Below are 244,904 nucleotides of genomic sequence, written 5' to 3' on the forward strand. Positions count from 1 at the left end.
ACAGAATGATGAAAACAAAGAGACATTGCCTTAATGTTGTGGATTATATCCCAGATGAATTTGGAATATATGGCTGTGCAACATTCACAAACCAATCAAAATAAAAGAATCTAGACCCAGTCTTCATATGACTTAATAGAACCCATAACTACAGCGCAAATATTGCTGTATGCAAATTAGATGGAAGCACAAACAATACAATTTTTTGGCTGCATTTAACAAATATCTCCTCAGGCAGCCAGTTGTTGATTTGGGCAGGATTTGCAGGGATAGGCGCACAGCCGCGCTGATAAATATTTGGTCATGTTGACTGCTGTTTATTGAGCTGACGGAGAGGAGGGAGAGGCTGGAGACGCCGACATGGGAAGAGGAAATGGAGGAACAAGCCTATAAGCAATGCTTGAGTGAATGTGAGTTAGAATTTGTGGCATAAATTGATTGGAAGTGAGGGTTTGTCAGAATAACATGATGTTCTACCAATCAGGGTCCTATAAAGAGATCTGTTTATCACAGCTCGAGTGAGGCACCTTCCACCTCACAACTCACACGAATTCATGCGTTCGCCAAACACAGCGACAATCACCACCTCGGCAGCAGTGCATTACCTCAGCACCTGACAGCGCGGGTTATAGATAACAGGATCATCTCTGTGCATCAAATGTACAATTATGTACATCGTTTCCGCAGACACCTGGATCGGCTCTCATTCTTTATGCACATGTATACTGACAGCCGAGTGGATTTTTTAACTTTAGATATGAATTCCTATCAGCATATCAAACCACCTTCAGAATGGCTTTATTCTATATTTGGCTGAGAGTGAGCTTTTCTGTATCAAGCATTGACAGTATTTGTCAGAGGGGACAAGGGTCAGCCAGGCAGCATTAACCTCTGGGAGGCCATCTCAGTGCAGTGCATTAGTCACAGAGGGGAGGGGGGGGGTGTCCTGTAATAGATTATTGACCAGCGGGCAGCGGCCTGCACCGCACCATGTGGTCCTAGAGCCGCTGACCTCTTCATCACAGATGGAGAAGCCCACCTGCAGTCCAGAGCAAGGCTAGAGGACACACACGCAGTCACTCACACAGAACACACACACTCCTACAGTAGCATAACCCCAGTGACTAATGACAAACACACAAGTAATATTCTCCGTTGGGTTACAAGACAGTTAGCAGGACAAGGGAACCTGAAGGGTATGAAACCATATTCATTCATAGCTATAAAATGGGAGTCTTTGGCTCATCAAATCGAAAGCGCTGGGGAAACAACAATTGCTTCCATGAACTTAGACTACCTAATTAAAGGCAGGCAATTTCTCTCCGAGAGTCACACTCAGGATCTTTAATTGAAATCAAAATGAACATCGGTGGAATACAGTGGCACACGGAGCAGGGTGGGGCTGTGGATGTGGAGCGGATGGATGGAGGGTTGAGGGGAGGGAGGGTTCCTGTGCCATTTCAACAGAGGGAAGTCACTGGTCTGAGGTCATCTGTAGTATCAGCTCATGTGACTTTGCATTTGATGTCTTGATTGGGTGAGGAGATTTTGAAATGCATCCGCTGTGAAACCACAAATCCTTGCACATTTCTACCAAACTACTCAACATGCTGCATTAAAACAGCTCCCGCCAATAAGAAGAAAATAGAACAAATCAGAAGGCAAACTGACTTAACCCAAAAAGACAACAGCATCTAGAAACCATTGCCAATATCATCTGTGCTCTGTTTCCCTTTGGCTCAGCCTGGGTTTTTTAATTGTTTGATAATTCATCTCCGAGCTCTAATTTACCCCCCATCGTCAGCCCTGTATGTTCGACCACTGCGTGAGACATTCCGCTGAATTTCAAATGAGCTTGAAGCATATAAACTCTTTCTTCCAGGGAAAGCACCTATTTATGGACATGTTTTGTTTGTTTTTCATCAACATTAACCCTTTGGGCGAGGAATGTCCGTATGCCGTTTTTTCCAGAGCGGTCCTGTGAACGTCCTTGGGCGGTGAGTCACACTGTTCCAGTCACTCTCTGTTTTCTCAATGACTCTTATGATTAAAATATCATAAGATAATTAATATAGTCAGCTTAATTCTCTAGGCTACTACAAAGTCACTGATATCATGTTTATGTCAGGGATTGAACCTGTAACCTATTGGACGATTATGGCCCTCTGCAAAAATTAGCTTGAGCCAACTTAACTTTGTGGTTTAATCTCTATGATAATAAGATGAAACATTTTGCAATATCTACCCTCGCTGTGGCATCCAAAGAGGCCAAGTGCAGTATGGGAAAAACATCCATCTTGAGCATTACAAAACATGTTTTGAGTGTGCACTTGAAAGCAAAGGCACACATGCACGTAAAAACACACACACTCACAAAAAGGATTGAGAATGTGGGGCTATCAGAGCTGTGCACATTATATTGACTGGTGGAGGTCTTCACTGTTTAAGTGGAGCTGCCTGCTGAGGTTTTCCTCCCCGGCAGCAGGCCTATAAGAGTGGTAAGTGGCGGTGATGAGACACTGTCCCCTGTGCCTCCTTCAGCTGCCATTCCCTTTAAATTGAAACAGAGTCCTGCAAATAAATGCCACATTCTGAGCAGGGAAAATGCTGGAAAGTTGCATTTCATATAAGCACCCATTGGGGAATTGGCCCCGGCGCAGTCTGCTTTATTCGCTCTGCTTTTTGTTATTTATATGGTGAAGGAACAGGGCTACGTCAGGGTCATTCAGTGTTCATTTATCTTTCCATGTTGTGCTGCTGAAGCAGGCTACTAGAGTGGAGACTTCAGCTGCCTATTAAGCTACAAAGCAGTGAATTTTGCAATAATGCAGCCATACGAACACATAACGCACCTCTGCTTTAGAATATCACAGGCAATAGTATTCCGATGTTATTACCTCATGGTATCAATGTGCACTGGTTTTTACCCCCTGTTCATTAGGTTTAAATGGTATCTCTCTTTAAGATTAATTGAAGCTGGGATAAAAGAAGATGGCTCCCAAGGGTGGCCCACTGTTTGTTATTCATGTTGGTCTGAAAACGGCAACAGTAAATCCTCTAAGTTGTTGTTAAGCTGGCTGTATTACCATATGTGTGCCATTTCCATGGAGTGACAGACCCCCTGGATCAAATGGGGACTATTGATCCTGCAGCACTCCATTTCAAGTTAATTGTGCTTGAAATGAGGTGCACACACTCAAGCATACCTGCATTGGGAAGGCTTTATTTATTTATATTTGTCAGGGAACCAGTGTCAGATAAACAGAAAATATTCAATTCACGTCTTATTCAATTTTGCTCAAAAGCGAGTTGTGCTGAAGTATGCTGTGAAAGTGGCTGAAACAGATTGAATCAGACTTTGATCCTCAATAAGACATGAGACACAGACTACAACAGAACATTTGCCCATGTTTAGGTGATTAGGTGATTGACTGAAATTACATTTGCACGGCAATGATTTAACCACATCAGTGGAAAAACCCTCATCAATTTCTTACACTGAGTAGCCGGCAAAATTCTCAGTAGCCTCCTCCTCCCTCCTTTCAGGACTTAACAGCATTTTTTTTTTTTTTCAGCGTTAGAAGTGCTTTTTCTAGTTGGAGAGGTAAGTAAACCTGGCTGTAATATTTCAGGAGGGGTCGGGTGAAACCTGGCCTCTCCCTGACCTCTATTCCCTCCGACACTAACAAAGCAGGCTCCAAGGTAACCAGGCATGAAGAGCCTGGCAGAACCAAAGAGGCTGGAAGCGCCAGAGTTCCTCAGCAGACATCCCACTCAGCCTTCAGCGTGATCATGTGCCAGATTATGACTCCGAATACACTACTCAGCCTACAAATCATTTATCTCCCCGCAGCATGCCGGGCTAAAGTGGTGAATCTGAAGTGAAAAGAGGCACAGAAGATTAAATATTTCAGCCTTGATATTACAACATAATCAAATCGGAATCAGATCAAATCCCACGGGTATTTCCCCTAAACATATTCTCATGACACTGATGCAGTATATAACCTTACTAAAAAGCTCCATGGCCAGCAAGGTACAACAGGACATTTTCCAGAGCGCAGGAAAATTATGATGTATAGAATAAGCTCGCAATAAAAAAATATTAGTATTGTGAAATAAAAATAAAGCAATGGGAAAGGGGAGAATGCATACTCAGCTGCTTAATTCCATATTTTCTGCAACAGAGGTGGCCCCAGTGTCAGGGACTGGCAGGGAACAACAGTGAATATCACTGCTCCCTCCACTGGCCCTGAGGCCACTGCACAAGGAAAGAGGCCAGCAAAGCACCATTTACAGAATAATCTCCTCCCTCAGTTTGTTTATAAGCCTACTCTTTTATAATAGTATATATAAATAAGTGAAAGTGTGTAATGGATTGCATTAAGCAGGCAGGCATATTGAGGCAGGATTTAATTTGCATGCCAGATTAGCTTGCTATTGGTTGGGGCAGTGCCGTAGGGCACCCTATTCATTAATAGGATCTAGTCTCTTCAAATCCATTAAGTCAATTGAACCCATACATAATCTGATTTTAGAGGCACCATGTAAATGGTGAACTGGTATGCCTGTGCTGGGACAGCCCTTTGCACTCCCTTCAGTGATCTCTCTAGGATGCATTTCACAAGGCTACAAGAGCCACATTATTGATCATACTGTGCAAGATATCGTGAATAAAAAATTACTTTGGTTATGCTATGCTAGTATAGGCCCTCATGCCAAGCTGGGGTATAGAAATTAATATGAAACCACACAAAATCTGTTTTCAGCCATCTCTTGTAAACAACTTGGACTCCACAAATCGTGAGGGCCACTGAATCCCATTCATGTTAACAAACTCACGGGTGGTGTGAATGTGTGTGTGTGTGTGTGAGTGAGTGAGTGGGGGGGTCAAGATGACCTAAATCCTTGTTTGTGAGGCTGGCTGGTCAGGGCTAAGGAGGGGAGCACTGCTGGAGGCGCTCTAAACACAAGGCCTGACATAGTTGGGGTCATGCCTGAGTGACCCGACTAGCCCCAGATTTACACACTGTACACACCCCGCATCTGGGCCAACGGAGAGTCGCACAGGCATATACACACACAACTCACAGATAGACAAAAGTGCACACAATACCACGCACATGCATGCACGCACCCGCACGCACCTCCAAACTGTAGATTTGAAGAGAGGACGGGGACTTGCCATGGGGAAATCTATACAGTTTATAATTGGAAGAGTCTACAGAAAGAAGAAGAGAACCATAACAAATCTACACAAGGGTAGATGAGGCTAAAACAAACCCCAATCTCTAAAAGGAGATTCAAAAAGTGGCAAGGTTTGAAGAGGAGAGGTAAGACAAATACTTTTTGCTTTGTGCAGAAGTATCTGTGAATAGATCACAAGACTAAATTCATTACTAGCCAACATGTTGCAGTTAAAATCTAAATATAATAATTCATCAATTGCTCCTGTTCAGGCACTCTTATTCTGCAGTGTGTCTACTTCTAATTACAGGTCCACGTTTGCATGAATAAAGTTGCACTTGCACTTGCCACTGCTGCTTTCATTTTCCATAGTCATGCTTATCACAGCACGTAGAGACGAAAAGCTGTGCTACCCCTGTTTTAGTGGAAACTAATATAATTTGCTTGTTAAACATAAATATATATAAATAAATAATCATCACAGTGGGAGGCAATTAGCCGCACCTCTCCTTCCAGACTTGAAGACTTCACTTAGTCCCTAAACTGTACCACAATGATTTCTATGTCAGAGGATTTGTCACCTCTGCTGTGAGGTCTTCCCTGCTTTTGGAAATACACAATAGGGGGGAAAAATTAAATCCTTAGAGGAGGATTTAGACACTTATATAACTCCCCAATTATAAAGTTTTTTTTTTTCCTTCAAGAAGCCTCAGTGCCCTCCCTTCTGTTTATATGACTCACAAATATCTAATACTGAACTGTGTATAATGCCAGTATGCCCACATGACTGCAGAAAAGGCTCTTTTGCTTTCTGCCCGACTGAGTCAGGCATAATGGGAGGCTTGAAAAGCTGCGAGCTTAAACCAGCACAGTCTTAACAAAGCCTTGGTGGCTTGCTGGGAGACTGTGCATCCTAGGAAGTTGCCAAAAAACTAATTTTCAAGAGCACTCAGCATGGTCTTAAACCTATCTGATGGAACCACAACCAGACCGGACGTTTAATACCTCACTCCTGGGCAATTTGCTGACAATGAAAGGAGGAAATGACTGCATATGGCCAGCATAATCACCATTAACATTCACGTGTATAAAAAAAATGCAGCCTGTGAATGTTTCAATGAATCACACTATCATCAAACCAAAAGAAGAGCACACATTACAAGACACAACAAATACATTTGCTACCAGCCATTTCAAGCAGGTTAGATTAGGGATGAATCTGATACAGCTGAGAGTAGCTTGTAAAGAATGCCCGGTATTTGCTTAACCCTACAACCTTGTTCTTTCACAAGAGCAGTCAGACATATTTTATGATAAACCACGATGACGCCAAGTCATTGAAAGGGCTTGATCCATCATGACCTCCTACCTGGCCTTGGACCTCCTCCTTCCCTTTCTTATATTTCACTCCACCTTGATGTACCTGTGTACTCGGCGGTGGGTGGTCCGACCCATACTAGGGCAAATTCCCTCCCCCCCTCCGGCAGATCCAGGCGCAGAGTACCTGTTTATCCGATTTCAGGAAACGGCTAAAGCTGCCCACTAGTTTTTGCAGTTTATGTCCGCACTGTGGTGGGGGTATGAAAGAGGTGGAAAAGGATCGAGGGTGGGCACATGGGAGGAGGGGATCATTCAGCAAAAGTCCCTTGGCCAGGCCTCAGGACCACCTAACCTGTGGCTTCTATTGCTGACCCCGTAATGTGTGTGTAGAGGAGGGTGGGTATTACCTTTTCACCGACTGTGCTTCCCCATATACCCTGACCCCACAGAGACATTACAGTGGGCAAATATAAAGCAGGGTTTCATGAAGCCTGAGCTTATCTGGGCTCTGAAAGTATGTGAGACATGCCTGGGAACAAAAGGCCGTCTCTCAGCCTGGGAGCAGGCCAAGGGGATCTCTTTCAGCAGCCACAGATTGCCCTGTGTTTTCTTAATTGACAGACCCTGGCCAGATTTGATAGAAATGACATGCAGCTGGTGTGGGGCCTCGGCCTTCCAGGTAGACCACCTTTCAGCAGGAAAATTGTCCTCAATCCATTTCATAAAGCAGTCTGATGGGGGTCTCAGCGTCTTCTACACATTGTCCCGTGGAAAGTTCATCTCGCCGGGGTGTACACCTGCATGGGAAAAGTTCAATATTCCATAGTGCAGGGTCAGCCTTCCAAAATCCCCGGGCAGCCCTAGATGTAGTTATTTCACAATAACTACACTAAAGAAATAAAAGTCTACATAGCCATATTTTGGAAGTGTTGGCGTTCATAAATAGGTGCTTGCCTAACAACAAGTAAGTACCTAATGCTATGATACAGTGAATGAGATCTCAGGCGAGTCTACATAAACCTATACATTGCTTTTCCCAGTCTGAGGAAAGCATGTCCTCAGCTGGCCAGATACAGTAGTGCACCCTTTCCTTTTTAAAGGGGCCCTGTCAATCAAGCCTGACTGAGGTGAACCTTGCTTTGCCTTTGTTTATAAATTTAAGCCCAAAAATTAATCTTAGCTAAATTTAGCAGTAATTTCAAGCAGAAAACTGGGGGCGTGAAAAGACCGTAGCACCACAGAGTCGGCATGCTTTTGGTGCAGTTGCTTAAAACGAGGGCATGTATGTCAATGATAGCATGAATCAAGAGATATACTGAGAATTATTATTAGTTATTACCAGATAAATTAAAGCAATTTAAAGCATCTGCATTCGACATGTACAAAAAGAAAAAAAAGATATCTCTAATTAGGAAAATGCAAATGAATTTTGGTGTTGTGCTGATAACAACAAACTACAACAAAAACTGCCAAAATGCCTTGGTCACAGTCCATATTGTCAAAATCTCACATGTACATTTAGATGCCGGGCATCCTAAAGGCTCAAATTCCTTAGAGAATAAAAAGGGCCATATGGCATGCATGTCTACAGCTCCCATGATCCACAGAGGCTGATTTCTCATCCGGCCTATAGGAAAACGGATTTCAGGGTGCCAAACAGTGTTGCTCCCCAGTGGATAATAGTGGGCCATGGAAGATAAGAAACTAGCCATCCTAGACAGCCAGTTCCATGAGCAGATAAGAGCAGAAAACGCCCCTCTTCCTCCTCCTGAGCCTCCACAGAGCCTCCTCCAGCCTCCTCAGTACTGTTGTGCTGGTTGCTGACCTTCTTAATCTTGCAGTCCTCATTCAACAGCATATTTTTAGGATTTTTGCTTCATTTTATATGCAATACCACCATAATTAATGCTTACTAATCAATCTAATAATCTTTACTTTTTAACATTCGCAAGTTTCAATGCTGACAATCAATGACGAGGAGCTTCATGTCAGGGTTTGTTATAGGAGTTATATTTTCAAAGGCTAAATTAGTCCTTATGCTTACCCTGAGAATAACATTATTTCCTATCACTGTATGATGTCACTGCTATTTTGTGGCAAGTTTGACATTTTGCAAAAAAATTCGGTGGAGAATATAAAGCACACAATTATCCACTCCCTTGTAGGTGGCTTACTGACTTGCCTTCTATTGCATCAGGCAATGCTTTCAGCTGAAACTCTAAGCAATAGCTATGAACATCAGTGTGCGTATCTTACATTTTTCTTTTAACTGAGTACTCACAGATAAATACACTCACAGATTCATAAAAATAACACAAATATGTCCTCTCATCAGTAAAAAGATTATTTTTCTCTGCATGTCTCTAGCGCAGGCCAATAAAAATAACTTCTGCAAGGCACTTTTTTTTTCTTTTTTTTTTTTTTGTTTGAATTATTAGTGCATTAGTCTTTACTGGTGTGTGGGCTGTAACCAAACTGACTGAAACTGTATACTTAAAAATAGTTATCAGCACAGTGCCTGATGAGTGGGGTTGTAAGCAACAAGGACTGTATTATATTTGCAACCCTCTAAAATGCACAGTGATATGAAAACGTAAGGTCATCTGATAACCTTGGAATAAGTCAAGAAACAATGGATCGCTCACAAAAAAAATATCAGCCTTAGGATTATGTAACAAATCGTCAGGCTGGGAGGAAAATAACTAGAAAGAAAAAAAATTACACACTATTTTTCCTTCCCTTGGCTGAATGAAAAACCTCAGCTCTCTCTCTGCGTCCACACTGACGTGCTCCAGACTCTTTGACAACAGGGATTCCCAACCAGATGACCATCACTGAACTTTAGCTTGTGAACAATACTGTCTGATGGAGCTCTTGTCACCTTGGTTTTGTGCCAGATCAATGCTCTCCCCGGCCACCTGTCTGCACCGGGAACTTTTTCGGAAGGCCGGTATGAAGGCAGACTGGGGAATTTAGGCAAAAGATGGGTCACAACCTCCCTCCCCTACTTCACAGAAGCTGGTCCGTTAATGAAGTAAACAAATTGGGCCGCGGGCTAATTTGGAGTGGCGTTTCCTTGCCCCTCTTGGCCCATAGAGATGTGTTTCATTTTCTCTTATCAGTGATTCAGTCATGTGGCTTTACGCATGGACGCCTCTGTCTCCCCCCATCGCTGTGCTAATGGAAACTTCGTTAATGTCATTAATCTACAGAGCAAGACATGTACTAAACACATATTTGCCTGTTTGTGCTCCTTTTGAAAAACAATGCCAAGAGCTTCCTTCACACCAGAGCTTAGACAAACTGAAACATCACATTCAAAAAGCAGAAATGAGGCAGAATAGGCACATTTTAACAATTCTTGACTATTTAACTTGAAACTTGCAGAGCCAAAATGTGTATGTATGTATGTATGTATATTCCACTTCAAATACTATGACTCTGAATTTCTTTCTTCAGCACAGGCAGAAACAAAGGACAAGAAGCAGACACTTTATTGTATTCTGTGTGCAATCACATTTGAATCATAAAAGTCTTATAATAGGTATCATTTGAAGCATAGTCTCGATATTGATGGCCTATCTTTCAAATAATGCAGTCAAGTGAAGAAGCACAAAGTATGCTTCCATTCACCATGTAGATCATTTGGAGTTAAATGCCTTGCTTTGTCTGTAATCAAATCCACGTCCACCTAAAAAGTAAACAATCAGACCACCACAACCAAGATTTTTCACTATCCACAAAGCATAACAAGATGTGATCTGTGATTAAGGCAGAATGCTGAACTCTGATCTCTGCTTGCTGGAGGACACAAGTTCAACGCAGTTACTTACGATTTAGCAGCCCAGATTAGTTAGAGGGCAAAATGCTGCTGCCAGAATGAATCCTCGTCACTCTTACGGTATACTTCTTCTCTATTAAGTAAATCGTGGTGTTTATATTGCAGGCAAATTGAGCGTAGCTACAGAACTTGGGGAGGAGCTCCGGCCTGGGGGTGGCAGGAGTCTTGAGGTCACAGCTCGCAGTGGGAAGGTCACCGCTGCAATGCCAGGACTAAAACCTCAGAGACTGGAGGAATGCACTGGATTTTATAGGACTAACTGAATGTCAGGTCCATGAAGGGGATCAGAACCAGCTGTGGGCTGATCCCTGAAGAAACCAACTGGTCAGGAAGTACCAGAATGAGGGCTTCTGACACCCAGAGAGATAACACAACACTGACGTATACCATTTAACAAGCACCTACTACCTCCAGCAGAGCTTGTTTACAGCGACTACTGTGCTGCTATCAACCCAGCATGTGGCTGAATAGTGCTGTATGCACTGAAACTGGTCAAATGTCGGAAAACACAAATTCCCAGTGGTTGACAAAGTGGAGAAACAAAGACAATAATATATCACACCCAGTGAATTGTGTCCCATTGCATTAGCAGCACAGCATCATGTTTACACCAACAGGCAGTTGCAGTAGGACTCCTAGGGCCCTATCTTGTGCCAGACTCCCTAAACCCGCTATTTGCGGATTTAGGATTTAGGAAGAGGCGTTCCCCCGTAAAATTGCTATCTTGTGCACCTCCCGCTATCCGCAAAACACCTGCGCTACCCGCTATATTATGTATAGGCGTGTTTTGGGCGTTACGCCAGTTAAACCAATCAGTGTGCCAGGTGCCATTGCCTTTAAGGGCAGGATGCGCTATCCTAAATCCTAAATCCTAAACCCGCGATGGAGAGAGGGAGGTAGATTTTCTCAGGGCTTCTACTGAGGCTAAAGCAAGGTGGCTATATACATATTATATATTATATTATAGGCGAGTTAATTCGGGAGATGGAGCTATGCGTCACAAGGTTGTACTGATTGAGTAAAATCCCCGGGTCACACACCACACACAAGAGGCAGAGGGGGAACTATGTGTAAACTAATTTATTGACAAGGTAGATTGGGCAAATAAAATATTAAAATAATAATAAAAATATAGCACAGCTGCTGGCTTATGATAAAACAATAAAACGTGCTGGGGTAAGTGTCCAATTAAAACAGTCTTTCCTCTAAACAGTCTATATGAGTAATATACTCAGTCCATTCCGGCGGCGTCCCGGTATCAGTCCGACCGTGTGCGTGGCGAGGCTCCGTCGGGGCGCGCATTGAAGCCGCCTGGGCGCGCTCTCGTAACAGCCCAGGGATAGCGGATAGCGGGTGGTCAGGACCACCCGCTACCCGCTATCCCTAAAGTGTGTGCACAAGATAGCAACTTTAGGGATAGCGCATGAAACACACCCACAGACACACCTCCAGGCGCAAATGACGGAGTCGGCATAAGGATAGCGGGTAGCGGGTGGCGAAAGATACCGTTTAGGGATAGCGGAAGCTCCTAAATCCGCAATTTGCGGGTAGCGGGTAGTGGCAGCGGATAGCGGGTGGCACAAGATAGGGCCCTTAGTCCTATAATACTGCGGTAGAATAAAAGTGCCAAAACGGGACAGTAAAGTCCTGCAGTAAAGAACATTTTCATAATATATTTTGGTAATTAGGAAATTCATAAATTGTTTGAGTCTAATTCCATGTGCAACAGCATAAAAAAACAGTTGCAATTGAACATAAACATTAGCTCAAACAAAGACTACAGCCCTTAATCTATGGAACATATGGGTCTCTTCCTGAGCCAAAACTGGGCCAACACATTCTTCATCCCAGCAGCAAATAGTTGTCAGTCAGGCTTGTCATGAAGCTCCATTCATTAAAAGCAAATGAGAGAAAGCTTTTAATGAAAAGAGAAGGGTGTGCTTTTATGTGGGCGCTTGCAAGTGGGGCCTAATGCCAGTGGGCTAAACCCAGAGCTAGCTGTCCATGTGTTTCCTGTCCAGTCTGGGGGTTAGGAGTACAGTAATTAGGGAGATGCTAATGAGTCTGACAGTTATGAGTGTCTTAGTAAAGCTTCAAATGTCATTTAAATTAGATGGCATCCTGAGGATGTCATGTGTGGCACAGCTATTTACCCCACTAGAGCCTTGGATTAAAAAAAAAAAAAAAAAAAAAAAAAAAAAAAACGTGCCTGACTGGTATTTATACAAAACTCTAGCTTTTCAGTAAAGCTCTGAGTCTAACATCCATTACACACACACACACACACAGGTAGTTAGTACATTACTATCTCATGCAAGTACATTAACTCTTCACTTTCAGATTCTTCCTAAATTGAGACCCTCGCAGTGTAGTTCAGCTGATTCTAAACATAAATGTTTATTCATGCAGATTTCAAAATCCAACATTATTTCTTGCTTGGATGATCGACATTTGATGGCCACGCTCGCAAAGCCACTCTAATGTCGTCATTAGTTATGCTTCTCTGGTGGCCAAAAGATTGATCCTTAAGTCCCAGAATCCACTAAGGTTGTATATGAATGGTTGGAGGAGATAAAGTACATCAAATAAATGAAAAAAAAAAGACTCATTCACTGGTGGAACACGGTAGAGAAAGTTAATTAAAAATATGAAAATGAACAAAAATCTCAAACACAGTTTTGGGCCCATCTCTTAAACCTATCCGAACAGCTAGAGTTTAATTTTCTCCACGCGTTGGAATGCATATGAACTTCACTGAACTGACAAGAAGACAAGGTGAAGTAAGTAAGACAATTTCTGATTTATTTTTTACAAAAGATCTGATTTTTCCATATGTTGAAAATGGGGGAGGGGGATCACTGAAAGCCATCTAAGAAAAAAGAAAGCTGTATTCCTATTTATAGACCAAAATTCATATATTTAAGTTAATGCTTAATTAATTAGTCAGTTGGTTAATGTTGGATGAAAAGTGTCACCAAGTGTATTTATATGTCATGGTCTTATTTATAGGTTGCCTGAAGTGAAATTGACATTCAGCTCTCTCGTTTGACTGGATGCTAATGTCTTTTGTAGATGAAGAATTACACTCAGATGCTTTGTGACAGAAGACAAATGGCAGTTGACCTGTAGACACAAAAAGGTGAACAGCTTTTTTTTGGAAATGGAAAAAAAAGTTGCTGCTTGAAACATTATATATCCATAAAATGAATAAAAACCCAAAGCATAACTTTTAATTAGTACAATAACCCTAATTTATCATATATTTTTAGCCACGTCATACTGTTTTGCAATAACCCTTTTTTAAGATTTGGCTCTGGCTTAAAAAAGGCATACCATAAAGACCTTATCCCCACATGATAGTTAATTTTTTTGTACAGCCCTTGAGAAAATATTTACAAATATTTGCAATTGTGAAAAAAATGACATATCTGTAATATGCATACCAATAAGTCTTACTTTTGCTTTCTTAACTGTCTGGATGCATGATATCATATAGATGTAAATGGGCTGCAACTGCTGTGTGCATCCCTGTGGGATATATGAAATCTTTAGCTTGACTTTCATGAACATTTTTTTTTCTTTTTTTTTTTTTTTTTTTTAAGGGAAACATTTGCCTTTAACAGTAAAATCAATAAATGTTCTATTTTACAGGTGGGAAAGTAAATCCAGTAAATGTGTGCCTCTTGTTAATGTGGGTGAAAACATGTTGAAAACAATTAACAATTAATTTTTTTTTTTAATCATGTTAATCAACTTAAGCCCGGAAGTACATGCCATCTCAAATTGGCTCACACTGGACTGGCATAAGAGCTGGCTCCTGGTTGGATTAGGTTGGGATGAATGTAGTGAATTTGGTTTATTAACAAAAAAAAAACAAAAAAAAAAACAAATATATCCTGGTGTGATGAAACTTGTGACGCAGTCTGGCATTTTAAACCACTTCAAACCCACCAAAATTAGAGTTTTGCCATTTTTGTCATGGATAATTTGCACATTGGTGCTGGAAGGTATGCATTCACAGGTAAATATATACAATTTCAACACTCTGGAAAAGAAAGGTATATATTTGATTTGATAGATGTTGTTTAAATGTACCAGCCCATAGTTATAAATGGTTTAAAGAAGAGGCCAATGAATTTTTAAGAATAAAACTACCACTTGAGCAGTTTAAACTAATGACATGCCAACGGAATTGAGGTTTCTTTTCACGGTTTATCCCATTCCCAAACCATGCAGACCAACTAAATTAACAAATGACAGCCTTTCAAAGTCAGACAAAACAGCCCACAGAGATGAGAGCAACACGGCCTTACAGTCACAGCAGGGTTAGTATTTTTTTTATTTTTTTCCTAGGATAGTAGTCTATGTCTGCTATGTGGAGCAACGGCCACCACACACATGAATGAACCTCAAGATCCTCAAAAAAACATCAAGTTGCTCTGCTAGAAAGGCTTTTGAAAGCAGTCGTTGAGATTCATTCCTTTACATTGCATCCAGCCGAGTTTTACTAAGTATATTATATGATGCCAGGGGCAAACACTGCATAGTAAATAAAATGGGCCAACTTCATTGTGCCTTAGCATAAAATGATCAGTTGCTATTGATCCATAATTTGGACAAGTGCCAGATTATTGACAGGAAGACAAAATGTTAGGCCAGCTATGTTTCAGAAATCCCCCTATACACTCAATCACTGGAACAGAAATTGCTCCATGGTATATAATAACGCAGCCATGTTTCTTTCCCCCCTCTAGATCAATGCTAATTGAGGTCCTAGATGATGGATGTGATCTGAAATGCTTTTAACCCGCTGCCTGCTGAGAAACACATCAAGGATGGGCTACTGTACAGTTTACACTGACCACACAGAGCTCCGCGGCTGACTTTTGCTGTCTGATTATTATAGTTAGAGATGACACTGAATTATGGGGTCTTTTGTTTCAGCATGAACAGTCAATTGCTCAACAGCTTGCAAGTAATGCTGGGGCACAAATAGATGATCTGTTTTGAGGATGTGAGGGAAATTACAGATGCATTCATTTCTCTGTGAAAAAAAGAAATAGTTGCATTACACTCACTCTTGGAGGAAAAACCCATGCCTGTGCATGTTTATAAAATTAATTGATAAATATGGGTAGCTAATTACTGTATATGATATGCTGTGTCAAATAAAATTAAATTTCAGGATTTATTGACAATGTGATATCTCCATGGAGGAGCGGTAGCACAATATCCTGATCAGTGCTAACAGGATGTCAGTCCCTGAAGCCCCTCCAAACACAACTCTGTGCTGCTGCAGCCTCAGGTTGTGGACAGCACAGAGCAGATGGGGTAAACCATGCCATCAAGTGGAAAATAGACCTCTTGTGTTGTCAAAGACAAGTTACAATATAGTCTGCCAATCTTACCACCACAGGAAACAAGGAGGGTGATATTTTCAAAGTACACAGGTGTAACATCACAGGAAAGTCTTGATTCCTTCTGCTACCAGAGGCGCTGCTTGAAACTGTGAACACTCACTCCCACGCTCGACAAGATGTGACACTGGATCTTGATACATCTGACTTAGTACAATATCACCTCTCCTCTGTGAAAGGCCTCTGAAAGTCCTCCTGGTGCTCTCCTGCATGTAGCTCAGTAGGCTTCTGAAGTAACATTTCAGGTGACAAATAGTCCAACTCACTGCTGCCACCTTGTGTCACTTCAGGTCATTAAACAAGCATGAGTTGTATGAAGAAGGCTTTACCACCAGCCAAACTAATGCAGTGCTTTGAAAATGGGCTCTTACCTTTACATTTAAGGGATGGCATACAGGGGTCTAGCTGGCTGGTTCCCAGCAGTTTACAAATATGGGCCAACCTATGCTCCTCTCCATTAACTGAGACCCACTCTGTTGGCTGGAAGAGAAAGCAGGCCAGGGTCACTACTTTGAATCTGCTTACATGTGAATTCTCTCTTTCTTTGGTAATAAAATCATCAGGGACACTGATTCAGCTAAAATTGTTTGTATTCAGTAACTCAGAGCATTATTTTTTTTTTTTTGCCTCAAGTTACATACTCTACCTTGAGTTGTACATCAAGTAGGCAGTTCATTAAAAAGCAACCCAAACATCCTTACAGTTGAGCATTCATGTCAGAAAATGACTCAAGAAAGATTAATCAGATTCATTCTGCTCCATACATCAGAAAGGTTTGCCAACCACTGCAGCATGCAAGTCAAGAAGACAGCTGTGACGATAAAAGACTACTGCAAATACTTTATAATTACATACAGCAATTTGTGTATTATATACAGTACAACAATATAATAAAGTGTGGGATACATTGAATGTTTCAACAAAGGTAAAAGTGGCTGTTCTAATACATATTTTGTGGATTCTGCAAAAAGCCTATCTAACTGAATTAGGTTGATGGAACTGATATTATGAGTCTTTTCTGATGTAATTTCACTTTCCACTTTGTTGTTCTCAAATCCATAAAGTACTGTCCAGGACTATGTTTTCAAGATTTAATGCTACATTACAAAATCCTAAAATTATTTAAAATTATGTATAGGCTATACCTATCTATTAAACAGATATCTATACTATGGATCAAGTTAGCATATGCATGCAAAATAACATGTTTAATTGAACTCAAACATTTCAAAATGTTTCTAAATGAAACATAAGAGTTAATGTTTCTTACAATGCAACAAGCTTAACAATATATACAAAGTAAAACATGTACTTTGTTTAAAGAGAAAACACCCTACTCCCCTCCAAAAAAAGAAAAAACAAAACAAAACAAAAAAAAAAAAAAAACAATACACGGTACTTTGGTTAAGTTTGCCCTTCTTAAAAAGCCACAAGTTACAACACTGAGTAAATAAGAATAGTGCAGTGATAGTATCTTTTGGACATGGGGCAGCGATTCTGAAAAGTGCATGGCTTTCTTCAGTCATAGAATTATTTTCAATGGCATCTGAGATAGGAATGTTTCATCACACCCCAACAAAGTTTCTTTCCACAACACATTTCCCCACAAACTGTACAAATCCATGTCTTCTTGTCTTGAAATCGCTTTTCATAACTGATACACCTAGAAGATGCAGCTGAAAGGGATCAACTGCTTTGACGACGAAACCTACAGCCAGGGATGGAAAATGTTGATTATTTGCCAATAGCATGATCTGTTGCAGTCTATCAAAAACAAAAAACAACAAAAACAAAGCAAACAAAAAGGAAACAGCATTGCACTATGTAGTGCTGAGCAATATCTCAATATTGAGATACAGCATTAGTGTTGTCTTTCCTGGCTTTTAAGGGCTGCATCACAGTAAAGGGATACTTTTTTTTTTTTTTTAATTTATTAGACTGTGCTAGCTTTTTATTATTTTTCTGTACCTGCTTAATCATCATATACACATTAGTGATGATTATTTAGCAAAAATCTCTTGTGTGTAAATATCTTATGAAAGCACCATCAGTCATCCCTACAATATCTTCACAATATTGATATTGAGGTGTTTGGTCAAAGATATTGTGATATTTGATACTGTCCACATCGCCCAGCCCTAGTACTCTGTATATAATCACCCAGTTGAGCTCAGGTCCTGTTTGGATATGTGCCTGCCAGCCTTGGCTATCAAGCATGCCAAAAGCTACAGTGTGTCAGTGTTACCTACCTGTTTACACTCGCTGGATGGATAGATGGCTCTTTGGCTATATCTGAAGATTGATAAACGGGGCAAAGCCCACCACATCTTGCAGAAGTACCAGGGCCCTCTGTAAGGGCGGCTCAACATCAATCTCTACATTCCTCTTCCGTAGGAGATCGAGGCTGGACTCGGTCACATTGTGACAGTGATTCACCTTCAGGGACTGCAGCTTCGGGCAGTACTCTGCAACAGTCCTGTGAGCATGGCATGCAGAGGATTCTTATGAATGGGTGTGCAGGAAAAGCAATTACAGGTCTATGTCAAACGGTGGGGTGGCATAAAGTGTGAATCTCTGAACTTGGAGTTAGTTGGATTACTCCAGATAAAGTGTGATATCAAGTGTTATGAAATGGTACCTGATGGACTGGTTCCTAACCCGCAGGCAGCCTGTCAGGTCCAGCTGCTCCAGGCCCCTGCAGTTTTTGGCCACTTCTTCCACAGACTCATCAGTGACGTTGGCGTTGACTGCCACAGACAGAGACCTCAGCTCGTGACATTTCTTAGCCAGGTAGCAGATGGCATCGTCCTTGAGCTGGCGGCAGGCGGTGAGGTCGATAGACTGCAGCCCCCCGCAGTGGTCAGCCAGGCTGCGCAGGGACAGGCTGTCCACCCACTCGCAGTGCGCCAGGCCCAGGTGCTGTAGGTGCCTGCAGCTCAAGGACACAGCCACCAGGGAGTGGCGGGTAAGCCGAACGCACCCCTTCATGTCCACTCTCAGCAGGTGCTGGTTCTGGCTAATAACTGGCAGCAGCTCCTTGTCTGTCACCCAATCTGAGCAGTTCTGTAGTGACAGGGTTTGGAGAACTTTGTTGTCCTTTAACATGGAGCAAAATGCCTCCTTGGGAATGCAAGGACCAATCTGTGAATACCAGAAACAGAGCAGAAGATCGACTCTTTCAAGAACTGATACAGCATCTACCAATTTCTCTCTTTGTATCAGGCTTTAGACAAAAGAAGCCACACTGAAATGTCTTCAACCCTCACTCAGCAGCACCTACCTGGGACAGATCAAAAGTCCGACATTTGGCTAGATACACCTGGATGAGGCTGTGAAACTGCTTGCTCACTCTCTGGAGGCTGACCAGGTGTCGCAATGGCAAATAACACAAAATATGTTGAACTAGTACATCCTCCCATGGCAAGTCCAGAAGATGACATCTGCAAAAAAAACGGATATATTGTTTCACGGCTAAAATCTTATGTATACAGCATCATTAGACACTAACGCATTGAGGAGCTGTGACAGTTACATTGGCCTTCACTAAATAACATCAGAAACTATAGTAACAGCCAAGGTGTGGTATTAATTTATTCCATATATCACTAAATAAGCCGTTAGCTGGGTAAAGTAAACGGTGGCAGCAGCTACTACACCTCTCATTCACCTGGAGCTGCTCGCAGGCTATCATTAGCCGCCTAGCAAGCTAGCTCACCGGCTACCGGGCCAGCTGTTTGTTTTTTTGCTGGTACAAAACCCAAAGTTGACAAAACGCACGTACTTTCGCACTTCCGCATCTTCGTCCATTCTGAGCCGGCAACGTTATATAGTTTTACTAATGAAATGCTGTTCTTCATGTAGCTAAAATGCCGTATAACCCCTTGGCATCTTGCAAGCGTTTCGAGGCGTAAACCGGTGCTGTATTCAAGTACAGTGGGAAAAATGAAAACATTAGGCACATGAACGACGGAACAAAATGTTAATTATGACAGGGTGAGCCGGAATTTGCTGTAGTAGTTTGTCTGTCTGTCAGTGTGAACAGTTTGTCGTACGAAGTGCTATGTAACGTATGCATCAAGTGCTTTCTCTATTTTTTAAAACGTCAATTGCACGATAGATAGGTGTACTCCTTCAGCTAATTACGCCGCCGTTGCAGGACAAAGTTCATGTGTGCCTCTTGAGCCAAATCCCGACTTTATGGCCGGATCCTTTTGGTTATTACTATCAAGGCTATCAATAGCACTTTGTCTTATAATTTCAGAGAGGGAAGCTTTACGAGGAGTAAGTGAAAGCAGCATGTGTTCAGATTTCCGGGTTTACAAATTCGCCGGCATTGGTTGGTTGAGCAGATTTTGCCCTCTCTGCATAGCCAATCAGTGATGAAACCAAATACTGGCCATGCATTGGCTATGTGATGTTATATACTACACACCATGTCAAAACTATAAATATCATTGTCTTTTACTAGACCTCAGGGTATATTGTCTATTATGATCAGTCTCAAAGAGAAAAAAAACAAACAAACCAAAAAAAAAAAAAACATGTTGAATGATATAAATCAGTTCAAATCAGTACAGCCCACTGTTTTTGGCATCAGTATGCCTTTTCAGCTTTAAATGGAGGTGGCCATCAAATATATTTGTCACTGATTCAATATCAAATGTGATTCTTTTGACGTTCAGTGTGCACTATTTCAGATCTCAGTGTGATGTTGGACTCCTTTCGGTGCCTGTCAGTCGAAACTAAGAGGAAAGGATCCAACCTCATGAGTATGTTCTGCAGACCCATGTATGTGTTGAACAAATGACCATCCTGCCAATTCACCTCTAGGCAGAGCAACAATGGAGTCAGTCATGCTGAACAATTGCTGACCCAAGAGTTATGTTTCACTGAATGAGGTAAGCCAACGGGATAGCTGAGTGAATACCCACTCTTGAGCGACTACAAGCCGGTATACAAGCTGAAGCCCAAGTATGGCGGATAAATCAATCTATGATTTCTGTGCTGAGACCCTGGATGGGGAATTTGTCCCACTCAGTAACTACAGGGGTAAGGTGCTCCTGATCGTCAACCTTGCCACTTTCTGAGGGTCAACAATAGAAGAGGTAATATTTTGCAAGCATGTTCATGAATAACGGCCGTAGCACATGATCTCACAATACATCGCCTGTGTATTCTTGTTTTGCTTTTGTTAATTTATTTATTGTAAAGAGATTTGAGTCGGTGTCTTGCTCCGTCTTGCTCAGTACCACCGGCTGAATGCACTGATGGAAATGTTTGGTGACCTCAACTTCACCGTCCTTGGGTTCTCCTGTAATCAGTTTGGTCTTCAGTCACCAGGTGAGCACTAGGAAGCTTTGGAAATGGAAAGGAAAGACAGGATTCTGAGATTATTTGTTTTAAAATCATTGTTTTCATCTGTCAGTCTTATATAGTGTTTTCTACAACCTGATGTACATGCTCAGATGAGTTAGATGTATGATAAACTGTTGTGGAGATGAAAAATTCATGAAAGTAAAGTATTAACATATTATATTCCAGCCATGCTAAGACACTGTGCCACCGTGTTTTTTTTGTTTGTTTGTTTGTTTGTTTTCATTCAGAGGTAAACCATGAAACCCTTAATGTTCTGAAGTATGTGAGACCCGGCGGAGGGTTTGTTCCCAAATTCCCTGTGTTTGGCAAAGTGGAGGTGAACGGACTGAATGAAGAACCTCTTTTCACCTTTCTCAAGGTAGTGCACTTATCACGACTCAGCGCTTTGAATTTACACTTCATCATGCAGTATCTTACATTTGTCAGTGCTGTGGCTGCTTTGCCCCGAGGATGATGCTCATTTACCACTCTGTCTCTTTTACCACAGGAATCTTTGCCATTTGTGAACGCTGTTATTGGAGATATAAAGAAATTCTACTGGTCCCCAATCAAAGTCAATGATATCCGGTGGAACTTTGAGAAGTTCCTCATCAGTGCAGACGGCACGCCTTTCAGACGGTGAGTTCATAGACTTGGATGGATGTTCATTTTACCGTCAAGTCAGAAGTACAGTACATCCATCGGTCTAATGCACATTTCTTTGTTTCAGCTTTGAACTCCACTGTCCCATTCAGTCGGTGGAGAAATCCATCGCCGAACTTCTGTAGAAGCAGCTCCTCAAGCCGACATCAGTGGCAGAGTGACGATCCCTCAGTAAATGCAAGTTTGCACCTGGGCTGGATCTGATGGGAAAGGGAACAGGACTCAGAGGTTCAGTGCATTCACTCTGAGAGCAGCTTCCCTTCAGCCGCTGGTGTCATTTCAGGGTCACTGTCACCTGGTCTCAATGCCTCGGTGTCTTTTATTAGACAGAACATGTCAAATAAAGGCAAATGTTTCAGCAAAGTAGTTCTGGTTGTCTGTTGTGTTCCTTGGGCTCAAGTAGTGCAGATCTTTTCACAGGAACCCCAGGAGTTCTTAAGGGCCTCAGCATGATGACAAACAACTTAATTTCAATATAATTGAATTCACCAGAAATTGTATGGGGATTGGTCTAGCAGCAGTACTGTCTTCAAATTGCTTCAGGTGTAACCTCACAAAACATTTAAGACAATTTTGGACTACCAAAAATCACCTGGTTGTCGAATACTTGGCTTCAGTGGCCACTTAAGCACTTAAATGTTTCAGTTTACATCACATAATTGATTTATTTTCATTTACAGGTATAATATAGCTCTTTTAACAGCATGATATACGTATGTTTTAATAGCCTGGCTCCACACCGAGGAATCACACGTTTAGTTTCAAGTTTCAAGCGATTCTGCTAACCTGGAGGTCTTGTTTGCTTGTTTGTAAGTGTCACACAACAAAGCTTGTTCTTCTTCATTACTGAAATTTCTGGAAGAAAACAGGTCAAGGCAAATAATATTCTGGAATATTTTGTGTGCATGAGAGTGTGTGTGTGTGTCAGTGTGTTGACCTCTCTTAGAATACCTATAAGCAAGTTTTGGCATCAGAAGAGATATGTAATTCTAAAGTACAGAGTAAAACTGATTAACTGACTGTAATTAGTTGTCCTGTTGGCAGTGATTGATAAGTCAGTCAACTCAGCAAAGGTATGATTTATTTTAACCTGTTGACACCAATGAATAGAAGCTATAATTGTGCTATTTACTAATCTCAGAGTGTAATTATTTATCAATCTCAGGGTGTAAAATTTATCTGTCTATCCAATTAGCTAGTAATTTAATAAAATATTGAGTTTTGGCATATTTATCTCACAACAAGAGGGGAGACAATCCACTTGTCAGGTGAGATTATTTCACTTGTTTACAATGCAAATTAACATTTTTTTCTTGAAACTTTCTCTTTACGGCAGTTTTTTATACTAATGGTCTGAATTGCCTTGTTTTGGGAAACTGTTTGACCTTGTCTTCAAAATAACATGTCTTAAGACTGAATAGGAAACTATCTACTCATACTAATGTATGTTGAAGCACTGGAGAATTTTTTGTGCCAGCTTCACCACTTTCAGAAAAGAAAGAAAGAAAGAAGGAAAGAAAGAAAGAAAGAAAGAAAGAAAGAAAGAAAGAAAGAAAGAAAGAAAGAAAGAAAGAGAAAACGGTCTATTTGTATCTATCTATATCTGTATCTATTTATCTATACTCAGTGGCCACTTTATTAACAATCTAATCTAATACAATCTAATCCAACTGTTCTGCCATAAAGTTTACTGTTAGAGTGCCTATAATGCTTGGAGTTTCTTTTTGTCACAGTTATAGAGGTGTTCATTCAGTTCTATGCTTGCCATTGAACTCATAGTTAGTGGTGCTGTTGTAGTGGACTGCGTTTTATTGAGAGCTGTTTGAAAATCCACATTCTCTACAATGTCAACAAATCATCATCAACATAATTTCATATTGACAGGGCCACTATATATGTACAATGAAGCCCTAGGGTTGTATGGTTAAGGTTAGGATTTTCCGTGCGCGTAATTGGCCCGTCTGTGACCCCGTAGTTCCTGCGCTTGCGTACTTCACCGTGGGTCAGACCGCAGCAGCAGCAGCCTGTAAACATGGCTGGAGTCGGTTTTCGACGCTGGGCCCAACTGCTCTCCAAACGGAAAGCGTCTGGCATTCCAGCGCTCATTTCGGGATGTAGAGCAGGTCGGTGGTGTTACAAATCTCGGGCCGTAATTTTTGATTATTATCTCCAAGTTTATGTGTCGAATTCAATGGTTTCCGTTCCTGAATGGATATAACCTTGACATGCTACGTTAGCATACACTAGCTAAGCGGCCGCCGCTGTCCTTAGGCAGATTAACATGAGAGTAACATTTCGATTACAGTCTGTCGCTGATTAATTTGTTAGCCAGAAGTTTAACGTTACATTTGACCCTGTAAATACGTTTCTGTGTAATAATCCAAGGATTCATGTTTCAGCCTCTGGTGTTTCGAAGGATATTCTCCCTGGTCCTTACCCTAAGACTCCCGAGGAGAGAGCCGCTGCAGCCAAGAAATACAACTTGAGGGTCGATGACTATCATCCATATCCCGACAATGGCGAGGGGTGAGACTGGTGTTAAATAGACATAAATAAAGGATTTCTTTGTTAACATGTTGCAGGTAAATGTGCGGTGTCGTAAATGCACGGAGTCAGCTGTCACCCATCACCACTTGGCAGATCTACAATTGCAAAAAGTAAATAAACCCATAAATTTGTTGCACATAATTGCTTTATGTACTTATGTGTCTTGCAGCTATGGTGATTACCCGATGCTAGCAGACAGATCTCAGCATGAGAGAGACCCCTGGTACCAGTGGGACCACCCTGACCTGAGGAGGAACTGGGGAGAGCCGGTAATATGGGGATACCATTGATTGCATACAGTTTAACTTTTGGCATCACTTATATCAAGAAGCATAAATGCCTGCCTAAGAGGATTCTGTACTCCAGTTAGATATTTAGGCAGTGTTCAGATCATCTCGATTTCACAGAGGCACTGCTCTCCTTGCAGGAACATTGATCGATTTAGATAGCAAATAAATGTGTGTTATCAGTATTAGATTGCCCCTGATAATCAGCATTTGTTCTCTGGTCTTTCTTCAAGATGCACTGGCATTTCGACATGTTCATCAGAAACCGTGTGGATACCTCTCCCAGCCCAGTTTCCTGGTCCTCAATGTGCAAACAGCTGTTTGGTTACATCGGATTCATGTTGTTCATGTTCTACGTCGGTGGGGTATACGCATCATACCAGCCTGTTGTAAGTACAGACCAAAGTCAGGGCACGTTATGCATATGACGTAAAAGTATTTTAACAGGTGTTAAATGTGCCTACTCATCACTTTTGTCTTGTGCACATGGGTGCCGCTTTGACCAGGTTTTTTAAATGATTATTATTCTCAAATCATTTATCCACATCTTCAGGGTAATGGACAGGGTAAGCTACCGCTGTTAGGATTTCAGTGCCCTGCATCATCTGTTTCTGTACTTATCCAGATCAGTGTCTGATTTACTTTTTCATATTTTTCCTTTGCATATATGGCTCAAATTTTCGAATTTGCAACTGTATTGCGTCCTCTTGACTTTACAAAATGCTGATCATAATACAGGTCTGCCTACTGCAGGAAGCGCTCTGCTTTGTATTGAATAAATTAACCAGGTTTTATTAAGAAAGCAGACTTGTGATCATGTTTGAAGCAACCCTTTGTGCCACTGTTCAAAATGAAACGCCTTACCAACCTGCTGGGACTCGCCACAAATAGCTGTAATTACTAGCCCCTCTGTGAAAGAAAAATGTGTCTGATTCATCAGTAAAGTCAAGGAGCTACAGATATCTGACCATTGGCTGGAGGTTTCAGTCCTGCAAATTTCACTTGTTGCTTTATAAATAACAGACATTATAAGGGTGTTGCTGTCCAGTGGTAGTACTCAGCATGTGGACACCTTAGTAACAGCAATAGTCCATAGAACTGGTAAATCTATATAATCTGTAATTGTTTCCTTCTAATCTAGTGAGTAATGCATTCTGTGTGAATATTGTTGTGGTGTTGGAGCTTCCCACAAAGAAATGCTGCAAAATGTTACTCAACTTTAAAAGGCAGCCAAGTGGCCATAGTATAATGCAGGTGATTATTTACAAGTGGTAATGATGACTTAGTGCTTGTATCACATGAAATGGAAAACTATCCTGATTATGCTGGCTTTTTTCTGGGTGTGTCCCCTCTTCATTATTTGGAATGAATTTTTATCTGCATATATGCACTCATGCAGGCAGTATCATACTAAGTTTTACTAAGATCAGATTTTGTCTCTGTCCTAGGCACCCAAACAGTACCCCTACAACAACCTGCACCTGGAGAGAGGAGGAGATCCTGAAAAACAACCCGAGGAAGTCAAACATTATGAAATCTAATGTGTAAACCTGACTGCTGTTCTGTGTATATACTATACTTCTGTCATGAATAAAGACTTATGTAAACAGTTGTGTTCCTCTCTCTCTGTTTATATTGTTCTTTTGTTTGTGGAAAATATCTTAACCCATAGGCTCACAGTGTAATACCACTGGATGTTATCTGGTGATTTTAAACATAGTTTGGTATCCTATTGAACATTACATGAGAGAAGGCATATACTTGATCCCCACATGAGCAAAACAGTGACGTGACACGGTCAGCTGGTAGTGGAGTGGGTCACGCTTGAAAAACCTGTTGGTCACATCATAGCAGGATCGGGTTCCTGTTGTCCTCACCGGCCACCGTACAGAAGTGACAACAGCGAAGTACTTTAGTCGGAGCTTAGCTGCTAGCTTGGCAGTAGCTCTACTGTTGTAAGGACAGTACGAGTGTGATAAACAACTGACGTGAGTACACCGGATTATCCAAATCACGTTTATAGTACTGATTGAGACTGTACATGTTCGATAAATACTGTAACTTAACTGTTACCTGTAAAACTAGGCCAACAGTGATGTAGTTAGCTCAGTAGCTTACATTAGATAGCATTGGCTCTAACTATTCACTGAACCTGAAACGGCGGAAATTGAGAAGGTTGAATTTTAGCCAGCTTGTGTGAGTTTCTGATGTCTTGGCATGAGCAGAAATTCAAATGTTGCTTCAAAGACATTTAACGTCGTAGGGAAGAGTTTTGTCAAGATGTTGTGTGTGTAGCCAAGCTAACGTTAAGTCGGTGATAGCTGTGTGTCGGGAACGGAACTGCTGTTAGCCAATCGCATAAAGCTAGCAGGTGTGAAATGTCACATTTTTGGACTATTTCCTGAACCACGTAGCGTTAATATTATGTACCGTGGCTCATTTACTGACAATGGAAGTTATGCTGGCAAATTTCAACCATTTCCTAACGTGGTCGCAGTTATATGAATAAAATGGATAGCTGACGTTAGCTAGAAATTCCAGGGAATAGTCGGAGTCAGCTGTGTTAATATGGGTGGCTCCCTGTCTTGATGCTAATGCAGAGGACTGGCATGGATTTGAATTGGCAGTCAAAAAATTGTGCTAATCACATTTCATCTCACTTAATTGAGAGCTATTGATTACAATTTTGTCATTCACATTGGTATCACGATATTAGCTGTGTGAGGGAATTCGTTAATAATGCATTGGAGTCTGTGACCCAAAATCCAGGACTCTGACAGCACAGCTTACACCAATAGCGGAAGATGAGGCTGAAGGAGATCCAGAGGACAGCCCACCAGGCGTGGAGCCCTGCCATGCACCACCCTGTCTACCTGGCCTTAGGTATTTTCATGCTCCAATCCATGTGTTCAGCTTCAAAACACATTAAGCTGTATTTTACACAGCACTTCATACATTTAACTTGTTCTTCTTCCAATTGTTTTGGACAATAAACAGGCACATCTGCACAGCAGCTCGATGCATCTTTCAACACCACTGCAGCTCTCGAGATATTCGAGATGGATTTTTCTGATCCCTCCATGGACATGCAGCTCAAGGGGACACTACCCACCTCAAACAGGTGACGTAGTACAGATGCCAGGATATATTTTTTTGGCAATATTGTATCAATTTATACTAGACTTGCGTCCATGTCAACCACTGCAAAGAAGTGATATTTGCATTTTTGCAATGTGCTTTGATGTTATTTTTTCATGGTTAGCTGCAACTTGCAAATTCACAATTGGACTGTACTGAAGCTGTACTTGTTATGCACTGAAAACAAGGCTAAGACACATGTAGTGTAGGGGAGACAAAGGACGGCGCTTTGCTGTAAAATTTGACCCTAGGCCAAAGGCGGTACATGTAATTATAAACAACTACAGCAGAGGCTTGGGGTATGTCACTTGAAACAAATACTTGGGCTCACAGTGTCGTCACCTTTATTCTCCTTAGATTGCACAGTATCATATGGGTGAACTTTGGCATGGGAGCAGACGGTACAGGAGGCAGACTGGTTGGTGGCAGTGAAAATGGCACATTGACAGTGTATAGCCCAGAAGCCATAATAACGTCTGGAGCAGAGGCAGTCGTGGGACAGTCTGATAAACACACAGGCCCTGTCCGAGCACTGGATTTCAACCCATTTCAGGTAAAGTGTGTCGTCAAAAGAGTGTATGTATGCGAGATGATTTATGAAGAAGGCCATCACATCCCAGTAATTTCTCTTAGCGGTTCTGTAACCCATCCAATTTATCTGTTTCAACTGATTTCCCCTCTAGAGCAATTTACTTGCATCAGGAGCAAATGACTCAGAGATATACATCTGGGATTTGAACAACTTTAGCAATCCAATGACGCCAGGAGCAAAGACACAGGTGAGGGCATTTTTATATTTAAACTATAAAATGTTCAGTCAGATATGATTGAAAGATAATCCATTTTATGAGGTTGACAATTGAGGTTGGGTGTGTTGATTTCTTCTTATTTTAATGCTGACCCACATTTGTGCTCCAAGTCAAAACATAAAATTGACAACACACTCCCCAATGATTGTTTCTCCGTTTCCTTATTTTTGTAGCCATGCGAGGTAAGAAAGTAAGCCACAAGAAAGTTTTGTTTGTGATTTCCACTTGATGTGTGGTGTGTTTGTCTAACTGCCTGGGGATAATGGGAATGATTATGCTTTGTCACCTGGAAATTTACTTCATAAAGTTAGGATGCCCCAAATAAGAATTTGCAAAAAGGTAATAAACATAAACAACATTTATGAACAAAATGGTCTCATGGGTGGCCTCTTTGATATAGCAGGAATGATTGGCGGGTGTGTGTGTGCGTGTTAATAGCACTGCCTTCTATATTTTTGTAATGAGAATACCACTTTTCTTACAATACTTACAATAAGCAACAGGTATGTGCACTTAATTCAGTTTGGCACACATGTATCTGATCCTGACCCAGTATCAGTGCCAGCAGTTGGCTCTTCACAGCAATTTACATAGTCAGCACTAACAGTATTTGCATGTCACATTAACTGTAGTTGCACTTTTGAATATCAGGCCAGTATTTGTTGCAGACTCACTGACGGCCTTGTTTTGTCAGTAAGGCTCTCCTTCTCCTCTTTCAGCCTGCTGAAGATATCAGTGTCGTGTCCTGGAACCGGCAGGTTCAGCACATCCTGGCCTCGGCCAACCCCAGTGGGAAAGCAGTTGTGTGGGACCTGAGAAAGAACGAGCCCATCATCAAGATCAGTGACCACAGCAACAGGGTTGGTGGTTTTTAAACAGGGTCCAAAATTGCCACCCACCAAATGCCAGTACAGTTTGTCCGTGGTAGATAAATTAGTCGTTGCCTGTTGGCAGGCTTTGTCCTTGCTGACCACTAAAAAGTTATTAAAAAGAAAAAAAATGAAGTGTGAAAACTAAATCAGCCCACACAGTACCTGATTCTGTACATGATGTACCACTTAATATGAGCAATATGACATTTCTATGAAAAGTGTTTCTTAATTTCACCAGTAAAAATAATTCTTGGTAGTTGAGAATTATTTTTTGACTGGCTTGCCAAGGCCAAATTTTGCACTTTGCTTAAAAAGGGCTATTGTTCCATACTCGATAGCCATCATTCCATAGAAGATCCCTTTCATCATGTGAAGTTTATTTTTTTATATGCTTTCTAGATGCACTGTTCAGGAATGCTGTGGCACCCTGATGTGGCCACCCAGTTGGTGTTGGCCTCTGAAGATGACCGCCTTCCAGTCATCCAGATGTGGGACCTGCGTTTTGCCACATCGCCCCTCAAAGTCCTTGAGAACCACACAAGGTAAGGTTTTGCATTTCTTTCCATGTATATCACGCTCATCTGTGTTTGTAGCTCAATTTGAAGTACCAGTGTTCTGTTGTTCATTTTATCCCATTTTCTTATTAGGGGAATTCTGTCCATTTCCTGGAGCCAAGCTGACTCGGAGCTCCTGCTGAGTAGCGCTAAAGACAACCGTATCCTCTGTTGGAATCCAAACACTGCAGAGGTTTGTCCCATTAGGAGCAGCTTCATCATTACCCCTACACTCATACATTCTCTATGTATGAATGTATGTTGAGATGGCTGCTGCAACAATGTAATTTCCTGTGAAGGATTAATAAAGTACTCATCATATTTCCTCAAATGACTACTGTGCTAACATGCTTTGTTCATTTCTCATTCTAGGTAATATATGAGCTGCCAACAACCAACCAGTGGTGTTTTGATGTCCAGTGGTGCCCCAGGAATCCAGCCCTGCTGTCAGCAGCCTCATTCGACGGGAGGATCAGTGTCTACTCGGTGATGGGAGGCAGCTTGGAGGCTCAGCAGCAAAGCACTGCTGATAAGGTAGTCGCTCTTCTATCTTAATCCTTACAACATTCGCTGAAAAACATGTTGGGTCTCCCTGAGATCATGCTTGTATGAGTGGATTAATATAGACAGACATTAACTCTGCTTAATCAACGTTTTGTCATGGACATGTCTATGATTCATAATCCTGAAGGTAGCAAATTGACTTCCTGGGATGTCGGAAATAATCGTCTGAATAAATGTGTTTGTTTTCTTAACATTGTCTTTTTAATTCAACAGATATCCTCCTCATTTGACACAATGGATCCCTTTGGCACAGGGCAGGTGCTCCCTCCCTTGCAAGTGCCCCAACCAACAGCACCAGCCACCATAGTTCCCCCTCTGAAGAAGCCACCTAAATGGGTTCGCAGACCAGTGGGAGCTTCCTTTGCTGTGAGTGCAACACATTTTAAAATGTTTTATGGCCTTGTTAATGAAAGAGCATTTCTAGACTATAACTTTTTAAAATGTTTTTCAACTTTGTATCTCCTGCTGGCTTCTTGTGTTTCAGTTTGGTGGGAAGCTGATCACCTTTGAGAACCCTAAGGTTCCTCCTGTGCAGAGCCCCCAGCCCATCCCCAGACAGGTGCTTGTGAGCCAGGTGACGACAGAAACCGAGTTTCTTCAGCGCTCCAGGGAGCTCCAGGCAGCTCTGCAGTCAGGCTCCTTCACCAACTACTGCCAGGCCAAGATTCAAAACGCCCCCTCTGATGCTGAGCAGGACATATGGAAGTTCCTTCTGGTGGGGCTTACATAACTCCACATTTTGAAACATATCACTGTCTGTAAACCGGTGACTCAGTCAGTGTATAACTGTTGATTTTCTAAGCTAATATACACTTTAATTTTGCAGGTCAACTTTGAAGATGAAGCCCGTGTTAAATTCCTCAGACTTCTGGGTTTTAGCAAAGATGAATTGGAGAAAAAGGTATTGTGTCTCTGGTTTATATTTAGCAATGTCACTAATTACTATCTAATGTTTGTAAGCATGTGTATAGTAAATGACACTCTCATCTCTTTGTTGTAACAAATTGTCTCAATTCAGATTTCAAAGTGCTTGGGGAAGAATTTGCAGCCTAATGGACATGGAGTAGATGCCAAAGATTTGGCAGAAAAGATGCAGCTGCTCTCCACAGAGGTCAGAAATCCTACACACCGCCAGTTTATTCTTTATATGCTCATTATTTTTGTTGTCCAAAATTTTCTGCTCTTATTTATAAAATATTATTTTTTAATTTCCAGAGGTCTGAAGAAGCAAGCGCTGCAGCGGACTCCAAGTCTTCAGGTTCTGCTTCACCATCAGACTTCTTCAGCCACATCCGAAAGGAAAATCCCAACTTCCAGATCCCTGTTTCATCTGGTAATATTTCCTCCGTCTATGACACACTTAATTAGATGATTATGCTTGTTAGCTCTCGTTTTTTTTTTTTTTTAATCTGAAACTCACCTTCTCCACTCTTTTTGTTGTGTTGAAGATACTGATGGTTTAATAAGCCAGGCATTGCTGGTGGGTAACTTTGAGGGAGCTGTGGATCTCTGTTTGAATGACGGCCGCTATGCTGAAGCTATCCTGCTGTCGATCAGTGGAGGAGAGGAATTACTGAAGAAGACTCAGCAGAGATACCTGGACAAGCAGAAGAACAGCATCTCAATGGCAAGGAATTCATGTCTTGTCTATAGATATCCTAAAATTTCTTGTTACAGTAAATTTGCATTAATTGTGGGTCCATTGGTACAATCAGATGGGAATATGTGCCTCAGAGGTGTATTGATTCAGTCTGCTCCCTCCACCAGCTTATATCATCAGTGGTCACCCAGAATTGGAGAGACATAGTGCAGAGCTGTGAGCTGGACAATTGGAAGGAGGCTCTCGCTGCTCTGCTGACCTATGCTCACCCTGAAGAGTTTGCTCGTCTGTGCGGTAAGTTACTCAAGAGTGCAGCGGCACATTAATCATTCTGTGACTTGTTTTGCCTCCAGGAGAGTTGGACCATTTCAGCAATACTTGTTTCACTTGCTTACCAACATGTCTACATCTGTGCCTAGCCTCCCTGTTTTCTGATTCATCCTCACCGTTTTTGTTGTCCTTACTTGCTCTCCCTCCCTCTCCAACCTGGTAGACACCCTGGGGGCTCGATTGGAGGGTGAAGGGACAGAGAAGCGATGCCTGCAGGCCTGTCTCTGTTATATCTGCTCTGGGAATATTGAGAAATTGGTGGAGTGCTGGGCTTTGCAGAGGGACTGCTCCTCTCCTCTTGTTTTAGAGGTATAACATTTTGCAACATTTAATCTAGGCTGGGCTCCTGTCCATTTTGACCCCCAGCAGATTCATTTCAAATGAAGTTCTGCTTTGTTTATACTTGTAAAGTTCGTACATTCGTTTGTACTTGTAAACTGTAAGGCCACTGAGAGACTTATCTGCAGTGACATTTTATGTCTGTGTTTGTGGGTTTGAAAGGATCTGGTGGAGAAAGTGATGATTTTGCGCAAGTCAATTGAACGCCTTCGCAACAGTGAGGTGGCAGTCCAGAGCCCTATCCTGGCAGAGAAGCTAAGTCGCTACGCTGGCATCCTCGCTGCAGAGGGCAGCCTGGCTGCTGCCATGACCTACCTTCCTGAGAACTCAGACCAAGTAAGAGGCATTGCATCTGTCCTCACTCAGTGATATTCAAGAAATTGTGATTTTGCTTTCTTTTATGGAAGTATATATAATAATTTTGCGTTTGTATATGTGTGCTGTTTTGTTTCTCCAGCCTGGTATCATGATGCTGAGAGACAGGCTATTCCACGCTCAGGGAGAGGCCACTGTTGGACAGCAGCCTCAACGCCCCAACAACACAGTAAACGCATCTACAGCCAAGCCCACTCCTGCTGCTCAGACACCAGCACAAAAATCACAAATTATGGTATTCATTCCTTAGTGATTGAAAGCAATCATTTGTGAACCCGTTTTTGAAAATTAAGTATTGTACAGTTTATGCCCTTTCTTTTGTCATTATGGATGCTAGACTTTTCTCTAAGACTTGAAATTAGTGACAGTGAGACCCTGTGTTATTCTCTCACCACAGAGTCAGTACCAACCTTCCCCTCCTGCCCAGATGGCTCAGGTTGGGCAGCCTCCTATGCCGTCAGTTTTTACCCCACATGCTGCTCCTACCAACACTGGGCCTGGCCTGCCGCCCTCCTCTCATGTACTGCCACCCAGTGCCCCCCGCCCTGCCATACGGCCTTCTTACCACCAACATCCTGCTCCTGCTCCAGGTTTGACCTTGTCCAGTTGAATATTCAGGTTTTACACATTGATTTGATTCAAAATTATAGCACTTACTTGTGTTGTTCCTCAGGCTTCCCTTCTCCTCAGCCATTCCAGCCACAGCCTATGCCTGTGGGCGGACCGTCAGCCTTCCCTCCTCCAGGTCCTACTATGCCAGCTGCTAGTTTATCAGGACCCCCGCTGCCATCTTCGTCATCCGCCCCCGGGGGCCTGCCCCCCATGCCCAGCCCCGGGGTTCCACCAACAGGCTTCATGCCCTCCACCTCTTTACCTTCAGGCCCCATGGCCGGCAGTCCACAGCCCGGAGCCCCAGTGCCCATGTACCCAGGGGGCTCACACAACCAAGGACCTGCACCTCCCATGGGACCTGGCCCGTATACCCCTCTGGGGTCAGGGTATCCACAAGGAGGCCCTGGCGCTCCTGCAGTGAAGCCCTTCCCAACCTCTGCTGCTCCTCCTCCTCCTCCTACAGGTAGATCACATATTAGTCAATTTTTAGCCCAAAGAATATCATGATCAGTCATGTTCAGTCCTCTTATTATGTTATTCATGGTTAACATAGAATGTCCAGGAAAATGTTTGTTTTGACATTTCTTAGAGACACATCTGCTCAGTGTTGTGGATGGAATATGTTGCTAATGGTCAGCTGTCCCCCTCATTTGACTTGCAGGATACTTTCCTTGGCTGAGTTCCCAGGGTGATGATCAAGGTGACAGGGTTAGGGTTGGATATGGCATAAGAGTGCACAGAAAACATGTATGGTAGTGTTCGCTTGTGCAGCCACACGCTTGAGGGAAATGTAGTGAGTCAATAACTGATATGGATGCATGTGATCTATAACCACATAGTAAAAAAAACAAAAAACAAAGTCCAAGCTTCAACCAAGCTAGGGTTTATTTGGACCATATAGCTCCAGCTCCTAATGAAGATAACATATAATTATCACACATTGTCAACAATGTAAAAGAACATTCGGGATTTTATGTATTTATACATAAAAGTGTATTTATAAATTGTATTTGAGATTCAAATAGGTGTATTGCATATTAACAAATGACGATTCAACAGCGGTGTACTGTAAACTTACATCTGTTGAATAATTACGAGGATGCTGCCTGAACATTGCCATATTTGCTGTTTTGTTTCTCTGTTCATGTAATTGCTGGACTTTTGGGCAAATGTATGTATTTGTCTTTGTTTTACGTGCTTGTGCCATGTAGACTAACCTTGGCTCAAAGAGACTGTCTGATAAAGGCTGATCTTTGGCTGCTAGAGTTTGATATGAGTGGGGGAAAAGCCTGGTGGCTGAGTTTGTTTGTAATTCCTGCTCTTTTCTGATTCAGGATCTCAAGATGGCTGGAATGACCCACCAGCAGTGCGAGGTGGACCCAGGAAGAAGAAGGTAGACCTGGATCTGTTGCTATTCCAAATCTGTCTACCTCAGTTTGGAGATTTTCTCCTCTTTTTAAGGTCATCACAGCCCAGTAAAAGGCTACAGTGCTAGTAAACATGGGAACCTAATGTGATGTAAGCACATCTGACAATTAGTTACAGTACACAGACTCTAATGGGCGTTAATGTATTAGACAGCTAAACAAATGAAATCTTTTTTATCTCCCCAAGATACATGGTAATCATGTCAGTGTTATGAGGTATACATACCTCAGTTCACAAACTTAACCTGTCATTGATTCTTATTAATATACTAATCCTAAATTGTTTATACAATGTAGTAAACTTAGTGTAGCATGAGGCAAGCATTATTTGTTCATTTGTTATTTTTGAAATGACAACAGGCAGGGAAAACCCCTCTGTTAATATGGTATGAAAGTGTGTATTCCCTGAAGTCTGCTCATCATCTCAGGAGCTTCAGTGTTTTGAAACAATGTTCCTCTCACTGAGCGAGTGTTGCATTGTCATCTGTACGCAGGTTCCTGATAACTACACTCCACCAGCCCCCATCACTGCTCCTGTAATGGGATTTCCAGTGGAAGCCCCGCAGCCCCACGACCACGCCCAAGTCGCCCCTGGGGCCCCTCAGGAGCCCAATGTGCAGGTTGGTGTCTGGCACAGGCTGATGCTGAATGCTCAACAATCAACTAAGCATTTTTTTTTTCAGTGCATTGTTGTTCAGAGTTGAATGCACATAGAGAAGCATCTCAACAGCAGGTGTTTCTGTACTGTTTTTCTTCAGCTGCTTCAGCAGCTGCCAGCAGAGAGGGTGGAGCAGAGAGAGATCCCTGCGGAACACATGATCCTCAAGTCTACCTTTGACAGCCTGGTGCAGCGCTGTCAGCTAGCAGCAGGAGATCCAGTAAGTCCCAGAGCTCCTTAAACATGTGGCATCATCCAGCCTGCACAGTGTTAGTCATAAAGCCTGTACTCACTGAAGGAAAAAATGGTGCATTGATTGCTTATAAAATGAAATGTAAACATTTCTTCCCTAGCAAACAAAAAGGAAACTTGACGATGCAGCCAAACGCCTGGGATACCTGTATGACAAGCTGAGAGACCAGTCGGTAAGGAAATGTCAAATGCAAAGCAGATTATCAACATGCGGCAAAAATAAGAGGCCAGGCATTCACAGATGGCCGGGTTGGTAAACATGAGCGAGCGATTTCTGGATATTGAAATTCAAACAGCGTCACACTTATCTTTCTCTGCCATGTGGAGCCACTAATGTGAAGTCAGCTAGTGTAGAAAATTCAGCTACAGTGATACAAAACAGTCAGTGGCTATAGAGCACCGTATAGGCCAAACAGCTTGCCATCTGTATATCACATAAATTCCCCTTATGTTCTAACAAAACTAGATGATAGAAATCTGCCTTTACCTGAAAAAGTGCCCTGTGGTAACATTTGATTGCCTCTCTCTTTGCACAACTGGTAGCTTTCTCACCACATCCTGGGGGGGCTGCATGAGATCAGCCGCTGTGTGGCAAGCCAGAACTACCAGCGGGGCCTGGAGGTCCACACCCAGGTGGTCAGCAGCAGCAACTTTAGCGAGATCTCCGCCTTCATGCCCATCCTCAAAGTGGTCATGACCATCGCCAACAAGCTGGGCGTCTGACCCAGGGGCTGACACACACACACACACCAGACTTCAGTGTTATGGATCATTTTGTTATATATGTATTTATTCTTTTTTTTTTTTTTTTTGAGCTAATGACATGCTTTGATAATAATTACCAGTAATATTGCAGATTGTGGTCTTCACTATGTATGTACTCCTTGCTAAGGACTCAGCTTAATTGGCTGATGAGGTGGAATTTCCCAGAGGAGGATTGTTGTTGTCGTGGTAATTTTCGATAAGATGAATGTTTTTTGAAAACAAAAAAAAGTTGTGATTCTGTGTAATTTCAAGAGTGGGAAATGTTGGTGTAAAATATAAATCAGTTATGCTGCAATGTTTGAATCAAGGCTGTGGCCACACAAGTGGGTGCGCTTACTTTGTCAGGAGCACACCATATACACAGTTTCATATGATTTTCCTCTCACTTTGGCTGTGGGTAATCCCATTTGATAAATTTTTGATTTCATAAATGCAGTATCACCGCTGCTGCACAAACAAGCATCTTTATCAAACGGGACTAACTACTACACCCAAGGTAAAGATGGAAAATTATGTATGGATAAAATTTGCGGTGCACTTTATATCATACATCGGTCGGTGTACTTTGTACGGGACAAAAACAAAGTATGCGTCTGTGTCCTGAGAGTCATGTCAACATGCAAGTTTCAGGAGACTTAGATCAAGAAAGAACCTTTTAAACACATACTGTATGTACCATAGCACTGACTTGATTTCTCCATAGAACAGTTTATGTCCAATTAAATGTGCCATCAGGTTCTTTGGGCCAAAGCACTGCAACAGAATGTAAATCGGTGATCTTTATTGAGCTGCTGGATTTTTTTCCCCCTCTATTTTGTTCAGTTAAACCTATCCTCACAGTGCTATTGCCTGGTGGCTCGCGTGATCAAATACTTTTCCTCCGTTACCCTCCGACCTGTAGTGTGCATGCTTGCAATGTTAACTCCAACTCCTGTGTTATTGACTGCTGAATTCACATGGCAGCTCATGGAAAAAAATAGTAACTACTGTTGAATTTCAAAAGATTTTACACTGCCTCCGCAACCCTTCACCCTTGTTAACTCAGCCGTTCCCATCGTTAACATGATTTTAGTCATTTCTCTACCCAGACTACATCCTTTTTTCTTTTTTTTTTTTTTTTTTTGTAAATTCCAAATGACTTGTCAATCCTTTCTGATCATACTTGTTTTTAGTTTAGAAAACATAATGAAATCAACTTAAAATAAATGTGGACGAGGAATGTGTTGAGGAAAATATGTGTGCTCTAGAAGCTGAGATTTGTCAGTAGTTTGTGGCTGGACATTAGTGGGAGAGTCTGGGTTTAAGCATATATCATACAGCAGCAGAAGGCAGTGAAGTGCCTCAGTGCTCATTTTGGTTGCACAGATATTTATACAATCCATGTTGCTTTCTTTATCCATTTTCTGTACCTTTTTCAAATAAAAAATGCTTCAGAATTTCTCAGGCTTCACTCAGTTGTTCTGTGTTGATATATATAGACTATCAGACGTTGGAACTACAAAGAGCATATTTAGTGCACTTGGCAGCAAGCTTGTTGACTCCATACTGCATGTATTTCACAAATTCTGTTTAAAGACAACCTGAAGTTATCACTCACATCTCTATGTTGTGGGCAGTTCCCAGTTATACACAGTAGATGGCGTAATTACACAATAAATCACATCTAAAAAGTTTTTTGCAAGTGTTGCGTTCAAATGCTCATTGTGTGTAATTTACGAGCTCGAGCATCGTAAAAAGGCTTGTCGTGTAATTTTTGTTTGGTTTACGACGGGCATAACCATAAAATGGCCTCTGCAATGTAAGTATATTTTATTAATTGGGTTAAAGGTGAAGCCGAGATATACAAGAACACATGCACGGGGTGATAAACGACAACACATCAATTTCACCATCAGCTGTTAAACGGAGTTTCCGCGCTCTGCGGCCGTAAACGTTACAAATCACGGTGCTGCTTCCAAGTCATGTGGGGATTTCCGGCTCAGTGATCTCAAGGCTCAAAGCACCGACTCGGAAATGTTGACACATCTCAGCCCATTTCAAACTGTTATACGCCACTACTTTAGTTTTCCACGGGCCTACATTTTAATTACTCTTGGTATTAATTGGTCACGGCTTTTTCTACATATAACATGCACAGTGAAGGCGGCACACCGGAGTTTATGTTGTACAACAAACCCATGCCAGTGTATTTCTCTTGCTATGGGCACAACATTCTTTTTTCTTTTTCTTTCTTTCTTTTCTTTTCTTTTCTTTCTTTCTTTCTTTTTCTTTTTTTTTTTTTTTTTAAGTGCCACACCATGGACATACCAGACAACAGCTGCACATACTTTTGGGACTAGGCTTTAGCCCTGTTGCTGCAAATGTAACAAAGACCTACTAGCTGCACCAGTGGCACCCAGGCAAATCTAGCCACAACTTTTGGAAAAAAAAAAAAAAAAAGGAAGAAAAAGATGAAACACTACACCCCAGTGTGCATCCTGTATTCTTAACTTTGCCACTACACCACAAAGTACATAGTAGGCTACACAGTATCCCTGTGTATATAACATATGCTTAATGTCTTACTTCTGTATTTATTACAGAAGTAATTGTTATATATGTATTTATTCTTTTTTTTTTTTGGGGGGGGGGGGGGGGGGGGGGTAATAAAGTGTTTTGATAATAATTAGAAGTAAAATTGCAGATTGTGGTCTTCACTATGTATGTACTCCTTGCTAAGGACTCAGCTTAATTGGCTGATGAGGTGCAATTTCCCAGAGGATTGTTGTTGTTGTGGTAATTTTCGATAAGATGAATGTTTTTTGAAAACAAACAAAAAAAAGTTGTGATTCTGTGTAATTTCAAGAGTGGGAAATGTAATATTACTTCTGTGTTATTTTGCAGGAATAATGCACACATTCTGATATAATGCGCATATTTTTTTTATTGCACAAGTAGGATTGATGCACATATGTGGATCAAGAAAGTACTGCACTTTCTGCTGCAGGCTTGATTTTGCACTTGAATGCGCGACACTGTGTTCATGCTGGGGAAGTTGGTTGGTGTAAGTTTCGAAAGTGATGAATGCAGCTTCTCTTACCACGCTGCTGGCTCGTTCACATGCCCTCTGTGGTAACTCTAGTGTCTGACGCATAATTTAAGGGCGAGCGTTTGGCGGGCATGACAATAGGCAACAGGTCGCTCGCTCGCCTGTGCGCCGGTTACCTCACGATTGGTGCAGCGGGATCACAAGTCAGGGCCCCGCCGCTGATTGGCTGGGTTCAATCGCACGCTCCGAGCAGCATGATGTGAACAGTGTGGCTCTGAACTGGAGTAACCCGGCACAAGCCGAGCCTCAGGTGATGGTGATATCATGAAACCTTAGCGCACATCATCGGAGAGGAGTGTCCCGGCTCCCCCCAATTTGGCTCCGCTTTTAAGGAGGCTGCTCCCTGCCCTGACACGGCTACCTGCTGGAATCACCGAGTTTTCAATTCGCAAACACTGACATAAAAACCCTTCCAGATTTGGGCCAAACATGCAGTGTGATGACCAAATCAGAAAGTCATGTTGACAGAATATAGGTACTTTTGTACGTGGAAGCGAGACAGCTTGCAACAAAAAAAGAAAATACTTATCTAAAGGAATGAGTCATCCAAAAGTCCCATAACCTCTGCAACCCCCCTGCACTACTGATGGGATACCAAATGGCCTGATCAAACACACCCGTTATAAATTCCTCACACCCCTAACACACTTCTGAGTGTGTTAGGGCTGTGAGGATGGCCAGATGTGTGGAGTAAGACCTAATGACTCAGATATTTAACCCTCCTATTATCTTTGGAGTCAATTTGACCCCATTCAGTGTTTAACGTCTACAAATGCATGATTCGCTTTTTTTATTCATATCTCATGATTTTTCCTAATTCATTGGGGACAAGTGGGTAACATAAAATTCACATCATATTTTTTCAATGCCCTGGGCACATTTTGTACTCATTTGTGCTTCTCTGGAATCAGTTTGACCACAGGCTTTTTAGCTGTATAAAACATATGAGAAATATCAAAATCTTACACAAATTGGTTTTAGTTGATTTGGGTGACACTGAGGAGCTATAACATGATATTTATAATATTCAAAAAACTTCTCTCTGCTTTAGGGCCCTCACCAAACATAACCACGCCTGTAGAGGTGTGAGAACCCGTGCAGTTCGTATGACATCTTTGATGTATATTTGATGGATACTCAGATGTACACTACCAGTCAAAAGTTTGGACACACCTTCTCATTCAATGTTTTTTCTTTATTTTTGCTACTTTCCACATTGTAGATACATATGGGAGACATCAAATATATGAAGCAAGATATATGGAATTATGTGGCAAAGAAAAAATTGTTAAATAACTCTAAATATGTTTTATATTTTAGATTCCTCAAAGTAGCCACCCTTTGCTTTGTTGACAGCGCTGCAAACCCTTGGCCTTCTCTCAATGAGCTTCATGATGTAGTCACCTGAAATGGATTTCACTTCACAGGTGTGCCTTGTCAGGGTTCATTTGTGGAATTTCTTGCCTTCTTAATGGGGTTGGGACCATCAGTTGTGTTGTGAAGAAGCCAGGTTGGTACACAGCTGACAGCCCTATTTGACAACTGTAAGAATTCATATTATGGCAAGAACCAATCAGCTAAGTAAAGACAAACGACAGTCCATCATTACTTTAAGAAATGAAGGTCAGTCAGTCTGGAAAATTGCAAAACGTTTGAATGTGTCCCCAAGTGCAGTCGCAAAAACCATAAAGCTCTACGACGAAACTGGCTCACATGAGGGCCACCCCAGGAAAGGAAGACCAAGAGTCACCTCTGCTGCTGAGGATAAGTTCATCCGAGTCACCAGCCTCAGAAATCGCAAGTTAACAGCAGGTCAGATCAGAGACCAGATAAATGCCACACAGAGTTCTAGTGGCAGACACATCTCTACATCAACTGTTAAGAGGAGACTGCACCAATCAGGCCTTCATGGTCAAATAGCTGCTAAGAAACCACTACTAAGGAAAAGCAACAAGCAGGCGAGATTTGTTTGGGCCAAGAAACACAAGGAATGGACATTAGACCAGTGGAAATCTGTGCTTTGGTCTGATGTCCAAATCTGAGATCTTTGGTTCCACCCGTCATGTCTTTGTGCGATGCAGAAAACGTGAATGGATGGTCTCAACATGCATGGTTCCCACCATGAAGCATGGAGGAGGAGGTGTGATGGTGTGGGGGTGCTTTGCTGGTGACACTGTTAGGGATTTATTCAAAATTGAAGGCACACTGAACCAGCATGGCTACCACAGCATCCTGCAGAGATATGCCATCCCAACCGGTTTGCGTTTAGTTGGACCATCAATTATTTTTCAACAGGACAATGACCCCAGATGACCTGGCCTCCACAGTCACCGGACCTAAACCCAGTCAAGATGGTTAGAGATGAGATGGACCGCAGAGTGAAGGCAAAAGGGCCAACAAGTACTTAGCATCTCTGGGAATTCCTTCAAGACTGTTGGAAAACAATTTCAGGTGACTACCTCATGAAGCTCATCGAGAGAATGCCAAGAGTGTGCAAAGCAGTAATCAAAGCAAAGGGTGGCTATTTTGAAGAATCTATAATATAAAACATGTTTTGATTTATTTCACACTTTTTTGTTTACTACATTCCTTCCATATGTGTTCATTCATAGTTTTGATGCCTTAAGTGAGAATCTACAATGTAAATAGTCATGAAAATAAAGAAAAAACATTAAATGAGAAACTTTTGACTGGTAGTGTATACTCGAATGACAACTTTGATGTGTAAGGGCAGGTGAGTCAGCGAGGTTATGTTTTATTTAAAGGGCTATTTCAGTAGTCAACAACACACATAAACTTGGGTAACAGTTTTTGTTATAATACATTTCTGCTAATAGAAGATTACGTGTCCGCATAATCTGAGGATGATGTGGTCAGCCACAAACAACAGGCTGTAAAACCTCATGATGGAACGGCTGAACTTCCTGTACAACATGGAAGGCTGGCGTTTTACCCAAATATTGCACATCATTGCACTTGTGTCAGACCTGAGCCCTAAGCCTTATATTTTATTTAAAGGGCTATTTAGGTAATCAACAAAGAAACATAAAGTACTTGACACATAAACTTTGATAACAATTTTAGTTATAATAATTTTGTGAAAGTTTAAACTGCAGAGGTCAAATTGACCCCAAACATAAAAGATGTTCAAAAATGTGAACATAACAGGAGGGTTAAGTAATTGCCTTATATGGTGGTGAGTGTTTTTTTTTTTTCACCCCTCAAACTTTGATTTCCCCTTATATTTTCACTTGAATAGCTTTAAAGTTGCAAACGCTGGTTGCAACTAGTTTTGTGCATCATTTATTTATATTTTATATATCATTTAATATTTTTTCATCTATAATTCAGCAGGATATATTTGGTGTCTCCACTGGAGTTTCTAATGAACAAGACACATAAACTTGGATAACAGTTTTTATTATAACACATTTCTGGAGGTTTAAATTGCTGGGGTCAGATTCAAACCATAAAAAAATGTTAGTAATTTGAAGGTAACAGAAGGGTTAAAAAAATACTCACAAATGATTACAGAAGAATACGTGTCCGCATAATCTGAGGATGATGTGTCCAGCCACAAACAACAGGCTGTAAAACCTCATAATGGTACAGCTGAACTTCCTGTACAACATGGAAGGCTGGCGTTTTACCCAAATATTGCACACCATGGCACTTGTGTTAGACCTGAGCCCTGATAGACAGTATAATAAAAACAAACCCAAAACATGATGCGTGATATTATAGGAGGGAGTTTCGACATGACCATGACCAAGGGAAAAGACAAGAGGAGCTACTTTTTATGCAATACATAATTTAACCCTCCTATTATGTTTGGGGTCAATTTGACCCCAGCCAGTGTTTAACGTCTCTAAATAAATGATTAACATCATTTTTTTTTTTTTGCTTCATATTTAATGAGTGTTCCTAATGTAATGGGCACTACCGGGTAAAGATGAAATTGACATGATGATATGTTTTAAATGTCCTGTACACACTTTGTAACACATTGGTTATAAACAGTATAATAAAAACAAACACAAAACATGATGTGTGATATTATAGGAGGGAGTTTCAACATGACCATGACCAAGGGAAAAGATAAGAGGAGATACTTTTTATGCAATACATAATATAAGTAATTGCCTTATATGGTGGTGAATGGTTGTTTTTTTTCACCCCTCAAACTTTGATTTCCCCTTATATTTTCACTTAAACAGCTTTTAAGTTGCAAATGCTGGTTGCAACTAGTTTGCATCTAGATATTTTGTGCATCATTAGTGGGCAAGCTGGAAGCTTGTTAGTGGGCAAGCTGGAAGCTTGCACACACTTCTTCCTACTATTTCTTTCTTTATTATTCTGTACGTTTTTTGGCATGTAACTACTTCCACATACTTAGTGCTAAAAATTTCATTCAAACTTTAAAAATTTCAGCTTCTTTGTGTGATGTTTGCTTATATTCAACGTTTTGAAAAATTTAAAAATTTTTGAATTATTAAGCTTTATTTACACTTTTTTCCCCATAGGAAAGAATGGGACAGCTGCTCCAAAATTCAGCAATATTCAAAAATTTGCTACTCTGTCATACTTTGAGCTAGAAACTTCATTCAAATTTTAATCTGTTCAGCTTGTGACTTAGAATTTTTCAATTCTTCAACCTTCTCAGAGCTTTTACAACTTTTTTTTATTTATTGATAATTGTTTTCAGCGTCTTCCAGCTTGCCCACACAGTTTCCCCAGAAACTGCACTTTTCTAGTTTATTTATATTTTATCTATCATTTCATATTTTTTCCTCTATAATTCAGCAGGATATATTTGGTGTCTCCACTAGAGTTTGTAATGAACAAGACACATAAACTTGGATAATAGTTTTTATTATAATACATTTCTGGAGGTTTAAATTGCTTGAATTTAAATTGGGGTCAGATTCAAACCATAAAAAAATGTTGGTAAATTTGAAGGTAACAGAAGGATTAAAAAAAAAAAAATACTCACAAATGATTACAGAAGAATAAGTGTTCACATAACCTGAGGATGATGTGTTCAGCCAAAAACAACAAGCTGTAAAACCTCATGAGGGAATGGCTGAACTTCCTGAACAACAGGCAGGCTGGCGTTTTACCCAAATATTGCACATCAGATCTATTTCCAGCTCCTGTACCCTCCTAGAAAAAACCTTCAGTTTGGCATGGTCTTCTCCAAATAGTATAGAGGTGTGGTGTGGAGGGTGGAACCTATTACATAACCCGCCCAGTGTTGTCCCTCAGGCAAACTTGTCTATGAAAGAACAGACTTCCCCTCCCATCATGGGGTGATGCAGCCCCACAGCCTGAGCCAACATGATCCAGCCTTAACATTCATGAAACAGCTGAAACCCTCGTCTCGACAGCCTCTGGTTTCTCTCCACACGCTTACAACAATCAAATATGTTGTTTCTATTAGACAGTATAATAGAAACAAACACAAAACATGATGTGTGATATTATAGGAGGGAGTTTCAACATGACCATGACCGAGGTAAAGACAGGAGGAGCTACTTTTTGTGCAATACATAATTTAAGTAATTGCCTTATATGGTGGTGAGTGTTTTTTTTTTTTCATCCCTCAAACTTTGATTTCCCCTTATATTATCACTTAAATTGCTTTAAAGTTGCAAGTGCTTGCAACTAGTTTGCATCTAGATATTTTGTGCATCATTTATTTATATTTTATATTTTATACATCATTTCATATTTTTTCCTCTATAATTCAGCAGGATATATTTGGTGTCTCCACTAGTTTCTAATGAAGTTTTGTGGCTATGAACAAAGCAGCATGCATTTCTAATAATCAACCACCCATTGGAATTAGCAAGGTTGAATAGGTTAAGCCAATCAGGCATTTTCTCATTGGGACAAAAATTATTTCAAGCTCAACATACTGAGCTGAAAGTACAAACAAAAGGCCCAGAATCTGTACATGGAGCAGAATTCCCGTCACTGTGACAGTTTCCTATTCTAATTAGTGTGCAGGGAAGAGCTATCAGATTTTATGAACATTGAACAGAGTATCTCCCACCGCCATCACAAGCCAGTATCAATTATAATGCTATTTGGCCCTAAACAGAGTTCACAGTGGCAGCAAATTATGAGAACATAAAAACACTACATTAAAATAGTAATCTATTTCAGCATGATTAGCATTCATTGCATGGCGCACCCCTCTTCTTTTCTTGATTGATTGCCAAAACCAAAGTGTATTATTTCTTGTGTGTTATACATGCGCGCGCGCACACACACACACACACACACACACACACACACACACACACACACAAAAGGGATATACATACATACATAAGTACATCTATCTATCTATATATATCGATATAGATAGATACAGATAGATACAGAGATATATGAAAACAGAGGGGCTTATGTACATATATGTTTTAGTGACAGAGAAGAGACATTGCATCTGAACAAAGAGTAACGACTATTAACTGAATTCCAAGTGTACTGAAAATACCTGTGAATTTTATTTCAGAATATATTTCATTTTTTACATACCATTCAGAAGACTGACAACCTTTTAATCCCCTTATCATTCAACAAACAATTAATTTTGGTGCTCTGTAAAGCCAGAGTGTGTGCATGGCTTGAGACAATTGTTATTAGGAGTGCTTGTTGATGCTCTAACATTGCCCACAATAGCTACAAGGACCATTGTCACACTGAAATGCCATGTATTCAGACTAGCTGGCACATCCATCAGGGCCCAATTAAATTTTAAAACTTAAGTTAAACCTCTCTTGCCAAAGACGATTAAACGTTTGTACAGTACCAGGTATAAAGTATCTGACTCGTCTTAGTTTACTTTGCTATTGTACAGCTGTGTGGCATGTAAGAATAAACACAATGTTCAACAGTATATTAGACTATAAAACTGGACCTCAGATTTGTTTTGCAGTACTTGCACTTATTTGCTGTAAATGACAATATGTGGAGAAGATCAGGAATGGATGTAAGTTATAAGGCATTAAGTCGTATCCTGACTCCTGGAAAAAAAAAAAAAAATAAACCAATGCTCAAATTCTGTATACTTTAGGAGACTATCTATGAATTTGGAAATGTTGAAAATCCATATAAAAAAATCAACAAAAACATCTTTGTCAAAGACATTTTCTTTAGTAAATAAGATAATAAATTAATTAATAATACATAAGCATTCCAGCACGCAACCAGAACTGACGATGAATATAAAAAGCAATGCACCTTAAATTATTTCAGTGACAATCAATTTTTAAGGACATCAAGGGGGAAACCAGACCATTTGTTACAAAACACAGTTAACAGTTCTGATGATCCAAAAGCTATGCTACTTCACAGTACACTACAAAAACAGATGCAGTTCAGTAGTTCTGCCATTAGGATTACCAAAGAAAGAGCTCACGACAACACCTATACCATGCATGGCATTTTGTTTTGTAACACAAGAACTGTTGGCTGCTACATCAACCAAAGACAGCCTCTTGTGGCTGCTCTGGTGGTCTCGTCTCCCTGCTGTCAATATTTCAGGACAAGAGAAGGACATGGAGAATGTGTCATGAAAAGCATAGCAACTGATGTTACCACTTTTTAATAATTGTCCACTGTTGAGAGAAGCCATACGGAGCTACAGTGTGCTATAGAGGGCCACCTCCACTGGGCCATGTATACATGGTTAGAAAAATGTCAAAAGTTGGCACATTCTTGGTACTCTGACATATTCATTTGAAATAACACAAATAAGTCAATTCAACATTGCATGGTACAAAGTTAAAGTAACATTTAACAGATTATTAAATGGCAGTTTAAATTTTGTGACAATGTGTCCCTTTAAGTTGTCCTGAGAAAATGCTATCCAATCATTTCGCAGAACAAATTTGTGTTCATATTGCATCATTGCATGTGTTTCTAACTGCTCTACAGATTTGATTCAGTTTTCTGTTGATGATCTGGAAACATACTATTCCACTATTTCTCAGCAGTTTTGGTATACTGTTTGCAAGTATATTCAGATAATGGAAAAAAAATTAAGGTCTGGGTTCCCTCACTCTTTCAGTATGATTCATAATCATCTGTAATTGTGTAAATAGCCAGCATCTTTCAACAGGATGAGTAATTCATGCTGTTATCTCAATTGTTTTGTTTTCTATTTCTCTCCCAGATTTTAGGGCGCTCAAAATTTTCATTTAAATCACTGTAAAAATTCCTGTAAACTGCAAAATCAGACAAAGGCAACAGTCTCCAAATCAGCATCACACCCTATCAAATGACAGTTATTCTAGATTGCAGTACTCTAGTCCTTCCTAAATTTTGAGTAATGATTGAGTAATAATACTAAAAAAATTAGCTACATGACCCACATTGCATGAAAACTATGCACACCAAAGATGAAAATTACTTGAAATGAAGCTACTTCAGTCCTAGAACATCTCTGACAATTCTGGTTGATTGCCTATGCGACAATTTGTATCATTCCAACAACTGGGCTGTCTAGGTCGGATTAAGGAGCAAAGGCTATGCCGGGAGCTTTGCGAAACATTGATTGGTCCATCATTAATGCTTTCTTTTGTTGCAGCTACAAACCATTAAACAGGTGATATGACCTAAAGACCCTCATGCAGCTGACTTGTATCTTCAGGATACTAGAAAAGTATAGCTGTAAAAGGAAATGTGAGGGTATGGTTGTAGCTACACAAAAGAAAAGAGCTCCCCCAAAAATTACACTATTTACTTGTTAGCTTCTTCTTGAAGTCTTGAAGCTGAACAGGTGGAACGGATCTTAGCCACTTCTATGGCTTCCATCTCCCGTGCGCTGTATTCGGGCCAGGACTACTTCATGGGACACTCTCTTACAGTCCTTTGCCAGGCCCAAGAAGCACATGAAGTCGATGAAACAAGTGGTAAGGTTCAACTTGCAGCCAAACTCACTTGTTGCATAGTCATAGGGAAACGTGTGGTGATAATTGTGAAATCCCTCACCTGAAAAGCACAAGAAACACTAGTCAGCAATTGATAATAAAATGTAATATGTACTCATATTCTTCTGGGTTGAAAGAGGAAAGTTGATGGAACAAGACCTGTTAGGGTTAGGGTTACAGTAATGCACAAAAGTGGTTGTTTTTAACCAGTGATCATTACAGCTTATGATTGTTTTGTTTAATTACCTCTGCAAGGTGGTAACCTGAAAGGGATCATGCATTTCGTTGTGTGTGTGTCTGTCTGTCCGCAGTAAATCCCTCAAACTACTGGGCATGTTTTTGTGCACAGTTATGACTGTGTGATGAAGAATGTCTCACGGTTGCAGCCATTCAAAACTTGTAAAAAAACATTTGCTCTTGCTACTTCCACTTTCGCTCTTCATTCACTGTCTAGCTCACTAGACCACCACTGCTCTCTCTCACTCTCTCTCCTCACATACTACTGGGCCAGTTTTTATACTACTGTGACCATGTTCACTCCAATTGTCAGTGAAAAAATTCAGGATGTGCATTGTGTTGTTTGGGCAAGCTAATAAAACACAGAGCAGACAAATATAGGGACAGAGACAGAGAGAAGTAGGGCCTGGCAGTGTGTGCAGACTGACCGAGCAATGAGTGTGTGTGTGAATCAGCGAGCGAGAGAATGAGAGACATTAGTAGTAATTTTGAATTTTGTTATTATATTTAGCATTGCTTTTGAAACATGGTTTCTGTCAAAAGTCATACAACTTTTGGCAAAGAGCCAGAAATTGCTGGCAATCTGTAGGTTCTTGTCCACTGGAATAATGTGTGTAATAAAATGAAACACATACAGAGAGAACAACAAGCTAAACTCGCGAGGCTTTGGGAGTTTTATGGTATATTTTACAGGACTTGACTTTACGCCTTGTCCACTTGTCCAGAACAAGTGGATTTTTTTGTAGGGCAAGCGAAAGAGAACCTTACTTGCCCCACCAGACAAGTTAAAAGTCATAAACAAAAAACAAATGTGTGTCTTCATATGTTGGGTGCCACTCATTATTCAACTATTTAGTAAAATGAATACACTCTGTACACAGAGTACCGATTTGAAACAAATACACTTTCTCCCCACAATACGTCCAACCAGCGTCCAACAAAGAATACCTTGAGTGACCAATCTCACACACACACACACAGTCCCGGCTCTGCCTATGTTGGCGCTCTAGGCAAAATGACCCCTTTGCGCCCTTCTGTGCATTCTGCATTTGCAAACAAAATGAGAAAAGTAAATCATTGTCATTTTTACCCCTAAAAAGTGACTTCTGTGCCTGGACAAGTGCCTCAAAAAGTTAATGTCAAGTCCTGTTTTGCATAGTGTACTGTATTATATCTGAATACAAAAATTTAACAGAAATCTGACAGTAAAATTAGCTGCTGAGTCTCTCCTGAGTTCTGCTCAGGAGGGGAGATACAACTGGCAGAAATCTGAACTCTGCACATGGTGGCACATTTTAGCTTGTATTTCATACCTATGGCACTGAACGTGACAAACTTGTTCTCCCTGGGGTTGATGTTCTGGTCATAGGGCCGGTTGCCCCACATGTGAGCCGCACTGTTGACCAGCCAGGTGGCATTCAGGACCAATGTGTACCTCAGCAGAGCTGGGACGAAGTAGGCCACCCACAGGGACTCCCCCCACAGGTACCAAGGCACAAACATGGGGAACAAGAAGCACATGAGCAGCACGGACGGCTTGTAATACCTGTAGTGCAAAACACAATGGACAGAGAGCAGAGAAATACATTGACTCAATATTATATGACTATCAAATATTTTCTTTGTCCACCAGAGTGAACACTGACTTGTCAGTGATGACATAATAAAATGATGAAGTGTACAATCAATCATTGACTCAAACTACTTACTTCCTCTGAAACATTACAACCTTATCGGCCTTCAAGTCAGTGAGCTCCAGCTTGCGCCCTTTTTCGATGACGTCAGGGTGTTTGCGCACCAGGAGCCAGCCAATGTGGGAAAAAAAGAAGCCCCGAACAGCATTGTGAGGGTCAGCATCTGTCTCTGAATATTTGTGATGAACCCTATGGTCTCGAGCCCATTCATAGATATCATTCTGTGGGTTGGAGTAAAGCCAAAGATTGCATACATTGTAAACTCAACATGGTATTTATGCTATAATGAAAACTGCCATTATCATGACTCCAAGTCTCAATGTGTGTGTGTTCTCTGTCATCTAGTTGATACCTGAAAGGCCATGGAATTAGCAGTGGCAAGAAAGATTCTGAGAGGTAATGAGGCCTTGTAGGACCTGTGACTCCACAGGCGATGAGCTCCAGCAGTCACTCCTAAAGCACTTAGCAAAAAGCATAACAGAGCTGTGGAGACACAAAGAAATGCATCAACAAATTAGTTTGACCACATCCATACTGCCTATCATAAATATTTTATTGCATTAATACTGCACAGTGTGTGCATATTGCCATTGCTCCCAAAATAGCTACAAAACTCTAACTCAATAGTCTGTATAATCCAATTTCTGCCCATATGTACAGTCAGCAACTGTGTCACACATTGTCACTGATAATGTATAATTATCTTCTATTTTTTCTTATCAGTCTGGGGATGACAAACATCTCCATACATCAGCTGCTCTGTTATACTATAAATGTGTTCTTCAGTATCTGTAATGGAGAAACACGGCAGTGGAGTTACATTTCACCTAGTTGATACTTTTTAGTGAAAGCAGGTGTGCAAATTTTCTTTACAATATAGGTCACACTGGCTTCCCAGTACTAGATTTTTATGACACAAGTAGTTTAAAATAAAACTTTTATTGTGATGGGCAACTTGTTTAATGCTAAAATTGTGCTGCTACCATCAGTAGTATGCCACACAAGGGTGTTCTTTGGCATGCTACTGGAGATACACCAGTTGATTAATTTCAGTCAGATCTTGACAATAAGCTTATAACATTATCAGTCAAGGCAGGGCAAGCAGTATAAATTGATGTAAGAGAAATATACACCCCACTGGGGGATATTCAATAAATAAATTGTGCAAAGTGAAGGTGAAAATGCAATTATTACATAGTTTATGCAATTATACAGATTCTCTATCAAGGACTGAAGTTCACTGTAATAGGCCATATAATGTCATGGTATTACAATTCTACAGTAGCAATGTGCTACTATACAGCATCTTCTTTCCTGTTTTTATGGGCCATTATCTTTGAGTAAAACCTGTTTTTCCTGAGAGCCAGTCCCTGAACATTTCTCAGTAGCCTGTTGCAGGCTGTGGGTTACAGTATAAGCTGTGCTCATGAGGATGCCTACCCTCCAGCCCATTATATACTCTATATGGCAGACTGGGAGGCTCTGAGGATCTGGCATGATAATGGGTGATCATGGGTGGCAAAGTGGACTGGCTGGCTCACGGCACACTAATGCCACTGAAGTCTCAAGCAGAGCTGCAGGACTTCCATTGAGTCTTACTGTTAGCACCAGGCTTAATACTCCAGCGATTACCTGCCATTACAACTGCACTGTCAGCAGCCAGCCTACATGTTATGAAATAACAGGTTGATAAAATGTACTTACACCAAAGCAAGGTCAAAGGAGATGCTGAAGGGACAAGGAATACGCCGTAGAGAGCACCTATATGTAATAATGTCATCAGTATGACATTTTTCCATACAATTATCCGTGGAGGTTTGGGGCCTTCTTTCTCTTTGTACGTATGATCAAAAGCGTCGTCTGTTGTGTTGGCCGTCGCTTCTGGAGGAACATTCCCGTTCCTGGAGTTTAGCTTGCCCGCCGCCTCCGTCTCCGTCATTGTGGCTGTGGGTTGGTGATGTACCGGCTGGCAAAGAGGAGATACGCACTCGTTACCTCCGTCATTTCGTAATTGCACGGGTAAAGCACATTAGCAGCCTACCTGTTTATCATTTCTACGCTAGCTTGTGAGGTAGCTAGCCGCCGCTGGCTTGCGCTTTACGGCCGTGAAGAATGAGAGGATGGTACTGATTAGTTCTAACTGACAAACGACACGCGCCGCGTTGCATAATACCGCTACCACAGCTGCAAAAAAATGACACGACAAGCACACAACTCACCTGATGGAGCCTGGCGAGTCGAAGAGAAGAATGCCTGTGGGTGTAAAACAGCGAGAAAACTGGCTCAACTCAAAGCCGCGGCAACCAAATATAGGAAAACTGACAGCTGGATGTACGCAGTTCAGCACGCATTTGTAGGAGATGCAGCTCGCGATGCCACTGCCGAGATGGACCAATCAAGGCTTTGATGCCGTCTCATGCCCGCTCTCTGATTGGCTGTCTGTTTATCTGCTGTTCACCTTTTATTCGTTTCCTGCCATATATATATTTTTTTTATATATGTATGTGTTTTTTTTTTTTTTTTTTTTTTTTTTTTTTTTACCTCCCTCAGCGAGTAGGGGCTGTCCAGACATGCACTGAATTAATCACACGCATTTTTTTATTCACCGTGGATTACACTGAATGAATGATCAAACAGTAGAATAATAACGTGCAACCTCAAAATGAACAAAAATAAAGCAGCTACTGCTACACAATAATCCCATGTATAATATGAGGGTTATGGGGCGTGCATTATCTGTCCGATTCCCACAGGATTATTACAGTAGTGGATATAATGAGGGGATTATAGAATATTCCACTTTACAAGACACTACACGCACCTTTTCGAATAGATTGATGTCTTGTTTTGATGGGCTTCCATAGGCTTGTTAAAATCACGTTATGTAAAGGTTGTGAGGCGATGGCCAGAATGAAGGGACATAGTAAGGTAGTGATGAACTGAGGGGCCCTTGTGATGCACTTCCAGGCCCGGGCCGTTTGTCCCAGTGAGCATGTAGGCCTACAGATGTGTCATCACCTGCACGTAGCTCTCACAGCACAGCATGTGTCTCCATCTAGTGGACAGACTGTGCGGTGCAGGGAGCTGATACTGCTGTTTACTTAGCAGCGTTAGCAGGCCCACGCTGCTGTCTCCTCGGAGGGGCTACAATGACCAGCAGCCTCTGACAGATGCACACATTTGCTCTGTAGTTTCAGCAGCTGCCACTCTTCTTTTTTTTATTAGCTTGCGGCATCGGCGTGACGTCATCACCGCGCGACTTTATTTACTTCTGGTCCAGTAGCCGCAATGGAGGTAAACAGGGATGAAGCGGAGCGCTGCATTGACATCGCAACTGCGGCGTTGACCAACAACGAGCCGGAGAAGGCTTACAGGTTTCTAGCGAAGGCACAGAGACTCTTCCCGACAGATAAAGCCAAAGGTAAGGCGGCCGAGCAGCTCGCCGTAGCTCCGAGGGCATGCAGCATCATCTGCAGCATCACCTGCATCCCGGATGAGCAGGGCAATGCATTTAGTCGGGGCCTTGATAGCAAACCAAGTCCTACAGTCATTAAACGCTTTTATATGACAAGGCAAAAACAGTGTGTTTGTTGGTTATTTGTCATTAAATATTAAGTTGCGCGGTTCAACATGATAAGTGTGCAGTGCTCAATGCATTGTCCATTCTACTCTGATTTCACATAAATCAGCTTCTGTTTGTGTCTCCTCTACCCTTGACTTGCCCCGTCTCTGTATGCAATTGTAATCCATGTTGAATGCTACTGTAAATATATTTTAATGCTCATAACACTTTTATTATATGTCATCTAGCCCTGCTGGAGTTAATAGCAAGGAATGGGTTTACACCCAGACAAGGCAGCCACTCACAGTTTACAGGGGACTCAGGGACTGGACAGCAGCAGACCAGCTCTGAGGATGTGAGACGTGAAGAAAAGCCCTCAGACACTGCCAAGCCATACACCCTAGACCAGTTAGATGCTGTAAAAAGGTACCAGTATGATGTTCATGCTGAGCTGGTTATGATAAGCAATAATGTAGCCTGAGGGTTTGATGGGGACAGAGTGGATATGCATGCATTTTTCAGTCTTCATATTGAGAATCATCTGTTCCCCTCACAGGATAAAACAATGTAAAGACTTCTATGAAATTCTTGGGGTCCAGAAAGACGCCTCAGAAGATGAACTCAAAAGGTCATACAGAAAACTTGCTTTGAAATTCCATCCGGACAAGAATCACGCTCCAGGTGCAACGGAGGCATTTAAAGGTAACCTGCACAGATCATGCCAACCTATGCTGACTATTGTTGACATCACGTCGAAATAGGGCTTCACAATATGAACCACATTTCACACCTCAATATTTATGCCAAATATTCACAATAACAATATGATATGGCTATGGGTTCAGACATATTTGAAAGTTTAAGTGTAGCAACAGTGAAAATTAAGCATTCCTCAAAAAGGAGCATAATACCAAATGGATGTAAAAATACAGTTACTTCACAAAGAACTTTATTGATCAGAACAGACCAATCTTAGGCTAACCCTAACCCTAAATTTGATAGCATCCATATTATTGCCTTTTGACATATTAATATCTCACATGTTCATATTTAGATAATAATATGATAATGAAATATTGTTCAGCAGTACATCAAAACCAGAAAACCTGTTTCAGGGCTATTTTGACCCACTAATATGACACCTAAACTTTTTTCTCTATTTACATATTTATCTAAAATATTTATCACTAATTTCTGGTGCTTCTAAGTCATTTTATATCTACTGTTATTTCCGACAGCCATAGGGAATGCGTATGCTGTCCTGAGTAACACTGATAAGAGGAGGCAGTATGACCAGTATGGGGAGGAGAGGAGACACCCATCAAGACACAGCCCAGAGAACGGGAACTTCGAGGCAGATATCTCACCTGAAGACCTCTTCAACATGTTCTTTGGAGGAGGCTACCCAACCAGTTAGTTTCGACATTTTGTTTTCATATTTCCGTTGCTTCGCCCTTCACGTCCTGCTGATTCTGATCTGTGTATGAATTCCTGTGTGTGGTCTACTCTAGGTAACGCTCACGTGTACACCAACGGGAGAATGCGTTACCAGAGACACGAGAGACGAGAACGGCAGAGAGATGTAAGCCTTATAATAATATGTTCATCATTTGGGCTGTGTGGATTTGCAAATCATGCATTTTGCTTTGTTCAACAGCAGGGGGAATCATTGAGTCAGAAACGTTACCAGCTGACTCAGGAGGTGTATTCAGCAGTATCTCCATTTTAATCGTCTGTTTTATAGGCAGAATAAGAATAGGCTGCTGATTGAAATGTGTTGTGTTGCAGGGGGGCCTCACCCTCTTCGTCCAGGTCATGCCCATCCTCATCCTGGTTATTGTGTCCGCCCTTAGTCAGATGATGGTCAACAACCCTCCCTACAGCCTCAGCTTCAGGCCGTGAGTGTGACCCCCGATCACAAATACATGCCTAAGAAGGATGTGAAATAACAGTGCTTATAAGATTGGCAAATCATCGCATGACATAAATGTATGAGCAGTGAACAATTTTTCCCACAATTGTTATTTTCATGCATTTTTGCTATAGAGTCAGAGGGCAAACAATCATCACTGGGCTTGAATTTTTATAAGTTTATCACTGATTTATTGATTTACCTCATCAAAGATCCTTTTTTTGTGAATGCATGATAATTAGCAGAAATAGATGTGCTTGTCTTATATTTGCAGACTAATTGTGTGCTGAGAGCAATCCATTTTATTGACCTGCTAATCTGTTGTGTGATAAAAAGAAATCATTGTGATGGAGCCCAATTAGTTACAAATACTCAAAGATCTCCTCTCTGGCTGTACATGTCTGGTTTTATCGCATGTATCTTTGTGTCACTATCAGTCCTGATTCCTGCTAAGGAGGTCGGAGTGTGCCAGATGTCTGTCATGCCTTCAGCTGTGTGAAGTCCAGTCCTCTCTAATGCTGTGTCCTACATTCATGCAGATCAGCAGGTCACACTCACAAGAGGCTGACTGAGAACCTCAAGGTGCCATACTATGTGGGTGACCAGTTCGCCAAGGAGTACACTGGCATGAATCTGAAGACTCTAGAGCGGACAGTGGAGGACGATTATATTTCCAACCTTCGCAATAACTGCTGGAAGGAGAAGCAGCAAAGTATGCTTGCCTGGAAAACAATTTTTACCTGCTATCAGAAACCTGGGTTGTGATCTATTTATCACTCTAGTGGCTGATTGAAGATTAAAAAGGTTTTGAATTTAGGAGTGCATGGTCCAATGTGGGATTTATGACTGCCAACATGTCTTTAGTGTGGCTAAACAATTAATTGAGATATAAAAATTCTTATAAGGCCAAGTAAAAAAGCATATTCCTCAGACATAAGAAAGTATTTGTGCAGCACAGACCCCAGCAACCTTCATCCTCATTTTCAATCATCATTTTGATATATATAAATTTTGTTTTGTTTGTGAAAATGAAAATTACAAAATGTATTCAATGCTAAAATCATGAATCATAATGCAATCACAAAATAATTGCAAGAAGAGTTTTTTTTTTTTTTTTTTTTTTTTTACCATATTTTTCAGCCCTAGTCCCTAAGCAAGACACTGAACCCCTGGCAGCAGCTACAATGGGGATCATTAACCTGTCACATCATTATTATTATTATTATTATATTGTCAGGAATTGTTTAAGCCTATGCTAATCCTCCATCAAAGTGGCTGCTGCCTGTTGTGTTCAAGTGCTGCTATGTAAAGTTGATAAAGAAGTAAGAGAGAGTAATTAACCAGTAAACGGTTGAGACCTAGACAAAGGCATGCAGCAGTACCCTGAGTAACGTACGATTATGCTGTTTTTTTGTCAATTTATTCATTGTGTTGACAGAGTTTCATATAATTTATTTGTAATCAAGAGTTTATGCTGTTTCTTGCAGAGGAGGGTATGCTGTACAGAGCTCGCTATTTTGGGGACAGTGATCTTTACCAGAGAGCACAGAAGGCTCGCACACCCAGTTGTGCCAAGTTATCCGAGATCACGGCTTCAATACACGGTTGAGGCTACCTTCATACTTGTAAGCAAGATTTTGTTTCTCAGCACATTTAGAAGTGACTGTTTGCATGTGGAAATTCACAGCTTTAATGCATGCTTTTTGCCTTGTGTCCAGGTTTCCTGAATCAAGAGAAAGGATCATTTATTTGCTGTAAATAGATAAGCTTTAACAATCAGGAGACACAGCAAGCTACACTGCAAACGAACCAGCATCTGTCCCCTGGAGAATATGGGATATTCAAGATGACCACGGGATTGCTTAAAACCATTTCTTGGAAATATTGGGATACGGAGTCAACATGAACATAATGTTTCGAGATAGCAAAACAATCTAAAAATAACTTGTCCCCCTGAGGTGGCATGGACTTGGAGAACCTCCAAGCCCCAATTTTTTTATGTGCCATGAAGCTGACACTGTTCACTCTCACGTCATGGTTTTAGCAAGAATGCAGTATGAAACCTAAAAATAGCAAGGTAAGATGTAGTCCTACAGATGTCCTTTATGTAGCAGTTGATTAGACACCACGGTGAATGCTTCCTCCTAAGTTTTATGCAGTCAAATCGGTGAAGGCGACAGGCTTGAGAGCTTATTTTGTGATTTGACCTCACATGCACATTCTGAACTTCCGAAACTATGCAGGAATAACATGAAACCTCTGATGAATATGCTCCTAAGTCTAGAGTTTGTCAGACACTTGAACATGTTACCTTTGTCTCCTTTGCTGTAGTGTGTGAAAACAATCAGGACACAGCCCTGTACACCACTTTTCTGAACTGTAGTAAGGTAGAGTTACATAGCCTGATGGCTCTCCACTTTAAATGCCATACAAGTGAGAGATGCACTGTACCTGCCCACAAAGTGGGATTGTGTCTGACAGCTTCCAGTGTTGGAGTGTAATGTCTCTGACAAACACCTATCATGGGTTAAAAAAAAACATTTTTTTTGTCACACTGTACCTTTATAGTATGCTATTTATTGTTGAATTCTTTGTATTATTTATTTTCAAAAGAGGATTAGGAAAACAATAAAGGTCTTGCTCACATTTTCCACCTTGTTTTTACTCCCAAATGATAAAATAAACATGGATGGCTTAACATGTTGGATCTGAGTCATCATTCTGGGTATGTGAAGTAGAGAATGGGGTGGAGATAAAGGCCCAGTCAGCACATTACTCATGTAAAGTTGGCCGGCCAGCTGACTGTGACTGGAAGCCGTCAGTGGAAACATGGCTTTGTGCACGTTCACAGTTCAACTGACTTCGTGCTCGTCCACACAATTGGTACAGGCTGCTTACCCTGCGGGATAGGTTTTTTTTTTTTTTTTTTTTTTGTAAAATGATACAAAGCAGATGATTAAGCTCTGTTTTCAGGTTTGTGGACTTAGCAAAAGACTACCACATGCTGACCACTTCATTTACAGTCAGAGAAATTTAATAACATTTTGGTACAGAGCTTGATCAGGATATTTAACCTGATGAAGATGAAGGTGTTTAACCTGACAAACTGCATGATGAAGGTCTCTGTACTAAAAAGTTGTTAAAAACATCTCTGACTCCAGGTGAAGTACACAAGTGGGAGTCTTTTCCTATGTCTTTATCGACCTGTGGTCTTTTCCTACACACCTGTCGATCCATAGGTGTGCAAAAGTACTGCTCTTTTAAGGTTTTTATTTATTTAATTTTCAAAATCCATTTTTGTTCTTCGACCGGATTTCTTCTGGCACTCACAATGCCAATTTATACAGGTAGTAGCTGGGTATTGCACGTCAGGTAGTTTATCTCATTTGGGTAGCTGAAAGCTGTTACTCACTACAAGTGGTGCCTTAATAATTAAAGCTGCATATTACATGAAGCCGGTATTGGATAACTTGGACCTGACAGTATTCGTGAAATGAGACAGAGGAAAAGAGCAAGTTGTTTAAAAATAATTTATTCTGCAATCATGAAAGTACAAAAACAGTGCAATATTGTGAATATTTGAATATCAAATAAATAACGTTGAATGCAGGACATGGACAGGTCTACATTGAAAAAGAACCAAGTTACATTTGACTTTGCTGAGCTGTAGCTTGCACATATATGAAGCAAGCACCGGTAGGCCTTTGTGCTTAAATACAAGCAGTCACTAAGGCCCCTAATGGTCCTCTTGGTGTGTAATTCAATTAACTGCCATGTCAAAAAAAAAAAAAAAAAGAAAAATGGTCTCAAAATGACTGTTACCATATAAGCTAGCTGCCATTGTACGGTTTCAACAGAAACTGAGGTACGCAGTTTAATACTTGCAAATGCCTATTGATCAGATATAGTGGTAATTTGCAAAACTGCATGCCATTGAGAAGCACAAATGGTTCTGCACCGTTTGCTCCAAGTACCATGAATTGTGGCTCCCTTACAGTAGGAACAATAGGCTACATCATTACAAAATACATCCTTACCGTTAAGAAGGCAACAAATACATTGAATTACAATAAGGCTCTTATGTGAGCTTTAACTGGGCATTTTAAAAAGGTTGACGATAAAACACTAAAGCCAGTCCCTTGATGCAAGTCAGTTTTCAGCATTCCTCAATGAGCATTTCTTCTGAACTGTACAGTTTCTTCTTGATCACTCGGAAACCAGTGCTAAGTTTAATAGCTTGCCTCACTACTGGAGTGGAAGGAGACTTGGTGCTAAAAAGTCCCTGGATTTTAGGCCACAGCCCGCTAGACTCTATCCTCAACACCAGCGTCAGTTGAAAGGTAGGGACGAGGTATGGGTCCACTGATATCTGTCCCACGCTCTCGCAGACGAGCCCTTGCTCCACACAAAGGTCAATGAGAGCCCCCCTCAAGCCGCAGGGCTCACTAGCTGCCAGGTGAAGGAGCTCGCGCCCGATGTGCTCCAGAAGTTTCTCTGGGATTAGGAGTTTAGTACACCTTAAGGCGCAGTCAGAGTCTTTGGCTTCCTTCAAACTTCGGGCGATGAGGTCCACTACGTCTTTTAGTATGGTCTCCTCCATCGGATCATAGAAGAGATCATCAATGGAAGGTGAGAGGTCACTGGAGAAATCTGACCCTGTGGAATAAACACCGACATAGTGATTAGTGGTGCATATCATGCATCAAGTACAAAATCTCAGTCACTTCTTGCAATGGGTGTTAGATGTCCCATCAAAACAAAGCTGTTTACCTGAGTCAGAGAGATCACTCCTGCTGCCATTGTTGGACCTGGACTCAATGCTGCTGCTGCTGCCTCCTGCACTGAAATCAGCCAGTCTCTGCACCAGTTTCCCCCAGGACAACCTCCTGGGACTGCTGTCCACTGGAGAAGGGGGTAGAGAGGAGCTAATATCGCTGGGTGCAGACAGAGCAGGCATGGTTGTCTTCTTGCAGTGTTCAAGCCTTTATCAGCTGCTCTTTGTGGTCACTTCTGTTCATGGGGAGACAACAAAAGATAAGGACTCAAACTCAAGCTCATGACAAAACAACAGCAACACAGTACGCAGCAAAAAAAGGTAGCCATTAGCAACAGCAAAAGACATTTGAAAAACAGTTAAATAGTAAATACGCAGGGTAACTTTGTAAAGCTAAAAACCTCTTTGTTCAGAAAGAGCAGCAGCTGTTCAATTACTCAAATTAAGCTAACAAACTCAGTAATTATGAAGGGGGAGAAGTACTTACAGTCTTTCTAGGAGCGTTAACCCGTCGCCGCCGTTAAACACGATTAATTAAACGCTTACTGCCGTGGAAAAACAGGCTGTTTCACTCAAGTTGTTTTCCCTACACGTCCTCTGCCCCTCATCAGCTGCCCAGCTCTGCAGCTTGTCCTGCAACAATGTTTTTATATGGCTCTCTCAGGCCACGCCCACTCCTCCGCGGTTGGCCAATCAAAATGAGAGGCACGCCATCGGAGCTGTATCTTGCCTGGTAACATGCCAGCAGAGAAGAAAGACAAATAGCAGAAAAAGGGGGGTGGGGAGTGGGGGGGTGAATAATAGACCCCAGTGTTATGGAAATCTACAAGAACTTGCCTGGTCTTGTCGGATCCATATTGTATTTTTATGCAACATCCTCCATAAAAAATATAAATACGTGGCTCCGTGGCCATCCAGCGCTGACAGCAGAGAGCTCCCTGTATGCAAGGCTCAGTTGTTTGTTGCAGTGCACATTACGTCATCTGTTTTCCTCTACCATTACATCAGATTTTTCAGCTATAAGTCAGTGTGTGATTGCAGTGCAAATACTGGATGATCAATGGCAGCATACAGCACTGAACAAATCATATAAATGAGCACTGGTAAATAAAATAAAATAAAAATAATAACAAGTATAATCATGTATGCAGTCATGTTTGTGTATCGGTATGTGATAACTCCTCAGGGGAGGCAGTATGATATGCATTTTATGAATGTCAATTAAATCTATGATATAGATGACTGTCTTTTATGTTAACTGCATGGATTTATAACCTGCAAACTTGCAACTTTATGAAAAGCAATGCAGTGATACATGAACTGCATGATACATTTTTAAGATTTACCTAATACACTGCTATTTAGTTCATACAGTGTCTTGCATTATTACAAAAACACCATTAAATATTGTGGTCTTGTGATATAAAATTGCTTAGAGGCATTAAAACACTTGAAGGAGAATAAGATTTAAAGAGATACAGGTAGTGAATTCAGTATGTTATAGTGAGTCGCTTAGTGTATCTGACACAAACAACTGAACTGCCAGAAAACAATGGAACATTCTGGAGCAAAGAAGAAACTCCTTATATGTTTTTATCTGATAGGACAGTATAAGTCAAGTTTGCTTAAAAAAAAAAAAAAAAGTTTTGGATTGGTGCCAGATATTAAGCTGTGCAGTTACACGTGAGGGGGCGTGGGATGAACTGTACGTGACGCGAAGGAGGAACTGAAAGAAACAAACACGTGTAGGCACAGAATGTTCTGGGGTGGGATGTTATGATTTTTGGAGGCAATACCGTCATACACTTTAGACAAGCGAAAAAGCACAAGTTAATTTTTAAATGCTGACAGTGTGAGCTAAGCTAAAAGGCCGTGTAGCTCATGTGAGACAGAACACAAACAGTTTTAAATGTTCAAAAACCATGACCAAAAACAACTTTAAAAAAGTGAATTCCTAAAAGATTTTTGAAGCTTTCATGCGAAAAAAAAAAAAAGCCCGTGAACGCTTCAAAGCAGGGGCTTTAGGATCCAGCCTCGTAATGTCCAGGGACGTCCTAAGACAATCACGCCCAGAACAGTACATTCTGTGCATGTACCCACCCCTCCCTCTTTTGTATGAAAACATTCATTCACTGACCAAGACATCTAGGACAGTACTTTTCCTCATTGTCAAAACAGCAGAAAACTGAGAAGTTCCAAGTTTCAGACCTGAGTCTATGCTTTAGCCCAGTCAAGTAACTGCACAACTCCTCAACAATCATACTTTGTCCAAGTATGACTGTATTTACAAGCTGTCTTTGTTGCACTGGGTGTTGTTCAAATGAGCAGGGATGAGGAACTTGCGAAGGGGGAGGAGTGACTGTGCAGGCAGCAGGTTTTTAGATTTATGAGTGGTGGTGCATCCGTGTGGAAAAACAATGCCTCACTGCAAGGGATGTATGAAGTCACCCAAGATAGTTTCTGCCCTCGCACTGAGACTAACAGGACACCGAACAATACTGTCTGTCAGAACACATCTATTAACCTAGTTCCACTGAGGGAAACTCAATGATTATCTATCAGAAATTGAAAGTGCAAAGATTTTGTTGACATGGTTTTATTTCAGTATGTCAGAATAGGGTCAAAGGTGACAATTTGATTTAAAAAAAAAAAAAAGAAAGAAAAAAGAAAAAAACCATGCTCATACAATAGTAAATCAGTGACAAAATAACATCTCACATTCAGATATTATTTTACACTTGTGGAGTTAGAGTAAAAGTATAAATACTAAAACAATCTCTGAATTGGATTAATCCATCTCCGTCCTTTGTTCTCCTTGTTATGCAGTCTATTTGGCAACTAGAACCCCTCATTTATGATGGCGTAAATCCCAATAACTGTTCGATTGGTTTGTACCGCCACTCATCTGCTTCCAGCTCCTCAACCAGACTTGCAAGTTTCTCCATTCGAGACACCTGTTGATCTGGAGGAATACAAAAGTAGTTAGGGAATCATTTTTCAAGACACACACAAAACAAACCGAAAACAATCCCTGTATAAACAGACACTTCAGGTCCTGGACAAAAGACCTGACCATCATCGCAGTCACATACCTCATCCACAAGTACAATTTACTGAGTCGGGAAAATACTGAATTATGAAATACAATAATGTCTGTGTCATTTATAGAAACACAGTTGGTTCATGGTTTGTGCACACACACTCTGATTATGTATCTTTAAGCAGCAATAGACAGCAATAGGGACTGCATAATACCCATGAGGAAAACTGCGTTCATTCAGTCAGCATTCTCCTTTAGGGGAGCACAGCACTGGAACTGAATCCCTTCACAAATATGTGATCATGGACTATATGCTTCTTTCAAATATCATGTCAAGAAATGGTTTGCTGATAACCAATTGTGCCAGCACTGAGTTACTACGACCCTGTGCACTGTGTAATTGTTTAACTCAATGTACTTTCTTAGCCTATTTGTATTTTATTTCTTATGTCTGATGTTTTTCATGTATTTTCTATGTCTTCTATGTTTATTATTAAATAACCCAACTTTAAACTTACACTTAATAATGATAATAATAATAATAATAATAATAATAATAATAATAATAATCATTAAAAAAAAACTGTTGGCTTACCATGTTTCACTTGTTTTAGTGTTGATGCAACTTGGTAGCTGAATACAGACTCACATAAAAATCTGTCAGAGCCATCTGAAAGACACAAACACATATTTCTCTCAATGAATAAAATGCTGGTGAGGCATTCATAAAAATGCATATGTCACTTCTTTAGATTACTTTGAAGCGTCAGGTTAAACATTATGCAATTTTCAAATTATGCAAAGGGGCCAATCAGGGTGCTGAGATGGTGAAAATACACACAACACAAAAACAACAAAACAACTTAAGGCTTTCAGCCTCACTGCAGTCCTATTCAGCAATATGCTCTTTGTCTTTGACCCTGCAACACTCAGTGCTTTTGTGCCCAATCCAAACTAAGCACAGTAATTAGTGCATTTTGAGCTAGACAGGCAACAAAGCAGAGGCGTAGGGCCAGATGGGCCTCCTGGGGATAAGTTTGGTAGGGTAGGAAATGACATTACAAAAGAATTTGGACTGTTTGATCTGAATATAAGCCCTTCAGGAGTTTATCTGGTGGTGGTTCCATGGATGCTTGTATGGCCTGATACAGACTTGTATTTGTTAGAGGTAAAAAGGAAAGAAAAATATAAAACTGATTTGCCAAGTGACTGGATTTGGCATGGCAATACCAGCAAAAGGAATTGGAATCAACAGAAGAACATTAGAGGTTTACACAGTGGAGATGTTGGCAGAATTGACTGCATTACAATGGGTGGAAAAAACAAGACAAGATAAGGTGTTGATATGCTCAGATTCAGCCTCAGCCCAAGGTCCTTCTATTCAAACAGCTGTTAGATGTACTATATGAGGTCCTTTAATCACTCATGAGAATTGCAAATCAGGGAGACAAGGTAAACATTTTCTGGGTTCCTGCACATGTAGGGGTGAAGGGAAATGAGAGTGCAATGAAGCCAAGAGGGCTTTAAAGAAAGGAAATATAGAAATGCAAAGCAGTATCAGTAAAGCAGAGGTTAAATTCATAATCTGTAGGGAAAAAACAACCAAATGTGGAAAGAAAGGTGGGACAGAGAGGGGAAAGGGAGGCAGTGGACACAGGCAAGAGGAAACTGTGTTGATAAGGTAAAGGTTGGGGCACTGTGCACTAAACAAAACACTGAAAATGGCAGGGAAACACCAGATAGGCTTGTGTGATGGATGTCAGGAAGAGGAGTCAGAGGAGCACTTAGTTATGAGTTGTAGGAGGTACAGGACAAACAGAGATTATGACAAATAGTGTGCGGGAATTAGGGGTGCATAGGTCAGGGTGCTGTTAGCTTTCTTAAGGGATACAGTATTTCTTTAATAGGATATGGTGGGTAATCAGGGAAAGGGTGCTAGGATGGTTGACAGGGATAGGGATTTTACAGCATGAAGGATAAAAAATGTAGCTTAGGGTGAAGGGATTCTGAGTTTAAGTCTATTGTCTGATCCACACCCTGGAGCAGAAGGTGACAGTAATGCACCAATAAGCTGGGTGCCAACTACTGTAAAACAAGAAGAAGAAGATGGGCCTCGTTCTCCCATCAACAAATCCTCTCGTGGAATGGTAATGAAGCTGAGCTGTGTGTTGAATAGTGCAAGAAGGTCGATCAGCACCCGGCTACCAACTTAAGCACACAATTGGCCCTGGGTTAAGTTAAAAAAAGAAGATATCATGGGGAAAGTGTTAACTACAGTTCCATTTAATAAAGTGCACAATGGATGTTTCAGAGTAGAGGATGGGAGCACAAAGGGGGCAGAAGCCTCATGATGACAGCTACTTTGTTTTTTTAAAAAACAAAAATATAAAGGATTTCAGTGTCACTATTTGGCAACAACAGTTTGACCTACTGCTTTTCATGAAATTGTTCCTACCAAGACTATTTTTGTAAAAAAGACCAAACTGTGATGCAAATTTTTTTCTCAGAGAGAGCGAGAGAGAGGAGTGTGCACCCACTTCACACTGCAAGAGGTGGAAACCCAGCTGCACTTTCTAACCACCTGCCAAGTGTACCAGGACATTAGAGACATATACCACCCACAGATCACAGCCACCCACAAAGACTTTGAAAACAACAACAAAAAAAACTGCCCTATCTGCTGGGTGAAACCAGCAATGTGCAAACACAGCAGCAAGATTTGTGAGATGCTATGAGCGGAAAAGTTCATCCAAAGTAGGACAACCACCATGAAAACTGTCAGTCACCTGGCACTGACCATTTGCACTGATCTCTGCACAAAGACATAATTACTGTTCATACACACAGAGCAAGCATCTTTAAAAACATCCATTAAAAAAATAATAAAAGGTTGCAGTGTCTGTATAGTTCCATTTTATTTGTATTTACATACATTTTTTTAAAGTTGGAAGTTCTTTTCTATTTTTGAGCCAAGAGAGGGAGAGGGAGAGAGAGGCATAAGAACTGTGTGTGACTGCATATTTTCGATCATATACAAGGCATCACATGCATTGGCATTACACACGTTGTAATCAGTAGTGTTTGGTGCTACCTGTACATGATGTGATGCTAGACTCTGTAATACCTATATGTACTGATTTCTTGTATATGACAGTGTATATAAATATGAATACTGGTATTAGAACTGATTCCTTGCATGTGCCAATGTACACTACTCACAAAAAGTTAGGGATATTCGGCTTTCGGGTGAAATTTCAGGATGAACCTAAAATGCATTATAATCTTTACAGGTGAACTTAATGTGACCTTCTGTAAACTTTTGAATGCACATGTCCAACTGTTCAATGTTTCAGTACTTTTTACACAAGTTGCTGTTTTCTAACAAGGAGTTTAACGGCAAAATTCACATCAGGTGTTTGATGCTCCAGCTCATCGAGGTCATATCATTAGGGAACGGTTGCTGGAGACTGGGTTACCTCAGATGGAGTGGCCTGCACTTTCTCCAGACCTGCATCCCATAGAAAACCTATGGGATCAGCTGAGTCGCCGTGCAGAGGCTCGGAGCTCTGTACCCCTGAACCTCAATGTCCTGAGGGCCGCCCTTCAAGAAGAGTGGGATGCCATGCCTCAGCAGACAATAAGTCGACTTGTGAACAGCATGAGACGTCACTGTCAAGCTGTAATTGATGCTCAAGGGCACATGACAAGTTATTGACACTGACATTTTTTGTTGTGGTATATCCACCACTGTTGTTGGCTTTTGTTTCAAGAAATTGTTTGAGATGAGGAAATCACCAGTGTATGCTTCTACTTAAATGCCCTACTTTCATGATATAATATCACTGTAGCGTGAACTTTTTACATTTTCCATAAATTTCACCCAAAAGCCAAATATCCCTAACTTTTTGTGAGTAGTGTATATGGATGATTATGTATTTGGTATGTGTGCTGATTCGCTGTCTTGCATGTTTAAGATTACATGCAACATTTGAATTTGAATTTAGCGAGAGAGAGAGAGTGAGAGAGAGAGAGAGAGAGAGAGAGAGAGAGAGAGAGAGAGAGAGAGAGAGAGAGAGATACCCGTTAGTCCAAAAATGCTTTGGCAATATTGTATATAGTACAGTCATGCCAATAAAGCTTATTGAATTGAATTGAAAAACTGAATTGAGAGAGAGAGAGAGAGAGAGAGAGAGAGAGAGAGAGAGAGAGAGAGAGATGGATGGATGGATGACAGTCTTCTCGTACCTTCCATCATTTCCCCGGCACCTTTCGGGTATGTGTAGAGGACTTTCCTAGGGGGGATGAGCTCGGAGGCGCTGAACCCGGAGCCGGTCACGGAGCTGCCACTCACACCTCCCGCAGAGGAGGACGAGGAGGACGCTGCCATTGTGTTAGCTAGCAAACACACACAGAAAACAGCTTTACCACAACTGCTTATTAGTTAATATCTGTTCAGTGTGGGTGACTAATGTTAGCGCTGCGGGGAAGTTTTATGGTTATTAAGTTAGAGGTTTAGCAAGCAAACACAGGCTAACGTTTCCTTTAGCCAGCTAGCTCATATTTAAATAACAACTACTGGGTGGCTAGCAGGAAGGCTAACGTTAGACTTCTAACTGGCATAAATCTACGCAATAACCGGCGAACGCCAATGATAACGCTACCATCCACAATAATGACATAAACTGATGTATTTTATAGTATTACAACCTACCGCCAAAGCCCAAGCGACTCTACAACGACTTTATTCCGCGCACTTGATATTGTTGTTTAGATATTGCTATCGATTTACGACTGTGGCGGCGATTTACGTGAAACGCAACAGCTTACCTACTAGATGACCGTTGGAGCGGGTCGTTATTCACGCGCTGGTCGTTCCGTGTAGTTTACAGATCTGTTGCTGCATTACGGCACGAGGACACAGTGTGCCGTGAAGGCAGGAAGTGGATAACTGACAGCCGACTGAACAACAGCTGTAACTTTCCAGTTGTCGGTGTAATTTGTTCACGGTGACATTATGGAAGTCTTACGCCCAGCTCTTATAAATATAAATGGGAGAATATATCGACGAAATTTCATAAAGGAGGAGCATTATGAAGAGGAAGAAGATGATTTTTCTTACGCGGGAGCAGCAGGTAGCTAACGTTAACGTTAAACACTGTCAGTTGTAGCCGGTTGAGTTTGGAGCCATGGAGCTTGTCACGGCAGTAAAAGTCCTCTGCCCCATCCCAATACACAAACACACCATTTGTTTATTTATGTATTCATTTATATAGTACCTGCCATGATAACATGCAGCCCACACAGTGTGTACTTCACATGCTAGACTATATGTGACAACAATAAAAAGTGTAAAATGAGAAAAAAAACTCATTAAAAGTCAATAAAATACAACTCAAAACATAAGAAGTTAAACACATGGAAAAAATTAAATATGCAAAATAATGAACTGAAAAACTGGAGCTGTAACATTACTCCAAAATAAAAGCCACATTAAAAAGATAGGTTTTTAGTTTCTCTGTAAAATACCAAGCAGGTTTGCCATTCTGCTGTCCAGCCTGTGCCACACAGGAGATCCAGGCCGGAGGAGAGAGTGAAAGAGAGAGAGGAGATAATGTTGATAGCAGTATGTTTTTGATGTGCTATGTGCAGAGAGTGAAGAGCTCGCAGCCGACGATGCCTGCGACAGCCACGGCATCGAGCAGACACCTAAAGGCTTCCGCTGTGCCATCGACGTCCCGAGTGTGCTTTACAAGTGAGTTATGATCAAATTAGCAAAGGTGATATGTGACAGGTTGTACATCTTATCAACAAAACTTGTGATGTTTGCTTGTTATTGTTTCTTCTGCAGGTACGTCATTGGGAAGAAAGGGGAGACACGCAGACGTCTCGAGGCAGACACCAAGACATCTATCAGCATTCCTAAACCAGGAGTGGAGGGACAGATCGGTGAGGATAAAGTGCAAAGCTCGAGATCAAACCGGAGGATGTGCAATTAGAGCTCTCACTCCTTCAAACACACATTTCTTGTCTACATCAAATAGTGCGGCAACAAAGATTTACACTGAAATCTCCCTCCTTCTGATAGTTATCACAGGGTCCCACAGGGCTGCAGTCTCCTCTGCAGTCACGCGGCTTGAAGTCCTAGTTGAGGGCTTCCGGAGAAAGCAGCCTTTCACCCACTTTCTGTCGTTCCCTCTGAATGACCCCCAAGTTCAGGAAGGCTTCCTCAGCTTTAAAGATAAGGTCCTGGAGCAGTGCTCACAGGTATACAGAAAGAGAATCATCCGTGGTAACATGAGGCTAGCAAGCCACATTATTTGAAGCCGATACAGTATATCCACAAGTTCAACACTGCTTTCACAAATCAATGTGTTATTTCTTGGACAGGATCATGGCGTAGAGGCGAGCATCTTTCAAAACCCTGCCAAGCTTCACCTGACAGTTGGCACCTTGGCTCTGTTAAATGAAATGGAAGTGACAAAAGCATGTGAACACCTCCGGGAGTGTCAAAACGTCATCAAGTAGGTGTCAAACACAGATATTAATACAACGAGCTGAAAACCACTTTTGTAAAGTGAAATAAATAATTAAACTTAGCATTTCTGGACAAAACAAAGTGTCTTGTCCATAACACTGACTAAAAGAAAATAGAAATAGTATGTGAGTTTGTTTTTGTTTTTGTCTTTTTGTTTATAAGGAAGATAAAGTAAGTCAGTATTGGACAGAGAGTGAAAAAAGTGAAAAAAAAAAAAAAAAAAATCATGTAAATTAAGTTCTGATATTTTGGAGTGAAACCATCCATAACGATATATTGGCAGATAATTTCGTTATGCATAAAGCCACACATTTGGAGCAAGGAATCCCCTAATTTTGTTCAAATAGCTGTAATAAAGCTATGTACTGAACACTCGATGTTTTATAGTTGAACAATAAACCTTTGAACACAATCTTCATCACCATCTGCTCAGTTGTGATGCGCTACTCTGCAGCTCACCACTGCACAAAGTCATGTACACAGTGGAGTCTCCTGGACAAACAATTTAATTTTCCTACCTTTTTTGCATATTGACCAACATGCAGTATATACTGATATCAGTAAATTGTAATAAGCTGATAACAGCCAGCCGAGACGTTGGTCAGGCTCTAATTGCTGTTCTGAACTTTTATTATTATATTATTATTATTTTAGAATGCTTTGCTTTCCAAAAATATTAAGGCTAGTACTGAAACTAAATTAAAGATTAAATTAAAGATTAACATTTGTGGAAAGTAAGAAAAATAAATTTGAACTATTGAACTCACACTGAAAACCAATGTGCCTTGCATCTTTAGTTTGTCACAAGACTGTCATCAACATGTGCTTTGTACTGTTTGCCCCTAGAGACATCACAGAAGGAAAACCTCTGCCCTTGGAGGTGACAGGTATTGAATACATGAATGACGACCCGGCCATGGTGGACGTCTTGTACGCCAAGGTCAGCGTAAAAGACCGCTCTGACAAGTAGGTGGAACAAAGAAAAAGTTTGCAATGTTGGTACCTCACCATTATTAGATTTGCTAAAATCATCATCCTGCTTATTGTGTGTGTGTGTTTTTGTGGTTTAATCTTATCTGACAGTGCATTGAAATCCCAATGTCGTGCTGTAGGCTGCAGGTGATTGCGGACCGGCTGGTGGAGCATTTTGTCTCAGCAGGGCTGATGGTCAGGGAATGGGACAAAGTGAAGCTGCACGGCACCGTGATGAACACACTGTTCAGGAAGGATTCCTCAGGTAAAGACAACACATTGTGATAACATTCATTGCATTCTGGGTAACCAGCACTAATGCATGTATCATCTCTGCCTGTCACTTTTGACAAAACAAAGTTGTTGATATGCTCTTAATTGCCAGCATCCCCTTGTATGTTGGCTCGGATTACAACTGCAGTGACGGAAAAGCTGAATTCTGAACAATTGAAACAACAAATTCTAGAAGGGAGGCATCAGGCAGCTAACTCCCTATTTGGCCACCACTCTGTTTACGTGCACCAGACAGTGTGTTTTCCAAGTACTCTGACAATGGCTTCATTCATGTTGGCCATGGATCAAATCCAGCCCCAGTTCTCAAACATGAGTTTATACTGGGCTGCCCAACAACACAGCACAAGGGAGGGGCAGTTCACTGCTGACCATGTTTACCAGTATGTCAACCATGCCTGTTCAAATTCAGTGGTTGTTTTTGTTCTACTGACTCAGTCTCTACTGACTCCATGCAAATAAATTGTGCCCTGAATTTCACAAATTAAATTAGCCTGACTGTCACTTTGGTTCTAACTCTCTAAATAGCTGCAAGTAAACATGTTTTTAAAACAAGAGATAAGGTATCGTATCATTCCTGGTTGGGCCACTTTCTCAAGCTCCAGCAGAGATAAAGCCTCAATTATTTTATTGCGTGAAATTGCTCAGCTTGTCTTTTACTCTCTGTTGTGTTCTGTTGTTTTCCAGTTGAAGACACGGGCGGTCCAGGAAGACAAACCATAAAAGAGAGAGAGGCTTTTGATGCCAGAAACATATTAAAGGTCAGAGGCAATATATCCCTGCTCATCCCCTCACACACAAACATCCAAACATCTGCTCTCTCCTTGACACTTCTGTTAATACTAGATGCCAAAAACATTAGCAGAGAATATTTTGTTGTGTTTTTTGGCCACAAACCAGGTGAAAATGTTTTTCTAACTGTGCAGACAGTTTTTCACAGAAATATGTGACCTGCTTTGAAAATCTGCTAATGTAATGCAGTAAGAGTGAGTACGCAGTGTTTAACAGTGTGTTGATTATTAAACCAGTTAGTTTGGGTAGTGGCCGACCAATATGGGATTTTAGAGACCAATACCAATTTTAGAGAGAAAAAATTCACTGATTACTGATGTGGTAGCCGATCCAATGAATTTTGAGCTGGAATGAAAATAGACCTTTTCCGCTCATATCAGTCAACATATATGCTGATACCGATATATCTGACCAATATCGGCCAACCGTTATGTTGGTCGGGCACTAACTTTGGCTCAGTCTGCCCTCTTGTGCACATCCACCAAAAGCTGAAGACAGAGTTGGAAAAGGAAGGACTAAATTTTGCTGAGAATGTGCCAAGAAAAGCTTATTTTCTGTACGAGTCATTAGACCTTGCTTGCTTTCTCAGACCTGATACTGTGAAATCTTCAGAATGTGATCACTTGATGAATGAGGACTGAAATGTGACACCACCGTCACACTGCAGATGAGGCACTGAAATTCACCTTTTTTTTCTGCTCTGATGCTGAGCATGGCTCAAATGACAGAAATCATCCTTGATTATTTCCATAGAAAATGACACAAGCGCACCAACCAAATGTTCAGTTGTTTGTAACCATGGCAACAGCATGTTTGTGAGCGACAGCTTGTCATTTTGTGTTTTTTTTTTTCTCTTTACATAGTCACACCCATGTTTGTGTGCTTAGAATAGCAAGTAGAGCCTACTCTTAAATCGCAGTGCTGACTTTTCCAAAGCATACAGTGGTTTTCATGATTTTGTTTGCTGTGTGGGAGAATGTCCAGTCTAATACACCATGCAGTAAAGTGAGCGAGATCATCAAAACTTTTCTAGTCACGTTTGGGAGCTACTCTGACATGTGCCTTCACAGCCCTTTTTTTTCTCTTTGCTCTGTCATTACAGAACTTTGGTGCTTATCATTTTGGAGAGTTTGAACTGAATACTGTCCAGCTGTCTCAGAGATATGCCACAGACTGCACCGGTTACTACACTTCTGCTGGGAGCATCAGCTTCTCCTGACGATCTACAGCCATGAGTGTTTACCGAGGTGGGAAATTAGAAAATGTCCATCAAAGAGTCCAGCTAAGCACACTGTAGAAGCAGTCATGATGCTGTGGTCCAGTAGGTGGCAGCATAACTTTTTCATTGCAAAGGTGTCAGTGCAATATTGGAATCTTTTTTTTTCTTTCAATCCTCTGTAACCCATTGGGAGCAGGCGGTGAGGGAAAATAAAATGATCAGAGTACTGAATGATTGAAATTTCAGACGAAACGCTCATTTATACGATTGAACTTGCATGTACACACACTCTGAAACGCTCTAGGCAGCTGAATTCCTGTTTTTACATTGTAGTCTCCAGAGGATTTGTTCTTACAGGGACCCTGAGCCAAGCAACATCAAAGTGAATGGCACCAAACAAAACGCATTTAAGAATAAGCAATCAAAGGAAAACAAACAAAACAAGCCTCAAGCAAGAATTTCTGGTAAAAGGCACAAACACCTCACTATCTTCACTGAAAACGCTATTGATCATCTTAATGTTAAAAATGGAATGAGTGTGTTTTCAAAATTTTGTTTTTGCTAAACTGCACATTCACCCCAAGATTCTGTAGCTGCTCTCTTGTAGCAAGAGATGATCAGCCATCTCACACCCTATTTGCATTGAGGCATGTGAAATACATCACCAGTGTAAATGAAAAGTCAAGAGCACCTGCATGCATATAGATTATGCTTTCCCCTGTGAAACAAGGACATTCTAATAATTAGGTGTAATGATTAGCATATAGATTGGGTGAATAGGAAGTTTGAAGCTGGCCTATTTTGAGGTTGTTTTTTTTTTTTTTTTTTTTTTTTTTTTTTTAGCTCATGTGGTAGCAACAAGCTGGGTTCCTGGCATCTACGAAAAAGCTAAATCACTAAGCCAGACATTAAAGAGAGAATAGCAGTAAAAATGAAGTATTCAAGGCAACCAAACACAACTCATCCAGTTGATGAGGTTGTAACCTTCAGTATGTGTTCAGCCTCAGGTACATTCTTATTTCTCTTTTGAAAGTATATTTTCTAGATAATTTGTTGTTGAGATTCCAAAGTGTTCAAACAAGTTTCCTTTTAAGTAACTGGATCTTGGGCAAAGCAGTGTTACTTGCCTGCCTCTTTTTTTCGTGGTTTGGGTGGCACATCTCGTGTAGGTTTAGCCTGGTCATACAAGCACTCTGAGCATTACCAGCATTTTCTGAATAATTCAAGGAGGCTACCTCTACCTGAAGGCTTCTTCCTCTGCTGTCAACCATGACAGCTGAGAATTCTTCTGATCAAAATTTCCTCACCGTTCCTCAGCCAAGTGCAAGTCTGGCTGCCCTATTTTGAGTGAGTCAAAATGTTACTGGCAGATGGCAATACTAAGGATTTCACAGCATGGACCAGCAAATATAGAGTTCACATGAAAGCATCTTATCAGCACTAAAAAAAAAAAAAAAATCACATTGTTTACAGCTCTTGAAACAATCTGGTTGACATTTTCAGATTGCTCCTAGTCCTTTCTACACACGACTGGATTAACAACTATTACCCATTTCCTATTTTCTTACTGCCTCATGAATGTGTTAATACCTCAGTGGCATGATTTATTATGCCAGTGTTTTTTTTTTCTCCCATCTTTATTATCAGTGCCCTTCTACAGTGTCCGCAACCTTGCTCCCACCCCCGTCTGTCAAATCTGCCAGTGAATACAGTTGCTCAGCGCCAAGACTGGCCTTTCGGTCTTGCCGTCACAGCTCTCTTTGCTCAGCTCCTCTCGCTGCCCTGCCTCACCCTCCCTCAGCGGGTGATGCCCGCTGCTTGGCATGCAGAAGGGTGATCACCGGGTGGCCCAAAGTTACGCTGATGGAAGCTGAGGGCACTTTTTGCCTGTCAGCTCTGCCATCCCGGCCTGCTCGCCCTCCTATTTCCGTGATTTGTTTTCCTTTTTTTCCCCCGTTCCGATGTTCCTGGAGCCTTGTCGACAGAGGCCATTAGACAGGCATATGCAAATGGAGTCATCAGAAAACAGCCAGCCAGCCATCCATGCATTGATTGTGGCACTGTCTCTGACTGTTGAATTTATCTTCCAGACCTGCAGCCTAATCAGCACTCGCTGGCTCCTGAGAGCACGCTTGTTAGTGTGTCAGGACTACACATAAAACATCACACTCAGGTAACGGATACAATGAGCACTCCGCGAAATGCCAATACTCCTATTCGTAAGCGCACAGAGAGAGGGAGAGGATCATTTGCAAGTTAATGAAATTCAATGAGATGGTGCATTCCTGTTCCTTTTGGCAGGGACATGATTAAGGATGCATTGGGCAGATGTCTCCAATAATGAATGAGCTCAAAACACATGTGACGGAACATAAGTTAGACACAGACATGGAGGGACACTGGAGCCAGATTTCACTTGTCACAAGATTTCCAAGGAGGAGTTACATGTTTATTGAGACAGCCATGTGCTTGTGTTTTTTGTTGCAAAATTAGCAGATTTTTTTTTCTTGTAGTGAAAGGCTGTGCTGTTTATCATATTTTTCATAAAAATGACCCCACTTGTAATCCAGATATTTTTAGTGAAACTCCCGGCACAGACATTTTGTGTTTACACAGATTTTTCTGTATGATAAAACGATTCATATTGACTCAGGACAACATTATGTCCCTGTGTGTGGCTTGTGCACAGCTCACCATTCATCTTTTTCAGTCCCTGCTGCATCTTGCCGCCTAATTAGTCTGCTCTTTGCTTCCTGCTGTTGCAAGTTCCCACCTGACCCTTGAGGTTTTGAGATGTGCATATGACCCTTTCAATAAAGGCTGATAAATGAGAGCTCCCTGCCAGTTTGTGCTGCTACAGATCTGTTTCTAGAACGGCTTTTTTTGTTTCGCTGTGAATCCATTCCCATTTCTGCTGATTTAACAAGAGGCTGTAGCTACACGTTAATTAAAAAGATGTGCTTTATCTTGGAGTTATCAGTGCAGTTATCATTACAGGTATTTCAGAGTGAGCATACATATGTGCCCGTGTGACTCATAGGCTAGATGTTGAAGTGTGATTTAGGTTTCATGCCTCCACCGAGAATGTTCACTTCCTGCTGATTATGTTTACAAGGATAAATGTAAAGATTCGTTGAGAGAGAGAGAGAGAGAGAGAGAGCGCAGGCTTATACAGTGTATGATCAGTTGCTAGGATTTTTTTCTCAGTTCATTAACTTCTCTTTCTGTGTCAAAAGAGCAAAGGGAAACCACTGATTTTGAAAGAAATGAATGGCAAAGCAATCACTTAGATTAGTCTGTGTCACTCCAGAAAGTGGAGAATAGAAAAGATGAAGCTTTCATCACAGCTTATATTAAACCTTCAATAATAAGAATTCATATCAATTTGGCGAACTGGAGCTTGTTCATCTTGAAAGTCATATGTGCTATCTCAACCAAATATTGTTTAGGCCCATACCCAATTTGCATATTTAATTTCATGCCAGTTTTTAAAACTGGCCTTTTATCCAAAGACTGTTTGAAATAGGTCTCACTTTATCAATGTCAAACTTTTCAAAACATGTTGGATATTGATATTCAAAACCATGCCGTGCTGTTTTTCATAGTATAATTAGAAATTAGGCTTTCATTGAGAATGAGTGTACAAACCTAGTGCCATCTCTGTGGAAAAAGACGATGCTTGACAGACATGTGACCTTTAACACAGTAGATATGTTTGATTTACATGCCTGGAGTGATTAAGGCACACATGAAATCGATTAGGAAGTTAATTACTTTTTAAGGTCAGGGTAACTTTTTTCCTACCATGTGTCCTTTAAACTACTTATGGTGAGTGGGTTCATTTAACAGAAAGCTGCATAGAATATTTTAAACCAAGCCCGATTAACCAGTGGACTGAAAGGATTGAGGAAACACTGAGCTGACATTTTATTAGGTGTATTTAATACGTTCATTGCTGTGTTGTCACCTTAAGCTGGAATAGTAAAATTGTTTTCCGGGTACGTGTTTGGATTGCTCAAAAGCATCCGTCCATGAGGAGCTGGAAAGCTGCTCTTCAAACAGTCCTGCTTGACAGCCAGCAGATCTTTCAAAGTGGATATCGTTAGCAGTGAACTATGACAGCGCACCTTCCTTTCCCTCAGCTTTGTTCCGTTAATGTTTGATGCGACTCTCCAGTTGAGTGTCATTGGCGTTTGCATTTTACACTAATCACTGTGTCACTAATAGGCATGAAAGGCCTTGAAGGACAGCCAAGCCGAGAGTATTTGAAAAGTCTAATCTGTGCTCCAGTGAGAGGGCAGGTGATCCCTGCAGCAGCTTTTTATCATTCACAGTGCTCAGCTTGGAGCCTACCTGCAGCTGTCTGCGTCTGTTTACCGCTGGATCCATTCACACAGGGAAGACAAGCACAAGCCATGTGTGTGTTTGAACAGCAGTTAGCCACTCAGAGCTGCTGTTGCCTTTGTGTACTGTTTGCAGAACTGGAGTTGAAAAGGTGGAGGGCACTCACATGCTTCACTCAGCTGATACAGGTGTAAGGTGCAGTCGTGGGAATCCATTGCTGTGACATTTGTTGACTCTGTGGGAACTTTTTCATTAGGTAAACAATTAATTTTTTCATTTGTTGCCATCACCCACTCGAGGCCAGATCAGTTGTCTTGGGCCCTGGGTCAAGGGAAGGCTGAAAACAGCCCTCTAACCTTTGAATAATCTGCTGGGGACGGGGGTTTGGAGATCATCTTGTCCTGGGACACACAGCGGCCCTGCAAACTCGTGCAGTGTCAAATCCCCTCATTCAGTACTTACTGTAGCTAATCTTATTGGTAGGGTGTAGGATGAAGCTGATGGGAATTTTTGTCAGTTACAGTAGGTTTCAGCTTGATAATAGAGACTCTTAAAATAAGCCATCCACTGAGACTGAGCATGTCAGAGCTTGGAACATTAGTCAGCCTCTGTCTATTGTGCACTTTTAATTGAAAAGGTGCTGCACCTTCTCCCGTCCCCGCTGTGGCTGCCCGCGCTGCAAAAAAGCAGCTACTTACTAGGCAAGAAGAGCGAAATGCTGTCAGACTGCTCCCAACTAACTTTGCACTTTTAATAGCTGTGTGACCCAGTTTGAATCCAATTGAATTAAATCTATACACATTTATAGCAACTCCACTTACAGCTGTAAGTCAGTTGAGATTAGTTATTAAATGCCTCCCAGTGAGGTTTATTCTCCCCTAACTATCAAAATAACTTCTTTTGATGGTGTTCCCATCCCCATCCAGGAACTTGCTTTCAGGCTGCATAGTTTTTCATTCACACTGTACAGGAGCATCAGCAACCAAAGCTAATGTTTAATGAGCAAGCATCAATAGGTATGTAGCAGTCATTACTGAACAGATAGCTGAGAGGAGCCTTCTTGTGTATAGATATGAACATAGGATCACAAAGCATAAAACAAGCATTTGTTTATGTCTGTTTTCATTATATTATGGTTATCACTAGAAGTTACACTGTGATCTGACTAAATGAAGCTAGAATACGTACACAGTCTATCATCCAACCTTGGCTGCCCCTTGTGTGAGGATTGCCAAATAAACTGCTCATAGTGCGCCAAGATTAATAATTGACGCAGCTGCTGATTATGTGTTGCAGGTGCAGATGAACATGGCAGCGCGGTGGAAAGTGTTCAGCATGGCCGGCTGTTGAAGGAAGTCCATGCCGTCTCGATGTGTCAGATGAACCGCATCCATATGACCTACTGTGCATTGCCAACACCGTGAAGGACACTCCTCACCTCAATGGAGTGAACAAGCAGCGTGAGAGACAAGGTTCCATGAAGCTGTTCATCTGATCTTGATTTCAAAAGGCTGACAACAAAAGGCTGTAGTAGCATTGCTGAATGTTTTTGTTGAAATCAAATTAAACAGACAGTTGCATATGCCTGGGCTGTGTTTTTGTACCGTTTTTAGGCATAAGGTGCCACATTTGCCTGGTTGCCTGAGTTGAAGTCTTGCAAGAATAAATAAATTTGCAAAGCAGCCACCCTTGGTCTGTTACAATTAATTGTTGTATACTAGGAATTTCTGAGGCAATCCTTGCGGAGTTGTTCTGTCGTGACAATATGCATAGCCATGATAAGGAACAAAGCCCGTGTTTGGCATTATGAGCCGCGCTGTGCATATTTGTAAGACAGAAAGGGATGCGCTGTATTTATATTTGTAGATAGCAAATATTTACAGATAAGCAATCCTGTAAATTTTTCTGCACATGGTTTTGTCAGCCTGGCGTTATTCAAATGAAATATTTCGCCCCTCAACTCCTTTTGTGTAAACTGATTATGCTTAGTGAACAGGATAGATAAATTTTATCAACCTGTGCCTATGGAGGAGCAACGGGAGCTGGATGACATCAGTTAATCCCCTTACAATTAAAGGCACTCTTCCAAAGCCCAACTCTCGAAACTGATATGTCTAAGTGTGAGTGTGTATGTGTGTGTGTGTGTGTGTGTGTGTGTGTGGATGTGCTGATTCCCTATTGAAGATGTTAGTGTTACCTCTTCATCACTTTAATATTTTATTCTTTCTTCAGAATCAGATTATTGCCAAAAACTTATGAGGAATTTGTCTTGGTATGTTGATGCAAGAGGGAAAACTTAACAGTAAATAGCTAAGTTTAAGTTAAAAAGAATAATAGAATATGTAAATATAATATGTATAACAATTAAAATAAGGTGCAATAATGGGGAAACAAATAACACAATACAAAATATGTTGATGTTCCCATCTCTTGGTAAAACACAAATGAACACTACAATTTTTTCCCAACACAGGGGAAATTTGTGTTCGATTGTGGCATTCTTACCCACACACAGGAGCTGATGTGACTGTTCTTTGTCCCACTTAGGACGGGCATCATTTTGGAACTTTGTTTGGATGTTGGGGCAGAGCAGGATTAAGTGAGAGTGGTTAAGGCGCTGCAGTTCTCCATCACAGCTGTTGGGTGGAATTATGCCCAAATGGCTTGAAACGGACCACTCAGTTTGGAATTCAAAATCTACTCATTGCAAATAAACTTGTGTATGTGAAACAACTGCAGGATTACCCATTTCTCCTGACACCATATTAACTCCGGTTATAGTCATGAGCTGGATTTCCATATTTTTGACCCTAAGTGGTGTCCTCTCTTTGCAGCCACAGGCAATAACTGCTCTTTTTGGCTGCTTCAAAAGCTGAATTTGTAGCCTGCGGTCATGTTATTTTTATTATCCTCCTTATTTTTTTTTAAGCATTTTTGCTTTATTCAATACAGTAGAGAGAGGCAGAGACAGACAGGGATGTGATAAAGCTCCAATGCCGGATTTGAACCCAGGACATCACAGGTACATGATATTCGCCTCAGGCAGCTGAGCCACATATGTACCTGCTGTAATTTTAATCACAAATGTCAGCCAGGTAATCATCTTTATTCCTTTATTCCATAGGCGGAGTGGAATCTGCCAGAAAGACAACACCTCTATCAGCACGGCACAAATGGCTGCAAAATGTTGTGAAAAGGATGACAGTGTTATCGTTGATTTGTCTTGGCTTCCCCCATAACCGCATCGAGCTCCAGTTGAACATTTATGAGAGCTTTTGAAATGGCATCTGAGGCTGTTGTTTACTGCTGTCATAAAAACGGGAGCGCCGTGATGATTAGTGAGCTGCAAATGATCGCTCAGTGTTTTGAAAATGACGACGCTGACGACATCTATTTGTTAATGCCGCCTCGAAATCCAGATAAGAACCAAGTGGAGCATTTCTGAAATGGCATTTTGTTTTTTTGCTCCTTTTTTATTTGCTCCTGTTATAAAGATGTAGGGGCCAGTTTACAGTGGAAATCATTATACTGGTCAAGACTGGTATTGATCTGTGAGAGCTCAATCAGAAAAGTCAACCTAAACCAGGCCAGAAAATGGAGTTTTACCTGTCCTTAAAAAAAAAAAAAAAAAACGGCTTATTGTGATAGTTTCCAAGTGTGCCAATATCTGGTCTTCAAATATTGATGGATTAAAAGAGGCAGTCTCAGCCTCATAAGAGCTTTTTCTCAGTTACAAAGGATTTTTTTTTAAAGATCTATTAGTCTAGTAGTCTAGTCTTGTTCTGACCCCAAAAAAACCCTTTTCAAACCCACAATCTGACATCAAGATGAACCATCCAAAGCGATGAGAATTTAATCTGAAAAGTAAACAAAAACCATGACAGAAAATGGATTTTTTCCCTCACCTCAAGAAAATCACAAAAAATAGGCTTATTGTGATTGCTAGCTTGAGTTCCTAGGAGGCCCCATCTGGTCTACCTTGCCACCACTTCAAATATTGATGGATTAAAGGAGGCACTCTCAGACTCATAAGAACCTTCCTTTACAAAGGGTTTTTTTAATCTATTATTCTAGTAGGCTGGTTCTCAAACTGAAAAGCACTGTCAAACCCAATTGGGCAACACAGTGAACCATCCAAAGCTTCTGATCAACACTTATGTTCTCCACTCCCTCTTGCTGCTCTTACACATGTAAGGCGTCCCTCAGGAGACTGCCTCCGCTGCTGTAGGGATGGATTTCCCAATAGCATCTTTTCGCTCAAACAAGCTTTAAAAACCACTGGAGCAAACACGACCACAGCGTTGCAAATCTTCCGAGCGACCCAGGCCAACTGTGTGGCCACCAGACTGCAGCACAGTCACCCTGATCATGGCATGACAGATGAGGACCCCCTTAATAAACACATCATGCACACGGCCGCACGGCGTTGATGTGGCACAGCTGGCCGTCGCTGCAGGACGTTTCTCCCTCTGCCCTTCCCAGTTCCTGGAGAAAGTCTGCATCTGCCACATCGACTGTTTCTGAGGCCGGTGTCAAGAGTTAGTTTGGCCAGCTAAGCAGCATCACAGGAACGTGATCCTACCCCCTGGCTCCTCAGCCCTGGCCAATATTGGTAACCTTAAACCAAATTGAATCTGAGCAGAGTGCTGGATTATGTTTATCTCCATGAGGGTGAAATAGAGAGGAGAGGCAGCAGGAGAGGGAGGAAGCAGAGTTTCGAGAGCAGCAGCAGTAGGGTGGCTAAAATTATAAGGAAAAGTGGATATAGCAAACGTCTGTAGGTCACGGCTTCTTTAATGAAAAATAGCATCAGAGCAGCAGCTATTAAATGTCACCTATTTTAATGCCTGTTATGCATAAGCTCTATAAAGTGAGAGTTATTGGCAAGGGCGCCCAGTGAGCCCCACATAGGTGCAGCTGAGACTACGACGCATAATAAAGGTCTGTCTCTACTCAAGGAGAGGAGGCGACAGAAACCTCTGAGCAGAATCGCCACTCTTCTACATTCCCGCCCAACGCAGAACTCCGATGAATTATTTATCAGTGAAATTCAACTAATTTGAGCTAGAGTGAGCCTAATTTGCCCATGTAGCCTCTGGGACCTCTTCAGTGACCTCTGGTAGCCCGTGGAGCCCAGTTTGGCAACCACTTGGTTACAGCATGGAGTCATTTTCCTCCCATCTCTGCTGTCTTTATTAAGGGTCGCACAATGCCTTTCTCACTCCCACTCTCTCCCTCCATTCAAGTCACTGTGCCTTATTGGCATTAATATTAGATGAACAGTATTGCCAAATACAATTGAATGAAGGCTCGATCATTAGCACATAACAATAAACATCTGTTCCACTATGACTGAGTGTGTTGCATCTCGTTAATCTGCGGATCTGTGGTTGCACTGTGCTCAGTCAGGATTCCTGTGTGTTTGTTCACAAATAGGGAGAGAAAAAGCGAGGCAAAAACACTGAAATAATGAATCCAAGCAGGCAAAAATAAATGATTAGTGCAGGCTGCAATCTCTTTAAACTCTCTCTCTCTCTCTCACTCTCCCTCTCTCACCACCCCTCCTCCTCCTCCTCCTCCTCCTCTACTCCTCCTCCTCTCTCCTCTCTCTCATTCCCATTCAGTGTGTTGTGGCAGCGGCAGCAGCAGCCTTGGATCTGGACCTAGAGGACAGCAGGATACAGCCAGTGACCGACTGAACAACATGGTCGTTGTGAGAAACCTCGCCTGCCTCTTCCTGCTGCTCGGCTTCTCGCTGCAGGCAGATGTGAAAAGTGGCAAAGAAGGAGAAAAATCAGGAAATTTTATGGAAGATGAGCAATGGCTGTCAACCATCTCTCAGTACAGCCGTAAGATCAAACACTGGAATCGCTTCAGAGACGTGAGTGATTTATTTGGTTATCTTTTTTTTTTCTTTTTTCTTTTTTTTCAGCATCACATATTTATCTTGCCGTTACTTTCATAAGGCGCTGCTGGGGCTTCGCTGTTGAAATGCTGCCTGCAAAGGTAGCGCGGCTTGTTTTCTCAGGTAATTTTGCGCACAGTTAACTGACGCTCTGAAGTGCACACACACATGCAGGAGAAATCATCTGTGCCAAGGAAACATTTCAAAAAGAAGGAAATAACACAGTAGAATCGTTTTTTTTTTTTTTTTTTTTTTTTTTTTTTTTTGATAGTATGCGAGTGGGAATAAATTGGTGCTGGTCCGCGTGCGCGTTTTGATAACAGTAAGATGATTGATAATAGTAAGAAAAACAGCTTACAATATTTTCTTTCTTTCTTTCATTTTTGCAGGATGCCTTTATCCTTATTCTGTTCTACTCTGTGTTCACGCCTTCCACACATTAATTGCCTCATGTTTACCAGTTTTACTACCTAAAGTCTGAATTTTAAGCCAGTTTTTATGATTAAGTTGCCACTTAATTTATGAAATGGGAACTGAGCCTACCAACAAAAATCTATGACATTAGTAAGGATTAGTTCAAGTCTCAAAAGCACCTTGTGGGTAAGTTTGATATTCTGAGCTGTGTTCATATTCACTGATCAATCCTAATTGATCTCTTGCTTTGCCATCGCATATAAAATGTAAGATCACAGTGGTGGATCGGTCAGGAGGCTCAAGGTTTTTGGAATGAAAAACCGCATAACCGAGCAAGGCATCAGCTCTCACTTCTCTAAATCCGTAATATTAAGTAGGCTATGGGAACAAACTCCTCTCACTCCCGTGTGGATTTGCTATCCAGGCAGGCCTCTGGGCTGTAAAAGAACAGCTTTGTTTATTCTTTTCTGCCATGCGAGCAGCTCCATTCACTCTCTGCTGGCATGGTCCAAAACACAAACAAGCAGAGGACAGGTGGAGGGAGGACAGTGAGCGTGGTTATGGTGATGAGGAGTTTGGGACGCTGGGTGTGGCTCTGTTACAGTTTTAGTGATGGCTCCCCTGTACCCAAGGACGGAACGCATGGCATCAAACACGACGGTACAGATCTCAGAGGGGGAGTTGGTTAGCAACGGCACTAATCCCAGCCTCCACCTTGACAACCGGACAGTCATTTGATCCCCTTGCCAAGAAATGCCACCTCAGACAGTCTTTTCAGCATTGTCTGGTGAGCAACAGTATTGGAGCTTGCCATACTTGGATTACGAGGGCATGCAGGGACGTGCCCTAAGCCTCAGGCCACCAATGGCCCCAAAAGCCTCATGATTAAACTGTAAATTTACACGCTTATACAAATTTGAGCTCCATCCTGCTATGTGTACTCCTCATCGCATCCTTGTACCCTGTTTTTGGTGCAGTTTGCCTGGCAGATCTGATTGGATAGGTGCTAAGTTGACAGGGCAGATGCACAGCGCACAGGGTGGAACGGTGATCGCTGGCGGTGCAGATGGGCCCTTACACGCTTTGCCCCGGGGCCTGTAGCAGGATAATCAGGGCATGGAGATGACACATTGAGCATGACCACTACACACCCACACCGCTCACCAGAAAGCTCTGTTTTGAGAAGAACTGCATGACATTCCTAAAGGCGGGCACACATTAGATGTCGCTGCAGTCTGTTTATATTTACTTGTATCCGGAGTTTGAGCGCCACCGAGGTACAATCTCGGAGGGAATTTTGAGTTCTTGAGTCAAACAAACCTCTCCAAACTAAATGAATACGTGACACAATGCACAGTACAGCAATCTGACCTTGTGGATGAGGATTTGCATGCTTGGTCTGTGTGTGACCTTTACTTTGGAATTTGGCTTTGATGGGCTAGGCTACAGCTCTGATATGTTAAAAATCAGTTTTTATAGTAAAGTCAAACATTTGGATGTCTATTTTTAACATATATCTTTCGCGTATGTTAGTTAGTCTCTAAGGTTTTGCATTGGTGGCTTTGAGACATCAGATGCATCTAAATGCAAATGAATTGATGCAACATTTTGAGGCCAGGTACACATGGACCAGGGGGTGTGGTACTCCACAAAGCAGCAGTGGCCAGAATTGAGAAGGAATGAAGAAATCACAGAGCAAGTGGAGTTTTTCAGCCACTAGTAGTGCTCCTGAGCAATGTGGGCTCCTGTAAAACAACAAAAACACACTTGCAAGGACATCCTAAAAGCACAGAAGGGAAGCCACACACAGTATTATGTGCAAAAGGAGAGACTTTCATTTCATTTTTTTCCCCCTCTCTGCTCACTCGACAACCATGTCAGCAGAAGAAAGAACCACAGCTGACTTTGAGAGAGCCAAGCAAAGAAATCCTGATTGAAATGTTGAGTGGAGAACTCAAGGGTAAAATGACACTTTTGATTGGTCGAGAAAAGTGAAGTTTCAGGATTGAAGCAGATGTGGTAATATTCTTATTGGGATACTATGTCAGGGTGCTTGCTCTAGCTCTATTCTACTTATGTTACAATTCAGTATTGAGCTGGAAATGCTCAAATAACGTGCTGATGGGTGAAGCAGCAGGTATGGTTATCTGAAACACTCGCAAATGAGGTTGTCAATCAAATGAAGGGGCGGGGCTCCCTGTTCAAGCCACTGCTCTGAGATCCAAATGTAATCATTAAAAATGAAGACTATTCACACATCTTTGAAGGTCATGAATAGTCACTGGATCACACAACATATTCCATTAAATTATGAATGTAAAAAAAACAAACAAGCATCCATATTATGTACATGAAAAAAGCTCATGAAACACAGGCTTCCTGTCTGCTGATTGGCCAGGAAATTGGTGTTAGGCAGCCATGTTGTCCCGTCCTGACCCATGCTGGTTTGTTTACAATTTTTGGTCCATTGCTCCTAGAGCCAATATTTGGCTCGGGACTAGACTGAGCAATACGAGATGGCAATAATTCCATCATATTTTGTGGAAGACATTCATAAAAAGTCACCCACGATATGCTTTTGACTTTGCCGAGACCACATGATGTCCTAACACCTCCTTCTCTCCAGTCGGCAGCGAGAGTGCCTCTACCTGTCCTTCCCACTTCTCGAAAGGTTAAAGTGTTTTGTGACTGCAGTCAGGCTGCGTGATTTATTGATTCATTTTGGGAAATGTGGTTGTGTTCTGTGTTTTGGTTTTTATTGTGTTAAGTTCTTTTTTTTTTTTCCTAGGTATTTGCAGAGTGTAGGCCTAGCTATAGCTGGTGATAATTGCTGTTACTCTTGATGTTTATACCATCTGTATATTTCACATCTCACATCTCTTTTCCATAGGTTAGCCCTTATTGTATATTTTAGTTTTTAGTCTTTATTGTATATATTTAGCCTTTATTTTTTTTTTATTTAACTTTATTGTATGTTTCTACTGTTGCTGCTGGAACACCAGAATTTCCCTGGTTGGGATCAATAAAGTAGATCTATCTATCTATCTATCTATCTATCTATGTATAACCATTTTACAATCCTCTGACCAAAGAAACATTGCTGCTACTGGTTAATAAATAGATACAGTAGATATTACAATTTGCTGTACCATCAGACTAAAATAATATGATTTTTTATGGGAATTTACACACACACACACACACACACACACACACACACACACACACCACACTCACACACATTTGCCCTCCACCAGCTCAGTGGGCAGCATCAGCTTTTGTTTGGTACTGTAGGCATATCTTGCTTTCGCTCGCTTGCATGTGCCATGTTTTCATGTTGATTCTGGGCAGAGTGGCTTCAGAAACGTCCTCAGTAATTCTCCACTTAAATAATCTAATTAATAACGCAACTGCCAGTTCTAAAAGGATTTAAAACTGTATTATTTTATATTTTCCATTCCATATTCCTATATATTCCTAGTGCATCGTTTTTAGGAGACTGTGCTTTGTTTTATTGTCACATTGCAATGCCCAGTAACTAACGTTATAAAGAAGAAATTACTCTTCGACTCCAGGTCTACGGTTGATGATTTGACTCCTCGACTTCATGTGTTTTTTCTGCTCAGCCCTGTCTCTCCATGCTCACCTACCCACATCTGATCAAAACATCCAGAGGATTGTGAGTCAAATGCATAATGCGATGTGATAGCTTAGCAGAGAGTCAGCAGCTACCTTTAATCAGCTAGCTCGATGCACCTCAGATGAGTCTATTCTCAGAAGCATAGGGCAGTGAGATCCAGCATCTGAAATGTGAAGGGGTCATATTTGTTTACTAGCTGTCTTGGCAAACAGGTGGTGTGAGACTGAAAGCAAGAGAATTCAAAGCGTACTGCATCTAGGAGAAAAAAAAGCAGTACGTGGGCTTCACAAACACAGAGACGCCGGTGTGACTGATCTGAGTGGTAGTTAAATTGGACTTGAGTACGTGTGATTATCCAACATGGAGACATAATGAGGAAATGTTGAAGGGAAGAACAGTAAGACCAACAGCTGCTGAGGCAGGAGGTGTCAGTATAATCCACAGCAGGTTACAGGGTGTTATACAAGCCCCATTACGACTGGCATTACTGTTGAAGCTGTCATCAGAGCACATTGCAAATGTCAAGACATCAAATCTCACATTGAAGAATCCCCCGCATTTGCACTGACACAAAGCGGTGATAAGAATGCACTCCTGTTTCCCTCTGCTACCAAAGACAAAGCTGTGAACAGGTTACAAATGCGCAGTCCGCCAATTAAGCTCGCTTCCCTTGCCAGTAATTAGTTGATTGCATCCTCCTGAATGATAATACACTCATTAGTTAAGAACTCAGCATGCATCCTGCTTGAAGGTGTGCCTCTGTTTTGGGCCCAAGATCCCCTCTTTATTCTGGTGTGCTTGGACGGATGCAGTGGTCTGCGCAGTGAGGGCTCGGGCCGGCGCTGAGATCAACAATACTGCGCTGTTCATTCATGGCCAGATTTTGTCATCTCTCTTAGCCGTGCAAAGAAGGAGCTCATTAAAGAGCAGTGCAGCCTTTCAACCAACCACAGAGGGCTGCTAAGGTTTGCACCTGCTATACCGCCAGCTACATTTTTAATGAGGGAAAATTGCTACATCCTTTTCAGGCAAATGGCAGCTCGGTTTCTTTGGCTGTTCGGATTAGTGCAGAGTGAGGCAAAAATGGGAGTGATGATCAGCATCAGTGGCTGGGAATTAATTTGATTTAGTACAGTGATAAATAGAGGAATGAGATAAAAAACGAGTGGCTCGTTAAATTTTGTTCAAGTGTTTCCTTGTGGGTACTCAGTTGCTAAAATCCACATCTTAAATATCTAAGAAAGAATATTTGAGCAAAGAAAGCAAGAGAGGACAAAGAGAAGCCTTAAACATATTACAGAGTATGCAAATATATGCATGTATTAGTTGCCATTAAGCAACCTAATGCATCATCCAAATATGCGTCAGAGTCAGTATTTATCTGCCCTGTTGTGAATGAGATGGAAAAAAATGGCCCCGTCACTGATTCCAGGTCAGTGTTACTACTCAGTGAGAAGTAAATTTGATAAATTTCAAGTTAGGGTTCATTCTTTTTCTCTGTAGTTGAACGATGAACAGGATGCAGGAGCAAAGTAAGTGACACTGAGCTCCCTTACTTAGCTCAAAGCCAAACTGCCTGCTGTGGGTTTTTTTGCTCCTGTCATTGGGCTCAGCCATTTATTAGCCTCCCACGGGATTTATGCTTCATTGCTAACAGCCAGAGTAATTAGGGATGTGAAAAATTAGCAAAATTAGAGGAAGAGGACAGTTCGCAATTGTAGAAAATATGATAATAAAGCCCTTTTCCAATTAAATGCAAACGTCTGCGTGGTGGAGGTTGAAAATACAGTTTGGAGAAACCATAAGAATTAAATGAGCTGATAGTTATCTATTTCCTCGACTTTTTAATCTGAAGATCAGCCTATCAAATCAGCCATCTGTGGATTTCTGTACATTGCACACTAATGAGATCAAAACGGCAAAGCTGGTGGGAAGTAGTATTTTCTTGCTTTCTTGTCATTACGTGGACTTTTTTTTTTTTTTTTTTTAAGACAGAATACCTTCTCTGGAGGTGAATGTCAGGGGGATTTACTGTGAGTGTTTGGACTCTTCAGATACGATTCACAGAGGAAACAGAGAAGAAAGGGGATCCTGCCGGCTTCCCTGGCTTCCCAACACAAGCGTGGGTGACTCTTAATTGACTGGAGAGGTTGTTTTATGCTGCTGTTCCCGTGGAATCGCTTTGCTTGCTGGATAGCAATTTATGCTTTGCAGAAAGCAAAGGAACTCATCATGAACAGCTCAAAGCCTTCCTTGAACAGCCTGTGAACACTGGGAAAGCTTATTATAACCAGAGCCATGTTTCACAGCCCATAAATTTATTATTTTCCAAATACTCAAAAGCTCATTCCTTTTTTTGACCATGGCTGAGATAGACGTGGCTAATTGTTGTGATTGGACAGTACACACAGAGCCATTTATTTAGAAACAGAGGTTGTCTACACCTGCTACATCACAACAAGTGTATTACAGCGCGGACGGGCGACAATGATAGCTTGAATTCCATCTTTTTTCAGCCCTGAACTTCTCTGTGAGTAGCTGAAATGTCGGGCTGAATAATTAGCTGTTCCAAGGTTCTTCTGGCTCCATTGTTCATGCATTATTTATAGTGACATCTGCCTGAAAGTTGTCTCTGTACTGTTGAAGCTGCTCCATGCCTTCCTGCAGGCAGCGTGATAAATGCTGCCACTCTGTGTGCTTGTTTCTCTGTCTTCATTCCATCTCTGGCATGGCGGCACACCCAAGACTCAATCGATAATCCACCTCTCTAATGAACAAACTGACCTAGATCAGCACTCATTATGACTTTATGATGTAAATTGATTGAACTTGGGGTGTAGATTTGTGAAAACCGGTTGAGGCCAAAGGATCGGCCACAGATATAAGGGACAGAGAAAGACATGCATTGTTTAATTTTGTAAAAAGACTGCAATGGGACTCTATCAGAAATCCAGCGTTGCCTATTGACACCTGGCAGTTCATACGCCACTACACTGCAATCCCTGTTTATCTGCAGTGACCTTTGCTGTTATCACTGAGAGACACAAGGCTAAAATCTCATTTTCCCCATCCCTGGGTAAACACTTTAGAATAGGCTTCACCTGGCGAAATCATTGTCCAGCATCTCTGCAAACCGTATAGTCATGAGACCTGTTATTTCAGCAGAAATCATCACACCTGCCAAAACATCTTTGTAAACATTGCTATGTCCACATTTGCCATTTTTCAGTCCATCCAGGCTGCAGAAAGGGCTGTTCCTACCCTCGATCACCGGTCTATTCAGGCATCGCCTCTGGTGTCTTTATACGTTTGATAGATGTGTGTTTTGAGGCCACCATTATTGTTATGAATTCTCTCTGACCCAGCTGCACTAAGCACATGGTCTGGGCAAATACAGGCACTTACGCCCTCCCTTATATATCTCCTATGTTCAGCAATAACAGGTATAATAAAGCAAGGTGCTCAGGTTCAAATTGGCATTGATAAATTCTTCGCTGTAGGCCATAAACCATTCATTCTTGAAACAGCAGGTCAAGTCCTGTACAATTAGGCCAGGGACCAACAAAAAACTTTTAGGACATGCTCTTGCCTGGGGGAAACTGGCCTTTTTCACCATCTCGTGTAAGTTTGATTCTCATTTTTGGATGTGGTGGGCGCCTGTTCCTCTTTAACCCTGCGGTCCCAGAGCGCGGCGCGAGAACCGCTGTGCTTTCACGCCTCCTTTCAATATTAACCGTCAGAGTAAGCGGAAGCGCCAAGGACACGCATGGAAGGGACCATGACCCTGTCTGTATTGAAGCCGTATTTAGTATGTGTGGCATGTGGCAGATATTCTTGTTGGTTTGTGCACTGAGTGTGTGTGTGTGTGTGCAAGAGAGGAAGAGAGAGAAAGCCAGAGAGAGACTGTTAATTTGTCGACTTGGCAGAGTAATGGATACACACTACAAAGTCATATTGAAATGACCTTAATCAAGCAAATCGTACAGCAGGAATAGAGCAGACAGCTAAAGCGCTAATAGCTCTTTTCTCAGTTGAAAGAACCCAGCAGAATCTCATTTATGTCTGATATAGTCCTTCCTAAAGCCATAACATGACATCCCAATGTGGCTCCCTGTTTTACTATAATATCCCAGTGCCACTGCGGGAGATTAGCATTATCAGGAGCCACAGCGATGCAATTTGTTCTCATTGCCATGGCAGACAGGGGGAATTAAATGTAATCAGCCAGCTAGCATATTTAACTTAGCTATCCCTGCGAGCTTTCTCATGGAGATCCCTGCAGCATTCAGCTTGGATGGTTATCATCATTATCTTCTCTTAACCATCCCACTAGTTTCTAAACTCACATGTTTTGAAAGGACGCCGTGGCTTCAAGTAGACTTGTCAGTTGAGGCGAATTAATTTAGACAGCAGGCAGAGCTTTCAAAAACTGGGAAAATGGCAGAAAATTAATCAAATGCGCTGATTCGCGGTGCAAAAATGATATTATAATTGTGGTTTTTGACCTTTATTTGGGCATGACAGGCTTGCAGAGTAGCTATAGACTATTTGCTGTTTTTCAGCAGTGCACTGCGAAACAGGTGATATAATGAAAATCAAACCTTTGATTAAAATAAGCCTTTTTTTCTGGGAAAGCACCACATCAAGTGTACATTTTTGTAATGTGGCTGCTGCTACAGCTAGTATTATTGCTACTATTACTATTACTATTATTACAATTACCACTATTATTATGAATACTACCCATATTAATACAAATACTAATGTTCATATTAAGAATAGCATTCCACAAAACTATGTACTTTGCAAACACATCTAAAAAGTCAGTAAGATGATTTGAAAAAACTTTGACATTAACAGCTGAGTTACGTAGGAATAAAACAGGAAATGCAAAGAGAGTAAAAGAGGTAAAGCAAATGCTGTTTGTAGAAAGCACTGTCAAGCTGGTGTGGCAATTATTTGAATTCTGTTTTGCTTGTTTTCCACAGATTAAATTAGGATTTCTGCGAGGAGTGGAGCCTCGGCCAAAAATGTTGAATCGCTGCATATTTCACAATCAATCACACCTATGTAATAACAAATTGAAGAGGATGCCCCCAGATAGCTTGCATTTCTTTGTGGGAAAACCTGCAAAACAGGTGAAACAGGGGAAACAAAGTCAATTTGTTAGAGCGCATTGGATTGGAATTTATTTTCCTAGCCTCAGCCGTATTCAATATTGATTGAAGTTTCTCAGGTTAGATATAATGTATGCAAACACTTCACAACCACATAGTCTAAGATTTATGCTCATTCATTTATTTATGAATTTTGATAACTTTTTGTGTTTGCAGATCAATACTAATGTATCTAGCCATCCTCACTATGAAGTAAAAATATCATATTGGCACCAAGTATCTTTGTGTCTGCACAGCCACTGCTCCAGTTGGTCTGATTATGCTTTGTTTCTGCTAATATTGTATGCAGAGGCAGCGTGGCTCAGCACAGTAAAGATGGTCCTGCATAAGCTCTGAGCTCCCTGGGGCATCTGTGTGGAGCTCAACCTGAAGGCTCCCCTCTTCTCTCTCTCCTTCCACATCTTTGTTTTGCAAATGGAGGAGGGAGAGATAAGATGCTGCAGAGACTCTGCCGCTCTGGGGTTCTGCTTGGCTCAGCAGCGAGGTCCAACCGAATCCATTTTTCTGCATCCGTGCCATCGTCCTCTCCAATTACTGCATCTCTCAGAGCATGCGATGCCTTGATTCCACAACTATGGAGTCTCCTCACACACAGTGACGTGGGCCCCGGCCGCTGTTTGATGTGTCACTTCAGCAGTGATCGAGAATGGAGGAGGTTCATTTCCGTGATGTAACTTCCTGAAATGTGGTCTTATTAACCGATGGCAACAACTGCAAAGAATTGCTTCTTGCCAGATGGTTGTGATGTTTTCTGACTTGCTTTTGAGGTTGAAAAGAGTCTCCCGTAGTGGAAGAAGCCTTTCATGTGTGTCGCCTGCAGCTTTGTGTTCATAATGATCATGAGCCGGGCTTCAAAAGTGTATTTTATCTCACTACCTAAAAAACAGCCAGTGACTTTTTAGAAAGCATCATACCCAGTTAGTTAAATCATCTGCATTTTTAGGCAAGAGCAAAACCAAATTATTTCAACATTATGAACACTGTGCAAATGTCTCAGATGCATGTCTGCTTGACAACTGGCTGGTTTGCGGTTCAGGAGAGGAGATGTGCTCTTCACTGAGCAGAGACGGCTGCAGATTGTGCTTGGTACTGTACTGCAGTGCAGGCAGGCGTCTTACCTTGTGAAACAACATGCGTCCTCACCCTGCAGGCCCCAGCGCACTCCAGCTCAGATGATCAATTTGATCCAGCTCCGTGTTGCTTGGCTGCGTCTTAATCCCATAATGCTCTGGTGTACTCTTTCAATTGAGATGCTTCAATATTTTTTCTGCGGAGTCTTTTTTTTTCTCCTTGCTATTTGGAACATAATCAAAAATCTCATCCTTTTCATGCCTGTTTCATATATGTGGTATGCAATAACATTGAACAATCTTGCTATACAATCTAAATGTGCTTTTTATTAAATATGGTGCATAAATGCTAGACCTGTCTCGGTTCAGTAAAAGAAATACAGGGAGCTGTTTCTCTGTCCGGGTGCAGTGACCCTATGACTTGGATGGGAAAATAAGTCCTTAGTTGTTACTCTGTGATTTCATGTTCAAGTGAAAATGCAATGCTTTACTATCCTAAAGTCAATGGGTTTGGGCCCAACAGATACAGAGCACCGCTTCGAAACCCTCTAATGCATTTCTGAGTGGTTCAAACTGTGGTAGGTCTGCGCCATTAGTGCCTCTCCCCTTTTCTCTCCCCCTCTCCCTCATTTCAAAAACGGCGGGATATAAACACAGGGAAACAGAGCAAGACATTACCTCCACTATTCAGGCCCCAGCATGGTGAACTGGGGCGCCATAATGACACAGCAAAGACAAGATGCACCCCTGCTGCTCCTTGGTAACTACAGAGAGATAGAGGGTGGAACGGGCTGCTGTGTGGATTCCCGGCAGCCTCTCGGTCCGTGCGCCCTTCACCAGCTGCAGCGGTTGCAAGTAGGCAGGGAGAGGTTTCTAATTTACCTACGTTAATCAGGGACTCCGAAAGCAAAGCCCATTACTGTGCAAATGACTGCCGTGGGATGATGTGCTGACAATGCCCTGCCAGTCAGAGGGGGAGACACACCTCAGTGATCTGATGGGATGACATGGCTTCTGCCCAGAGCTAAGCAATCTGCTGAGGAGTGCCTCTCGCAGGTTTCCTTTCATTACAGACATGACCTGGATCACCAGTCCATCCATCAGCCGGTGTTTATCCAATCACTGCCAGAGTAAATGACTTCATGAAGCTGGATAAATGACAAATAGAGGAAATGTAAGACGTCTGGATCATTATTTAAACTCTAACTCATACCCCGCTGCTTAAGTGATATCTTCACTGTAAATATTGCCTACAGAATATCAAGAAGGGATGCTGCTGAGAATGAAGCAGAAGTAATTATTGTCCTGAGAGAGGGAGATGTTTTCGAAAAGGCACAGCCCTCAGATTGTGTTTTCAGAGACACAGAATGTGCGTATGCATTCGAGGGTACAGTCGATACAGGTGCTTGGGTGCTTGGACACTTTTGTTTTGAAGCTTCCCCTTATCGAATATTTTTGCTGATTTGAAATGATCTCTTTTTTTCCATTTGCATGCCAAAACAAACAAAAAAAATGTGTTAAAGGTTTCACACATTTTTTTTTTTCTCGTCAGGTTGGGAAAGTCTCTGAAAGAGCATGTAGACCATGGTGGGCCACTTAAACTCAGGCTAATGGAATTTTATTTAGGTCAGCAGCTCTAAATATCAAGGGAAATCTTTAACTTTAAAGACATGAATTTCCAGAGAAATATTATTGAACAGTTAAATGAGGAAATAATGAAAATGCAGGTTTTTCTGGCTATTTTTATGTCACTGTGTCAGAGAGGAAGCTGCATTGTTTTGTCAGTGGATGAGCCAATATCGGCCTGATATATTGGTCCATCCCTCACATGTGTGTATGTACAGTATGCGTGACTGTGTGTGCATATGGGTGTGTGTGGACTGTAAAATATTGCCAGTCGTTCTTAGAATCTCTTGATGTACACCTTGGTTTGATTTCAAATGATGTTTCCACCATTTCCAGCGCATTTGTCAAGATGCAGCAGACAAATGTTGAATGTTTGAGCGTGTGCGTGCGTGCGTGTGTGTGTGTGTGTGTGTGTGTGTGTGTGTGTGTGTCCTTTAGAACCCAGACTGTACCGACCCTGTCACATTACAGGAATAGATGAGCCTCAGTGACAGAGCGACCAGGCTATATATGCACTTGATGGATCATTGCAGCAAGGCAAGGAGATGCAGATTTTCGCTGTGACATTTCTTTTACTCTGTGTGGATTTCTCTGGCAAGCTGAAGAGGGGTCATGCTCCGGCAGCTCTCAGCACAAACACCCCGAGCCCGAAAAGCCTCTTTTCCATATTTCTGCTGGGTAGTTTTTGACTCATCTTTTTTTGGAGAGGAAACCATAAAGGGAAAAAAACATGGGTATTCAGTTTATTTCACAAAACCCTCTGCTCCGTTTTAGAGGTGTCAAGGGTGCAGAGTGTTGCCTGCAAAAAGTGCATGACCTCGCAAACACACACACACGCACACACACACGCACACATGCACAGTCTCCTTGCTCATAAATGGACAGCCAAAAACCCCTCTGCCCCCTACCATAGACAGGACAGTGTCGTAGACCTGCTGTGACAGAGGTGTGTGTGAATATTTTGTGCTTGGGATGGGTATGTGTGTGCTGTGAGGGGGTGGTGAAGAGGGTCAGGTTGGGGGAGGGGGCATGGGGGGGGATCAGCGGTATATATGTCACCAGCAGACTAGGGCTCAGTCGAGGTGAGATAGACGTTAACTCGGAAGAGCTCAGTCAGGCTTGCGGCCAAACGCTGTCAGCCTAATACCGGCAAGCGGTCCGGGAGGAGCAGTCGCAGCATCTGGATAGTCAAGCTCCATTAGCCTCCCAGCTCTGTTTTACACCGGCTGCATTACAGCCTTGTTGACAAATGGCAGAAGAGGTGGTGTCCGTGATATGAATCACATAACTCAGGGGACCTCCACCATGAATATCATACCCCCTTGCTCCGTGATCTCTCTCTCCCTCTCACATCCTCTCTCTCTCGCCCCGTGGCTGCCCTGCCTCCTGTCTGGGCTTGCTGTGAACTGTGGCAAGGGGGCTGGATGGAATACAGTGGGGACAGCATTAGCTTTCAACCTTGCTGAAGGACTAAATGCAGCCTCGGCCTCGTGTCCTTGCTGTCACACTGCTGCTGGGAGGAGATAAGCACTCTGACTCCAGCCATTAGGATACTTTTTTTTTTCTTTCTTTCTTTTTTTTTTGGGAGGGGGTGGGGTTGAGGGTGGCGGTCGTTTCAACAGGGGCTGGTCAATCCCTGCAGCACTGCCAGTGAGTAATTATAGCAGCACTCTGCCAACGAGTAATCAAGCAATTGTTATTTGTGACACATGACATATTTCAGCAGTCGCATCTTTGATGAGGAGGGCGGTTGTTTTGTGGTATTTTATGACGCTTCGCATTTGTTCCAGTATTTTTGAAATTAGATTAAAGGGCTTAGTAATTATTTTTGCACGGTGCATCGCAGAGCATCACCCCGAAATGTTGAGTGTCACTGCAGAAACGTTTTAAATGTCATGTTATGATTGAGATAGCAATAAAGGTTTAATGCTATTAAGCCGTACTCTGCAGGTTTAAAGATTTCCTTTGAGGCGCTGGTAAGTTCTCTTTTCTTGTGCATTTGACAGAAATCCAGATTTGGAAGCTTTTTTGTAGGATAACAAACTGCAATATTGCCTCTCATGTGTACATCCGGGGCAGTTTCACTGCAACAGAGAAAATATTTACTTCTAAGAAATGGTCTCCAAAGTCCTGCTGCAGCTCCATGATGAATACTCGCTCCTGCCTTTATAGCCTTCTGCTGCCTTTTTGGCTGTCCTTGTGTAAGCTGTAAATTGATCATAGTGATATATTTAACACGCTGTCACAGCACTGTTAACTAGACAGGTAGGCCTGTGTGTGTATGAGAATTAGGTTTATTTACAGGTTTGAGTTACTGAAATAAACCACGGGGTGCTGTATTTCTCTCGAACAGACCAGAGCTCTGAATGATGAAACGCATAGGGAGAGTCTGCGGTGGGTATTGATGTGCTGTGCCCTTGGATTGAAGCCAAAACGGTGAAATGGAATGAAAGGAAAGCAGTCACACCCCTGTTAACTCAAGGTTGTATTTTATAGGGGCTATATCTGTCTGCTTTGTCAATGCTATGCTTAGTAAATGTGTGCTTTGTGTCTGCCGCAACTTTAAGGACGGCTAAATCACATCTGGCCGTTGACTTTGAGGATCCTCACAAGTGCGCGTGTTTCTCAAGGCCGGCGTGGTATGTCATGGCTTATCCACGACTATTTCCACGGCAGGATGATGTTGTTTGGCAGGCGCTCGTAAACACAACCAGAGAATGAGCCCCAGTGATTGGGACCCCTGCCAGCTCATAGAAGTGGCAGCCGATCATCCTCGGTTAATAGGCCTTCATAATCCTCTGTGAATGTCTTATGCTGTCCCCTGAGAGGAGCTGGAGTAAGGCCTGTGTTTGCCATCAGTGTGCATTAAGAGCTGACAGTTTAACTGCAGCTGTAAGTGTAAATAAACCAACCCGTTGTTTTGTGCTCTGAATGGAAGCAAAATGGAAACTGTATTGTTAAAGTGTTTTTGTCTCTAACAATTACTCTCTCTCTCTCTCTCTCTCTCTCTCTCTCTCTCTCTCCCTCCCTCTCTCCCACCACCGCATGCCACTGCCACAGGAAGTAGAGGTTAGTGACTGCTTTGTAGGTCTGTCCCGCATGCTTTTTTGTCTTTCCTCTGACATCTCTCTTTTCACACTATCAGAGGCCCTTTCAAGGTCTGGGAGAATGTAATTTCTTTTGGTGATGAGTTCATTTAACACATATTTGCATCCACAATTGGCCTTGAAGAAATTTGAAAATTAGTCTTACTACAAAATATAGGAAATCCTTGGAGAGACGATCTGGCTTTCCCTTCCGTCTAAAGATCAGGATTTGATTGGGCAGGCACTGATAGATATAACTTAGCCCCCAAACCTAAAATAATTTCCACCTAAATAAACTGATCACAGCCCCTCAAATGTTAAGGCTAACCCGTCCCGGCACAGCAACAAGACATTTTCTATTGGCATCATTTGACACTCGCAGGATGAACACCTAAACTGGAAATAATACAAGCTGACAGATGTAAGTGAGGCATTGACTGCACTAGTGCCACCGACGCTTTAAGGAGAAGCTTGCTGAAGTTGGTTTACAGTTCACGCTGCAGCTGATCGTGCATAAAAACTAACTTGTAACTTGCTCACCATTCAGAAACCTGTTGGCCAGAGCGTTGACTGAAATGCGGCAAGTCCTCATGTCCTGCTGTCTCAGGCTTCTGAGGCTCAAACATAAAGTCGATTTCAAATAGAAGAGGTTGTGGGGGGGGCTATGTTCTGTATGCAGGCCACATGTCGCCACCTGCCATTTTTAGCATTATCCAGCGTAGCTATAGCGACTACTGCTATGAGGAAACACTTGCGACATGTTAGGGGTAATATATGAACACTAATGAGTGCAGAGTGCATGACTAGTGAGCATTAATAGCTTACGATAATACAAACACGTTTATTTATCGCAAGTGGTGATAATTGTCTTAAAAAAAAACGGACACATTAATGATGCATTCATTTATCACATCTGAGATATCTCTATTTGTGTGAACTTTCCCAGACCTTTAGGGATAGATAAGAACGACACTCCAAATCCTGCGTGTGAACGGTTGTAAATGGAAACACAGTCTCCTTGTTAGACTCAGAGCAACTATTTCACTCCTGTAAAAACACAAATATGAATACGAGAACTACCCCTTTAATGCCTTACTCCACTTACAATATTTAAAGTGCCTTTGGCTATGGCTGTTCAGCTTGACTTGCGAACTTAGTCTTATGTATCCCCAGAGTAGAGTAAGACCAAGCTAAACTTAACAGACTTGATCCTTGGGGTCCTCACTGGGCCTCTTGCCGAGTAGTAACCGCTTTATAGTTGATCTCCTCTGTCCTGACACAGAGAGAAATGGGTCAGAATGGATACAGCCGGGGATGTTGAATTTTTATTATAATTCCAGCCAACATCACAAGGGACGCAATCTAAAAACCAGAGTTAGTTTGCAAATATTCCCTCTGCAACAGTGCGGGAGCTAAGATAGTCCAAATCTCTTTAAGAGATACATTTAAGCTCTCAGCTTCATGCCTTGGCCATTTACTTTCAGCATTAGAAATGAAAATATCTCTGTTGGATAAAAATGGAAGAACAGTATGACTGGCACTAAAATTTCATGGAGGATTTTTTGTTACAGGACTTTGCTTCTTGTGATCATTGCACGTCCCGCAACCTATGAAATGACTGTATTTGGATTGGCAAAGTCGTATTCAAATTTTAATTGTCATTCATGGGATGCAGAAAAGTTGCTCTGTAATTTTGCATTTCTGTCATCTTGCTTCATGATTTATGCTCATCTGAATTCTTATTAGGTGCACGTGCAACAGCACTCCGTTTGAAATGTGTTGTTTACAGCCTCCAGACTGTCTGTTTGTTTGCAGAATGCAGCAATGCTCTTCTTTTGTTAACAATAACCATGACTTTTCAAGGTCACTGATGCAAATGTACTTTCTCTCCAGGACGACTACATCAAAAATGTGGAGGAGAACACGGGATCTGATGAAAGTAAGTTAAAGTAATGATTCTTTCTGGTCACATTTGTCCATTTTTTTCCCCCTCCTGGAACTCAGTCCTGCACATGAAGGTCATTTAAGAAAGGACCCATTCTACATAGTTTCAGTCTTGTAATGTGTGTATTTTCTGCTCATAATCTGTGCATACAGTATTGCACTATATGCTGAGAATGAGCTCAGATGTTTGCAAAGACCTTCACAGCTCAATACTCTCAATATTTAAATGGCCTTAGTTAAGCGACCGGCTCTAACATCCCTCTGACAAAAGCCTGCCTCGGTTGAGATGCTACCAGCATAATCAATGCTAAGTGCTTTCTGTCTTTATACATCGGCTCTAGCCAATGAAATTCCCCCTGTCATAAGGACGGTGTGTGCTATTGAAGTGCTCGCTTCCTTTAATTGCAGCCGGTGGCTGAAGTCATGCAGCATCTTGTGAGCATTGGTCCAGGCTGTCAGAGCTATTTGGGAGAGGGGGCAGGCTGTTGTGATTCAGGAAGGAGAGAGTGAGCCTTCAGTCTGATCCATTAGTGGCTATCCCAGGTTGAGGAGCCGACTATAATTGCCTCTGTTGCTGAGGGCTCAGCTCAGTACTCCCACCAGGCTGCATTTACCTCCATGGGGTCTGTTCCTGAGAAAAGAGAAAACACCAGTCTTCTCACTTTTAAGAAATCAACTGTGGAGAAGGCACATAGAGTATATGAATACACTCTAGCAGTTTAGTGCTGTGTTTTTTTTTTCTGTTGTACCAAGATGAAAAGATATTATATAATGTGAAGTGTGAATCATTTACTAGGTTAGGCTATAAACTACTATTCGAACGTGTGGTAGCCAATTTACCAGGCCCTTCGGGTTACCAGTGGGTTCCTGATGAGAGGTGAGAGTGGGAGGTCTGGTGTAGCACCACACCCACACAGCCGCACTTTAAAGACATCCAAGACTTGCCTCAAAGGAGTGAGATGAGAGAGGTTCCAGCTCCCAGTATTATCCCAGTCATCTGTTCTTACAACAGGGGGAATAACTAATGTAATCTCAAGAAAACGCCTCGCTTGCTGTAGAGTGGGCGATGTTCATTTGAATACCATTGATTTCATCCCTATCCCAACTCCCAATGGGACTAATTCCGCAGACCTAATTGATCAGGGCCCTCTTCATTGCAAATTCAACACGACAGCAAAAACTCCTGCGAGGTGTACCTGCAAGCCCTGTATAGTACAAAAGACCTCACACGAGACTTTAGAGACCTCCTTTGCCTTTTTAAGTGAGCTGATTGAGATGTCAGCGCCGCCACATAGCTGGCAGTGTGTTTGAGGGTCATTACGATGTCTTGTCACAAAGGAGCAAAGAGCCCACAGCGCTAAATAGAAAGAGGAGCTGTCACTTCTGACCTTGACACCCTCACTTTGAACCGATGAATCATAGCTCTTTAGCGCCTTGAGAAAAATATTGCTAATTGGATCAAGCGAAAACGTGACTGCGCATTTGTCGATGTTTGTAGCACACCTTCAGAGGAACTACAAAGACGTCAGGTGGTGTCAAATGAATTAGATCTGATTGCATTAACTTGTTTGTTTGTTGCATCCTTCATAATTAAGGAAATGAAATCAGTTTTTAGCTTCACTGGAGTTAAACAAAGAGGTGTGGGCTGCTTTTTAACTCAGGGCCCACCAATTAAACCTAATGATATGAAACAGTCTTCTAACATGTCAGTAATTGCATATCCAGTTGAAACTAATTCACATAGAGATGTTAAATGGTCCTGTCTTTTGTTCAGCGCTTTAAACATATCTGTCAGAGTAAAGTCAAAATCTCATTTGGTGCAGTGTGTAGCCATCTCTCTGCGGTGAAATAATAGGTCTTTAGTAGACTTTTTTTTTCTCTCTTTTTTATCCAACGCAGCTGAAGTGCTTTATCTAATGCACTCTGTGGCAATTTGAATGTAAGACAGATGGTTGATAGAATACCTGGTCCAACTGTAAGGCGTCATGCTCAGTAGAGAGCTGAGAGCGCTGATGTAAACACACACACTTGGATGAGGCATCAACCCTCAAAGCAGCATTCTGATATGTTTTTGATTGCACTGTGATAATAATCTCTGAGAGATTGGGCGTAGGCTCAGTGCAGTCTCATCCCCTTTGTTGACATGATTACAAGAGGATTTAAAATCCATAATGGCTCTTACACATCCTGGTCCTGTGCTGAGTTGTCAAAACAGCAGGATGCAAACAACAACTGGGAGAGACGGCGCCGCGGTAACCACACTTGATCTTTAATACAAATTAAATCTCCTGTTTGGATTTCATTCCATATCCCTCTATGTAGGATGTAGGAGTTATATATAAATGTGAAAGACATGTTTTGGTTTTAAGCCGCTGCTTGGAGGCAGACTTGAAGCAGGCTTCTAAGTGCACCCGTAAATACATGTGAGCAATGAGAGAGCGGCAAATCACCATCCGAAACTATTATCAACATGCGGGGCTTTGTTTCTATGGGAACATAGAGCAACTTAAATTAGGTTGAAGCTGTTGGAAGCGAGCACATCCACAACCCCAGCATCTGCCTGCGGGTACGATAGCCCTGGCCACAAAAATGAATCTATGGAGAAACAATTATTTTCTGTTTCTGAAGGTGTTTGTGTCTCTCTTGTAATACAGAGATGTCACTAACTTTCATACAGACACACGAACATTTTTTTCTCCGTGTAGACAACACTGTTGGATTTATTTGATTTCCTCCTATATATATATATACATGTATATATATATACGTTCAGACTTGCATGGCTCACTGCACACACTCACATTCACAAACTGTTGTGCTTGTTGTGTGACTGGACAGCAGCTACTGCAGCTGCTCAATGGACAGAGAAAAACAAGATGGCGTGCCAAAAATAGGCATATTTTAGTTATATTGCACCAACAAGCAAAAGCTACTGAATTTACTTCCCTGTCTGCATTTTACCGTCAAGGGTTTTAATCTCTGTAAGGAAATTTTGAAACCTTATTATCATTATAGCCACTAACTAATAAAATATTCTGTGGAAGTCACTGGCCTTGAGACAAACCTGAGGAAATCCTGAACGATGATATTCACTAAGAAGAATTAATGCCCTCAGTTGAGGCATAGTGAACTTCTTTTTCTGCCTTTACTTGCTTTTATAGTGAAATATAGTCACAAGCATATTTGCAATGGCAATTCATTTAATTTGTGTGTTAACTCTTAAGATCAATATCAGACAAATGTGCTGTCATTCCTAGATCTTGGTTATTGTTCAGCCTCTGGGGTCATTATGACAGCATACATATTAAGACAGATTAAGTGAATAAAAGTCAAGTGGTCACAAAATCCGTTTTATAGAAAAAACTGTTTCAAGTTTATGAGCTGTCAGCCCGCCAGACTCATGAAATCTGCTTCGATATCTTCCATCAAGCCATGATTCTAATGTCTTTGGCTTCTAACCCCTTGAACTCTGATTTCCTCTTAAATTCCCCTGAAGTAGCTTCAAAACATTTTGCTTCCATACTGTACGACAATTTCTCAATGTATATTGAGAAATATCCAGTATTCAAAATGCCATTGTTTTATGACAGCACCAAAACATGAAGTAGAATATATCTAGATGTCTTGCACTTTGTTTTATCAGTATTGTGGAGTAACTAGTTACATGTAATTGAATTACAAAATAAGTTACATCTGATTATAATATTTTCAGTAAAATGTTTATATGAAGAATAGCCTACAGCACTCACTCAGTTGCTTTGCATCTTTTCGCAAAGCAATGAAAGCAACTTTCCAGACAACAAAGCTGTTGGGACAAATTTACATTTCTTTCATGAAGAGAATAAAATAGTTTCATTACTTTGTGACATTAATCTGTAATCTATTACATTTCAATATGTTCACAACATTTCATTTTTAACGCATTTCCCTGTAATTCAGCTGCACATATTTAGTATCTCTGGAAACCTTGGGATCACAACTAGCACTTCTAGAAGTTCTGTGGGTCTGATCAAAGCTCAGCTGCACAGCGTACATTTGTAATGATGAACCCACCAACCAAGAGGTTAAATCGACTGCTATCTGTTAAGCACAGTTTAGATATTGATTGCAATACCATTTAGACGAGCAACAAAAAATCCCTCAAATTCTGCGACCCCAGAACCTGCTCACAGTTTTTCGGATTAGCTTGCTGTTTTGTTGTCATCCACTGTTTCCCAACCCCCTGAAGCTCTCTTCCCCCACACTTCTCTCCTGTAGTGCCAAAGTATCACCTAGTCGACGGATTTGCTGGGATCTGGCCGGCGGCCACCTTGTCTGTTGACCGTGTAGACTACAAAGCAGCTGCTTAAAGCTGACTCAGGATTTCACAGCTTAAATTTCTCTCACCGTCCACGGCTTGTCACTCACTCTTAAATTTGTCTGAGCCCCAGTCTTTTTTCTTTTTTTTTTTTTTCCAAGGCCCTTCCTGAGGAGAGTAAATGGACTAGGACGGTCTGCCATCTACTTTCATATGGCATTGACCACTGGCTGAGGAAGGTGGAGGACACAATGCTATTTCCATTTTCAGTCTATCAGTGGAAAAGGGGTTGGCATTGAACCATTCAACTCTCTTAAGAGAAAGGAGAGAAGGAGAGAGAGAGCGAGTGCAAGGGGAAGAGGATGGAATGAGAGAGGAAGGAGAAGGAGGGAGGCAGAGAGAGAGAGAGAGAGATAGTGATGGGTTGACATGGGGGAAGAGAGATGTGACAAGCAGGGTGAAAGAGATGCTCAATCAGTCCTGTCAGGTTCTCTAGCAATCAGAGAGACAGCCATGGGAGACTGCATGCAGTGCTATTGACGAGGCGCTGCGTTTTTAATGACAGCCGGGCTTCCATGTTTGCAGCAACTCTGCCTGTAAAATCAATGAAGTCATTTGTGAGCACTGCCAGGTTATTGTTCATAACACATTTCACAATAAATAGGTTTTTTTGTTTGTTTTTTTTACATCAGAGGTTGTCAAGAGGTCGTTTTCTGACAAAGCGAGATTATTTTAAATGCAGTAAACATAATTTCGTTGATTATTTTAGCGATACCTGCTCTCCGTTTTTGGCACTTGCTATCAATCTGGTGCAGACAGGCATGCTCTCTTTCAAAAGACGAGAGACAGCAGCTGGAAGCTCTGTATTTCTCTCATTGAGCTGACAAAAACAGTCTGCTCTGCCTCTTGCAGAAACCAAAACACAGCAGCTGTGACTGACGCCTCTGGATTTCACTTGTTGTTGCCGTACCTGCTTTGTGTGTGCGTGTATGCATGTGTGTGTGTGTGTGTGTGTGTGCGCGCAGCTGTGGATACCACCAAGGATCCGTGCCAGAAGGTGAAGTGCAGCCGCCATAAGGTGTGCATTGCTCAGGGCTACCAGAGGGCCATGTGTGTCAATCGGAAGAAACTGGAGCACAGGTAGGTGGAGCCTTTCCTGGCAGCATCCTGATGAAGCTATTTCAGTCTCACTATCAGACCGAGGCTTACTTTGCATTTGCAAGCCATGGTGCCCTCTGTTTTTAAAGACTGCCACACGGATAGGCCTTTCTTTGTTGTAGCTGTCAACAACTGATAACTGTGTGTCAGTAAGAAATGGCTGGTTGGAGAACTATTGATTAAATCCAGTGCCACGGAGTGCCGAGTGAGTCAGGAGTGATGTCATTTCTGCTGCAACACTCGTGCTGAGCTATGATTAATTAAGTAGGTGGATGGCAGGTGGTAAAACCCAAGGCTGACATCACTTATGCTGCTATACTTGTGCTTGCAGTCACAACGATGGGCCTTACAGATGGAAGGCACAGGTACAAGTGCATCATAGAGCGCAGAATCACAGTGCATTCTACACAGTGCATTATTGGAGTTTGGGTTATTGCGTCAAACACCACCTACCCTCACAGACACCTTTCAGTTTTCGACAGTAAAACCTGACTAAGAAGCACTTATCTATTCCTGCAGACGTTCATTCCACTTTGGCTGACAAAAAAAAAAAAAAAAAGAAAAAAAGAAGAAGAAGAAGCAAGCGGGGTTGCAATCTGAAAAGAATTAATGGAGTGAATTATTACTACCTGTGAAGTCTATCTGTAGAGAAAGGCATTTATCTTTTTCAATAAAGAGCTTCATTTGCGGAGTCACACCAGAGATGAGAGACACTGTGTGGAATAATGGGTAATAAGCACGAATGCAAGCATACTAAACCACCCGAGCGTCATTAAGTAGCAGCCGTACCCCCAGCGCCTGACGCCGCCGCCGCTCGCTGAATATGAAGTCAGTCACCATATGAGAATACAGCACGCTGTGGAAATTCATTGGGCCTGTTCAACTGATGCATGCCTGTGCATCCAAATGATGTCAGATAAATTAGGGCTCTCTGGTAATTATGATCTTAACATAATTGTCTTGGTTTGCTGTCACATTTTTGCAGGTCTTAGGGATGTGATATAAGATAATACAGGGGCACAGCAGTATCATTCTGTCAGTTGTGAGTTATAAATTGGTCTGGTGAAGTTTAAAATGGTACTAAAATGAAAACGGATTTTTTTTTTCCACCTTTTAAACTCATTCTATCATACCATACTCTACATACATAGAGAATTTATACCAAAAAATAAAACAAATTTTCAATGGGTAACTGGTTATTTCATGTAGCAGAAGGTAAACATAAAAATTCTGACCAATAACACCACTGATATCACTTCTCCTCCACACGATCAGGCTGCCCTGTAGAAGAAAATGGGCTAAAATGGCTAAATCTGGCACATTTCTGTTTTTTGTTGCATTGATTAATGTGCATTGCCCTTTTTAAATAAATGTGTCAATTGTATATTACACTTTTATTTTTAAACAATCCCACCCCCTGCACCCTTCCCATCAAATAAAGTTGCCTTTTTCTCCCTAACTGCTATCATATCGCTAACACTTTTGAATGATCCTCTCAAAAGGAACCAAAATGTGCTCTCACTGCAACTTGAACTGTTTTTTTTTTTTTTTACTTTCAACCCAGAGTCAAGCAGACAGAGCAGCTGAAGGCTCATGAAAGCAGCTGCAAGCCTTGCCCTGTGGCTGCCTCCTCACCTGTATGTGGCTCAGATGGACACAACTACGCCTCTGAGGTAAAAAAAATATATATATATATATATAATATGTATGTACATATTACACTCTGGCATCTCTCCTTACACTCTGTCTGGGGGACATAATTTTTCTTTTGCTTTATTACTGTATTCTGTCACTATAAAATCTGGAAAAGAAATGGAAAGTGCTCGTGTCATCATCTTAAATAATGAGAGGAGTTCAGTCAAGTGCTGTTTCCTGCTGTGCTGACATATATGCGAGTGCAGCAGGGCAGCGTGGTTCATCAATGCTAGCAGGAGGACAAGTGCACCGGCTGAAGGCGGCCGTGTGATTAATGACTGACGCAGCTTTGAGCGGCATCGCTGTACACTGGTCACTGCCAGGATTCTTTATTGATTTATGTATAGTTTTTAATTTTGACCTTGCATGAGAAGACAGCGGAAAATGACAGCTCACTCTCACCAAGCACAGTGTCTCATCTGAATGAGCAATCTCTTTTTCTGCGGTCACCCCTATAAATATTTTAACTGCACCCATGCTTCAGCCTCTCTCTCTCTCTCTCTCTCTCTCTCTCTCTCCCTCTCCTCTGACAGTGTAAGCTGGAGCAGCAAGCCTGCCTCACAGGCAAAGACCTGAGTGTTAAGTGCAGTGGCCTCTGCCCTTGTGCCACAGCCTCCATCCCTGTCACAAACACTGAGACCAAGCACGGTAAGTGCCTCTTCTTCACCTCCCCATTATTGATGCATCTGAATTTTGGGATTGCTCACCTGCCTGTCTGTGTGTATATTGTTCCTGTTTTGCCTCAGCATCCTATAAGGAAGGCTATCTTACATTGCAGGCCATATATAGCATGCCATGGAGGTCTGCACAGGATTATAGGACTCCAGTTTCCTCACAGAATCCCCCTATACAGTGTTTGGAATCAATAGCTGCCAATTTCAAAGATTATGGTTAGCCAAATACCTCCACTGTAATTAAAATGGTCTTTCAATCATTTAGAGTGTACACTATCTATCATTGCAGGCAAACAGTATTGATTGTCCATGGCTCATGAGCATGTGAAAATGCCAATTGATCAAACAGATGAAATGTTACTCTTGTTTTTCATCTGTGGACTGGAATAAGCACTCAGCCTGCAACCCAGAGCGGATTTCTATTGGATAACAGCAAATTGCTGTGTTATAGTTAATTGCAAAATTATGTTTTCTTTGATTAGCAGATCATACACATATAAATCACAGCGTCAAAATATAATACTGCACCTCTACACATTTCACTGGCTAAGTGAGTCAGCCTTACAGTGAGGAATCCCAGCCGTTCACGCTGTGCTTTTCACTCTGTTCTTTGTACATCAGCGGGAACGGTATAAAGCAATACTGAGTCCCTGCCTGCCTTTGGGTAGGTGAGTCAGATTGCTGTTGAGTGTGTGCCAGGGGTTTGAACGCTGGGATTCTGTTTTTCCCCCTCAGAGAGCTGCACCGGCCAGGACCTGGCAGACCTGGGCGACCGCCTCAGAGACTGGTTCCAGCTCCTTCATGGAAACGCAAAGCAGAACAACTCTGGCAAGCCCGGCGCTGGCACAGCTTCAGGTTAGAACCAGGGGCGACGGCTCCGCTCACAAAGCTGCTTTATTATCTACTGGCTTCACACGTACAACTCAATTGTCTGTACAGGGAAGTGTACTGGAGACAGTAAACTCTCTGGGAATGGGAATCCATAATTCAAAATTTCTATACGTTCCTCACGTTTGGAACACACAGACGTTTATTGAGAAAGTGCAATATGTCTGACAGTGCTGGATAAGAGCCTGGTTGCCAGCTGCAAGGACTCCATTGGCTGGATGTTCTCTAAACTGGACACCAACAGTGACCTCTATCTGGACCACGCGGAGCTGGCTGCCATCAACCTGGACAAATACGAAGTGTGCATCCGGCCCTTCTTCAACTCCTGCGACAGCTACAAGGATGGGAAGGTCTCTACGGCTGAGTGGTGCTTCTGCTTCTGGAGAGAAAGTGAGTAAAGGGATCTTTTTGTCAGAAGCAGCCAGCAGAGCCGAATCTATTTTGAGCCACATTATAAACGGGTGAATTAATAGTGAGGTTACATCACTAGAAAATACCGTTGCTTTCCGTTGCGTTGTGGAGAGCATACCCCACATCTTTTTGCTGTAAATGTTTGAAATATTCTTTAATATTGAACAGATTTTCGTTTGATTTGACATTTTTGTTTTGACAAGAAATTTCCATTGAGAGCAGACTTCTCTTTTTCAAGAGGAAAAAAATGAAAAGCTTGTTTCATTTGTTGGGCGCATAAAAGTTTAAAGCAGATTACCCTAGTTCCATGGTGACATGGAAAATTTCCATCACCGGGAATTCCTCAGTTGAGTTGCTGCACTGTACTGTAAAGTGATGTCTGGCAAAATCCTTTCAAAATTATGATGAAAAAAAAATAGCTGGTCGTGCCTGAGAGATCCACCTGTTAATGAAACTCATTTTTCAATTCAGGTTCCTAACATTTATGTTGACTTTATGTGCAGTAAGATTTAAAATGAGCAGCTATCTCAAAGGATGTTAATTAACTGTACTGACAGTGCTATTTCCACTACGTACAGTTAAAGCCTTTGCCACAGTGGCACCATGGGACCTTTGCTTAACTCACTATGGATACATTCAATGACAGAATTTAATCAAGGGAGTTACCTTAATCACATGCAGATTACATCATTGATAAGATATCTAACCCAGCAAAAGCATGCCATTGATGACATTGCTCCCTTTACAAATGATTCATTATTAGCTGGTGATATTTGTGTTCTTCAGGGCGTACTTGAAATAAATTCATGCTTCACCACTGGACTGTAAAGTAGAAATTATGGCATCATGATGACGAATTGGAACTTGAGGTCATATTATATATATATAGAAAGTGATGACAGGCAATATATGAGCCGTTTTTCTTCGTGAAGGACTTGACAAAGAAGTCTCATCAGAGACTTGATGAGAACTGTCGGTCACGATGTCCTGTGAATTCATCCATACATTTGAGCATACACAATCTGTCAGAGGCAAGCAGCCAGACAGAAACATTCCTTTAAAAAGCTGGGATGATTAGGGATGGGTTACCACTGTGGTAGTGGAAAGTGTTTATCTTTTTGTTTCTCTCAAAGAAAACCAGTTCATTCTCTGTAATTCTTGGACCGCATCCGTACCCTCTTTCACTAAGCTCTTGACAATCAATAACGCTCTGAGGGAATGAAATATAAGATTTCTTAAACAAATCAATATGGGCAAAAAGTGTAATTATGAAGAGCATTGATTGAGACAAAGTTTGGGAGAGGAGTTCTAGGTATTGCCTGTCATCACTTTTCCTGCTTTATTCTCACAGAGCCACCGTGCCTAGCCGAGCTGGAGAGGATCCAAGTGCAGGAGGTGGCCAAAAAGAAGCCAGGTAAATACAGAGCATCTCCCATAGCACAAATTTAAAGTACAAGGTGAATCTGATTTTGGTGTCTGGCCTAGAATCGGCTTGTCGCTGCTATGCGGCACAATTTTGTGTTTTTGTCATGTGCATGCACCAGTTCAGACACATGATGTCTCAGCGCTTGTGTAGGAATGACTTCACTGCAAAAAATCTTCATCTTCACCAGTCATTTCGTTTCATATTCAGTGTCAAAATCTTTTTCTTCAAACAAACAAAAAAAATCTGCCAGTTGGATGAGACAATCTCACTTGTTTCCAGTGCTCATCAACCTGTTTCCAGAATTTCCTTGAATCAAGTGACATCTTCTTGATAGTGAGATTAATTATCCGCCCCAGTCTGTCTAGTTTCAGCATATTTATACTTGTTCCCAGAAAAATTCCTGAAACTGCACCGGAAACAAGTGGGATTACCTCATCCCACTGGCAGATTTTTCACTTGTTTTAAGATTTTCACACTGAATATGAGACAGAATGACTTGTTAAAATGGAGATTTCAGGATTGCATATAAAAACGTGTGCATCACTTCAGATCTTTTCCTTGGTAATGCTGTGGCCACACCACACCAACTAGTTAGCCGCGCGCTGTCTCCCTGACGTGTGCCTGCGCCGCTGCTCTGTGTGCCGGGGTGCACTTGTGTAACAAGGTGCCTTGGAGCAGCAGGCAAGTGGCTGGAGGAGGCTCATTAAACAGATCACAAGCACACGGCTGGGATTAGACCCTAATCAGCCTGGGGGATTAAGGGGCAGCGCTGGCTTTGGGAAAGAGCAAGGCTAAAGCAGCCGCTTGGCTCCTGGGCTCTCTGAGCGCCCCGTGCTATCTAACAGGCATACTCAATATACACCACTTTTTTTCCCCCCGTCCTCAGCTCAAAAATCTGAGATATGTTCTACCATCCTTGAAGCCCACATGTCTCATTCCTTGTGCTTTCTCTAGTTTTCATGGAAAGGGGGCGGTGGGTGTTAGAGAACATCACTTCACAACGAATGCTAAGTTGCAGTCGGATTTGACAAGAGTGTCCTCGGGGAGGCTGGAACAGTGGAGCTCTGTCACCAGGCTGTCACTACATTTTTACATGCCACTCTCACAGCATAAGAAAACATACGCTCAGCCAACATATGAATACACATCCTCTGTCCATGTACCAATTGCCTGAAACAAACAGCAGGCCCCTGTTTGTGTTATTCTTTGCCCAAAGAGCTCCTTTTTCTGGCCTGACTGAGGGTCTTATCTCTCATCACAGGTTCACTAAGGCATACCGGCATTCTCATTTATGCCGCACTTATCTCCAGCATCAGTGTGAGGCAGCTATGTGCACCGAGGGTATAAATATTTAACAGCTAGGTGCATGTGCGCGTGCTTGATCCTTGCAGGGATGTACATTCCCAGCTGCGATGAAGACGGCTACTACAGGAAGCTGCAGTGTGACCAGAGCCGAGGAGAGTGCTGGTGCGTTGACCAGTATGGCGGCGAGATGATGGGCTCCAGAATCCATGGCAACCCCGACTGCGGTAAGAGAGGGGATTTGGTGAACATCAATTGCTCCCACTGTTGGAAATAACAGCCGCAACCCGTTCGAAAATCACCCTCTTGCAAATAGATGAAACCGTGTGACGGAGCCTGTTATCAGTAATGTCTCTCCTTTCCAGATGACGTGGTGGGGTATTCTGGAGATTTCGGCAGCGGGGTTGGGTGGGAGGATGAAGAGGAGAAGGAGGCGGAGGACAACGGGGAGGAGGTGGAAGAAGAAGAGGAGGGCGAGGCAGACGATGGAGGATACATCTGGTAGGACTGAGCCCAAACAGAGAGCCCAAACACAGCTGCTGGCCTAAACCACACGGGGGGGATGGCTCTCTCTCTCCTAACAGCAAAGGATTTTGGGATATGTGCTGGGGAGGCATGGAAATGTGTATCATCCCATTGGGATCTGTGGTGCCGGGCAGGTCCAGTGATGAGATGACCAGTTTTTTGTCTTAGATATGTGTATTGCTTCATTCTTTTCCCTGTTTTATGAGCAACCGAGCTTTATGTTTTCGCCGTCCTGGGAAGCAGGACCCACTGACTACTTCTGCGCCATAGGTATTAGACCCATCCCGAGTCCTATCTGTCCAACTCTCATCTATGCATATAGAGATTAATTTTCCATTGTGAACAATTGCTTGACTATTAGAGCCACTGTCCCACTGGAATGACTAGAGATCTGAATTCAGAACAGCTCAGTGCAATGTGGTTGTGTGTCTCGTGACAGATTGTGTATATAAATCCTGTCAACACTTAGAGGATTCTGATTCTGATTCTGATCTGTCCGGATTCCCAAGGTTCGAAGCTACCTTTACGAAAAAGGTGTATCAGTGTGCACAGCTCTAAACAGTTTTTAAAACAAAACACTTTATCAATTAAGTGGATAGACACGATACAGAACTTTGAATTTCCTGTCGGATTACTTTCATGGAAAAACCAGTAGAATGTACTTTATTGTCCCAAATGGCACCTAGAAACCACTCGTCGCTTCCTCTTTCCAACCGCTAACTCAAAGATCACGTCAAAGAATGTGCCACAATGTTATATTCTGAGTATGCTACTTGAAACTGTATTTTTTGTGTTTATCAGTGTGTGCGTTACTTGAAGTTCTGTGTGTATACTTGAATTCCCACTGAAATCTTTTGGGTTTTTTTTAATGAGAAAAATCGTCGCCATTTCTTCATCCATGCTATCAGTAGGCCAGACATTTGGTTGTTTTTAGTATTGCATGTTAGTGAACAAGAATGTACTTCTAGGCTGAGCACTTTACTATTAAAGGCAATGGGGCCAAGCTGTCTCCTGTTCTTATTTTACCTATCTGTTACACATACATTACTCGTTCCTCCACATTTATGCATTAAGGTCAAGTATCTCTGAATCTCTTTCAACTAATTCTGGGAAGAAAATTAGCAACAAGGGAGAAAATTAGATTGAGCTTGTAGCTAGTATGCCACCAAGCTGCACACTTTTTCCTTGGATATTTAATGATGAGTATTTTTGCAATCATGTGACGAGATAATGAGAAGAGGACGGTGCCCTAAGGGAAATTAAATGAGTCTGAATTCACCAGATAAGGCCAGGTTTGTTGGTGCATGATTGTCCTCAATGTAGGAGGGTGGCCAGGAGGGCCATGTATCACCTGCTGCAGAGCTTTTCTTTTTTCCCCTGGGGATCCACAATTTCAAATTTAGCCTGTGAGCCAAGAACTGATTTTGAGCAATAGAATTGTCCCTGTTTTTGGGCTACAGCCCATCAGATTATAGCACTTTAGAATCAGCCTAGCTTACATTGCATGGACTGAGGTGCATTTAAAACAGAGCTTGTGAGTGTTTTTAGGCTTCTACCTATCAGGTTATTGCACTTAAACCATTCTGTCTTACACTGCATGGATTAAAGTGTGTTTAAACCATAACCTAGGAAAGTGAGCCCAAATTCTTCTTTTGTTGAGAATCCATCATGACCTTTCAGTCCCCTGGTCTGCTGCTGGAAATACTGATCAACCAGGGCTGCTAAAGTGAGCCTCATCACAGCAGCTTTCACTGCACATTGTGCTTACCAGGGAGTTTATCTGCTACATTTTCATCATACTAATCTAACGTCATGCAAACTCCAGCAGAATAGACAAAAAAGTGGAGGTTCTGACATATCTGACAAGGGAATAAGCTGTGGATGGGATTATTTTTGGTACTCAGCTGCCACCTGATGCAAGAGGAGCAAATTACAGCAATGGGCTGACTGCTGAATGTAAAATATATATATATTTTTTATTATTTTTTCTGGCATATGACTCCATTAATTAAAGGGCGTGTGAAATTAGGAAAAACTGCAATTTCACTGCGGAAAATGTCATTCTTGCTGTATCTGCGTGTCATCTGTCAGCAGGTACCTGAAATGACTCTCCTCCCTGCTGTCATTCACACTTGACTACTTCTGTGTCAGGCCTCAAGCATGCAGCGGAGGCTGACTTAGTTTTGTCCTTCATCTATTATGAGAAAACCACAATACAGGGGCTTAAATAATGTAAAGGCTCAAAGTGCCACTTGCCAGCATCATTTGTGTCAAACCTGTGGAAGAAGCAATGCAGTGCTTAATAAAACTGATGTCCCTTTCAAATGCTGAACAAAGAGACTGATATTGGGAATAAAAACAAAAAATGTGCATGCCTATTACAGATTATACAATTAAGGCTGAGTTGTATGTAATACATCAGTATTTTAAAAATCCAGGATATGGATCATGGACCTAATCCTCCTTGTGTTTATGTTGTCATAAAGTGAAAACCACTTGCACAGAGAATTGTTGAAAATATTGTTTTACTCACATGAATACAGTCAGTTATAAATAACTCCAGTAATTCATGCTGCCAGTTCATGTGCATGAACTGTACAAATGTTTACATCTGTATTATACATTATTTACAGTGGTTCAGAGACACTGGTGCATAACACTGAAGGACAAGTTATCTGTGTTCACATGCATACAGTATTCCTGTAAGTATGGTCCCTGTTTATAGAAAAATGGTTATGTGCCTTCATATCCAGATCACAAATATCCCTGAAAACACAAAAAACTGAATATTCAAAATATTACCATGGAAACATGGGGTGCGGGAATCTATAAATGGAATTTAAAAAACAAAATTAACAGGCTTCTGTCTCCCAGCTACTATATTTGTGTTTCTCATAATCCGGATATGATTTTTTTCCTAGGTTGTTGTAAACAGTGGATTGCTGTTAACACACATCAACTCAAAAATGGAAAATACTCAAGAATATGGAATAATACAGGAATATCAGTTTACATGGTGACACAACTGTTGCAAGTGCACTCTCATATCTTTTCAGACAGTCAAAAAGTACAGAGCTTGCAGCACTTCAAACCTGTAAGGGCTGGACACTGACGGTCTGAACACTGATTAAATATTCATTGTATATTACAGAAAGCTACACTAACTTCATCAAGCACTTAACCAAAATTGGAATATTACTTTGATTCTAATAACAACAAAAAGTAAACAAACAATGGCTATCCTATATCAGGCTGCTGTGTAAAATTCCACAAAGTTTAAAATAAATACTGCATTAGATGCCAAGCATTTCCAGTCAATAAAAAACAAGCAAAAATCCTACCCTGATATCTACAACACCGCAGCTTCACACTGGACCTTAATTCAATTAAGACTAACAAATATTAAGCCAAGATAAAAGACACTGAATTCAATGCATTACTTGTTAGTAATTACGGAAGTAGTTCCACGTGCGAATGAATAAATACATGAGCACATAAAAATGGTTTCCATCCTGCAGCCAGAGCTTTCTGAGAGATGAAACTACAGTCTTGTGATAAAGATGAATCTGTTAGTGGCAGAGAAAATGGTTAAAACCACTCTCTCTACTACTACAAAATTCTGTTGAATGAGGTCATTTATTCTCCAAAACAGATGGTCATTCTACTTTATTGCTTGGAGCCATTTTAAGGGCAACGTATAATGATTACCTTAATGATATAATTAAACTTGGGCAGCCATCAAAATAAGTGCTTATCCTCGTATCCTAAACATCCCAAAGTTAAAAAAACTTCCACAATACTTGAAATAATTTTGGTCAATACAAGCACATTTCAGCTAAGCTGCTTTCATTGAAACACATAAAATCACTTTGGGTGCACATATAATTGAGATGATGTTTCAATATGCAACTGTTATACCATAAGAAAACAAGACAATTACATCTAGAAACTGAAAAGATGGAGCAGCACATTAATCACAGTACACTCTACAGTGGGGTGTTCAAACTGACTCAGTAGAAAAGACACAAGTGTCTTTTTTTATGTGTGCCAAAAAACAACAAACAAAACTGAAGCGCAGTGCAACTACTCCTGCATCTTTGCCGTCGTTTGTGGGATTTGCTATCTTTTCCCTCGTTTTTAGGTTCCTTCCAAGGGATCTGACATTATTTTGGCTCAGCGCTCCTCATGGAAGAAATCTTTTGTTGAAGCACACTGTCTCTTTCCACTAATCCCAAAGTCATTAGCAAAGATAGGAATACATCTTTGGCCAAGTGCTTTGAAGGCAGTGGCTATATATCATCGGATAAAATGACCTAAAATTAATCCTTTGTATTACTTTCTTTTTCATGGAGTCATTTGTCAAATTAATCTTCTTATAATCTAAAGTCAACCATCTTAATCCGATGTACAATAGCCAGTGGACTACCACCACAATCATCCTTAGTCTTTAATTTGTCAACACTCACTGCCTAATAATAATTCCAACTGCAGCACTTGGTCCATTCTCTAATAAATAATACATTCAAAGTGCATTTCTACATTCTTCCTTGAACATATACTATCGCTCATGTATTGTGACCAAGTATAATGTAACTTCTCAAATACACTCTAATTAACAACAGGCCAGAGAATTCTATAACTCAAGTAATGTCACATTAATAACATACACTTACTTAGCACAGTTCACCATGAACCATTTTTAAAAGTTTGCATAGAAACCTTTAAAACCTGACTAAATGCTGTAAGTAATATGAGAACGTATTTAGTCTCGCAATTAAATAATGTGAAATTTGGACAGATTGATCAAGGCCTTCACGTCTTTCCATGGATGCTGTAAGGACAGAGATTTCTTGTCAACTATGAAGAAAACTTGCCAGAAAAAATCCCTTTTGGTGAGGGTGCAGTCCTCCCACAAGTCAGTCAATGTACTGCGATAGCCATCTGAAACCTTCCCCGTAGCCTTGTTTTTTCAATACGCTGCACATGAAAACCTCCAGCGGCCGGACGTTCAGCTCCTTCAGAGAGACATTGCCCTACAGACAAATGGATAACGGCTGTGATGGCCATGTGGTAATCATCATTTAGGAAAACGATCACCAGCCACCCGGCACCCGCACACACAAATTACATCTGATCACTGCGATTTCAGAGACAGTGTCAGTGATGGCATGCTTACCTTTCCAGTAACCTGGCCATCGAGAGCAAAAGCCCCTCTCAGGCCTCCTTCACTAATGGCCTCCGGACGGTCAATCTTATTACCCAGCACCAACACGGGCACATTCACAATGGTCTCATCTGCTAGGAGAGCCTAGAAACAGGATGGCAGAAAGCACAGTTAGGGAAGCGGCCTTTCTGATACACAGCACTGTCAATACTCCAATGTAACAACTGGCAGTACTGTGCTGTTGAAATGACATGTAATGGTTATGCTGATGTTTAATCTTACATCAAGTTCGGTCTTGGATTCTGTAAGTCTATCATGATCTGCACAGTCTACGAGAAAAACAACTCCATTCACAGCCGGCAGGTAGTTCTTCCACACTCTTCTTGCTACAGACATGTAAAAACACAGGGAGTTACCGTCATTTGGAAATAGCATGTCTTGTACCAAATTTTAATACAAATTTTAACAAAATATAGGACTGATTTCTGGGCAAAGAAAATCTTTCTCTTATTTAAATAAGCCTTGCAGGTAAGTATAAAGCAGCATAAAGTAGTTTCATTCAATGTGGAGGTATGTTTTACGTAGTAATATGGTAGGTTATTAACCAGATATTCTTCACATTGTTCATTATAACAGCTTTCTTTAGGTTAAATAGCAAGGTGCTACTGGAATAAAACATTACTTTTTCCCACAGATCTTGGGAGAGGTAAGTATAGGGCTGGGCACTGAACAGAGATATTTTTATGGCACTGACTGAATTGCCTCAGTACTATCGAGTATCATGTCATGGTACCAGAATTTGGTAACATATGTAGTTCAGTAGCAAATTTCAATACCTAAGGAATAAATCCCATCAGCGTCACAGAGCCAGTAAGCATGCAGCACACTTGTACTGAGATCTAATAATGCTGGTGATTGGCTGTGTAACATTACACAGGAAAAACATTACATTACACCCAGACACATTACAAAATTGATTTTATAACAAGATTTTATATAATTAGTATCAGAAAAAGTATTGTTATCGGTAGCAAAGTCAGGGTGTTGGTACTGGTTTCAAAACTTTCTAAATGATACCCAGCCCCAAGCATGTACAGAGATTGTCTTTCTTCTACATGTATCTATGACAGGTGGGTATAAAGTGAGTTGGGTTAATCTACAATAGGAAATTTCCCAACAGGTATGAGTAACAGGTGAGCATAAAGGCTTTATGAGGTTCAGCAGTAACAATGTTGCCTCTGATGCAGAAGAGCTCATGTCGACCAACCAAATTAGATCCAGAAATGAAATTACATAAAAGACTAATGTTGTCAATCAAAACCTCATCATTGCAAATTCCTTTAGTATTTAATGGCTTTTAAGACCAAATAATTAAAAAATTGAATTTGATACCAATGTGGCACAGTACTTTCAACCAGGCTGCCAACACTGATGTACAATCATTGTGCTTTTGAGTTGACATTCAACACATTCAGTGTCCTGATGAGCACTGTTCCATGCAAGCAATTTGCTGACAGTCACTGTTACAGTGTGTCACTACTGGCAAAAAAAAAAAAAAAAAATCACAAGCTACTGTACAGCAGAATGGTCTCACCTTGTACATGTCCTCCGAGATCGAATGTGGTAAATGTCATGCCAGCAATTGTCAACTCTTCAGATGCTTTGGGAAAAAATCATTTTCACTGTTTGACTTTCATACTGACAACACAAGTATAATATAGTCACATCTGCAACACATGACAGGACAGTACAGCCTATATTCTAATATGCTGTAGTGTAAATAGGTGCAACTGCTAAATTTACACAAAGGTTGACCCAAACCCACATATGCACCCATCTACCCAGGATCTTTCATTACTATGTGAAGCTGCTTACTAGGATGTAGTGTTGGCACATGCTGTCCGAGTCGGTCATCTTTCAACATGTGCAGGAGTGTTGTTTTACCAGCGTTGTCCAGGCCCAGGAAAACCAGCTTCCCAGTCTTTTTGTATAGACCTGAGTAACGTATAATATTTCACAAAGAGATCAGAACTTGTCACCAATCCTGGGGGAGGAAATCCTTTCCAGCCCTTAATGAATGACAGCTCATGCTTACCTAAGAACTGTAGAACACCACTAAACCCCCTGTAAATCCAATCAAAAATGAATGACATCTCGGTGGTCTTTGCCTGGAACAAGAGAAGGAACACAGAGGTGAAAATTTCTGGAAATAGCTAAATCGTGTCTAGCATCACGGCGGTACAGCCTTATTATCCCACCTGCACCTGTATTATGTACTAGGTGGCTAGCGGTTAGCTATGTTAATTGTTAGCAAGATTAACTGTTCATTAAAACTCACAAAACTAACCTGGCAGTCTAACTAAGCTGCCGAAATGTTAGCTTACTAAACCAGACACATCCCAAACTTGAGTCCTACACAGGTAATGTTGGAGAAAGGCAACGGCAACTAGCGTGTTATAACCTCGCTAGCGTTAACTAACTTGACATTAGATGACACTGGCTAGCAGCGAGCTAACGTTAGCAGGCTCGCTAACTAAACCGTCGGCACTTTCTGGAGTCTGGCCTCATCTGGGACAGGGTGACATCTGACAAACTAAACACTGCAGCCCGACTCATCACCAAGACATATCGATGGCGCAAGATATTTGCTGTATTCTTACGTCAACATTGCTGTCAAACCGTAACTAACGTACCTGACGGCGCTGACCGGCCCGCTAGCAAGCTAACAGTGGTATCCTTGGAAACAGACAGTCGGTGTCGGAGGGATTCCTCCGCACGCAGCAGGTGCAGCGACGGCGCTGCAGCGGCCCCGCGCGCCCGACAAGGTACCAACCGGTGATACACATCCCTTACACTACACCGTTTTTATAACAGAAAAATAAAATCCATTACCTTTTAACAGAAGCAACACAAAAGCGATTTTACTTTTATAATAACGGTATCACAATTAAGGGCCTAACAGTGATGATTGCGCGGTTACTAGGCGACAGATCCTGGTCACTTCCAATTAGCGTATTAAATTGGCTGTTATGCGGTCACAAGTAGTTCTACTCCTCAACTCTGACTGGCTGAGTGAAATGACGTTATTAATGTGCACATTGTTAATCATCACTCAAATCTTTACATGAGCGGAAAATAGGATTTATTCTTTGATCATTCAAAATAAAATATTCCATTTACATGGTGTGTCACACCTAAGATGCTTAGACTTTGTAAACCAAGGGCTCCTGTTTGTCAATTCCACCTCAGCAGTGTGTAACAAGTGTTTTGTATTGTTAGTGACCATTTCCATAGAAGTGTGTGTCATTAAAGTGTGTGGCCTAATATATTTGTGAATTGTTGATAAATACACTGTTGCCTTTGTCTCAGTGTAATTCAGCTTAGACCTATGTGATGTTTAGTGTGGTCAATAAATTTAGCACAACACATGAAACTGTGAGATTGTATGATTTATTGTGGTTAACATCCATTAAATAAATGATGAAAAAACATACTTAATAGCGCTATCACATGATCTGACTTTTGGTGCCACAGTCACACAAAGAGCACTTTTGATAATGATATCAGACATCCTTAACAGTGTACTGTTGAGAAAAAAACAAAACAAACAAACAACAACATTCACTACAATTAATTCATCTGTGTAGTCAGTTTCATGTGGCGTTCAAGTGCATTGAAAAGAGATGAAAAAAGAAGCACTTCCCATCTTCGGGTCCTTGTCCAGGCTCTGTTTACTTGTCGTAGTAGAACCATTTGTCGACTGAAATATCAAACACATAGGATTGTAATAAAGTTGCAATAGAATGCATATACATATACAAAAATACACTCGAACATACACACAAACACACACCTGAACTTGGAATGGGATCTTCAGGTCCAAGATCACATGCCTGTAAAAGATAATTAGAGGTGAATTAAACAGGGTTGTGTTGGATTGCTTGGTTGCAGTGAGCATTTTCTGTCCGGCACCTTTGATTTCTCTGAAAAGCTTGTATGCCGCTAGATTACACAACATGCTATAATGTTGCTTTTCCTCATTCTTATTAATCAAGGGATCCTCACAGGTTTCAGGCCTCTAATCCGATGAATGGTATGAATATAACATGAACTCACAGCGTGCACCACAGCCTCTGCATCCCCGCCGGAGCAGCAGAATGGACTATCTGAGACACTGGTGTTCATGCTGACTCGAAAAAAAAAAAGAGGTACAACAAAACAATGAATAGCGTTTCAGCCCAGATAAAAACATGTGCTTCCTCCATACAAAAGCTCTTCTTAACCAGAAAATCTCAAGAGGGACTGAGGAAGGCAAACAGTGATAATATCACCATTTTGTTGGTCTAAATAAATCTATAAAATGAAGAAAGAATATTCCTATCTCTTCTTTTGAAGTTTTCTTCTTTATGAATCAAAACTGAGCACTTGCTCTGTTATTATCTAACAGGGTGCAGTTCTCTATCAATGACAAATGCTAGATCAACATCGAGAGGACATTATTGTAAGATATCATCCAAGATATTCCATTATGCAGCATGCTGCTTGGATAATTTAATACAAGGTGTGTACAAGGTATCTGCATCAAGTAGTCACCAATTCAGCTCGCCAGCATTGGTCTTCGAAGAGATCAGGGCCTTCCAAAACTCATGAGTGCTCTTGACTGTTTTAATGGCAAAGTCCTGGAAAACACAATAATTATTATCAATTTTATTTATTTACTTTTTTTTTTTTTTTTTACTCATTTCCATTCTATAAGAGATCAATTTACAAGTGAAGGAATAAATAGGGTGTGTTACACATTACAGCAACGATTAAGCAATGCAAGTCCATCTTAAACCTTTTTCTTTGCTGATGAAGTTGTTTTCATTATATAAATACGTGAATATATGAATACCATTTATTTTTACCAGTATGTGGAGGCACTCTTATTGTAATTACTGACACTGTGGGTTGTCAATCCTATAGCCTATTGTTCCTTTGCCGTCATGGGTTGGTTTATTCAACATAAGTGAATCAATATCCTTGGCTTTTAGCATCTTCTTGTATGCATGTTGGATCTCATCCACTGAGGTTACATAATATGGTTGAAAAAAAACAACAACAGTGAATAAAAAGCTTAAATGGTTTACCCTGTCCTTGAACTCTCCATTGAAAGCAAACTGATTTTCAGGCTTCCCGTCTGGGACTTTGTATCTTTTAAACCAATCAAATGTCGCCTCCAGGTATCCCGGCTTAAGTCTTCTTACATCATCAATATCTGCACAAACAAAAACAAGACAAAGTACGAAATGCAGCATGACTTGTGTTGTAACTGGCAGCATCATCTCTGTCACTGCGGATATCCTCATACTGTTATAGTCGCTGGCTTCAGGGTCCTCCATGTTGATTACGATGACCTTCCAGTCTGTTTCCCCTTCGTCAATCAAAGCCAAGGTTCCCAGCACCTTGACTTTGATTATCTCTCCTCTGGAGCACACCTGGAAAACAGAGAAGCAGATGGAAACTCTGCACTTCACTCTGGCTATTCACACTTCAGACTTTGTGAAGCTAAACCAGTACCTTACTTCCTATGTCACATATGTCAATGGGGTCGTTGTCACCACAGCATCCAGTGTCGCTGTCTTTGTGGCCCGGGTCTTCCCATGTCTGTCACGGGGCAAAATACAGTTGATGTAACAGATTCATGCCCTGGTTCTCCGTCATCTGAATATTGTCTAAAAAGGACTCGCCTGTGGGATTGCCCCATAATTCCAGATGTATCCTTTGTGAGGAAACACGTTAGCTACATAACGCAGATTCCCCTTCTTCACATCTTGTTTCAGTGGATTAAGAGGATCTTTGGTGGCAATCTGAAAAATATAGCAAATAGTAGTTGTGTAAGCACATAATTAAGCAGCGAGTGGTGTTTTTGTCTCATAGCTTGCATAACAAACATCATAATAGCTATTGTGGAGCTAAAAATGCCTCACAATGCCGGTTAAATCCACAGTTTCATTTGATGGATTAAATCATGAATCGCTGCAATAATTTCATGATGAACAAACATTGTATTAGCCTCATTATCCCGTTAATCACTTCTATTAAGAGAGAGTGAAGTATTCTAGCTTCAACATGTCCTATCACTGGTAGATTTATTGCAATATTATCATCAAGTATTATTATCATATCCCGAACCAGTTATTGTATATGTAACCAAATCCAGAGATTTGTACATCTTAACGCCTCTAGATGCACCATGATAAATAATTGACTACATTAGTCTTAAATTATAATCATTGTGAAATTAACATACTAATGTGAGTGTTTATAGATATGCAGATTTTTTAACAATAATTTCTGAGATTTAAACCTGATGTGAACTGCTACCTAAAGTGTATAGGCATTAACAGAGCAAATTATTTTAAAAATAAAAAAGAGAAAAAGAGGTGTAGGCTTGAGAGAATCTGTATTTATACCTCCATTTTTGCGTTTGTCCACCTCGGCACCTCCACAACAGCATGGAAAATGTTCTGCACGACATCACAAACACAGTTTGTTGGTTGTTTGCTTGACTTTTTGAGAATGCATTCTCTTTTCTGTCCTGAATAATTTTCCATAAATCATATTAAGCCCCCCCATAGTCGTGATTATAGACTCAGTGTGAGCGACACCTCATAGCTTAGCGGCACTATTTCTGTACATTATTTACATCAAACTTGACTATGAAGTGTGAATGTGTTGAAGGAGATAAATCAAGGAAAGCCTTATACATATGTGCAGAAAATTAGGCATCCATTTGTTAACAGGGGAATATAGTGGCAAAGTGAATGAAAATAAATGACTTGCTGACAACATACAATAATTAAGACCATATAAAACTGTATTTGACATGATTCTCACCTCTGCCTCATTTGCATAGATTGGTATGTCATGGAATGGAGAGATGTATTTCCCCTCAGAGTTTTCTATGAAAGGGAGAAATACGGTTTAAGTCCAACCATTCTTAGGTGAACAAACGAGGACTCAAGTTGCAGCTGAATTTCATCATTGTAATTAAGTTAAAGCACGACATCACTTCCCAATCTGTTAATCCGGTGCTAGTAGCTCCTGCTATGTACATTACATGAGAATCAACACAACTCAAAGCAGCTATCACACAGTGCAGAGATTCATGGGAACATTTCCTCTGGACATAGACACAAGTTCATTCTTTGAGCTCCACTTACTGAAAAACACCCTGTACTCCTGGGTGTTTGGCCTGCCTCTCTCCTCGATGGTGAAGCTCATGTCTGTTGCTGACTCCCAACCCTCCTACTGAAGTGTGTGCACTGATTCAGAGGGGCTTAAGCTCCTAACAGACAGTCATTGAGGAGTGAGGAGTAGGCATGCGCACCTCTTAAGCCATAAGGACAACGCAGGGTGAGAGCAGTGATCTGTGTGTGACAACAGGACTGGTAAGCTAGAGTGGAAAGGTCAGCTGACTGCACCACCTTGGCCTCCTGATGTTTCAAGGATGGCTAGTGAACTGTAATCACATCAAACATGGGTGTGTGTGTGTGTGTGTGTGTGTGTGTGTGTAGGATGCAGCGAGCAGCTCCTGCGGCTCCGAGTGAAAGCAAACCAAAATTGTTGAGCGCAGTAATCAGCAGCCTCTGCTAATCCCTCCTTATTACCACTTCTCCATGGCTGCCAAAAGCATTCTGCTCCAATAGACAACATGGATGTGAAATTACTACCTTGGCGTGATAAGTGTTTTGTTTCCCATTTCCCCCATGTAAGCTGGGAGTCTTGAGAGGCCCTTTCAGTCAAACCCACAAACAAAAACAGATGGAGCTGACTGGTGTTAGCTGTAAACCAATTAACAGACAGGATTAGGTGGTGTGCCCATGTTGTGACTTATTGCCTCTGGAGTTTCACTGTAACCATTTGATAACATACTTAGAGTCCCATTTTTAGAAACATCATGCGCAAAAATACATCGCTCGTCTATCTCTCTAGCCATGGATAAGTTAATGTAACTTGAGTCCGAATTTATAAATGTATTAGAAACCAGTAAGTTATGAAAGGTCTACTAATGATTGTAGAAAAATACATTGTGTTTCATGCACAGACAAATCAATTTCAGTTCTATCACTAACTGAAATCTATTTTGCATAGACGATTGACGAAAGAAGTTGCTGATTAAATGGTATACTTTTTTATGCAGAGAATTAAACTGCGGTATTTCATTAAAAGCACACACATATTCTAATCTACACTTAATTAAAGCATTGTTTATGATATTACATGTACTTTGTTCATTCTGGAACACAATCAAAAAGCATATGGGCTGAGGGGTCCAAGCAGTAACCGTGCCAGCACTGAAACTGCAAAAAAAAAAAAAAAAAAAAAAAGGGGGAAAAAAAAAGCACATTTATTTTCCTGTATGTTAATAATAAAAGTACATTGATGTAGATGCATGTGCAAGGTCACAGCATGGGTCACAGGGACAGGACGGGACAGCGGCCTGCAGCAGAGTGGCCACGTGACTCAGTAAGTCTGCTGCCTTTCTAGCCAACAGACATGCTAAATATTTCACTTGGCCAGGGGATATTCTCTTTTGGCTGTCTGATCGATGTGTATTTTCTCCTGTGAGAGTCTGGCACTCTAATATGGTCTTTTAGACACCGAAAAAAATTAGCCAGGTGGAGAAAAAAAGACGATGTGTATTTTTGAGCGTTTTACATCGGGAAAAAAACCAAAGTAATTTGATCATTAGCAAACCATCTTCTGCCAAAGTTAATTCTGTTTATCCTCATGCCAACACCCTTTTCTGCACACATTTGCCAATCGAGAAAATACACTCAACCACCTAATCAAGCTGCTTGGTACATCATGTACACTGGCACAGTCTGACAGCACCATCAAAATAAAAAGCAGCATCAGAAGCATACTTTTTTAATTGTTGTGTGGACCAGCCTCTGCTATCTACAGCCTCTCTTACAGGCAGGGAATTGAATAGCTTGATAATCCCTTACATTGCATGTACAGGATGCTGCTACCTGTACTTTGTTTATGCCTGATTAGATCCAAAGACTCTCCAATGCCTCTTAAGTATAGGCTTATACAGTGCAACAGTGAGGCTTTCAAATGGAGCTAAGGGTGAATCACAGATAGCTTCACCCTCAGTTATGAGTGTGACTGTAACCTGGGCATGTGAGCCTTATTTTTATTGGTTTCTAGATGTAAGACTTAACACAGTGGGGCATATTGCTGTCAGGGTACCTCAACTACCTTCCTGTAGAGGATTAGGAAGACCCAATCAGTATTGGCTTCAAATCACTTGTTTAGACCCATTTCTACCCATTTCTTTGTAATGTTTTTCCACTAATGCTCATTGAAGTAACCTAACCCCCTTCTCCATCCCTTCCCCTTACAAGAATCTGCATGCCACCTCTACCCTGGTAACTATCTCTTTTGCAGCTGCCCCATTCTCTGCTTGTGTAACCTTATGTTTGTCTTTTATTGTACTGCCAACCACTTTGCGATCTGTTTTAGAAAAATTATTTTCCAACAACTTGTTCTCAGGCATAGCTGTGTAATGTAATCAAATCAGATTTCAGCTCACAGTTCTTCCCTAAGCCATCTTGTGTGCAGAAGACAGCAGGTGTGGTGAAAATTTATAACCGTGACATGATATCTGTCAGGAACACTAATTAATCAATGTTTGACTGTTGTCAGCCAGTGACATTTGGTCAAGTATGTCACTTTCTGGGCAAAGCTGACATTGTGAAATCTCACCCTGGCAGGGAAGGTGTCAATAAGTGACTGAGAGACACTTAATGGCACCAGTCTTAAATCGTGTTTCATTAGCATTTGTGACAACTATCATGTCCTGGTTATGTGAGTCTTGTAAACACAACTTCAAATAAAGTGCAAAATATAACTATCTATGAAAAAACGACAAAAGTCTGTGTAACTGCAAGTGTATAGTCTTTAAAATGGAAAACTTCTTCCACACTATCAAAAAAGTCATTTCAAACACAATTTCATGAATAAGTCATTTCAAAAATCTCAAATGAGACAAAAACATGATAAACCTGGCATATAAAATTGTTTTCATTTTCCAAGTGCATAGCATCCAAATATCCTCTTTCACTATTTCTAGCTCGTACAGAGGCTGATGTCGAGGCGACAGGGTGTCAACTCAACACGGAGGGTGTGTGTAAAGATGGCACAGAGGATGCCAATCTTTCCACACTTGTATTTGCTTGGCTCTTGCACAGCAGCATGATGTTTGAAGGTAATGTGCATTGTCATGTGTGAGGCACAAGAAATTATCCCACTGAAATACTGAAAGGCACACAGCATGCAATCGAGTCTCTGCGTGGGAAAATGTCAAGTACAACATTTTGTTAGGCCTCTGCTGTAGACAAAATGTCAAATTTGTGGGGAGACTGCACAGCAGATAGTGTATCTGTGTCCAAAGGATTTGATTTGATGTTTAGCCACTTCAGCGCTGGCATGGCAGACAACTTCTCCATTGGAATTTCTGTAAGAAGGACATAAAAAACATACCTTAACATGACGGATCATCTAATGTTTTTCCAGTCATCTTGTTTCACACATAAAGGCTACATAACAGAATATATACCAGTGATGTCATTTCCCTCCAGGTTAATCCTCTCCAGTGTGGCTATTTCTGTAAGCTTCTCCGGGAAGATGGAGAACTTGTTATTAGCCAAATTGATGCTGGTCAAATGCTCCATTTCCCCCACAGCATCAGGCAGTTTGGTGAGAACATTGCCTTGCAGTTCCAATTCTGCAAGGTATTTCAAGACACGTGTAAATCGAGGGGTTGCCTCGCTGTTCTTCCATCACAGCATCAAGACATTCTGTCAATGTTTGTGAAGTGAACAGCACGTGAGATGAATAACATACACAACACAGACACAAAATCTGCAATCTTTGCTAATGGAATTGGCCACCGAATGAAATAGTTACAGTGTAGACTCCCATGATGTGACATACTCTACCTCTCAGCTGAGTGAAGGTTGTAAAAAATTTGCTGGAGAGTGCCTTCATCTCATTGTCAGCCAGTGTGATTAGATGTATGTTTTCCGTAACACTTCTGAGGACCTTGAATACACCGTCTGGGAAACTGACCAGCTTGCAGTTGGACAGGTCTGGAGGGGAGAGCAAAATGATGATGGTGGATGTTTGGCATGCATTAACACAGTGAGAAAATGCTGAGTACTTGTCACCATCTGTTGGTGAAATCTGATATAGCACCAACACCAAAACATTATGTGATGCCTGTTCATTCACACCGCCAGGACGGGCAGACAAGCACACACACACACACACACACAGCAGAGCAGAGCTGTGATACAAAGAGGTCTTACCTAAACTCTCTTTCCCCTCCTCCACTGTGGCATTGATCCTCCTTGCCACATTTGCCACTGCCTCAGCCATTTTTTCTGTAATTGTCCCTAAAGGGATCATGTAATATTAAACTTAGTCATATATATACACATTAAATGATGTTTGTCAACTATACAAAAGATGCAATTCATCTGCACACTTGCTACACTGAATCAATAGTATTCCTTTTGCTGCCGTTTGCAAATTTGGTGCAGTGTCACTGTGTGATCTTGTTGTAGTTTAAATGGTGCGTGTAAAGCAATTTTTTAAACAATTCTCAGAATTTAATGTTGCACTGTGAAACTACCATAAATGAATTGTGTGTACTTGGGTGAGTGGGTGCGATGGGTGGGAGGGATTTGCTGTAAAGATGAAAATATTGCTTAATTATCACTGTATTGTGTATTTGTGAATATCACCAAACTGAAAAAATTAAAAATTTAAAAGAGCAATTTACAGACTTACAAATGTTAAAGCGGAGATCTTGCTGTCATTTCTGAAGTCAAGACTTTTTTGTACTAGTCTTAAGTTTTTTTTCTTCATTTCCATTTTATACAATTTCTTGTATTTTTTGACCAGTTTTAAGTAATCTACATGTCTACAAAAATTAACAGTGCAAAAATATGCCCTTCAAAAGAGTAATAGTGACTTGCACAAATACAACTGTCAACTGCATTTAATAAGAGAAAGGAGATCACAGGCAGGACAAAAACAAGACAGCAGAGGTAGAGTAGAGTAAAGTAGAAAGTGTAGAGTTGCTGGGAAGCTATAGGAAATAGTGAGCCACGCTGCATGTTGAATGTTTGTGTCTGTCTGAGGGATTGTGCACACATCTTTAACTATAACAAGATCCATCACAGCTATCATGACCATATGGGTGTATCTGACGTCATCCCCACCACACAAGGATTTTAACTCACTGACAACGTGGGGAAAACATAACTAACTAACATGACCTGTACATTATTGTTCCCTTTGTTAAACTGTGAGACAGGTATTCCCATTGCCCTGGACCTTTAACCTAACCGAGCATGGTAAGAGCCCCTGTCTCTCCCCAGCCATGCGTCCCTTCCATCGGCTTCCTGTTTCTCTCTGTCCGCCCACTGCAGCCTACAATGCCAAACTATCTCTCCGCTGCATCGGTAATGCCACCTCCGCCTGACACACAACTATAGTTAGCCATTATTTCACTAGTGTTTCATCAAAACGTCGTGCAGAAGCCACTTACCCTCTGTGTTTGGGCTAAAGTTACAGCAGCTGGCAGCTGCCGGTGTTAGCTAGCCGGTCAGCAGCCCGCCGGCCAATCACATCCATTCATTCAGTAACACCACACTCACATTTGGCGAGTGTGTATTTTTAGCCGTGGCAGGTTAAATTTACTGCTACGTCAAAAAAAATCTCTCCAGCCTGCTGTGTAAATTAGAAGTCGGACCCAGTCAGTCCACATCAGCTCCACTTTGGTGCTGGTGACTTACTGTTGTTAGTCTATGCTAGCTGCTAGCTAAACACTGCCCTGCCTGCGGAGCGACACAGCACTTCGTCAAACTCAATCCTGCGCTGTCAAGTTGCACAACATGTCGCTGCGTTTACCAACAAGTCAAGTGTTTCATATCAGCAGTCGACACTGTAAGTTTTATCAGGATTCTCAATTAATCTTAATTCGGTTTCTTTTAATTAGCCATACATTTGGACTATCCCTCCGCTTGCAGCTCTATAAAATACAGAAATACAAACATATAATTATTATTATTAACAGTTACTATACTTGACTATGAGGACTACTTTATGGCGCAATGACTCCCATAATACTGTAAAATAATGTATGTTTCAGAATATGTTTACAGATATGTTTCAAAATATATAAATATTAGGCAAATTGCTCTCATACTAGTAGATGACATTCCCTCTGAATGTCTTTTGGACACTTTGTTTTTGTTTTTTAAATCTTGAATCCACTTTTTTTTGTCATTTGAGCCACATCTATATGTATATTCTGAAGACTATGCAAAATATAGTTGTTGTTTATTTATTTATTAATTTATTCCATATGGGTTGCTTTCTTTCCTGAGAGAAAAATTAGGAATTTGAATGCGGCCTTACCTTTGGGTCCTGGTCAGGTGTAATAACCTGCTCGCCTTTTGACCACTGCCACGGTCATGACAAGGGAAGATTCCTGACTAGTCAACCTTTCATGGACTTTGAAAGGATTTGAATACAGTCAGCCCTCTGGCTACAGGTGAATATCAACTAGTTGAGCAGCAGTGCAGCTCTGTGTGGGCTGCGGATTTTGCAGGCATGTTCATCATGACACCCTGCTTTGTTTAGCTGGTCCTATATGAACCGATAGTTACTGTTTTACAGCATTTGCTGGATATTACTCTCCTATATTAAATGTAATTATACATCAGTGGAATTTGCTGGGACTCACTGTGGGTAGCCACTGAGAAGAAAAGAGATTTGTCATTCTGAAACCAGAATAGTCCACCTCTTTTGTAAGTGTGTTGGTTCTTTTGTGTCAAACACAGTGGGAGGTGCAGGTAAATATGCCAGTAACCTGAGTTTTAACAGGCCATTGAAATCTGTGGTGTGTAAATGCTAGTCTGCAGCAAGTCAAATACATTTGCATGGTATGCCAATTAAACAGGTGAAGCTGTATAAGATGCCTAATGTACTGTACACACTTTTATAACTTTGCTGTGCTAAAATGAAAAATTGTGAAAGGGAAGAAATGTATAAAACACAATGTACACAGCACAACACATAGAATAGAGCACTCTAATTAATGGAAACCATAAGTAAAAGGTACATAAATACACACACTTTTTAATATTTACAATAAATATACACAAATTTACAGTTACACATATGAATGCATAGTGTACAATAGAAACAGTGCTGGAATAATGAACAATAGAATTTCATGTTAATAAGTTTACATAGATGAAATGGGTAAAGTGGATAAAGGGGAGCAAACTTTTAACTTAGACTGTGATAACTGAACACAATTCAAAGGCAACACAAGTTTGTTTTTTGGCATGTTTTGAAGTAAAAAAAAAAAATCTCTCGGCAAACCATAGTTCACATCACAGATTAAAAGCTTTATCTCTGCACATCAATCTATTTCAGTCCTGTTAGAGTGCACAGTGACAATTATCAAAGAGCTTTTTTCCCTCTGGCCAAGACTCCAGCCAGGGCTAAGTGTTGTTTTCTTCGTTTCCCAAAGTGGGCAGCTGTCATCCTCAGCGCCACAGATCTGTAGGAGGTCATTGGCAGCCACACTCATCCACAATCATGTCCTCGTGATGTCGAAGGAGCATCTCCCCGTTCTCATAGTACAGCATGCTTAATGGGCTCATTTTGGTTGGGGCACAGCAGGGTGATGAAACTCTGTCAGGGTGGTAATGTTTCAGTAAACTCTGGAGGAGGGACAGACAAAACACAGTGTTTCATTTTAATGAAAAACAATTTGACAAAGTGCCTCTTCAATAATACAGATAATTCTTAAACAAGAAGACAAGTCTTAAAAGCATCTTTTTGTAATCAATCAAACAGGAGACCTATCATTTCTGTTATGCCAGTAATGATTTTCTAAAAGCAAGTACAAGAAACTTTTAAATGTCTGCTTTAATACTTATATTGGGGTTACAGATGTTAATGTGGCTTTCTCTTTCAAAGATTGCTCTCTATAGTCTCAAGCATTAAAGCTGTGGTCATGTCATGTAGCATATACTGTAAATATAACTTGGCCACTGGGAAAAGAACATCCACATTAGCCACCTAGTGGTAATTTCAAGTAGTACATGTGAAGGTATTTTTGAGGGCTCCATTTTTTCCCAACTTGGCATCACATATTACTTTATAGTGACAACACAGTCCCTCCGGCTTGGGGCCCCCTGAAAGAATTTGCCCCTTTTTCCTCAACCTCTCCTGACTTTCTACTTGCAGAACAATGAGTTTAACTGATTCTTTCAGCTCTGTCACAACTGGCACATGTTTTAAAATAACCACATACAAATATTATTCAGAAAATTGTAAATATATAGCATTGAAACATTTCCTCAGTAAAGAAACAATTTGATGTTACACAATTTGAGGCTGGTTTGTGGATGTTAGGAAGGAAATTTTTAAATTTTAAAATGTTGTTATTTTATAGTTTTTTCTAATTAAGCTGTTTGTTTACTCATAATTACAGTAGATTTAGACATTTTTTTTATTTTATGTTGTCCTTTTACACTATAAAATCCATCACCAGCCTTTTCAGTCAGCAGCTTTCACTGTACTGTTGCATGTGTTGCAGCACTCACCTGCATGTAAGCATGATTCGTTGGATTCAGGTCTTCTCCAAGAGGACTCGGACAAGTACCTTCGCAGCGATAGGCGTTATATCTTTTAGGGAAGATGATCCATGATCCCCAGCCAATTTGGTTAAAGTCTACATGCAAGTCCACTCTGCGACAGAGAGATTTTTCGTTCCCTCTCTTGGACACCTGCGGGCCTCTCATCGTTTGCTCTCTCTGGCCCCGTTTGCTCCTGTGCCTCTTTGGCCGCCGAGGCTTTTTAATTTCAGCAGGGGACAAGAACTTGGATTGCTCAGCTGTATGCAGCAGGCTTGCTTTGGCCTTTGAGTTTTCGTCGGATGCTGTGTGTGAAAAGACAACCAGCAGGGCCCTGTCACTCATACTCTGCTCTCTTCTTGGACTGGCCACGTAGATAGGAGGATCAGGAAGAAACAGGCCTCTTTTTGTCTTGTCTGCATTCCTCTTTCTTGACATCCTTTTACGTCGAATTCTCGCCGTCTGTTTTTCTCTGAGCCACCTCAGGAGAGGTCTGGTCATGTTGAACACCCTCCAGTTTTGTGATGAGGTGACCAGCGAGGATGCAGTGAGCAGGCCCACCAGCTGCTCCTCTTGGCAGCTCCTGTGCATATGACATGCTTGGTCATGTTGATGATAGACTGCCACCGTGATGTTGGAAACACTCGTCCTTGGAATCCGGATCCTTAGCTCTGCAGACTGGATCTGCTTGTCGGCCAGCAGGGCCTGGAGGTCAAAGGTTGCAACCCATTGCCTCTGTCTGTATGTCAGACCTGTAGTGGACACAGTGACAGAAATGTTAGTAGCCTATAAAATCGTGATTAAATCTCATATCTGCCAGGTTTTACTGCTTTAAAAAATTCAGAAACGTGAGTAGTTTGCATTAAAAAGTCAAAAGTACACACTGTAGGCTTACCCAAGTGAAGAAATACTATTATATTTCTATAATATTTTTCTCTGTAGTATGCAGTTTGTAGTAACCTTGCCATACTTCATGGTCTATGTTTCATTTCCTGTGATATCACTGTAATATTCCTATAATAACACCTAGGGAATTATAGTTTTGCTGAGCCATATGTGCATTCACAGATGCATTAACTATAGAACTGCTGCTGCTGCTGTGTTTACAATGAAAAAATGTCTTGATACAATTCTACTTCTAATATTTCCATATTGTAGGCTATCAGTGTATTTATTAATAGTAATTTTTAACAGAGCAAAGTTGCCTGTAGGTCTGCTGGCAAACAAACCAGGCAGATTTTTACAGTACAGGACAATTGGGCTGTGGCCCAGATGTGTAAATTAGGGCCATTGTGATTCAAAGAACAGGTGTGGCACATAATCAAAAAGATTAAAGCATCTTACACATCCTACACATTTCACTGTATTGTCCAGCGTATTGACCAATTGAGGTGGACTGTTGATTAAAGGCGCAAACCATCTTAAGTAGCTGGATTTCAGCAGCTAGAGGACACGCTATTAATCCACTCAAACCAAACACCGGGCCGAAACCAATCATTTAACACACCTCTGGCCCTCTCGGCTTCTGCATATCCTCATTCAAACAAATAGGTAAGAACTCTTAACACCTAGCAGTGATGTGAAATTGGATTCAGCAGCAGGGAGTGTTGTCCCCGTCGGTCGCTTGTGCCACCATGTTAAATCCCGAGCTCTAATCTAATCAAGCCAAGTGTGAAAAGAACTAAGGGAAGTTGTTGATTTGAGTTAACAAGAGATTTGTATAGGGGGATGTCTGGCAAGATACCTAATCAACATCACCTGTTTAAGAGAAAGAGGTTTGCTTTGAGAATTAGGACAGAAAACCGGCCTTTTCACACGCTGATCCCCGCATGGTTATTCAGGCCCTTTAACTGGGATGTGGATTGAAACCCTCTGAGGTCGTCTGGCACACAGCTTTGACAGCCCCGCACTCAGCCCATTCTTAAAAACACTAACATTTCAGGGGGTCTTTAAATGTTAGAGTAGCCTATATGTCTGTGGGTAACACATTCTCATAAATTATCTAACAAAGTTTTAATAATAATAATTTTAAAAAGCATATTTGTTTCACCACCCCCATTTTCTATTAAGTCTAAACTTATATAATGATGATTTATTCTAACACCAAGAGAAAAGGCAGAATATCAGCCTCAGCTTGACTTACTTTTAGCCATCACACTCTTGACGGTGTCTGCTTGGGTCGCAGCAGCTTGCTCCATCGCATCCATAGGCCGGGACAGATTAGACTTGAAATTCCTGTAGAGGTGCATCATGTAGGTAGGCAGGTGGTATCCGGTTGAGCGGTTCAAGATGGGGAAACGAAGCTGCGGCCTGATGTAAACTCCATCCCTCGCCCTCTGAATCCCCTGAGCCAGCAGGACGAGCAGAGATGCGTGCAGCGCTACTCCCAGAGCTCCCAATGAGCGCATGTTGCAGCCACGTTAATGACAAATTCCTGTGCCGGGAGATTAGGGGTGTCTTATATACCCTCACCCACCCCCCTCGCATATTTAACAAGTAGCTGAGAACATTAAAGGAAATTGACATGCGTCCTCAAGACTTGTTACATGACAGCTCATCATCCATTCAGGTGGTAATGAGGCGCCTGGGTGCATGTTTACAAGGAGCGCAACTTTTTGTTTGGGCCATGTTCCTTGGGGCTGCGCTGGGCTATTTCATCATGCTTAATTGTTTCAGGTATTTGGCATACACTAACTGTTAGGCTTTCCCAAAGAGCCAAGGCATTATACATAATACGGCCAGTGGGCTATGGAATGGAGCCCCATAACTCATGGACAATCCTAATCAGCCAAACGGTGACATCTTAATGAAAATAACATACTCATTAATAAATATTATCAAGATTTCCAATAATGGATATTCCCACAGTTTTCCTATAGTGGCTTAAAATAAATATATGACTTAACTGGAATGAATGCATTTTTCTTCTATGGTAACACTGCAATGTAGGGATTTATGACCTGGTACCCAGTAGTGAGTTTACAGTGACCTCATTGTTTTTATATATATATATTTTCTCCAAGTGTTTCTACATTTTTCCCACGGGGTCTCGTGCCCGTGGTTGTTAATATCGAGTTGAGTGACCTTATCATGTAAAACGGAGCCTTGGAGATAATGGATTACCATTCTTTTCACGGGCATTATTATGATCCCTTAATGTTCTAAAACCACTGAAACTTAACCTATGGTGCGATTGATATTTGCAAAATTCTCTTATATGTATCAAGGGATTTGTATTTTTTCCATACTAGCTTTTATAAATAAAGATCAACTTTAGTTTACATCCTCGCGGCAGTGCCATAAAGCTCAATAATTCATGCTGTGGCGCTAAATGTTAATAGTGTGCTTATTGATGTGCAGACAGGCTCATCGCAGTGCAGAAAGCGGCTGCAAGACTGCGCATGCTCCGTCCGTCCTTTATTCACATAGTGAAATCCTTTCCTTGTAATTTTCCCGAGAAAGAACAGGAAAAAAATCAATGGATGTGTGTTGTCTGGCATAAACCGAGAGCGGCGCACCTTACATCCCGCACACCGGACAAGGCGAGCATAGAAAACATCCATGTTTTCGTAGGGAACGACGCTTTTTCGACACCGAGCGCTGAAATGGTGAGTAGTTATAAAGTTTGCGGCTCTTGTTCCACGGATCGCCACCGGGCAGCCTGAAAGTTAACATTTGTGTTGTTTTGGAGGAGTCTGACACCATATGTGCAGTTTGAATGGCATTTCTGAGTAGATATGTGCAGCAAGACACTCCAGCAATGTAAACAACAAGACTATTTTCGTGATGCGTAATGTGTGTTTGGGGAGGCATGCATGTGCTTGGCACCCCCCACCCCATGCCAGCTCTGTGTGCTGCATCTGTCTGATTTGCAAAAAGGCAGTGCGATTCAGTGCTAGGAAAAATGATTATCAGTCTCTAGCTGATGACCATTTTAAGGCAAAGTTTCACCAATAAAAAAAAAAAAAAAAAAAAATCAACATTTTCCTCAAACATACTTTCTCTCCATATCCTCACTACTTACTCTACCTCTGTGTGATGCTAGGCCTCCTTACTGATGTATGCTATACATTTCTTCCATAAATATTAATGTCAGCCACAAAACTTGCACTCCATCATGCAAATAAAGTAGGTATACAATATGCCTGCTCAGTAGTGATGTGCCATAATGGCATAGTCAAGGTTTGCACAACATGAAAATGAGACTAGCCCACTTACGTCCCATACAGAAAAAAACAAAGAATTTGGCCCAAACTTGCCTAGTACACATACATAAATAAAAAGTTTATATTGTTAACATATGTATGGTGTGAAATGCAAATACATTTTCAGATTTTTTTTCTTTGTATTCTGGAAATGTCTAAACATGTTGTATTTAAAATGCATTTTTCTTTATCGGCTGCCTGTATACACATGTTGCACATATATGTTGCACATTTTCATACTTGACATTAATGTAGCTAATATCAAGCATGAAACATTGATCCATCCTTCTCCTTACTGAAGCTGAGGACAGCGACAACAAGCACATGATGCCCTTTGATGTACAGCAGCCTCCTCTTTTGTAAGCTGTCCAGCTGGGCCAAGTTTTCCCATCACTTTTCCTTACATCCTCGAGGGAGGGAGGAGGGGGGGGCAGAAACTGGGTCTTGTCAACCGAGAGCCGAGATCAAACCATGAACATCACAATTAATCAAGAGTGAGAGCATGATACTCCTCAGTGAATGCACCAACCGGACCATAACATGTGATTGAGCTATTTATCTTGATAAGATGCTTAGGCCGATATAGGTTGAGTATATTTTCCCAGTGACAACAGAAACTGTACTCCTCCCAGATTTAAGTAGTCGAAGTATCTGTCAAAGGGCTTGATTTATCATATAGTATTTATTGCCATCTTCTCTGTCCCACTGCTGGTCCAGTGTTGTGTATAAGTGTAATGGATCATTTTTACCACAAGGTGTCATATCCTATCTCTGCAGGGAGTTTACAAAGTGCTTATCTTATGTTAGAACACAGCCCTTCACCTGATTTTAATTCATCCTTACTATAATATTGGCAATATTTCATTGACGTTTTCAATATTGTCGAAAGAGGAGAAAAAATAAAACAAGTCCAATACATTCTCTTTGGCAGTGGCGTATCCATACTGCTAGAACAATGTGAATACAATACAAAATGCATTGCAATAATGCCATATTTGTTCAAAAATGTTGCTATTGTATTCAATTAAGAGCTGAATTGAAACTGAATTATGCTCATTTTGAAGCTGCCGATGAGAATGAGAAGAAACCTGGGTTACAGAGATAAAAATCAGACTAAATATTCTCCTTTATTCTCCTTCAATTTCTGCTACTTCCTTTACAAGGGTTTTAGCAAATAGGCTTTTTGGAAAAGACAAACACCAGGCCTTGCAAAGGATTTGGATGGGCAGGTGATATTACCCCATACACCCCGTCTGTTTCACTGCTGGGACAAATAATAGAAAGGATGTTTCTTCCAATCCATCACAGAACATAAGCTTTTCTTCCTTTCACTTCCGACGTATGTTCTGCTTATATTGCAATCCATTACAAAACGGAAAGAGACCAAGGACTTGTACTTGTCAGATCAGAATTCAGTTTTTGACATCCATTGAAACCATTTTTTAAAATGCCATCTTCAGTAGAGTGCCGCTGACAACGTTTCTGTACATTTCAGCTCATTGGATTGCCTCATTCATGCTCTTAGGCATGCTTTGTTTCACATTCACGGTTTTGCAAGAGCCTCATCAAAGTCTTGGCCTGCACAGCTGCAGGAAGGAAGGAACAGGTGTGGCAGCTCTTGATTTTATGTTCATATCATGCAACCAGTCACCACTTTCGCAAAGAAGCCTAATTTGGACACAATCTTGTGACAGATCGCTGATTAAACATACTTTTGTACGAAAACACTCCCATGCAAGGTAGCCACTTAGCAGATAAGCTTGTGATGTTGTTGGGACGGTGGATGTTTTGTCTTCTCCTTTGGAGGCTTAAGTGCAGTGCTGTGCTGTCGGCGATGTGGGTGGTTGACAGAATGTGTTTGAAGCTCCATGAGAGATTGACTTACACATCCTCTACGCTTATGCCAGTACATGTTTGCTCTGGTCTGTGCTTTATAGAGACTACAGGATGATTTTGTATACAGCCTATGCTTGATGAGCTGGTCTTAAATTCAGGGTTACGACTGCTGCTTCCTCAAGAGGTAGAGCACAGCCCTTTGCAGCTAAACCTCAAGCTTAATTGCAAGTATTTGCCCAGCTGTAAGTCTATTTGCCTTTTAACATGGCATGTGTTAACTGCTAATGAATGGAGTAATTAGAGCATCACAGTGAATTAGGCTTACGTGGTGTCACCTGTGAACTATTGTTTTTCTCTTACTGATTGTCAGAGGAATTGCTTGCATCAATTGTTATTCCCGATTGTATTAAGTTTTCATTTTTAACTGTCTGTTTTAGACTGTTCTAAAAGGGTCTGCCAAGTGTGGGAGGCATTGTGTTGGCAGGAGCCTCCGATAGTGATTGGATAGTGAACTGGTTGATGAGTAAGCCTCCCTTGGCCCGCCTCCACATCCTCTTTACACACATACAGTTGCACACACACACACACACCAAACACAGGCACGCCACCGCAGTAGCCTCGCACCTCATGCCCAGAGTGCATGCGTGCGAAAAACTCACAGTGACATAGAGACGCGCAAGCCAACAGGGGGAACATGCCGTCACCCATCTGTCCCTGAGATGTGGAGCTGAGACTCTCCACCCCACTGCACTCCACACACACCCTGTCTCTCTCTTCTCCCGCTGAGTTAGCTTGCCTGTCTGTCCTCACTGAAGGGCACTTTCATGGACTCGCTTTGTAAGGACACGTTAATGATGCGAGACTGCCGCCTGTCATAGTGGGATCAGCGGCCAGAGACAGATCGGTTCACAGATCAGAGAGAAAGCTGGAAGGATGTCACACTGAGACCGGTGCCGCTGCTGGAGAGCTGTCATCTTGGTGGTCTTGTGTGTGTGTGTGGGTTTTTTTAACGCACTATCAAAGCCTGGAGCACCTCTCGGATGGTGTGCAGAGGAGCTGAGAGCCAGGTACTGTTGCTGTGATCCCGTACGTTCTCTATATTGTGAATACATTACAGCACCGCAGGGATATGGTGCTAGACATGTCAGCATCTGAAGGATGTGAAAAGATAGAGCATACATCTGCTGCTTAAAAGCTGACACTGGCTCAGATACCTATGATGAAGTATCACAGCCTTGAGATTAGCGTTAGACTACAGAACAAAATCTTTTTGAGCAACAGTTATTGTCAAAATGTCTTGTGGAATACAAAATGAGACTTTCCTCTCTGTCGTAATGTTCCTTTTTTTTTTTTTAAGTAGTAGCAGTCATTTAAAATAGTCCACTTTGCTAAATAGATTACACTCTTTATGTCTTGTGTTGCCCAAGCTTGCGTTTGAGCTTTGTATCAGCTCTTATATCATTTCCAGAGGACTAGTGCTTATGTGGCAAGATCCTGGCATCCCATGCCAACTCAAAAAAAAAATGCAGCGTTCAAGGCAATATATATTTTGCTGCACATATCACTGTGGCATTTCAAAATGAATGACAAGTGAAAGTAAAGGTGTTAAGAAATCAGTGTGAAATCTGTGTCTGCAGCTTGGTATTTGAGCGCAGTGACAAGTAAAATGCTGTCATTTGGCCTCATGATGCTGACAGCATACTGCGGTCAGACACTGGGTTTGAGAAAAATGAAAGCCACATTACTTCAGCCTTGAAATCATAGGGGTAAAAATTGCCATCCTGAAATGAAATAAATTACAGGCACAGTTTTAAAATAGATTTGCACACCCTTTTTAGCAGCTTAGTATAGAGCCCTGATGAAAGCAAGAATGCAGTAGGCTAAAGGTTATCCACATGATTTGTGTCATATTCAGTGTAACAGCATAGTTTGTTTTTTTCTCTCATTTCATTCATAGGCTCCAAGTAGATCTGCTGCTGTACTTTGTTTAAAGCTCAGTTGTTTTTAGTCTCTTTGTGAACTTTGTCTTTTAATGTGCACTGTCTTACAGTAATGAAACTGTTTTTGGTGATGTGATTTTGATCAGATTTGGAAGTTGCATGCTTTCATAACGCATAGCATGGCTTCCTGTTGCTGGAGTCCCTTTTGCGAATGGGCTGATGGATGTTTTCTCTTAAACAGAAACACAATTCAGAAATGTCAGTTGACACAAGTGCATAATATGGTCTTTAGAAGTGTTGAAGGAAGACAAAAAGATTTGTGCAGAGGAAATACTGAGCTCATTTCCGTGCAACACTGTGATATTTGGTTCAGGAACTAGCAATGTCCTGTGGAGTCACACTTCTATGTAACCCTTAACCTCTTTGGTGAAAGATGTGTACAGCTGCAGGGAGGAAGTTACAAAGGGTCCAACCTAGCATTTCCTGTCAAGGTGTGCTTACACTTCCTCTTCCTGGGGGTGTGAGACTGGTTACTTTCTATGGCTGTGGTGATCTAGTATCCTGTGATGAGTGATTGTGTGATTGTATCGCTACGGCAGATGAACATTGGCCTGAATAATTCCAATCTGCAAACTGCTTGTTGAGCAATGCTAAAGAATCTGTACATATGTTATTGCACCGTCATTCAAAGCTTTACTGGGCCATGACTGACAACAAAACATCTTAGTAACATATAAGGTTGCTTTGTACCGAGCTCATCAAGGTCTATAAATTAGGTTCCTTCGAACGGATGATTGACTTAAAAAATGATGAAACAAAAAAGAGACTATTGATGAATTTGCTGCTACTTTAGAAACTTGACTTGACTGTGTCAGCTTAACGTGATTTTCTGAGAAGGGAATTGTTTTGATGTGGCCAGTGGGCCAACACAGGCTTAGCATTTTCAAACTGAATGAGTGGCCTCCGTGGAAACCAGCAACACCCATGATCCTTGAATAAAGATGAGCTATGTGGCCAAGCAAACAACATGTTCCAATTTCAGACTTTTGTCGTTGTCCTTGTTGCCACATTTTTGCTCTTCAGTCGCAATATGGGAAATCGTGTTGAGAGAACTCCTGGCGTTATGAAGAGATACCCGTCTCTCTTGAACCCCCTGCATCTCTTGTGAATGGAGGGTGCTCGCTATCCTTCCTCTTATTAGATGGGCCACCAACAGATGCATCCTGCAGCTGCACGCTCCTTCCTGTCTGCATTTAGACCCTTTTGTCTGAAGGAGTTGCTACAGCAAAGTTGGGACACCGGCAGAATTTCAATCGGCCAGCCCTGAATGGGGTAATGCTGGCAGAGGGGCAGCAGGCTCCAGTTTCCATGGTCTTATTCTTTCTGAGCCATCAGTGTATGTTGGTGTGCATGTTTGCTGTGATTTAAATATCAATGCCTGTAATTGCTGAGCTGTTCACTAGTAGGCCAGTAGTACCATAGATGTTTAATTATATCTGATCAGGCCGTGCGTCGATGCTTTAAAACTTTAATGAAAAACAAAGATGACCTGAAGATTGTCTTATTTTCTGTGATTTTGCTGCATTGTTCTCATAGGTCTGCTTTGGGTGAGTTTTGCCCCACACTGTCAGAGGAAATCCCAGTTTGTCTCGGTCTTTTATTGGCCTCATGAGCAGTGCAGTACTTCCCTGGTTGACATGTGGGATAAACAGCCTCTCTGATGAGTTGCCTTGATTGGCTCCACAGGAGGATGTTTATGACTGAGGGCTATTTCTACTTAGGCCTCCGCCCCAACTGCCCGCCTGCCAGACCAGGCCTGCCCATGCAAAAATCAGCCTGGGAGTGTGGCTGCCTGGCTGACTATGCGGCAGAGATTTCCGTATGAGAGTGTGTCTGCACCTCGCGCTTGCAACGGGGGTGGTGGGCTGTAAGGTAAGACAGCGGAAGGATTCAGCTGTACCTGAACAGTAGCAGTTTCCCTGAGAGAGCTATGTGAAATAGAATTTATAGAGCCACCTTTCCTTAGGGGACTTGTAAAGTGAAGCCTTCAAATGGAACTGTCAATTAGGCTCAGACTGTAAATCCTGAGTTTCTGCAAAAAAGAGCGATGCGTGAGTCAAGATGCAGGAAGTTCTAGTGTGCAGATGAGGATACTAAGAGAATGCAGTGTCAGAGTGTTTTATAGGGTTTGACTTAGCCACATAGGGACAGCCTATAATATTATAGCATGACTGTGGTGGAGGGTACAGGAAACCTGCTGATTAAATTTCCTTAAAGTGACAGAGATTGAAAAGAGTTTCCTATGTACATACCCTGTACCGTATGAGTGATGCAAAGCAGCTCTGAAGAACTCAAGGAGACACAGCCCCAAGAGAAATCTTCTTTCATATCGCACCAGGATGACTTTAGACATTTACATGCCCAACAGAGACATTACTGACCTCTGACCCTAATGTATGACTTCAAGGTAAATAAGTACACCTACACCATACTGCGATCCAACAGAGATTTTCAACACTGAGTTTAAATAGTACAGAAGACATGACACACTCACTGATTCTTCAGTCTGCTGCTAGTGTTCGCTTGTGCTGCTTGCTTTACAGTACAAGCGCCAATTGTGTCGTCGTTGTGCGTACTCTGTCCCTGTGAAAGAGAGCTGAGCTTAAGCCATCTGGCTGCCAGATGTACCACTATTTTCCTTGCCCCCCCCCCTCCTTTGTAGAGACATGAGCCTCTCGCCTGAATCTATTCCCCAACATGAGATAGGAGATAGGAGGAGGAAGACGCTGTCTGGGAGTTCGGACTCCAGAGGAGTTTGTCCATGCCAAGCAACAGGGCACTCTGAGTTCTGCGCAAGGGGTGTTTCCCACCGACTGGGGGTAGAAGAGGGGAGTCAGAGGGGAAACATTTCCTTTTGGATGTGATGCCAAGTTCACACACTCATTTGGATCATGGCGGAAAACAAACAGCACAGAAAAGGGTCTGGAAGCTCAGGTCACTCATCTGCCAAGACGTAAGATGTCAGATTTTACTGGGGATCAGCAATGTTGCAGTTTGGAGGGCTTTTTTTTCTGTTTTGGTTGTCACAAAGCATCAAGGCAACTGAAATGCTTTCGGCATGTGGTAAGAACTTAAAAAGAACTGGGTAGCTGGAACTCATGGTATTCAAGAAAAGTTAGCATAGTTTTGTGAAACCTGGGAACAGTAGTGGAGACATGAATATATTCTTGTATAGATCAGCTTTTGATTGATTTAACGCGGTTGCTTTTGGCCATTGTTTTTCTTAATGTTTATTGATTAGATGCCTAGCGCTTGTTGATATTTTACTTTATTTAATTTTGCAGTTAAGCCTTAAAGAGCATTTTGGCTGATATTCTTTGTAGGTTTTTGTTGAAATCAGGCACTCAAGAAGACAAAGTAACTGCTGAAGGTCAAGATTATACTTTCTTATCTGTTGCGCTTACAAGAGGAGAATCTCTCCAGCGAAGTAAAAGGTCTCTTAGTGCAAGGTTGACCTGCCCACTCACTCCCAGACACAACAAAGGGGAGAGCTGCAGTGACTCACCCGTCACTTTTTTCTCCACAGAGCCTCTCTACAGAGAGAGAGAGAGTGGGCTCAATTCAAAAGCTGGAGATCACACAGAGGTGCCTTGAGCTCGCGGGGGCACAGAGAGCCCCGCTTTGCCCTTTGGTTGTCTCACATCAATCAACTTTGATGTTGTCTGATTGACTCTGTAATCTCAGTCTGTACATTTTAGCTCCCTGCTGCTCGTGTGTGTTGTCGTGCATGTATGAATTTGTGTTTGAAATGGGTGACATACCATGCTTCTCTATGTTTTGTCAAGTATTTTGTGTGTGTGTATGTGTGTGCTTCTCTCTGTGGGAGAGGGCTGTTGGTTCCTGGCTGGCTATGTGTTGTATGTGATGTGGAGGAGCTGCATTGGTCCTGCTGTTAGCGGGTCGGAAGACGTGCTTATTTATCTGCAGAGCTCTTTGCAAAGCCCTGTTTAATCAGCCGGGGCATTTGTGAGAAACCCCTGGCGAGTGGTGTGATTAACATTTCAATATTGTCGCTTTTAGCCTAATTCTTTACCTACTGTGGCTAAATCATAGAAATATGAAGTTAATGATGATTGTAACTTGATATAGTTGAGATATTGTTGAAAGCTATGTCACGTACTCATTTTTCTGCCCAGCATTGATATATTTCGCAACATGACTGTTTGCAAAATTATATGTTAAATACGCAGTTTGATGTTTTGATATTTTGTTGAACTGAATTGCAGCATTAGATGTGATGTCAAACCTAATAAAACGTAATAAACCTAATTTTGTAATGTGATGTCAAACCTAATAAAATCTAATAAACCTAATTTTGTAATTTTTTAAAATTAAAATGTGATTGATACCTTAAGCTTAGACAGTGTAAGTGCTTGTTACGATTTTCCAAAATCATCATGATTAAAACAAACACAAACTTTGAAGTGTTTGTTTTAATCATGATCTGCCCATAAAATAAAGGCATTTTAACTCTTCTATAAGATGAGTGCCTTGGTATCTACTAAGTTTTTTGATTGTGTAACATGGTTTGAGTTGCTAAGTAAAGTAAATGTGCTACTGGTTACAGAATTGCATGGTCTCTTAAATGCCACTGAGACAGATGTGTGTGTTTTATTAGATATATCCTTCTAAAATGTTAATCAAGTTTTAGAAAATGCCAGTAGCCAATGCAGATTTTTTCCCCCCACCATTGTCTATTTTTATCAAGTCGGGTCACTGAATGGAAGTGTGAGACAAGAGTTTGTAACACTGTTAATGTCTGCATGTGTTGTCACACGCCTCATATGTCTGTCTTCACTGTTTGCAGGCTATTATGTAGGTGTGTGAGTCTGTTTGCTTCCTGTTTCTGAGTTCGCTGCGATGTCATTCACAGCTGCTTGTGGAGTATGGGTACAACTGCCAGTGCCGCACCACAACCGGTTTCCGCAGCATCGCCACTTGAAAGTGTCCATGGCAACGGGATGGCCAACAGCAGGCAGTCTCTTAGCATGAGCTCCTTTCAGACAGTCAACATCCACAACAACAAGGCCAAGTCCATTATCACCAACAAGGTGGCACCTGTTGTCATCACGTAAGTCCCTCCCCCGAATCCATGTTCTCACAATTGGGTGTTAATCCTCTTTGATCACCGTATTGACATCCCCCACCCTCCAACCACCATGTTTGCCTCTGTTATCATCTCATTTGTCAATCCAGGGTTCAGGAGATACAGGATCAGCCCTGGCAAACAACAGCTGATAATTGAATTGACCTCTCTCACCATCAGGGTCTCACTTGGGATTATGTTTTGTTTTTCAGGTATAATTGCAGACAAGAATTTCAGATTCACGATGACATCCTCAAGACCAATTACAAAGTGGGTCGGATATCGGACAGCATGCCCGAACACTACCTGGTGCAGGTACAAAAAAAAAAAAAAAAAAAAAAAAAAAAAAATATATACACTACTACAATCTTTGACATTAAAAGCACTATTCTTCCCTTTTCACATTCCCATGTCCAAATTGCATAGCGGCTCAGGAACATTGTCATGCGCTGTTTTATGATGTGGGCCAGCCATTGAATAAGGAACGTTGTCACCCTCCCATCGGGGCTTTGATCTACTCTGCCACCTCTGATGGGGCTGTTCAGGCATGCAGCGGTTTGTCAGTGTCGGCCTGCAGTTTCTGTTTGCACACAATAAATCAGCACTTTCACCTGACGGCTCTGTAAAAAAAAAAAAAAAAAAAAAGAAAAAAGGCACAATAAGGCTAATAAATGTCTGAGTGAAAGCTGGGGAAATGTTTGAAGGTCTAAATGTCAGTGGCTTAATCTCAGATTCATTCAACAGCCACACTGATGAAGTTGCACTGCTTACAGGGGGAGTACTTCATGGTCCAGGATGTGTACAGCAAAGCAGATGTCCTGAATACCACAGGCAGCTACGGGGCACCCAACTTCCGCCAAGTCAAGGGATCGTACCCCCTGTATGGGATGGGTCAGCCGAGCCTGAACGGCTTCAAACAGGTCCTCCAGAGGCTCCAGGCACAAGGCCACGAGGTCACTGTTTTTTTCTTGTTCAGTATTTCATTATGCTGGCAGACTTTCAGACACATCAACTCATTCAAATGATTCACAGCGTCACAAGTAAATTCTCCACACCTTATTTGTCCGTGTTGGTGTCTGCCCTAGAGCCTCTTTTTAGTAGTGTTGTCTGTAAATATTTGAGGAGTCAAGTGCTCAGTCTAGGCTGTGGGTGAGATGTAGAACTAAGCAAACAGAAAGTCACGGTCATGCCGAGCAGTGGAAAATGATTCTGTCTGCTTACAGCAGCTAGAAACTGACCCTAATTGAAATGAAATTGACAAAATTATACAGCAGCCCTCTCTAAATTCCTTACCCATTGCGGTACACGTCGTATGACAACAAAATGTTTCCAGTTGCTCTTGGAAGCAGCAGAGTTCACAGAGGCAGCGGCTGTCCACTTTAAAAAGCTATTATTTCATACCAATCTCCCCCCCTATTTTTTCAACCAGGAGGTTATATTCTTCTGTGTAAGAGAGGAGCCAGTGGTTTTCCTGCACAAGGAGGACAACTTTGTGCCATACACCCCCAGGAGGAAGGAAAACCTACATGAAAACCTGCATGGGCTGGAAAAGGAGGAGCTGGTGGAGAGCTTGGAACTCACCATTAGGAAGGAGGTGACACACACTTCCTCAACTTCCCCACTTCCTCTACCCATCTGACAAAGCCTAGTGTGTTAGCGTGCACAATGCACACCCACGCTAAAATGTGTTCCATCTTCCCCTCCTTCGTCCTACAGCTCCATGACTTCGCCAAGCTCAATGAAAACGTCTTCTATGTCTACAACGACATTGAGTACTTTAAAGACGAGCCGCAGAAGATGACTATCACGTGTGAGGAGGACATCCACGTGACGGAAGAGGTCTATAAGAGACCCATGTTCACCATGCCATTCTACAGGTTGTTTACACTGTTCGCTTTATTAGCCCTGTGGCTCTCACCTCAACCCGCAGTTTAGATAGAGTAGCGCGTGGCTGCTCCCTGCAGCACTGCAAGTCGGAAGTAGTGGTGCTTGTTTGTGCAAAGGCGGGGCTGCCCTGATTTTAGTAGAAAAGGCGAAAGAGATTGCAGCATCCTGTTGGCAGTCAGATCAGCCGAGTCAGCTTTATTGAGATGTCATGAGTAGCTCATGACATTTCCAGGGCAAGAGAATACATTATTCCCCAGGCAGAGCGCTAAACCCTTCTCTGACTTCTTTTGAAGTTTCACACGCTGTACAGTCAAGGAAGGCAGCTGGCTGATTTGATGTTGGTGCTGTCAAAATGCAGGTGACAGTTTTCAGAGGAGACCACATTTAGAACATGAAAAACGGAGCAGAAAACAGCGGCGGCCTTTCCCCGCAATTTTGATCTCTCCCATCATCCCTCGAGGACTGATGGAGGAACTGTTGTTTCCGTCTGAGACACAAGAGATTAAGTAAATGCAACAAAACAGAGGGATAAGTGCTCAGCTGTTGAGTCTTACTTGAGGTCAGCTTGGTGTTTACGCACAGTGTCTTGTGACCTACATAAAGCCAATATTGACAAAACAGAGGCATAATTTTGTCCTAAGTCCACCACTTTCTTGTATTGCAGGTACTACCGATTACCACTCCCAGTGGAGGGAGCGCCCCTAGAGGAAGACTTTGATGCATTTGTTAACATTCTCAGGGTAAGCTCATGTAAACATCACTTACTACAATGATGATGGTACTAGTTCACCAACTGGTCTACCAGTCAAAAGTACTTCTCTAGCTTTTCTGTGTTGGGAATTAAGTTTATGCAATTGCCACTTTTACTGTGATCGTGTTTTGATGTGCTATTAAAAAGATTAATGGGTGGAATATTACAAAGCATCTGGACTTTCTCAGAAAGGTAGTTTGGAGGGTCATATTAACTTTTTTTTTTAACACATAGCCTTTTGAATTTGTCCAGTGTGGGCTATCAATCACCAATAACCATAATAGTTATGAATATGGCAGAAAACCTCTAGTCTGCAATCAGTTTATGTCCGCTTTTTGGCAGTAGGGAATAGCCAGGGCCATCCGTTTTGTCTGGTTTCTATCCTCCCTTCACTCACACAGGATGTGCTGCGTCTTTTCGTCTTGTTTTGCCCTTTTTTGGATAGACTTCCCTAGCAGCAGCCCATCCAGTTCCCTGTGGTCGGAAAGTGGTTCCTTTTTTTATTTTTTATTTTTTTCAAACCGTGTGTGGATCAGTGGTTTACTGAGTTCTGCTGCGCTCTCTCCCTCTCTCTTTCTCCCTCTCTATCTCGTCGCCGCTCTTAGTTATGGCAGTGTTATTCTGAAGTCTCCTCGCTGAAAGATTTCATGCATTGCAAGGCATGTTTGCCAGGGCAGTGATAACTTCCTGGACGTCCTTTCACTTCCCATTTCAGTGGTTGTAACAGGGCTGAAGTTCAAACCACAGCTTCCCCATATCTAACACGATATATCCAAAATTCTAAGAGGATAATAAAGTTGAGGATCTTTTGGGTTTAGTAATCTCTCCTCCTTTTCTATTACCAGTTGTTTTTCAGTTTCATGACCACATTGTAAACTGGGACACTTCTGCATTGCGAGGCTGTACGAAGTATGATAGTGACACATCTTTGTGCTCAAATTGAATTGCATGGTAATAGAAAGTATGATCAAACTGTCATGTAACTCTCATAACAATATCTTGATATTACTGCATTAAATATGATTATATTAAATGATAAATAGCTTTCCAGCCAGTGTTTGTGTTGTGTTTTCCAGGAGAGCCCCAGTTTGTCTCTGGGCCAGAATGAGTCCCGGCCACTGCCCGCCCTGCTCTTCAGCTGCCAGGTGGGTGTCGGCCGCACCAACCTAGCCATGATCCTGGGCACGCTGGTCATGAATCGCCTAAGGGGCACTTCACAGCCACCACAGTAAGAACTCTAGCATCAGCCTCATGTGGAAAACAGGACTTGAAGCAGGGCAAACAGAATAACTCGCTTAATGCATCACATGATTAAGCACACAGACTCATGATGCAGCTTTGATTTTTTTTTTTTTTTTTTTTTAATGGCTTGGCTTGACTTCTTGTTCAGTCTTTCATTTGTTGCCAGGGCAGATAGAGTTCATCTCATTTGCCTTGTTTTGTAGAGTTGAGGAGGCAGCAGCTTCAGAGCCCAAACCACTGTTCAAGGTCATCCAGACTCTGATCAACAAGCTGCCTAATGGACAGCAGGTCATGGAGGAGGTAAAGCACACAAACTACAGCATCATGACACTCAACTGACAAAAATGTATATGAGGCCTCCACAGATTAATACATTTGAATATATCTGAATTTATATTTATACTCACAGCCTTAAAAAAATTTGAAGCCTGTCAAATAAAGAATCACATTTTGAATTTCACTTTCAAAGTTTGTATAAATGTTGCTGTTTCTTGTTGCCTTGTTTTTCTGGTGAAAATTCAGCTCAGTCACGCAAATCTAATTATATTCCACAGTCCACAGAGGTTTTCATTTTCTTCTTTACTCCAGTTGCCAACTTATGCTCGTCTTAGACTTCACTCTAAGAATGCCTGATAAAGTATAACTCGATGCAAGCAAGACGTACATTTGATCATGTCTTCTCTTTCATTTTCCTACATATCTAATAGGTTGACCAAGCTATCGCCCTGTGTTCGGAAATGCACAATATCAAAGAAGCAATATACGAGAACAAGAGTAAGCTGGAAGGGATTGGAGAAGATTATCAAATTCAGGTTGGTGATAATCTGCTTGCAGTGATATAGCAGTCAAACAAGTCCAGTATTTTGTGCTGAAAGTAGCATGTAATTTCACCTCGGTTGTGGCACCTCACACTCAAGGTGGTGTCTGAACGACTTATCGCTGCTCAGCTCATGTTGTGCAAAATAAGACAGGACTTGACAGCAATAAAAGAAGTGGAGACAACGCAGATACAAGTCCTCTTCAAATGTATGTTGAAGTGGCTGTTGAGAAATGTTGAGGCCACTGTAACAGATGACGTTAGTAAGCTGAGTGGCTCTACCTAAGAGCTCACAGATGTGGGTTAGTGTGGGGCTGCTCAGGGGCTTGTGTAGTAAATATTTCATATTTAATAAATGAATAGTATTTAAAATATTAATTAAAAGTAATTTAAGTTGCATGCTGTAAGATAAGTTTACTTCTGTATAGGTAGGCTTTATTGCAAAAATAAAGCCTTTTACAAAAGTCCTTAAAGAAATACAAGTTTCCTCTTATGTACAGACATAAAAGTTTTTTTTTTTCTTTTTTTCTCAATAAATTTCAGGGAAGCAGCACCAAAGACTACTTTCTTCACAGAACGATGCAGAGCCTGGAACGCTATTTCTACTTGATAGTGTTCAATGCGTATCTGCATGAACAGGTAAGTGTTTTGTGTTTTTATGCATAACAGATATGAGTGAATATTCTTCAAAATACATCATAAACCATTAAAATTAGAGTTGTAACTGTGCGCTTTGTGCACCTGTTTGTTTTGCAGTATCCTCTTGCCTTTGTGTCTAACTTCAGCCAGTGGATGTGCTGCCACGCGTGGCTCTACAGGTTACTGGCCTGTATGGACCTATCAGAGCTGTTGGCCCCGGCTGACCTGGTAACTAGAGGAGCCCGAGTTCTGGTGAGACGGTCCATAATGAATACACACAAACAAATGTATTTTTTGCCCCTCATGATAAAGTGGTCCTTAGAATTTTTATTATACTTTGTGCTATAATGTACAAGCAAAACACCCACAAATATGCATTGATGGAGTAACTAATTTCACTAAAATGCAATCAAGGTACTCAGCCCACACAGGAATACAAGACACATTCATACATCACATTGTGAAATGTGTGCATAACAGATTTCTATTCCTAAACATATAACAATTGCATATTCCGAAACAAGCTCGGGGTTCATATATACAAAGCATATTGCTGTTTTGCTCAGGCTTTGCAGATAGTTTGCCACATGAGATCCATCTTTTCTGAAAGATGTCTCGTTGGACCCCAGGAAGAGTACATTTGGGAATCCAAATAATAAATGATGTCCTAATCTTCTTACCCAATTGTTCAATCAAGTGTATCTACAGAAGCACTGCATAGTATGTGTCTAATGTGTAACTGCATGTGTTTGTGCAGGTTGCTGATGAGTACTTGGCTCCAGATGTGCTCAGCACAGTGAAGGAGATGAAGGTGGCCAACTTCAGACGTGTGCCCAAAATGCCAGTTTATGGAATGGCTCAGCCAACATCTGAGGTGCTGCCAAACAGATTTCCTCATATCTCAATGAGAATACAAGTAATCCTGTTTAATCTGTTAGTGAGTCAACAGTGACTCACTAACAGACCTACTTAATCCCAAAAATGCTGAACAAAATTATCTGTATGAGTATATTAGAGTCCACTGTTCATTAATATATATAATTATAAGAGTACAATTGCAAGTCAGATATGGGGTACTTGTCATGCTAAATAGTTGCATGTAATTTCATTGCATGTCTGCATTAAAAATGCATGGTGCTTTCCAGCTAAAGAGCATACACAGTGAAGATACCTGACAGAAAATATGAGCAGTGGGAATGTTTGTAAAGTGCATGACTTTGCACAGATATGTAGCATTTGAGAATCTATTGACATTCATGATCGTCATAAATATGCATCCCCATAGTCATACGTGTGAAAATACAATAGGCTGAGAGTTTAAATGACAGTGCTAATTTTGTGGAGACCTAACTCACCTGTTCACTTAAGATGTGCCAGTCTAAAGGTGAGCTCACTGTGTGCAGGCTACCGGTGCGGTGCTGGCCCACCTGACAGACGAAAAGAGGAAGCACGGCCACATGTTGTGGATCAACTTGCAGGAGGAGTTGGTATTAGAGGGGAATGGCCAAGTTTTCACACCCAGAGAGCCTTCTTGTCTGGAGCAGCACATTTCCATCCCATCATCTGATCCACAGCTAATAGAGGTAATATGACAAAGAAGAATGTTGAGGTTTTCTTTTTAGCCTGACACTGACTTTGCTGTATGGCTTTTACCATTAAAAGTTTTACAACTTGCTCCAGCTTCAAAGTTGTTGGACAAAAGTGCCTTTATGTCTCTGCAGAAACTCGAGACATCTCTGAAGGAGGAGATCCTGCGAGCCCAGAAGTGGCTGGAGGTGACGCTGGAGCAGGAGAAGCAGATGAAGATGTTTAAGAGCTGCATGAGTGTCCAGGAGATCTTCAACCAGCACAAAAGCTCTCACCAGGGCCTCCTCTACAAACGCATCCCTCTGCCCGACTGCAGCACGCCCAGAGAAGAGGTAAACATGTGAAACTACATAGTTGTCTGCATTAAGAGATTATTTTTTGATTCCATCTAGAGGCACTACAGAGGCTGTGTATAATGCAGAGGGGTGAAAATGTTTAAACACTGTGCGCCCTCTAGTGGTGTGGAGTGGCATGTCCTAGTCATTATTCAACTCACACTAGCAAGCATATCTAAAAGTATTCCTCTAAAACCACCCACATTGCATTTTACCTTTTCGTTCTCTTTTTGCTTTTTGATGTGCTATAAAAATTGATCTTGATTTGACATCACATCTTTGCTTGATTTGCATAAAAACTAAAATGTCATAGTAGTTTCATTGTCAGATTCCTCTGATTAAGACAAGAAGTTACGATATATGTGTGTTTGTACATGACCCACATTTGTGCGTGCCCCCAGGATTTTGACAAGCTGATGGAGGCCATGAAGAGTGCCTTGGCTGAGGACTCCCACTCAGCCTTCGTTTTCAACTGCTCCAATGGCAAGGGCAGGACCACGACCGCCATGGTCATCGCTGCTCTCACTCTTTGGCACTTTAATGTGAGAGGCTGTTTCCCAAATGTTTCCCATGTTTACCTTCAGTATCTCTGTTGCGTTTTTGTTCATCCAAAATAACCGGCGTATTCCACCTGCAGGGTTTTCCCGAGTTCAGTGATGACGAGATCGTGAGTGTTCCTGATGCCAAGTACACAAAGGGAGAATTTGAGGTGTGTAATACGTTCCTCTCTGTTTTTTCAAGGATTTGAATTGGTAATCTGTGACATTCATGTTTAATGTTACATATTTCCCTTGGATTTTGGGTTGAAGTTTGACTTTCTGTAGATGTTGCTCTTTCCTTTGTTTGTTGAGCCACAGTGGCTATTTCTGTTCATGCCAAGTACACAGCTCCTCTGTTTATTCCAAACAAACCCCTGTTGCTGCTGTTGGAAACCTAATATCTATTGCTTGCTGGCCCAGAGGAAGTTTCTTGGTATAGACCCACCTGCCCTGTTCAGCTCCTATGAACCTATGTGTTGAATCACTGTTATTACATCAGTTGAAGAAAGAGAGTAGCAAAATGCAAGCAAGCAAGCAAACCTTTATTTATATAGCACATTTCAGTCCAGGTGGAGGCACAATGTGGCTCATAGAGCGTGGGCTCCCACGGAAGCTGCAGCCACAAAAACCAAAGAAAAATGGAAATGTGTTTAAAATTGTTACATATATTATTTTTATGCAGGAGATGTGCGCAAGTTTGTGAATTTGTGAATGTCTTTATGAGCATATAGTCTTGGTTCTGGCAATTTCCAGTGGTACTGCAATCAGCACAACACAAAAGCTGTGATGCATTGTCAGTTTCAACTGTGCCCATTCGCTCACCCAGTTTTCCAGTGAAAGCCATCGCCCATTTTGGTTGTTGCAAACAAACTACAGGTCATGCTATAAAACTGTATGTTGGGGAAATATACAGGCGTCTTAATGTCTAAAGTCTTAACTTTCCACCTGTAAGTGAAAACAATGACCCTTGAAAAGGCCTGTTGTAGTAATAAAAAAAAAAAAAAAAAAAACAGAAGCCACAGCCTTTCTATCCCAGCCTGAATAGTGTCTTTGAGTAGAGCCTTTGGCCGTTTTCTCTCACTATGTTCTGACCATGAATCAGTGGTTGGTCGAACCTGCCGGGCTTGTCTGTAACACTGTTAACATGGGCACAGTGAAAGGCACCGCGCTCCGCAGGCTCACAATAGTGCATGCCAATCACAGCAACCCGGCTAGTGGAGTTTCTGGGATACACAGAGTGGTTGTTATGGAAACCCTGGTTGGCTCTACTTCAACCTTTGAAGGATGTGTGATGTTGCCATCCCTGTTGCCTTATCTGCCAAAAAAGGTGTTGCTAAGGCTGCGAGCTAGAAAGCACTGCGTGATGTGGGAACTCTCATACTGTTAGATATTCCTCTGAGAAAGCAAGGATCAGTGGAGATATCAGCAGGTAAAACTAAAAAAGATCATTTGTTCTGTCAACTCAGCCACATGATGTCCACTTTTGCTCTCATGCTGGTCTCTGTAAAGCAGGCCTCCTCTTTACACAGCTATATCGGGGTTAACCTTCCATAAACATCAGATTGTGTAGTTTGTCCCGAGGACAGTGGTCAGGCTGCATGCTGATGTCAGGCTGCTTGGCAGACTGCTCTGACACACATATTGAATGAGGAAACAGGGTCTTGCCTGGAGGCTTGTTCTGTTCCCTGCCCTGCCCCTGCTTTTGGCCCTGCCTGTCTGTTCACTGGGTTAGCTAACCAGCTGCCTCATGCCCATCACCACTCGAATCTGAGTCAAGCGAAATGACCCAGCTGTGGTGGTGGTGCCACCAGCTGGGTTATGTATACAGCATAACCTGTTATTGGATTGATGCAGCAGATTGCCTCATTGTGTTTTTTTTTCTTACACACACATGCACATGGAGATCACTCTACACTTCAACTAGGTCAGCAGTGCACCAGCATGCTGCTGCACACACGCGCACATATACACACACACCATTCTGTATTTCAACGAGGTCACGAGTGTGCAATACCGCTCTTATTAGAAGGGTCACCTACGCATTTGGCTTTTGTACAAAGGGACACGATCAGCAGACACACAATAGAAATTTTTGGCTTGCTATTTCAGTCACTTTTGCATGGCATTTATGTGACTATGAACATTTATTTTAATTTCAGTGCTGTAGTGTTACTACATACATTAAAGCATGGCATAAAGCTACTGACTTTGGCACCGACTGTGTTTGTGGTTCCAGGTAGTGATGCGGCTGGTGCGTCTGCTGCCTGACGGCCACAGGATGAAGAGAGAGGTGGACATGGCCCTGGACTCAGTGAGCGAGACTATGACTCCCATGCACTACCACCTGAGAGAGATCATCATCTGTACATACAGACAGGTACAGCACTCATTATTTGCCATTCCCTGAGATACATCACATCTTGTTTACCTGAGATGGATTTCCAACTGAGGAGCTGCTTTACACACTGACACAGTGTAATAAAGAATGAAAGCAAAGCTGTTTAAGTTATAAATTGTAAAATCATATGAGAACGTAGTGAAGTACATTTCAAATGGATCCACAATATCAATATCACAACAAATACTGTGCAGGACCATCTTGTTAGTTCATAATTTACCCATTGAGTGGATATTGAGTGGAGTAGTTATTCTTTTCTGTGGCTGACAACATACTGAACAGTTGTCATCTTGCAGTTTAAAACAAATCATGAAAAATACTTATTGATGATGAGAACCAAGCAGATGTAAGCGTCTACTTAAGTGCAGTTCCACGTTAGTCCCATAGATGGCGTCAAGCACTTGTTTTAATCTCTCCAGCCACACTTTGGACCCAAGGGATGTGAATGAGAATGATCTAGTGCTGTGCAGACACTAACTGCAGCGCTGCAGAGTGAGGAAAACCAAACTACTGGGGGGCAACACAATTAGTTATATCACAGCTCAACCCATGAAATTCATTGGGGTGTTAAAAGATCTGAAATAGAGAGAGGTGCAGAAATGGGGCTCTCGAGGAAATGATTGCTTGAGGGATTTTGAGATTTGATTTGTTGCTTGAGTTTTTTGGCACGTGAACACAGTGCTCTCAGAGGTACAGTTGGCATCAGATATCTTACAGACTTCTGTTACTTAAGTTGCTACGGGCTGTGAACGTACAAAATATTACGAGTTACACTGCTGAGCCAAAAACAGGTAAAATCCATTATTGCTTATCTTATTGATCTTCCCTATTAAATCTGTGCCAGTCAAGGATGAAAGTATTTTTATTTTTGAACCAGTTGAGTTATTGACTTTGGAAAAGGGGGTAGAACTCAATATTGTATTGAGTACATATTGAGTTTTATATATTTAGTATAATGTATATAGGACAAACATGTAAAAGCAGTTTGTTTGTGGGGTGCAAGGTCTTGCCTTTGTCCTGTCTTTGGATCAGGCCTTTCCTGAAGCTGTGACCTCCATAAGGCCATGGCTCTGTTTTAGCCATTTGTAATGCAGACTATAATCAATGTGCTTCTGTGCACCGTCAGCCATGCTCGTGGTGCTGGAGGTACCCAGCCCCGTCTCCACAATATCAATGGGCCTCATTGTCCTGTGCTTTCTGTCTTTTTGTACTCTGTCTCACTCTCCGTTTCCCTTTCTGTCTCATGGTGTTGATGTTTCATTTATCTGCTGTTTTTCTATGTTAGGTCCTGCCCTTTCTCTTCAGCTCTACAAAGCCAGTTAATCTGTCTCAGTCATAATTGATAATAGATTTTGATTAAGCGATTTAATGTGCTTATCAATGAAATCCCCTGGCGTCACGTTGCCCTTTCGTTCCTTGGAGCCTTGAGGGAACCTTTGTGACCAATTGATTTTGAGATCGATCAAGTCAGGTTGTGCGTTTCATCTTACATATATTCAATTTGTAACTCTTGAACTGGAAATTACTGTTTTTTTTTTTTTACATTTTAAATACGGTTCTGTAAAAGTGCATTGACCTCAATGCCTCTCCCAGAGTTGAACCCTGCTGTGAGCCCGTGCACGGAGGACCTCAGGTTGGCACTGTGTTCCCTCTTGGCCTTTCGCTCCGCCATGAACCAGCGGGGCCAGGTGATAAACAGTGCCAGATGTTTCTAGAACCCGAGCGGACGGGGAGAAAAAGGGGGGAAGGAGGCGGGGGCAAATGGGGGGAAAACGTCTCCCTTAACCACCTTCATTCCCGCTCCCTCCTCACGTAGTCTTCCCCTCCTCGCTTCTCCAAAGTGCCCTCCTCCCTGACAGTGGTTGGAAAATGTGTCTTTGATAGAGAAAAATGTATTTACACTGGGACACAAACCGTCCGCGAGCTCTCGGAGGGGCCTGTGGTGGTGGTGGTGAAGAGAAGGGGCGGTGGGGTGCATGTGTGTGTGGGGGGGTCCGGTCTCCTCCGAGAGGCTTCATGAAGGGCCCGTAAATCCCTGCTGCCGACCAGGCGTGACGCTGCGTTACAGACGTGTCCTCCACCACCAGCGGGATGTCCAGTCCAACACGAACTCACTCAGCCAGCTACACCTCATAACATTCCCCTGGCAGCAGGGCCGGCACAGCAGAGAGGCTGCTTCCTCTCCTCTCTCTCTTCCTCCTCCTCCTCCTCCTGCACAGGAACTAGCTGCAGGGACCTTTTTTTTCTTTCCATTGTCAGTGTGAGGTAGGGAATGGCCTCAAGCACTCAGCACACTGTTGTTTGCTTAGATAACCTTTCCCACTGTTTGCTGTCCTTTACCGAGTATTTGTGGTTTTTGCAGGTGTGTTGTGGCGATGTTTAGTGTCAGAAACAGACTGTTGAGATTTATTTGGTGATAATTAGAAAGGATTTCGAGGCAGTGGGGGGGCCTCTTCATCTGTTTGTCTCACCCTCCTATTCCTATTGCCACTCCTCCGTCTCTGTCCATCTTCATTTTTATATCCGCCGTCCTCCCTCATTTTTCATTTTTATGTCCCTTGTCTGATCCCTCATTTCCACAGACCATTATATTTCTAGATGTGTGCTGAGTAGGCTTTTAATACTAGCATGCCTGGTCTTACCTTCCACCTGGTTGGTCCTTACCCAGCAGCTTTACTCATAAACTTTATTCTCTTCTTAATGCGTGTAACAGCGATTACTCGACACATTAAAGCCTATCAAAAAGGGAGAGCGCTGCAGAAATGCGAGTTTTAGAAACACAAACTCCTTTTCACTTTCGGTAGGGTTAGGGAGTGTCCGAGCTTTCGCTTTACCACTTTTTGAAAAATCCCATTTTCTTTTCTTATCTCTCATCAACTTTATCATATCTACCACTGAAAATATGCGAGGTCTTTTGCTGAAAAGCGAACTAGAAAGCATGACACAGTGGAGTGGATGAACGCAAATCACGCTGTGTGCATGTGTGTCCAAAGAAAGGCCCTCATGGTTTGGACGGGGCAGTGGAAAAATATTTTCAGAAAGGGGAGAGTGCTGTGAGCAGGTTTTCTGAGGAAAGGTAGCGGACGTCTTCAGGAAGGCAGGGGGAGGAACTGGGCCAAATACTCAAGGGTTTAGGGGGCTGAGGGGACCACCACAATACTGGCAGCCAGATGAGTTGAAAAAAAGAACAAGTGTTTAGAAAGAACAGAGGAAATGAGAGAGAAAATGATAAAAGTAGTGGAATGGTAAGTGGTCGCCAAGCTGGAGGGGTTAATTAACCATTTTGGCCGGTTAGGGACCAGCGCTGCGCAGCTTTGCATCATCATTTCAGCTATCAATAAGACTCATTTCACTTGATGGTCCTCTGTGTTTACAATTCTCCTCTCAATTAGGATGCCTGCTTGACATAAGTGGGCCAATTACATGTTGGAGATCTGTTACAGCCAAAGGAAATATTGGCGTGAAAAGGAGCCCACCTGAACCAGAGACAGGTTCTTCTCGGCTGAAGTGCGGGTTGGCCTCACCGCCTCTGAAAAGAGCCTCTCAGTCAGATCCAGCACAGGGTGGGCGGGAGGAAGGGGGGGAGCCAGGGGTTGTTGTTTTTATTCCTAATTCCCAGCCTCTCACATGCCGCTGCCAATGGCAATATTTGCTGCAGCTGTCCACGAAATGACTTATTTTGACCAAAACGCATTTCCAGGTTCTCTAACTCACATTCCAGCAGGTGCAACCAGGTGAACTATTTGGATGCAGCAAACACAACTGTCTGTTCACGAATATTGCAGAGAGTAGGGGTTTGTGGTGTGGCCTACTGTGCTTTTAACCGTGAGCCAACGCAGACATCCAAAGTAGCCTACAAGCAGCAATCCTGTGTTTGTGGGGAAAGTGTGTTTGTGTGCTTTTCGGGGTGGAGGGGTGGGGGGCACACAGGGATAAATAAAGCATCCCCAGGGCCTTCCCAGAGGGGGTGGTAAGGCAGTAGGGATACGCAGCTGCTCTTAAGTCAGTTGCTATTCAGGAGCGCATTTATTTTAAGGTAGTTTCCACAGCTGTAAGTGACTTGAAGTGATACTTAGTTGATACACAAGTCAGAGTTTCAATTACCCCCGATGGTTGTGCATCACATGATCCTTTAGGTGGCTACCATCTACAGTCTGAGTGATTCTTCCACAAACACTATTTTAAAGGTTGTGATTCAGAGTTGGCGCATGTCATGCATCTATATCCTTCATTATTAAACTAATAGCTACCTGAGAGCAGCACCTTGTACTTCAAGTCATTCAACACGGGCACAAAGCTCTTTATTAGGTTGGCACTTGGCTGCAAGGGTACTGGCATAAGGAGGTTTTTGAATACTGGCACTCTCTGCAGGCCACTTACATTCCCTTTAAGAGACTTTAAGAGTCACTCCTTGCTTTTAATTTTGAGAATCTGAAAATCTATAAGTGTAAAGAGAAACACAGTGAAGATGAAATAGGCTTAAATGCTGCGGTATGTTAGATGTTTTATTTTCAGTCCAGATAGAGAGCAGCAAGAGCGTTCTCTATCAAAATTTGACTTATTTCGGGTTCAAGACCTTTCCCATTGCAGTGATTACACTGTTGACATAGTTTTATTGTTGAATCACCAAAACTATCTCACCAACTAAAATGGTTCCATTTCTGGCAAAAGTATTTCTGTTTTTGAAGGGTGGGGTTACAGTTAGCCTTGACGAAGCTCCCCTATTTTCTTGGACCTCAGAGAGAGAGAGTCTTTGGTTTTCCATTTCTGCTTCCGCCCACCACGCAGGATATTTTCCCAGGGAAAGTGTGAAGACAATAAACAAGTTGTTGGAAAAATATGGAGGCAGTTTTCAATCATGCTATAGAAGAGACATCCACAAATCATTGGGGTGAAAAACAAGTGGTGTATTACAGTTTTCCACAATAAGCGGGAACCTTCTTCCAGATTTTTGACTCTGTATGGAGAAAAAAGCCTGGGAATGATTCTTGGTTGCAGGAGGCCCTTATACTATCATATGACTAATCCTTAATACTGTCCCCGTGCTTTTTCAGTTCTATTAATTTCAGCTTACAGTGCAGTGTCCTCATTGTAAATGAATTGGAGAGCATGCCTCTGAGTTAACTGTTAGACATGGATAATATGTACTAGTTGCTAACAATATGTGGGGAAAAATACAGTAAATGAGTATAATTAAATGAGTATATGTATATAATTCTCTGTATTCTCTGTATCTCTCTCTCTCTCTCTCTCTCTCTCTCTCTCTCTCTCTCTCACACACACACACACACACACACACACACAAATCTGGAGGAAGAGAGCAGAAGGAAAAAAGTCATAACAGTATAAAACCACAGGGATTTCAACCTGCGTGACCCTGCACTTGGTGCCAAAACCTTTGCAGTTAACATAGTGTCCTGCCGCTGCGCACATTCACTCTACACCCTGCCTGCAAGGGATCAAGCTCTCATGCTCTACCTCTCTGCATGCTGATCGCTTTAGGAATTGTTATGAGCATGCCTGTGTCTATCCCCTTTGCCCCTGAATAGCTAAACTGCCCCGGCCTGGCCCTTGCCCTGACCTCCCCTGCCTCCCCCACCCCCTCTTAGCCATTGGCCCCAGGACGTAGCTTAGGACCTCACTGGGCACAGCACAGAAGGACTTAGATCTCCTGCCCCCACACACTTAAACCTACCAGAATTTTAAACCATGCTCGAGTGTTTAAGCATGCCCCCGGTAGCCGTGGTCATAGTATCTGACAGATCCTGCAAAGCCCCAGCTCCTTTCACCAGAAAAAGGTCCACTCTCTGCCTTAGCTTTCACACCAGCTAGCTACCAGGAGTGAACAAATACCTACGGGAATACAATCCCAGCGGCCAAGTGGCTTAAATGCCAACCATTTGGGATATGCAAAAGTCGTGACTGGGTTGAGTTGCTCCAGGAATTACACTTTCACAATGTCTCCAGTGGGGAAACCATGTTTCATACGTGAGGACAGTTGAGCAACAGATGAAACTGGTGTTAACGACACCATAACCACATCCTAAGGGCAAGCACCTGAGACAGTCAGCAGGAAGCATTCAGACCCGACTTGCCCAGTGTGTTTTTATTTCCTGCAGTGACAGCTTACAATAGGGAAAAAATCAGCTCATTTCAGTTACTATACTTGAACTGAATGCTGCAAATTAATTCTTGAAAATATAATGGCATACTGCACTCAAAATGTAGTAAATGTATTAAATAAATCAACATAATAGTGTTGACAGCACCTGTGTGGCTCCCTTACAAGAAAACAAGAGTGTGAACAATCGATAGCACAACATCTATCTGAGGATCTCAAGCGAGAATTTTAAGTATTGACTTTGACTAGTGGAAGCTTGCTCACATGGCATTGTATTGCGCAGTGCCGGGTTTGCATGCACAAGGTATTTAGAAAGTTCTCTAAATGATTGATTCACAGTGCAAGTCTCCATTTGCTCCCTTGCCAAGCATGTGCATGTACAGTATGTACCGTAATAAATGTGGTCAATGTGGGCAGATATTCCAGCCTCTGTGTAGACTAACTTGATGAGCCCTGTCTCCTGCTGTGGCTTTTGTAATCTGTACTCACCAGACGTGTGATTTAGATGTTCTGCAGACTTAATTCCCAACTTCTAAGCCCAAGAAATAAGTGTGATAACTCATTATGCAATTTATTACTTTTGTTTGGGGATCCTTTTAGCTCTGGCTAAAGCTGTTTTATTATGAGTCTTAACCTTGATTAATGGATACATTAGAAATTTTGCATCTTGTGGAAATAATTGATCAGATATATTTCAGTGACACAGACTGTACATAATCTACATGACTTTACTTGCGGCGATGTCACTGACAGAGTATTTGAATGCTGCATCTCAACCGCAAGCTGCATTCTCACATTCATTCTTAAGCCCTGGCAAGATAGACATATTGGTTTGATGACAGATCTGCGTGTATATGAATTGACACAGCTGGTCTCTCAACCCCCACTCAGCCTCAGCTTCATGATTTCATCAGCACAGCGAATGGAAAAAGAGAGACAGAGGTTTGGAATCTGTAGAAACCATTAACGTAAAGGCATCTCCATCCCCTCTCCTGACTGGCTGCAACATGGCTCCTGTGTTCCTTTTAAAAAGCAGCCTTGGGCACCAACATGATCCATAAAGACTGGCCCTGCAGCTTGAAGCCAGATGATATGATTGCTTCACTATTGGCCAACTGTATGGATGGATGGATGGATGGAGGGGTTCCTTAAAAAATGAAGGAAAAAACGCCTCTGTATGAATTGCATATGTTGCGTAGGTTGGCGCACAAGTATATTAAATGTGGATTTTAGATCTTTGTTCAGCTATATACATGTTGACATAGGCATACAATGTATGTATATTAATATACCATATTTCCCCAATTAATCACCCGGGCGTTTAATACGCAAAATCAACTTGGACCCCAGGTGTTTCAAAGAACCAGGCGGCTATTTGCTGCAGGCCTTCATTTATTTTTACACAGACCTGTATCAGGCCATTATTGTGATGACAGTTACCGTCCAACATATTTATAGTCGGTAGATTTAAGATTACGGTACCCTTTTTTCTAACGTTAGCTAGCTCTCTTATTTTGACAGAAAACGCAAGTGCCGCACAGTTATTGTGCGGCTAACTGTTTACTTCTGCAAAAATAAGGTGAATAGCCTTATTTTGGGTTTACCTCAATATAATGCAAATAATCGCCCTGGCGGTTATTCGGGTGGGCGTTTAATATGCAAAATGGGTGCAGACCCCAGGCGTTTAAAAGAACCAGGCAGCTATTTGCAGCCAGGCGATTAATTGGTGAAATACGGTATAAGAACTGTGTGTGCGTGCGTGTGTGTGTCCATGTCTGACATCCCCATGTCTGGGGGATGGGTATTGGATATGCTGCAGAGGACTGACAAAGCAAAATGACAGCAGTGGACTACAAACAACATCATGTAAATCCAAAAAAAGGAAATTAGTACAAATGATTTCATAGCAAGATGAAAACTTAAAGGAATCCTCTGCTTTGTGCAAGATACTCTTTTTTCCATCTTACCCAGACTGATACAAGATAGATTTTCTTTGCCATTTTCACCGCTGTACGTCCCGTGGTTCGGTTCCTAATGGTAGCATTTCGTGTTAGTTTGCATAGTCTTGAAGTCTGTGGGAGTCACTAGCCCAGCTCTATCAAAGTGAAAAAATAAACCTTACAGCAGCTTGGAAGCCGTCTTATTTACACACTGTATCATGAGTATTTGAAATACACATCTTGGATTTAAAAAAACAAAACAAAAAACAACTAAACTAAACTAAAATTGCTTTAGGAGAAGTGAATTTGTGCTGGATCAAACTATACCTATTGTCTAAATAAAGCAGCTTGTGAGTTGCTGTAAAGTTTATTTTTTCACTTTGGCGGAGCAAGGCTAATGACTCCCATAGACTTCTAGTCTTTATGCTAAGCTAAAACAAAATGCTGCTCAGGACCTGAACGATGAGAGGTGCAGAGGTGAAAATGGTGTCGAACATCTAGTCTCATTCTGGGAGAGTAAGAAAAAGGTCATTTTCCCCAAAATGTTGGCATATTCCTTTAAAACATCTCTTTGCTAGTGGTCCATAGTTCTATCCAGTGAAGCATTTACAACATGCTCTATGTTCCGAAATAGAGATCTAGGTTTACAGGGTGCTTTCGAAAAGATTGCTGTCCTGTGGCAACCGTAGTTGTGTTTAAGGTTCTCATCAGTGTCCTCTTTAAGTTTTAATGGGAGCTAAACAGAGAAAGCCAGAAACAAATAAATCCTTTGCTGTTTAAAGTAGACCAAATTTATGAGTTCCTGCTAGAGATAAAACCAAGATTTGAAGATTCAATGACACTGTATCCAAAGTGTTATTTGCACAACACATAGAGAACAAAATTTTGTCTGTATCAGAGAAAACACATCTGAAAATGCAGGGGAAAAAATCATAACTGTATTTTGGAGGTAAATAATGTGACACACCTTTTATCAGGTTCTTGTTAAAGGTAAATATAACTCAGTAAATGAGAAATGCACCTCATGTTGACATTTAAAGTTAACCCTGAGTCTAACACCAAAGATATGTAATGCCTAATAAGCTGTTAATATCAAGCGTATACGCACAGGGTCGTGTTTTATGTTTTTGGTCATATCTCAGAAGACAAGGTCTCAGACATAGACAGCAACTAAACTTTTTAAATCCTGTGTAGGTCAGTTTTATCACAGACATCTGTAGCCATTTAGATCCCTTTTAAAAGTTAAATCAACGTAAAATTGTTCAGTGAGGATTACTATCCAGCACTCGAAGTTCTCCTGGTACCAGAGAGACAGCAGACACCATGGCTGAATTGCATTGATTCTGGTTGGTTTGATGCTAGCAGACAAAGGTCTGCGCATGGAGTTCACATTCTGAACGCATCTTAGTGGAACACAAACAGGGATTTACAACGGCCTGAGTCTGAGTCTGAGTCTGAGTTTGAGCTTCACTCTCCAACTTGCCCGTCTGTCACCCTGATTTGTGTCTCTTTGCACGTGAGCCAGGTAGTTTTTTCCACACTTCCAGAGCTGCTCTCAGGCCTATCGGATAGAGCCAGCTTTATCCCATTCATGACATTTATGCAGGAGAGAAACGTGCTGATGAGCTACAGTATGATCTTCTTGGAGAGAATAGACATAAAAAATGCACAGTAAAATAGAAGAATACAGTATAAATTTCATGAGTGGATGCAAAATGGCACTGTACAAACTGGAGTCCATTCAGTGTTACTGCTCAGGTCCACAGTACAGTACATATACCTATGCACTGTATATCTCCGTGACATCTTTATGAGCTTATTCTTATGATCCCACTGGAAAGAGTTCTAGTAAAAATTGTTAGAATACAGCAAAGTGGTAGGATAGGAAAAAAGGAGAGGGAGTTATGGAGAGTTGTGTGCTTTGTATAACTTGTCCAGACAAGAGAAGTGTGTCCTCTGCTGATGTCATATGTCTTCAGCAGAAATGCCATCCTATATGTTACATGGCGTGAGATAAGCCGTCTGCACTCGTCCCGGTCTCTGGAAAAAGTGTTTTGATTGAAGGAAAAAGAAGCCCTTCTGTCCTTCAGTTTGTCTGTTTGATAAGTTGGCTCTGTTTTCCGCCAAGTTCTCCCTCAGCCAGCAAACACAGTGGCCGCTGTATTCTGTAACTGTCTGCTTTGCAACTCTATTTTGAGTTTGTCCCTTCCGATGTCAAGGATGGAGGTTCATTTAATTTTTCAAATGTACCTTTCATCACAGTAGTTAAGCATATAATTGCCTCATTTACACTTCTTGGACAATACACGCAGATTACCCAATAAAGAAAAAATAGCATTAAAAGCGTTTTCCTTTCAGTGAATGACTTTGTAGTCAAGTATGAATTCATCATAAGTGGCTGTGTGATATAACACTCAAATGCACTGAAGTGTGCTACAGAACACAGGCAGCATTTTCACAATGGGTACGTCTTTCCATTTGGTCTTGATATTTCTTAACACAAGGCCCCAGTGTTTCATGTGCATAAAGTGTGCTCCAGCACTTTTAAATGTGTTTTATTATCAAGCAAGATGGCCATTGTCATTTGGTGTCCTCTGAAACAGTTTCTCGGAGGACACTGATTACACAAAAGAAGCAATTGCACAAAAGACCTGTGTTCCTTGATAGGAAGTGGTAACAGTGGACTAGGTGTCACTCTCGATTACTTGCTCCTCATGAACAGGAAATTAAAGATACAAGACAACTGCTGGCTCCGGTTGTTCCCTTTTTTTTGTTTCCTTTTTTTTCTAATAGCTGTGCAGTTCCAGCTTTTGATTAAAACTCACTTGAATGGGAGCCCCAGAACAAACATTAAAAGTGAGGAGATGTGTGGGGATGGTATTACTAATGTGCACTGTAACTGAGATCGAAAACAAGTTTGTGCACAAAGGCCCTAAGAGCACCAACGTGAAGAGAACTGAGAGAGAACTTTTGCGAAAGCTTGTGCAAAAACTGGACGAGGAGCAAAAACAGCAAGAAGAATTTTGCAGGATGCTGTCTAAATGTCATAATGCTTTATTTTGTGCTTGTGTTGAATCTAGCAAATGTACAATGAAAGAGCAATCAGAAGAAATGCTCAAAGCGGTTCATATAGGGTAGCAACACTAAATGGTTGGGGTCCAGTAAATGAACCAACCTTAAACCTGGCATGGTAAGCCAATACTTGATGTTTTGAGGTGTCTCTCTCTTCATTTAAATAAAGGAGCCATGTGTAGCCTGCATGTCCGCAGCAGACAGGTTGGGCTTTGGTTTGGGACTGGGGTGGGAGGCATTCTGCGCGGAGTCTGATGAATGGCTGCTTGTGTAAACCTGGGTGGGAAGGGCCAATATGGAGGAACTTGGATTGGCCTTTTTACCTCGGCAACCCCATCGGCTGGTAATTGGCACCATATGTCAAGCGGACAGACCTCTCCATAGTGCGCACGTCTCCGTTCGGTCCTCAACCTTATTAGCTGACAGAAAAGCCGGTCCTCAACATTTTGGCTGCTGGCTTTCAAAGCCTGTGAAAATGCTGCTCCCTCCAGCAGCCTTGCAAAGTTTCTTTACGCTCAAGTCATACTTAATGGATTTTCATTGGATCTTTCAAAAAGCAGATAATATGTTTCATCTTCAATAGAGGAGGAAATTTCATGTCATTTTATAATCACGGCCTTGGCCTCTTGGTCCGTTAATTATCGTCTGAAAATTGCATTTTAAAAAGGTACTTCATAAAACGTGCATTGAGTTAATAATCAGCGCCAGAAAGCCTGTGTAATGTCAAGAGGATTTAATGCCATTTTAAATCAAGTTGAACACTGTCGGTCATGCACAGAACATAAATGAATACTGAAGTCAGAAACTCTAATCAAATCACAATTATCTAACATAAAAAGAAAAAAGATGCTTGTTTGAGTTATGGCAACCTCCTCACATTCAGTAAAACTTTCATTTAGCCTGCTGAATTATTTCCCAAATGCAGGTTTCTTGATCCAGCTGAGGACTTGGATCTGCAGAGCGCTCTGGTTTAGAGAAAATTTCAAGTATTCCCTGTCTTCCCAAGTATGCAGCGTTTAGCTCTGGACTGGATGAGACAACGGAAGTTGAATGCCTACCTGGGATTATTTGGGAGCAAAAAGGTTCTGGTTCTTAAAGGCTTCATGAGAAAGGGCGGAAATCAGTACAGAGCAGGATCTCCAGTAGTTTCAGCCTCCAACTTATTGATGCCACTTGTCTTAATAGATATAGCTGTGTGGTTTGCTGTGCTCAAGTCCTGGAGGTGCATGTAGGAAAGATCTTACCTGAACACGTTGTTTTGAAGTAATGCAGAAATGTAGTCACGTTTAGAGGAATGCATTAATGTTTTTCTAATGTATTCACACACACACACACACACACACACACACACACACACTAATCCCGTTCTCTGCCTGCCTGTTAAGACAGCAGGACAAGGCGCTCTCTCACTGTGCTCATATCCACATGTACATCATGTTCTTCCCCTATATTGTCTGCATGCCTAAAACATTAGGATGGTCAACATAGATTCAGAGTTTTGTTTGTTTGTTTGTTTGATTGTGTTTTGTTAATTTCATGCACTTGAAAAATCTTACAACCCCAGTGCAAGATGGTTAAGAATTGATTTCTTTGTTCTGAAATTTGATTGATGGAAACCAGTGTTTTATAAAACTAAGGTCATATGTGCCTGGAGGGATATATTTAAAATGTGAGAAGAGAAAAAGCTTATCTGCAAGGTATTTGTTTGCATTTAATAAGATTTGATGTGACAGGCAAACATACATCGCATTTTTCCATAGTGTAAAATCCAATTATAAAACCGAAGAGTCCATACCATTGAATCAGACTGCGGCAGATTGACTCTAGTGTATAACTCTGGTCCTCTGTAATGAAGTGGCATTGATGAGTTTTTTCCAATTGCACCCTCAACGTGTGCATGCTGCGATAAAATACTTTGCCTCCCGCTCCTCTTCACTTATTTCACGTCCACGTTGTCCTCATGCAGACGGCTGCTCAGCCTGGCGGCATTCCTAGACTCCCTCAACAATGGTATGTGGTCAATGTTTGGCCAGCCTCCCATCTCACACAAGACCTAGCAGAGTTGAGGGCATTTATAATCACACCTCAATGGATGGCAGAATTATGGCTTTCACCTTTGACAGTGAACAACCAGTCACTTCCTTTGTTCTCAAAAGCCAGGCTAGATGGAGAGGATGCTGACGTTCCCATCGTTTTCCTGCCCGCACCTTGGATATAACAAAGCAAGACTTTCATTTCATGAAGGGGAAAAACTTAGTGTCTTGCAACATTTAAGCGCTGGTTGACTGAATGTTTATACAAATTGGTCCACCTGCAGAAACACGATAAGCAATCTTCAGTTCATTCTGTCAGTACGGCTCGTAAGAAAGTGCAATGTACTTGTTTTGATTTAGCATGTTCTAACTGTGCAGCGCGCTAGAGAGAAACTCTGTGACAGCGAATATGATTATATGCATACTGCACAGCCCTAAAAATGCAACCCTCTCAAATCCAAAGTCCTCAAGCCCATCTCCCTCACATGGAATGGAAGGAATTCAGTCTGCTCCTTCTCCACGTCTTCCCAAACATTGTTTTTCTTAGGGAATTGGTGGGAGTGCACGTGAGGCTGCTCGCACCCACCATATGGTCCTGTGTATGTGGAGAGGCACAGTGTGACAGAGGAAACCCCTTTTAAAATCTGCATTACATAAATTCACACCATCGCACCACTGAAAACGAAGACAAACCCTCCATGCCCTCTGTCCTTTGGTCACCTCAGGTCAACACACTTGACTTACTACTTCCTATCTATACCATTCCCATTTTGTTTTTGTTTTCCCCTGAGTTTGTATTTCAGAGGCATTTTTCAAATGGTTACATAATTCACAGATGGAGTTAATGGAACAGACTGTATGACTGTGGTTTTCTTTGCCTCCTGTTCAGGGCATCAAAACATCAAGTGTAGAGAATCATTTTTCAAATTCTGATTAGAAAGTTTCGAGGCAGCACGGTATAACTGAGTGAGGATGCGTGCCTTTTGTCTTTGGAGGCAATGAATCACTTCCAAACTTAAAGCCGTGAAGACACGCAGCGATGACTGGTCACTAGATGTGCGGCACACCTTCGCAAATATGCAAGCTTGGATCGTGCGCTTTTATGTGTGTTCCAGCTGTGATCGAAGTATGTAAATACAGAATAAGGCTTTTGCAATTTGAGGAGGTGTGAATTATACAATCTCCCCGTCTGATCTGGGCTCCGTGTGCATGTGTGCATTATGAGCTGGATGTCTGGCCGTGGCCTGAGCACAGATGGCTGCCAGGCTTTGGCACTGTGGATTTCCAGCCTAAGAGAGTTGAAAGGGTGTGCGGAGTGCTCAAAGCCCCCTGGGAGTGCAGGGTGCGCAGGGTGATCAGGTTCAGTAGCACTCACCTGCTCTCCAGTGTAGTCAACTGCCAGGCACGAGGCCACTTGTTTGGAAAAAGTGAGATGCGCGCGCGTGTGTGTGTGCACTTCCTTTGTTCCACTCTGTGCCCCCGGAGAGCTCAGAGACAACCGTCTGCACATCGTTTCCTCGCGTTGGTGTAGTTTCTCCTCCGCTCTGCTGCGGATGCTTGGAAAACTGCGATCCCACCGCTGTTTGGAAATGGACAGGAAACCCCACTTACTCCCTCTCTTGCTCTGTTGCGTCATTCAGCTCTGGAACGATCGTATTATGGTGAACTGTGCACATTTCAAATTACCCAGACTGCCAGCCCACCTACTTAGTGTGGCGTGCTATAGACCTTCATTACTCTCTATGCAGCCCAGAAAATGTCCTTAATATATTTCCCTGATAGGCTGCAGACTGTGAGTGGATAACCTTTTTAAAGATCCACCAAGAATGAGCAGTTGTCCATCAGTCCAAAGTGTGTTGGTACAGACAGCAGTATTCTGCGGATCTGGTTGGCTGCAGACGGTTCATTAATCCAGACTATATTCCCCCCTGCCTGTTTCTCTGTCTTACCCCCGACGGCCATCCCATCTCACAGCTGGATGGCAGACCTTGCCACTTGAAGCCAGGGTAACCTCAAGTCCCCTAACAATCAAGGAGAGAAAAAAAAAACAGCATCCCTCCCCATGAGGAGGGAAAATTCCAACATCCTAAGATCCTACTATGCTTGGCTAGTTACTTTGCTGATTTTTGTTTAGCAAGATTGCATTTATTGAGTGTTGTCTGCTTTTTGCTAATGTACCTTAAAATAAACAATTTGTCCTCCAGCATCTCTATTCACTGAATCTTTTTGCTAAGAGCTTTCTGTTTTCAGCTGATCGCTCTTATCATCTCATTCTTAAAGGCACTTCCACTTGGCTTTATTTGCATTCAGAATATCTCAGCAAAACACATTGTGGTTGTCCTTGGGGCCTGTTGAACTGCTTGAATGCATTTCCTACCTCAAAAGACATCTGCAAAGCCTTATTTTGGAGTATTTTGAAAGCTGCATTGTTAAATTTTTCATGTGAATTGCCTCGCTTCAGTACTCATGGTGTGCTGGAAGAATATGTTATGTAAACAAAACGGGGACCCTATTTTCCTGCACTTGTGTGTGTGCACTATAGTGCCACTTATGGTCACAAAGGTCACTGAGTACCTTAAAATTCCAACTAAAGGCCGTTTCTAGCCATTTCTCATAATCAGTGGACATACCAACATGTCAGCATGTCCCCTATGATTGGTGTAAGTCGCCCTGGTTGCAGTTGTTTTTGTGTGTGAGATGTGCAGTGTCTGAGAAATTGCTACTTGAAGCTTGGGGATGGTTTGGCTTGTTGGCGGCGCTGCAGTGGTCCAGTCAGGTTTATTTTGTAAAAGCCAGACCTCAAGGTCAAGCATGTGAAGCACAGTGAGTTGGGTGAATTCAAAAACACATCGTTTTCTGCCCAATTTATTTTCCTATCTACACTCAGCCAATGTTTTGCACTTGCAAAAATTGGGGGTTCTGAAGACACTCTTTAAAGTGTGTAAAATTGAAAAAACTGGTGTAGTGTGGATTGGGAAAACTTTTTGAAAATATTGTAGGATTGTCATATGATCCTGGCTGTAATCTAACATTGAAAGTTGCACAGGCAATGTGTATAGGCGTGCATGTGTTTGATAGAGAACGTATTGGGGACACCGCAATGGCTTTTTCACAATTATCCGACTTAGTGTGGCCATAAGACACCACTGCTTGAAACTTGTGGACTTTTTGGCCTGTTGTGACAGGCCAATTAGTTTCATTTTGTAGATACTGTACATCAGTGTAAAAAGCATCGTTCAGAGGTTGATTTAACATGACACATAGGGCCCTGTTGAGTGATGGTGGCGCTGTGGCGAGCTAATGAAGTTTATATTCAACATGCTGGACCCTAATGTCAAACTAGATCATTGTCCGAACCTTCATCCAAAATGGGCCAGCAGAGGCTCAGAAATTGTGCATGACAGAGGTGAACAAACCAGGGTGTCTCCAAACAAATAATCTACCACCAAAAACACAGCACATTACTGAATATATAGCACTTACATGTACACTTACCTGCAATGCTCTTTTGAATAAGAAAAAGTCAATTTTTCCAACAGTCGGTCTTCAGTTTGGATAAAATTATCTTTGATAGAGCATTAAACTCTAATTTAACTCTCTGATACCTGTGGACAGCCTGTGGACGGACAGAGCCGCAGTCATAGCGCTTTCCCCAGTCTTCTGTCGTGAAGGACAATATTTAGACCATTATTATAAGACCCAGCATCTGACTATGATCTTAAACGGTCAGAGAATGGAGCTGAAGCAGCTTTGAAGGCACAGGGAGTCTGCAGCTGTTGTGAATACTAGCATGCACTGCTGACTCACTGACCCCTTTTTTGGCAAAGGTCACAACCACCGTCTGCCACAGGGTTTTCTGCAACAGAAAAACAGGGAAGGAGAGGAGAGGATGTGATGAGAGAGGACACTCTTCCTTTGGATTAAATGGTCTCAAAGTGGGCCCGCCATATCCCACAAAGTTGTTTTTCGAGATGGCCTGGACACTTAGTTAAAATTGCCTAGACGCTACTTCACTTCGCCTCGCTGGTGTGACAAGGCAACAGTCACCCGCTGCATTTAAGTCACAGAGGCTTGAAAAGCAGCCTTTAAACATAAAGTTGTGGGTTGGGCATGAGGGAGAAGGATAGTTGAATTTCATAGTAAAACTTTTTATTTGATTTCGACAATTAACACTGCAGGAGCTGACAGTTATTTTCCAGCACTTCTGTATAGACATTCTCCCATTTTAATTTTCTGTAGCTTTGCTTTGATTTTGTGCTTCAAAATTAAATCCCCATGCATCCATTTGCCTCTATTCAGCACTGGTAAATTTTCTTGTTTCTAGAAGAAATGAAACCGTATCGATATTTTATTTTTACACGGAATCCCTACCAAGCTCTGTGATACAAATTTCTGTCAGACATCTGCCTGCTGTTATTTCCTAATGGTTGATGTTAGGTAGCAGTGTATGTAGTTGGATGAAATGAGCTGATAGTGTGAACAGTTGGTGGCAAAGAGCCTTTTCCTATCCAGTCTCGGTGATTTTTTTTGTGTGCTCTAATAGCCCAAGCACTGCAGCGATAGTTGTTAGTGCATGGCTCTCAGTTTGCATTTACTACTGTGGAGTAGATAGACCCTGGTGGAGCTGATGGCCTAAGGGAGAGAAAGACAAACAACATTATGCCAGGGCTAAGCGGAAATAATGTCCATGCAGGCGGTGGGGGGATATAAGAGAAGCACAGTGCAGGAATGAGGATGTTATATAAGCTGAAATCAACTTTGATCTCATTGGTAGTCTAGTTAACCACAAATGTCCCAGAACGCTGAGCGTGACTGGCGCAATAAACTTGCAAAGAAGAGAACTGATCCATAGTGTTGCAGCAAATGATGTGATGCATTCCAGTAATTTTTAGCTCATTTTTCCAGTGTTGTTTGGTGAATTATTTAAGTGTTATGAATTCTAATGAGCAAGTAGTAGCTTAGGCTCACTAAAAGTTGGGCCAAAAAATTGTTTGCTTTGCCCTGTTCCTAGAAAAAAACATGACTTTGCATTCTTTGCTGACTCCCCCACCTCCCCCCCCCCCTTTTTTTTTTTTTTTAGATCAAAAGTGGCAAAACAGAAAAGGAGTCACAACAGCTGCTGCTGAAGAGCCTGCAATACCTGGAGCGCTACATTTACCTCATCCTCTTCAACACCTACCTGCATCTAGAGAAGAAAGACTCCTGGCAGCGCTCTTTCACTCTTTGGATGGAACAGGTATTTTTGGCCATTTCCGTTTCACACATCCTTGTTAATGCTCTGTATTATCCATGGTGGTGGATGACAACATGTCCCAAGCACTGATATAGTCTATGTTTAAAAATCCAGATTGTGTTTGAAGTCCATTTTACACATCTGTGACACTAGCTGTGGTTATTGGACAGTATTTCCAGCTTAACTGTTTACATGGAGGCTAAACAAAGTGATCTGATAAGATGTGTGTTTACATGCCCCAAAGCATTTAGTCAGAATATAACTTTTTTTTTTTTTTTTTTTGACATGCGCAAAGTGGCTTCGCCTGCTGGGAAGCATCTAATCTGCAGGAAATATAAATAGAATGTAGGCTAAGTCATGTTTGCTAATGATCGCTCTCCCATCAGGCCACCTATAAGACTGTTGAATGAAAACTGTCGGGGTCGGAAGCACTTTTGCCGTTTTAACTTTTAGCCTTATAACTGGTTTGTTTTACTTTTAACATTCCAATTTGGTGGGCTACTGGGTGGGAATGTCTGGATAATCCTGTTAATAAAGTCATTGCCCCTTTACTCTGCTTTTATATGTGTCAGGTTCTCAGGGCACCCTGTCTGACACAGTGCATATACCCCATGTGAAGCCCAAGCACCCCTCCTCACATAGTGACTCACTGAATCTTTCCTTGGATGGCCCATGGAAATTCCAGCAAGGCGATGCCAGCAGAGTCGTCTCCATGCTGGATGTGCGCTGTATCATTAAAAAGTTGAGCCAGATCTTCAGTGCCGGCTGTAGAGGAAGGTGAAAAGATAAACTGGAGGAGGTTGTAGCGATGCAACCACACTTTTTGTTGTTGCCGCTGTGCAAAATGTGAACGTTGTTAGTTGCCCCGGCTTCATTAAATCCAAGGGAGGGGAACAAATCTTTCGACGACCCACGCTGCAACATGTGTCAATAGCATTATCTTCCAGCTGTCAAAATTGTCTCGGGTGAAAAACAGACTTAGGAGGAGGCACAGCTTTTTCCCACTTGTGCACTCCGGTTTGTGCGCTGTGAACCGTTACCAGAGTTTCATTTGGATTTTCCCCCTGGAATTTACAAGCTTATTCTAGTTCTATTGTGGCCTGGTTCTTCACACATTGAACTTCATAATGTCTAGGCCCTGTGTTTTTGTTGGTACATTAATCGTTTGGCCAGCTGTGCCCCTACAGTAAAGCAGGGAATTTATGTGCATTCCAAACAAATGAGCAGGCTGTAAGTGGTACACTCACCCACCCCCACCTCCGCACTGAAGGAGGAACTCATTGTCATGGTTTTCATTAACACCAAGATCACTGGCATCTTGGCATTCAAAATGTTTGTTCCAGTAAGTTCAGTTTTGCCCACAGTTTTTGAAGGTTTAAATGAGCAAGTGCTTATGCAAGAGCAAAGTGCTAGTTTGGCAGTTTGACACACAGCGTTTCAGTGAAATCAGTGACAAAGAGAGTAAAACCAAATCTAGTCAGGGCAGAACGCACCATCTGACTTCAGCACCATGTTGGTCAGAGAAATACTTTGTGTGTCTGCCTTGCATGGTTTCATTTAAATTCACTTTGCATTTGGTGTTGATTAAAAGATTGCAATAGCTCAGCTCTCACATGTAAGCTCAGTGAAAGCCCATAAATTTCATTCTTTCGAGAAGTAGCATATTTTCACCACAGAGCAAGTTTTTAGCCTCGATTGTAAGACAAGCTTTTAGAGTGGAGCATTAAATGGTATTTAATGTCTGCACAAGTTTTCAGTAGCCGGCTTTCCACTGTCGCGCCAAATGCGGGTGTGCTAGTGCGTTCCAAGGACAGATTTCCACTGTCACTTCTGGTCTTTGATGGCACCTTGGTGGGGCTGTGGGGCCAGTTTCTAAGTGCCAGTGGCTTCCCACATAGCCATGGGCCAGACAGGGCTATCCAAGGTCTGAGGCAGAGTTAAGGGTCACAAGTGGGGAGACGGTGCAGCTGATAAGCACAGATGTCAACGCAGCAGCTTGCTTGTGTGGCAGAAAAATACCATAGAAAAAAACAAGGAGAACAAACAGCGGTCCTGGTCAAATGAGGACATTAGGGCTGTACTCACTGTCTGGGCAGAGGATAATGTCCAGTGTCAAATCAGCTGTGTTTGCCGAAATGAGGACGTTATGCGATATATAGTGAGAGAGCTGGCAGCGGTGGGGATCCAATGCACAACAGGACAAGTCCGAGAAAAACTGAAAAAATGGCAGTTAAAACACACAAAGTGGCGTCCAAAGGGAAAAATTCCCGTGGTACGCAGTTCTGCAGTAGTTAGTTGGTGACGGGTGTGCAGACGTTATCCACTTGCTTCCTACAGGATGTATGATGTTTACTCCAGGGCGGCATGTGATGGGCGGCTTATGGTGCAAGACTGCGGAGCTATCAGCACGAGAGTGGAAACGCAAATGGATTTAGTTTTCGCAAGGCCAAGGGCCATTGACATCGCCTGGCTCCAAGACAGCCCTAGTGAGTTGTAAGACAGTGGGAAGACAGCTAGTGAGCTAGTGCAGATTATGAAAAGTTAAGCACAGGTGGCAGATTTTCAAGCACAGCGACTGGCTATTTCATGATGCAGTAAACCATCAGACTAGTTGACTAATCCCCTAAAATTTTATTTACACTTTTCACCTTTTTTTCCCCAATAAACCTAAATTATTTCAACGCCTATTGTTCGTACTGATGATTCAACCGGGAGAGTTTCCTGCCCATCCAATTGCTGGAAGTTGCAGTCGTGTAACATCGCCGTTGGAAAGATGAATGGAATTTTTACTGTTGGGATGCTGGCCGGCCAAATAAACCCTGCCCACTACACAACTCTGTATGACCAAAGTTCTGTTCATTAGTAATATTTACATACATCAAGGATATCATATCTCTCCTTTGTCTGTTTGCTTTTGATGGAAATTCAACTTTAGACATCAAAACCACACAGTAGCCGATGTCACAATATCTGTAATTCCTCAAACTGCCATTGCTTGGTGTTGTTAGATCTTGTGGCTGCAATGACAATTCACAGGGAATGGAAACTGCTCCTGTGCTGTGGGTCGCAGCGCCTCATAACTGTAACCTTAGCAGTCGCTAAGCTGAATTTTATTTTGGTTTTAGTTAACACTGGTCAGTGTTAATGATGGAGTGGCAGTAGCTAGCTTTAACATGAAAGTTGGCACATATCAGGGCGAGCGGTACCTAAGTGTGTGTGTGCAGCAGCTGTTGGCAATTAACATTAGCAAGGCTAGTGTTAGAGGCATAATTTGATTTGAAGTTTTATGATGTGTGTCATCGGTTTTAGTGGTGAGGCAGTTAACAGTAATAGCAAAAAGAGAGAGCGCGTGAAAGAAATGAGTGGTTTTAAATGTGAAAGGATGTTATTTATCATGAGCTGACTGTAGGTAACTAGATAGACGAGTGTGACTGTACACCCTAAAGAACCATGCCAGTGATTTTGAATATTTAGACTGTTTACTACAGTTTATCCACATTTTACATCACAACAAACCAGCAGGGCTACTAAAGACTTCACAGCATGCAATCAAAATTCCTCAATTTTTAAATTTGAATTTTTGGTGGAAATGCCCACCTGCCCACCATGCGTTTCACTCCGCCCCAATTTCAAGTCATCAAAACACAACAGTGCTGCTGCTTTTAGGAAAACGAATGTGGACAACTTTATTATAATGAGGGAATACTGGTGTGAAGAAAGTTTGAAGTCTCTGAAAGCTCATTTTCATATCGTAGTAGAATGAATGGAAACCAACGTCTGGATAAAAGGGAGGAAAATTATACTGGAGTTCTAAAATATGACCGCTTGCCTTGGGAAAAGATAAGCATAAATGTGAAGTACACACATTAAATTGATATTAAACATTCAGAATCACTGGTATGTCTTTCAAAGAGTAACGAACCGCAGCACAAAAGGTGTATTGCAACCCATCAGCAGTTCCATACTGAATCAACACAGCAAAGCAGCAAAGACCGCCACTTGGGGTGGAAACACTTACATTGCATCCACCTGTAACAGCTACAGGGTTATTTCCTCAGGCTGAAAAAATGGAACTTTTATGGTTTAAATTTGAGAGTTTCAGAAATGTGAAGAAAATTGTGGTCAGAGTAAATAAATAAACACATTGGTTTGTGATGTGGCTTGTGGCATCGGCCATCTTCTATTCTTATACGCAAGCAGACCGCCTGGAGAAACCCAACCAAGGCCCTGGAATGTTTGGAAATCACTGAATGAAAATCTCCTCCTTCTTTGTCTTTATTGAGGTGGAATAAACTGAAAGAAAAAACATGGAATTCCAAAATAGACTGGAACAATTGCTGTGCAAACAATTGCTGCAGAAATATGCACGGTCAATCGGGGCATATTCTTCCTGTTATGAATAGGGAATATATGTGGTGCATCAGAGTGACTCTAATGGCCCAGTTATGCCATGAGAAAATGCAGGCATACACCCGGGAACAAGACACTGCCTTTCTCAGCTCCGTCGTCCAGTACGTGTCATATAGCGTCATCAACATGTCCCCCAGTATGTATGAGCGGTGCATCACCTCTTGATCACATTGACCATGTGCTTTAATGCAGTTGCTTTAATTGTCTTTGGTGCATCGACTCTTTCTCACTTACTTGGTGTTGCTGGGATTCGACAAATTCCAGCACTTATGTTTAAGAAACCAAAAAGAGAAACGTTTGTTTGCTCTGTTGACAAATCAGTGCAAATACATTTTTTTGAAAATTCATTTTTAATAAAGCATTTGACACGTGACAACTGTCCACGCATAATTACTGCTCACAACAGAGCTTTGCTGGGCAGCCACTCACACACTGGAGGTGACCGTGCTTGTAAATGCCAAAGTGTTGGACATGTTGGAGTTTTGCCAGCATAAAAAAAGGGAGCCAGACAAGTTGGTATGAAAGCTAATCTTAGCTGTTAATTAACTGTATGCCATGTTTAATAAGTCATTTTGGCAATACACAAAATCCATAGCAAAAAAATAAAATAACTATCTAGCTTGCAGTAACAAAAGACTCCTTACACTCACATGGTGAAAAGTGGTGGTGTGTTATTCAGGAAATAAGAAAGGTCAGACAAAAAATGCAACCAATGATATTTAACGTAATTCTTGACGTAAATTCACCCAATTTTAGGATGATTATGAAACCACAAAGAGCAAGCTGAGGTTTTGGTCATACAGTGTTTATTTAAACCCTAACAAACCCAAATTTTCTATATTAGTCCATGCCAATGTACAGCCCAAATGCCTCATAAAAATGCAGAAAGCTGGAAAATTGTGTTTTTTCAATGGATCAGGCGTTTATAATCTCTGCTGTAACTGCTGGTAATCCTGACCCCTCATTGCAGGAAACACATCCTCCATAAACAATGTCTGGCCATAAAATTCAAATGACAAAAGTTTTAAAATGATGAAATGGCATTGCATCCAAGTAAAACTTTGACTGCTGCACGACACGGCAGGCTGTGGAAGCTGTGAGGTAAGCAAAGCTTATGCAGAAACAGCGAAAAAATATTTGTTGATGTAAACAGGAAAAGCAGCCAGACCAGCATAAAGAAAGAATAACGCCACGCCACAGTGAGGGCTACTTAGCCCCAATGATACCACATTTTAAGGAGATAGTAAACCCAGTTAAAAATGTGTATTTTTCTCATGACCATCTTCATCATTCATCAAGTTGCAGGAGTTTTAACTACAAGAGCCTCAGGTCTCACTAGCGCTGCAACAATATGTTTACTACAAGCCTCCAAAGTGGATAAAACATTCATAAAGTCCACATCTGACACCTTCACCAAATTATAATCACTTTGCTAGCCTTCGCCTCTTCTGCTATGACGTTAGATTGGTCAAATAATCAGAATCAGAGTCAGAATCAGAAATACTTTCTTGACCCCCGAGGGGAAATTGCTTTTATATCCAGGAAAGGCACAAAATTGGCATCCTGTGTTAACAATCTATAATAATGTAGTAACAGTTGCTGCTAACTTCAGGGGGGCAAAAAACCTGAGGTCGTGTTCTGATTGCCTTGCCTCCCACTCTTACATGTGAACTACTTTGACGTGGAAGTTTGACTCAAAGGAAATCAACCAACAAGCCTCTCTTGACATAAATGGACTTCAGATTTATTGACATTTACACCTGTTTGTAAAATAATGTGAAGACCTTTTTGACTTCCAATCACTTCATCCAGACCCTCTTTTTAATTTCAACAAAACATTGTGTTATCTTTAAATGATAGGCTTGAAGTGTAGTGTGTAGTGAAAGCACTGAATGGATCTTTCCCCTGCCACCAATTTTGTGATGTGTGTACTGGGCCAGCTGCGGTGGATCCGTGGCATCAGCCCAACCGGCCCCCAGGCACAATCATTAGCCTATCGCCAGTGACCGTGGCAGGATCATTAATGACAAAGCTGTGATGCCAGAGGCAGGGGTCAAAAGTCACCACCACCCCTGGTCATGCATAAAGCCATGGTCACTGGGAGCATTACACAATCTGTCAGCACTGAGAGGTACAGTCTGCCCTGCATCCTGTGCTGTGTCGGCCTGTGTGTATGTGTGTGTGTGTGCTTGAACTAGTTTGATCTCTGCATCCCCTAATGGCAAGAGCACAGTGTTCCCAGTCATGCAGTGCAGCAGTCTGTGCCGAGCTGATAGGGCGAGGGTGCCTCGGATCTATTTGGCTCTGTCATTCGCTGGCGCTGCGTTAGATGGGACGAGCTTGAACACAGACACGTGTGTTATGTCCTGTTTTGCTACATGCCAAGCAGCATCAAAGGTGTGCCGCTAATTGCCAGCTAATGATGCAGTGTTGTTTGTGTAGTCGAAGCAAAACAAAAAAGCAGAGACCAGTGAATGTCAGCCGCGGACAAATATTGTCCCTCGCGTCATTAGTCCTCATTGCCTTGTGGGCACGCAGCAGAGAGATCAGAGCAGAAACATCAGAGGAAATATTGGAATTGAAATCCTCGTTTTGCTAAGCCACAGTATGGTCCGCTATACAATGGTGGGACTTGTTTACAGTGCATACCACGGATGCCTTCAGGAGAGGTACTCTATCAGTCACTCCAGCTGTTTTGATGTATGGCACAGAGGCCTCCCTGTCCCCCTGTACCGGCCTGGTATGTGAGGTCTTTGAGATAGCCGACTGTGGGAAAGACCAGCCTATTGCCGCTCCGCCCCTCCCGCACTACCACCACCACCACAGCCGCGTAATGACTATTGGCATGTGTGATCTTTTCAATACAAGATGAAAGGCGCATCTGCCTGTTCTGCTTATTGTCACCCGTATACTTTTCATTGTACACCAGCAACCTCAAGGCTTTTCACATATACAGCACAGCTAAGCTGCTTGTTCCCCGACACCCACGCCAAACTGCGGTGATTTGAATCCAAAGCGATCCAATCCGTTTTTTTTTTTTTTTTTTTTTTTTTTTTTGTAAATTGTCACTTTGCTGTAATTTGTTGGTCGATGGTATAAGAGTCTGTGAGTGTTTTTTCCTCCACACCAAAAATAGTCTTTGTGCTGCTGACTTGAAGCACTTAGCACCAGGAGAGAGTGAGACTGTTGTTACTGTCGTTGTCTTCGGCTCTGACGCACAGACTGTGAGCACCCTCCAGAGCTCTGCAGTTCCCCACAGTCCACTTTAGAGACCTTTTACAAACCTCTTGAATGTGCTGTGAACATATGTGCCTCACGAACACGACTTATTACTGTTTCACATTTTCACACATTTCCTATTTAGACAGCTGGGCGGCGGAATAGATGACTCAGGTTAAATAGTCGGGTTAAAAGCAAGATCATGAGTTTCCCCAGGGAGTCCAATCTACTGACTAATGGTTCACCCACTCATTTCTTCCCTGTAAATACGCCCTGCTGCAGCTTTGTTGGCTGGATTGCTGTCGGGTAAAATGCAAATATGGAAATCCTGAAAGTTTATCCATAGCTATTTGCACTGAAGGCTTTTCTATGTAAAAACAGTGCCGTAGAGGCTGTAGATTGGATCACCAGTTCATTCGTTTGGAGCGAGACAGCTAATAGCACCGAGGCCAAGCTTTTGCTGAGTTTTAGTCAGCATTGGCTCTACACAATACAAGTTTTCAGCGATACATGATATCTATTGTAACATTCAATTTTGCATGGTCAGGGAGTAGGTAATTGGATTGACCACACTCTGTGGTGTCTTCGGTTTATTTCTGCACAATGCTGGCCAAAGAAGCTATAATCACTGTTAGAGTAAGGGATATCTTGATACTATTATTTCCACCATTGTTCCATTAAGTCTTCCTCAGCATGTTTCATACAGCAAAACCTGATAGTGCGTTCTCAAAATATCCTGAGCAGCACTTTATACAGGATTACCACAAGCCCTCATGAACATACCCATTCTCTTGTTGAATTTTTTCCTGAGGGTGGCACTCCATTCCTGGAACAAGATATCTGCACTTGCATAATATGTAGAATATGCATACACACATAATCCTGACTTGTGTGTTAACAATGTGCCCTCTTGCACTTTACGCTCCTCTTTCCAAATTTTCAGTTTGGCCTACTTCTCGACAACCTAAGGAGATGAAGGTAAATCCAGAGATTGAGTTGGCAAGGCATTTTAGGCCGTGTTACTGCTTAGTCATTCAGCAAGCGACTTCAAGGGTCTAGCAAACTAGCACACAGCTGGCGGTTCAGTCATATCCTGAATGGCTCTTTGATTCCAGGACAGGCGTGTTGGCCACTGAGATAACTCCCCAGCATGCCTTTGCGACCACAATGGAGAATTATTCTTCTACGTAGCTTGTGGGGTTTGAAAATCTAAAGACTGATCAGTATACATAAATAAGCTTGGCATGCTCTGAGTTTAATATGTTTTATTTTTTGATATGGTCTTATTTTATATATTTAGAGGCTGGACTTCACAGCTGTAGTTCATCAAAGCTTCCTCCAACTCAGGTGGGAACGTTCCGTCCTGACCTGTAATTGAGGAGCGAGGAGAGTGAATGGATGCCCCTGGTGACATGTAAATATCCAGCAGAGTAAACTGGACAAGCTGTGGCGGTTTTAATGCCTCATTTAATCTTATGTTTTTGTGAGGCAGCCGGTGTCTGCCAGGTTTGTCTAGTGTATTGTTAGGCTCAATGGCCAGATGTCTTTGGTCGTCCATGGTGTTTCCCATCAGTCTTACAGTGTTTGACAGCCGCAGAGGACCATGAGTCAGCTTGACCTAGTAAGCTTGACACTAGCACTGCTCCATCTAGGAAAATTGTCTATGTTTTCATCCGCTTGCGTACAGGGATGACTCAGACACAGGACAGCGGAGTCAAATACACCCATGGCATCATTCGAAATCTTCCCAGTTGCTTCCAAACACACAGCAGACATCCATTGTCCGCATATACTTTGTAGAAAAGCTTTAGATTACGCCGTAGTTTTGAAAGTAGAGGTCATCTAGCAGTTGCGTGGCGACGAGGGACGAAAGCAGTGCCCGTGCGGTCTAGCTGTGTTGCCTGTGCATTAACATTTCCTGTGCTTCTGCTGCATTGTAGGTGGCTGCCAGAGCCGGGGTTTATGACATCCTCAACCAGCTGGGCTTCTCAGAGTTTGAAAACCCGAGGGACACGCCACTGGCCCGGCTGCGCTGCCGCTGGCAACAGCAGAACATCCAATCACTTCCCTTCAGAGGGGAGTTCGTCTGAGAAAGGATCACTGTGAATTTGCCAAAACAATACTGTGCTTTTCTACAGTTTATGTTATGCCTCCTCTATTTACCCCTGCATTACTCATGTCTTCACATCCTGTACCGTTTGTGATATTGCTTTTTTTTTTTTTTTTTTTTTTTTTTTTTTTAAACTCACTGGCAGTGTTAACTTGTATTTTAGAGGGTGTAATATTGTCACTGTTGGCTGTATCTTGAGTCTTAGCAGAATGCTCTAGCTATATTAGAAGCTCATATTTGTGCCTTTACTATTTTTTCTTTTTTGATTAAAAAGGTAGAATTTTAGTGTACTAATATTTATGTTGCTTTTCCATAGGAAAGGATAAAAAAAAGAGGAAGTTATAATGGAGTTGTTTTGTCCAGCAACTTTCCTCTAAAGTCTGCTGCACGTGAAGATAGCATGAGATAGCAGCTTAAAACATCTGTTAGAAGCACATGGAGTAAAATGTAATTTTGAAGGCGCTAAGTAAATGCTATGCTGTCTGTTGTGTATGTCAACCAACAATTTTCAGCGTTTCACGACTGTTTGCTGTTGAATGACCCGTTATTTTTCTTGTGCAGCCCTATCCTTTTGTTCTTAGTTTGCTGTTCATGGCTGTGCAGTTTGATGGAGTCATTTTTTTGTTATTGTTTTTTTGAGAAAGTTGCCTAAAAACTGTCATCTCTTTTCAAAATGTCAGTTCAGTGGTAACTTGTTCTTGAGTTTTCAAACATGGAGCAGATAAAAGATGCTGTTTGGCAGTATGTTGAAGACTTAAGGGACTGATGGTTTTCTCTCTCTCTCTCTCTCTCTCTCTCTCTCTCTCTCTCTCTCTGTCTCTCTCTCTGTCTCTCTCTCTCTCTCTCTCTCTCTCTCTCTCATTATTACATACTTCTGGTCTCACAACACAGGTACTAACCATATACAGCATGTCTGCAACTTGTAAGCTAATAAGTTTTTTTAGAGACTTAATTCCTTTTTATGTTTAAGCTGTAAATGCATTTCTGTGTGTTAGTGTTTGTGTACACATTTCATCAAAGACACCTGAAAATGGCAAAGGCTCTTCTTCATTGCATTCCTGCTGTTCAAGAAACCTTATGTGTACTCATAATTTTTCTATTAAAAACCCATGAGCTGGGCTTTAAGTAATTAATTCAACCATTATGGCTCTGCCTCAGATGGTTAAAGCTGTATTGGGGAGTCGTGAGAATTTGGTCGGGCTTTAATCAGGACAGCTTAGAGCCCTCAGGACTCCTGCCAGTAAATGGTTACAATTTCTGTGACATCATCAGGCCTTCAGCAGGAATCGAATTATATGTCTGACTGTAAAATTTACGGTTGGAAACAGCCAGGCCTGCAAATACTTAATGTAACTTGGGATAAAGTATACTTTGTATCAATTGATGATGGATAATTATACCCTTAAACAGCCACAGTTCATATCCGTGGTATTTATGGAATAGAACAAAGCTGTATGATTCACTCCTCACAAAATTAAGCTATGGATGTGTTGCCAGCCTGCAGGGTAAAGATTAGAAGGCTAATATTTTCATTCAACACTTAACTGAGAAGCATTTAACTTGCCTACATATCCGGTGTAGGTTTTACTGTACAGTATCACTTAAAGTTTCCCAACACTTTTTTTTTTTTTACTACAGTATGTTCCTAATCTATTATTTTAGTTTCCTAATACATGTTTAGTTGTAAAGGCACGTGGCTGTATTTTAGAAACCATGAATCCTGCCTTAAAATCAGAAAGACATCCCTCTCTTTTTTTTCCCCTTCTGGTAGTGTTTCATAACATTTGCACTGTATATTAGAATAACTCAGCCATCTGATTGTGTTGATTGTGCATTCACAGTTTCATTTTTTAAATAAAAAAATATCTATATGATGAAACAGAAATAGCCTGAAATAGCCGCCTCAGTATGACTTAACAAATTGTGAAATGCAGGAACACACAATCGCAGGTAGTAATAACACCATGATATGTTAATATTTTAATGCTTGTAATTTCACTTTGTGTTTTTTTTTAAACAGGCTTATCCTTTTTATTCAACTATATGTCGTGTCATTTATTTTTTTTGTTTTCAGGCTAAATAAATCATGCAAATAGATTGAACTGCACCCGTCTGCCTCTTGAGGATCATTTCAGTGCATGACATTTCTTGTATTGAATAATATTTCCAGCACAGGGTGTGTTATCTTTTGTTCAGAGGTGTGGGAGGAAGGAATTTTGTGACCACACACACGGACACCAGCACAGTTGTGTGCCATGCATTGTTAAGAGTCTCACATTCAGAGACAGGGAAGCAAATGATTGTGTCTTTCCCCGCGCTTCCGCTCTCTTCCTCCTTACGCCGGCATCGTCTCTTTCTGCAGATATACATCGCTTATACGCTCACTCACACATCCGGGAGGCCTCTTTCCTCTTGTGCCAACGCCAGCCTCCGAGTGCACACCAGGTTATGAGCATCGAGCGGCGTACATTTACACAACACAGATGATTCATTGTGCAACTGGAATCTTGACATATTCGGCATACAGTAATAAAGAGCTTATGCAGATCAAAAGACAAATCTGCATCGCCTTTTGATGTGCACAGATAAGGTCTTAATTTTGGAAAAAAAAAAAAAAGGAGCTTGATGGTCACTCTTTCAGGAATGGAAGGCTATGAAGGGATTATGGCCCCTTAAAAGGTACTGGCCGGCACATCAGTGAAGCTCCCTTGGCTTCTCTGTCCTGCTTTGAAAGGCTGATATCCCAGATCACTTCCCGTCTTGTAAGTGCATAGCAGGCTTATCTTGGGAGCGCGGAAGTTGTAAGGATTTTATCACGCCGCAGCCTATCCTGGATTATTGTAAATGGAAACCAAGCGGTCCAGATTTAAATGACCTTTTATAGTTTGTTAGTCTTGTCTAAATCTCCCTCCCACATCATCTGTCTCAGAACGAAAGCTAATTTATCCCCCTTTTGGATGTATGGTTCAGTGTACAGTGAGAGGGTTGGCAGGGTCTGAGAGGTGCTCTAACACACAAATTCACAATAGCACCAACATGCACAGGCATTCATTCACAGAGGACAACCTCTGCTTCCGAATCTCTCTTACTTTGACCCGCAGCAACAACAATTGGATATGGGGAGAGGCTATTCTGTTGCAATATGTGGCCAACTTGACTCCGGGTCAAGATAAGCCCAGGACATGAAGACCATGCTTGGATGATATGGCGGCCCCCTCGCCTTTGAAATGCTTTCCAGACTCATTGAGATACTCTCCAATGTGTAACTCAAGCTAGCAGTTCTGAAGGATCCCCAGATTACGACAGACAAAGAGCTGCATTGAGCGGTAAGCAGCTAGAGGGGATGTAATGAACTTCATGTGAAAAGCTTCCCTCTGGAGATGAGAGAGTGCTCAGGAGAGAAGGCATGGTGCCTGGGCAGGGGTGCACCCTGCTCCGTTTTCACAGCCCACACTGCTCTTTGATTTTCCCTGTGTGGATAAAGGCAGCATTACTAAGCCCTCGCCGACTGGAGTGTGCATCCAAGCCAACTTGGGGATTTGATCAATAATAACATGAGAGTGAAGATCTTTTGAAGAGATGATCTCGAACCTGCTTTGGCAAATACACGTTTCAGTCCTCATTTGCTGTGGGTTGTCTAAGTTTGATTGTGGTAATGCACACCCCACTGAACACGGTAATGAAAAGTCTCAGCTGACAGGATTAAGACCGTGATCGAATGGATGCAGAGCTCTTTGATGCCCCCTTATGTATTTGCTATTTATTCTGGTGGATTTGCTAAAATATACCCTATAGACTGTCGGTGAATGTTTATGCTGAAATGTCCAACAGACTCTGGTTGCATTTGTTTGTGGTTTCCAAAGGTGGAAGTGACTAATTACATTTACTCAAAATACTGTATTTGTGCAGCTTTTACTTTCTTGAGTATTTTTTAAAGTCAGCCATTTTACTTTTACTTACACACATTTTTTTTTTTTTTTTGCTTGAGTGTTGTACTTCACTACATCTTAAATCAGATCCATTGCAGAGAACAAATGATCAATGACAGATTGTGGAACCTTTCATAATAAAAGCTCATTCAGCAAAGATGAGAAGAGGAATCTGATTCTGATTCCGCTTTGCTGGTTCTACTTTTTGTCATTTCCAATTTTCCGAGAAGAGCTGCAGCATGAAAAACTGCAGCTGGTCGATGGAAGTGAGAGCAATTAAGGCTCAACTTGCAAAAAAAATGTGGAGTAAGGGTAGAAAAAAGGAGGATAATGTCAGTGAGCTGGCCTGACGATGAGAACCACTTATTCCACATGTCAGTTGAGTCTACAGGGTTCTCACTTCAGCGTAACCTTCAAAATTGTGGACAATGCACCTTTAAAAGAATCTAGTATGAACTGTGCACTTGCGTCCTTTTCTAACTGCACCTAACACAGTTATTGTTTTGAAAAAGTAACTCAGTAACTTTTACATGTTAAATGAGCCACTTTTTACTTTTACTTTGTAGATTTTTACAGCAGAACCTCTACTTCTACTTCAGAAAAATGTCAACTGAATAACAGTACTTCCACTTGAGGAGCAATTTGCAGTACTCCTTCCAGCACCAGGCTGTAAGATTCGGGACTCAAATTTCACCAAACAACACGACTAAGTGCCAAAGAAGAGCCACCACTTTATCATATAATAGGTATAGTAACATGTTTGACTGTGATATTGTTACACAGACTGTAGGAAAAGCTGCAGTTGTGCTTGGCTAATACAAACAAGGTGATCTCAGATGTTACAATGTAATTACATTTTTGTTTAAAAGTCAAGTGAAACTCACAGTTTCTGACCAGGGTCATAACTCGTAGCTCTTTCTGAACCTTTCAGTCCCAAATCCTTCCATCCACATGGTGCAGAGGACCATAATAACAACTTCTTAAAATCACTGGGTTGTAACTTGGCAAGCGCTGTCTCACTCTTTCCTCAAGCTGCTGGGCAGTCCAGCAGCTGCTTTGCATCTCCGTGCATCTCGGAGATGAAAAGTCACATATTTTCTCAGCATGCTGGCATGGCCAGACCACATTACAACACACACTGAGGCATCCACAGCTCAGCACACTGCAGCCGTGCACATCCACTGACTTCTCTCCTTTGTTGGAAATGCAATGGAAGCTTGCTCACTTGCTGTCCCACCCTCACAGACCGGCCTAACTACAGATTACAATGTGTCTGACTGACTCACTCAGATTGTGCTTTTTTTTTATTCAGCTGTGAAAAGTTGCATCTCTCAGCACTGCCCTGAATAATTGGCTGCATAAGAGTGACACAAAGTTGCTGTAATTGAAATATGACAAGCACATTATTTGCTTTTATGTAACAACAGCGGGGATGCAGTGTGCAATGTGTTTATGGTTTATGGGAATGGGAATGAAAAACATATTTTCATGTGCGATAGGTCACATTTCCATAAACAAAGCAATGCCATTCTCAAAATACAGGTGGATGTCATTAAATGGCCACGGCTCAGACTAGACTTGTTTATGGCATGCAGTGCATCAAAACATTTCCCTTATAGAGTCCTGTGAAGGACACAGAGCTCTCTCTAATGCATGCAGCGTAGTAGAAAATTGTTCTAGTGTGTGGACATAACCACAGGCTGTGACTGCAGCTATTCATTTCAGAGGGAAAAAACAAGGCTTCTAATTGAATACTATGCTATATTGTGGAATGTCATCCTGGATTTGGACACACTAAAAAAAAAAAAAAAAAAAAAAAAAAACCTCTCATGCTCCAAACACTTTAGATGGAAAAAAGAGCATAAAACTTCTTACAAGGCAGTTAATGGTTTCCATCTCTTAATGCTGTGGTTAGTTTCCATTGCTTATTAATGGAGAACTCTGGATCATAATCAACTCCTCCCATTGCAGCCCTTGGGGGATAAATGCATAAAACCCACACCTGCTCTACATTGACCATCCCATGAGCATGGAGGTAATTACCCGCAGACAGAGAGTAGGCACTAGGGGAGGTCCTCCAGCAGAACCCAGACACACTGTTTGGAGAACTGTAGAGAAGAGAAGAACGTCCAGTCTAGACACCTTTTTCTGAGTCGGAGGCTCAGTCTGCACGGTCATGTCTGAACCCCTGTGGTCTGACTTCAGCTGGTGACTCCCGCCGGGGCGAGCAGGGGCCAAAAATCTGAGTTGCTTGAGCAGTCATCCAGAAGTTTTAACAGGCTGTCATTCCACTGGTGAAATCTACTGTACAGTTTTCACACCTTTTAAGCCTTTAATGACTGTTTGGTGCTGGATTTGTTCCCTTACTACAAAGAGAGCAAATGCACACAGTGACATCTGCAGGATTCCTTAATTCCTGTCCTTATTATCCTGTCTGATCACACAGAGTTTTGGTACATGAAGTCACTGAATCAAATAGTGCAGTGTGCTTTGTCAGTACATTCCATGAGCATAACATAGTATCACATTACATAAGTAGAGCCTATAATCCAACTCCAGTTATAATTTAATCTGGTATTGACTGTTTGATTTACTTCAAACAAGTGAAACAAAATCTGCCTGAGGCATAAGGTATTTTTGATCCATGATGGTAGTGGTGTGTCAAACAAAAGTGTCTCTAGTATATTTCTGCAACTGAACAGGAAACAAATAGGAATTCGCTTTCTCAGCCCCACTGACACATTTTTTCCTCTTGTTTTAAGAGAAGAAAAATTAAGACTGAATCTGCAGCTGACTTGCTGAGGTGGACTTTTTTACATGACTCCAGCGTCCACAAGTTCTCATGAGTTGCAACAAAAGATGAAGGAAAAAAATGACTTGGCTAAATGTGTGCATTTGTAGCGGAGAGCAGGCGCTCCCAGTGTCGGCTGGTGGCTTGTGGAGCTGTGAGTCCTGCAGCTCAGCCATCGGTGCGTAATGGTGCACGACTGCTCTGCACGGCAGATGTTTCACCACGGGGACAGTCTGTCTCCGTAGACTTTATCTGAACTTTTCCGACTTCTGCTGCTTTTTTCAGCACAAGCTTGCGCTGCTTGCTCGCTTGCTTGCTTTCTTGCTTGCTTGCTTCAAAAAAGTGATCTCAAACAAAGATAGAGAGGAAGAGAAAGAGAGGGAGAGAAAAGTTGGACTACCTCTCCTAACTGTCCCGATTTACCGGGGAGTTGTCGTCATCAGCACCCCAGATTTTCCCCCCAGTTCCCTAAATGGATGGGGCTGTCTTGGTCTCTGCAGTTCAGCGCAGGCCAAAAGATTGGAAACAACTTGTGAATAACCGTCAGTTTGGCGTCTAGAGGACGCGTTCAGAATGGTTGGCTGCCCCGCTGAAGTTCAAGACTGAGGACTTTTTCTCATACATTTTGCGCTTTTCAGCAGGAGAGAATCTGCTCAAAGTTTACAATAGAAAGGAAACTTCAACCCAACGCTGAAGTGGCAGCTCTCGCACTATAGCCCTCGCTATGGATTGTATGTATTTATTGATGTGCTTTTCACTCACTCTATTATTTTTGGAGCATAAGCACGCTGCAGAATCACATGGTAAGTTATGCATTTTTTAATTATTTTCATTTTATTCTCGCTGGACTCGCCAGCTGTACTCTGGAGCAGACTCAGTGGCACACAAAGTCTAACATTAAGTGAATAATGACTCACAATTATGGCTCTTTTACTGACTGATGGCCATAATGGGTCCAGCAATATAGCTTACATATGGACACAATCAATACACTGCGGCACAACTACTGATTTAATAGGGCTGTTCCTTTATTTCTGCAGTTTGTCACCAGTTGGAGAATATTCATGCTGAGCTAGTTTTATGAACTTTTCTCTTATATTCAGTTGTTCCCTCATTGTTTGCTGTTTTTACTTGTATTCACTGATTTGCTGCATTCTCAACCTTATAAATCATGTGTGAGCTATTCTGCTTTCTAGCTGTTCAGTCTTATTAGTTTTCCATAGGAACTTTGCCATAGGTCTGTGAATGTGATTCTCACTTGACACTATCTGTCCCATCAGAAAAACTCTCTGGAAAGTTAAGTGAATATGGTCTTATCGTGCCATTCAGCACAGACTCCCATGGCCGGTACATTTCTCACGTGGTCTCTGCTGGAAGTGGAAGTAAAGGTGCTGCTGATGCTGCTTCATCCCCTGGCAGCAGGAGCCGGGTGGCCCGCAGCGCCCCCGAGACGCCCTCTGTCACCTCTGCCGCCTCTGCTCAGCACTTATTTTTCAATGTCACCGTGTTTGGGAAAGAACTGCATCTCCGCCTCAGAGCCAACAGAAGGCTGGTGGCTCCGGGGGCTTTTGCGGAATGGCAGGAGGACTTCGAGGAAAAGGCCAAAGAACACATTCATGGGGACTGTGTTTTCACTGGAGATGTGACAGACATGCCGGAGGCCTCGGTGGCCATCAGCAATTGTGATGGGCTGGTAAGTCACTGACCCATGCTTGACACATTGATGTATTGGAGGAAAAATTATCAGGAAAAAAGGCATAGGGCAGACTACTTCACATGCATGCATATTCAACAAGTCCCACACAATAGCCACTTGAAAAAGCTTCTTTTCGAAGCTGCCACATGCTTTGCTCTCTCTCACTCTTCCCAACACTTATGCAAGATGTATGTTAAACAGCTGTGGCCCAGCACCCTGCAACAGGGCCCCACATATTAGCATCTGTAATGATGGCTCAGCATCACCGCTGGCTTGACTGTGTGAGCTCTGTGAAGGATATGACTGATTATCATGGTCACAGACACACCACAAACATATCAAACCTGTTTTTCAGCACACACTTTGCCCTCCGTTATCACCGGTTATCTGTCATCCAGCTCTAGCAGACTCCTCTATCACCACAAGCGATAAAGTGATGTGATGCGAGATGAGCTGCTAAGGCAAATCAGATCAGACTGAAGATCCGCCACGTGACTTTTGAAGTGGCAGCTTGACCGAGCTGAGGCTTCTTCTGCGTGGCCGGGGTCAGCCTCCTGACCAGTTCTGACAGAAAGAACATGTATGGAATGGGCATGAAGATAGCCTTTTGACCTATGACCTCTCAGACCCCACACGACAACAGAGAAAACGCACTTGCAATGATGAGTCCATTTTAAATTGCCACATAAGCTGACACATCAGGTGAGAGACATTCAGTCTGTCAGAACGTGATTATAGTGGAGTTTCATACTTGGAACACGTTTCCCCCTGTTGATAGCAGCCCTCTGCTTCTTTGTGGTTGTCCGTGTGTGTGTGCATGTGTGTGTGTTTGGACAGTTGAGCTCTTTGTATCACAGTCAGCACAACAGAAAGTAACAATGGCGCTCCCTCTCAACACTTGTATTGTTCGTTATGCTGCTCTGTCACTTTCAGTTTGGAGTTATAGGCTATTTACATTATTGAAACGTCTGTGTAGTTCAGCTTTCCAATACGACTTTAACAATGATGCTGATGCAGGGAAAAATTGAATATTCTTCAGCTGAGATAGCGGTCCCAATGAGTTCATTACCTTGTGTCTAAGGTAATAATAGTGTGGGGGTGTGAAGACAATGCTCTGCTGTGTCCTCTAATTGCAAAGCTATTTCCTGTACTCAAGACATAAATTGATAGGGCGGCCCTTTGCAGTACACAATGCTTTATTCAACCATGAACACAATATTAAATATTTCTATTCACCCTCTGTCACAAGGGCAGAAAAGATTCTCTTGTTTCCTTTGTTTCCAATGGAGGGAAAGCAATAGGTTTTGAAGTTCCAGTTCGCTCCTGTTTGTGTGAATTGTTAACCTCTCGTATGGAAGGAAGCCACTTATCTACTGCCATCTTTCCCTCTGCATGCTGAGATATTGACTGTAACCAATCATGACTTGTTTGTTCCATGCCCCCAATTTGCAGCCAGAGAAAGGAAACAAAGAGAATATTGATAGAACGGGACATAAAATCAATGACCACGCACAAAACTTCACAACTAATTAATTAATTGTGTTGCAGCAATCTCTTTGAGTGTGTGTCAGGCCAAGCAAAAGCCACGCCTCTGACTGATATGTTTGGCATCTTGGAGGTCTGGAGCCAGAGTGACAACAGAAATGTGACACAGACAATGTGTAGATTAAGACCCGGGTAGGTTCTCCCACTGAAACACATGCAATCTAAAATTTGCAGTTTACGATTTGACAGGATGGTGGATCATGTGAAAATGGGGGAGTATTTCTTTCAAGGACGCAGGCAGCCACTCAGGAATATAGCCCATATGTTTCCTTGAGCCAAAGCCAAGATAAACACAGACGCGTCTGTGCTTGCAGGGGTTTTCAGAGAGCATTTGAAGGTGCACAGACAGCACCCAGGCAAATTATTTAGTCTGAGGTGTCTGCTTGATGTGTAAGGCCATGGAGGAGATCATGTCTGATGAAAGCACTGAGACTGAAAGGAATAAGGACATGAATCATGTGCTGAGGACTTAAGATGCGGGCAAACTGATGTAGAGCAGATGAGTTGCCTTTTGGTGGGGCATCTGCTGAGCCACACACACTGCGCTTCCCCACCATGCATCATGACATCATTTGTCTCATATACTAATTACTGCTTCCCTGGGATTTACATGACAGTTGCACATACATTTTTTTTTCTTTTTCCACACAGTGTGTGCCTTTATGGGAACAGGATTGCTCAGACTTGGAGACCATTCCAGTAAAAATTTATTACAGCCCTAAAATCCACAATTTTTACTCAATAACTTGAGCTTCTAGTTCACCCTGCTGCCAGTGTGGACTCTGCTCCGGGACCATTTCCATGGAGATGACACAGAACGAGCGAGGTGTGACATCACCATCAGAAACAGATTACGTGAAGCTGGTCCCTTGCCATGCGCCCAGAGGGGCTAGACTGCACATCCCAGGCATCTAGCACATGACAGATATGACACCCCACGTGCAAAATACAGTATGTCCAGTAAAGAGCTGCATTTTAAACTGATACCTGCTGGATATATTTGGCCTCACAGTGGAGCTAGATTATCAGTTGCGGCTGCACAGCCAATGAATGCGTAATGTCTGCTGCAGAGAGGCACTCCAATTTCAATTTCATTCTTTTCACCCTTGATTAACCAACATTTGGGCGCCATGGGCTGTGATATCTTGCACTGTGAATGGGAGGATTTGTAACCTCTGCTAGATGGCAACAGCTGTGTGAGCTATACACGTACATGGACAATTGTTGTGAAGCGATGAGTGACGGCTATGATTATACCGGGCTGCTCATGTGTTGGGAATTAGCACAGATGACGGCCGATTGAATTACATGTGTGATGGGAACACGAGTGCCGGGATAACTGCACTCGGAAGAGCGCTATTTCTGTGTCCATCAGTTAAATAGAGGGAGAGCCACCTAGCAACAGTGAGCAGAGGGGGATCAAACTCGCTTGGCTGCGCTGACTTTTTTTAGAGAGCAGTTTTCCATCCATTGGAGATGGAAAATGCTTGCATAAATTGTTCTATTCATAAATGTTTGCAGAAATACTGTACAAGGCTGGTCGCAGTCCAGTATTCCAGTGTCCAAGTACTCTGGTGTGTGGAGGTTGGTTAATGAGGCATGGCACTGAGGTCGTCACTAAATTAAGTTCTCCATCAGAGGAAGCCCAAGATCTCAGCCAATAATTTGATTTATTCCTCTCAACTCCTCCCCTCCTCCTTATTTACAGTCTCTGTCTGCGCACACATGTGGTTAAACAAACACATACTGGAGTACACACGCACACACAAGCATGTGCACACTCATTTGTCCGCAAACACGCGCCTGCAAGAGCACTCACACACGCGAATACGGCAAATGTCACAATAATAAGGATAATTACAACTATGCATACCAAATGCAATTAGCAGAGCTTTGAAAGTGACAGCACAATTATAATAATCTATTATAATATTTAGCATAATAACTTGATTCATAGAATTAACTGCCCAGAGCATTTACCCTCTTAGACTCCTATTTTTTTTTCCAGCTGCTTGTAATGTAATCCATGACTTCAATCAAGTAATGTAGTTAATGGCAAAATTAATTTTCCTACTCTTCTTTGATATGTGTCCCATGGACTTGAATGCCAGTGATTATATGCCCAATTTTCTCTGTATAATCCTCATCCTGATCCCCAGCTATGCGTGCCCTTTCTGGCACACCACAGCGAGAGGTGAAAGCTGATAAAAAGGAATCAACTAGTAATCCCCTGCTCCCACGACCTGTCTCACATTATTATTTCAACCTTTCAACTCTGCTGAGTCAGCGCCACTCACAGGCATGATTTACTTCTCGGCTTAGTGATCTTGCTGGTCTTATCACTCAAGCCTATATCCTATATGTATCTGCGACACACGGTCTGCAGCTTTACCCAATCATTTTGTCATCCGGAGAATTGTCTGTGTCTAGAAGAGTGCAAAGGTCAAGCAGCCTGTGGCTCCGTGTTTAAAATCCAAAATACTATTGAAGCTCATGAACCGGGTGACCCTTTATGGAAACTGGACGCCTTGATCTCAGAGGATGAGAAAAAGGGATTAACCTCGTGCTCGTTTATGGATCAACAAAGAGCATGCCTGGGACCGAAATTATATGTTTCTAAACAATCTGCCGCAAATTGCAGGTTAAGCTCCTGGAATGACAGTTAAGACATTGATTTCCCTGCACAATGTAGCTCAAGCATCCGTAGCCTGCGGGACTGCTTCCATTTTTAGATTCTGTTTGTTCATCGTGCATCCTCAAGAAGTCTTAAGGGCTACCTCCAGCAGATTACACCACTAGATGATGTAAAAGACGACCACCTTGGACAACGATTTACTGCCTGTAGCCCAATGGCATGACGTCTCTTCTCCTTGAAGATGTTGTTGCTGATGTCAAGTGCCGTGAAAGAGACAAACAATGACTGTGATGTAGATGTTTTGAGATTATTCCTTGAGCTGGGGCTTATCTTACATCTTCCTCATACCTTGACAAATTTCCAGTGGAAAAGTGATTGAGTCGGCCGTCAGTTCATGAATGGCTTGTGTGGTGCGGCTGACCAGGTGACGGACTCTAACGGCGTGTTTGCAGAGCAGGAGGAAGATGCCTTTAAAATTGCATAAATATCCACCTTCAAAGACGGTGTTACTGATGTGTGGAATTTAGTGTATCAGTGAGCTAAAGCTTGAGATATATTTGCCTTTTTTCATACGAGGTCAGTAGCGCTGCTGGAAGGCTCGTAGCACCGCCTTCAGAGAGTTTTAAAGCCAGAGGAAGGAGATATTTTAAGATGGCCAACCGCACGCTGACATAAATTGTATTCTTCACTGTGCACTGTAGTTCTCATAATGATCCCTGGTCTGTGCACTCTCACATCACATGTAGCAAACTGATGCTCTGTTGTGTGTTGGCTTCGGGCACATTACCTAACCTCTCGTGACCTCAAATACTCGTGTCACTGAATTTCAGCATTAGAACACAAAGAGTTTTGGTTATTATAAGACCTCATCTGAAGATAACGGCATGAATTAATTGGTGGAAATGATTGGACTTATTGAAAAAACACCCTTGGAAAGAATTTATGACATTTTATTAAATTTGACATCTATCGCTGCTTAGAAAATAGTAACATACCTTAAGGCTGCAAGCATGTGTATTTTAGAAATTTGGACCATGAGCCACTAACTTTATTCTAGAATAATATGTAGTGTTTAAACTTTGTCATATAGCACCCCAGGGAATGGGGTAGATAAATAAATAGATAGAATAGATTAAATATGAGAACACTCCCAGTGATTTTCCTGGAATACAGATGCATATTTTGAACTAATCCTCCATCACCTTCTGTTCCTCATATTCAAATGCTGATCTGACTATTGTAAGACATCATAGTAACACTGTACGTGACTTTCATGAATGTCTTGAATGTATTGTTTGAGCTTTTGATCCGAGGGCTGACAGTGTGTGACAGTTAAATGTGGCCGAGAACATTTGAATGCACTGCACAGGTCTAATTTGCATTCATAATATTCGTGAAAATCTGCCCTGCGGCGCATTTCCAGTTTGAGCAGTCTAACAAAGCTTGAAATCTTAGACCTCCAGATTGTATCTTTAATTTGCAGTGAATGACAAACTCTAATTGTTATTGCATCTGAGTATCACAATCAGATCCTACGTATTTGTCACACTCATTTGTGAGAGTGCTAATGATCTGTTTACAAAGAAAATGGTGTGTTGCTGTTGTAATGGTTGTAATTTATCGCCTCCTTGAACTGAATTGCTGTAATCAAGTTCTCACCATGGCAGTGCTGAGAATACTTTTAATGTTATGTTGCCGATCTCAAATGTTACTGTTGCTGATCTCAAACTCCAAACCAATGGCAAGGTTTTGGTTTGGGTGAATTAAGTCCAATCACAGCAAAAAGAGATTGCTGGTGTAGTATCACAGCTCTGTGAAGGGGGGGTTGAGCCACAGGTGAGCCCCAGACTACACTCCATGTTTACATTTGGTTCCTCTGTAGGCCCTTCCAGATGTCTAGCTCTTGCCGCGGTGTACCATAGGCGCTCTCCGCAGACAGACCTGGGTTCACTTTCCACCCACTGGTGAAAGAGGAGACCACAGAGGAAGTATTCAAGCATGTCGCACTTGGCATTTCCTGGTTAGGCCTGGACGGATTCCTCTGCCACTCTCTCACCTTCCCTGTCCTGACTGTCAGATGTCCACCCTTCACTTCATGGTTTTTGTGTTGTTAGCACAGAGCAAGAGCATACGTAGCATTTTGAAATGAGTTAAATTTAGACGCTTCTTCCTCTGCACTGTATTTAGATTTCTTTTTGCAGCTGGAAATACACGTATTCCTGCCAGATTATTGTTGGTATTCTTTTTTTCATGAGTGTAATGATGGGCTGGCTAGATTTTTTTTCCCTGAGATGATATGAGAGATAGCATTCTTGCTACTCCTACAGTCTGAATGCATGACACAGTCAGCCGAGACAACATTACAGACTGCTTTTATACAACTTTCTAAAAAGAATACTCCTGGATGTTTGATACCATTTTCACCTCAGTATGACAAGTGGTTCAGTTCCTATGGGTAACATTTCGTGTTAGCTTAGCATAAAGACTTGAAGTCTTTGGGAGTCGTTAGCTTGGCTCTGTCAAAGTGAAAAAATAAACCTTACAGCAACTCTGAAGCTATTTTATTTACATATTATGTATTATGTGTATTTGAAATACATGTCTTGTAATTTTAAAAAACAAATGAGAGACATTTTAGGAAAAATTAATTTGTGGTGGATCTTCCTTTACCTTCACCGGTGCACAGATCACTGCACTAGATGGCAGGATAAATGTGTTCAGCGGATACAGTTCCACCATAGACGATTCTCATTAAAAAAAAAAAAAAAAAATCTCAAGACATGTATTTCAAATAATTATGATCCACTGTGTAAATAAGACAGCTTCTGAGTTGCTGTAAGGTTTATTTTTTCACTTTGACGGTGCTATGCTAATGACTCACATAGACTTCAAGTCTTTATGCTAAGCTAATACTAAATGCTACCCATAGGAACTGAACCAGTGAACGTGCAGAGGTGAAAATGGTATCAAACATCTTGTCTCAGTCAGGGTAAGTCGGAAAAAGTGTATTTTGCCCCAAATGTTGCAGTGTTGCTTTAACTAAAAATAGGTCAAATGTTGGCTGAAAAGTATGCATCCATAGTGCAGAAGCTGCTGTGGAATACACCGGGCTCCAATACAGCCCAGCCAAATATTTACTTTCAGCCACATACGGTATACAACAAAGAGGCCTAAAACAGAGGATGTTTGCTTTATGGAAATCTGCATGTGTAAATGTTTGCTCTCGGCTCATCAAGATGGTGTATCATCAAACCGCTCCACAGTTAAAGAGCGATGAAGAGAAGCAAAACCAAGACCTTCTCTTCCAAATATTTTAAATAGCCTTTTTAATTAGTTTATACTTAATGGCCTTACATATTCAAAAGCACCATTTATGCTTTGCAGCCTATGGACACCTTATGCAGGGTATAAAGAGAAGGTGCCTGTAATTGCATGATTGGATAAAGACAAATGATTGCTCCACTTAGAGAAACAGTTCACCTAAAATACACACACACACACACACACACACACACACACACACACACACACACACACACACACACACACACACACGCACACAAAGATACAACAGCTCTTTCCTGAAACGGTGCCACAGACATCCACCATAATCCACAGCCTTTCAAGAGTTCCATTGGGAACCATCTCCTGCCAAAGAGCAAACCGTATCTATTAGGCCCCAACGAGTACAAATTTGGGGGTAGACTGCCCTAGGGCTAAGTGGAAATACGCCTTTTTGGTCTTTTTGGTGAGCTGCTCCTTTAGCAGCAATTCAGCTGACTTAAAAACACTCAGTGGGGTTTGGATTGCACATAAACCGGCAAAGAAAAGCATTTTGAGAAATGGGGGCCAGATGATTGTATGCCCAGATGTACCAGGTAGCTGTGTATTGAGAGCCTTAAAGTGCACTTTGTGTTATCCACCAGGAGATTTGGACCAACTTACCTTCTATTTATCGGTAACACTTTACAATAAGAGTACAACAATTAATGTTAGTTAATGCCGTAATAAACATTAAGTAACAGGTAATAAACATTAAGTAACGGTTAACTAACCATTAACTAATGTGTCTAAGAATCATGTACTAATGCTGTTCATGCTAAGGTATTAATTTATATGTTATTTAAGGGTTATTGTAGATATTATTAACATTAGTAAATGCCATAATAATCATTAACTAACAGTTAATTAACCATTACGGCATTAACTAACGTTAACTAACGTTAGTTGTTGTGCTCTTATTGTAAAGAGTTACCTATTTATCCATCACATTCAATTGCAATTTCATTTAAAGGTGCTACTTATACTATCCTAAGTGTCCCACATCCACACTGCAGCGCTTTAAAAACACAGGCATTGGCAATGTTCCTTGCATTTCTCAGCCCATTTTGTTGTTTAATGTGTGCGTTTTTCACACAGACAACAATACTTGGCAAAATCTTGTAATATCTTGTAATATATCTTGCAATATCTCAGGCAAAATCTGCACAATAGCAGCAGTTTATAGCATTTAAGTGTTCAATCTTCAACTTCAATGATAAATTTCATGTTTTGCTGTTAGTCCTTAATAATCAAAGATAAGTGTGTGTTTTTTTCTATACTCACCATTTTGCAGCAAACTTTAACAATCATACAGGGAAAATCTATTACAGAGAGATAACCAGTTTAACCCCTGAAAGGAGCCTCAATAGACCAAAATGCTGTGCATCTAGGCATCTAGGTGCTGCTATGACTTTAGATGCCCAACTGCACACAACTTTGTTATCTAGCTCGCTGTATGGCCATTTTTATTTCGGTCAGCAAGTTCATGCTTGCTCTCTGGGGGTCATTGAAAGTCATTTTGGGGACTGAATCACAACTAATCACAAATTAATCAGCTAAAAAAATCCCTACCTGAAACAGAAGTGGGCAATGCAGGTTGAGAGAGAGACGGTACAGCAAAAAGTAAATTACAACACTTCTTCACACAGTAACCTTTAGAATTCAGTGAACATAAATGATGTCCTATGGTGTAAGAGTGTCCGGGGGTGGATTTTGCCTTTAACAGATTAAAAACCTAAAGCAGATGGAGATGTTTGAATGGCATGATGGCTGAATGCGCACGTTGATACTCATCTTCTTGTTCAGGGTGAAAACATAGCAACACTCAATAAATCTTGGTGACGGGCTCGGAAACTCACAAAGCCGAATCCCCAAATTGTGTCTACCTGCGTCATTCCCCAGCTCCAGCCCTTCACTAAATCTTCCGATTGATCAGACGCACTATAATTACTGGCTCCAGCACAACTACTGCCCTTTGAAGGAGGAGGGGTGCACTAATTTGGAGCCCTCTTTTTTCCAGGCAGGTCTAATCCGGACTGATAATGGGGAGTTTTTCATCGAGCCCCTAGAGAAGGGCCAGCAGGATGTGGAAGTGAAGGGGCGTGTCCACGTGGTCTACCGCAGGTCAGCCATCAAGCGGGAAACGGGCCAGAGAAGGGAGGACCTCCATAATGAAGGTAGGCAAGGCAAGGCAGCCTGACGTCAGTGGAAACACCAAGGACTGTGTGTGTGTGTGTGTGTGTGTGTGTTTGTGCCTGTGTGTCACTGTGAGGGTGTGCATGCATATGCACTGGAGGCCCACAATAGCAGGTATTGTATCATACATTATCATATAATAATGCCATTGATTGCTCCAATCCATCTGTTTATCTGTACAGCTTTTAAATGATCATCACTACTCTTCATTTATTTGGCCAGAGCCAGCAGAGGCAGTGTTCACTAAACCAGCTGGTGAGGTCAGGAACGCTGGGCTCCTGTGGTAGTATTGGAACGGGGTGTTGGGTGGGGGGGCGGGGGCTGTACCTCTCACTCGAAAGATCCAGCCTCGTCATTCATTCCTTCTATGTGTCGCTTCCTTGTTGGAACAATAGCTTGAGAGCTTCTGGCACTTATCGGTAATTCACTCCGCTCACCAGTAAAACTGAAAGCTGTGTTAATCAGGACACTTAGTCGATTTTTTCCCCCCACCAATTCTTTTCTTTTGTACCACATTTGTGAAATGGTTCATACTGATTTTTATAGGCTTCATACTTCTATAAAGCGATGTTGGGAGTGTTTGATGCCCCCTGATGTCAGATTTGTACCCAGCCTGTGAAATTCTTACACTCTGACTAATAATCCCATTTTCCATTACTGGTTTCATACCTGCACAAAATAGTTTCAGCTCTCAACATGAGTCTTATTCATCTTATAAGAGAGCATCGCTGTCGTATATTTGTGGACTGTTTGATATTTGTGGAGCAATCCTGCACATGCTTTGCATAGGGTTGCTTCTGGATGTGCCTCTGATTTTTAGCCGTGCACACAGCAGCACCAGGTCCCTCAGAAACTCTAATCAGTGGTCTTGGGACAGCCAGGGGTCCCTGACCCCCCTCTCCCCAAAGGGACCCTGCATCACTCATAAGATCTATGAGTGATGGAGCTTTTTCCATGGCTGCACCAACCCTGTGGATCAACTTTCCTCAAAAGGTCATTCACTGGCCGATCAAAATGTCTTGAGATTTTTTAATGGATTAGATAATATATTACAGTGACATGAGCATGTATAAATCTATATTTATCAATTACAGCTTTACAGTCATTGTTCCAGTGAATAGTCGAATTTTCACAACGGTCGTCTGCAAATGCTTTGTCTCTTATTTGACCTTCATACACAATTTCTATTAATCAGAGACCCACTGGCAACTTGTGCAGGTTATTTGTTAGGTCTGATGGTTTACATTTTAACATTTCAAATATATTGCTCCCCCAAGAGCTTAGCCTGGAGTCAGTCTGTTGAACTAAATTTTAATGAGTTTTCTTAAACGCAACCTTTTGTTTATTGCCCGTTTTTCATTGTCATTGTTCTGCATTTCGCCTCTCAATAATGTCGGTTAAACGTTATAGCATGCATGAGGTGATTACCTGTGTCATTTCTCCATCTGTGTCTGTCAGGCTTGGCTCAGTGCCACCTTGTATGTGAATTTCTGCGGAATTTTGTGCAATCATAATGGAATGCGATAATTCGTCGCCTAGAGCAATATGCCAGGTTTTTACAGTGCATGAATATTTGAACAAGGCAATTGCAGCCCCAGATACATTCATTTTGTCAACAACTGCTGCGATGACATTTAAGATGCGTTGCTGTTGCTATCATAGTTTTTGTCTCACGTGGCAGGAATCCTGCTCAAGTCCTCGTCTCCACCCTGTGGAACATAATGCCTCGGCTTCTCATCTCACACAGCGCCCCTTATCTCATTGTTTCTGGCATGGACTCAACAGTGAATTTGTACAGACCATATTTGTATTGCATTTCCATGAATATTTCAGATCTGACAAATGGCCTTTTTGATGCTGTCAAGACATACATTAATATAACACATGAAAAAATTGCCGTGTGATACAGGTGAATGCATTTTGGAATGTGTGTGAATCAACTTGAATTCGTGCTCTGCATGTACACATTACAGTTCGGCAGAATCTGGGGCAGGGAAATAGACTTCTGACTCTTAGCTCTGTTGGCTGCACAGGATTTATGAGTCTAGAGAGAGTGTTTTGATGGTAAAGATGCAGTGGCTTGGAAATGCATACAACCCCCTTCTACTCCCAACGGATTTCTCCTGTCCGTCAACAGACTCAAACACAGGACTTCATGTTTGACACAAACATACCCTTTATCACTTTACAGGTACATGTTCTTATTCATGCATGGACTTCACACAGTCAATTTACTCATGTATGTGCTGGTTGTATTTTGCAGTGGCTGACTTTGGGATAGCAGACCTGCCTTCAGCTCTGGATGTTGTTGAGCACAAACTGTCCGAGTCCGAGCGCAAACGGAGGCACGCCAAGAAAGACGACTACAACATCGAAGTGCTGCTAGCTGTGGATGACTCGGTGGTGCGCTTCCACGGCAAGGAGCATGTGCAGAATTATGTGCTCACGCTCATGAACATAGTAAGTCTGCTTCTCTGGAGCTAATTCTTGTATAAAGCGCTCTCCAAATCAGCAACAGGAGGGAAAACAACCTCTTGATTGTGTTTGATGGCAGGACCTTGGCACCTTTGATTGTGTAAAATCCCAACAGTAGATATACTCTGTTTCGTCATCTCATATCAGCTGTGCAGTCGCTTAAGGTGTTATCTGTCTAGGCATAGACCTCCCAGCTTTCTTTACTTGTCCCCTCTGACATCAAATGTTGCCACATTTGCCCATAGAGTCTCAGCTTCTCTGCCTGTTTATGGATTACCGATGAGAAAAAAGAAACCCTCAGCTCATTCATTACGGGTTCCACCAGCTCCTACCACCATAATCTGCTTACTAGGCCCAAATCCCCCAAGTCAGATTTTCACAGGGTGCTGGTTTCACTCTGTAACAGTTACCATTTGGTGCTAGCGTGGTGGTCTGATTAGCTGCACTAGGCCAATTATGAAGTTGACTGGGAGCTGTACATGGCAGCCATGGTGACCAGTGCCAGAAGTTCACTCATACTACAGAGCTCTGCCGGCATGGAATGAAGTGTTTATATAAATAGGATATTATGTTTATGTTCCCACCCTAAATGGCTATGTTGGACAGCAATCTCTGATTTCTAATGACCTTGGCTGATTATGCTGCTAAGTGGCTGTCAGTGTGAGCTCCAAGCTTGGGAGTAGTTGGCATCTGGTGCCTAGATAAGCACTTACTAGTACTTAAGTTAAGGAAATTCAAAGAAGTTATTACAGATAAAAACATAAATGCATAAGTGAAAGATGTGCTTCTGCAAAAGTCTTATGCACCGCACAGTGCACGTAAAAGGCAGTAAACCTCACAAATAGTATCCGCTATGCATTTCCACCCCTCAGTGCCAATTAACATGTGACAAGAGAGAAATTTGTGACATTTAGAAAGATGCAGTCTATACAAATGAGAGTGAAAACCCTTTAGCTCCACTTGTAAGCCACAGGCTTGCTGTGTCTGAGAGAGATCTGCCCACTCAAATCCCTCTGAATCCCTTCTCCATGGCTGGAGAATGTTTAGTACCACCTGGAGAAACTCTCCCTGAGGGATTGATTACTGAACATCCTGTCTGCACAAAGCCAAGGAGACTGCCGAGGTGCCTGCCGCACAATGGCCGTGTTGTTTGAGCATTGACCAGGTTTTGTCCACGTCGATGTGATGCTGTACACAAGCCAGGGATACCTAACGCCTGTAGGCCACAGCTGCTACTCTCATTTTCAGTCATAACAGTCCAGTTCCAGCTCTCTGTATGCTTCCCCTGGCTTTGTAATTATCGCAATATATGTGGGCTTGGTTTGTCCCTTTGTAAGACTTGTTACGTGTTAAATCACCAAAGAGAGATATGGTTCACAGTCAATATATATAGAACAAGTCCAGACCTGAATAGCCAATTTCAGTGACCATCATGAAAAATATGTAAAATAAACTAACTAAAAATGCTACATTAAACAAAATCAGTGCCTAGAAAGGTCACCATGATACTATTTCGATGCTGTCCTCATTTTTCAACAGCTTCTGTGTTTAGGATCCAATGTAAACCCAAGTATATAGGTCAGTATAAAACAGTCTGGGAATTTGAGCTCATAACACAAATCTGGGAGAATTTGGGGTCATTTGAGTATTCTTTACACTGTTAATAGAGCTGAATGGGCTTCTGTGAATGGAATATTTGCTTAAATGCGGTGGGTGGAGCCCTACATCCCAGAGCAAATTTGGACTTTGGCCAAGCTTTTGGCCAAGAGTCCTTCATCAGTTACGCAGCTTTTGTCCTAAATGATCGTATTTTTTACACAGAGAAAGCTGACTGCCTGCATATTGAGTTATGTTGGTGTTTCAATATTTGGGCAGCATTCTGTTGTTCTCTCTTACTGGGCATTTTAAAAGGTATGAATGAGAAAATGTGACTGTAACATACCCAGATCTCTCTGGATGTAAGCAGTGTGAGTCTATTCATCACCTGTGCGGTTGTGTCTCTTGAAATCAGGTTTTTAACGCTTTTGATTCTTGTTATTCAAAAATCAAAGTTCAATTTTCCAAGGCTGAATAAAATACACAAGAATTCAGCTTTAAGGTGGATTTCTCCTTTAATGGCATGGGTTAAGATTGTGTTATGCACATAAGTGCTGTTTGCTGTTTCAGGACTATAATTTCTATGGAGCATCACAATACTTAGGAGAACCAAGGGCAGTCATCACCGCATGCTTTTTCATTAGCAGCTGGAGAGTCTGTTTATGGACAGGAATGACATCACAGCTATGCCTCTGCTGTAGCACCAGTGAAAACAAAGGACACTACCTCAGAGCTCCTGTAAATTTCAAAGAATACCACTGACACAAGGTAATCAGTGACCTTCCCTTGATCAGTGCTGCACAGTATTGACAGACAAATTTTCTGAGGGGTGATCAAAGGACAGCTTAGCTCAACAAAGGGAAGAAATGAAATAATGCTCTCAAATGTGCAGGAGCTCACAGCATACCGACATGTCAAGTTAATGTGTGGCTCTGTTACAGTGTAAACCCGCTTGCCTTAAAAGGCCAGTTGTAAAACATATGTTTTCTCTCGGTGACAGGTTTAGAAGTCTCGTGGAGGAATCTGAGGCTGCTTTGTGAAGCCAAATGACTGTGTTTACCAGTGGACAGCCAGCCAGCTTGGCATGTCGATAATCGTAATCCATAACCAGCATGCATGGTCCGACTAAATGGCTTCTTGATTCATGGGAAGAGAAACAGTCTGTCCACCCCTTATTTTCCCTGAACTTTATCAACCACAAATTGAAGCTGTTGATTGACTTTATAGGGCCCCAGAGGAGTGTTGACATATAGTGATCATTTGATGAGAATAAAACATGCTCAAATGGAAATTGGACTGAGGAATTGATTGGGATTCCAGTTTCCCTCCATTAAGCGTCCACATTCCAGAGCATCATTATAAAGCCAAATGGCAGTCATCACATTTTTAGGTCAGGCGTCTTGCCCATTGCATAATAACACTGCTTTCACTGGATGGTTGCCAATGTCTTAACAAGATATTGCACATTTCATCGTGGTTCCTTTCCTGTTGTAAGGGATGAAAAAAAGAAAAAGACGAGAAAAAAAACTCCCCCATGGCCAAACAGGCCTGGTGTAGCATGATTTGCACCCCAGAACTAATGTCTGGAGAAAGGATTTGCTGTCGAGGCAGCAACATGCCTGCAGGATTTAATGAGACGAGCTTAATGCTTGTCACATCAGGTTGTATGGACGATCACTTTCATAGCATTCTTGTAAAGGGAGTTTTATTCATCGTATAAAATCAGATGTTGGGCACTTTGTGTTTACCAATTTGGGGTTGAGGCAGGTGAATCAATTCGTGATTCGATGCTGAGATACATTTATCTCCCCTAGCTGGCACAAAATGAATACAGCCAGCTCACCAGCCTCACAAGTTCACTACATCCATCTTCTGGGAAAGCTTATTTTACATGACAGGGAGACCAGGCTAGACTTATGTAAAGAAAATATACCCATCTTCTCAGTAAATCACAAAGTGGGGCTGCAGCAGGTAAGAGAGCCAACATTGTCCCTAATGAGATAATGCGGATTACCCAATTTGTCCAGAAGTAATCCTGGTGTTTGGTTTTGACACCTTTCCACCTGCGGAAAGTGACAAATCAAAACTGAGGATTGAACTGGAAACCATAACAAGGGTGCTCTCCATCCAGACAAAGCGGGTCTCATCAAGCTTTGAGCTCTTGCTTCTCTTTGGTAGGCAAAAGCTCTAGCCATGCTTGTGCAGCTTCAGTCAGTATCTTTCAGTTCTTTCTAAAATTATAATTTTTTAAGGCCATCCTCTATCTTCACCCTTTTCCCAAACTGTCGATGATTTTGTGACAACCTTGCGCGCACAGGAATAAACATCAACCTTGTGAAAGAGGCTCAGCTCATGTGCTCTGCTGTGTTGTTTTTTTTTTCACACAGCCCCTTGAGACTCTCTGTCTTGATTAAGGCTTTGTAAATAACCCTTGTGACTTTTAAATAATTAATAATACATCATCTTTCCTGCAATAACCATAGCTGACCTGACCTAAAGTCCTTTGTTTTCCTTCTCTGAAACACAAATATGAAAACCTCAGCAGTATGTTCCCATTGATACTCTGCATCAAAGACAACCTCATTATTTTATTGTTCCCCATGAATAGCTTCGTTTTGTTGCTTGGTTATAAATAATCCGATGAGAGCGACAGAGAGACAGAGAGTTTTGAGTGTATGAGTGTTAAGATAGTAGACCTATTCAGAATGTAATAAATGCATAAACGCAGCCACCCATGGAATAAACAATGTGCTGAATCTGTCAACATCAACAAAATTCAACAGAAAAATGACATTGTTCATATATACTGCAGCAGCATCTCTGTTTGTTCATTTGTTCTTTTCATGTTTCATATCGGTGATGGATGCTGTTTATTTTCTTTCTCCTCTCAGGTTGATGAAATCTACCACGATGAATCTTTGGGAACCAACATCAATATTGTGCTTGTCCGTATGATAATGGTCGGGTACCGTCAGGTAAGACATCAAACCAGACATATGCTTGCACTAAGTAACATCCTATGCAGGCGTTGGATTTCATATGCACATAAAGTATGTTGACATGTGCGTCATACAGTTGGGAACTTGAGCCATCTATCAAGGTAGAATTAGGTCTAGGACTGGGCTAAAATAATTTGCAGCATATTCATATAAATCCATATCTTTTGTTTCTCTTTACTGACAATGTTAATAATACAACAGTGGCTATAGCCTGATGATGTTTTTGTGTTTGCGGGGTGTTTGGTAGATTTTTCCGGGGCGAGATCCACTGCCGCAGCGCTTGTGATATCTTTAAACTTTTTGTAGCAACAGCAGCAGCAGTTTGTTTGGTAAAAGCAGAGGAAAAACAAAGCTGAGCAGTTAGTGGCAGCAGGGATAGGTGCCATGACTGATCAGATGAAGAAAAGAGTGCCGCCTACGCAATAGTGAAACTCAAGTCGTCACTGTGCTGGACACACTGTTTGACTGACTTAAAAAAAATAAAAAAATAAAAATCAAGAACAAGAAACGAACAAGAATCTTACAGATTAGCCCTTTAATCCACATCTTTGAAAGCACTAGCCCCTGGTTGTTTTGAAGGTGTGCTAAACAACATAGCCTTGGCTGGATTGAAGATTTTTTGCCAGTTCAGCCTAATGCCCCTATAATTTGCTACTATAGTTTTACATTGAGACACAGGGCTAAGTCAAAATATACAAAAAAAAAAAAAAAACTAACAGTGTAAAACAGTGCATACACCATGTATTTTTAGAAAATGCAATGACTTTTTTAAATGTAACCTTTTTTGTATTGTATCATTTCTGATTGCAGATGTCACCAGCCATGTTAGTTTTATATATTTGGTTGGCTTGGTTCTCAAGGAACTGTTAAATAGTCAGAATTATGCAATAGCTGTAATGTTGTAATTAATATATATGTAGAGAGTGAGAGAAAGAAAGACTGGTAGCATTACTCTCTAGTACCCAAATTGCCTGTGTGTGTGTGTGTGTGTGTGTGTAGCCAAGCTGTCCCATCCACTCTGTTGTGCTGTTTAATCTGCAGAACTGAATGCTGATTGCTCCTGAGCAAGCAGATTGCATCTGGCTTCTCCTGTGTGGTTGCCAAAGCAGAGAAACTCTGTTTACACAGCCCCAATTAGATGAGCTCAAACATGTTGAACGTGTCTCCATGCCCAGCTGACCCAGCTTGCAGCTCAATGAGAAAAAAAAACAAAAAAAAAAAACTAAAGGCAGCACAAATGTTCGCAAGGTTTCCCTGTACTTCTGGACACTTTCTTTTTCTGGAGTCTCAGTGGGCACTGTAGTTGTCAGGCACAGAATAGGATATATATGAACTATGAACACGTTTCATTTATTATCAAATTGCATGTGTTTTTATAGAAGTCTCCCACAGTAATGGAACACATGATAAAAGACACTCACATTTTCTCATTCCGATGAGTTTTTATCTTTCTAGCATCACTATTTCCACTTGGAGATCATTTCCCGGCAGTGGTATATTAATTGTGACACCTCATGCCAATTTGAATAGAAACACACATGGCCGGGTTCATGTTCACAGTGCAAGTCTGGCCCTGTTGCTGACAAGGGTGAACAGAGCAAAACCCAGGTCTGCTTCCCTGGGACTTTCAGGCAGTTCCTTCACAGTTTACTGAACCCTCTCACTGACACAGAACTGTTTGATCTTACATTTTGTGGTGCTCTGTGTTGATCAGTAGTACACAACAGAATCCTAATCTGAAATAATGAGATCCTCGGGGTACTGCAGTCCTCAAAGAATGACAGTTTTCCTTACAAATGAATACCTATGGGCTGCTGTTTCCTAGGTTACATTGCATTCTTTGGCTGATCTTTTTGACATTAGTGAGCACTGGGGAAGCAAGAGAGGCAAAATTGAACTTGATAAACGTATCACATGTGGACTTCAGCATTTGTCCTCTCGTATGTAGGACAGTTGGTTTATAGCTGATGTAATTTCTACATTCAGCATGCATTCACTCTCTGTGCCTGTCCCAGGGAAATTAATCTAAAACTTCAGTCCTATTGTAATTTTCAAAGAGGGGATATATTCACAGTTGCACCTGAAATGTGAGATTTTTTTTGGACCTCAACATTGATGATGTCCTTTAATTTTAAGAAAAAGGCTGTTAAGAGGGAATAGATGCCAACTGTCAATTCACCACGTGTGAAAGTCTTTTGGATTTACATAAACCTTTATAGAGTGATATAATGTCCCTCTGGTTCCTATATGTCCTACAGTCTATAAGCCTGATTGAGCGTGGCAACCCATCCCGCAGCCTGGAACAGGTGTGTCGATGGGCCAACACGCAGCAGCGCCGCGACCCCGACCACGCTGAGTACCACGACCACGCCATCTTCCTCACAAGGCAAGATTTTGGTCCCGCAGGTATGCAAGGTACTGTATTTTTCTCGATCGAGGCCTGTGCAGACTGAGTGCTGGTATCTGCTTCCATTCACAAGGGGTTGGCTTCAAGTCTTGCCCAGGTAAGGTCACTGGAAACTGAAAAGGGGGACGCTGCGGCCGGGGGGTCAAGGACACGACTGTGCCAGCGACGACCTCACACAGAAATAAGTTAACCGCTAGCTTTCCAACACCTTGCCGACTTGACATTGATGCCACCCTGGGTTTGACAATGGAAATTCATAATGTAAAAGAAGGTGTTTTGGCATGTGGAGAAAAAACAGAATTGCAATATAATTAGTTTTTATTTCATTAATGTAAAACTAACTGGTTTTTTTTTTTGTTTGTTTTTTTTGTATTTTTGTTTGACCTCTGATGGAAATCTAATCAGCCTAATTTGAGTTGACTTCTTGCACAGTTGCATTGTAAAATTCAGTATGAACGTGAATGAACGAAATAATCAATAGATCACCATGATTGTAACCATGATCACCATTCCTAATGATGCATGTATGCAACGATCAGGAGAGTTTCATACCATACATGTTGTTAGCTCAGCTTTTATCTTACGCTGTATTTCTTCTTTTCAGCACTTCAAAAGTGAGATGGTTTCTCACAGAATTTGAAGTGAGCAGCCTAACCACCAGGCGCAGCACAGAACCCTTGTGAGAACAGGGTCCTGAGCGAACAAGCATCTTCTGTTCCGTTCATTGCCTTGTGTTGTATTTTTAACTTTAAAGCACACGTGTCATGTTTAAAGGATGATCAGAGGCTACCTGCTTTGCTTGTCACACCTTCGGATGTTGCCATAGCTCCAGCTGTGTTGTGTTCATAACAGAACAGTTTCTAGGGCACCTTGCACTATGTTGGGCTGGACCCGGTGCTGTGTCTCAGGGTCGTGAGCAGACATCACACCCCTGTGTCAGAGTTTTGCTGTGAGATGATAGATTCTATATCCAAATATAGACCCTGGGTTGGGGCAAATGGAAGAAAATCTATATGGTGTATGGTGTGACTGCAAAGCAAAAAGAGGTGGAAACAAGTAATGTATGAAGCTCCAAATTCACAACGCATAACATTAACAGCTGATAGTGAGTGTGCCACCTGTAAAAAGGTAAACCTGTGAATGATATGTGGTGTTTGTGATTTCTGTAACTGACTTACTTCCCATGCAGCGTGCGCCATGTTTGGGTTTATCAGCCAGATGACCACACACCGCCTCTCTCCTCACTCATGAAATTGGCAGCAGAGAATGACATTTTTTGACCGTAGCTTCCGCTGCAGCTTTTCGCTTCAATGTGCAAAGCTCACAATGGCCTCTTCATGGGAATGTAACCTGCATTCTCCTGAATAGCCTTTTATCTCACTTGCAGATAAAGGGCTACGCTCCACAACTGCTTTCATGTTTTGCTATTTCACTTTGCAGCACTCAGTAGGTGCACTTTTTGCCATTTTTCCCAGGATGAATACAATCATCAACCGCCTTTCTCGAATTAGCCATCCAGAGCAAAACTGAGCTTGATAGGGCGCCATCATCATCATCATCACCATGACATACTACAGCAAAAACCACATGCCATGACTGAAATAACTCACTGCTTTTTCGACACCACCAGAATAACATAGATTCTTTTCAAGAGCCTTCATCATCATCTGTCTGTTTCTGCATTTTCTGCTTTTTACCTGCATGCCAAAAGTCTTCTGATGGTCAGAAAGCATGAAATTTTTGTCTTTAAAAACCAACAGCCACCAAGAAATGGCCAGGACTTGCTTCTGAACCAAACCAAACGCGCTAAGCTGAATCGCTGCACATCTCTTGATCGAGTTGTTATGTTTTAATTTTTTTGTTTTGTGCTTTGCTTAAAAGTCTGTTGTGTGGGTAAACTGTGTTTTGTGTGGATATATGCTGGGTTGATCTGTGCTGGGTGTTTTATGAAAGGCTTCCGAGCTTGCTGGCTGCCTCAGGGCTTTCTTAATGTACGGTAAAGAGACATTGAGCGCGCGAGCTGTCACACAAACAGACGCTGCAGGCGTTTTCAAAACCCACTCCAGTCACTCTAACTCAAATAGTGTCTGCTGTGTGTCTTCCCATTGAGTATTTCCTGCCTTCAAGGTGATTTATTGGCGACACCACGGCTGCAGCTTTATATAACACTTTAGATATGCATAGCTCTGAGACATTTACATACAATGAAAGGTATCTAGCCGTGATCAAAGGCTTCATGTTGATGCAAACTCCAGCTTGAACTTAACTCTGCACTGTACACGTTTATGTGGTGTGTTATTTACAGTTTTCATTTCCACCTAGTGATTTATTAGACCCATTCCTTCTTCCCTGTGGGTCTCTCTGGGGTCTCGGCTAACATATAATGTGAGAACATTGCTAGCTTATTCAAACCTATTAAAGTAAGAGTGGAGCATATTTGTGGACAGGTTTAATTCAAATTGCTGCTACATAGTGATTGCTGCAGTTTGGAATGAGTGTATTTGCTGAAACATTGATAACTTATAAGGCAATTTCAGTATAAAAATAGCCAAATTCCCTATTACGCATCAACCCCACATTTATTCTCTATTAATATTCAAGCAGCCATGACAGCCTGTTCTTTGTCATCTGTTAGCGTAGAAATGGATGGGCTTTCAGACAGCCGGCAGCGTGGCGAGAAAAGATTGAGACCTCTGCAGCGGCTACAATGTGTAATATAGGGCCGTCCATGTTCAATAATGTCACACTGAGAGATAATTTGCTGCCTCAGTTGTCAGCAATGCATGAGAATGTCATGACCTTCAGCCTGGTAGTTCATTATCAGGGCTGTGCGGTCTCTCTGTTGCCCAGGTTATGCTCCAGTGACGGGGATGTGCCACCCACTGAGGAGCTGCACCCTGAACCACGAGGACGGCTTCTCCTCTGCCTTTGTGGTTGCTCATGAAACCGGCCATGTGTGAGTAAAGGGATAATCATGACAGGCCCGGAATAGTCTAACTAGGTTGTACTGCATTCATTTAAGTCTTAATGGTCGCTGACCTATTGTAACAATCGGAAGTGGGAGGGGCTCATCAATCTAACAGGTGTTTTAGAGGTTAATTTGGGTGACCCTCACCGCCTTTTGCTGCTTCATCTCCTGATCTAGAACTTCTTTGCACTTTCTAGTAGTTTCATGAGAGTTTGCTTAAAGTTTCAATCTGCTGTTGGACACTGTACAGTGGAACTTCTCAGTGGTGCAGGTAGTGCGGCCGGTGGGTAGCTCAATAGCACCGCCTATAGTTGAACACTATGCCAAGATCATAAAGTACCACTGAAATTGGCAGAGAAATGCAGATCCATGTAGGCAGTGTTTTTTCAGGACAACTGCATAGGAAACCGCAGTCTTTTTTTCCCCTCATCATCTGTCTTGTATTTTTACTCCCCTGTAGGTAAACTTTGTTGATTAAGGGTTTCCTGTGACATCATTTGTTATAGTTGCATCTATTTTCTGTACAGTAAACTGTAATTTTTTTTTTTTTTTTTTTTTTTTTTTTGGTCATGCATTTTTGGGCTTGTCATCAGGTTAGGAATGGAGCACGACGGCCAAGGGAATCGGTGTGCAGATGAGACCAGCATGGGCAGTATCATGGCACCGCTGGTCCAAGCAGCTTTCCACCGCTACCACTGGTCACGTTGCAGCAAGCAGGAGCTCAATCGATACATCCAGTACGCACACTTTCTCATTTTCTTGTATTAGGGCCGATGCTGTGCCGCTTATAGCTGTGTGGAGGGGCTCACAATCTTGTTGATTTGCTTCTACTCCACTGATGTTCATCTGTTTGTACTCCTCTGAGACCATTTGCTGTTCATCTCTCTGTCTCTGCTTTATTTGCGCCAGCTCCTATGACTGCCTCCTGGATGATCCATTCGAACACAAGTGGCCCAAGCTTCCTGAACTCCCTGGAATCAATTATTCAATGGACGAGCAGTGTCGCTTTGATTTTGGAGTTGGCTACAAGATGTGCACTGCTGTAAGTTCATCATCCCTGTGTGATCCCCAAAACATAGATGTACCGATGACATTTACTCTTAGTGAACAAGAGAATAATTGGCCATTTTGCCAGCAATTTTGGCATCAGTGTCAGATCGCAGACTTTTCAATCTGGGTGTCATAAATTACAAAGTTTGGAGTTCTGTAAGAAATCGGTATTTCTGCAATCAGCAGTTCTGTAAGTAACACAGCATGTATTCCTGCAAAAACTCAAGATTGTGGCTCCTGTGGGTATGAAGTGTTCAAACACTCACCTCATCCTCAGATTGGCATAGATTGATGGTAGCATAGAGAAATGTCACCAAAGGATTGTTTTTCCCATCCTTTTGTGAGTCATCCTAAAATGCGATTTCTGCAGCAAACAACGTGGTGAGGTGTTGAATGCCCTGGTCTGTTTTACTCATTGTTATATACCTGCAATGAACCTGCAATAAAAAAAAAAAAAAAAAAAAAAAAACAATTCTAAGGCCAACGATTTTTCTCTCTTGTTTAGTTTCGAACTTATGATCCTTGCAAGCAGTTGTGGTGCAGCCACCCCGACAACCAGTACTTCTGTAAAACCAAGAAAGGACCTCCAGTGGATGGAACTGAGTGCGCACCTGGAAAGGTGGGAAACGTCTCCAAGTGGACCTTCAGTTCAAATTTCAAATTGGTGGAAATAACAAGCAGGGGGGAACTGTTAATTAAAGTAGCCTTCTTTCATTAGTCTGGATTTTCAAGTCCTGTTCAGTAAATCTTTATTGCTTTGCCAAGGATTACGTCCGCCTGAGTATGTAATGCTTTTTTTTCTTTACAAATTATGACGTGATCCTCCATGTTTGGAATGGGACTGATTGTTCTTTTTCTCTCTTTCTGTCCCTCTGCTCTGCTTCTCCTGTCTTCTCTCTTTATCACACCTCAGTGGTGCTTCAAGGGCCACTGTATCTGGAGATCCAGCCAGGAGCCTCAGGGCCACGATGGGAGCTGGGGCTCCTGGTCGAAGTTCGGCTCTTGTTCCAGGACCTGTGGAGGTGGAGTCCGCTCCCGCAGCAGACAGTGCAATAATCCTGCGTGAGTACTGTGGCAAAGATGAAACTGGGTCAAGGCGGCAAGCGATGGAAAAGAGACCACGCTGGCACAAAGCAGGCTACAAAATCCATTGGTCACATGTTTTATATGATCTATGTGCTGAACGGATCCATCTACAATAGATGATTTAAAGGCGTGAATGCAGAACTGGCAAGAAGAGACTATTTTTGTTCCAGTTCTGGCTTTGTTTAAGTTTGTTTAAACAGAAAGTTGGCTTTCAAGTGCTGTACATCTGTGCCATGTGAGTGGCGATCAGTGGCGTGTGGTTGGCTGCTTTAAACACCCGACTGGCAGCACATTAATTTATTTTATGCTGTTATCATATGTCAAGAAATTTTTTATTTAAGCATGTAAAATCAGCACCTGCAGTCTAAACAATCACATGTTTCAAACTTGCAACTGATAAAACCTCCAGAGTGAAAACTGCCTCATGGAAATATATTGGGATTCTTCCATGTAGTCATGAAGCTAGATGATCTCATAGAGAATAGGAGCGAATGGCTCTCAAGCTGTAAAATGTTATGTGTTTGTTTTATTTTCTGTGACATTGTTACACATTGTCATGGATTAATAATGCGTACTCACGTTGTCCTGAGTTGTTCTTGCTGCATTAATTGCAAAGAATAATTTATCAGACGTGGTGACAGCTTGAGTACATGAAGTGCAGCTGCCAGCGGCTTTATGATTTTGTTTGCGTGTCTCTCCTCAGGCCTGCGTACGGCGGTCGAGATTGTCCCGGCTCTGCTTTTGACTACCAGATGTGCAACACAGAGGAGTGTGCCGGGCCTTACGAGGACTTCCGCGCTCAGCAGTGCGTCCAGAGGAGCAACAAATACCACAAAAACATCAAGCACACCTGGCTGCCGTATGAGCACCCAGATGGTAAGTCCGTAAAAAGCAAAGCAAAGTTGGCTGCTCTTTCAAAGGTGAGCTGAAGAAGCCTCATGCTGGGGAAGGAAACAGACAGATGACATTTGCAGAGGCAAACGCTCGCACGCATAGTTAGACAGAGGAGGGTGACATCGCTCCTCTGTGTGCTGGTGATGTCTCTATCAGACATCCATGACCCAATTAGATGAACTGAGGTATGAGTGGCTCCGCGTGTGTGTGTGTGTGTGTGTGTTTCAGAGTCCCACAAGTGTGAGCTGAGCTGTCAGTCCAAGGAGACTGGAGAGGTGGTGTTCATGAACCAGGTGATGCATGATGGGACGCGCTGCAGCTACACAGACCCTTTCAGTGTGTGTGCCCGAGGGGAGTGTCTGGTATGTCTCTATTGCTATTATGTGCACACACAAACAAACAAACACGCACACACACTCACGCAAAGGGATGCATGTACATTCTCGTAGGCTTTTTTTTGACGTGCAGTGTAATGGGATTTTTGTCACATGTCATTCTGCCTCGGATAGTGAAGCTGTCACATTAATGATATCTAATCTTCTGTGTCAAAACGGATGTGCACACGCTGGCGAGAAATTGATTCGTGTAATTAAATGTGTGAAAATGCTGAAAAACACACGTCTGAGCATTCACAGACAAAATTTCAATGTTTTGTTAACACTTGAACAGTGTCTTTTTTTTTGCACTAATCTGTATGTGTGGGTTATGCTGTTTAAGTCTGCTAATCCCGACACCTCTCATTTCTGTGCATGTAGCGGAACAGAAAGGAATTAGGTTGATTCAGGAGAAAATACCTTTTTGCACATAATTCTAGCAGGCTATTAGCCCTTGCAGTAAAAGATTTACAGTGCTGATACTCTTTTATCCAAGCTGATGTTGAGTTGTGATATAAAGTATGATCACTAAAGGCTGTGCTTTCCCCATTCTTGAATAACCTTGTCAGCCAAATATCAGCCAACACAGAGTCGCTCAGGCAGCTGCCCACAGGAAGCAGCTGTAGAAATTATATTTTTCCCCGAAAGTGTTTTAATTTTTGCCAGAAAGTGGTTTCACATGTAATGGTAAAATAGTGCACTCAGACGTATAGTGTTACATAGATAAACAGGCTGTTCTTTGACATATATACAAATTATAAAATGCACATTAATTGAATGCAGGAAATGCTGCACATCTTTACCCCAACACAGGCGTAATAAACACATACAAATTTATAATTTTCAATTATTGTGTCTAAGTGTTCGCCTTGGGTGTAATGTGGAGATATCTTCTGTTGAAGGCCAGCCGCTCAGTGTTGTGGCTGCAGTCCTATTATGTCTGGCTGCAGTTTGAACATGCATCATCTCAAACCAGGCAGCCGTCTCCACACCAGATGTGCGGTGTGTTTTCCCATGGCATCATTCCCCCCACATAGTAATCTCAGTCAGCATAAACGTCAGCCCGAGCACTGCCCTTGATTGACTGCACGTCTTTACCCTTCACAGCATGTGGGCTGCGACAAGGAGGTGGGCTCGTACAAGCAGGAGGACAAATGCGGCGTGTGCGAGGGGGACAACTCCCACTGTCGCACCGTCAAGCTGACGCTCACCAAGACGCCCAAGAAACCAGGTAATCATCAAGGGCCTGCAGAGGCTTCTGCTGGAAGCTAAAACTTAAAATCTCCAGATGGCTTCAACTAAGTCATTACGCGAGACGGCTGTGATCATTTAAGCCGAAACCCTGTTCCCAATGTTCTCATTCACATGGCTTTTTAACCACAGACCATGTACCGTGTTACCAGCCAAAAAAACAAAAAAACTGCACTACATTACACTACTACACTACACTCTGTCACTCACTTGCTTCAAAAATAATTGGCTGTTATTCAACTACTATTATGAAGCATGTCCAAGCACCCACTGGTTCAGGCAACCAATCCTGCCTTGCTGTGTCGCTTTCTCTCACCAGGCATGCTGAAAATGTTTGACATCCCAGTAGGTGCCCGCCACATTGTTATAGAAGAGAACGAAACATCTCCTCACATAATTGGTGAGTGTGTCTTCCATCCTGGATCAATTGTGCGGGCACATAACATGACTCTTGCACATTATTAGGGGGCTGTTTCGTGGAATTGAATAGCGTGCAAATCCCAGCTCGGCAGCCATGACATGAGTTCAGTTTCTCCCCTTTTAGATGGTATCTTGCCGTTTCTGGTGTGTGCGTGTGTGCGTCCGCATGTGTGTGCAGCCGTGGTCGAATGAGACTGGGGAATAGACTCGCCGAGGCAGGGCTGATCAAACAGAGAAAAAGGATGATGGGAGATCAACAGCAGAAATGTCACATTACTTTCATGCTCGGTGTCCCTGAGAGATGTTTGAACTTGTAACTCTCGCTCTTCACTACATGTCATAGCTATTGGGAAAGTAGCTAATATAATACACTGTGTTTCCCTTCCTATATAGTTTTAAAATATCACCAAGAGAGCCTATTTGAATGCAAAGTTAGCTTTTATTTCGCTCCTGCTGTCAGTGCAGTTGTTACACTTGTGAAATGTCAGAAGTAATGCAATGCAAATGCACAGGCACCCTAATTTTAGCTACAGTGTGAAATTGCCAGCTTTCAATTTGGGTTGAAAGTGGCTGAGAAGATGGCAAAAAGTCTTTGATGAAGGCATAGCAAATCTTTGTGTCAGATGTAATAAGACTGGAGATCTAAAGCACCCTCTGGTATAAGAGCTAGAGAGAGAGAGAGAGAGAGAGAGAGAGAGAGAAAGAGAGAGAGAGAGAGCTAGAGAAGAGAGGAAGACCCCTATCTCCCAGGGGTCTCTGTGTGACTGACCGGGGTGTGTCAGGAGCACCGTGGCGCTTCGCCAAACCCTCCTCTCCTCTTTTCTCTTCAATGCTCCTCTCCTTTTCCCCTCTGGCTCCTATTAGCTCATAGGAAGAAGAGATGACACAGAACTTGGAGTATTGCTGTTGGCTTACCACAATGCCAAACAACATCTCAAAATACACGCACTCCCAGCTACAAGGAGAATCAGTGCCTCATATGGGGTTTTACACTGTATTTCTGTTGCAGTTTCAGTGAGATTTCATGAATGAAATACATTTGTGATACTTGATGTGCAGTTGTTCTTCTTGAACGTGCATGCATGAAATAAAACACACTCCCTTTTACCTTGTCATCAACAGCTGTTAAGAATGTAGTCACTGGACACTTTATATTGAACGAAAAAAGTGAAGACGCTAAGTCGAGGACCTTAATCGACAGCGGTTTACAGTGGGAGTATTCCAACGACGGTGAAAAGGAGAGCTTGAAAACTGCTGGTCCTCTCCATGAAGGCATCGTAGTGCTGGTGAGTGAACATATGCTTCAACTCAGAAGGAACGGAAGTGGATCTTTCCTTTTGCCTGCTGTTTTTTTAATCATCTTTTTTTATTATTCAGGAGTTTGGTTGTTTACATTGCTGTCAAACTAATGAAGCCCTCTTATTCCCTTTGGAAGGTCAATCCCCAAGAGGAGGATGCTAAGATCAGCTTGACATATAAATACATCATCCATGAGGACCTGTTACCACTCATCACTAATAATAATGTACTCCTGGCCGAGCTGGACACCTATGAGTGGGCGCTGAAGAGCTGGTCACACTGCTCCAAGCCATGTGGGGGAGGTCAGTCAGTGTATGTGTAAATGACATGGTCAAGAAGCATTCACGTGTTTATGTGTTTATGTGTTTATGTATGTGTCTCTGAGTGAGTGTAGCTCTGTTATGTATCCAGAAGATGCATTATGCATAATTTCTTCCATCCCTCAGGCATACAGTACACTAAATATGGCTGCAGGAGGAAGAGCGACAGCCGTTTGGTGCATCGCAACTTCTGTGAAACCAGCAAAAAACCCAAACCCATCCGCAAACGCTGCAACGTCCATGAGTGCAGCCCACCCACGTAAGTGCTATTCACATACGTTGGTACACTCATGTCACCATAGCAGTGTGTTATGAATGGCTACTAGAAATAAACAAAAATCGCGATATTACGCTTAAGAGCATGTTCTGCTGTCAGGTGGGTTGTGGAGGAGTGGAGCCCGTGCAGTAAGACATGCGGGAAGCTCGGCTACCAGTCCAGAGTGGTGCAGTGCATGCAGGCTCTCCACAACGGCACCAACAGGCCTGTGCACACGAAGCACTGCACCGAGCCCCGGCCTGAGATGAGGAGGGCTTGTAACAACACCGTCTGCCCCACCCAGTGGAGGACAGGGGCGTGGTCCCAGGTAGGTGCAGTGTGATTTGATTCAGTACTTTTAAACAAAAGTTTATATCCATTAATAAACGCCATAATGCGCCATAATGTAAACTTGTGAAATATGAAAAAACAATCAGCCGACAGAATCACTTAAACTAATTCTTCTATATATAAAAAAAAAAATCTTTATTAACAAAACAGTATCATGAATAAATAAATTGATTCCAATTATTTCATAGCCTTTCAGGCCAAAGACAGAGTGATTCATTCAACTGATTTATTTAGTAGATTTATTCAGCTGAATTGGCAGAATTAATAATTGATGCATTAATGAATTAAATGAATCGTTACGTCCCAAGTCAGGAGGCTCATCATGATCCCTGCCAGCTTGTAGACGTATAGAAGGCTTTCGGTTAATGTAGCCTCTGAAGGCCAAATTAAATCAGTCTTGGGCAACGTTTGTATTTCTGAGCGGCCAGCTCAACAGAACTGGGAAAAAAAAAAAAAAAAAAAAAACGTGGTTACTTTCTTTTCTGTTAATTGGCAACTGATCGCTGTTCTCCTGATACATCTGATCAGTTTTATAGTTAGCTAACATGAGTTTCTCAGCTGGATTTTTGTCCACACCTTTTATCAACACGTCTGACCTGCGCCTTAGCGAACATTAGTGAGCAGAGTTGTCCCATGCACACACACCATCACAGTTATTATAAGATACTTCATCTCTCAAGTTTGTCACATATTTAGTCTCTGTTTATGTGCACTCACATCCACTCCCTCCTCCATAACAGCCCCTGGCATAAGTGCTCTCCTCCACCATGGAAAAGAAATCCCCAAAATTAAACTCACATAGGTGAATGGGGCAGGTGACTCATACTTATTTGAAACTCTGAAGAGTTCATTTGCAAAAACAACAATATTTTTCCAGGTAATACGAGTCAAAAACAACACTGGTAGGCTAAAACATAGGCAGTGTGGCTTTTGCAACAGAATTTTGCATTTGGATTCAGAGAGTATGTTATGTGAAGCATTACGTACAGCAGCCGGTTCTTTATTTTATTTTATTTTATTTTATTTTATTTTATGTTATTTTATTTTATTTTATTTTATTTTATTTTATTTTGTCTACAGGAATGGCATTTATCTGTTTTTGCAAATAAACTCTTCCTCTCCTTCCTTATCCATAAAACATACTATCCTTAAGGCACAATGCATACATGCATACCCATATGCATACATACATAATGAAACATCATGCAATTCATAATGGCTAATTACGCATACACATATGCATGTTATAATGTTCACGGTAAATTGGTAAAGGGAACATCAGTGACTCTGTGTGCGTGTCTGTGCGTGCGTGCCTGTGTGTGTGTGTGTGTGTGTGTGTGTGTGTGTGTGGCAGTGCTCAGTGAGCTGTGGCGAGGGGATTCAACAAAGGCAGGTGGTTTGCAAGGCCAGCGATAACACCATCACCGAGTGTGAGGGCGACAAGCCGGAAACAGTTCTAATTTGCAAGCTAAGTCCTTGTCCAGGTAAGATCCACATGAGAGTGATGAGAGAGAGAGAGAGAGAGAGAGAGAGAGAGAGAGAGAGATGACAGACAGTCAGCTCCTTGAGACTACAAGTTATATTTTCTCAAAAGGTGCTGCCTTTAGAGGTAGCACTCCTCATCATAAAGCACGGTGCCAATGAGAGGCTGCTTCTGCATGACTGACGTGGAGGTTGACTGAACTGTATTCAATCAACCTCCTCTTGAAAATCATAGCATGAAACTAACTGATTAAGACAGACATTGTGTTTGAAGACTTGAATTGGGCGAGCAAAGTTTTATTCATCACATAGAAAACAACAAATTCATAATCGTGTTCTCTGATAATAAGCTCTGTACTTGGAGGGCCAGACAAGTGAACTGGCACAAACAAGTTTTTGTTTTTTTTTTACCTTGATGAATTTCTGAGTTCAAAACGGAACTGTTTTTTTTCTGTGATATTGTCAAATAATTGCTCCATGAACATCAGTAGATAATTTCAACTTCAAGTTTATTTAGAGCCCCATATCACTGTTTGCAGTCTTAAAGGGCTTTATAGGCCCACTACCTTATAGCAGACAAAGCAAGGCTGCCTTAGTCCTCATGTCAGGGAAGAAAAAACTGCCAAAAAAATCCACAGGTGAAACAGGAAAAAATAGCAGAAATGGACCACAGAGAGTGGAGATCCCTTCATGACCAGACAGGTGAGCAATAGGTGTCAACTCAGTGGGCACCTATTGCACTAGATACTGTGCTACTAATGGTTAGAATGGCATTACATGTCATTGCATTGCATTATATTCTTAGTCTGTGCAATACTTTTGAAGCTATTTGAGTTTAACTTTTTCCCAAATTGTGAAAGCCCCACAGTGCCAACCCAAAAGCAGCTATTCCAATTTCACTTGGTTCATATTGTACTTGCATGGCAAAGAATCATCTGAATACCACAATAAAATTATATCAGCTATCTTTCAAATACTATGTCACAATATTGCTCAATGTACTCTCATATCCTGTCCTCCTGTTATTTTCCTTTCAAAGATCTGCGAGCACAGAATCATTTCAATGTTTCCCTGCTTAGCCAGTGAGTGGAAAATGGAATGGGAGTTGTCAAAAACATGAAAAAGAAGCGTGGTTTGGGCTGCGTGTGCTATGAATAGCACCTAGCTTTATTATAGGTTTCCAACAACACGGCCCTGTTTGTTTTCTTACAGTGGCAGGAGCTTGTCATGAGCTTTTTTTGGGTCTCGTGAGTCCTGTTTAAAGTCACCGTTTGGAATATTTTCTTAAGTTTGACATATTTTGTCCTGTCTTTTGCTGTTGTACACTACAGGAGAGCCTCCGGCGTCTCCTCTCAACGCTGAAAGAACAGACAACTCCACAATAAAAGATGAAGCCGTACACCAAAGAGTTGCTGACAATCCTGTCCACAAAATCTCCTCAAGTAAGTCATCATGTGATTCTTGCTGAAATGTAAGATTGTGGTCAAAGGTTAGATGTGTACGTTAGCAGAGCCAATAAAGAAATGTTGCTGGTAGAGTATATTTAACCTTCTCCTCTGTTATTAGATGAACCATGTCTGGGTGATAAATCAATATTCTGTCAAATGGAAGTCCTAGCCCGCTACTGCTCCATCCCTGGATATAATAAGCTTTGCTGTGAGTCTTGCAACAAGAAAGAAGGTCTTGCCACATTTGCCCCAGACCTCCAGAAGACTGCACTGGCCTCAGTGGAACCTGAGATTACCACCCAGCATCTCCACACCGCCGCGTCTGACACTCCCCTGCCCGCCACGACCAAGAGCCCGCCACAAACCACTAAAGCCATCGGCAGACGGCCCCGCTCCACTGCCCAGGGACTGACCACCGCCTCCATCTTCCCCACCAGCGCTGCTGCCACACAGAAGGATTCTGCTGAAGCTTCGCCATCCGCGGACACTGTTCTGCCCCAGGGTCCAACCAGTGGCTCGTCCCTCACAGTTGGGAAGGGAGACTCTGACCCGGGGCCACTTCTACCTCCAGGGCCGCCACGGCCAACAGCAGACTCCAGTGGAGGTGCCTCTAAAGAGCACAGCCCAAACAGCACTTTAGGCCCAGCTGCTGCCAGGTCAAGAAGGGACGCTTTAGGATCCGAGAGGGACTCAAGTCACAGAACCCTGTCCGTTGAGACATGAACAGTGATTTATCCTGTGAACGTGCTGCTCAGCGATACGGTCCTGTTCATCAGCTCATCCTCGCAGCATCTGATGGACTCACAATATTGCTGCAGAATTTATTTTTAAGTTGTTTTTTGTTTCCATGCCAGTGGACTTAGACCAGTGATGGTTACCTCAGCAAAACTACAGAGCAATCACTATGCACTTGCACTGCATTGCTCTGCCCTCTCTGCTTCAAATATGAAATGGAAGAAGAAAAAAAAAAGTTGTTAAACAAAGGTGCTGTAAACTAAAATGACTACAAGGTATATTAAAAATGTGACGACTGCATTGCTACATTTATGTTTTGATCTGTGTACAGTTGTAAGCCTGTTTTTCAAGTGCATTAGAACTACTATTGAACTTGTGTTGTGAACATGTGAGGCATGGTCAAAAATTCAGAATTTGGGAGGGGAGAGGGGCATCACAGGTCGAAGTGATGTCACCACTCCTGGCAGGGAGCTCTGTAACATCTCTGTCCCAGGTGCTTTTTTCATTCATGTATTCCCCGAAATGCAACTTACTGGTTATTATCCTCACTGGTCAAGAATCATGTCGTTTTGCAAGCCAACCCCACTGTAGCATGCCCTTTGCCTTTGTGGAAGTCAGTCACATATGCTTTAAAAAAAAAAAAAAAAAAAAAAAAAAAAGATTTAAGAAAAATACATCATGATATTTTTTGTAACTGATATATTTTTCAAATAATATTGTATATAGTGTAAATTTCAAGGTTATGAAAAAAAAAATTAACAACCAGCAATGTAATGGAAAGTATTTTGCAGTTGAGAAACGCAGACAATGCTGTAAGTCTACAGAGTGATTGGTTGTTTCCATTGTCATACTGTTCAAGTCGGTGTTACTGACCATTCCTGCATTGCAGTTCATAACATCATTATGTGTATTGTATAGTTCTTGTATATACGTACATGAATGAAAGCTTTAAATGTTAATATTTATTGAATTTTTAAATGGTATGGAGAAAAAAGTAAAATACATGTTTGAAAGAAATGTAATCCCTGTTATTTCTCTCTTTGGCATTCGTAATTCACTCAGCTTTTAGAATATAACATGTGTCTTTGCATGGCACACTTGTTACAGCCTGACACCAAAAACCAGGATTCATCAAACATGCTTGTGTGGTGGTGTAATTTATTCATCTTATTAGGTGGCATTGGATTTTTTAGTCCACTGATTTGCTTTCCTGATCAAATGCCTTTTTTTTTTCAAGGATTTTGTGGATGCTATGCTTTTGAGGATGCTATTTTCCTGCACAGTAGTATTAAATTATCATGGCAGTGTATGTTCAAAGAAAATAACTTGTGTGACAAGAGCCAGTGTTAATGAGATTAAATGCAAACAGGCAGCTGTAGTCCATTAAATTTGTATTTTCCAAGAGAAGAAGCATGATAAGAAGCATATGCAGGGACTCATACAATTAGTAATGTGTCAACAGGCAAGCAATGACATACAGCAGGACAACAGATTCGCTGTTTGATGGTATTCTATTGAGGTTTGTTTGGCACAGTGTGACATTAATTCCTATTATGAGCCAGGTTCCTTTTCTCAGGCTGGCAGAGGGGGTGTTGACACCAATCCGAGGCACCTCAGCGTGGCACGTCTTCACAGCTGTAGGTTTCCCGCAGGCACTAATCTGCTCACAGAGAAAGGGCAGTGTTTTGAGAGGCCGCCAAATTGTGCCCACTGTGGCACTCTAGGTTTTCCCCTGTGAGTGATTACAGAGTGTCGCTGCGGTACGGGTGTCAGAGAGACTCCATTAGCCCAGGGTGGGCCCTGCTGTCAGATGTCTGCGTAGGTGTCTGGTGAAATCCAGCTGTGCTCGGGGCAAGGCCTGATTGACAATGGACTTTGGCAGCCAGCCCTAAAAACAACATTATATTTGTTAAAAATTGTCACTTCTGGCTCAACAACACTTACTTAAATCCTGTGCTTCCTAAAATATGGCCCCATGTAGAGAATATGCATCTATAAAAGTCCTCCAAGCCTCAGTTTACATAAATTTCCATCTAATTCATATAATGCCTCCCAAACCTGAATATTTTGAATGACATTGTGGCCTCGTTTGCAGTTGCAATCCATGGAATGTGTAGGTAACCCATGGCAACCTGCACATGAATGCTTCAGTGATATTTGCCTTGCATACTTCACTGAGCCACACGCTTAATATTGAGCAAAGTCATGGCGAAAGCATGACATAGGAGCAAATGTCAATGGGTCAAATCGTCAAAATGTTGATATGTCAAAATATATGACACTCGGAGCGATTTTCATTATCAATATTGTTGTTTCATCACAACCATCATATATAGTATATGCTGATCCATGAGTATACTGAGGGATATATTTTTTCCTCAAAAGAGCACACAGAAAAAAATCCCACCTTTACATCCATGTTGAGCAGCCATGTGAAGCGGCTCCTCCTTGAATCCTCTGCCAGAGCCTCGATGATAATGCACGTTGGTCCATCTTCCGCTCTGTTAACATGGAAACAAGCTTAGTCACTTCATTAGTACTCCAAATAGGCTTGCTGCACACCAAAGCATCCATGCAGCCATAATGGCATAAACGTTTTGGTGTGTTCAGATGTGTATAATTTTGTTCAAATACACCCACAGGGCCGCATGTTTATTAGTTAAAATGGAAAACTGTAGAGAACAGAGCCATTTTCACCCACAACTGAATGATCAGATCTAACACCACCTTTTCATAGCACAAACGTCAAAACTGCATGTACAATGGTTATTCCCATTATCCTATTTTACATTTAAACTGCATCTTTCAAACTCCAACAAAAGACAAAATAATGGGTATTTTTATCTAATAGCTATGGCTGACATCTGTAGAGATTTTAAGGTATTAAAACTGGACTACTGCTCTGGTATAAGAACATGACTGCTCTAGTGTGCAGAGGCCAAATCTGTGCAAGTGATCCTACCGAACAAAGCCTTTCTGAGGCGGGAAGGACTCCAGCTGAATGGCTGCTCCTCCAAGGTATATGCAGGATTTGTCTTTGCAACTGTGTCTGACACTCACAAAGTCCCTTTGACCAATGAGATTTCCTGTTGTCTCTGCTGACACCTCATGGGTAACAACTGTTTCGGGTCCAACGTGCTTGAGAACCTACAACACAACGGATGCAGATGCTTTTTAGTTTGTAAATCAAAGGGCGAACTGCACATTTGATATGAAGAATTTGTTCACAAAAACATTAATGCCATTCCTGGAAAATGATGAAATGCCTCTTTGCAAATATGCATCTACGATATGATTTTTTGACTGATAAAACACATGCTTTAAAGAACTGAATACAACTGGGGATGCCTATTTTTGCAAAAAGAACTATACTGGATGAATGTTCTGGCAACTGAATAACACATTCATGCTGCAAATGTAACATGGTGTTAATGTAAGGGTGTGACACAGGCAGTGGGTCAGTGAGCGCACTTATTAGATATTTATATTCAAAAAGGTTGTATTGGTGATGTAGTGCTGACCCTAGATTGATTATAGATTAACATTTGGAGAAACACTCAATATCCAAATCAGGCTGGTGTGAAAGACTCAGAGGGTGAATTGTACTTTGATATGTTGGATGCTCGGGTTCCACAGGTGCATCTCTTCCACCTTGACAAATAGGATGTCGTAAAGCTCCTCTGCACTCGCCTCAAGGATGGCTTCCAATCTGAAAACCCTCCTGGCCCCAGCCATCACTTTGCTGCAGATCACATCACCATTGTCCTAAAAGGCGGGACAACAAAGCAAAAAGACAGGACAAAAAAAAAGCTCAAAAAGCCTGAGCGAAGCTAGTGTCAGTGTGTGAAAAGCAGCGGTAAATAAACTCGACCACAGTCAGCACAGCTCTTTGATCAGTCAGAGACATTACCTCTGCAATTTCCGTTTGCCAGCCCTCTTTGTCCTCCAAGATGTCAAGAGCCCTCCTCATTGCTTCTTGGCCTTGTTGTACAAACAATTGCTGTTCTTGGTTCAGTGTGACAGGCCTTCTGTTCTCTGTTTTGGACTCTGCAACAAGATTTAAGCATCTGCATACAGTAAGAAATGAAAGTGCTGCCAATCTAACAATGTTTTTTAATGATTTTTTTTTTCTTTACCAGTATGAGATAAACCGGCACGCAATCCCATCTGATCCATCCACTCTGGCAGCCGAGTGCGTCTCCATTGCTGCACGTGTGTCATCTCTTGGCCGATCACTGCCACAGCCATGCGCTGCAGTCCTGTGTGATTGAACAGAGAGGGGATACAAAAGAGTCAGAATTCCTGAGTAGCGTTGACAGGATGAAGCATTTGCATGGCTGACATTAATGCAAAGAAGCTAAGGGAGGAGCGAAATGTCCTCCAGATTATAGATCATATTTACCTGCCATGCTCCTCAGATGTGGGTAGGAGATTCCACAGCAGAGTTTTACAACAGCAGGCAGCATACTGTCTGTCTTAGGCAGTGACCGCAGAGTAAAGCAGTGTGTCTCTGCTCTTTATACGGCCTGTGAAGGACATCCTGCTCAGATAAGGGCTGGTGAGGAAGATAGGAAATATTCTAAAGGCCTCAAGGCCACACTTGTCAAAAGCTTTGGAGCTAAAACAGTGGATTGCATGCAATTTGAATACTCCCCCATATTTTCCTCACAAATTAAACAGCCACTGTGTTTGCAGCGAACCTGATAAACAAGAACATGTGGGTTCTCCCACCTCATCAGTTTGCGATTAACCTTTGCAAATTATGCAAAGGTTAGCCTTTTTCAGGGATTTGCAATCAATTTAGAAGGCATTGTGCAGTTTATGCCTTGATTTAACACCTCTTGTTTTGGTGTCATTGCATTTAGTAAGAATTTTCAACAGACTGATTAAAATGTCTGGAATAGATCAAAGTCAAAATGTTACACTTACACTCAATATTTTCGATTGTATTTTAAATTACGCATTATCCACACGCCACAATTATATGAATGCTTTCTGTGTACAAACCTGGAATGATAACTATCAGCAATTTTGCAGTGTATTTTTAATTTTGACAGATTTGCCACAGTTTCATATCAGCCAAGCATGGGCAAATGAATGAGGTGGCAAGTTGTTTTCGAGACTTAGTCTTAGTTTACTGTTTGAATCGAGGTGATAGCACAAGCCTGTTTCACTGCTCTGCAAGGAGCATGAAAGATGGGTGCAGGAGTGGGTGTGGAAAGGCTTATGAGGACCAGTGGGAATTCAAGAGATGTCTGTCCATCTGGGTCACAGCCCTGAAATGTGACCATGAAAATACAGCGAAGATTAAGCAAGCCTGCTCTCTAAAGGACAGCTGTCACACTGAGGGAGATAAACCAACTGTGGATGATGTCAAAAGTTCTGTGCAAATAAACCAAATTGAATTGCTACAACTTTTTGATTACTTGATTTGCAATGCTGCTCGACACTAACATATTGCATGTCTGGGTACAGCAGGGAGTTGAGGTAGAAATGAGCAGATTAAAGTGTAATACGTCACTCTGTCAAGAAGAAAAAAATAGTAGCCATTTTGACAGTTTAACGAGACATAAATCATAAGTACCTGCCTAACACACTAACGCAGAGTGAACAGAGTGATCATTTCCGAGCGCTGCACACAGGTAAACTGCCACCTAATGAGATGTCAGTAACTCTTAAAACCTCAGCTGGAGATAATGAATGGCGAGGATGTCTTCACACATTTCACACAGAGGAATAAAGCAGGTCGCAAAAGGAGAGAAATTATTCAGCACCCCACGCAACACTATGCTAGCTACGTTTCAGTGGGCTGGTCTTCAATAAGCATGTCATTTCTCCACTGGATCAACAAGTTGTTTATTTTAATTAATTCTATGAAACGGTTCAAAGGTATTACAGAAAAAAACATTAATTACCGTGGTTGTGTGAATGTCCTTGATGCAATTATTTATTCATTCATTGATGCACTCTTCATCTTTGTCATTGTCACAAGGGGCTGCGCTCTTTTCTTCTACTGGAGATAATTAAACACATGGAGCAGCATAATGCCATCAACCTGCCCCGGCTGATTTCATCCTGACATTTTTTATCAATGTCATTGTAAACACAAGATTTGCACTGTTGTTTGCAGCCTGGAACTCTCAAAACGGTGTGCATGCCAATCAGTACGGTTAGGCTACCTAAAATGATTTGCAATGTCCCGCTGTTCCTGTACAGCTTACGCTTGCAGACTTGCACTCTGCGTCTGCAAACTAACAACATGCCCCATAGTGTGCTCCAGCAAATGCATTCAAATCAGTTCTCAGCAATTTCCCCAACACCTGCAATCATTCACTCACATTCACACCTATGAGCATAGCTGGCTTGCATATTTCTGGAATGAGGAGGACAACCGGATCTCATACTTTTCATTTTCATTTCTTAATTTCTTTAATTTCGTTGTCCATTCACTCTAAAGGAGATCCAGCCCTGGGAGAATGGTAAGGGAGGGGGTGCTGTCACATCTACTGTCATAGCTCCCACCTCAGCCAACACCACCACACACACACACCCTCTGTTGCCTTGTAGGAATGCCGCAGACTGAGTGCCAAGAAAACGGCGGCCCTCTTATCACCCTTAACCAACAGGTGTCCTTGTGAGACAGGTGCATGACGTCAATGCTGAACTTTACCTGTTCACCAGCTCCGCCACCTTGACACACGTCCCTTTTAATCTCTAAAGCACATGCACAGCCTCCTGTTTTTTTTAGGCGCACATCACCATCACCATTCCTGCAAATCCTGCAGCAGAAATGTGAGGTACATATAGATATTATGTTAAACATGCAAAATCACTGGTATGGTCCTTTCACATCATTCAAACCAGTGTGAGATCCTTCACTCTGACTGGTACATAAACAAGGAGTATGTAATGGGTATGGAGGGTTTTCGGGTGACATAAACCTCTGGCAGCCATATTGAAGATGCCCAGGTTGTGGCCTGTGGGCAGCAGCTACCCCAAAAAGCCGTAATTATGTGTAGCACTTGACTGACAGCAAACACAATTCAATAAAATGACTATTTTTCCAGTGGTATATTAGATCGATTTTACGATTTTACAATTTCAGCTTGTTAGGCAGAAAACCACATCATCCAGTCACCTGTCAATCTCTATCTTCCGGTAAACCAATCTGAATTTAACACTATGGCTAATTTGATGCTCTTAGCAAAAAAATCAAGAAGCGAAACATCCATTTTTCATCCTCCATTTCCCTCTTGTCTTCCAATAAAAGTTTCTGGACTGACTGAACCAGTAAAAAGTTAGTTGTGGCTATGTGCATGTTAAAGGTGCATTATGCAAAAATAACCAAAGGCTGACTGAAATGAGTAGCTTTTAGACTGAACTGACAGCAAAGTTTCATAAGCCTGTTGGTTTAATGACTCGACTGATGTGCTTTTTTTGGGATTTGACTCTAAACGCTCCTCATTTCAAATGACCTTTTGACAATTTTATAGCGTGCACATTTAACTTTAACACTGGTGGTCTTGCTCAAACAAACAAGCAGCAGAGTTCAGAGTTTTGTAGCTACAATTTGAAGAACTTTAAGTGTGGAGTAGAAGCACAATTTTGTGTGTTGCAGTAACTTGAATTTGGAATTAATACCACCTTTTCTTTTAATATGACTTGAATGGATTTAGGGTCAGCCCTCAACATTTGAGGCGTGAGATGTCTCTCTTTTTCTTGCCCACTTGTTATGTGCAGTCTTGTGCTAGAACTTATAGAAGCTGCTGTGGTTGCTAGGAGAATTTTGACGCAACTGCAATCACACTCCTCTTGTCACATATATGCAATTGCTGTTGCAATGCAATCAGTCTTCAGCGTTAAATTATGGACAATCCCTGTGCATTTATTATTAAGACAGGAGGGTGATATCACATTGCAGGAGAAAGTATGGAAATGTGCACAGTGGCTGAAATGTCCAAATAGAGAGAGATTTGTTCTGTTCTGGCATGGTTGTTACTAAAAGTTCAGGAGCAGCTCTGCAGCAGTCTGGCTCTGCATGTTGCTTCTTTCTTTGGTGTGCAACTCTTTTTGTAACGCTTTTATAACAGTTAATCACAACAACATGGTGCCACCACAGCACCATGGTGTTAACAAGAGTTTTTAAAGGCAGCATCTCGTTTCACTGACTGCACCCACTGAGCACTAACACATTTCTTATGCACTAAAACTAATAAGCCAAAGCAAAAACAATGTGCTAAAATATATTGTTAAATAATAAATCACCTGAAACAATAAAAATCAGGGAATGTGAAAAGATACAGCTGAGTTAATATTAAAACCTCTGATAATTTTCTTCAAAATCCTTGAGAAAATGCCAGAATTTTATTTGAGATTATTTTGCGTTAACAGACCAAACTGCTGTTGAGTCTGCTGCTGCATTTCATTTTATGCATTATGACGTATTAATATAAATGCTACTCTACTTCTCTTAGCTTAAAATTGTCTTGCAGCAGAGGCGGTAATTTCATACAGACTTATTTGAAACCAGCTGCTCATTTGTTGCACAAAGCTGAACACAACTAAAAAAAAAAAAAATGCAACCACTGATCATCTTGCTGGTTTATCATCTTATTGATCAACCAGCATCTGTAAATCAGTAGTCCATTGTCAATGATAAGACATTTTATGTTTAACTGGAACCAACTCACTGTGAAATAATCTCTTTTTGGTTAATATTAAACCAAAGGTTGTGCTACATAAATCTTCTGATGACCACCTTTTGTATTGATTCCATATGCCCCCCAAACACTGTCATGACAGACTGAGGTAATTATCCTCCTGACATCGCATTATGGCCGAAGTAATGGATCCTGGATCTTGACCGCTTTCAGTCCAGCTGAAAATGAATGGGAGTCAAAAATGATTCTGTTTTATATTCCATGCTATTATTAATTATCTATCTACCTTATCCACCTATCGAGGGCTTCTCTATTGTGCATGCATTTACTTATGTTTTGTGTGCCATATTTCTTACATGGTGCTAACACAACTAAAAAAATGGCTCCGTTCAAATATGCAGCAATGTCAAAATTTTTCATTTCTGCTGAGTTTATCTGACCCATTTTAAGAGCGATGACTGGTGAACATAATCCAAAAACACTATTTTCCACATAGATCAGAGCATGGGCGCAAATTTAGGGTGGGTCAGGGGGGACAGGTCCCCCCCAGTATTTATAAATTATAATATATATTACTTTGGCACCCCTCTTGACCCCCTGACCCCCCACTTAATGTGTCCCCCCCAATGTCTAAGGGAAATTTGCGCCGCTGGATCAGAGGTCTTCAACACGGGGTCTGCGACCCCTAGGGGGTCCGCAGAGGTACTGCAGGGGGGACGTGAAATTTTGGGCTGATTAGACAATTTTTATATATATATATATATATATATTTTTTTTTTTTTAAATCCCCACAAATTTAACTTCCAACAATTGGCAGCAAAAGCTATGATGAGCCTTTCGCCCTTTGCAACAACATATCTTTGCGAAAGTGGATTTTCCCCACTCACCTACCTGAAAAATAAATACAGGTCAAAGCTACAGCCTGAAGTGGCTTTCACATAGCGCACGCACGGTGCAGACCTCGGCCGCGCAGCCGTTCATTGTGTATGTGATCGCGGGGCGCATTAGCGCACCAGTCTGCACCGAGCTGAGCGTGCAGAGCGCTTTTCTTTTTTCTTTTTTTCAAAAGACCAAGACTGTTGTAAACTGAAGCAAATGATTTACTACACGGACAGGAGGTATATGTATTCAGAAATCTAGATGATTGGCATCATGAGATATGCACTACTCTTGCAAAGACAATAGCGCGTGCGCGCTACTCTGCAAGCGTGTGCGCTACTCTGCAAGCGTGTGCGCACTGCTTTGTGCCCGTCTGCGCCGTACCCAGCGCAGAGCGCGGCCCAAACCACGCGCTATGTGAAAGCCGCAGGCTGATATGACCCTCTGTCTGCCAACCTCCATCCTTCCAAGGTTAGATAAGCTGTGAGCCACTCTTCAGGGTCAGACATCTCACTAATGTGGGAGTATGTGTGCCATCCACAGGATGAGGATGTCCCTACTACATGTATGTTTAAAATAAAAACATGAATCTCTCTATTATTTTGATAGTTCAGAATTGTTTGCAATGTTACAGATATGTTTATTCATGACAGTGGGACTAATAGACCATCACATATTTTTGTTTCCACTTTACCTTTTGCTGTCACTTTACCTTGCACGCTAAAATAAAAACTTGAATAAATAAACCTGTGTATTATTTGAATCGCTTAGTATTGAATGCACAATAATAAGGTACATTTATACATGTCACTAGGCCCAGTTTAATATAAAACACAATTTTATACAACATATATTGAAGGAGGTCCCTGCTCCATTACTCGATCAGTTTGGGGGTCCTTGGCTTGAAAAATGTTGAAGACCCCTGACATAGATGAAAAATAAAATGTGCCTGGGTATATTCTGAAAGTGCCTATATTTCTAAACACACCACTTACAGCTATTTTTGCAAAAAAATAAAACCTAAACAGTCCTTGCAGTTTTCTCTGACACCAAAACTCAGAATGAATGAAACTGAATTGAGTTAATAAATGTTTTGGATTGCTTTCGTCATACATTGAAAACTAATACAATGATGGAATAGTGCTTGTAAAAAAAAATTATGTAGTGTATAAATGAAATCATGAAAGCAACACAGGCCACATCATGTCAATTCGTCGGCTTGTGTTCATATAAATCTACAAGTCAGATCCTCTAAATAAAACAAACAGATAAAGCATACATGGTTACTCTGAATCCAAGCACATGCTTCTTGTCTCTATTCAAAGCACAGGGGCTACAAAGGAACCTTTAAATGTGTTAACTTGTAAACTTCTTATCACTATTCCTCATAATAAAGGAGCCTAAATGCTGTTACCAGCATGAACATTGCTCTCAACGTGCTGGAGTGGATCATCTTGAGGATAATGCCGAGTTCCAGCGTGGACTTCAAGGACCTCTGCATCTCCAATCCTCTCTGCAAGACAACAATCAGGTCACAAAGGCAGGGGGACTGAAAATGAAGAGCCATCAAGCAATAAAACTACTCAGAGTTATATTCTCTCTAGAGAAATGTTTGGATAGTTGATTTGTTTTTTCAATACCGATAAGATTTGTCTGTTTTGGTATATAATTCACTACGAAAAAATATGTAAGACCAAGAAACACAGATCTAAGATTTATTGTTATATGAGCTTCTTTACTACATGATTTTCTTTGACTGGGTGAACTGACTGAGGCCTTTGTGAAATGGAAAATCAATCGCACCCTGCTCGCAAACAGGATATCACGTCAAATTCATTCATTGACTCAAGACTGTAAAAGAAAGAAGTGGAAATATGGGTTTTATTGACTTGTAGCATCACTGTCGGTGGCCTCAAAAGGACTGCTGAAAAAATGAACAGGGTCTTTGTTGGTATCAATCAGTGGAAGGAAAGATCATTAAGTCAAGGACACACATAAACATGAATGGTATTTCAGAGGTGTATACTCTCAAAGGAGGCCAGTGGCACTGAGATAATCTAGTGGGTCTTAGATAAGTGGATGAAACCACTACAATAGAATAGTGAGCATTAAGTGGAACATCAATAATAATGGGAATAAAAATATACTGTACAATTTAATTACCTGGTTTATCATCACTGAAAGGCCGTTGCTTTGGGTATGAGCTATGGAAGCAAAAAAGAGAAACACATTAAGCTTGAATTTCTGTGCATTCTACATCGCTACATATGAAGACCACTCTGACCTTGTTCTCCGTGTTTGTCTCCATGAGGGGCCAAATGAAGGACCCTGTGCAGGCAGAGATGTACAAGGATGAAGAGCCCGCACATGCTGAAAGCTCCCCTGATGGCCTCCAATATTCTCCAAAGCCTGTTGGATCAGTCCCATCACCAGATCCTTCTCTGTGAAGTGTATCATATGAGAAGGTTTATATGATTCTCTTTGTGAGAGTGCAGCCAGCTTTTGAATGCACGTGACTAGGCATACAACAAGTTTCTGGGGAAAAAACAAAACAGGAATTGCATTAAAGGTGTTACATGTAACATAAAACATAAAACATAAAAAATAAACATCAGTGTTATTGTGATGGCATGATATAATTACTTGGAATAAATTAGACAATTGTGGTGATAACTGGTAACCTTTATTTCATGTCAACCATATTGTTAGGCCCATAAATGTCCTCATACAAAGAGGATCTTTGCCTCTTTGGTCAAAGGTTTTCTCATTGGCTTTACTACATTAATGTATTGGAAGAGATTTTTTTTTTTTTTTTTAAAGCCCAGAGCCATAAACTTAAGGTTTGCTGTTGTGCCATAAAGCAATTTTCCTTTTGTGCTGTAAAGAATTTTTTATCAGGTCAGATTTCCCAGAAAACTGACGTGATAAAATAAATTTTATGAGTAAGTTTTGGGGAAAATAACCACTGTCTTTCACCACTAGCTGACTCCAGTCCATCATTGTACTCCTCCATCCACCCTCAACCCTGATTATTTCCCCCATCCCTCCATACCCAATCCATTCATTCCTAACCCCCAATTTAATGGTCTATGAAATTATCTCACCTGCAGCATCACAATTCCTAAAATTTGCTGTCTTACTGCACAAAGTCACCATATACATTTTGAGAGCCACAAAGTCTTTTACCTCTCTGGCCTGCGAGCAGAAGCCACTGCTGCACTAGAGATAAGGAGTCCGTCTGCAGAATCTGACAAAGAAGCTCCAACACCTGACAAGACAGAAGTAAGAACATCATAACAAACAATGCCATGTCGCTGAAATACAAATTTTTCAAGAAACTCGTCCAAGTCGGGCATTCTCCAGTGGCCTGGTGATGGAGCTGCGTTGTATACAACCACTTAATATGCAAATGCAATGTAACTTTGGGGCAAAAAGTGGGCCACTTTAAAATGAACTGGCTATCTCTCTCTCTCTCTCTCTCTCCCTCTCTCTCTCTGGGTAATTTGCATGATACTGGAAATCTCTTTTTAATATGCCTTTCAACATAGAGGAACACAAAATTCATATCACTCTTCCATTACATACAGATCACAGGAGACCATAATCCTAATCTAAATTTATCAAGCCTCTGTCATTTTAATGAAAAGCTTCCCTAAATAATATGAACTGTGTTCCCTTGAGAAGATGGATTAACAGAGGAGCAGAGGAGGCGAGCAGTATATCACCATCAGTTCTTGGTCATGGAAGGGCTGAGGGTAAGCCAGGCGCTGAGAGTAGGATCTGCGCTGGTAAGCCTTGCTGGATGGAGGGATGATTCTCCCAGTCTGAGCTGAGTACTGGGTCTTTCTGCGGCCAAACCCCTCCTCTGGTGGGTCCTGGACATGCAGCATACACAGAAACATCCCGTTCAGTGCAAAACTTGCTCTGCAAATATTTCCCATCTAGTGGTCATCTAGATAAAGTTTTAATGTGCAATTTTTTTTTGCCTTGAGGCGGGTTGTGTATTATTAGTCCTCTCCTCCTCCCCTTTCCTAGAGCACACCCTACCATTTCCCTCTCATGCCAATGAGCTGACAACCTTGAAAGAACAAATGAAACTCCATTTGGCCCGGGGAACCTGCATAGTCGCCATAAACAGTGACAAAGCAGACGGCGGAGGCAATCAGCAGAAGAGACATGATTGCTGACATTCACCCATGTGATGTCTGCTGCCCGTTTTGCGTCACTGTCCTTCGTTTTTTGTTGTAGATGAAGATATGTAGCGGCAGGATCACAGGCAGACAAAAACTGATAATCAATATCCCACTTGTTCATTCTTGCTTTAATATCAAAAAGTTGCTTATTTTAGCTTCAGGGAAAAATACAGAGGACGAAGAGCAACAGGACCAAACTCATAGAGCGTAGCTGAAACTGATGTTCCTAAGTATGTGCAATGTGCCATGCATGCGTAAAATAATCTCAGACAAATCTGAGATATATAATCACAGCCTTCTACCTACATCTTTTTTGTCCTTTTTTGCTTGAGAGGACAAACTGACTTTGGCAGCCAGCTCTTTGAGCTCCTCCCTCCAGGCGTCTGACAAAAGTGCTGCTAAATAGAAACAGAAAGAGAAAGAGAAATTAGTCTGAATAAAAGCAGCTATTGTATTCAAAGCATTTTTGCTCAGGCTCAGAAGGGTCCCTTTAAGGCAGGCAGGTCAGAGGAACATGTGGGCAGTAAGTGTATGGCTGTACCTGATTTGTTTTGGTTACCATTGACCCCATAAAGTGGAAGAGCAAAAGGTGCACCCATTGCTGTCCTGAATGACTGGCTCTTAATAAGTGGATGAGGAAATAATGATGTGGTGACAGACCAATCATCTCTCACCATGCACACTGGCCTCCCATTTAGCCCTGTGAGAAAATGAAAGGCACAGTGTATGACCTCCTGTATGAAGGATAGGAGGGTTCATCTTAGACACTTGAAGTAACAACAAAGTACTTCAAAAGTGTAGCACTATCAAAGGAAACCCCTGGAGAAATAATGCCAACATGGAAAAATAAGTGTGCAGAGTCCTGCTGGGAATAAAGGTCATCATCACCTCAGGGAGGAATCCCATTTTTCTGCCAATCTTTGATGTAACCATACTCACAGCTGCTTGTGCTTATGCAATGTTTCATATATACAGTTTTGCGACTCTTGCAAACTCATCTCTGTTTTGTTCCACAGTGATGAGAACATTAGGTGAATGATCCTGGAAATAGTTCTGAGGTAATATTTGTGAGCAATTTTTTTTTTAGCTTTCTTAGAGAAATTTGGTGTCACGTGCCCTGGCAGCTCATCGCCTGCAGAAACAGGACTTAGCAGCCTTTGAAACTCTGTGATAGCATTATGAAATAAAGCCTATTTAAATGCAAAAATCAAGATGATTTCTGTAAGACATTTATTCAAAGTCAGTCTCCTATTACTTGTTAATTGGGAAATCTCTAAAGCAGCCTTTGTTCTCATTTTATAATTTTTTTGTGCTATTAAATACTAATTTACCCATTCAGTGAAACAAGGACAGGGTTAAGGTCAACAGTTTTACTTGAACACAGCACAGCTGTCATCTAATCCAATTAAAAATACAGGGGAACTAGCATGTTGAAAATGATCCCACTGCCCACACAGTAATGGGCATTTTACTGTAGCAAGGTAGCGCTGAAAATAATGTATAATGCCTGAAATCAAGGAGCAAGACCCACTGCTGATGCCTGCTGCCTAGATACCCTAGAAGCCATCTGAAGCTAATGTAATTTCGAAAAAAAAAAAAAAAAATACTACTGCTACTACTAATAATAATAATAGTCATAATGATGATACAGAATCCTGTACGTGCTCACCTTGAATATGAGTCACTCTGTGAGGATGAGGGTTGTGCCGAGAGAAGAATGAGTGGTGACTCAGGGTGCCAAAACGAGGACTGCTTTTAGTCACCATTTTAGTGAGCTCACTGGTAAATGGCACTTGACTGACATGGCTACTGCTCCTCTCTCCTGAGGTCCTCTGGGAGTCTGGACTGTGTGACATATCCGGGCATGCAACCTTTATGTTGTGTTGTGTCTGAACCTGAAAAGCAAAACCAATTCAGTTGCACTCCAATACATTCAGCATTTCAGGCTCCTGTAATTTGAAATCTAAAGACACAGAGTCAACAGGTGTATGCTGTGGCATGAAAACAGCCGAGGAGCAGGATAGAGAAGGCTCAAAGTGTCATTTAAGAGTGTAAAGAACCAAATTGGTCAAGAGAGCAAGCTATTCTTTTGGGAAAAGAATAACAAAATCTCCAGTGAAACCAATTTGAAAGTCAAAGAAAACCGTGAAGGAACCACTGTACCTCAGCAAACAGCCTCCTGCTCTGATCCGTCGGTGCTTAATGCTCAGTGTTTCCTTTGTTGCTAAGAAACCTGGACTCAACAAGAAGGAACAGCATCTTTACACAATGAAGAAATGGCAGTCAATGCAAATTCATCAACACACTGGTTTCACATACTCAGACTGAGTTAAACTGGTGTTTGAATGTATTGAGAGAACCACTGTACACTGAAATGAATAAATGAATAATGCTTATATTAAAATAACGAGAAATAGATTGCAGAAAGGGAAAGAAAGCGCAATAATATACTATGTGTTTTATCCTATTTTAGAAACTGTTAAGGTCTATTTTATGCCTTTATTAAAATCTCTTTAAATGGTCATCCATAATGACCAGTGTATGGTGAAATATAATAAACCCAACATCCTATAATGTCACATATTTAATTAAAGTTAGAAATTATTTTATTTAAGTTCTCCCTTGTCTAAGATCAATCAGTCTCAGTAATAATGTGTACATTCAGCAAGGTTGCCCTTGCTCTTATCCACTGCAGAGTTATTTGCTTACATTTTCAAGCTTGGCAGAGTAAAATCAGGAAAGACGGCATACTGTATGCAAATCAGACAATTTAAGATCCTCCAGCAAGCATGGGTGACTGAGGGCTGAGGTGTCAGCATGAAGCTTATTCACATGCCACAATTTCATGATTACTCATATATGTTTTATTTGTTTACCTACAGCTTTCATACATATTCATGTTTTTACTGCTTATTACATTTTGTGGTGATTAAGCTTTGTATACCTGATTTTAGTATAGAGAGATCCAACATGACATCAATTTCTTTAAGCCTCAAGGATGTGTAAACAGTAAAGTTTGTTTGTTTGTTTTTTAATATTAAACATGACAGTATACTAGTCGTATAGTATATAGTATATATTACAATAAATTTTTGTTTTTAAATTAGAGAAATATTTTTTCCAAGAATTTTATTTTCAGCAGCTTTGAAGCATTTTCTTCTTTTTTGCCAATCTAGGCCATTTACATTTATGGAAAACCCAATTAATGTATTTTTAACATCTGAGAATTACCATCTTAATGTGCTTCGCCTCTCCTCCTTGTGGGAGTGGGCTGTGGGAGACTCTCCTTTCAGTCTGTTCTTCAGTGGTGCCTTTACACAGCTAGAGATTAAGATTGTCTGATGCAAAATCTCAACAGACACCAAAAAAAGAAGAACTATGCTGGAATGATGACAGCTTTCTTTTGGGGACTTCTGGGTTCAAGAAGCCAGAATTGTGGCAGATGAAAAGCGGGTTAGGCAAAAAAAAAAAAAAAAAAAAAGGCCTTGGGTGCTGTATAGTCTAGACACTTGTGCTGAGAGTCAGGTGGTTTTAATATAATGCAGCAACTGTATGAGTCACCTGATGCTGCAGGAATACAGGAAAAGACTCCTTTTAGGTCGCCTGGCTTGTTTCTCCATTTGAGTCTGTTTGGTGCTCTGGTGCAGAGGTGCTATTTCAGTTTCTCGCTGCTGTCGTCATTGTCCTGGTCCAGCTTCAAGGGTGTCTTCCTCACCCACAGGGCTGTGAGACAGACTGGGAACTCTTTATTGGTGG

General features: G+C 41.8%; 18 protein-coding genes across 29 annotated transcripts; 8 read left to right on the forward strand and 10 right to left on the reverse strand.

Moving 5' to 3' along the window:
- Positions 1 to 16,592: 16,592 nt before the first annotated feature.
- Positions 16,593 to 19,879, reverse strand: fbxl15 (F-box and leucine-rich repeat protein 15). Its single transcript, XM_030078502.1, has 5 exons — positions 19,547 to 19,879; positions 19,046 to 19,205; positions 18,404 to 18,906; positions 18,015 to 18,241; positions 16,593 to 17,473 (listed from the first exon to the last, which is right to left on the reverse strand). Exons 1-4 carry the CDS (start codon positions 19,570 to 19,572, stop codon positions 18,052 to 18,054), a joined length of 879 nt encoding a protein of 292 aa, XP_029934362.1. The 5' UTR covers positions 19,573 to 19,879; the 3' UTR covers positions 16,593 to 17,473; positions 18,015 to 18,051.
- gpx9 (glutathione peroxidase 9) lies at positions 19,660 to 22,146 on the forward strand. The gene is made up of 6 exons (XM_030078503.1): positions 19,660 to 19,693; positions 20,463 to 20,870; positions 21,012 to 21,105; positions 21,369 to 21,499; positions 21,629 to 21,759; positions 21,851 to 22,146. Exons 3-6 carry the CDS (start codon positions 21,033 to 21,035, stop codon positions 21,906 to 21,908), a joined length of 393 nt encoding a protein of 130 aa, XP_029934363.1. The 5' UTR covers positions 19,660 to 19,693; positions 20,463 to 20,870; positions 21,012 to 21,032; the 3' UTR covers positions 21,909 to 22,146.
- A 1,599-nt stretch (positions 22,147 to 23,745) lies between these two features.
- On the forward strand, positions 23,746 to 26,229 carry ndufb8 (NADH:ubiquinone oxidoreductase subunit B8). Its single transcript, XM_030077532.1, has 5 exons — positions 23,746 to 23,906; positions 24,183 to 24,309; positions 24,500 to 24,599; positions 24,851 to 25,006; positions 26,066 to 26,229. The coding sequence occupies exons 1-5, from the start codon at positions 23,816 to 23,818 to the stop codon at positions 26,156 to 26,158; spliced, it is 567 nt and encodes a 188-aa protein (XP_029933392.1). The 5' UTR covers positions 23,746 to 23,815; the 3' UTR covers positions 26,159 to 26,229.
- Positions 26,230 to 26,467: 238 nt separating this feature from the next.
- sec31b (SEC31 homolog B, COPII coat complex component) lies at positions 26,468 to 38,362 on the forward strand. Of its 4 annotated transcripts, XM_030077527.1 has the most exons (28): positions 26,468 to 26,605; positions 27,387 to 27,500; positions 27,615 to 27,738; positions 28,113 to 28,308; positions 28,439 to 28,534; positions 28,738 to 28,746; positions 29,284 to 29,424; positions 29,836 to 29,978; positions 30,084 to 30,183; positions 30,363 to 30,524; positions 30,768 to 30,920; positions 31,039 to 31,269; positions 31,381 to 31,455; positions 31,573 to 31,665; positions 31,770 to 31,887; positions 32,003 to 32,181; positions 32,322 to 32,448; positions 32,648 to 32,793; positions 32,986 to 33,159; positions 33,281 to 33,433; positions 33,596 to 33,788; positions 33,872 to 34,273; positions 34,472 to 34,510; positions 35,145 to 35,203; positions 35,732 to 35,857; positions 35,996 to 36,115; positions 36,249 to 36,320; positions 36,691 to 38,362. In XM_030077527.1, exons 2-28 carry the CDS (start codon positions 27,422 to 27,424, stop codon positions 36,868 to 36,870), a joined length of 3,690 nt encoding a protein of 1,229 aa, XP_029933387.1. In that variant the 5' UTR covers positions 26,468 to 26,605; positions 27,387 to 27,421; the 3' UTR covers positions 36,871 to 38,362. The 4 variants fall into 4 exon arrangements, with proteins under 4 accessions (XP_029933387.1, XP_029933389.1, XP_029933388.1 ...); XM_030077529.1 differs by lacking the exon at positions 34,472 to 34,510; XM_030077528.1 differs by lacking the exon at positions 28,738 to 28,746.
- An 8,118-nt stretch (positions 38,363 to 46,480) lies between these two features.
- On the reverse strand, positions 46,481 to 53,252 carry scd (stearoyl-CoA desaturase (delta-9-desaturase)). Its single transcript, XM_030077798.1, has 6 exons — positions 53,093 to 53,252; positions 52,578 to 52,839; positions 51,226 to 51,356; positions 50,889 to 51,094; positions 50,493 to 50,725; positions 46,481 to 49,003 (listed from the first exon to the last, which is right to left on the reverse strand). Exons 2-6 carry the CDS (start codon positions 52,810 to 52,812, stop codon positions 48,804 to 48,806), a joined length of 1,005 nt encoding a protein of 334 aa, XP_029933658.1. The 5' UTR covers positions 52,813 to 52,839; positions 53,093 to 53,252; the 3' UTR covers positions 46,481 to 48,803.
- Positions 53,253 to 54,108: 856 nt separating this feature from the next.
- Positions 54,109 to 59,045, forward strand: dnajb12b (DnaJ heat shock protein family (Hsp40) member B12b). The gene is made up of 9 exons (XM_030077797.1): positions 54,109 to 54,294; positions 54,684 to 54,861; positions 54,992 to 55,137; positions 55,674 to 55,847; positions 55,947 to 56,017; positions 56,224 to 56,333; positions 56,887 to 57,059; positions 57,835 to 57,972; positions 58,066 to 59,045. The coding sequence occupies exons 1-8, from the start codon at positions 54,162 to 54,164 to the stop codon at positions 57,954 to 57,956; spliced, it is 1,107 nt and encodes a 368-aa protein (XP_029933657.1). The 5' UTR covers positions 54,109 to 54,161; the 3' UTR covers positions 57,957 to 57,972; positions 58,066 to 59,045.
- Positions 59,046 to 59,858: 813 nt separating this feature from the next.
- On the reverse strand, positions 59,859 to 61,761 carry ddit4 (DNA-damage-inducible transcript 4). Of its 2 annotated transcripts, none has more exons than XM_030077317.1 (3): positions 61,609 to 61,761; positions 61,118 to 61,357; positions 59,859 to 61,003 (listed from the first exon to the last, which is right to left on the reverse strand). In XM_030077317.1, the coding sequence occupies exons 2-3, from the start codon at positions 61,302 to 61,304 to the stop codon at positions 60,504 to 60,506; spliced, it is 687 nt and encodes a 228-aa protein (XP_029933177.1). In that variant the 5' UTR covers positions 61,305 to 61,357; positions 61,609 to 61,761; the 3' UTR covers positions 59,859 to 60,503. The 2 variants fall into 2 exon arrangements, with proteins under 2 accessions (XP_029933177.1, XP_029933178.1); XM_030077318.1 differs by having other exon boundaries at positions 61,118 to 61,354; positions 61,609 to 61,754.
- A 1,940-nt stretch (positions 61,762 to 63,701) lies between these two features.
- Positions 63,702 to 69,121, reverse strand: anapc16 (anaphase promoting complex subunit 16). Of its 2 annotated transcripts, none has more exons than XM_030077320.1 (4): positions 68,989 to 69,121; positions 68,407 to 68,556; positions 64,757 to 64,831; positions 63,702 to 64,083 (listed from the first exon to the last, which is right to left on the reverse strand). In XM_030077320.1, exons 2-4 carry the CDS (start codon positions 68,546 to 68,548, stop codon positions 63,974 to 63,976), a joined length of 327 nt encoding a protein of 108 aa, XP_029933180.1. In that variant the 5' UTR covers positions 68,549 to 68,556; positions 68,989 to 69,121; the 3' UTR covers positions 63,702 to 63,973. The 2 variants fall into 2 exon arrangements, with proteins under 2 accessions (XP_029933180.1, XP_029933179.1); XM_030077319.1 differs by lacking the exon at positions 68,989 to 69,121 and adding an exon at positions 68,873 to 68,983.
- Positions 69,122 to 69,141: 20 nt separating this feature from the next.
- ascc1 (activating signal cointegrator 1 complex subunit 1) lies at positions 69,142 to 79,996 on the forward strand. 2 transcript variants are annotated; one of them, XM_030077316.1, is made up of 10 exons: positions 69,142 to 69,293; positions 69,811 to 69,913; positions 70,010 to 70,107; positions 70,247 to 70,425; positions 70,549 to 70,682; positions 71,543 to 71,662; positions 71,809 to 71,933; positions 72,647 to 72,720; positions 73,854 to 73,998; positions 79,591 to 79,996. In XM_030077316.1, exons 1-9 carry the CDS (start codon positions 69,176 to 69,178, stop codon positions 73,968 to 73,970), a joined length of 1,068 nt encoding a protein of 355 aa, XP_029933176.1. In that variant the 5' UTR covers positions 69,142 to 69,175; the 3' UTR covers positions 73,971 to 73,998; positions 79,591 to 79,996. The 2 variants fall into 2 exon arrangements, with proteins under 2 accessions (XP_029933176.1, XP_029933175.1); XM_030077315.1 differs by having other exon boundaries at positions 79,611 to 79,996.
- A 3,953-nt stretch (positions 79,997 to 83,949) lies between these two features.
- On the forward strand, positions 83,950 to 114,555 carry LOC115377512 (testican-2). Of its 2 annotated transcripts, XM_030077313.1 has the most exons (11): positions 83,950 to 84,195; positions 99,207 to 99,215; positions 101,126 to 101,171; positions 106,499 to 106,613; positions 108,196 to 108,304; positions 108,860 to 108,974; positions 109,736 to 109,855; positions 110,060 to 110,278; positions 111,651 to 111,713; positions 113,117 to 113,254; positions 113,393 to 114,555. In XM_030077313.1, exons 1-11 carry the CDS (start codon positions 84,019 to 84,021, stop codon positions 113,530 to 113,532), a joined length of 1,251 nt encoding a protein of 416 aa, XP_029933173.1. In that variant the 5' UTR covers positions 83,950 to 84,018; the 3' UTR covers positions 113,533 to 114,555. The 2 variants fall into 2 exon arrangements, with proteins under 2 accessions (XP_029933173.1, XP_029933174.1); XM_030077314.1 differs by lacking the exon at positions 99,207 to 99,215.
- Positions 114,556 to 116,060: 1,505 nt separating this feature from the next.
- Positions 116,061 to 121,519, reverse strand: sar1aa (secretion associated, Ras related GTPase 1Aa). Of its 2 annotated transcripts, none has more exons than XM_030077794.1 (7): positions 121,410 to 121,519; positions 120,812 to 120,884; positions 120,592 to 120,711; positions 120,311 to 120,376; positions 118,999 to 119,102; positions 118,729 to 118,860; positions 116,061 to 118,585 (listed from the first exon to the last, which is right to left on the reverse strand). In XM_030077794.1, exons 2-7 carry the CDS (start codon positions 120,867 to 120,869, stop codon positions 118,469 to 118,471), a joined length of 597 nt encoding a protein of 198 aa, XP_029933654.1. In that variant the 5' UTR covers positions 120,870 to 120,884; positions 121,410 to 121,519; the 3' UTR covers positions 116,061 to 118,468. The 2 variants fall into 2 exon arrangements, with proteins under 2 accessions (XP_029933654.1, XP_029933655.1); XM_030077795.1 differs by lacking the exon at positions 121,410 to 121,519 and adding an exon at positions 121,064 to 121,088.
- A 628-nt stretch (positions 121,520 to 122,147) lies between these two features.
- On the reverse strand, positions 122,148 to 126,084 carry ppa1a (inorganic pyrophosphatase 1a). The gene is made up of 11 exons (XM_030077793.1): positions 125,922 to 126,084; positions 125,596 to 125,660; positions 125,172 to 125,225; positions 124,446 to 124,565; positions 124,276 to 124,362; positions 124,067 to 124,193; positions 123,846 to 123,973; positions 123,310 to 123,395; positions 122,833 to 122,902; positions 122,570 to 122,609; positions 122,148 to 122,476 (listed from the first exon to the last, which is right to left on the reverse strand). The coding sequence occupies exons 1-11, from the start codon at positions 125,980 to 125,982 to the stop codon at positions 122,448 to 122,450; spliced, it is 867 nt and encodes a 288-aa protein (XP_029933653.1). The 5' UTR covers positions 125,983 to 126,084; the 3' UTR covers positions 122,148 to 122,447.
- Positions 126,085 to 128,646: 2,562 nt separating this feature from the next.
- On the reverse strand, positions 128,647 to 131,664 carry lrrc20 (leucine rich repeat containing 20). Its single transcript, XM_030077102.1, has 5 exons — positions 131,327 to 131,664; positions 130,080 to 130,166; positions 129,711 to 129,860; positions 129,329 to 129,496; positions 128,647 to 129,226 (listed from the first exon to the last, which is right to left on the reverse strand). The coding sequence occupies exons 2-5, from the start codon at positions 130,147 to 130,149 to the stop codon at positions 129,090 to 129,092; spliced, it is 525 nt and encodes a 174-aa protein (XP_029932962.1). The 5' UTR covers positions 130,150 to 130,166; positions 131,327 to 131,664; the 3' UTR covers positions 128,647 to 129,089.
- A 1,299-nt stretch (positions 131,665 to 132,963) lies between these two features.
- On the reverse strand, positions 132,964 to 136,846 carry ndr2 (nodal-related 2). Its single transcript, XM_030078130.1, has 3 exons — positions 136,576 to 136,846; positions 134,403 to 135,184; positions 132,964 to 133,514 (listed from the first exon to the last, which is right to left on the reverse strand). Exons 1-3 carry the CDS (start codon positions 136,838 to 136,840, stop codon positions 133,362 to 133,364), a joined length of 1,200 nt encoding a protein of 399 aa, XP_029933990.1. The 5' UTR covers positions 136,841 to 136,846; the 3' UTR covers positions 132,964 to 133,361.
- A 1,042-nt stretch (positions 136,847 to 137,888) lies between these two features.
- Positions 137,889 to 187,999, forward strand: pald1a (phosphatase domain containing paladin 1a). Of its 4 annotated transcripts, none has more exons than XM_030078383.1 (20): positions 137,889 to 138,040; positions 147,347 to 147,544; positions 147,772 to 147,874; positions 148,333 to 148,512; positions 148,989 to 149,153; positions 149,276 to 149,436; positions 150,111 to 150,186; positions 151,274 to 151,425; positions 151,643 to 151,739; positions 152,147 to 152,251; positions 152,800 to 152,895; positions 153,013 to 153,147; positions 153,653 to 153,769; positions 154,299 to 154,478; positions 154,617 to 154,814; positions 155,219 to 155,359; positions 155,455 to 155,526; positions 157,593 to 157,733; positions 176,001 to 176,156; positions 185,723 to 185,872. In XM_030078383.1, the coding sequence occupies exons 2-20, from the start codon at positions 147,360 to 147,362 to the stop codon at positions 185,870 to 185,872; spliced, it is 2,610 nt and encodes an 869-aa protein (XP_029934243.1). In that variant the 5' UTR covers positions 137,889 to 138,040; positions 147,347 to 147,359. The 4 variants fall into 4 exon arrangements, with proteins under 4 accessions (XP_029934243.1, XP_029934242.1, XP_029934240.1 ...); XM_030078382.1 differs by lacking the exon at positions 137,889 to 138,040 and adding an exon at positions 141,085 to 141,540; XM_030078380.1 differs by lacking the exon at positions 137,889 to 138,040 and adding an exon at positions 145,345 to 145,426.
- Positions 188,000 to 193,308: 5,309 nt separating this feature from the next.
- adamts14 (ADAM metallopeptidase with thrombospondin type 1 motif, 14) lies at positions 193,309 to 228,490 on the forward strand. The gene is made up of 22 exons (XM_030078649.1): positions 193,309 to 193,415; positions 193,893 to 194,305; positions 203,830 to 203,986; positions 206,269 to 206,465; positions 210,968 to 211,051; positions 213,334 to 213,490; positions 216,333 to 216,438; positions 217,044 to 217,187; positions 217,360 to 217,492; positions 218,006 to 218,119; positions 218,414 to 218,562; positions 219,290 to 219,462; positions 219,709 to 219,842; positions 220,962 to 221,085; positions 221,425 to 221,505; positions 222,648 to 222,811; positions 222,961 to 223,126; positions 223,271 to 223,403; positions 223,521 to 223,728; positions 225,106 to 225,235; positions 226,565 to 226,675; positions 226,800 to 228,490. The coding sequence occupies exons 1-22, from the start codon at positions 193,337 to 193,339 to the stop codon at positions 227,402 to 227,404; spliced, it is 3,762 nt and encodes a 1,253-aa protein (XP_029934509.1). The 5' UTR covers positions 193,309 to 193,336; the 3' UTR covers positions 227,405 to 228,490.
- Positions 228,491 to 228,785: 295 nt separating this feature from the next.
- Positions 228,786 to 231,894, reverse strand: star2 (steroidogenic acute regulatory protein 2). Its single transcript, XM_030078127.1, has 7 exons — positions 231,819 to 231,894; positions 231,553 to 231,675; positions 231,327 to 231,463; positions 231,023 to 231,181; positions 230,379 to 230,563; positions 229,824 to 229,917; positions 228,786 to 229,304 (listed from the first exon to the last, which is right to left on the reverse strand). Exons 1-7 carry the CDS (start codon positions 231,880 to 231,882, stop codon positions 229,200 to 229,202), a joined length of 867 nt encoding a protein of 288 aa, XP_029933987.1. The 5' UTR covers positions 231,883 to 231,894; the 3' UTR covers positions 228,786 to 229,199.
- A 4,836-nt stretch (positions 231,895 to 236,730) lies between these two features.
- Positions 236,731 to 243,004, reverse strand: tbata (thymus, brain and testes associated). Its single transcript, XM_030078411.1, has 8 exons — positions 242,818 to 243,004; positions 241,690 to 241,848; positions 241,455 to 241,546; positions 240,681 to 240,830; positions 240,142 to 240,223; positions 239,323 to 239,396; positions 238,370 to 238,468; positions 236,731 to 236,781 (listed from the first exon to the last, which is right to left on the reverse strand). Exons 1-8 carry the CDS (start codon positions 243,002 to 243,004, stop codon positions 236,731 to 236,733), a joined length of 894 nt encoding a protein of 297 aa, XP_029934271.1.
- Between the last annotated feature and the right edge of the window lie 1,900 nt (positions 243,005 to 244,904).

This window comes from Myripristis murdjan, chromosome 19 (genome assembly GCF_902150065.1).
Source record: "Myripristis murdjan chromosome 19, fMyrMur1.1, whole genome shotgun sequence".
Taxonomy (NCBI): domain Eukaryota; kingdom Metazoa; phylum Chordata; class Actinopteri; order Holocentriformes; family Holocentridae; genus Myripristis; species Myripristis murdjan.

Coding starts and splice junctions, on each gene's coding strand:
- fbxl15 (XM_030078502.1), bottom strand. CDS start 19,572: ATGGACGAAGATGCGGAAGTGCGAAA. Junction 19,206..19,546: donor GAAGATGCGGAAGTGCGAAA/GTACGTGCGTTT, acceptor TTTTTTTTGCAG/ATGTCATCTTCTGGACTTGC. Junction 18,907..19,045: donor GGACTTTTGATCTGTCCCAG/GTAGGTGCTGCT, acceptor TGGTATTCACAG/ATTGGTCCTTGCATTCCCAA.
- gpx9 (XM_030078503.1), top strand. CDS start 21,033: ATGGAAATGTTTGGTGACCTCAACTTCACCGTCCTTGGGTTCTCCTGT. Junction 21,106..21,368: donor GTTTGGTCTTCAGTCACCAG/GTGAGCACTAGG, acceptor GTTTTCATTCAG/AGGTAAACCATGAAACCCTT. Junction 21,500..21,628: donor CTCTTTTCACCTTTCTCAAG/GTAGTGCACTTA, acceptor CTTTTACCACAG/GAATCTTTGCCATTTGTGAA.
- ndufb8 (XM_030077532.1), top strand. CDS start 23,816: ATGGCTGGAGTCGGTTTTCGACGCTGGGCCCAACTGCTCTCCAAACGG. Junction 23,907..24,182: donor CATTTCGGGATGTAGAGCAG/GTCGGTGGTGTT, acceptor TTCATGTTTCAG/CCTCTGGTGTTTCGAAGGAT. Junction 24,310..24,499: donor TATCCCGACAATGGCGAGGG/GTGAGACTGGTG, acceptor TGTGTCTTGCAG/CTATGGTGATTACCCGATGC.
- sec31b (XM_030077527.1), top strand. CDS start 27,422: ATGAGGCTGAAGGAGATCCAGAGGACAGCCCACCAGGCGTGGAGCCCT. Junction 28,309..28,438: donor TGGATTTCAACCCATTTCAG/GTAAAGTGTGTC, acceptor TTTCCCCTCTAG/AGCAATTTACTTGCATCAGG. Junction 36,321..36,690: donor ACAAGCTGAGAGACCAGTCG/GTAAGGAAATGT, acceptor CACAACTGGTAG/CTTTCTCACCACATCCTGGG.
- scd (XM_030077798.1), bottom strand. CDS start 52,812: ATGACGGAGACGGAGGCGGCGGGCAAGCTAAACTCCAGGAACGGGAAT. Junction 51,357..52,577: donor TCCTTTGACCTTGCTTTGGT/GTAAGTACATTT, acceptor GTGTCTCCACAG/CTCTGTTATGCTTTTTGCTA. Junction 49,004..50,492: donor TGTCACGTTCAGTGCCATAG/GTATGAAATACA, acceptor TGTGCTTTTCAG/GTGAGGGATTTCACAATTAT.
- dnajb12b (XM_030077797.1), top strand. CDS start 54,162: ATGGAGGTAAACAGGGATGAAGCGGAGCGCTGCATTGACATCGCAACT. Junction 54,295..54,683: donor CCCGACAGATAAAGCCAAAG/GTAAGGCGGCCG, acceptor TATGTCATCTAG/CCCTGCTGGAGTTAATAGCA. Junction 55,848..55,946: donor TGGAGGAGGCTACCCAACCA/GTTAGTTTCGAC, acceptor GGTCTACTCTAG/GTAACGCTCACGTGTACACC.
- ddit4 (XM_030077317.1), bottom strand. CDS start 61,304: ATGCCTGCTCTGTCTGCACCCAGCGATATTAGCTCCTCTCTACCCCCT. Junction 61,004..61,117: donor GAGTGATCTCTCTGACTCAG/GTAAACAGCTTT, acceptor TTTATTCCACAG/GGTCAGATTTCTCCAGTGAC.
- anapc16 (XM_030077320.1), bottom strand. CDS start 68,548: ATGGCAGCGTCCTCCTCGTCCTCCTCTGCGGGAGGTGTGAGTGGCAGC. Junction 64,832..68,406: donor TGCCGGGGAAATGATGGAAG/GTACGAGAAGAC, acceptor TGTGTCTTTCAG/ATGGCTCTGACAGATTTTTA. Junction 64,084..64,756: donor ACTAAAACAAGTGAAACATG/GTAAGCCAACAG, acceptor GTATTCCTCCAG/ATCAACAGGTGTCTCGAATG.
- ascc1 (XM_030077316.1), top strand. CDS start 69,176: ATGGAAGTCTTACGCCCAGCTCTTATAAATATAAATGGGAGAATATAT. Junction 69,914..70,009: donor GTCCCGAGTGTGCTTTACAA/GTGAGTTATGAT, acceptor TTTCTTCTGCAG/GTACGTCATTGGGAAGAAAG. Junction 71,663..71,808: donor GTAAAAGACCGCTCTGACAA/GTAGGTGGAACA, acceptor GTCGTGCTGTAG/GCTGCAGGTGATTGCGGACC.
- LOC115377512 (XM_030077313.1), top strand. CDS start 84,019: ATGGTCGTTGTGAGAAACCTCGCCTGCCTCTTCCTGCTGCTCGGCTTC. Junction 109,856..110,059: donor CGGCGCTGGCACAGCTTCAG/GTTAGAACCAGG, acceptor TATGTCTGACAG/TGCTGGATAAGAGCCTGGTT. Junction 113,255..113,392: donor CCATGGCAACCCCGACTGCG/GTAAGAGAGGGG, acceptor TCTCCTTTCCAG/ATGACGTGGTGGGGTATTCT.
- sar1aa (XM_030077794.1), bottom strand. CDS start 120,869: ATGTCATTCATTTTTGATTGGATTTACAGGGGGTTTAGTGGTGTTCTA. Junction 120,712..120,811: donor TGGTGTTCTACAGTTCTTAG/GTAAGCATGAGC, acceptor TACGTTACTCAG/GTCTATACAAAAAGACTGGG. Junction 119,103..120,310: donor TCTCGGAGGACATGTACAAG/GTGAGACCATTC, acceptor ACATGTCTGTAG/CAAGAAGAGTGTGGAAGAAC.
- ppa1a (XM_030077793.1), bottom strand. CDS start 125,982: ATGAGCTTCACCATCGAGGAGAGAGGCAGGCCAAACACCCAGGAGTAC. Junction 125,226..125,595: donor TCTATGCAAATGAGGCAGAG/GTGAGAATCATG, acceptor GATGTCGTGCAG/AACATTTTCCATGCTGTTGT. Junction 122,610..122,832: donor CAGAGGCTGTGGTGCACGCT/GTGAGTTCATGT, acceptor TATCTTTTACAG/GCATGTGATCTTGGACCTGA.
- lrrc20 (XM_030077102.1), bottom strand. CDS start 130,149: ATGGCTGAGGCAGTGGCAAATGTGGCAAGGAGGATCAATGCCACAGTG. Junction 129,861..130,079: donor GGAGGGGAAAGAGAGTTTAG/GTAAGACCTCTT, acceptor TCTCCCCTCCAG/ACCTGTCCAACTGCAAGCTG. Junction 129,497..129,710: donor AACCTTCACTCAGCTGAGAG/GTAGAGTATGTC, acceptor AATACCTTGCAG/AATTGGAACTGCAAGGCAAT.
- ndr2 (XM_030078130.1), bottom strand. CDS start 136,840: ATGCGCTCATTGGGAGCTCTGGGAGTAGCGCTGCACGCATCTCTGCTC. Junction 135,185..136,575: donor CAAGAGTGTGATGGCTAAAA/GTAAGTCAAGCT, acceptor TGTCCACTACAG/GTCTGACATACAGACAGAGG. Junction 133,515..134,402: donor CGAATCATGCTTACATGCAG/GTGAGTGCTGCA, acceptor TCCCTCCTCCAG/AGTTTACTGAAACATTACCA.
- pald1a (XM_030078380.1), top strand. CDS start 145,365: ATGGCGGAAAACAAACAGCACAGAAAAGGGTCTGGAAGCTCAGGTCAC. Junction 153,148..153,652: donor CTAGAGGAGCCCGAGTTCTG/GTGAGACGGTCC, acceptor GTGTTTGTGCAG/GTTGCTGATGAGTACTTGGC. Junction 155,527..157,592: donor ACACAAAGGGAGAATTTGAG/GTGTGTAATACG, acceptor TTGTGGTTCCAG/GTAGTGATGCGGCTGGTGCG.
- adamts14 (XM_030078649.1), top strand. CDS start 193,337: ATGGATTGTATGTATTTATTGATGTGCTTTTCACTCACTCTATTATTT. Junction 194,306..203,829: donor TCAGCAATTGTGATGGGCTG/GTAAGTCACTGA, acceptor TCTTTTTTCCAG/GCAGGTCTAATCCGGACTGA. Junction 218,563..219,289: donor AGACAGTGCAATAATCCTGC/GTGAGTACTGTG, acceptor GTCTCTCCTCAG/GCCTGCGTACGGCGGTCGAG.
- star2 (XM_030078127.1), bottom strand. CDS start 231,882: ATGCTGCCTGCTGTTGTAAAACTCTGCTGTGGAATCTCCTACCCACAT. Junction 231,182..231,326: donor GGCAAACGGAAATTGCAGAG/GTAATGTCTCTG, acceptor CCCGCCTTTTAG/GACAATGGTGATGTGATCTG. Junction 229,918..230,378: donor CCTCAGAAAGGCTTTGTTCG/GTAGGATCACTT, acceptor CCATGTTAACAG/AGCGGAAGATGGACCAACGT.
- tbata (XM_030078411.1), bottom strand. CDS start 243,004: ATGTCACACAGTCCAGACTCCCAGAGGACCTCAGGAGAGAGGAGCAGT. Junction 240,831..241,454: donor CAAAAAAGGACAAAAAAGAT/GTAGGTAGAAGG, acceptor CTGCATGTCCAG/GACCCACCAGAGGAGGGGTT. Junction 238,469..239,322: donor ATCAGGGGAGCTTTCAGCAT/GTGCGGGCTCTT, acceptor GTTGTCTTGCAG/AGAGGATTGGAGATGCAGAG.